This window comes from Pempheris klunzingeri, chromosome 8, assembly GCF_042242105.1.
Source record: "Pempheris klunzingeri isolate RE-2024b chromosome 8, fPemKlu1.hap1, whole genome shotgun sequence".
Taxonomy (NCBI): Eukaryota; Metazoa; Chordata; class Actinopteri; order Acropomatiformes; family Pempheridae; genus Pempheris; species Pempheris klunzingeri.
The window spans coordinates 2,062,759-2,350,079 of NC_092019.1; the positions used below are offsets into that span (position 1 = coordinate 2,062,759).

Below are 287,321 nucleotides of genomic sequence, written 5' to 3' on the forward strand. Positions count from 1 at the left end.
GGTGAAGCCTCGGCTCGGTTGGCACCGTGGCTCGGAGCCTCTCTGCACTCAGAGACAGGAAGTGTGATCGATGGGCTTCCCGATGCTCTTTGACCTCCTCTCAGGGAATCAGGGGCAGGTCTGCTTTGGCCCAAACACACTTGATCGCTGCCTTCAGGGTCAAAACTAAACGTGGAGAGAAGCAGCACCACACGCCTGCAACTAACTCCCAGAAAACTTCAACTCTCGCTTCCCTTTTTCACCTTTTTTTTGTTTACCGCACGCTTTTATTAAAGCTTTAGTAGGCATTTTATTTTTTTCCAGCATTGGAGCAGCTGAAACAAAGAGAGGCTGGCACTAAATGTGAAAGTCAATATTGGCAAAATGTGTCAGAGATAAAGAGACTTTCACCATGAACTTCATGCTCCTCTAATATCTGAATGTGTTGCAGTGGTTCGTCAGCTTGTCTACGCAGATTTACCATAAATTAGCATCCATGTTGCTAGCTAACGTTAGCCTCAAATCAGGCAAAACTGGTTTGCAGGTAAAACAGGCCAATAATTCTCGGAGAACTGCCGTTACACGATGATACCGGCGTCATAATCATGGTCGGGGGTGACTGCAGTGATTAATTTGTAATTGATAAACAAGTTAAATGTGTTAAAATATGCAAAATGCAGTTAAAATGAATGAAAACTATTTTCCTGTACAGAGATTGTTGATCTTTCTGCGAGTTAAAAAGAGCAGATGTGACCTGTAAGAACTTAAATCTTCCGTCCATAACTGTGTCGATCAGGTTTTGACGTTGAGCAGCAGTAAAATCATTCTGTCAGTCTGAGTTTGAAGACTAAAGTTTGACTAAATTAGCTTTATTGCTTTCTTTATTGCTCAAACGTTAGTTAATGTTGAGTATACTTAACCTGTTGAGCCTCTATTTTGGGCCTCTGCTCGGAAATGACATGCCCAAAGTTAATAGGACAGATCTCCACAACCACAAGGTCTATTTGTATAATTAAGGTATCATAATAAAGGTAAGACGTCATTTATGGTTATGGCGCCATAAAACTGAGTTCTCTGTTCTCTGACACCTCATCTGTGCGTCTAGCATGAAGCTACATGTCGGTAGCGGCGCTATGATGATTCTCATATGTGGTCGTTAGTTTGCTTGGTGCTGAGTTTGTCCTGTTTAATTTGATGTGCAGCACACATATGTTGGTACATGAGGAGTGTGCTGCTGCTGCTGGCTGCTTTAAAAGACACAGCAGGGCTCATGGTTTTTGGCCGCGGGGAAAGATGGTGGTTTTTTTTAATGTTGAGAGATGTTAGTTAGTTAGTTTTGTTAGTAGTAGTGGATTAAAGGATATTTTTAAGATAAGATAAGCCTTTATTTATCCCACAATGGGGAAATTCCCAGTCAGCAGCAGTTCACACATACAGAAGTATAAATATATAAAAAAAAATATGTAAAAAAGAAAAGAAGAAGAAATAGGATATGGAAAAAAGAAAGGGAATAAAATATATATGTGTATACATGTACAGTATATACAAAAAATAATTGTATGGTGAATGAATGAGATAAAAAGGTTATTGCACATGGGAGGTTATAGCAGTACAGAAGAAAAATAAGTATAAAATATATAAATATATATGAAATATTGCACTTAAACTTGGGTCCTGTTTTTTTTTTAACCAGAAACATTACTATATCGTCATAATATCACTCTCTTCAAAAGCCACCAGACTCCATTAACAAAAACTGTAATTTTACATTGCAGAACATAGGAGCTGCTGGTCTACCGCTGCCTGGATCAATCGATTTGTTTGTGATTTCTTTGTTTTAAAGGGTTAGTTTGGTTCATTTGTTTGTGTTAATTTGTGTTACACAAATATTCTGTTGGATCCAATCGAGGCGTCGTTAGACCAGCAACTTCTGAGTTCTGTGCGGTAAAATCACTGTTTTTATCAATGAAATCTGGTGGTGTTGAAATATGGCCAAAGTTTTATTTATTTCATTAAAACATATTTAAATCTGTTATGTTTTCATGTCTTACAAGTAAAACAAGACATGATATTGTGTGATATTAGATGTATTTTCTCCATAAAACATTAATTAAAGCTTAATCACCCATTTAATAAGGTTATTTATCTATTCTAGTTACATCTGTGCTTCAGAAAGTGTATCTACACGTGTTATGAGGGGAAAACTGCAAAACTGACCCGGTGAGGGTAAAGAAGATAAACAGTATGTAGGTTTAACAGAAAGAAAAATTGTCTTTCAAGCATCCCAGAAATTGCAAATATTACTCTAGGCAACACAAGCTGCGCACACGGTGAAATGAAATGGATTTTTTAGCCTCTGAAATAACTGAAGAAGCTGCACCAAACAGAAGAAATGCAGTGTTTGCTTGTCTGTGTGTTGTTTGTTTTACCCTGCAGCGACTCAAACAGCTTCGGCTTTGACTTTCACTGAGTTATTGTGTGTCTTGCAGTGATTTTTAAACTGATGCATTTATAAATTGCAAAGCTATTTTCCAAATCAAATACTTTCCTGGACAAATCGATTTCCGTATAAAACTTGAAAATAATATTCTGACTAATCTAAAATCAGAGCTCCTATTCAAAGCTAGCTTTCAACCAACGGAGAGTCTCCTGACAGTAGCTCTTATGGTGGGTCTGTGTCGCTTGCCATTAAAAACACAAGTGAAAGTGTTTAAAAGTCCAGTAAGTAGCCCTTGAGTCGGGTCAAAGTACTATTCCCAAAGCTGAGAATGAGCTCCTGTGCTCATAAAAGTGCTGCACACCACTACGGATCCATCATCTGTGGGGAAAACTCCACTGATGAAGACCGTGTCATGTGGCTGAAAGCTATACAAAAAGCTCGTAAGTGGACCTTGAGTTGGATTCATTTTGTCCACAGAGCAGCTGCCTGCAGTCTCTGATGTCCTAGAAAGTTTAAAGAAAGAAAAGAAAAGGCGTTTCAGGGAGGAAACCAACAATGGAGGAGGTGAAAGAGGACATTTAAAACCATTCTTACATGTTTTTGGTTACTTTGCATGTTATTCCTCCCCCCTGGTGTCCTGCCCTGTTTATGCCTCTGCACCAGGAGCAGCCCCCCCCCCAGCACAGCCCCTGGCCCTGCTCATGCTGCCTTCACTGCACGTGGGAATAACTCAATCAATGCCAAAACAACAACAAAAGAAAAACACTGTCTTAACACGGTGAGTTTGTTTTTTGGTTCTGTGTGTTTCAGCATGTTGTTCCCTGTGTTTGACACCAAACCTCCAGAGTTTCATGTTTACTCCCAGATCCAAAATATAAAGAGGAAAAATATCATATAAATATAAGATATCAGCTTAGAATATAAGATAAGAGAGAAGAGAGGAGAAGATATTCCTTCATTAGTCCCATTAGCGGAGCAGCAGAAATAGAACTTCACTAAAAACAATAAATAATAAACTAGTAGACAGAAATAAACCCCCCAAAAAGTATATATATAATTGATGTATAAAAACAGGGACACTGTACACAGAGGAGGGGGTATAAAAGTGATGTTGTTCTGGATAAAAAAAATAGTGCACAGTTGGTATTACATTATAGTGACGTTAATATTCAAGTTCTTAAAGAAGTAAAAGAAAAAAAGTTAGAAAACGTAACGTGTTACATGCCCAAATAATAATAATAAAATCAAAGTAAACCAGTAAAGATAAAATCACAAATCAAGACAAGTTACAAGTTAAACAATTTATTGAAAATTATTTTTTTTAAAAAGTCAAAGATTTAAAGGTAAATTAAAAAAGACACTGACTTTGCAAGTCATACTTTTAATTTACAAAATCATAATCCTAAAATATTCCATTATAACACACAGGATGCTTAATATTTCATATAAGGCTTCAAGAACACTCACATGAACAAACATGATAGAAAAAAAAGATTGAACGATTAACGATGTAAAACTAAAAACTATAAAATCAACTCTTAGTCTTTAAAGTGCTTTTAGGTTTTCGGCTCTGGTAAGTTTCCCAACTGACTGTAATGAAATAAAGTAAATAACATTTGCCAGATGCTATTTGCACCCTGGTTTATGGTGGAAAGAGGATATTTAGTGTTCTGCCTTTTGTATTTGTATTCGACTTATTATTTTAACCCAAACCACGACCTTGTCTTCAACCTAACCAAGTAGCTGTGGTGCCTAAACTTAACCAAACTGCAGCTGAAAACTGAAATATATAAGTTCACTAAGTCCTTTATCGAAACCAACCAGCTACCACAACATTCTTTATACTGTGTAACCACACCAGGTGAAAAGCGGTTATACCTGGTTAAACTGTTGAAATTTCAGTTGTGATATGACTAATTTACAAACTGTAACATACTACAGACATTTTTTGTAATTTGTAAGTTAAAAAAAGTTAGAATTTCAGGTATAGTGTGGTCATAATTACAAGTTTTTTTATTTTCATATCATTGTTTTTGCAAATTATCACTATATTTTACTATATTATATTATTACACATGTGCATATATTTTATATTCATTTCTATATTTTGTTATATCCCTTGTTTTTGCACTTCTTCTGTTTATTTCTGCACCTTTTTCTGCCTCCTGTAGCTGTAACAAGTGGATTTGCCCGGTGTGTGATAAATAAAGTCTCTCTTACTTTAATTTTCTTTTGAAATATTAGAATCAGTGTGTATTTTGGGTGTTTTTTCACTTCCACTAATCTGAAACAAGAGACATGTTACTGGAGGCAGAATATGTCTCTAAGAGCTGCCCAAAGCTGACTCTGATTTTTCCGACGGGCCAAGTCTGGCCGTGAACGCCCCGCGGCGCTGCCATATTGTTGTTGTATTTTCGGGGCAGCGGCGGATTTTCCAGCTGCCGTCTGCGGGATTTGACACTATCTGGAGTACAAACGGAGCTTCAAGTCACGGTTAAAGTTACCGGCCAGCCTGAGGAGCCGTCGGGTATGTAGTTTTTCTCCTTCAAAAGTTGTCCTTCAGTCACACTTTTGCTAACACAAGCTAAAGCTCCGTTCTGCTGCTGCTGCTGCTACTTTTTCCCATTCATGCTAACAGGCGGTTAGCAGGGGAAGCTAACGCACTTTAAAAGCTCCCATTTGAGCTTCCTAAAGCCACAAACTGGCAGAAAGGAAAACGTGGTGTGTGTAACTCGAGTGTCAAAGACGAGCAGGGAGAGTTGGGTCAGCTTCGGCTCAAGCTGCGGCTAACTAGCGGTGTTTTTCTGGAAGCTAACCGCGATGCTAGCTGGCTAACGCTGCCAACACTTTGCCAAACTTGGGCGAAAACTTGAAAACTTCTTTCGAAAACTGTAAATCGCTTTGTGGGCAGCAGGTGTGATTATAAAATTAAAGACTCATTATTATCTCACAGTCACTTTACGTGCTTCGGCTCTTTCATTGTGGTTTAAAGTCATTGCGGTTTATTTATTCATGGCAGGTCAGGACTGGCTGGAAATGCCCCATTTATCAGGTGTCCCACAGTTTATGTGAGGTCAGTTTAATATATGAGACAAAACAAGACATTTTAAAAGTAGGACAAAGTTTTAGAGCATGTCTGGGCTCACCACACCCACCTGTACCTCACTCTGCAGGTGAGCTGTCATTTGTCAGAGGTCCTGCCTGTTATTAAATCAGCCCAGTGGAAGTGAATGTGTGATCCTGCTGGTGAGAAACTTTGCCTGCCACAAAAAGAGAAGCTTCCCTTGTCTCGTTTCTGCTTAAATCAGGTCTGCTGTGGGGTTACGTTGGTCTAAAGGTGCTCAGTGAGTATTTGTCCCTCCTAATTAAGGTCAAGGTTCGTTCACATGCAGTCTGATTTAAGCTCATTAGCCTTTTTACATCCAATAACATGCTTCCTCGGTTCCTAACCTTTTGCACAGTTCAGCAAAAGTCTCACATTTCTTGTCTTCCGGGCCTGTAACCGGTTATTATCACCGCTGATCTCTGCTGTAAAACACCTTTTGCACCTCCAAGGGGGACATCTTCAGATGTTTTCTTCAGCGTTTCATCTGACCAGCAGTCCAAAACGCAAAGACACGTGTGGCAAAATGCTGCAAACCGACAAGCAGAAAACCACATTTTCATTCCTTCTGTTTAATTTAAAGTGAGATTTCCTGCTTTTACTGTCAGATATCATTGTCAAGTGAATATTAATGGCTTTTTGAGAGATTCTGATTGGCTCCTTTCACTTTTATTGTCTAAACAGTTAACTGAATGATCAAAAACTCATCACCAATTGGTCTATAATGAAAACTAAACTCTGCTTGCAGCCTTAGATTAGATTAGTTGTCAGGAAACCTTGTGCACTGAGCCTTGTGTGCAGTTTCGTTTAATTAGTATTTAATTAGAGAGTTTCACAAGGTGACACTGGAGCTGGAGGATCTGCTTTATGGTGACAGGAACCCAGTTTGATAAATAAAAGTCTTTAAAAGCTCAAGTGCACTCATAAATACAAGGCGTTTTCCAGAAGGTCAACAACAACCCCTCATGGTGGATGACAGTTTTGTAATTGGATGCAGAAACAGGATATTTTTAAACCTGGGTCCTGTTTTTGTTTTAACCAGAAACAGCCATTATATCGCTCTCTTCAAAGCCACCAGACTCCATGAACAAAAACTGTAATTTTACCTCGCAGAACATAGGAGTTGCTGGTCTACCGCTGCCTGGATCGGTCGATTTGTTTGCGATTTCTGTGTTTTAAAGGGTTAGTTTGGTTCATTTGTTTGTGTTAATGTGTGTTACAGAAATATTCTGTTGGATCCAATCGAGGCATCGGTAGACCAGCAACTCCTGAGTTCTGTGCGGTAAAATCACTGTTTTTATCAATGGAGTCTGGTGGTGTTGAAGCTAAATATGCAAAATTATGGCCCAGGTTTTATAACACTAGAATTATCTTTTTAAACACGAACTTGTACATGCAGGAAGACAGGGTTAAAGGAAATGATGGATGAGATAAGATCTTGGCAGGAAAGGTGTTGTGTGTAATGTATCATCAGAGGTGTCGTTTGGTATTAGAAGTGTTTACGGTGATCAATAGGTTGTGAGAACAGAAACTATGCCCTGTAATGGTGGGAGTTCCTGTTGGTGTTTGAGGCATTTAGTGGCTGAACTTTTATGCAGAGCAGCTGGAGATGAGTTAGAGACTCATCATGCAAACTTTCTAGTTAGTAGCTAATGATGATTTATAATAAAAGCATCTTTTTCATTTATCAAGTGGATGAAATGTTTAAAAAATGGCCAAACCCTCATGAAAAGCCCCAAATGTCATCTTCAAATGTTTTGTTTTGTCAGACAAACAATCTAAATCCCATAGATATTCATTTTACAAAGATACAGCATAAAATGGACAAAAATCTGCCACATTTGATGTGCTTGTAAGAGCAAACGCCTGGTATTTGTGCTTTATTGATGACTGAAATGATCAATCGGTTCTCAGAAATCTTCCATCCATGTACTGAGGACCATCTAAACAGGAGCACGTCTCAAAAAGTGCATTTTACATTCATTTTTTCATGCAACTTGATCATAAGTTGAAAAATGATTATGTATTTGTAGTAAAACTCATGACTTGGCGCCCATTTTGAATGATTCAAAGCCTAAAACTGATGCATCAAAAGGAGAAAACTGTGGTTTCTTTTGAGCAGCAGCTGTTTTTTTGGGGGGTTTTTTTGCAGTTCCTTTAGAGGACTGAAAGTAGGACGCTGGCACTTCATGGTTCGCCTCCGTGTGGGAAGTTACCATCAGCTTAATCAGACGTGAATAAAGAACTAATTGATTATTGACTCCCAGGAAAGGAAGCTGTCACTTTCCATTTCCAGGTGCCAGCCGGTCGATCGCGACACACACTTTCTGTCAGCGAGCCCGCCCTTCGTTGTGATCAATCAGCCTCATAAGCTGTCACACTGGGTTTCCTGTTGGCAGGTCAGTCAGCAGAGGCGTCAACCTCCTCTTTGTCTCTCAGCGTCGCAGAACTAGTTCTGCCAGAGTTAAAGTGGGCGAGGCTGAGGGAAATGAACTACCTGACAGCAGGTAATCACCACCACCATCCACCACCTCTCCACCTCCCGCCCTTTCACTCCCCAAACACAACATGTAATCCAACCCCCAGCGTCTAATCCACCACGTCTCCGTTTATAAATGGATGCAGATTAGAAGCATAAGAAGAGCAGGTCGCTTCCTCTGTGACACGTCAGGCACTTCACAGGTAAACAAACAGATTACCTGGAACAGGGAGCACTAGAGCTGGCAGGTAAAGGAGGGGGGGGGGTTACCATAACCGGTACTGACTCTTTAGTGCTCAATGTACCATTTATTTATTTATTCAATTATTTAAGTCACTGTGTAACCTCTCAAGCATCCAAGCCTCTTTAATCTTGGACAGGTGCGATTAGATTAAAACACTGTCATGTTCTTAAGAAAGTTAAGTTTAGTTAATTTTATTACATTGCTAACCATTTTTTTGGTACTGAGGGCAGCCGTGATAGGCCACTCAGGTGTTTTACTGGTGTGGTGCACTGCAGGGCTCATGGTTTTTGACTGCGGGGAAAGATGTTGTGGTTTATTTTTAATGTTGAGAGATGTTAATTAGTTTTGTTAGTAGTAGTGGATTAAAGGATATCTTTAAACCTGGGTCCTGTTTTTTTTTTTTTTTTTTTTTTACCAGAAACAGCCATTATATCGCTCTCTTCAAAACCACCAGACTCCATTAACAAAAACTGTAATTTTACCTCGCAGAACATAGGAGTTGCTGGTCTACCGCTGCCTGGATCGGTCGATTTGTTTGCGATTCCTGTGTTTTAAAGGGTTAGTTTGGTTCATTTGTTTGTGTTAATTTATGTTACACAAATATTCTGTTGGATCCAATCGAGGCATCAGCGGACCAGCAACTTCTGTGTTCTGTGCGGTAAAATTGCTGTTTTTATCAATGGAGTCTGGTGGTGGTGAAATATGGCTAAATATGCAAAAATATGGCCCTGGTTTTATAATACTGGAATTATCCTTTTAGACATGGACTTGTACATGCAGGAAGAAGGGGTTATAGATCTTGGCAGGAAAGGTGCTATGTGTAATGTATCACTGGGTATTAGCAGTGTTTACGGTGACACTTTTGTTAGTAGTAGAATAAATGGCCTATCGGACAGGGACCTCCTCAGGGACCTTGAGTTAGAGGGTTTCTGGCTCAGCAACATGTGGAGCATCTAGTGGAAGCTGTAAGGTGCCCTCATTCTAAACATCTGTAGCTCTCAGACCGCATCAGTGGAGTCGTGTCGTCACGGTCGACCTGCTGCTTCTTGTCGTTTTAAGGTGTTTTGTCATTGCTCCGTCTGTAGGCCTCGTCTTTATCGTCGAGCTTCTGTTCTCTGTCTGGTTGTTGTTGTGGAGTTTGATGTATTTTAAAAGGCCCGTCTAGGGACCGGCTTTGTAAATTGTTCTTAGGCCGTAACTTCTGTTGTGTGAGGCATCTGTTCGTGCTGCATACTTGGCCCTATACAAATAAACGTTGATTAAATAAATACAAAAATAAGTGCCAATCATGATGCTATCATTATTATTAACAGTCCACACGCTCTACAGTCTAGGGCTGCTTTTATCGGTGTATTTGATGTTATATCATGGTAACCGTATATATCACAATGTAGTAATTGTTCTTTAAATGGAATTAAATTGTCTTAGAAGTACTGTACTTCAGCACATTTGATTATTTTCCTCTTTTATTTGGAGCTTCCATACAAACAAAATCAGCACTTGGGTTAAAAATGGAAGCTTTAATGCCTCTAAATGAGAACGATACTCTCAAAAAGTTCAAGGTTAAAGGGTGCAAATAAATACCAGCCTGAGTTGTAGGTCAGTGGGATGTCTCCTCCTCCTCCTCCTCTTCCTCCACCACCTTCTCCTCCTCCTCCTCTTCCTCCTCCATCTCCATGTCTGCCCAGATCATGTTTCCTGGAAAGGCAGCTGGATTTGCGAGATCATGCGAGAATAATTCCCGTGGTTGAATTGATGTTGCAAAATCTCAACCGGTGGACACATTTCTACTATTTTATCACCTCGCTGTAGCTCCAGTTAATCCGCTGAGTATTTCCTCAATCATTTGGTCTGTAAAACATCAGAAAACCCCAAAATATAAAAAAAAATTTGCAATAAAAAACGAAGAAAAGCAACAAATTCTCACATCTGAGAACCTGGAACAATTTTGCTTTTTAAAAAAAAAAAAAGACTTAAATGAGAAGTCAGCTAGTAAACGAGTTGCTGATTAATTTTCTGTCGATTGACTAATGGATTAATCAACTAATTGTTGCAGCTCTGTCGTGCAGCAAAGGGAATGCATCAATAGTGGACGGCCACACGTTGGGGAAAACGGTGTGCAAACAGAAAATCCTGTATATACACTACTCACAAAAAGTCAGGGATGTTCAGGTGAAGTTTCAGGATGAACCTAAAATGCTTTCTCACCTTTCCAGGTGAACTTAATGTGACCATCTCTAAACTTTTGAATGCACATGTCCAACTGTTCAGTGTCTCAGTACTTTCTGCACCAGCTGCTGTTCTCTAACAAGAAGCTTAACAGCAACATTCACAACAGGTTTGATCCATGAATCCACCAATACATTTCCTGCTTCAGTTAGAATTGGTATTTAAACAGTCCTCCTCATCCTGCTGTTCACATTCTGACATCATGAGACCAAGACGACACCTAACAGTTGATCAGCAGCACCTCAACACTGGAGGCTTCAAACAGGAAGTCCTCAGACGGAGGTGTTCACTGAGCTTAGAGGGTCACAGAGTGTCATCAGGAGGTTGGAACAGGGATACAGAGACTGGAAGAGTCACAGAAAGGAGAGGAGTGGACGTCCTTTGGCCACGTCCCAATTTATTGAGACACTGAAATGTTCTGTTGTGGTTTACCCTCCACTGTTGGTAGACTTTCTTCAAATAAATTGTTTAAGATGAAGAAATTACCAGTGCATGCTTCTACTTAAATGCCCTACTTTCATGATATAATATCACTGTAGCATTCACTTTTTACATTTTCCATAAATTTCACCTGAAAGTCGAATATCCCTAACTTTTTGTGAGTAGTGTATTTATTTGGCAACCATTCTCACCTTAGTGAAGATTTCATTGATTTGATTGATCACAGCTGTTGCCATCATGTGGTTTATTGCTTTGAGTTTCAATCCGAAGATAAAACAATGTCAGCTTTGCGTGAGCCACAAGCCACAGGACCTGGTGAAGATATTGGTGTGTAAACTCCCAGTATCCACTTTCAACATCTACACTTCTCATTTTGATATCTGGCCGCATGCAACTATTACTCAACTCAGTCACGGCTCACTTCTCTATCTATCATGTGGCCTCTGCAGAGCTTTTTTACACTTCTGTCACTTACAGCTCGTCTCCTCTGCTGGGAGTCGACTCCTTCAGCCACAGGGCAGCCAATCCAGCGTGAAACCTTCAAGACACGAGTTCACGTCGGCCACATTACTGCAGGTGGATGTGTGGAGCCTGCGTTTAATCCAGAGTGTGGTGGGCAGTGTTGCAGATGTCGAGCAGACTGCTTCAGTAATGTTTTGGCAAATTTAACAGCAGCGTTGTGAAATTGTTTTTGTCGTCAGTTTTTGTTTAAAGAAATTAAGATCGCATTGTGAAAAATCTGCGCCAAAGATATTTTTCAGTATATAAAAAAAGAGAAAAAGGCAAAGAAGATGAGAAAATTCTTACATTTGCGAAGCTGGAACCACCACAATGAATCCATTAAAATAGTTGCAGTTAAGTTTAAGTTCATTGTGGTCTGAGTTACGGAGTTTGGAGATATCAGTTCTACCGAATTACACCTGGCGGCCGGCTCGTGCTTGTGACTGCTAGCTCACCTCTGAATTGGCTAATGTTACAGCTCAGCAGAGCAGGACGCCGTCACTGTTAACTGCTCTCAACAAAGTCAGTGGATTATCGTGAGTGACCGTGTCATGATTGCTGGAAAGACACGTTGTATAAGCGTCATCCAGTCCCGTTGTGTTGGAGAGAAGGCTGACATCTCCACAGCCGATATCTCTGAAATGGGGATAAATAGCTGCACAGGTAAGAGGAACAACAGGGTTTTTTGATTTTGGAGTGGACTGTCCCTTTAAGGGCAAAGATTGCCTGATTTTAAAGGTGTTGTTTGGTTTTTCTACAGTAAGAACTAATTTGTTTACCATAACCAAGTCTTTTACTGACTGCACTTCCTTTTTTAAGGTGGTTTCAGCCGGTGTGTATGTCGGGGAGTCATCTGCATACACTGCAGCGTTTGCATTGCTCAAAATCATCTGTAAGAATCAAAAGCTAAAGCGGAGCTAAATAACCACCTTTACTGCTCTTACCTCAGGATAGCTGTCCTTTAAAAGGTGTAGTATTGTATTTTTTCACTTCAACTATTGAGCTGTGCAGCTGCAGATAATTCAAAGACATGAAAATATGACTTCAGTGACAGCTTTACCCAAAGGAAGTGATGAATAAAGATCAAACTAAGATTCAGGCGAAGGTAGCGAGATAAGACGGATGTACTCGTGTGTTTGAAATTAGTCAGAATTACTTTTTCACTGTGACTTTGATCTTTGTTTGAATAACTTATGCAGCACATGTGGTGACTGTCTGCGCCCACCACTGAACGGTTAACCAGTCAGCAATTAAAGTTTAAAGATCACAAATGGAAAAGTTCACTTGGAGAAAGAGATTAAATGAAGATGACATGTAGCGTTTATCAACTTTAAAACGCACCAATGCAACCATTCCAACATAAAAATTATGATTTTTATGAAATAAATGAAATGTAACTCGGCTGAGTGATGGAAACAGTCAAACATTTGCAGGTAGATCATCGTTGATTGTGCTACTGTAATAAATTATATATTTAAGTCAAGTCTGTAGTGTTGTGCACCGTTCACACTAATACCAACACTGGTACCTGAAATTTTGCACCTTTTTTGGGTATTTTGAAGGGTTTGATCTAGATCCTGCTCCTCATGGAAAGCATCTTGAGATTGATAATTTAATTAGTAAAAAATTAGTCCAAACTTCTCTAAATGAAAGTTTAATATCAGATTTAATACGCTGCAGGTCGAGACTGAAAGTCATTTTAAATAATCAGTTTGAAGATCTGCCTCCAGGCTCTGCTCCCTTTTCAATATGGTCATTGATCATTGCTTTAGAATATATTATAGAAGTAATGGAGGCTGTTTATGGGAAACTTTGCCCATGTTTATGTGCTGACATTAACATTCTGGCCGTAGCCTCCGCACAGTAATGGATTAGCTTTTAAGACTGATTTTGCAGCCTCCAGTTGTTTTCTCTGCAAACTGAACAGGAGTGGGCGAGTGCGAGGGATTCAGCTGAAGTGATTTGAAAATATTTGTTTTCACGGTGCGTGCAGAAACACTCTGAATTAACCGTAAGGGGGTGGAAAGTGTGAAACTAAAGCCAGAAGTCATGTCGAAGCTCTCTGCTACCTGTTGGGGTTTATTTGCATTGCGAAGGCTCAAAGGTTGATGTGCTGCACACATGCGTTCGGCAGAATGAGGGAAACAGATGGAGGCCTGTTCTGAGCACATTCCTTAGAAACTCCATCCCGTCGGTCCCGTTTTTTTAACACACACAGTACAGTACAGTACACGCCGAGCTGCAAGCTGTGCCACCTCAGCTTGTCACTGTGTGTTGTGGAAAACTTCAGTCTGAGAGGTCACGCCGGCTGGTTGGTTTCATTTCTTACTGCCCACTGAGCCACCGAGCTTCCTTTCAGGCTCAAGTATGAGCGTTGCGTGATGTTTGGAAACGCTGGGGAGCATGTGACGGTTAAAACTCTGCGCTGAAGCTCAGAATAATCAAATTCCTGGGTTTAGTGGTGCTTAAGGTGGGGTGATCCACCTACTTATTGAAACGGAAAGGACAGTCGGGGTTGCATAATGTCCGTCTGTCCTTTAGAGACTAAAGACTGGGGGTGCAGACGTTGGCGTTGCTACAAGATGAGAGTCCCTGCAAATGAGAAGATAACTTTTTCTCAGCATGTCTCAACAATCTGTGTCACCATCAGAAGCTTGTGGAGGGAAACAGAAGGCAGCACCAGCTTGTTGATATCTCTATCCTGATATCTCTTCATGCTGTGTTGACTTTAGCACCCCGTGAGAACACAAATTGTCGTGTTTCCTGGAAAATAAGTGTCATAACGATCTCGATCTGTCTGGTTTTGTTTGGCAAAAGCCGCCAACGTTAGCTACAACCAACTGACGTTAGCCGACAACAATTATTTTTTATCATTTTGACACCAGAACATCATTAAAAGCAGATATTTAAAGGAATACCAGGCAGTTCAGTTCCTAATTGAATGAAACAAATCAATTAATAGGTGTAATATACACTTTTTAATGCATTTTCCATCATTACTGAGGATTGTTCACGTTTGTTCCCAGGTTCTAGTCATACAAACGATGAATTCAGTATTTTCTAGAATGCTATATGGGCTCATGCTCTCCAACATAAAGCCACACGGCTGCTGTGGGAGCATTTCTCTCTACTTCTTATAATTATTATAATAAACTTTCTTTTGTGTAGTTGCACCCAAACTGGCAGATTAAAACAAGTGCAAACACAGCGCGATAAAACAAAGAAATCAAATAGCAAACCAATTCCAAATTAACAATGTGCTGGTCTCTGACTCCTGCATTTGTTTATGTAGCCGTTATTCTGTCGTCCATGTTTGGGGAAACACTGGATGAATAAATATTGCAGAGACATGACGAGGCATGAAAGGTCTTTATTAGGTTCTGTGGTTACCGCTGCTGTTACAGCATCTCTAGAGTTGCACCAGTCAGTCTTCTGGTAATCCGTTGCCCGTTCAAACGTGTACCTGACCTGTCACTTAGCTAGATCACCTGGCTCGTACACTCAATCTGTTTGAACCTGTATAAGTGATGATTAAAGCCTCCCGGCTGGCTCACGGTGGGTACAGAAGTTAGGAGTTCCTGCACAGGCTGTGGGAAAATCTCAAAACACAACCATTATTCCGCTGATAGACATCATTTGGCACCTTTTCCTCAAACACCAGCGGTCCGAATGCTTAGGACTAATGTTTAACCAACGATTAAGTGTCCAAAGAGTGTTTATTTTGGCACCGCAGCTTGAACGAGTGTCCTAATTCGAATGTTTTCAGGGATTTTCTCAGCAAATTGAAGGGATATGTGGGTCAAAATCAGATCCTACAGCGTGCAGCCTTCATGCAGCCACTGTTTGACTGCTGAAATTGGAATTTGCCGTCTTTCCGTGACAGTTATGTCATAACATTTTGGCAACTACAGGAGCAAATACTTGATTGTGTAGCAGAAAAGCATCTAATGGCTTCAGTTAATGTTACTTCAATGATTGTAAACTGTCAGAAAGTTGTCATACACATTTTTCTTATATTGGTGAATTGTTTTGGCAGGTTTTCTTAAATAAAGAACGTAATCATTATCTGCTTTTTCTTTTTTATCCAAGATTGTAAATTGAATAACTTTATGTTATGTTACATTCAAAGATGTCAGCCTGGATTAATAGAAAAAATAGATTAATCATAACTTTCTGTCACTCGAACCAGGCGAGAACTGGAGAGCTGCCACTCGTTAGTGTTTTTATCTATGAGAGGCTCTTCTATCATTGAGAGGGAGATGTAGATGTTAATTACTTTGACTCAACGGGTTACAGTTCAGTGTAAAAGCTGTAAGCAAGGACAAGATAACCTATTAAGAAAGAATTTGAATTGATTTCCATCACTGTGATGGGGAAAAATATCCTGTAAGTCACTCTCAACATAATCAAAAAATGTATCAAGATACTGACTTAGTATCTCAAAATAATGAGGAGAATTATCCAAAAATCTCTCAAAATAATGACACGGTATCTTAAAATAGTGCCTTAATGTCTTGACATGTCAAAATAATAAAGTGTGTCAACATTTTATTGAAATAAATATGACTTAACATCTCAAAGTAACGACTCAGCATGTAAAAATAATGACATACTATCTTAAAATAATGATTTGGCATCTAAAAGTATAGAGAAACTTTGTCAAATTGGGAAACTTTGTCAAAATAATGACTTAATATCTCAAAGTAACGACAAACTTTTTCATTACAGTGACTTGCAGGATCCTTTTTTTTCTGTCGTACTGGTGGAGAAGCTCCTGTGTTTTAACGTCCGCCCCCCCATGGAAGTGATATTTCTGCTGACGTCGGCGTGCGTCCTAAAAAAAAAAAAAAAAAAAAGGGAGAGACTTTCAGTTGGGGCGGCGTTTCATCACGTCGCTGGTCAGCGTTTGGAGACAGCTGAGGTCAGGAGGGAGCAGCTGCTGGAAACAACTGTTTTTAGACCGTTTTCTCTTCTCGGAGCTAAAAACAAAGACTCCAGAGCTTCGTGTGGTCGCATGTTCAAACTTTTCAATCACTTTTCCTCTGAGAATTTTATTATTATGATTTTATCTTTGCTTATGTTTGTACACGGCCTCCCTGGAGCAGGAGATATTGTAGTTTTAGTGGGGCTATTAAACTTGTAATAATTATTCCCTTTTTACAGCTCACAGGCCTGACATTTCAGAATAAGAGAGAGCATGGCCTGTTTGGAAGAAATTGGTGTCTCAGTGTAGCAGAACTGTCATTTATCACAAGGTTTGGTCTGTTATTACTGTGATTACAACCCTGGTCTCATCTCCTCGTGGCTTTTCATCTGTCTTAGCGCCTTTTGATGAGTGTTTGTGTGACTGGAGGCGGTTGTGATGAGCTGAGACAAACTGTTTTCACTGTGAGAGGATGGAAACGGGTCCTTAAAGGTGGAAGGGGAACGTGGGAAAAACTTGTGTCATTCTCGGCTCATGTGTCCGGAGAGTTTTTTTCTCATCAGATATGACACGGGCCGCTTATTAACACCAGAGTTAAACTTTTAATGACAAATATTACAGTTATCTATCGGTTAATAATGTAGTTTTTCTCAGTTGCTGTAAATTCTAGGGTTTGCAAGTAATTATTTGAGTATTAATAATTAATCTAAGAGTTATTGTTTGTTGTACAAATGCAAAACTTTTAAAAAGTTTCTCTCAAGTTTCTTGCTTTGACTGAATCATTTGCTCGCTGAGAATCATCCGTTCACACACACCAGACTACATTCACTAAAACCTTATTTTTACTTTGCAGAACACAGGAGTTGCTGCTCTTATGCGGCTGCTGGTATTGAGTGACTTTGATGTTTTAAAGATTTAGTTTGGATCCAATCACAATAGTTATGTAACACACAATCACACAAACAAACAGATGGAGGCAGCTGTAGAACCAGCAGCTCCTGTGTCCTGTTCTCTAAAATCCCTGTTTTTGTGAATGTAGTCTGGTGTGTGTGCTGTTTGTGGTTAAACCAAAAGGATCTTCCAGGTCTCTCTCTGTAGGGATCCTTTCCATAATGCTGTCACACACTCAGAATAACAATCTGAGCCTGTCGGCGTCCGATTACGTTGTCAGATTACGATGCAGCCTGTTGATGTTAAGTGTTGTCGTTGAGTTGCCTTGTGGAAGGTTTTTTTTGGAGGTTTATGTAAATTCACCTCATCCTTCCTGGTACAGTTACATGTAAAGTAGATCACAGGTGGGGTTACAGGATTTCTGCTCACGTCTGCATGACCTCTCTAGTGGCTTCCTGTCTAGATGAGTCACTCAGAAGATCCCAGTCCTGCCTGAAGCTTCAGATCCTCCTTTCCCCCAGGTTATGGTTGCGAAACGCCAAGTTCTCACAGTACATGTTGTTTAATTAAGGATTTCAGCGGTAAAGCCATGTGTCTACTACCACCAGCCTCCAGCCAGATACTGGAAAATGAAATGCTGTATGCTGCCTCACAGGAGGAAGAGTTAATCCCTGTTTTTATAAAAAGTAATGCAGGTCAATCTGAAACCAGATGGACGATAAGAACTCTTGTTATCTCTTCTAAGTGACCAAAGTACACGACTGCTAGGCTGCACATACTGCAATCACTGAAGCACTGAACGCAGTGCTGGAGTTTTCTGTTATATGCTGAATTACTGTGCAGCGCAGGAAACTTCCTGATGTCAGTTCAACACAAAGTAAGCAGGTTTTTGCGCCTCTGGTTTCTGGTGTCATTTGTTGTGTAAATACAACGTAATCCGTTTTCAGAAATCCCTCTCCAGGTTAATTTACAGATGAGAACATTGATTCAGGTTTCATGCCATCGCCTCTCACAATAGATTAACCTCCAATCCTTTTATCTGTGCTCGCACTCACGCTGAGGCTGTGTAATCCCGCGGATGGACTGGCGGGATGTTGTTGGCACAATGCGGCAACGGCGGCATTTTCAGGTCAGCCACAAGCTGACGAAGGCTCCTCGGAGGTGGGTCTCAAACATCGAGGACTGTCCCGTTGCATTTCAGTCAGACTGTGCATGAATATCCAGAAATACTCGGCCTTGTGACACGCGAGTCATCATGAATCACAATAAAGAAAGTAAATCCCCTCCCTACAAACTGTTTAAAACAAAAACAATACTCAAACGTACGCTTCAAAAGAGAGCATGGACGTATGAATATACAACTGCTGGATAGGATTATATGCACAAATAAAAGAAGTGATTATTGATTCCACGTGCATACACAATATATAGGTAAATAAGCAGAAAACAGGTAATTAGCTAAACATGACTTATTAAATAACTGGCGGAGGGGAGGACTGACTGAGATATTAGTCATGGAGTGTCGTCTTTCCTCTGAGACGTTTAAAAAGTGGATCCCCTTTAAAGTGAACTTCCTCTTTCACAGCAGGTCGGCTTTACCGGTGTTTTACCGAAGAACACAAATATTTTAGAAATCTGTCAAAAACTTGTTTCAAATTAAACATTGTATTATTATTTATTAGGCAAATAACAAACTGGAACAACTAAACAGTCTTTATTCACATGTTTTAACCAGAAATCTTAATATCTAGTTTGACCTCCCTGATTGTTTTCATGGACTTTTCCACCGTCTCTTTTGTTATTGAGCTCCAAATAGTTCCCAGCTGTTCCCTCAGATTTGCTTTGGATTAAATTAGTGTGTGATCTATTTTTTAATCCAATAAATCCCAGATCTGTTCTAGTAGGATTCTAGTCTGGACTCTGACTTGTCCAGTCCATCAGTTCCTCTACTCCAGATTCCTTTTCCATCATTTCAAATCCATCATTGTGATTAAAGAGCTGCACATACTGGAGGATTAACCATCACAGGAACTAAAGAAATAATCTGGTGATCAGTAATACTGTTAATTTAGGGCAGGGGAGGCAAACACCTTCCACTGGGTGGAGGTCTGATACATTTGTTAAGCTCTGTACATGAAATTACAAACAGGAACACAGGAGTGAGACTGAACTTTTAAAGCAGACTGACAACTGAACTCAGACAGGCTTTTAGAAAACAAGCAGGTCCGCAGTGGCTCGGCTCGGCTCGGCTCGGCCCTGCTGTGAGGCTGTAGTGCGAACACGTCATCGCAGCTTTGCTTGGCACCGTGCGGCTTAAGCTGCTCCCCACAGAATTCATCCAGGGCCAGTAACTTTGATGATCCTCTGACTTGTCATTTATCGCATCAACAGGCGTAAAAACTAAATCACTTTTTTTCCAACACATGACGGCGGGCTTTTTGTGTGGAAAAAGAAAATCTCCTGATGATACTGCAGCTCGTCCCGCTGACACAGACGAGCCTCGCCTCGCTCTGCCTTGTCGACAAGTCGGCCACCAGCCAAATGACTGATTTGCACTATTTAGATGACGACGACACATTTTAGTAGCGAGTGTAAATCGGGGTTTGTTTGTTTGTTCTGGCACAGAACGGGGCTTTTGGAGGCAACTACACCATTGTTTTATTTTTTCCTGACAGTCCCGGTGTCTTATCTACCTGGGCCTCCCCTGGCCTGCTTCAGTATCAAGAGAGAGGAACAAGATCAGGCCTGTAGGAACCACTGAAGCTGAACCTTTCACTTACTTCATTTAAGAATATAGCCACTGGTCGGCTGGTCCTATAAACATCAACCTTTCCTCCTCATCTTCCTCTTTTTATGAAACTACGCCACAGTTGTTGCTGCTCTCCTCGTGATTTAAGCTGAAAACAAAACCAAAAATCTAAAGCCAGACTTTTTTTTTAGCTGCAAATTCAAGGACTTGAGGAACGTTAACATTAATTTAAGGACCCTCACAGAGTAGTAATGACAGAATTAGCTTGCTAGCTTGTCTGTAGCGCTAATCGGTCTCTTTACCCAACCATGACAACATCGACAGTCACTGATTGATGCGCTGATGCTGGCAAGTACAGAAAAATCGACATATTGCCCAATTATAGAAGAAATTAAAGATATATACATGTGTACATATTCATGACCGAACATTACACTCAGTTTATTTCTACAAAAAACAATCCTCTATGCAGGAAAAACCCTGATCGGATGTCATTGTCCAGATCACATGTTAATACTTGGCGTAAATGTGTGTGAACACTTTAACGTTGGTCGTCTGTACCTGCTCTGCGAGGCTGCTTACACCTGGATGTTCTTTTTTCTTTTTAAGCGTGTGACATCCTTGGATTTGTTATGAGTTACTACAATCAGCCATAAAGTGAGCTACTAAAAATTATTTCATTCATTCTCACTTCAGGGTTTTATTTTATTTATCTGTCATCCAGTTTCTGGATGAATCTTTTATTGTCTTATATTATTAATGCAATACATATAAATTGCTTTAATGTTGCTGCTTCTTTTGATTGTGTCTGCTTTTTAATCAGCAGTGCATAATGCTGCCACAGCAGCCGTTGTTTATGGTCTCACGAGGTCTGATCTGGTCGCCCGGATCAGATAATTTGAAGTGACGTTGCATGGCACACTTATCCATAGTCAGCGCATTACTCACTGTAGGTGGCAGTCGGGATATTCCCGGTTTGGAAAAGCAGGCAGGAGTCCTGACACTGACATTAAGCGATCTCTGGCAGTCCGTATTCAGAGTATTTTCAGTGCATTACATTGACAACACTTTGGATGGGGGAACTGCAGCTGTTCTCTCTGTCTCTTCGCCCACTTCAAAGCCACCAAACTCCATTAACAAAAACAGTAATTTTACTCTTGCAGAGCACGGGAGTCCTCTGTGCTACCGCTGCCTCGACCGGTTAGTTTGCTTGTTTTATTGTCTGACTTTGGTGCTTTTAAATGGTTGGTTCGGATTCTTACTAATGTTTTAGCGCATCAATCAAGCAAGAAGTAGCACAGCAAACTACCGTGTTCTGCAAGGTTAAATTACTGTTTTTGTCAATGGAGTCTGGTGGCTTTGAAGCCAGCGTAGAGAAAGAGGGAGCTTTTTCAGTTCCCCATTGGATAAGGCTGTCTGACGGCAATGTAAAGAGGGAAGAATATTCTAAATACAGCATGCAATTAAACTGAGGTTGATTTTTATTTTTTTGTCTTTCTTTTTTTAGGTGTTGTTTTCTTCTGCTGCCTCCGTCCACAGCAGTACATTGCTGTGTCGGGACTCCTGCCTGCTTCTCCAAACTGGGGGCGTGCTGACCGCCATCTACTGTAGGTAAAAACACTGATTATGGATAAGTACCTCATACAACCCCACTTGAAATAATCTGAACTATTCCTTTAAGGAGGACAAAAGAGCAGCACACAGCAGGCACAATGACACCGCCTCATCCTCGACAGCATCTGCCCTCACTTTACCCCCGCAGGATGAATGGGCGTCCTTGTGTTTTTGTGGCTGCTGTTTACAGCCTACAGAAACACTCTTTCTCTCTTCTTTCTCTCCCCGTCTTTGACATCGTCACTCTCTCCCTTAAGCGTCTGACTCATTGCTTCCCTCCCTTCCCACTGTGGTCACAGATCTGATCACAGTTCTCTGTAGCTGATGTAAATCTCCTTCACAGTATGAGGAATGACGTTTGGACTCTTTGGCCTTGGGCTGAAATGTGTGGTTTTGGTATTTGATGTGCAAATTAAAGATGAGAATAAGTACTAGAAGTATTGGTTACAGGCGTTGGCCCACAACACACCTAAATGTTTGATCAACCGAAGTCCAATGCAAACTTAATCTGTCAACTTTGCAACCAGACTTTCTTGTTTTGTTCCCTGTAGTGACAGTGACAGTGGGCTCCCCAAGAAACTCAAGCTGAAGGTCTTTTTATTGCTTTACATGGCAACCAGACAGCAGCGGGGATGGGACTCGAGACCTGGTTCCAAATATTCAGATCCAGCTCAATCGTATGCCTCCAAGCTTATAACTTTCCTTTTTATTGATGCTGACATTGGCGCAAGACTTCAAGGGCATGCCTCTACACCACTGGAAAAGGGGTAGTCATGGCGTAGAGGAAGAAGTGTGGCTTCATCTCATAAAGAAAGATGGCAGCAGTGCTGGTTATAATGTCTGTAAAATGAGGATATTCAAGTGAGGGCGAGAGGAAGAGAGGAAGAGCATCTTTCTATGCTACTCGGGCTCCAGGAATGTTTCTGTAACACTCGGTGCAACAAGTGTCAATGCTTCCCACCTGAGCAGCACATCATGTACTGGGAGCACCAGATCCCCCAGTCAGGCACGGTCAGGACAGCCTACAGTGCTGCTGGGACCCCTCTGGGTCCTGCAGGCCCATGTGTGCATGAGAGACTTACACACTTAATGGCATGTAGCTTATATAATACGCTTCCAATTGTTGACGCTAAATAAGCTAGTTAGCTAGCTACTGCACCTTTTGTCGTTAGCTTATAGATTGATCACGTTTACTTTCCAACGTTCGCTGCACGATTCATTTACTTCGTCAAAGTCTGTTTTTTATTTTTACTGAAGGGAATCCTCTCCATGTAGTTTATTAACAGGATAATTAATGCAGGCTGCCTCACTATTGGCTGCACATGTCCTGTCTTTTCTATCTTTATGCTTGTATTGCAGGCGTGATTACCAATCCATTATACAGTTCATACGGTGATCCATAATATAGTTTATGTTATAGTAACATTAATCCCACACAGGCAGGCTCCATGCTGTGTACGTATTCTCTCATTTCATCCATTTTTGACTTTGAGATAATAAAACAACTGCCTTGATGCTAAAAACCTGTGCAGTCTGAGTTTTTCCGCACAGAAAATTGATGAGGAATCAAAGTATTAATAAAATATTAGCTAGATTATAAACTATCAAACAAATCCAGTACATTTTTATGCTTTTTTTTAGGTCAGAAACAGCAGCCTAGTTGTGTCTGTAGGACATAAAGCAAATAATAAAGTAACTTTCACATGAAGAGTGAAGTTAATTACGTCTGTCCTGTCCAATGAACGCTCTCCTGTGCCCTTTGCCCCCTGATGTGTGAAACCTTGGTGCCACCTGTTATGGAGAACAAAGTGCCACATTTCCACTGGATCCTCTTGTTTTTTTGGGGGGGAGGTTTAATCTGATTCGGTCCCGGCAGTAAATGAGCGGATCTTGTAAACTGAGAGAGAGGACGGCGCTCCTAATGAATTAATCATTGGGTTTATCTAAAGCCACAGCTGTCCCTGTAACCTAAGGTAGCTCAGCCAGCCGCCTGGACCGCACTGGCATTCAGAGCAGCCAAAACTACCCCCGTACAAACACTGCACTTTCGTTTTCTGCCCCAACAGCTCATCTCAGGGCAGCGCTTTCTTATTATTTGTGCGTCAGGGTAGCATTTTGTGGCGCTGGATTGAATCAGCTGAGAACCTGAAGGGTGAAAACTGCTAATCCGCGGTCGTGTTCCAGCCAAATCAGTGCACACGCTAAGAGAAATGTCAAGATATGAGTTTAATTAGTGAGTTAATGGACAGATAATTAACAGGCTGTAATTTTGATAATTAATTTAATCATTTTAATAACGCAAATTTTTAATTCCAGCTTCATAAATGTCAAGATTTTCCTTTTTCCCCTCTGTTTTATATCAATGTGAAGTGAATATTTACAAGAAGAGACGTTTGAAATGCCACCTTATTACTTCGGTAATGAAAACTAACGGTTTGGTTGAAGCTTTATTTATATTTTCATGACAATCTCCCACAAAGTTTCCTTGAATGTATTTTGAAACTAAAATGGCAACGACGAATCGACTAATTCCAGTAAATTTTGTTTATGTAATATAATGTAATATACACTTTGGCTGTCGAGGAGAGTTTACTTTTTAACATAGTGAGGTTAAAAGGTCAATAAATTCTTTCCAGCAGAAATGTGTTTTTAAAATGAAATGTTTTTTTAATAATAAGATAGAATCTATAAAAACCTGGGCTTTAAATTTCAGTAACCCTTTTTTTTTTAAAACCCTTTATGATTAGTGCCAAATTTAATCCCATAAATTAATTGGAAATAACAGATCTGTTGAATAAATTAACTGAAAATGAATGAATGAATGCAGTGTTTTTCCAGATTCACACCCTTTAACCCAACGTGTCCGAGACTATTTTGGTGGGTGATAGATGAAATATTTTGCCTCAGTTCGGGCCACATCTGTCCGTCTGCCCTCCAGGCCTCAGCTGGATGATTGATGTGTGTGTTTTCTCTGATGACACGGCAGCCGGTAAAGGTTAGCTCCACAGAGGGGCGGCGCTGGTGCAAAGAGCCCCTTCGAGCTCCTTCCAGCTGGCTGGCGGACCCAGCCTGGTCCCCACGGTGCGACACCGACACCGACTGCTGACCTAATACTGATAAATAATTGTTTCTGGCTGCGAAGTTTATCTCTGCCAGGTACAGTGGTTAACAAGTGTCTCAGACCAGCTGTCATAAAAAGGAGAAAACACAAATATTTTAGAAATCTGTCAAAAACTTATTTCAAATTAAACATTGTATTATTATTTATTAGACAAATAACAAACTGGAACAACTAAATAGTCCTTTTTCACATATTTTAACCAGAAATCTTAATATTTATTATTATTATTAATATATTATTGTTTTCATGGACTTTTCCACCGTCTCTTTTGTTATTGAGCTCCAAATAGTTCCCAGCTGTTCCCTCAGACTTGCTTTGGATTAAATTAGTGTGTGATCTATTTTTTAATCCAATAAATCCCAGATCTGTTCGATAGGATTCTAGTCTGGACTCTGACTTGTCCAGTCCATCAGTTCCTCTACTCCAGATTCCTTTTCCATCATTTCAGATCCATCATTGTGATTAAAGAGCTGCACATACTGGAGGATTAACCATCACAGGAACTAAAGAAATAATCTGGTGATCAGTAATACTGTTAATTTAGGGCAGGGGAGGTAAACACCTTCCCCTGGGTGGAGGTCTGATACGTTTGTTCAGCTCTGTACGTTTACCTGTATGCTCGCCATCAGATGGTTTGATGATTAAAGCTATAACCTCCTAACTAGCCACACTCACAGATGGAGATAACTTTACCCTAAATATTATTATCAGCTCACTCAGAGCTGCCAAACACAGTAAATTCAGAATCAGAATCAGAATTACTTTAATAATCCTCAGGGGGAAATTGCTTTTTGTTACACACAGCTCCAAAAGAATAAGAATAAAGTAATGATAGAAATAATCCCACTACTACTACTAATAATAACAATATATAACAACATGTACACTCAGAGTGAGGAGCTGTATTATATAATTATAATAATACCAAATTGCGGCTTTAATTAATATTTTCTGTTTGAAATGACAAATGTGATAAAAGGTGGGACAAGAAATCGATGCACTTAAAGCGTTCATCATCATTATTATTATTATTTTTCTGGGAATAAACTTATTTCCCTCTGAGCTCAGACTTGATTTAACAGTTCAGAACTGGGACGTGTAGAAGTCGGTTATTTATTTGCGACTCGACACGACGATTCAATAATTAAAGACGAAGGGAAATGGAAAATATAACAAGAGCTGGTGTTGTTGGTGAAATGCAGCAGGAAATATTATTATTAATGACTATTTTTCTTCTTTAATTAGTGTGTAATCTGGGTTAATAGGAAGTCTAGGTTACTTTTGATCCATGTAAACATAATTGAACTAATTATTGGGATGCTGTGTGTGTGTGTGTGTACATATATATTGCCCTGTGAAGTCTTTTTTTTGTGCATCAAGCAGTTCAGAGCTGCAACAATTAGAGTTGCGTCATGAATCTTTAAAGCAAAAACAGCTTTGGGTAATAATCACCTGGTTATTTGACCAGGAGAAATAGCCTAATTGTTTGTTGCAGGTGTCATTACACATCTTTAGTATTAGCTATTAGTCATTTCTGCCTGTGGCTGTTTGAAATAAGTCGTTTATTCTATAGGCGTTGAATTGAGCTTTCTAATATGGTTAAATAATCAGTTTTATGAATTTGAATCTACGTCGGCCTACCTGATGCACCATAATGACTGACTTTACCATCAGGCTTCTCCTGTCTGTCGTCTTGACCTTTCTGAGAGGGAAAAACAACAAGCTTTATTTGCTCTGCTGAGAGAAATCTGTCGTGTTTTCTGCCCATTTTCAGTCTGTTTTGTCCCACTTGTCTCTGCCTTGATTACTGGGTAGGGAGCCTCCAGCCTGTATTTACGCTGCTCGCTCTCTCCCGAGCCTTTGCTCTTCATGCCCTCGTCTGTCTACCACGGGTGGGTTCGGAGGGGGAGGACGGGGGGGGGGAGCTGGTTGGCCGGCGGCCTCCGCAGTGGGCAACGAGCCCTCGCTAACAGGGCTGACATGTCAGCAGCCCCTCTGTCCTCTCCGGGGCTTCCAGCAGCAGCAGCTCCCTCCCTGGGTTATTAGTGTGCAGATCACTGGGGAGCCCGGCTCAGGCTGCACTGGCTTGTGGTGGCTAATTAGCGTTGTTTCTAGCATCTGTGGGTTTTTTCTTTTTGGAGAAGGGCATGAAACCAAGGGTGCAATCACACCTACACTTGGATTTCTTTGTGCTGCAGTCCCAAGAGCTGTCCACCCAATTACTAACAAACAAGGGCTCGTAAACAGAAGTCACATTGCGGACTCGGTAGCTTGTTTACTGGACAAACTGTCGGTAACCTTCGTCTCATTAAGGTGCAGAAGTTTAGCAGCGGGCCTGATTGTATTCTGTTTAACTTTTACCTTTGCTCTGTGGACTCGAGTGGGCATGTTGTTCTTAATCATCGTCAGTGAAATGATCTGGAAATTAATTTATTTGCTGCTGGACTGAAATGTGATTTTCCAAAAAGTCTGATTATTGAGTTATTGCTGAAGTTGCCCTGACTTTGGGCCATTAAATAAAGCAAAACAAGCAATCTGAACTCCACTTCGTTCTCTGTTTTATGATGCTTTAAGGAATAAATAATTCATTGATTCATTTAAAAACAAGTCTTAAGGCTAAAACCCACTCTAGTTGATGCTTTAAATCCCTCTAGAAGCGCCGCGGTGCGTTTCAGAAGCAGCTCGAAAAAAGCCTAAAAAGTTACAAAAAGTAATTTTATTTATATGATATTCTTCAAAAACAAGTTATAAAGTGCTGTGCAAAGACACTGGTGTGGTAACAAAACACACACGTAAGGTATGAGTGACTGCATCCCATAACTGTGGCGACATTTGTAGTTTAAAATAAAGCAAAAGCGTCAACTTGCTTGCTTGTTCATCCTCTGGGGACCATGAATATCTGACCAAAAGTTCACACCAGTCTGTCTGATAGTTGTCGAGATATTCCTTATTATTAATATTCCTTATTATTATTATTATTATTATTCCTTATTTCACACGTTTGAAAGCTTCTTAAAATGCACCACAGTCTGTTAGAAAAGTCCCAAAAATGATAATAACTCATTTGTAAACTTTACATGTTCAGTCATTTTGTCAGAGGAGCTGATTTTAACTCTCGTACGTGTCGTTGCAGTGCGTCTTTAAAAGGAGAGATGACTGGAATAAATGCTGTGAACAACTATTAACAACAGTGGTAACCAGAGTACACACAGTATATACCACACTGTGTACATCACCGTGCATGTGAGCATCTATCTGAAGGGTCACAACCCTGCACACGACCCTCAGGGATCGCCATCCTTTCGTGTCTATCATCCGTGACCTTTGACCCCCCTCCGCTGTGCTGAAAGAAAACCCAAAGGGGGCGCCCGGCCGACTGTGAGCTCGACTCTGCTGCCATCTGGGTCTCAGCGGAGAAGAGAAACCCGCTGGTGTTTGGTCTTCAGTGTCATGATTGAAATCCCCTCTGAAAAGTGGAGACATTCAAACTGAAACCTTTATTTACAAAGGGCACACTGACGCGCTGTGTTTTCAGACTGTGCACAAACTCCAAAATAAGAGTATATATATATATATATCACCTTGGTAAATATTCAAGATTGGATTGTAATCCAAAAAAAATCTCTCCAGCGTAAACCAGCCAAGCCACCAGACTCCATTGATTAAAAGCAATGATTTTGCCTCGCAGAACACAGGAGTGGCTGGTTTATGGCTGCCTCCATTTGTGTGTTTTAATGTGTGACTGGTGTTTAAAAGACTTAGTTTGGGTACGACACAATGTTTATTCAGCACACAGCAACACACACAATCTGACCGATCGAGGCAGCGGTAGACCAGCACGTCCTGTTTTCTGTGAAGTAAAATCACTGTTTTTGTCAATGGAGTCTGGTGTTGTTGAAGAGAGCTGTTTGCAGTACAAAAACTTTGGGAAATTGGTCCAGTAGATCATCCGAGAGGCAGCCGAGAAAAAGGGCCCAAACTTCATTGACAAAAACAGTGATTTTGGTTGTTGGAGTTAGTGTTGGTCTGCTGCTGCCTCAACTGGTTGGTTTGTTTGTGTGATGGTGCGTTACACACGTATTGTGTTCGATCTGAACTAACCCCTTAAAACACTAAAGTTACACAATAACGCAAACAAACAAACCGATCGAGACAACAGTAGACCAGCAACCACCATGTAAAATGTCCTGTGAGCTAAAATCCCTGTTTTAGTGAATGGAGTCTGGTGTGAAAAGAGTGATTTTACCTCACAGAAGACAGGAGTTGCTGGTCTGCTGCTGCCTCAATCAGTTTGTTTGTGTTATTGTGTGTTACATAACTATTGTGATTGAATCCAAACTAAACCTTTAAAACATCAAAGTCACTCAATAACAGCAGCAGCATAAGAGCAGCAACTTCTGTCTTCTGCAAAGTAAAAATAAGGTTTTTGTGAATGGAGTCTGGTGTGTGTGCTGTTTGTGGTTAAACCAAAAGGATCTTCCAGGTCTCTCTCTGTAGGGATCCTTTCCATGATGCTGTCACACACTTAGAATAACACTCTGAGCCTGTCAGTGGATCAAACAAGCTCTTTTAGTGGATGCAGTTAATCTACTGGATATATTCCAAACCTTTTTTGTATCTATTAGTCATTTTGTACCCAAAATATGTAAGAATGGGGCCCAGGTTTAAAAAAAGATATCTATTTTGTGTTAAATTATCAGTTTGTGTTTATCTCTTGTCACCAGAGGTGCAGGAGTGCCGGGTGGCTAACGCTAGCTGTCTTTAGCTATCAGCCTGATGTCTGTTCGGCTCCGTCTGTGTGGAAAAACTGATATTTTTGTATGATTTTTCCTTTTTAATCACTGGTCTCTTAACGGCAAGAGAACTAAGGTGTTAGTTGCGGAACATTTTGGCGGTTTCACTGAGCGTCGTCAGTATGGAGGACAAAAGATGAAAGAAGAGCAGGGCGAGTGGATTATGAAAGATCTAATTGGTTTTAGCGGCTCTAGTTTTCATTCCCATCAGTGCTCGCCAGATGATGTAGGAATATAAAGTAGGACGAACAAAAACTGCACCTTGTGTCTGAGTTTCCTGTCGAACACGAGCGTGTTTTGACCTCCAGTTGGCTACCGAACAACCCTTTGAGCCATTTTATATTCCAGGCTGCTTTGCTCAGTCTCCTGGTTAATTATTAATGGCTGGTTGGAGGATTTGCGGAGAATTACAGAGTCTAACATGCTACTAAATCTCTCTTTCTCTTTCAAATGTAAACCTGTGTTTATAAAGTGGGGGAAAAGGCAGAATAATGGAGACGTGAAATGAGAGAGCTAATGCAGGGAGGTGTACGTGATCATGGCTGGTATTTTTTTAAACCTTCAGACAGACTTTTTCTCAAGTTTCTTGATTTGTCTGAATTATTTGCTTGATGAGAATCATCCGTTTTTCTTTTCTTCGCGGTCAAATGTCGGTCTTATGTCTTGTACATCACTGGTAGATCTAAAAAGTTTCACATCAGGGCGCTACAGTGGCCGCAACATAATCCTTTGTCGCAACTCCAATTATCAACGACCACTAAAAGAGCTTGTTTGATCCACTGACAGGCTCAGAGTGTTATTCTAAGTGTGTGACAGCATTATGGAAAGGATCCCTACAGAGAGAGACCTGGAAGATCCTTTTGGTTTAACCACAAACAGCACACACACCAGACTCCATTCACTAAAACAGGGATTTTACCTCACAGAAGACAGGAGTTGCTGGTCTGCTGCTGCCTTGATCGGTTTGTTTGTGTTATTGTGTGTTACATAACTATTGTGATTGGATCCAAACTAAACCTTTAAAACATCAAAGTCACTCAATAACAGCAGCAGCATAAGAGCAGCAACTCCTGTATTCTGCAAAGTAAAAATAAGATTTTAGTGAATGGAGTCTGGTGTGTGTGCTGTTTGTGGTTAAACCAAAAGGATCTTCCAGGTCTCTCTCTGTAGGGATCCTTTCCATGATGCTGTCACACACTTAGAATAACACTCTGAGCCTGTCAGTGGATCAAACAAGCTCTTTTAGTGGACCTACTGTGATCAGGTGCAGTTGCGGACACTGCAGCCGGTTTGTCTACTGGATCATAGCAGTAGTAGTCAGCACCAGACATAAGACAGATATTATATAGAAAAACAGATGACTCTTATCAAGCAATCAAGGAAAACCTTTTCACCATCAGTGAAAGTCTGTCTGAAGGTTAAAAAAAACCCAAAGTTATTCTGTAAATCCATAAATGTTTGCATCTCCTGGATCAGTTTCAAAAGTTTTTCCACCTATTACTCATTTTGACCCCGAAATATGTAAAAATATTGCACAGGTTTTAAAGGATTTAAAGGTTGGCGAGATTAATTCGGATACTGTTCCGATATGTAAAGAGATGGAAGACGGATATTTGATGGTGAAACAGGATAAATGGATGATTCTCAGCGAGCAAATGATTCAGTCAAAGCAAGAAAAAAAAAAAGAAAATTTAATTTTTTTGAAAGTTTTGCATTTACACGGCAGATGAATGTGTCGTTCTATATATAAATGTAAATAAATGTCTTTGTGTTGCTAGTTTCCACTATATTGTTAATCGTTGGTATAAATGTTATTTGGCTTCCAAAGGGGAGGTCATGACAGGAACGTTTGGTGTAAATATACAAAACACTCAAACTTCCATCTCTTTTTCCCTCCAGGTGAGGTGAAGATGGTGGACCGGCTTGCGAACAGCGAGGCCAACTCCAAGCGGATCGCGGTGGTGGAGGGCTGCTTCGGCGCCGCGGGCCAACCGCTGGCCATCCCCGGCCGCGTGCTGATCGGCGAGGGCGTCCTCACCAAACTCTGCCGCAAGAAGCCCAAGGCGCGCCAGTTCTTCCTCTTCAACGACATCCTCGTCTACGGAAACATCGTCATCCAGAAGAAGAAGTACAACAAGCAGCACATCATCCCGCTGGAGAGCGTCACCATCGACACGGTGCCGGACGAAGGCGACCTGCGCAACGGCTGGCTCATCAAGACGCCCACCAAGTCCTTCGCCGTCTACGCCGCCACCGCCACCGAGAAGTCCGAGTGGATGAACCACATAGGGAAGTGTGTGGGAGACTTGCTGCAGAAGAGCGGCAAGGCCCCGACGGGCGAGCACGCCGCCGTCTGGGTGCCCGACTCGGAGGCGACGGTGTGCATGCGCTGCCAGAAGGTGAAGTTCACGCCGGTCAGCCGCCGCCACCACTGCAGGAAGTGCGGCTTCGTGGTGTGCGGGCCGTGCTCGGAGAAGAAGTACCTGCTGCCCAGCCAGTCGTCCAAACCCGTCCGCGTCTGCGAGTTCTGCTTCGTGCAGCTGACGTCAGGAGGCCTCGCGCCGCGCTCAGACTCCATCAGCCGGCTGGGGTCAAAGTTCAACAACCTGTCGGACGATGACGACGAAGACGATAGCAGTGACTGAGGAGCGACCCCTCCTCCTCCTCCTGGCGGCCTCTCGTCCCCACGTCGAGGAGGAAATACTAATTTTTTCTCCCCCTTTTTGTTTCTGACTCATCCTCCACATCTGAGGATTAATTCACTGTGGAGTTTCAGTCTCAAACCAAAATATTTGTTTGCTTTTTCCAACTAATTCCAGCAGGGATGAATCTTTTCCTGAAACACAGAGATTACAGACTTAACCAGCAGAACTCTGGGAAAACGTCTTACTCTTCATCCCCTCCGCCTCCTTTCTCTCTTAACTCTTAATTAGGCTGCAATTAGTCACTACAGAACACAACGGTGCTAATGAGAAACACCCTCTATTCTCCTCTTTAAGTTAATTTAATCTAAGACGCTTTTCTTCTTCTTCTTCTTCTTCTTCTTCTTCTTTTATTTTAATTCCATGTCCATGAACTACACAAGGTGATTGCTTGTAATTTCTGCAGGGAAAAGCAAATGTTTTGAACTCTAACCTTTTTATTCCCTCTGTCCTTCAGGTATCACAACCAAACAGGGCTTTTTTTTTTTTTTTGTAATACAAGTCTGGTGTTTTGTAAGTTTGTCAAGCTGAAGCAAAGATCCCTTTTCATAATTACCTACCTGTAGATATGATGCTAAACCCAGAGCTTTTCTCTTTTTTTTTTTTTCTAGCTGACCTAATATAGTTGCTTCTGACAAATCAGCTAAAGGTTGTCTCACGGCGAGTGGGTCTCCTCGGCAGCCGCTCCAAAAACTAACTCTCCCCTTTGCCTGTACTGTCACGTAGTGCCTTGTAGAAGACTGAAAGGTTATTTCCTAATGAGTCCAGGCAGCAAAAAAACATGGATTTCATGATCGGTTGACTTCGATACACATTACACAGGAGGGAGTTGTTTCTTTGTGTGTGTGTGTGTGTGTGTGTGTGTGTGTGTGTGCTGCAGGGAGATTTACCAGTTGACAGAGAGGAAGAGTTCAATTTGGACTTTTCCAGATTCCTATAAGAACGCTCCTGAGCTGCTGAAAGGCCTTTTTTTTTTTTTTTTTTCCTCCACCACGTGAACCTAACGACCCATTACCTGATGTTGACCTAATGTTTGACATACCTGAACCTTTTTCTACTTCCTGCTTAATGCTTGACATACCTGAACGTTTGTCGTAGACGTCTTCTGAAAAAGATGAGTTCAGTTGTGGGACAGACAACAATGGAGGCTGAAAACAGCATCACTAAAGGAAAACTTTTTTACATGCTTTGGGTTTGAAATGAAAGCTGGTACAGAAACTTCAGCCTTGTTTTTACACATTTTGGTGTTTAAATGCTAAAGGTCGGTAGGTACAAAACTTTAGGAACCGGTCCAGTAGAGAAGCAGGCTGAAATGTCCATGAAATGTCTCAAAGGGTCGTTCGGTAGCCAACTGGAGGTCAAAACACGCTCGTGTTCGACAAGAAACTCAGACACAAGGTGCAGTTTTTGTTCGTCCTACTTTATATTCCTACATCATCCGGCGAGCACTGATGGGAATGAAAACTAGAGCCGCTAAAACCAATTAGATCTTTCAGAATTCCTCTCGCCCTGCTCTTCTTTCATCTTTTGTCCTACATACTGACGACGCTCAGCCAAAACGTTCCGCAACTGTCTGAGTTCACATGCGTTAACAATCCAAGCACCCGTCACACAGAACATATTTATGTGGTTTCACGCTGGACCTGCAGAATGTGCAGCAATCTGCTCTGGTTAGAAAACCCCTGATGTTCAGCTGCAGCGTGAACACATGAAGTGTCAGTTTCAACGTGTTCTTTCAGTCCACTGGATGATGAATAAAACACCTGCCGAACAGAAACAGCACCTTAGTTCTCTTGACCAGTGATTAAAAAGGAAAAATCATACAAAAATATCAGTTTTTCCACACAGACGGAGCCGAACAGACATCAGGCTGATAGCTAAAGACAGCTAGCGTTAGCCACGCGGCACTCCTGCACCTCTGGTGACAAGAGATAAACACAAACTGATAATTTAACACAAAATAGATATCTTTTTTTAAACCTGGGCCCCATTCTTACATATTTTGGGTACAAAATGACTAATAGATACAAAAAAGGTTTGGAATAGATCCAGTAGATTAACTGCATCCACTAAAAGAGCTTGTTTGATCCACTGACAGGCTCAGAGTGTTATTCTAAGTGTGTGACAGCTATTGCTCTCTGCACACACACCAGACCAGTTCATCATTTTGAACCCAAAAGTTTAGAAATAAACGTGTTAGAAACTGAGATGGGGGGAAAAGTAACCGTTGGACATAAGAGCTTAAAAGGAACAGACAGGTGAACATCCCCGGCCAGCGTAGTTGCCCAAACATTAGTAGAAAATATAATTAAACCATTAACATACTTCCCAAACAACGATGTGGCTGCGTGTTAAGTTTGGGGTCGTTGAGTTCCCGTGGCGGAGGAGGCCTGCAGGTTGGAGCTCACACAGATTTTTATTACTTTCCCACAAAGCTGCAGGTTGGTTTGTCGTCCAGAGCTTCATGTCTCTTAATTAGTTTTTTGGGTTTACAACACTGTGATCATGAAATACTGAAGAGAGCAGCAGGTGAGGAGGGAGGAGCGATGCCTACGGCGACTGAATGACATGAAATGTAATAATCAGGAAGTCTTAGGGCCTGTTTTAGTAAAGTGATCTTGTCTTGCATCATAGGGTCTAATTTCTCTGCTCAATAGTTGAGGTGGTTCGCGTTTACTGGAAAGAAAGTCAGGAAACCGGTGCGTCGTCTTCCTGTCCGTGACTCTTCCCCGTGCTGGTCAGAGGGTCACGCCGGCTCACAAAACAAACACACCCCATCTGAGCTCCACGGCCGCTGCCAACGCAAGTGAACGTCTTTCGCTCCCTTTCTCCCTTCCTTCCTTCCTCTTTTTTAGCACCAGAACTTTCCTACGAAAAGCACAGCCTGCTGATCACGTGACAGCCGCGTGTGTGTGTGTGTGTGTGTGTGTGTGAGAGTGAGACCTAAATCATGTGATCAGCCACTGAACCAGGAAGTGAGAAGGCTGCTGGGTGGATTTGAATAACCTGCTGCAGCCGACAGAGAGTTTGGGCTCAGCGGCTCCATCAGATGCTCACGCTGTCGGTTTCAGATGGAGTTTCTCTTCCTGGTGACGCCTGTGAAGAGTTTCACTCCTTAAAGACGAACATTTCACAAGAACTGCAGGCAGCAGCGGAAAACCCCCCCCCCAAAGAACCCAAGTTCTACTTCTCTTGTGTCAAAAATGTGATTACACAAGTCGGCACGGACGACTGATTTTGGCAAACAAACCCTTTCTTGATAAATTTGCAAATTATTGTTTTAGTTTAGTTCCCAAAAAAAAAATAGATTTTAAAAAAATGTTATCAGAGGTCTTCAGGTCCACTTTAGTGTCCCAGGATGGTCAGGAAGGGTGCGGTTGTTTTGCTGCATGTCTTAAATGAATATTTACACAGCAGTGTCTTATTGTGGTTTGATGTGTGTTAGACACTTCAGCTCCACTAAACAGGCAGCAGTCCGACCGTATTTCCTCTCCGGACCGACAACACGAGCGCAGCTCAACCTCCAATTCATCCAATTCATCCAAGCTCAGGCTCAGGAGTAATGCACAGGTAAAAAGTAAAAAGAAGAAAATAATGGAAAATAGTGCAGTGAAGAGAGGAAAACATCACAGTTTGTGAACAGGAGTAAGATAAATATCTAGAATAATGAATATAGATGTGAGGAAATACTACGTTTAAGTACAGTGCACTACATTTACTCTGCGCCGTTTTGTGTTTTTACTTTATAATCAGCTCCTTAAAAAGCCTGAAGTACTTCCTGCCAACACCATGTGATCAGACCGGGCTCAGAATCTGAGTCTCGGCTGTCTCCGTGTTTAACTTCTGCTCCTTCAGCATGTTTGAGGACCCGAAGGCCTCCTGCTGGGTGTCGTGCTGCTGCCAGCTGTTCGTGACAAACCGGTCTCTCCGTCTAATTAACGCACCTGGCGTTCTCTACACTGTGGACCCGTGAAGTCCTCCGTTAGCCGCTTGGTTTCCTCCAAGCGTGGCTCCAGGAGCAGAAATATTTGGGGTGAAACTCCTCCAGCGCGATGTTTTCTCCCTGGAAACAGTCTTTGACCGGTGACGCCCGTACGAGCGCCTCCAGATGTTTGTCTGTGTTCAGTCTGTTATTCAGCAGGGAGAAAAGAAAGGGATCATTTTCTGTTCACGTCTTTAGATTTTAGTTTTTATTTTTTGGATGATTCTAGAGAAGTGAAGGCGCTGACGATCACTAACCGGCTCTCCTTTATACTCGCCGTGGCCGCCGCGCTGAAGGAGGAGACGGCGGACTTCACCGTCGAACCCTGAAGCACGGCGTCACGGCTGTGGATCGCACTTATCACAGCCGGCACATCGACTCTCCGATCCAGGCCGAGTTGTTGTCACACGTCTTAAAAACAAAAACAAAAAAACGAATCTTCATGTTTTAATCCTGTTGATTTTCTTGTACATTTTGTACAGATGTGTTTTGGGTTATTTGTTTTTGTTGTACAGTCCTGATCTGTTGTGAAATGACCCTGCTCCTCCTCCTCCTCCTCCTCTTCCTCCTCTTCCTCCTCCTGTCAGTCACATCTCAGCAGCATCTGCAGCTTTTCTTACACTCGTCTTCTGCAGCAGGCAGAGCTTCCGGCAGACGAGTCCACCGGCTGATCTCAGCAGGCAGAGACTCCGTCAACTTTTCCTCATATCGGCCGATTCTGCAACCTTCATGTTGATTAAAGAGAAACCAGCTGGATTTCTCCTGCATGTGAGACGGTTTCTCGGACATGCTGAAGGGGAAACCAGGTTTTCCAAGTGTCTTTGAACGCTACACGTGTGCAGGAAAAAAAGACTTCAGCTCTGAATGTGGACATAAAATAAAAAGCTTTTAACTGAGCTTCCAATAATTATAATTCATCCCCAGACTTCTGCTGCAATCTGAATTACAAAATAAAAGTCCCACGATCGTCTGCTAAATATCCAGATACCTGCCGGTTGAAAGCTCTGCAGGTATTTTAATTTTAACTCTAAAGAAAAGCTGCCGATGGCGAGATGTGGCGAGGAGACGTGTCGGGGCAGCTGGTCGTGTTTAGGTTTTAATTTTTAATTTTTTTTTCCTCTCTGTCGCTGTTTGATCGTGTCATTTTTGGTGTCTTAGTTTTTGTTTTCTTGTCATTTTAATTCTTTTAAAAAAAAAAAAAAAAAAAAAAAGAAGCTTGTTTTAAAAAAGATAAAAAGGGCTTGAATCAGAATGTAACCCAGCATATCGTTGCTCATTACTAATTCCTCCAGAAACCTTAAAGTATATATTATATATAAATGATGCATTGCATAACGCCTGTCGTGTGTTGATTCAGTCGGCTCTGCTGCTTCCTGTCGTCGCAGTAGAACGGATCAATGAGCCGATCGATCGAAATGAAGTTTCATCACGTCCGCCTGCGCTAATAAACAAAACTGGCTGAATAATCTTTGAGTTAGAATCAGTTATAATGCTGCGGCCGTGTTGATCACGATCGATCAGCCAGCTGTCTCAACTAATCGCCAACTACTTTGATCATCCATTGATCGGTTTGGGTCTTTTTCCTTCATTATGACAGTGAACTGAAAATCTTTGGCTTGTGGACAAAAGACAGTTGAGAACGTCCCCCTAACGATCGAAGTATGGAATCAGATTTGTGTCAAAAGTTTCAAGCAAAACTTATTAAAAGTCAATCAGAATAAATGAATTTAAGAGAGAAAAAAATGAACTCAAGCACAAAATTATAACCATGTTGAGTTTTTGATCGACATTCACCGTGCAAGGCACGCATGAAGAGGAAGCACAGGGGGGCGAATGAAAGATTCTTTCTCCCGCTTGGTGATTAGAAAGAGTTCAAAAGACTTTATAGATCCCCAGGAGTCAATTCAAGCAAACAGGTTAACAACCTCCGGGTCACAGCCGTGTCGCTCAAAAACTCAACAGCCAATAGGAACGCGCCCTTGAAAGAGCCCGCCCACGTGATAGGTTTGTGTCAAAACTCAAACGAAGAATCTGGAACTGAAACTGAATCTAAAACTACATCCTTGAACAAAATAAAAGACAGTTATTTGTTTTCAAGAGACATGTTTTATTTTGAAGGTTATAATTTTGTGCTTGAGTTCATTTTTTTCTCTCTCAAATCCATTTATTTTGATTGACTTTTAATAAGTTTTGCTTGAAACTTTTGACACAAATCTGATTCCATATCAAAGGTTTGTTTGTTATGAACAGATTTCGATTTCAAATTCAGCCCCTGAGGGCCGAGGCGGCCATTTTGAAAACGTGCCTGAATGTCGGAGCTGATTTTAGCATGATGATGCCGAGGTGCGTTCAAGGACATTAGGCCTGATGTCAGAAGACCACAGACATGTTTTTACACCTCTTAATCTCCATGGGTGCTTTTTAAAAGCTTTAAATCTGAGGAGCTCACTTAGAACGACCAGCTCAGTCGTGTTTTTATCGTTGGAGAGGTTTGGCCAAAGTTGGATCTGTAACTCGTCCCTGCTTTCATTTCCTGACACCTGCTTCAGTCAGATATCAGTCCACCGCCTGCAGCTCGGCCTGCTGACTCAGTCCAGGAAAAGGGATCACGTCCCTGCTGATTTAGCCTCCTCGCACTGCCAGTTTATTTCAGTATTAATTCTAGTCAGACGAAAGCTGAAAAGCTGAAAACCAGCGGCGACAATCGAAGACTTTGGAACAACCTGCCAGAGGACGTCAGGCCTGCGGAGACACGTTTTCATAAAAAAAGAGCTTTTATTGGGTTTGTTTTTGCTTTTTCTGTTGTCTTTCTTTGTATTGACTGTTGTGAAACACTGTTTATTATGTTGTTACTGTCAGATCTGCAGCTTCTGGTCACACGTCTAGTCACAAGTTGCATGAGAAGTTTTCGTGTGACGATGTTTAAAATCACAGCAAAGGCGTCGATATTTGTCTCTGACCTGCGACCAAGCCGCCATTTTTAAACCCGCCTGAAAAAAGCACCTTTTTAAGACACAAACACGTCTGATCTAAACAGCTTGAACGCACCATCGAGAGAAATCAACTTTCAGATTCGGTTTTCTGCAACATTCAGGAATATTTTTATTCCTTACTTGGCGGCCATTTTGAAAAATTGGCCAAATTTGCCGCTCCCTAATATCTGCATCTTTTCAAAAATCCTTCATCTGTCCTAAATTTGTTGCTTTTATCTCAAAATGCACATTTTCTTTTGAATCTAAATGTCTGGATATCCTGCAGAACTCTTCTTCTTCTGCTCCATCTTTCAGTAAATGTGCATCTAAACACGCCGTTTAGATTCGGCTCTCTTTATGATGTCATAAGGGGGCGGCAGGGGGGAGGGGTCTGCTGAACATGTGACCTGCTGCGTCCCCTCTGCAAGGCGACGCCGCCATTGTTCTTGTTGTTGCACCATGAAGATGTTCCAGATTGTTCCCGTTCCTCTGAAACAATGAGAACAATAATGCGATTTTTGAACGTTAAACCACTTAAACCTGTTTTAGTTAGACCCCCAAATACGTGTATGAACTTGAAAATGGGCAGAATGTGAGGAGTGTGAGCGTCTGAATACTTCCTCCACTTATCAGACGGCGGTTTTAAGTGAAATTTGTCTCCTTATAAATCATAAAAAGCTGATGTTTATTTCGGTGTTTTGGATCTCGTCTGGATGAACCAGCATCACAGCAGGAGCCAGTCAGCTGCTTCGTGCAGGAAGCTTTGAAGGAATCGGGTCTGCGGGCGTTACGCAGCCCCTCGCTGAATATTAAAAGAAAACTCAAAGAAAGAAAAGAAGAAAGTCGTTTATCAGAAACGCTGTGATGCTGTCGGCAGAGTCACTGTGTCACATGATTATGAATTTATCATCACACGTCAGAGGACGACTCATTAAAACAAGTCCCATGTGCTGCATCATGAAAAGATTAAATATTAATGCACACAATCAAGGGTATCGGATATTTCCAACAGTGGAGTGACCCCTGAACGCCTCCTTCCATGCTGATGGAGCTGAAGTTACTTTGAAGCTGAAGGGAAATGTTTAATTTATTAAAATATTCAGTATGTGTGCTTAAACTAAATGTGCCTCAAACAAAATGTTATTTTCTTTGCTTTCAAGGCACATTTTTCCTAATTATCCATGTCATTATTGACCACATCTCAGGTTTATCCATGAATTTTGAAAATTGTGGTGCATTTAAGAGCGACCGTACATTAGAACAACTTTCAGTCCGGTACGATCCGGTACATTGATTTCCACTGTCATGTTTTTCAGAGGACGATACATCACTGCATTTATCCGTTATTAAACAGATTAAGATTATTTTATTATGTTATTACAAACCTTTAATAACCATAAAATACACAAATACACTGATGATAATTAAACAATTACTGCAAATTAAATTATATTCACTGTTTGTTTGGTTTGAAAAAAGCAAATCTTCACATTTAACAAACTGGAAGTATGAAATGTTTTTACATGAAAAAATGATTATTTTCTGTCAAACAACAAATTGATTAATCAACTAATCATTTTAGCTTTAGTTTGTGTAAACGGTCAGTTACAAAAATATTTTAATAAATTCTTGATTTAATCTGAAATAACTAAAACTGTCAGATTAATGTAAAGACAGAAAAATAAAACGCATATAAAAAGCTGAATATTTCCCTTTGGGATATAATGGAAATGTCATGGAAAGTAAAATATGATTGTAAAATGTACATTTTAAATAGCTGACAATCAATTTACTGTCCGTGAAGTAATTGATTCATCGGCTGATCAATCCCCTGTTTTTAATGTTCTGTTGGGTAGTTTAATTATAACAAAGCATCATATTTTATAAACTCTTCAACAAAAAGAAATCTCCATTTGTAAAATAGTGAATTATAATTATTCTAAATATTCTAAATATAAAACGGTATGAAAAGAAAATTGATTTGCATAGTAATAAAAAATAAAGTGCTTTACAATGACAGTTAAAATATAAGTACATAAAAATTATTAAAATAATAAAGATAAATAAGAACAGTAAAAATAAAAATATATTTAAAAAAAAAAGTAAACTGCTTGAGTAAATGTACTCTGTTATATTCCACCATTGCTGAACAACATACGGAAGGAAGCTCAGATTCACGGGTTGCATTTGAAGGCAGCACCAGGAAGCTCCCTGCAGTAACTCTCCACGGCCGCAGGAGGCGCTGCTGCGCACAGCGACACACGACAGCGGGCCGCAGCACCAAATAAAGCCCGAAGAAGATGTCAGATGGCGGGCTAAACGACCGGAAGTCACAGAGTTTGTTTATTTCTTGTTTAAAAACAACAAAATGAAAAACACAGACCGCTGCTGCAGCAACACTGCAGGTAAAAGACACGCTGACTGCTCTCTGGAGCCGAGGCTAATGCTAACCTTAACACTGTATGCTGATATGCTAATCGACTCACCTGTACCGCAGCTAACAGGTGGCTAACAGGTGGCTAACAGCTATTTTAGCGGGGAGGAAAAGGAAGAACAAACACCTGGTTTAAGGTAAGAAGTCACTTCATGTTTACTGTCTGTTTAATGTGCATTTTAAGCACTTTGTCCCATCTATGAAACCCCACATTCACTCATTAATACTCATAATAATTATAATTATAATACAAACACGTTATTTAAGTGCTTCACGGCAGCAAAATAAAAAGGAATAATAATAATAAAATAATTAAATGAAAACTTAGAAGTAACATAATAGTAAGAATAGATAATAAAAGCCCTCTATTCACCATCTAGTTTTATTTATTTAACTGCTCTTAACAATATTGTATAATAAGTATTAGAATTAGAAATGTTACAGCATCATGAATTGACTATTGGTTAGTTATCAGCAGGTGACGTGCTTATAGCTTAACTAATAAAACTTTCCCAGGGAACAGTGTAAATAAAATAAAAAACAAAAAATTAGAATAAAAGCAAAATCTGCAAAACCCACCAAGGTAGACAGGTTATATAAGAAAGTGTGTTAATATTACAGATTTTTTTACAGATTTTTTTTTTTACAGATTTTTTCAAGATCAATAAACTATTTCAGACCCTCCTGGACTGGCAGGAACATGCACCAAGATGAAATCAGGCTTTTTTAAGTTAAACATACAGGAGTTGTTCGGTGGAGCAGCGCCTCCCGTCCTCTACAAGGTAAAATCACTGTTTTTGTCAATGGAGTCTGGTGTAAGTAACGGTATGGATAACTACCTCAGACTTCAAATGATCCAAACTAACCCTGTCGTTAAGGATCCGAGCACTTCTTCCACTGCTGGATATCTGGATTTATCTGATGAATTAATCAGTGTATTGATATTGATTTCTTTGAGTCTCCTCCTGTTCTCTCAGCTTCACATTATCGCCTCTGATGATTTGTGACAATATTTTAAAAAATAACGTCCTTTCTATAAATAATGACCACATGAATGATTTTTTTATTTTTTATTTTTTGGTCGAGCTTCTGTTCTGAGCGTCGCTTTGACGTTGGCTGTGAGCGACAGGCAATCAGAGCGAGCAGCGGCCATTAGTAAGCTGCTAATGGAGGATAATGGCAGTAATCACTGTGGTTATTGTGAAGGGCTACTAATCCCACATTACTCCAGTGTTGGATGATGATTCTCCAGGTCAGGCAGAGACTCTGATTCCACTCTGCAGCTGTAAAGTTAAAAAAAAATTTAGCTGCTGTAGTTTCAGGGTGCTGGTGCTGTTAAATTAGTCGTTTTCTTATTGTAGCGCAAGTTCCAGAGAAAATCCACTAATTCGACCGGACAGTGAAGTCGTTCTGTCTTTCTCTTTGAAACCCACCAGACTCCATTGACAGAAACAGTAATTTTCCCTCACAGAAACCAGGAGTTACTTGACAACCACACTGCGAGGTAGACCAGCACCTCCCGTGTTCTGCAAGGTAGAATTACCATTTTTGTCAATGGAGTCTGGTGGTTCTTCCAGTAGGGCCAGTTGTTGTGATTCATGTCTGACAGAGGGGAATATAAATAATAACATCAGCTGTTTTCTCTCTGCCGCTCGTCTTTATGCTAAGCTAGGCTAACCTCGTCCTGGTCTCTAGATACAAGGAAACCTCATGTCTCTGTCTTCACAATTTGAAACTAGGGGCTCTGACTAATCAAGCGATTCTCATAATTGATGAATGATTTTGTTTCTAGAAAATACAGAAAGCGGTGGCTCGACGTCGCTCTGCACTCAACTCAGATTTCATCCCGTTCCTCTTCTTTAATAACTAATTTATAAAAAGACTGTATGTGTTTTATTTTAATAGTAGCTCAAACAGCAGGCTGCTAATTCACAGATAAAACGGGAGCTCGCGCATTCCTCCGGCTCCTTTCCAGGCGTCTTCAAACGCATCGTGTCCGACCACGGGGTTTGTTATTTATTAAACCAACAGAACAGTTTCTCTCCGTCATGAGTTCTCTCATCCCTCGTGTCTCCTCAGACTCTCTGATCCTCCCACGAACTGAAGAATAAATGAATCGGTGAAATATTACAGACGTGCTTTGGGCTCACGCTGCGGGATCTCATCATCAGGTTTTCTTTTTTTTGAAGATATTTGATTCTCAGTTACATAAAAGAAGAAAACGCAGTGAATCTTTACGTTTGCAAAGCTTGAACCGTCCAGTGTTTTTATTTTTTAGATATTTTTTGGCAGTTTTGCCTTTTTATTATGTGTCCGTAGAGATCTTTTAAACACCATAAATCCATAAATTGTCCTTTCATCACGTTTTCCAAGTGATTGGCTACTGTCAGGAGGGGAGTTTGACATTTCAGGGAAAACGACGGTGTTTTTTGAAACACCTCTGAGGGATGGTTAGACGTGAAACAGCAGACACGGCGAGTTATTTCACCGAACGCCGTCGCCGTCAATGAACCTGAGAAAATCAGCTGTTTGTTCTCAGGTGGGAGGACTTCCCTCCTCTCTTCTTATATCAGGGGAAACTGAATATTCTTGTGTTAAAGACATTTAAAGCTTAATTAGGGAATTTATTTTTGGGGTTAACTGTTCAAAGAATCCATAAAAACCTTTGAATAGATAGATGGATACTTTATTCATCCCCTAGGGGAAATTCCTTTTTACTACGTGCCTGTAATTGATGTGATCTTCTCCTCTGGGCTGTTTTCAGGCTTCAGTGAATCAAGTCTGTGATGGGAGGTCCCACTAACAGAGAGAGAGAGCGATCCTGTTGGCTAGTTTACGACGTGCACGTCTCTTCGGATGATCTCTTGTCAGTCGCTAGTTGGTTTCTCATCCCTCGTGTCTCCTCACATTCTGAGGAACTGAACAATAAACGAATCGCTGAGGTATTACAGCGCTCAGACTTGAATTTCCGTCCAAGATCCTCCCGCAGGGGGCGACACCACCGGCTCCCCGTCACTCAGGGTGTAAATTATAGTACCATTTAGGGCGGGGGTGTCACACACATGCAGCCCAGTTTGATCTCCAGCGGGCCGGACCAGTAAAATCACAGCATAACAACCTTTAAATAACGACAACTCCACATTTTCCCTTTGTTTTAGTGCAGAAAAGTGATTTTTTTTAATGAACTATCTTTCTACAAAACATCATGAACGACCTTTCAACAATATCATGCCTCAGTTTATCAGTTACACAGTGTGTCTACAAAGGCACTGAACAACTGAACAACACTATAAAATACTATATTTTACTTTTATGATCAAAACAACTTGTCAAGATTCAGAAATTATTTCATATTTACATTGATTTCCACACCTGTGTATTGATCCTGACCACCTGAGCTGACGCACCATCCCGCAGGCCGGATTGGACCCTCTGGCGGGCCGGGTTTGGCCCACGGATCGTATGTTTGACACCCCTGATTTAGAGGAAAATACACCAGGAAAAGTAGGGTGGCGGTGGGGACTTCAGGGAGGAGGTCTTCGTGGAATGGGCGTCACTTCAGGCTCCAAAAAACCAAGATGGCGGCGGCCGTAGAGCCAAACTCGAGGCTTCAAAACAGCGGCTCACAACCCGGCGGCTGCGTCCACTCCTGTTTATAGTCTGCGGGTGAATGTGTTTATGTTTATCGCCGATGCAGCCTGAGCACGACCTGCACTGAGCGTTCAGAAAACTAAAATGAAGGTTTACCTTTTTTATTCCTTTTTAATGTAATTTAAAGAACCATTTAAACTGGAGCACAAAAGAATAAGAGACAATACATCCACATAAGAAAGAAGAAGACCTGAAAGCAAACACTAAGCAGACTTTTATTTCATTTTTAAAGTGATTGTGAACAAAGAGTTTGAGTGTCTCACCCGATATTTTCACATTAAAACGTGGAAAGAGGCTGAATTGACTCTCGGTATAAAAGCCGTGTGATAGCCAGGTGTTATTACCGCCACATCTCGGCTTCACTCTGCAGAATCGAGACTAATCAGGAGCTCATTCAGACACACGCTCTTCTTCTTTTGTGGTGTTTTTGCTGCACACACACTTTACACACACTTTAGTCTTTAAAACACAGACAGCACTCAATTTTCTCAGTTCGACCCAACTTCAGTTAACAAGCAGCCACCTTCTGTGCTTTTTAAAACCAAGGAACTCTTGGAACAAAATGTTTTGTTCTCGCAGTCGTCGCTCATTTTTGATCCCCACTCAAGAATAATAATGATTTGTAAAGCACCTTTCTTACGTGAAATCACCTGCTTCCAGCGACAAACCTGTAAAAGGAAAAAATAAAATAAAATCGGTAATATTGGATGGAGAGTAAACTTAATATTAAGAATAATAAATAAAAAAACAAGTCAAAATAAATAGTAGAAGCAGCATAAAATGAAGTAAAACTTGATTTTCTAAAATATCACATCGGAAAGACTTGAACTATTTCTGCTCGTGTCCATGATCGAAATGTTTTAATGTTGTTGTTGCACAACGAGATTACATTTTACCAATAAAACGTGACATAAAACTATTTAAATCGTTAAATTATTTGTTATAAATCTGTTTATGTGAACACCCATGTGCCGAAAACAAAAACCACTAATAATAATAATAATAATTATTAATATTTACTCTGATGGTTTGGCTTTTTTTGGCTCTTTTGTTTAATGAAAAAGAGTTTATTAAAAAAGAAAAACATTTAGATCCTTTAAGGAAAAAAAAAAACTATTTTAATGTCGTATCTTATATTATTTTGATATCCAGCTTTAGCAAGAATTAAATTAATAAAATAATATTTGTTATAATAAATTAATAATGATGATAATAGAAAAATACATACAATACAAAAATAAAGGAATAAAATCCTCAGCTCTAAAGACAAAATAATAATAAATATATATATATTATAAAAATTATAATTATTAAACAGATAAGACAATAGAAATATATATTTTATGCCAGTAAAGAATTAATAAAAGGCTTTTTTTATTTTTTAAGTTGATGTTAAAGAGTCTCTGTTAGGACGTTCGTTACCAAGTAATGCACCAAATTATTAAAAAATATTAACTGTGATGGAGAACATAAAAAATTAGGCCTCTACAAGTTTTCTTTAGTCAGAACGAACTGAAACTGGAAGGAGATGATGAGGAAATGATCAGCGCTGAGTGTAAATGATCTTTTTAAGGTTTGTTGAATTATAGCTGCCAGTCATCATCGGCCTGCTCGGGGAGCGTCGGAGGCGTCGGATTTCCGTGTTGGCCCACGTTCACAAGCCGACTCCGCTGCGTTTCAGAGGGTGTTCGTCGAGGCGCCGGAGGGGAAGGGAAATGGCTGTGACTCATTCAGATCGCTCGGTGAAGATCAGCCGTAATGGCTCCAGCACACAGAGTCAAATCTCTTAGCTCAGCGTGCTGTCAGTCAACGTAATGACTGTCTCTAGAGTCCTCTTTTTTAAAAGCCTCCTTCATTTGTTCCTCTGCAGTTTAGCCCTCACAACACACACACACACACACACACAAGTCTCAAAAGATATTCCTTTATTAGTCCCACGATTGTTAGTTCTGATTCAACACACTATTTGTGTGACGCACAATAAGCGGCAGCGACTACACTAGCAGCTCCCGGCTTGGAAGAGATTAGCTTTTATGTCGTGCTATTCAAATTCACCAGACTCAATTGACAAAAACAGTGTTTTTACTTTGCAGAACATGGGAGTTGCTGGTCTACTGGAGCCTCGTTCAGCCGATTTGTTTGTGTTGTTGTGTGACTTTGTGTTATTGTGTGTGTTACACAAATGTAGTGGTGGATCCGAACTAATCATTTAGAAACACCAACTCAACTAATGGAGGCAGCCATAGACCAGCAACTCAAGTGTTCTGTAACGTAAAATTGCTGTTTTTCTGAATGGAGTCTGGTGTGTTTTGAAGACAGCGATGTAACGGCTGCTCGTGGATAAACCAAAAAGATCTTGCAAGTCTATCTCTGTAGGGAGATGAATGTTTTTAGTGGATCTATTTTGACCCGCCCCCTGAACAACGTTATTGATTATAATATTATTATTATTATTATTGTTATATTACAGCAAGGAGATACAGAGGAAACACGTGATGGCGTCCTTTTGCCTCTGATAAAGACAGAGCTAGTAAGGTAAATGGTTAAAACGGTGTCTAGTTGGTAAGGCTGGAAGTAAAACAATATTTTAACACCATTAGATTAATTAAGAAATAAAATAGTACACGTATTACTTACTGGAATAATTCAGCAGCGTTTTTGTGTATTTAAAACAACTTTAGACAAAAGAGAGACATAATTATTTACAGCAGGAACATTAAACATTATTTGGCTCACAGTCTTTTCATGTGTCCTGAGCATATTTTAGGAAAAAGTTGATATGAAACGGCTTCGAAAAATAAAGCTGTGACTTATATTTAACATTTCAGATCTTGGACAGTAGAGGGAGTATCTCAAAAATAAGAAATGTGCTTCATTTAGTCTGTTTGATATCCCCCATAATTTTACGTAAAGGAGAAACGGGTTCTTATTATGGGTTAAGTCATTAAAGTAAGACATGAGAAGTCTATCTGGAACTGGTCCAGTAGATCACCTCAGCCAGCAGCCACCAAACGGGCTGCAATGGCTGCAACGTGATCCTTTGGGACAACTGCACCTGATCACAGTAGGTCCACTAAAAGAGCTTGTTTGATCCACTGACAGGCTCAGAGTGTTATTCTAAGTGTGTGACAGCATCATGGAGAGGATCCCTACAGAGAGAGACCTGGAAGATCCTTTTGGTTTAACCACAAACAGCCGTTATATCGCTCTCTGCACACACACCAGACTACATTCACTAAAACAGGGATTTTTACCTCACAGGAACACTGGAGTTGTTGGTCTATTAATGCCTTGTTCAGTAAGTTTGGTGGTTTTAAGGACCAATTTGGCTCCAACACATTATTGTGTAACACTTAATATCACAAATAAAAACCACACAATACAAACTAATTGAGGCAGCAGTGAACCAGCAGCTCCTGCTCGGTGGGGTAAAATTCCTTTTTTTGTGAATGGAGTCTGGTGTGACACTTTTTGTTTAACCACCAACATCCCATTTCTCTGGTTTATCTTAGATCATGTTTTTAACTGGACGTCAGACACTGTGTACATAGAAGAGATGTGAGCCCTGTTACATCAGCTCACTTCTCCTCTGGCATTCAATAGCTGTCAGCTTGGCCTCGGCACCGCACAGAGTGTCCTGTCAGTCAAACCAGACCTGTCCAGCGCCATCGGCGGAGGCTGTGAGGAGATGATAAAACAGAAAGCTGTGATATTAACGATCATCCATCTTTGCTGCCAGTGTTAATTGTCATTCCTCACACTTCATGCTGGAGCTTAAGATAGGCATTGATGTTGTTATCAGACGGGGAGCAGTGATGGATAGGAAGAAAAAAAAAAAAGAAAACTCCCAGCGTGCCTCAGCTCCAGCGGCTTATGAAACTGATGAGAAGAGGAGTTGTTGGGGAAACGTATTAAAGGGATTTTTGGGTGTCGAGGAGCTGCAACACCGGCAGGCAGAGGAAGACCGCCTCAGAGAAAATCCAGAGTTAAGAAACGAAAACACATCCAGAGTAGACGGTGTTCGATCTGACCCTGGAGGCTGGCAGCGAACACAGAATATAAAAAAAAATAGATATATTCATCTAGCTCAGACATGTCAATACAATTATGATATCATGTGACTGTCAACAAAAGGCCCGTCGGTAAATAGTACTCCTACCCCTCATACTACAAATCCCACAATGCACTGTAGCAGCCAGAGCCCTCCAGCTGGTATAATGACACACCGATTAGCAGATAAATGCATCGGTCAGCGCTCTTATAGTGATAGTTAGATAAATGGCTAAAGGAAAACAGGGACTTTCACAGCAGGTGAGTTTTACCTGTTTGTCGATATCGGAGGTAAACCTGTGTGTCTTGTTTTGTGGAGCTGATGCAGCCGTAATTAAAGAATATTATAATAATATAAGACGACACCGTGAGACAAAACATCAGGATGAGTACAAGAAAAAGGAAAAAATAATTTAAGATTTAATTTATTTTATTGAGGAAAAGTTGTTTAAATTCATATTTCTGAATAAAACAAAGTCACTTTTAGACTTTTAGACTCTTCAGTAAGTGTGTGTGTGAGAGAAACGCTGTGGGAAAGTGAGGTTGCAGTTCTGCCGTTGATCGGCGACGTTAAGAGTTTGAGCTTTTGACACAATGGAGAGGCAAGAAAAGAGGCAGCAAAGTGTGAAATTAAGTTTTATCTGATTTTCATTTCGTTTCTCTGGTTAGTCCTATAAATTAAAAGGCTGCTCATCCAGGAGGAAAGAACCACGATGCTGCATGGAAATATATATTTGACTCGTTTATTACTATTTTTTCTTTTTTAAAGGAACTTCTCATCAGTTAAACTTATTTCTTTTTTTAGTTTCTCATATTGTGGAACGTTTGCTAAGCCCCCTGAAATAATACTGCCATACTAATACATGATGGCAGACAGACGACAGCTGTGTCCATCTAAGATAATATTTAAATCCATCAGTACAAGTCAAATCTTTGTGATTGATTAATTTATTGGTATTTTGTAGTATTTAAAGTTTGCCTTGAAGAGCACTTTGACAGACCAGGAATCTTTAGCGCCAAGCAGCTCAGAGCAGGTGAGGCGGCAGGAAGTCAGACAGACACACGGCAAAGAGAATCAGCTCAGTTTTCAAAATAAAAGCCCCTGTGCAAACTGTCAGTGGTATCAGCACATCAGTATTATTCTCTAATGTGGGGGGGGCACCAGGCCAGACGTCAGCCGCTCAGAGGGGTTTTAACAGCAGAGGTTCATCCTGGATGGAGAAACACTCTGACTTTGACTTTAGCTGCAGCACAACAAAGCAGGAAGTACATCCAAGAAACACATTTAAAGCAGCAGAAGAAGAAACGCGGCCTGTTTGATCCTGTTAGAAACACATTTAAAGCAGCAGCAGAAGAAGAAACGCGGCCTGTTTGATCCTGTTAGAAACACATTTAAAGCAGCAGCAGAAGAAGAAACGCGGCCTGTTTGATCCTGTTAGAAACACATTTAAAGCAGCAGAAGAAGAAGAAACGCGGCCTGTTTGATCCCATTAGAAACACATTTAAAGCAGCAGAAGAAGAAACGCGGCCTGTTTGATCCCGTTAGAAACACATTTAAAGCAGCAGAAGAAGAAACGCGGCCTGTTTGATCCCATTAGAAACACATTTAAAGCAGCAGAAGAAGAAACGCGGCCTGTTTGATCCCGTTAGAAACACATTTAAAGCAGCAGAAGAAGAAACGCGGCCTGTTTGATCCCGTTAGAAACACATTTAAAGCAGCAGCAGCAGAAGAAACGCGGCCTGTTTGATCCCGTTAGAAACACATTTAAAGCAGCAGAAGAAGAAGAAACGCGGCCTGTTTGATCCCGTTAGAAACACATTTAAAGCAGCAGAAGAAGAAGAAACGCGGCCTGTTTGATCCCGTTAGAAACACATTTAAAGCAGCAGCAGAAGAAGAAACGCGGCCTGTTTGATCCCGTTAGAAACACATTTAAAGCAGCAGAAGAAGAAGAAACGCGGCCTGTTTGATCCCGTTAGAAACACATTTAAAGCAGCAGAAGAAGAAGAAACGCGGCCTGTTTGATCCCGTTAGAAACACATTTAAAGCAGCAGCAGAAGAAGAAACGCGGCCTGTTTGATCCCGTTAGAAACACATTTAAAGCAGCAGAAGAAGAAGAAACACAGCACAAACTCTCTGAATCACTTGCTGAGATGTGAAGGCGTGAGAACGTTGCTATAGTGGGTTTCAGTTTAGTTTTTATTGTTTAAAATGGTTGAGAGTTTCAGCTTTAATTAGCTTCAGCGTCAGTTTAAGAGCTTGTAGACGCCTCGGGCTGACTTGTGTCGACACATTCGAGCAAACTGAGAAAAATAATGACATTCCTTCTATATTTTTTATCGTCAGTAGTTTTTGTAAGTGCACAATATCATTTCAGGTAGTTTTCTAACGTGTTGTTTTCATTTTTATTTCACTAAAATATGTTTTTTTTCACATCTAGTTTTACAGTAGTTATTTACAGTAACCCTGGATTACTGGCATTACAGGCTGACTAGAGATGTGTCTCGGATATCTAACATTGAACTATAAATTTCTCCCTGTTGGTTTCAGAGTTTTTTTTTTCTAGGAGTGAAATACAGAGCAGATGTGAAGCTGTAGCAGGAAAAAACAAAACAAAACATGACATTCAATTTCAGTTGCACAACCGTCCATGACTCCTACTTGTTCTTAGCGTCTGTTATGTAATTCCTACATCTGTTTAAGTCAAAGAAAAACTCCTTATTCTGTTTTATCACATGCTCAGATTCCTCATGTTGACATCCGTTGGTTATTCTTTTCTTTTCTGAGACTCCAGATGGAGATGGTCGATGGTTTTCAAAGAGATTTCAGGTTCTGTGAGAGAGTCATTTTCAGTTCAGACTAAGAATGTGTGGACAGAAAACGCTGGAGGAGAGCGTTTAGCGTTTTCCACAGAAGCCTGAAGCAGTTTGAAGAAAGGAAAAAACGACATCTTTTGTGACATTAATAACAGACTATCTGCAGTTATTGCTGAAGGAGGTCAAAGATCAAGGTCACAGCGCTTTTATTCTGAAAAGCTCCCAACAGTCAAAGGAGAAAGAAAAGTAAATCTGTTATTAAACTTCCTGCTGCTCCAGTTAAACACCCCCCCCCCCCCCCCCCCTGAAATCTGTAGCTTTGTCAGCTTGATGTTGTTTGCTGGTTTGGTTCGTTCCTGCGTTAACCTCTCCCACCTTTTCTGTTCAGGCACACGGTGAGAAAAGATGAACGAGAAAATGACGAGCGAAAACCCTGAGGATCCAACGGTGCATGTTTGTGACTGAGGTGCTGTGTGAAAGAGAGACCAGACACCTGATCACATCGCTGTGAGTTAAATGCACCAGATTCAGCCACAGACCTTTTGATTTTATAGTGATTTTAAGATCAGAGCAGCAGCTGTTCTTCTTCTCTCCTCCTCTGCCTCTCATCAACCTGTTACGGTGGATTTAAGGGGGCTCAGTAGCAGTTTTAGCGCCTTATTTTTTAGTAAATTACTTAATTTATTCTGATTTTAGTGTTTGCTCTAATTAGGTGCTGTGAGGGTTATGATCATGATAATAACACGGAGGCTCCTGAGCAGGTGAGACTTTCCACGCATGTTAATTATAAAGTGACTACAGCAGCATTTTCTTGTTTCACATACGTGTAAGTGTTTCACATTAAACAAACAGAAAATCAACATGTAAAATCAAATTAAAATAGAACACATGGAATGGAAGGTACATTTATTGAGAATAAAAGTAAGAAAATATACGAAACAAATGACCAATAAGCATAAAAAGTGTTGGTTTAACCACAAACAGCCGTTTTATCGCTCTCTGCAAACACACCAGACTCCATTCACAAAAACAGGAATTTTACCGCACAGAACACTGGAGTTGTTGGTCTACTGCTGCCTCCATCAGTAAGTTTGTTTGTGTTATTAAGTGTTACACAAATAATGTGTTGGATCCAAATTAGTCCTTAAAAACACCAAAGTCACACAATAACACAAACTAACTGAGGCAGCAGAAGATCAGCAGCTCCTGTGTTCTGTGAGGTAAAATCAGTGTTTTTGTGAATGGAGTCTGGTGTGTGTGCAGAGAGCGATACAACGGCTGTTTGTGGTTAAACCAAAAGGATCTTCCAGCTCTACAACACTTTTGGTTTAACCACAAACAGCTGTCACACCGCCCTCTTGAAACACACCAGACTCCATTGACAAAAACAGTAATTTTACCTCACAGATTGTGTGACTGATGTAAAACCTGAAACTGAGCTCTGCGGTCGTCTGACTTCACACGTGTCACGTAAACAAGGAGCTCAGCCTGAAGTCACTGTTCTCTGATGAAGAAGTTCATTTATTTCAAATCACAGAGTGTTATTGCTGCGTCACTGCATCACAGATGTGTCCCGCCGAGACACAGATGTTTCCAGGGTTTGGTTTTTACGGGGTCGCCTAATTTCCAAAACAGACTCCCACTCTTCCCCCCGTTGTTCTCTATCCGCGCAGACAGTTTCGGTCGTGATATTTGTCTCCTAAAATGTCGCCCTCGATCAGAATGAAGCTGAGATTAATGCAGTTTTTCTTCCGAAGCTGTGAAATAAAAAAGAGATGACATTAAGATTACTACAGTGTCTCCACCAGCAAAAAAATAATCAGAATTTTGTGATTTAATTTGAAAAATAGTGTTAAAAAAGGGGCTAAAAATCACAAGTATTTTTGGTTTTTCTCACAAATTTATGATTTATGATCTCTAAAAAAAATATGTGAGGTTATATTCTTGGAAATTTAACATTTTAATCTTGGAGAATATCCACATTTTTCCTCTTAATTTCACTTTATTCTTGTAAAATCAGAGTTTTTCCCCCTTAACATTTCCTAAATATTCCCCAGCTCTAATCTCTACCTACTGCTGATTATGTCATCTCCACCACCAGCTATTAAAAGGCAAATGTCACGGCTTCCCAGATAAGAGAGAACATTTGTGTTTTGTGGGAACTGACCCTTTAACACTTTTACCATTTACCTGTTTTCTGCAGTGGGAATAAAAAAAAAACAAAACAATTTTCACTACAGAAGAAAACAGATTTTTAATTTGCATTTAAATGAGACCAGTAACCAGGAGCAGCTGTGACTTTAATCTGTGACTCTGAGGTTCAGGCGTTTCCTTCGCTGCACCGACGACAGGCAGTGACGTCACCTTCTGTCTGATCGAATCTTTTGTAATTCAGACTTTTAATTTTGTTTCACCGTTTTGCTCCATTAGTTTGTTTTCCCAGAATTGTTCCTCTAATTACATCCCACTTGAATCCCATCGTGAAAAATTAAGTTTTGAAAGCGCCGCCGTACCAGGCTTCACGTTCTGATCCCCTCAATCAGGAAGTGGATCCTGGGAACGGTCTCCGCTTCGACCGCCACTCGGACCGTCAGCGGCCGGCTTCTGATTGGTCGACCCAGTCCCACACGTGGACGGAGCCGTCCGAGGCCGCGGAGAGCAGCGTCCGCGGCCGCTCGGGGTGCCACGAGTGGGAGGTGACGAAGACGGGGGCGCCACCGCAGTCGTCCGACTGGGACGCCACCGCGTGACCTCGGTGCTCGAACAGCGGCCGAACTTCCTGCGTCTCCGTCGTCCAGACTGAGGTGCTGTAGATCTGAACCGCTCCGCTGAAACCTGCCAGAAGGAGGAAAAGGTGGGAGAAACAAATATTTGACTTCTTCTGTTCTGCTTTAACTTCAGGGGCAGTTCACAGAAAACATGAAATGATCCGGACGAATTATGACGAGTGGAAACATGATTCTCCAGTAAATGTTTAATGTCTATTGTGTTAATACTTTGTCAGTGATCCTCCCTAAAATAAGAAGGGTTGATCCATCTGGGGAGCAGGTTACCTGCAGCACATGTAGGTTATCAACAAATCAGAATAATAAAAGGAAAAAACCCAATCATTTTAGGGTTTTTCTTTTTTTTTAAATCATGTATTTCTGATTTGATCGATATCAGAACTATTGGACAGACATGAAATTAGCTGCAGATACTCCTGCTCCCCAGAGGATGAACCCCCTGACTTGATTGTTTATTTTTTATTCATATCAATGTCGAAAAAAATGTTAAAATAAAGGTAAATAAAATCTCTTGTCAAGTCTTATTGTACAAAAATAAGACAGAACATGTTAATTATTAAGTGTTAGTGGTGCTGGTGAGTCGCAGGCTAGCTGTTCCCCTTTGTTTCCTGTCTTTATGCTAAGCTAAGCTAACCGACGTGCCTGTAAACTTACCCGACACGGCGATACAGTCGTCCAGCGCCGGCGCCCACGACACTCTGACGTCGTCCAGGCCGCGGCGTGGCGTTTGGACGTCCAGCTGCGCCCGACTCGCAGCTCCTCGCAGGTTCCTCAGGTCCGAAACGACCGCCTGTCCGGATGAGGACAGTCTGACGACGCTGCCGTCGGAAGCGCCCGTCCACCAGAGCACGGACTCGCCCGCAGGCGGAGGTGAAAGCTGAGGGGCGGCAGGCGTCCGAGTGTCCGCCACTAAAATGTTCCCGTTACAGCAGCCGGCGAGGAAGACGGCGTCGGTCAGAAAGTGTAAGGAGCTCAGAGGGTCTGCTGCGTCGGACTCTGCTGGGACCAAATAACACAAAATAACTCGTGGACGTGTTGCTGTCACCATGGAAACAAACCATGGAGAGTACCGACTCCCTCCAACCAGCTAATGGACTCATTATCGTACCTGCTCCTCATCAGCGTGGAGAGACGCAACTACATTTCTTTAAAAATGTTAATACAACATCCACGACTAGTTTCTTTGTAGCTTCTCTTTCCTTCGTGCAATGCATTGTGGGACAGGAGAGTCCACCTACAGCACACTCAACAACAACAACAACAACAGTAGTCAGGGGAGTTTTGTTGTTTTGAAGCGTTCCAGGTGTCTGAAGTTTACATGTTTAAAGTTCAAAAAACACATTATTCTTTAAATGTCAACCAGCTTCTGTCTGTCTGTCTGTCTCTCTGTCTGTCTGTCTGTCTCTCTCTCTCTCTCTGTGTGTGTCTGTCTGTCTGTCTCTCTCTCTCTCTGTCTGTCTGTCTGTCTCTATATCTCTCTCTTTCTCAGTCTCTCAGTCTCTCTCTCTCTCTCAGTGTCTGTCTGTCTGTCTGTCTGTCTCTCTCTCTCTCTCCCTGTCTCTCAGTGTCTGTCTGTCTCTCCCTCTGTGTGTCTCTCTCTCTCTGTGTCTGTCTGTCTCTCTCTCCCTCTATCTCTCTCCCTCTGTCTCTCAGTGTCTGTCTGTCTCTCCCTCTGTGTCTCTCTCTCTCTCAGTGTCTGTCTGTCTCTCCCTCTGTGTCTCTCTGTCTGTCTCTCTCTCAGTGTCTGTCTGTCTCTCTCTCAGTGTCTGTCTGTCTCTCCCTCTGTGTCTCTCTCTCTCTCAGTGTCTGTCTGTCTCTCCCTCTGTGTCTCTCTCTCTCTCAGTGTCTGTCTGTCTCTCCCTCTGTGTCTCTCTGTCTGTCTCTCTCTGTGTCTGTCTGTCTCTCCCTCTGTGTCTCTCTCTCTCTCAGTGTCTGTCTGTCTCTCCCTCTGTGTCTCTCTGTCTGTCTCTCTCTCAGTGTCTGTCTGTCTCCCCCTCTCTGTCTCTCTCTCTCTCAGTGTCTGTCTGTCTCTCCCTCTGTCTCTCTCTCTCTAACGGTAGACAGGGAGGTAGAGTTACCTAAATCTAAAGTTTTTGCACACATGTAGTGAACGACGGAGCAGGAAACCAAGAGAGGACGGTCAGTTCTCATAGTCTGAGGCTCTGTAGACACAATTATGTTGAAACGACATTTTAAAAAAAATACTACGGGACCTTTTTAAGTGACTGTCTAATCTAAAAAATGTTACCTAGTTTATAGACCGTCTGTCCTGAGGTCAGCTGACTCAGCCGGACGTCGCCGCTCTGAGCTCCGTGAAGAACTTGAGGCTCCGTCGAGAGTCGAGCCGCGATCCTGCTGCCGCTCTCCGAGGCGCTCCCGCTCCCCTCCACGCTTCCCGTTCGTCTGATCACGTCTGCCATTGGACGAGGAGACACGGCCGGTAGCCAATCACAGAGTGAGAAAACACAAAAGGTTAAAGAAAAGATTTTGTTCTAGTGTTTTTGTGTCGTTTCACTAAATAAGTCACATGTTGCCAGTTTCTGGAGTCGTTTCATTTATTGGGTCCTAAAAAATGTCATTAATTTGGAAAACAGTGGTCATAACTCGCATATTTTAGTGTGTGAGGCTCAATAAATGACGTATGCTGGAGCTTATTTAGCTCACAGAGGATTGTGTTACTGTGTTTGCTGGTTTAATGATATGATAATAAATTTCTCCATCCAAATCCAGAATACTAATTTGTTCCTCTCACTTTCATTGTATTATTGGTTGATTCAGAGCTGCCAGCTTCAAACTTCATTATGAATAATTGTCATAGACAGATCCATTAGTTTTTCTATGTTTGGTGCCAGATCTGCAATCCACACACAACTTATAATTTAAACCCATCTGTCGCCCCAACCTGGCAACCCTCAACTACTGAATGAATTAGCTGGCGAGATGTCAAAGTGTCAGGGGAGGACAGCGTTTCTAAAAAAGCCCAATACACCTGAAAATTTAAACAGAATTGGACTGAAACAGTTTCCATTTATGTCTGAATGCTAATGAGTGTGTGACAGCATCATGGAAAGGATCCCTACAGAGAGAGACCTGGAAGATCCTTTTGGTTTAACCACAAACAGCACACACACCAGACTACATTCACTAAAACAGCGATTTTAGAGAACAGGACACAGGAGCTGCTGCCTCGATCGGTAAGTTTGTTTGTGTTAAAGTGTGTTACACAAATACTGTGTTGGGTCCAAACTAACCCTTTAAAACACCAAAGTCACACAATAACACAAACAAGCTGAACGATGGAGGCAGCAGCAGAGCAGCAGCTCCTGTGTCCTGTTCTCTAAAATCCCTGTTTTAGTGAATGTAGTCTGGTGTGTGTGCAGAGAGCGATATAACAGCTGTTTGTGGTTAAACCAAAAGGATCTTCCAGGTCTCTCTCTGTAGGGATCCTTTCCATGATGCTGTCACACACTCAGAATAACAATCTGAGCCTGTCAGTGGATCAAACAAGGCCACAACAGCGACCAAGGGAAGGCTGGGAAAAAAAACTTCTGTAATTTGAAACCTAAATTGGTCAATTTTCTTAATACCAGGGTCCAGATAAAAGTAGATCTGACTTGATGAAAACATTGATTGTGCTCACAAACAGGCAGCAGGGTGATTTGTGCCCTTTGTTGCTGCTGGAGGCTGTAGCAACGCCTGCAGACACTACTCAGGGCTGAAAAGACACTGCCAACTTGTACAATAAATATAATTTAATCTATTTTTATTTGCAGATAATCGTCAAATTAAAAGAACTGAAGCAGAACTGAAAATCAAAGATTAATTTAAGTAGGGTTAGTGAATTAACTTTTATATTTGTGTTGTCGTTATTATAGAAAGCAAACATGATTATTTTATTTTATCCGACTAAAAACTACAAGAGTTCAGCAAAACATTCTGTGTTTGTGTATTTGGTTTTTCCAGGTAAAGTGAGAAACAGGCCAGCATTGATCAGAGAGGATAAACAAGAAGTAAACTCTTGCTCTTTTCCTACGCAGGTTTGACCTCAAACTCACCGCTGTCGTCTCCTCCGAGGTCCCACACCTGCAGGGCCGAGCTCAGCCCGTCGTTGGTGACAGCACACCTGCCAAAACGGGACGGAAATTCAGTTCGAGTATTCAAACGAAAGTCGAACAAACTGGACTCGAGTGTCATTAACGTCTGATTATAAAGGATCGACAGCAGGTGCTGCCGTCAGCTGTGAAAAGCTCTTAAAGCACAACCAGAGCTTCCACCTACGACTACGAATGAAACACTGCTGCTGAACAGAGCTGCATCTGCTGGTTGTCATTAGATTTATTCTTGGTGGATCCATTAATTGTTTAGGCGACAAGATGTCAGACAAATGTAAAACAAAATGACGTCTGAATCCCTTTTTTTAAAATAATATGAAACAGAAAAGCAGCTAATCGGCTTGAAAAAATTAGTAAAATTATTCACAAATTCGCAGAGTTGTTGCTGATTAATAAGAATATTTATTTTTTTTATCCAGAGCTTGTTTTAGCTCCAATATTGATGAGTGGACAGTCAGTAAATACATATTCACCGTGTACAGGATGTGTCAAAATAAGAGCTTTTATTTACTTAAAACATGTACAGTACATGTACCACCTACAGTATTATTTATATATATGTGTGTGTGTGTGTGTGTATTTTTTTTGGATATTTTGTAATAATATATTTGTTAAATTTAACAAATAAAGGAGAAAACAAAAATATTATACGTCTCAGTTGAATTGTATGATCAATTTAATATGATTATACATATTACATGTTACTATACTACAAATATTACGTGTGTTATAAGAAATGGCTTTGAGCTTAAAATCTTAAAAAATGGCTTAAAATCTTTATATTTTATTTATTAAAGATTTAACTCTGACAGTCATTTCTAACCATAAACAGCTCTCTGCAAGCACACCAGACTCCATTCACAAAAACAGTGATTTTACCCCACAGAACATGAGAGTTGCTGATGTTGGGCCTTGCCGCATGGCCAGACAAAGAGCGGCCTACATGTACCTGGAAAAGCCTAACAAAGGAACAGACGGTGAACAAAGGGCCATAAAATAAACGGGCGCCAAAACTTGTCGGCATTGCCTCCAATAAACTCAGGTAGGGGGCGTGGCCTGGATCCAACACCAGGAGTTCTCATTGGGGGAAAACTCCCCAAATCCACAAGGAACTCCCAGTACGGCCATGACATCACCAAACGTTTATAAGCAGTGAACACCTAAGACACACCGCCTTTCCACTGTAACGTAAAGTTACTACAGGGGGTGTTTTCTGTTTGGACGTCTTTCCCCTTTAAACCTAGGTAACAGCCTTCCCCACACTCGCTGGACGAGCAACCGGCTGTTTTCGCCCCGTTTTGTTTTTTTGGTTTCAGTTTCGTTTTTGTGTCCTTCACCGGACTCGTTAGGATCCTGAGGAGAAACGCCGAGCAACCCGCGGCTTTTCCCTCAATTTTTACCTGCGGAAGGGAGAGACAGTACGCTGTTCTCTCCAGGGAAAGATCACGAACGTTCTTCTCCCTCTAAGTCGACTCCCGCTGCTCCACGCTGCCACACGCGGACCAGCGCGCCGTTCCCCGCTAACACAGCGACGCAACGGACCCTTTCCTCGCCGCCACCCGAGCCGGACCGAAACCCGCCAGGCGTGCAGGATTTGCACACACTAATCGCTCGCGAAGCGATTTCAAGTAAGAGGCATTGTGTCTGGGCAGAGACAGATAGGATTTAAGTGTGCTACCTTTGCTTATAAGCTAAAGTGCCGGACCGCCGTGTCCCGTGTTACAACTGTGTGTTTGCTGCTGTTGTTTTGTCTCCTGCGTTGTTTTGTGCATAAGCCCACGCAGGGACTTTGTTGTGTTTATAGCCAACACGTGGAGAGTCAGTAAACGTGAGTCTATCAGTTAAAGGACCAGCGCCACCATCGGTAAACAGAGTTTGCTGATCGAGCCGCTGAGTGATAGACATACGGTTATTGTGCGCTCCTGTGACGGTTAAAAACCAGATTTGCAGTGTTTTGTGTTGAATGCTTTCCTTTCCTCTTTCTTCCTACTAACCCACATTACATTCACATACATACACGCGTTCATACCGTCCCTTACAGGCACGATCGGCGCCATTACAGTCTAACTCTAGAGTTCAGACTTGTAATTACAGCCACCATTACACTTTTAGCAGTCAGCCCCTAGTGTTTAAGCTCGTAACTACCGCCGTTACAACACCCGGCAGCATCCTGCCCCTAGTGTTAAGGCCGGTAATTACAGTAGCTATTACACACTTAGTAGTGCCCTGCCTCTAGTGCTCAGGGAAGGGATTTCAGTCTCCACTGTACTCTCGTTCCCTCTAGTCACATCTTGCGAGCGTCCGCCATATTGGGGTGACGTATTCACGCACGTGATTGCGTCACCACTCTGCGGCCTCCTCCTTGCCCCCCCCCTTTTCCCTTCACACACACATACACACACACACACACACACACACACACACACACACACACACACACACACACACACACACACACACACACACACACACACACACACACACACACAAATACACACACACACACATGCTGGATGCTTGTATATATATCTTGTTTTGAGTGTTAACAATTTGTACCGATAGCTGCTTTTAGATAGTTGAATAGCAGATGTTTATTTGAACTAGTATTATTGATCACAAATCATTGTGCTTGTTGAATAAACTCTGTTATGCATTTAAAGAGTAGTTGTTTGTGATTACTGTGCATATATTTGTTGTGGTAACAGCTGGTTGAGATAGTCAGTGCTCGGATTCATGCCTTTCCACTCACTTTATAAATGTAAGATAGTAACTTAAATATCGCCATTTTTAAGTGAGGCCCCTTTTTATTCACTCTTATAAATGTGAGATAGTGATTTAAATATCAACATTTTGAAGTGAATAACCCCTTTTGAGACTGTATTCCAGTTTGTTATTGGTCCCTGATACCAGGGTGGTGCCCCGATATTATTAATTAATAATTAATTAATAACTAATCTTTACTGATATCGATAAGTACACTGATAAGTGCTAAATCTTATTGATAATACTGCCAATAACTAAACTAGCTCCATCCAGTGCACAACACTGATCTACTGCTGCCTCGATCGGTAAGTTTGTTTGTGCTATTATGTGTTACACAAATATTGTGTTGGATCCAAACCAACCCTTAAAAGCACCAAAGTCACACAATAACACAAACAAACGTACTGATTGAAGCAGCAGTAGAGCAGCAACTCTCATGTTGAGAGTGAGGTAAAATGACTGTTTTAGTGAATGGAGTCTGGTGTGTGTGCAGAGAGCGATATAACGGCTGTTTGTGGTTAAACCAAAAGGATCTTCCAGGTCTCTCTCTGTAGGGATCCTTTCCATGATGCTGTCAGACACTTAGAATAACACTCTGAGCCAGTCATTTTTTGTACCGACCAGTCATTTAGACACCAAAACATGCAGAATAAGGCCAATGTTTTAAAATACCAATTATCCTTTCAGACTTTTTGTGGAAATGGAAGGATTAAAAACAAGTAAAACACAAAACTCACCTTGTTCCTGGGACGTGTCTGAGGCAGCGAACGGGACCATCTGTGAAACCACCGTGGACAACTTTAAAGTCCCGTTCTGCACAGAGACCCTGAACACAACACACACACTTCAGACATACACAGCAGAGGCTATCTGACATCTGGATGTTGAGAAAGTAAAACATTTTTTTCACCTTATTTTCATCGGCGAAGAGTTTCAGAGGCAAACGCAGCTCCAGAATTTCATTTTTAGATGAACTGTATCCTGCGACACACACGGCTGTAGACAGAACAGTGATAAAAGGTTAAATTTCAGTTTTTTTTTTATCCAAGTTTCAGTCTACTGGACTCTAAATCTTCTTAAATCTTATTTGTGTGTGTTGTTTTGGGTTGTTCGTAATTTATGTTGTGTCCTCTTTTGGCTTCATCTGGTCTGCACACTGTTTTGTTGGTGTTTGTTGGTGAAAACACACAAAATAAATAATGAATTCATTGTTTTGAATTCAGCAGCAGAGATGAAACTATTAAAACCAGACATTTGTTGTAGAGGTTTGGTTCCGCTAAGTTTTAAATGTTTACACGACACACTCACTCTTCGCTGACGTCCACTCGATGACCTGCGTGGGATGTTCCAGCTGATACAGATGAAGATCTTTATACCTGAACACACCAGACATTAACAAGTGTGTTTAAATCACAAGATCAGGCCCCTGAATCACTGCTACACTGGCGCTGATAATTACATTTTACTGCACCCCACTCTCCATATTGTTAAAACTGTTACTTATAAGACACACACCAGACTCCTATTCAAAATGTATATATTTAATATTTCCCGTCTCAGGGCTAAGCACACATGCATTAGCTTTAAAACATTTCTTTACTTTCTTTTAATCAATACGATCCATTATTCAATTCGGCATCAATATAGTCCACCAGACAGATGTTTCTTAAATAGAAATCACACTTTTCTCTATTGGTGTTGGAGTTGTAGCATCCCTGACTGTATGTTTGGTCTATGGGTGATTTAGGGATCATCAACAAGTTACTATTTAATTCACACAAAAACAATATTGACTTCTTTTTGTATTACTGAAAGTCATTATTTAGATTAAATTATACTAAATTGGTCTCATGTAGCACACTTGTTGTGATTGCTCCTGTGTGATGCACTAATTTTACACATTTTAAAATAAAAAAATGTCTTTTTCTTAAACAGATTCCATGTAATTAGATTTTATTTTAGTGCTTCTTCTAGTTTTAATAATGGATTTTGCATTAAGAATTAATAAAAAAGCAGCATTAAATCCAAGCATTACATTTGTCCAATATAGTAAAATAAATATATAATAATTATAGTAACAAAATAGTAAATACGCCTTTTCTTTAAATCATATACTTGTGTGAAATATATAGATTACACATTAGCAATCAAACTGAGTGTGCTAAATGACATCAATTAATAATTTTCTTTGTCAAGTCATCACAAAGGTGAGCAGTAATTTATTGATGGTCCCTAAAATCCACCGAGGTTCTCGGAGGTGAGCTGACCGTCCTCCTGCTGCTAACACCCGGGGGGAAACCGCCGCTGGGTGCGGAGTGACCGCGGTGGAAATGTTGCAGTGCTAGCCGAATTGAAGAATGCTTTAATTAGATACAGGAAATGTAATTTAATATTCCATAAAGTACTTTATACCTGCGGGAAAGTAAAGAAACATGATAGAATGGCGCTTTTTTTAAGCGGGGTTCGCTTTTCAAGGCTAAATAGGAGCGTCAGGAGCTGAGTGACTTTAGCTTCTACGTGTAAACTAACTTCACCGTTTAAAATACAAAGACAAAACATTTCTCACGTCTTCAGGGACTCGATAAACCAGTCGTCTAAAATATCATCAAACTCCGTCTCCTCCATCTCCGCCGTCACTTTCAGCGAGTCTGTTCACTTCCTGTTTGTTCATTCAGCTAACGTGCACGGTCACAGCGCCCCCTGCTGGACAGGCGACCCAACTGTATTTAGTTGAATTAGTGCTACTACACTCTGATCCATCTCAGATATTTTAGATATTTCATGCCTCATAATGTTGGAGAAAATTAAAACACACAAAGTACATTTACTCAAATGCTTAAGTACACTTTTGAGGTACTTGTACTTTGCTTGGGTATCTCCAATTCCGTAGAAATATATTGCAATATTTTACTCCACAATGTTTATTTTGACAGGTTTAATTACTTAGCAGATTTTGAATGATAAGACTGATTATAGATCAGTTAATAAATTATGATATTATAGATTAAGTTACTCAGTAGTAGTGAAAAGTATTGAAAATCTGACCCGCTATTTGCTACTTTAAGCATATTTTGATACTAAAACTTTTGTAAGTTTAAAAGTTTTGAATGTTTTCATCACTTTAATGTTGCAGCAGGTAAAGGTGGAGGTTGTTTTAGCCACTGACAGGCTCAGATTGTTTTTTTTTTTTAAGTGTCTGACAATATTATAGACCTATAGTCCTTGTGGTTTAACCGCAAACAGCCCTTCACTTCACAGCCACCAGACTCCATTGACAAAAACAGTAATTTTAGTTTGCAAAGCGTGGGAGTTGCTGGTGTAGCTGCTGCGACTTTAGTGGTTTAATACCTCTTTCCAGATCTGGATCAACTATTCAAAACACCAGAATCACACAATAACACAAACAAACTAACTAATTGATGCAGCGATAGACAAGCAACTCCTGTGTTCTGCAAGGTTAAATTACCATTTTTATCAATGGAGTCTGGTGTAATATATATATATTATATTATTAGATTACAATTATTGATGCATTTATGTGTTCATCACTTTAATGTTGCAGCTGGTAAAGGTGGAGCTTCATAATTTATTTGTTAAATGTTGAGTAGAGTAACTAGAGCTGAGGCGGTCATTTCAAACTCAAAATATGTAAAAAATAGGCTCCAGGTGTAAAAATACCAGAGTTTTCCTTTAAGTTTCCTCCCGCACCGACAGGTTGTCTCTAGCAGCTGGTGACAGCAGCCGACACTTCATCCTTCCTGCAGGCCTCCATCACTCCGGCTGTTGTTTTCCTGCTCTTCCTCCTCCTCTGCTTCTTCCTCCTCCTCCTCCTCCTCAGCATCCCTGTCGTTCTGTTCATCCTGCTGTCTGACAGGAAAGAGGCTGAGTCACTCTTCTTCTTCTTCTTCTTCTCAGAGACACTAACTGAATTCATCTCAGTCAGTATGGACACATTTATGTGGTGATGCTCAGTGAAGGTTTAAAATATATCACATATCCTGTACACACACACACACACACACTAACTTAGAGCTGCTGCATGTTTTTCTTTTGTTAGATATGTTTAAGTCATCAAAGTCAAAATACATCAAGATTTCACTTAAATGTTAACTGGTATTTCTAAACCTGAGCCATCTTTCTATTCATTTTGAGTTTTAAATGTTAAGTAGATACAAAAAGTTTTAGAATTAGTCCAGTTCAGTCGGTGAAACAGGCTCAGAGTGTTATTCTAAGTGTGTGACAGCATTATGGAAAGGATCCCTACAGAGAGAGACCTGGAAGATCCTTTTGGTTTAACCACAAACAGCCGTTAAAGCGCTCTCTTCACAGCCACCAGACTCCATTCACAAAAATGGTAATTTTAGCTGGCAGAACATGGAAGTTTCTAGACTAGTTGCTGTGACTTTGGTGTTTTAACACTCTTATTCCAAATCTGAAATAATCATTTAAACCATCAGAATGACACAATAATACACACTAGCTAACAAACTGAGCCAGCAATAGACCAGCAACTCCTGCGTTCTGTGAGGTAAAATTATGATTTTTTTCAATGGAGTCTGGTGTCGTTGAAAAGGGTGATATAACGGCTGTTTGTGGTTAAACAAAAATGATCTCCCAGGTCTCTCTCTGTAAGGATCCTTTCTATAATGCTGTCAGACATTTTGAATAACGAGCCAAGCCTGGCTGCATCTTTGCTAAGGTGACGGAAGCATAAAAATTGCAAATTTGATGAAAAATCCGCACACTTAAATCTATGCAGTAAATCAACTCTAATAGCTCAGCTGTCAGAAACAACACTGAACATGCTGGTAGAAATAACCAATCAGTGGCAGCATGTAGACCACCTGTGTGCACCCTGATGGCAGAGGCACCACCTCTTGGGAATTGTAGTTTGGGTACTAGATGTGGCATACAAATGGGGGCAATAAATTACAAGAAACAGGGTTGAGCATAATTAGCACAAGACAAAACCTGAATGCAAAAACAGTTTAGCGATATCATGTAATTTAAACATGAATAAATGGGGCTCAAATTATGTAAAAACAGGGTGTGGGTTTAAAAACACTTATTCTTTAAGTGCAACACTCTGCATCTGACATTATTGATCGGCTGCAGAGTTCATTCAATACTTTTACACCCAGAAAAGAAGAAAAGTCAGCAAAGACTCAGCTGAATTACAACATTCAGTGTGAGACTCCAAAAATAAAAAAAACACATTCAACAAGTTATCAGTGTAAAATCACTCATCTCTCACCGAGCCAAACAAACAGTGTCTGCCACTGCTGAGTTTACCACCAAACACAGACCTGACAGCCTCCTTCCCACTGCTGGTGTTTCACAGTCGCAGCAGGAACTGCCTGCGTTTTTCCTTCGATGTGATAATCATCGGTCTCTCCCCGACTGAGCGTCAAAAGGATCCCAGCAGGTACTAATCACTTCTGCTAAAACAAAAAAAAAAGGAAAAGAGACCAAACAGTATTGTAGATGGTCCTCACTGCCTGTGGTGAGAGGCTGACGGGTGTTGTTTCATCAGTATTTGTTTACAGAAATATAAATTCACCTCACAGTGGATCTCTGAGCACAGGGAGGACAACTGTTTTCTACTGCTGACAATAAGAAGAAATCACACTTAATTAAGCCCTTTACTTTAGTAATAATAAGCACACAATCCAAATATTGTGTTTAAGTACAAATTTTAGGCACTTGCTCTTTACTTGAGTGCTTTCTTCTCATGCCACCAGACTCCATTGACAAAAATGGTCATTTTATTTCTCAGAGCACAGGAGTTGCTGATGTAACTGGGTTGTGTGACTGTGGTGTTTTAACACCTCATTCCAGATCTGAACCAACACTTTAAAACACCAAAGTCACACAATAACACAAACTAACTAACCAACTGAGACTGCTGAAGATCAGCAACTCCTGTGCTGTGCAAGGTAAAATTACTGTTTTTTGCAATGGAGTCTGGTGCTTTTTTTTTTTGCACATAAATCATATGAAACACAATCTGGGTTGGCATGATGAGCAATTAAGAAATCTTTTAAAGACATGCATCATGTTTGTTAAAGTGTGCATTACGTATTCAATTTTAAATGGTATTTGCACCATGTTTTTTAAAATGAGAAATTTTAGATATTTTCTTCACCTCAAGTGTATGTAAGTGCACTTATAACAATAATTTCTTCATTAAAATATCACAATAAAATTGATTTTATAAGGCTTATCTCTAAATTTAAATTTCATGCATTTCAACTATATTGAGCAGGACAGCTGTTATGTCGCTCTCTGCACACACACCAGACTCCATTCACAAAAACAGGAATTTTAGCTCCCAGAACACCTTAAGCTGCTGCTCCACTGCTGCTTTAATCTGTTACTTAGTTTGTATTATTGTGTAACTTTGGTGTTTTAAAGTGTTGGTTCACATCTGGAATGAGGTGTTAAAACACCAAAGTAACAGCAATTACATCAGCAACTCCTGTGCTCTGAGAAATAAAATGACAGTTTTTGTCAATGGAGTCTGGTGGCCTTGAACGCCCGTTTGTGGCTTGAAAATAATGATCTTACGGGCCTAGACAGGTTTAGCCCTGCAGGTAGTCCGGCAGACAGGTGGCCAAGAAAGCTCAACTGATCAAACTCGGTGCTGCACATCTGTAAGATCAATCAATCAATCGATCAAACTTTATATGTATAGCACCTTTCATACAGGTTAATGCAGGTCAAGATCGGTGGTTTACCTCACACCTTCTCTGGTTCCACCTGCTGGAATAAAAAGATGCTTTTGAAAATGGACCACAGTGTTATCCATCCTCAGCAGAGAGCCGCTCTCTCCCACTCCTTCTCTTGCTGCTGTTACTGTCACTTACACAGCTGCTGTTACTCCGAGCTTTAATCACACCAAACTGTGACTTGGCACGCAGCGAGGTCCATCACATCTCTTAACGTCAGACTGTCAGCACTGCAAACACCGTTACTGACCATCCACGGGGCAGAAAGCCGCCGGTTCGTCACACCGCAACCACCAAAAACAGCTTTCTTGTGATTTTAATTGAACAAATCGTCAGTAACAGGATGAGATGAAGTGATTAATAGTTTAGCAGCAGGACTGTTTGCTACATTAGATTATGTGTTAATAATTTACAACATACACACTTTTCCCATGAAAAATACAAGTCATAACAGACAACTTTTTTGCTTTTACTTATCAATGTGTGTTAAATGTTGACTGCAGATTGGAAAGTGTGTTAACTAATACAGGAAGAGGATGGCGCTTTTGTTTTTGTAGGTATAGAAAAAATACATTACCTTTACAGCCCAAAAATACTCTCAACAAAATGAGAATCATGGGCTTATGAACCTATAGATGTACGACCATCTTTAATAGGTCGTAAATATGAAAGAAATTTGACTTCCCAGGTGTAAAAGTACCAGGATCTTCTGTATCGTTTGGCCCAAAGAAGATGGTGGACGAGCGGTTTGGCCCTCCGTTAATTTGAATGGAGATAAAATGCTTTAGTCGTTCGGCTCCTCTAGACTTTCCAAAGTCATTTTCATAAAAACGTTCCCTCTGATTTACAGACGTCCCTTTCACAATGTGAGTCTGTGGGAAAAAACAGTCTTTTTAGGCCCAACGGCGTCACATGACGGACTCTGATTGTCGTAATCGCACAGTTTGCCCACTAAAAAATGGCCTCAAAGCCTGGTGCACTTTCCTGTGGCCTTGATTAGCTGGCATGACATCAGCTCGCTGAATAACACACTACCACCTCTTGTCTTGTCTCTTGTCTCTTGTCTGATTTACAAATGCACGCTACATGCATGTTCGTCTGATGAGCGTTACTCCCGCAACAAGCTGCCGACCTCTGCCACGCTGCATGATTTATCGGTGCAGTTAAATGGCACAGGGAGCAGGCTAACCGCTAACCGCTAACGGCAACGGCAAGAGCAGCTTCCACTGAAAATGACTTGCATGGCGACACTTTGTCGCTTGTGGTGTGAACACAGCATAAGACCACTTGGAAGCACTCGTGGGGAGGAGGGACGAGTCGAAAAAGTTAGAAGAAAAGAAGATGCAACATCCCCAAGTGAATTTCTATCAAAAGTCAGGCTGGGAAACAGATTTAGAATATTAATCATAATAATTGCGGCCATAGTTGCATCACTGCCTGTATCACATCAGGTCACAAGATAAATCAAAAATCAAGCTACACTACATGGTAATAAAAAGTTAAAAACAATGAAGATATAAAATATTAATTCCTTAAATGTGTTTCAGATCTTTCCCACACAGATTTGAGTTTGTTGTGCTGATCAATACTTTGAGAGTGAGACACTGGCTCGCCACATCGTCTCTGTGGTCTCCTTTCAGCTCTGCAGAGCTTTAAAGCGTCTCTCAGATCACCGTTTTGGCTTTCTGACCCCCAAACTTCACCGCTACAGTGTTCCTAACTTCAGCTTTCTCTCTCGACGCTCTCGTCCGTGTCGTTTTCTGTGGGAGGCCAAACAAACGCTGACCCACGCAGCTGCCCCGAGCTGTCCAGTCGAGCTGCACCACCCAGAGGGAGTTGTGCTGTTCACTTGTGGAGTTGAGTCATCGAGTCGGGCTGTGGTGCAAATTATGAATATGGTGATATATAGATGTGGATATGACACACACGCTCATGTGTTGCTGCAGATACATTTACTGCAATATGCTTTCTGGAGATTTCAGGTTTTAAAAAAATATCCTGCTTTATAGTTACGTATGATTCCTCTTCAGTGACACAGATATGATGATGTTTCATGGACTAATTATTAATCACATGTATATGTTTGAGCTTTTAACACATAACCGTGATGGTTTCTGGGTCTTGTGGGGCTGAAAAAACAAACTGAGGTGCGTATAGGAGGTAATAAAAGGTATCAAAAGTAACATTGCAACCATACTGAAGCTGTCAGCTGTTTCTCTGAGGAAACCTCGCCAAAGTTTCCTACCTGAAGAAGTCTTTCTGACGTCTCTGACACTCTGATAAAGTCAAGTGAGCGGACAGATGGAGTAAGAGATAGAAACCAGCTGAACAGGAGAACAGTCAGAGAGGAAACAGAAGCAGCAGGAGCTTCTCTGTCCGTCTCTGTCACCCAGATTGAGTTTGTAACAGCAGCGGTGAGCCGTGAGCGTCAGTCCTGGTGTTTGCCACAGACCCATCTGAGCCGAGGTTGGTCCCTGAGGTCGGTCGGCTCCACCGTGGAGATCCAGCTGCACTGGCAGGCGTATGCCCGAAAACCTCTCCTCTTCTTCAGCTTAGCTCTGAGCTTCTGACGGTCCGGCATGTTGTTCCTGCACAGACAGACGGACAGTTTAATAACTACTGAAGATATGAGGACAGCTCCTTAGCGCTCCTACTGGCAACTGCAAATTCATTTTTTTCCATTTCAGATTCAACGTGAGATAAATTAAATCAAATACCTGCAAAACTAATGACATTCCCATCAGCATCAGCTCTACTTAGTGCTAATGTTAGCACGCTAACACGCTAAACTATGACGGTTAACGTGTTAAATGCTCCATGTTAGCATGCACAGCTGCTAGCACTAGAGCTGCATCCATTACTTGATTAATTAATTGTAAATTAGTTCGATAATCGATCATTTTTCCCAAACATTTGATTGTTCCCGTTTCACTTTGGGCTCTGGGATGTTGTGAAGGACATTTGTCACTTAATCAAGAAAATAGATTAGATTACATATTACAATTTGCTTGGAATCATTAATTTGATCAACGTGATAATGACAACAGGTTATTACTATTATTAGGACATGACAATGTGACTCTAGTAAAAGCTGATGAACAATAATAGTGAATTATTGCTCAGGATTCATCCACTGAAATCACTTTGATCTTCAGTAAATTAAAGTTGAAGGCAAATGAGCGAGCACATGCAGGGTCAGAAATTTAAGCTCAAGGGCACTTCAGATTTAGCGTTTCCTGCAGGTTTAGTGCCACTCGAGTGTGTTGTGCTGCTGCCTACTGCCAGAAATAAATGCAGCTTCATACTTTCATAACTAAAAGAGCTCGGTTCACGAGCGTAGAGGAGCACATTTTAATTGAAGTCGCCGTGCCTGCACCGCCGACCATTATGAGAGCAATTATAAACTCATTTATAAATGCTCTTATGAGAAGCACACTCACAGTCTCTGTTAAATCACAGGCTAAAACACTTTTATCAACGCCAACACTCTCGGGTAATCCTCTTAATTAAAAAAAAAACAACTTATGAAATATCAAAACAAATGTGTGGGTGGCCTCGGTAAAAGTTGCTGCACGCTCCTTTCAGGCAAACACAAAGAACAACCTGAAGAAGAAGAGTGTCGGCATGAGGAAGAGGACGGGTGACGGGGAACATCGAGCCTCATATCACATCTTTAATGAGCAAACTGCAGATAAAATGCTGCACAGCTACAGAGCTAAAGCTAAAGCTAACGTTACGCTTGGGGTGGCTTGTGTTTTATATGACTGGGTCGTTTATTTGTCGTCTTCCTGTTGGTCAGGCAGTGTGCTCACGTGTCGTGAGGGGCTTTGGAGGAAAGCCTGAATCAGAATCAGAATTACTTTAATAATCCCCAGGGGGAAATTGCTTTTTGTTACACACAGCTCCAAAAGAATAAGAATACACTTCAAACATGAAAGTAATAATAATGATAAAATAATAATAATGATAATAATGATACAAATAATACCACTACTACTAATAATACCATATAACAACATGTACATTCAGAGTGAGATGTATTATATAATACTAATAATACTACTACCACCAACAATAACTGAAGGGAGCGGGTGGGATATTTCTAATTGGACATGAGCTTCACGCTTGCAAAACAGACTGCATTAGCAAAGAGAGGCTGACGTCCAGCAGCTGAAGCCAACCAGCAGCTCTGCTTATTAAAACGACTGAGTGATGCAGTGATGACTTATCTACCGTCACAACTGACAGAGCTCTGGACCTCAGTTCATCTGGCCAGTTTCTGGATATTCCAATTAAAATGTGGCCGAAACTTAAATTTGACCTTTAACTGAGATGAAGGAACTGTGAATATGCTGCGGGTGAAAATATTAAGCCTGAAAACAAAACATCTGCTCACGGTTTTTAACTGCATCGTCATTCATTGTCTTTCTAAAGGAGGAATTAATCCGGGGAGGAACACACCACACCTTTCTCCTGTTATAGTAGATTTTCTGACGCTACATAAACATAAAACTCCACTAAAACCTCAGTGACTTCTGTTTCTGTCACATGTTGAACCATCACACACACACCCCCCCCATCATCCAACGGTTTCTTTGTTTTTCCCCTGTCAGTCGCTGTTACTCTAACAAGTGACACCAAGTCGATAGGAATTAGTCTTCGTCTGTCCCGCTGCTGCACATGATCACAGAACCATTAACACTGATTTTAATATGGAATTAAAGTCACCTGCGTGGTGCCGACACGTGATCCCCGGGTGGCTTTGTTCTGTGTTATTAATCCAATTAAGATCATGGGAACCTAATTTGTCACATTTGCAAAACTGAAAGCAAACATGAGGCTGGATATTTGAGCCTCAATGCTTTTTTTTTTTAATTTTTACTCCTGTTTGAAAACTGTCAAGAACTGCAAGTTGGCATTAAAATGTTTTGGCAGCAGTTTATTTACTATTGCTTATTTTTCTACTGTACTCTCTATTACTGCTTATCTTGCCGCTGCCTCTGTTGCTGCTGTAATATGTAAATTCCCCCATATAGGGGATCAATAAAGTCTATCTTATCTTAACTATAACGGTTTGTGAGCTCACTCTCACAGACTGTTATCTAACAGGAAGTCTTTATGAATTCAGTGGTTTAATCTGAGTGTCAAAATAAGTAAATGTCCTATAAAGAAAAGGAGATCTGGCTGGTTATCCACTTTCTAAAACTCTGGTGGTTCGTGTTTGTGCTGCGTGGGAACAGGTGTAATTTTTCATTGTTGGAATAAACGGGAAAAGAAGAGCTGGGTCACCAGCGCGAGCGGCGGCAAACACCACAGCTGATCGGACAACGACAAGAGCGTCACCCACAGACGCTCCACAGGAGGGCGCTGCACTCTCGCCCACTCGGGTGGGCGTGCAGGGACGAGTGCAGAGCGATAGAAGGTAGTTTAATCAGTCTGTGCTAGTCTCAAGACAAAACCCTTAATTGCTGTAACTGTTCGCTTGTTTTAGATTGTTGGTTTCAGCTGGTTTTAACAATGCCTCTGATTGTTTGTATTCCCGCCACGCTGGTCTGCAGACGCAGGATTGTCCCCATTGGGATTGAAAAAGTCATGCGGTTTGTCAGAACAGAGGGAGAAAAGAAACAAAGAGGAAGAAGTGTGAGTTTGAAAAGGCTTAATGAGGTTTTAACAAAACTCTCTTTACCCTTAAATTAATGATTAAACTTTCTCCGCTAAAACTTAAAGCTTCTGCGGTTTCCTGAGTGGTAGAAAGTGAATGTACGCTTCTACTCCTCTGCACTTGTTTTACACGTGTGGGTCTAAGTGGGTGTTAAGCAGAGAAATAACTGAGGGAAGAAAGATCCATGTCACAGCTCAGTACTGCCACCTTCTGACCAAACATCTGAAAAAAAAAAACATTTCTGACAACGTCCCCCTCGTCTGTCACTGCGACGCCTTCGATTGATGCAAACATTGTGTTATATTAGAATGTGAAGGGCTGAGATAGAGAGGCTTTGCTTGCACAGGCAGTAAAATGATATTAAAAATAGATAAATTAAAAATAAAATACTATTAGAGCTGAATCCTCTCTTCCACTGTTTCATCCTATCTGAATAAAGCAGATTAAGCTTTCTGCACACTTTTATGTATTTTCTATTTAGTGGTACAGTGGGCACCTTTTTCAAACTAGCTGAAATAAGATCACAGACTCATCACTGCGTCAGCCTTTTAGTGTTTTCTCATGTCAAAAAGTTTAACCTATCAGGAAGGCGCAATCATTGCATATTTGACTTGCCAGTACGGCACCTTTCCAGGCGATGTGGCGAACCGTCGCTGAGCCATTTGAATAGACTGAAAACAGCCCCGCATTAGTGCCACAGCTGCACTGTGGGAGCACGGTTTGTCGGTCCAAACGCGGTCCAACACCCTGCAGCGAGTCACAAAAGAGCTGCCAGCCACAGCGAATGGACAAAAGCATCTTTTCAGGAGGAAACGGCGTGAGAACACTGCAGATCCTGGGGGTCACGCTCATTTATCTCTGCTCATTCACTGTGAGGAGGAGGCGAGGTGATCGGAGCCGGTGTGCAATACAAAAAAATGACACACTATATCTAATCTCCAGTTACAGAGCTGACAGGAGCTGTTTTCATCGTGACTGCAGTGTCAAATTAAACTCAAAAGAATAATGTTTGGTGTCCCCTGGAAATAACTCTAAATAAACTTTTAGTGCTGAACATTGGTTCCCTGTCTGGGGGTCGGGGCCCTGAAGGGGTCACAGGATAAATGTAAGGAGTCGTGAGATGAGCACATGAAAAAAAAAACATTTTTTAACACTTTGATCAAATCTTTCCTTTTTTACTTACTACCAAAAATGTGAACAACCTGACGAAGATTCCTGTTGTTAGAAAAAGGTCTAATGAGGCTGCTAGGTGCACGTTCTGTATGTTTTCCAGCAGACTCACCTGAGGAACAGGTAATCACAGGACAAGTCCCACTCACAGTCATCGAACATCAGCACTCGGAAATCACAGGATATGCACCTCAACTGGTCACATGACCTGTTCAGACAGTGTAGGCAAAGAAATGAGTTTTAAAAGTAGTAATTAATACATTACGCATTTAGATTTAAACAAATAAAAGTATGAAATAACTAAAATAATCCACACCAGGGTCGGGTATTATTAATATAATATAATATAAACAGACGAGACACGACAGACACATGAAATTATTTTTTCACACCTCTTGGATGTGGCTGTTCCTACACCATTCGTGACCGAGCTCCCGCCAACGAAGACAGGACAGCACCTGGATGCATAACAAGCAGTGCAGATCAGTCTCAAAGCACAGGAAAAAAACAGCATCCAAGTTTAAAAGAATCTTTAAAAAGTGACGGAAATATAAGAGCTTGTCACCACGTTTATATACACATATTTAAGAGATATGGTATATATATATGATACCATCAGGCACACTTTTTTTTTCTGAACTCAAAACACTTACTTTGATAATTAATTAAAGGATAACTCTGGTATTTTTAAACCTGGGCCCTATTTTTAATTTTTTTTTTTTACATACTTTCGATTCAAAACGACTGATGGGTACAAAAATTGCCTTAGCTGGCAGCTGCAAATAGGCTTCGAATGATGACCTGATCAAAGTAGGTCCACTAAAAGTGTTCAGAGTGTTATTCTAAGTGTGTGACAGCATTATGGAAAGGATCCCTACAGAGAGAGACCTGGAAGATCCTTTTGGTTTAACCACAAACAGCACACACACCAGACTACATTCACTAAAACAGTATTTTTACCTCTCAGAACTCAGGAGTTGCTGGTCCACTGCTGCCTCGATCGGTTAGTTTGTTTGTGTTATTGTGTGACTTTGGTGTTTTAAAGAGTCAGTTTGGATCCAAACTGATGTGTTCAAACACCAAATTCACAGCAACTAGACCTGCAACTCCTGTGTTCTGTAAGGTAAAATTACTGTTATTCTCAATGGAGTCTGGTGGCTTTAAAGAGAGCGGCTGTTTCTGGTTAAACAAGAAGGATCTTACAGGTCTCTCTCTGCAGGGATCCTTTCCATAATCTTGTTGTACTTAAAATAACAATCTGAGCCTGTCAGTGGCAAAAACAAGCACTTTCAGTGGACCTACTTTGACAGGAAAGGTAGCCTCAAAGGATCACGTTGCAGCCATTGCAGCCCGTTTTGCAGCTGCCAATTGAGTCGATCTACTGGACAAGTTTAAAAACTTTTTGTACTTACCAGACATTTAGAAACCAGAATATGTAAAAATAAGGCCAAGGTTTCCAGATATGCTAAGAGGAATCCTTTAACTATTCTTCAGGTGTGGAGTAACATATCTAGAAGTGAAATGCTCCTGGACTTGGCTTGATTTACCTGAACACACACGCAGCTGCAACATAACTTTCAAAATGGCGTAGAGTGCCTTTTCTCCCTCTGCATATACCCTGTAATTATCAATCACACCTGTATGTATTTTTTATTCAGAATGAACTCATTTACTCACTTTCTCCCTCCAGACTGAGACAACAGCTTCCTCTCCCCTTGTGTTCCTTTAGGAAACTGCTCAGTCTGAAATATCAGAGGAAAGAGCAGACCACAGAAAAACAACACACCGACGTGTTACCACCTGTGTTTGTCAGCATGCCGCTCATGAGTGTAGTTTATAGCCTAATACTGGACAACATTCATATGGATTTAGTCCCATTTGCAAACCCAGATGTGCTTCTGTGGCTCTAATTTGATTTTATGATGAATGTGCAGCCTTGGAGATGAAGCAGCTGTGTGATGATGGTGTTTGGGAGGGCGGCCAGAGGTGAAAAGTGAATAAATTAATTCACTCATGTGGCAACTTTGAGATATTGGCCCTTTGTATTTCACCACATTTTAACTAAATATCAGGGGTAAATATATTTTAATGGCAGGACTAGTTTGTTTGCAAAATGAGATTTTACATGCTGGATTCTCGGGTAAGTTAAAGGTTCCCTGTGGAGCTTATGGAGCTGGTGATCAAGAGCCAGCAGGGAAGAAGAAGACAGCAAGCTTGTGAACGTGGATGTAAACAATGCTGGTCTTTAACAGATTTATAATGTGAAAATTGACTAGAAAGTTGACTAGAAAACTCGGCAGGAGTCAGAGATGAGGTGGAAAGGACGTTTAATTTGGCAAAAGCTAACTATTAAAATATGTTAACTAACTAAACATCAACAATCTCTCCCCATAATCACTGACTCCATCTTTAATTGAAAAAAAAAATTGAATTGTTAGAGTTCAAACTAAGCAACATTAAAATGCTTATTTAGGGGCGAAGGTTTCTTTTTTTGCCTCTAGGTAAATGGTTTATTTATTATGGGTGTATTAATTTGTATGATTTTAGGAGAGGTGGAGAAACAAAACCAGAAGTAAGAGTTTGTTTACACAATGACACCTTAAATTATTACTAATGCTTTTTAGTTTTTTCCTCCAGTACCAGCATCCAAACCAAGATTTGTTTCCCTTGTTTGAGAATATTTTAATTTCAATAAAATAAAATAAAAAAAGGACTTTTACTTTATCTAATTAACCCTTTTCTTCCCCGCACTCAGGTACACTTGTATACCCAGGTTTGCTGACACCATAACCTCATGTTCATGTGGAAAAAAGGAAAACTGGGAACACGACGGCAGTTTGCTGTTTTTTTTTTTAATCTTTCAGTGTACTTGTTCACCTTTAGTTGAGGGGAATCGCTGTAGTCTTCCTCCAGGAATTCCTCCAGAAGGGCGTCCATATCCTCAGTGACGCTGCTAATGGGCTCCTCTGGCTTTGTGGCACTAAATGAAAGGAAGTAAAACCACAGGTTACTGTCTTTGAGATGCTGCTGCCAGATGATGTCAAACATCACTGAATGACTTCCACAGTAAACGTCTACGTTTATGATTTAGCAATATTTTGAGCAGGAAAAAGGAGGATTCATCAGTTTAAACCATGCATACTTTACAGGCTGATTCCAGTATTTAAGACTCAATATTTGCTTTTAGTTCAATGCATGAATTAGAGAATCGGTGTTTAGTAGTTTGGAGAAGGCAGCATTTTAAATCTCCCAAATCATTTATAGATAAGTTTTTGGTGCCCATATTGTTTTCAACTTTCATTGACTTTAGTATTTCTAAAGTCCTGGCTACAGCTCTGGTTTTGGGGATTACTGACCAAAGCAGCTTTAGGAGAATACTTAAGTCTTGTCAAGCTTTATCCACATAGCACAGGGGGCAACACAATGTGCTTTACATAGCAACAGTATAGATATGCATATCAACAGGTGTTTGTGCAATTATACAAAGAATTAGAGTAAAACTGAGAAGCTACTGCATTGTAGAAATTGTTCAATATATTACCACAGTGTAGATATATTTATTACCTCAGCCATATAGAGGGAATTTATGGTCAAATGAGTATAAATGAATGTATCCCGGGCAGCCATAGCTGTCAGGATATTCAAAATTTACCAAAATAACTAGTTTCCCTTTAATATTCTATGTACAATATGCAGCTAGTCTGCAGCACTGGAGCTGCTGTTATCCAAACACAAGCTAATTTTGCTGATATTCGGCATCTTTAGTTAGCTTGTAGCATAATTAGCATAATTAGTCCCAGAACATACAGCTCATTAAACGTTATGATCACAGAAACGCTTGATGCCACACTGCGCATCCCACAGTAGCCTTTAGCTGACATTAGCTAGCCAAATTAGCATCGGTTACCTGTGTTTACTCTGTCCTCCTTTGTCCTTCCCGCATTTCCCGGCCTCGCTCGAGCCCAGGCGAGCTGGAGGCGCGACCGAAACGTTGCTGCAAAACTTTTTTTCAACTTCATCCAGCAGTTCGTCCAGGTCGTCATCGTCGTCCATGTTTTGGGTATCTGCTCCGCTAGCTAGCGCTGAGGCTAAGCTAGCCGCTGCGGCTAGCAGGCTCGGAGCGTTCGTCGTTGCTAAGTAACAGGAGGACAGTGCGGAAACGGAGAGAAACCGCCTTCAAAATAAACGTCAAAAGATTAATGTGGGCCTGAGGAATTTGAGATGTTTGATTTTTATTTTCCCCCTTAATGGAGCTCTTTTGATTATTTTAAGCCATATAATGGACAAGCTAGGGACACATACACGTTTAAATGAAGTTAGATAAAATAAAATGATTGATTGAATAATACATCAATCACATTCACACATAATCTGAATTATATAGTATACTTTACAATTAATCATTACATACATGAACTGTGGAAATATTGTGGAAATATATGTGCAAAAATAGTCTATAATATGTAATTAACATTGAGATTTACTATTTTATTTTTTACTTGAATGAATGGACTATGAATTATGACGCACTGATTACAATAAAAATACAGTTAAATCTCAATATATAACAAAACAGGAGTCAGTCAGTGGCGAAAAGTAAATACATCAAGTGCAGCGCATCAATTAAGTACAAATTAAAACGAATAAGAATAGAAAATAAATTAAAAGTAGCGTAACATCAACCAGCTCCAATATTAAAGCAATAAAACCACATTATAGTGCATTAATAATTATCCAAAAATATAATGTACCTCCTTTTGAAATGGGAAATTCTCACTTTTGATACTTTAAGTATATTTTGATGCTACTCTTGTATCTTAACTTTAATAAAATGTGGGACTTTTATTTCTACAGAGTGGTTTTACTACTCATACAGTAAATTTAGGAATACTTAAATCACAACTTAAATCATACCTACTTGCTTAAGATTTTAAGATAAATCCAAATTACAAAGTCACAAAAACAAAACATGTAATTTTATTTTATTTTGAAAAATTAGAAAGGAAGTAGCAGCAGTAGTTACTCCGCTGGTATTAGCAAAACGCTAATGTTAGCTGACATTTTAGCACAACACCACTAACGTAGAAGCGTCAGGTAAAAGAAAAAGGAAGATATATTAACATTTATTTGTTTCTCTTGAATTAAAACCATAAAAGTAAGTCGTTGTCGGCAGGATTCGAACCTGCGCGGGGAGACCCCAATGGATTTCTAGTCCATCGCCTTAACCACTCGGCCACGACAACCGGATAGCATATAATGTAAGACAACAAAGTATTTAAAGAGTGTAACATACAGTATGGTTTGTTTTTTTCCAGAAAATGTCACTTTTAAGGGTTTTGATCCAGTTGTTTCGTGTTAACTAAACACGCTGTAGCAGAATATTTAGAGCTAAACGTGGGAGGTTTTGTTTGCCACAGGGTGGACTCGAACCCCGCTCCTTTGGAGACGCTTCTGGTCAAGATAGTGTTTTCAAGGATTCAAGGATTCAGGGAGCTTTTAAGCCAAGATAAATATCAAATAACACATAAAATATAGAAAATAGAGGTTCGATATAAAATAAAATAGAAGTACTTGGTGCAGGTAGGTGTGTGGGTGTGTGTGGGGTGGGGTCACCACCACAGTTCAGCAGTCTAACAGCTTCTGGAAAGCCTGGTGGTCTTCTCCGGATGCTCCGCAGCCGCCTGCCCGAGGGGAGAGGGTTGAGGAGAGTGTGTGCAGGGTCCTTCCTGATGCATCTGCTAGTGAAAATGTCTGTGGCGGTGGGTAGGCCGCTCCCCACGATCCTCTGTGCGGCCTTCACCACCCTCTGCAGAGCCTTCCTGTCTGCAGCAAAGCAGTTGCCGTGCCACACGGTGATGCTGGTGCAGAGGATGCTCTCCACCGCACATTGGTAGAAGCTTGCATCTATTAGTGCAAGTTGTTAAAAGTGCTAAAAGACACCAGCAGGGAAACGTAAAGCTGGAAATCCTGCAGGAATAGTAACACATTTTCCCAACTGCATCACGTAATTCATTTAATGACCCCCTGCAGGCCTGCAACATAATTAAAAGACTTAAAAATTGATGCCACAACACAACTTATAGTTTATTGCGCATGTGTTAACACTTCAGCATCTCGGAACAAAAAAACAAAAAACAAAAACGGACCGCTGACCTTTAAATCTCTTTATTACACAACTCGGCTTTTGACGGTGGGTTATTTCTGCATAACACACCGTTTTTAATTTTTAAATGAATTAAATCATTTTTTTTTTTAAATCAAATTGATTTCTTTAGCACATAGCCGTGTAATAAGCGGGACATGTCAGGGTTTATTTTGCAATAATGACCAGCTTGCTGCACATTACCCCTTAAGAATCACTGCAATCCACAAATGATTTATGCTTTATTGCCGTTTATGATACTACCACTACTACTACTAATAATAATAATAATCATCAAATTCATTTATACAGCACTTTTCAAAAACAAAGTGCTTTACATGGTTATGAGAGGATTACAAATGATTTAAGGATAAAAGGTGAATATACTCAGACCCATACGATAAAACACAATGAATAAAGAATAAAATACGCAGTAATAAAGATGAAAGTAATGACACCAATATGACACAATTTAAACCAAAAACGGAGACGAGGCAGCATTAATCCAGCTGAGAAGAAATAAAAGGTCTGAAAGGACCAGATTTTTGCTCCTCAACTGATAAAAACAAGACTTTTGTCATTTTGAGTTTTATAATTTGAGTTTTTCTCAGAATATGACCCCCCTTTCTTACCTAAAATTCTCCTAATATGCCGTAATATTAATCTAATACAGGTTACAATTATAATTTTAACAGAATCAACACAAATCTAAATATGTAAACCAAAAAAAAATGTGGCGTACTTCCTCACACAGCTATGACATTTCACATGCAACGTCAGAAAAGAAGCAGTCATACATGAAACCGGTCACATGACTCTCAGGTTGTGCCTTCTTGGTGAAAGCGGTGCCGTTACATCCCCGCACCCCCCCCCCCCCCCCCTAACTGGCATTAATTGGTAGTGTAGTGTTGCAAAGAGAATATTTACATGCATCTAGCAAGTAAGCAGGTGTTTGTAGGTAAATAGTTCCTCACACACAATTCATAAAAGCTACTTTATGGAAAAATACTGGACGCCACTGCACTGAAACAATACACTAAGAGCACAATGGCATCATCACGCCAGTTAAAGGGATAGTTCTTCTTAATTTACCTGGGGTTGTATCCTTATCCATAATAAGTGTCTTACCTATAGTAGATAGAGGTCGGCTTTTTAGAATTGAACATTTCTCTTCCCGTCTGTGCTTGCTTCAAAGCCACCAAACTCCATTCACAAAAATAGTAATTTTACCTTGCAGAACATGGGAGTTCCTAGACTACCTCTGCGTTGATCGGTTGCTTTGCTCGTGACACTGCGTGAGCTTGATGTACTAAATGGTTAGTTTGGATCCAAACAAACGTGTTACTTCATCGATTGAGGCAGCGGTAGCACAACGAACTCTCGCCTTCTGTGAGGTAAAATTACTGTTTTTGTCAATGGAGTCTGGTGGCTTTGAAATGAGCAAAGACGCTTATCTGACAGCACTGTAAAGCATGATAATATTCTAGATATAGAGCACATTTATTTATTTATTTTATTCTTTTGGCTACCCCCTGCCTCTCCAAACTGGGGGCACGCTGGCCTCCATCCACTGTAAGTAATACTATGGACAAATACCAATTCAAACTAACCAAACTATCCCTTTAATGTATCGTAATAAAGCTAAAACACTTAGAAAGTGGTTATGATGCATTATAAATACACTTGAAGTCATACTGATGGAAGTATTAGTACTGCAGTGGTGATTTAACTAAATAGGAGATTCATAGGAACTGAACATTGAGACACAGTCGAACAAAAATCTTCTCACTTCTTGAGTACGCAGTGTGTTTGCGCAGAGTAAAATATTGATATCTGTAATACGAAGGGTTTAAGTATATATAAGATAGATAGATAGATAGATAGATGATAGATAGATAGATCTCTTTGTTCTATTCTTGTTCCTACTACTTTTACATTATTTTAGCATGAACTCAAACAGTCGACACCAGAACGACCAGTAACAAATAAAAAAAAACATATAATCCCACAACAACCTGCAAATAAATGACAGCATTTCTTCTTCTTCTTCTTCATGGAATCAACCCGTGAATAAATCATTAAAAAAAAAAAGGCATTATGAATGTTTTAAGGGGTTAGTAGTGTCTCTTCTTAAAGGCCCAGTTGATCGCCTCAAGCTGCAAATGGGCCGTAATGGCTGCAGCATAATCTTTGGGGCAAACTCTCCCGTCAAAATACGTCCACCAAAAGTGCTTGTTTGATCCACTGACAGGCTCAGAGTGTTATTTTAAGTGTGTGACAGCATTATGGAAAGGATCCCTACAGAGAGAGACCTGGAAGATCCTTTTTGATTAACCACAAACAGCCGTTATATCTCTCTGCACACACACCAGACTACATTCACAAAAACAGGGATTTAACCAGGGCTGTAGCCAACCACAGAAATGACTGATGACTATTATTCCACCGCTCCACTAAGAGGAAAAGGTGTGTTTTGACACTTATTCTGCTACATGTTTGTCTTGTTGCGCTCTCATATATCATCACAAACCATTCCTTACCAAACTAAGGACTAATTAAATATGCAAATATAATGGTTTAAAAAGGTTTTTCTTCTCATGAAAGGAACACCAGCACTTTAACTGATCAGTGTTGAGCCCTTGGTGCATCAATCATCATTATCATCAGCATCATTATTATTGTTACTATGATTAATCCTGCTGGAGGAAACTGGCTCAACGGGCATCTCGGCAGCTTCATTTATTCCTGTTGCTCTCACCAACACACTTGTGTTTTTTGACGTACTGGAGCCGAGTGAATCTTTTACCACAAGCACTGCAACTGTACGGTTTCTCCCCGGTGTGGACAGTCAAGTGTTGTGTCAGATGTGCCCTTTGTGCAAAGCTTTTACCGCAGAGTGAGCAACTAAACGGTTTCTCCCCCGTGTGGATTCTCATGTGTTTCACCAGATAGTTTCTGCAGACGAAACTTGCTTCACAAACCGAGCAGCTGAAAGGTTTCTCTCCCGTATGAGCTCCCAAGTGTTTGGTCAGACTTGAGCTCTGTGTGAATCTTGTGCCGCAGATGGAGCAGCTGAAGGGTTTCTCCCCCGTGTGGACTCTCATGTGCATAACAACATGTCCCCTCCGTAGAAAACTTTTTTTACAAACGGAGCAGCTGAAGCGTTTTCCTTCAGAGTGAAGTCTTACGTGGTCCATTAAGGTCTTCTTTCGGGGGTATCTTTTACCGCAAACCGAGCAACTAAACGGTTTCACCGCCGTTTGGATTCCATTGTGTTTCTGCAGCGTTTGGTCAAAGCTCGTGTCACATTCGGGGGAGATAAATAATGTTTCTCCCGTGCCAAATTCCTCATCGCTCAGAGGAGCTTCATCGTTTTGCAGGGCGATTAAACCGGCCTGAGGCTCCCTGGTCTCGTCCCAGTCGTGACTGTAGTCATCGCTCTCGGATTCGGACGAGTGTGAAGTCTTGTCATGACGATGTGGATTAAAGTTTCCAGCTGGTCCTGCTCCTCCACAGCCCTCTCCATCTGCTTCTGTTTCCAAATGCTCCTCAGTTTGGCTCAGAAGACGTTGTGAGGTCTGAGGTTTCGCTTCATCATCATCGCCATCCTCATCCTCATCATCCTCGCTCTTCACAGGGACAGGACTGAATGTGAACTTGATGATTTCGGCATCCTCCAGCCCTCGAAGCTGCTCCCCCCCCTGGCTGGTCCACAGTTCCTCCTGTTCCTCCTTGATGTGCGGCGGCGGCTCCGGTGGGGCCTCCTGGTCCAGACTGGAGCTCCAGTCCTGCTGCTCACTGGGAACCTCTTCTTTACCCCCCAACAGCTGCTGGACGTCTGTGGAAACTAACGAAACACAAACACACGTTTCAGAAAACAGTCGATATTAAACCACTAAAAGCACTACGACATGCTGCACACTTGGAAAACATGGCAGCGTAAGCATCTTTAATCACGTTCATTCGGTTTTATATTTTTAGATATATCATTATTACATTTCTATCTTTCATTGCGGTAATGCCTCATATTCTGTTTTCTAGATATATTGATCTTTGTACAAGTTCATTTTGAGATTCTTTGCCAAATAATTGCACACAAGTATCCTGGAATAACTGGAGAGACAATAAACACCTCACACCATGCACTTTGCACTTCAACAGAGGGAAATAAAGCCACAGAAATGACATGAGAATAATAAAAATAATCATGTCGTGTCTAGGTTTCCCCAGGAGAGGACGCCGTGGGACATTATGAGAGTTAACTCCAGTTCTTCTCCCAATCAAAACATATTTGTGAGAACAAACGGATCAAAAGTGATACTGGGAGGCATTTCCACGGAGCTCCAAAAGCCATATTATCACTCAGAAGTATTTTTATTATGACCACAGGAGTTGTGGCATTAAAAAAAAATCATGTGAAGTTATTATTAATTGTTTTTATTATTATGTGGATGTTAATTTATGTGAGCAGAGCAGTGCATCAGTGTAAAATGAATGGCGAACAAGTACGTTTAGCTAATGAGCTCACTATATATAAATATAACACTGTGTAATATGTACATAGAAGTCCTTTGACAGTGAGTAGACAGCTTCCTAAAACTCTCTGTGCAGACGTGGGAGGTAACCAAACTTATTGAAGTCAAGTTTTCAGGTATCTGCACTCCACTTGAGTATTATTTATATATTATTTACAATATTTACTTGTACTCCCTACGTTTTAAGACAAAGATCTCTACTTTCTAGTGCCGACATTTTCAAAAGAAGCCTGCGGTACTTTAGATATGATGCATTTGAGGAGAATTATTGATTTTTTTTATTTTCATTTTGCACCTTTCCAACCTCAAAATGCAGTTTTAACCTTCATGGACGGGACAGCGAGGCTACGTTCACATAGATTCAGACGGACAACATGGGAAGAAAACAGCAAACACTCTGGACGACAAAGCTAAACACACACGATGGCATGCTTCTGTACTACTTTTACTACAATATAACAGAGAATTACACAGTTTATTCTGCATTAATTCATGTTTTCCCCCTGTGTGATGGAGCTATGTAACATCTGGTTGTTGAATCCATCGCAGAGGACAGCAAACAGTTAAAATGTTTTAACTCTGGCCGTCTACTGTTACCCTTGTCGGTATTCTCTGGCGGCCTTCTGCTAATTTTAACATCCCTCTCTAGTCCACTAAGCTGACACTCCCTGTGTGCTGCCTGAGTGCATAGAAGAGACGATCCCTTGGTGCACATCACCAAAGAGACGCTTTAGAAGACAAAACAGACGAGAAAGGGAGGAAAGGCGTGTGGAGGACTAGCAGCCACACGGATGAAAGTGAAGCAGCCAACATGGCCGACGGAGCAATTTCTGAGCAGCAAGATGCTCCCAGTCACATTTCAGAGCCTGTACTTTCTCAGTGTTACTTAATTAAAGAAGTCCAACCTGTACTTTTACTTTTGCCCACAGTCTTTGATTATTTACACCAGTGTCTGTACTTCTACTTAAGGAAGGAATATGTGGACTTTTAGGTCGCTTGATACTTTACCTGTATTTTATTTCTTTATTCTACTATTTACACCTTTGAATGTACACACAGTGGGGTTCAAAAATCTGAGACCACATCAAAAATCTCTAATATTTACATGTAAACCTGGACTCAATCAGAAATGCTGTTCTGTTCAAAGTTTCTTCCTGATAAAAGTGCAGTTTTACCTGTGTAAAGGACAGTTTTACCTGTGTAAAGGACAGTTTTTCCTCACCTTTGTCACCTGATACTTACTCAAGATGGAAATTTACATGGCAGAAGACAAAGAAATGTAAATTCACAGTTTGATCCACCAGGGTGTGTCCCGACCAGACCACAGAAGAAAGAGGTGCTAAAGGTGGTCTGATGACCGGGTGTGTACAGGTAAACCTCCCATTGTTCTCACCACATACATTTTTTGCAAAAATAAATGTCCCTATTAAAAAGGCAGTCACTCCTGATAAAAGGACAGTTTTTCCTGATAAAAGGACAGTTTTTCCTGTGTAAAGAGCAGTTTTTCCTGTGTAAAGTGCAGTTTTTCCTCACCTTTGTCACCTGATACTTACTCAAGATGGAAAATTTACATGGCAAAAGACAAAGAAATGTAAATTCACAGTTTGATCCACCAGGGTGTGTCCCAACCAGACCACAGAAGAAAGGTGCTAAAGATGGTCTGATGACCGGGTGTGTACAGGTAAACCTCCCATTGTTCTCACCACATACATTTTTTGCAAAAATAAATGTCCTTGCAGCAAACTTTCTCTCTTTGGAACTTCCACAACACACTGTAATGTCTTTATGTGTTTTTAAATGTTTGTGAATCCTCAAACTCTGTGATTATTTTCAGGGTTACGTGGAAATAACAGAGATTTTGAGTGAGGTCTCACACTTGTTGACCCCAGTGTTTGTATTCCTACACACATTTTAGTTGAAGTGTGTGTATAAATCACACACACTACCAGATTAACACATCTCAGTACACACACACACACACACATTTAAGTAAACAAGCCGTCTCCATCCTCCATAACTAGTTCTCAAAACTCATATACACACATTACACTTTATGCATTTCAGAACCACTGCACACCCACATGTATTATGCATAAATAACATTATTCTTTATATCCACAAGCATCATTATTATCATTAACCTTTAATTAAAGAGATTATCTGAGTGGGTTTTCCCTGCAGCTGACTCCTCCAGTGTCGCTGTACTGCACATTGGTGGCAATCACAAATCTCTTGGGGAGGTTTCCAGCTAGAATAACACCAAAATGCACAAACCTGCTCTGTGCAAAAGGACTTCGGGGCTCAAAACAGCGTCCAGGAGCCTCTGTTGTCTCTCGTTTTCCTCTTTGCAGCGACAAAGCTCCTCCTCGTACTCCGCTATCGCTCTTCCAAACAGCTCAAATATCTCCTCGGCAGCCGCAGATAGCCGCCGGCTCACTGAAGCTCTCAGCATTTGGAGTTTGGACATTTTTGTTACCGCAACTTTTCAGTTAATTAAAATAAAAAAAAACACAACACAAACAGTTTAGACTCGATCCCAAAGTCACTCTGTGGCCGACTTCCGGTTCCGTCTATTCCCAGCTAGCTAGCTACGCTAACTTCATTTAGCATTCTTGGCTAACGGGGGACGAGCTCGAGCGCGGATTTGAGTGCGAAGCCGAGCACGTAGAAAGTTTAAACAAAGTCCACTTCACACGTGTATCCATACAGACAAACTCTGGTGGTTTGCTCCGGTTGTGGGTTTACGGTAACGATGCGTGGTGCTTAAAGGAGGAATGTTAGCATGTTAGCCGGGGCTAGTAAAACTACTTCCGGTTTGTCATCGGTCACATGCTTTTTAACCAATACAGGAAATGAGAGCGGAGCGACAAAGCAGAGTTAGTGTTTGGCAAATATGAAGCCAAGTTTTGAAATGGGAGCAGATTTCAACAGAGGATTCATTGTTAATGAGGAAACAAAAGTTCAGGCTGAGAGCACGGCGAATTGAGGAGTCACCAAGACTCCTCCCTCTTCTGCACTCTGTCCATATATGTCCTGGTTCCCTCCCCCCCACATCTACAGTTTAAAAGATGGCTGGAACCAACTTGTGGTGCAGAGCAGAGCGGAGCCGACGGACCGTGCACGCTGCAGGAGCACATTCTGTTTAGATCAGAGCTCGGACTAGTTTCAGCGACCAGGAAGTGAAACTCAGACAGTCGTTGAGTCTCTGAGAGGAGAAATGGCGCAGAGAGGAGTCCAGCTGGACCGTGAAACCTTCTCCTGTTTGATCTGTCTGGACCTCCTGAAGGATCCAGTGACAACTCCATGTGGTCACAGCTACTGCATGAGCTGTATTAGAGCCCACTGGGATGGAGAGGATGAGAAGAGGATGTACAGCTGCCCTCAGTGCAGGCAGACGTTCACACCGAGGCCTGTCCTGCTGAAAAACACCATGTTAGCAGCTTTAGTGGAGGAGCTGAAGAAGACGGGACTCCAGGCTGCTCCTGCTGATCACTGCTACGCTGGAGCTGAAGATGTGGCCTGTGATTTCTGCACTGGGAGGAAACTGAAAGCCCTCAAGTCCTGTCTGGTCTGTCTGGTGTCTTACTGTGAGCAACACCTGCAGCCTCACTATGAATCTGCTGCCTTTGAGAAGCACAAGCTGGTGGAGCCGTCCAGGAAGCTCCAGGAGAACATCTGCTCTCATCATGATGAAGTGATGAAGATGTTCTGCCGCACCGATCAGCAGAGTATCTGTTATCTCTGCTCTGTGAACCAACATAAAGGCCATGATACATTGCCAGCTGCAGCAGAGAGGACTGAGAGGCAGACAGAGCTGGAGAGGAGTCGCCTGAACATCCAGCAGAGGATCCAGGACAGAGAGAAAGACCTGAAGGAGCTCCAGCAGGAGGTGGAGGACATCAGCAGCTCTGCCGATGAAGCAGTGGAGCACGGCGAGAAGATGTTCACTGAGCTGATCCGTCTGATGGAGAGAAGGAGCTCTGAGCTGAAGCGGCAGGTCAGATCCCAGCAGGAAGCCGAAGTGAGTCGAGTCAAAGAGCTTCAGGAGGAGCTGGAGCAGGAGATCAGGGAGCTGAAGAGGAGGGACGCTGAGCTGGAGGAGCTCTCACACACAGAGGATCACAGCCAGTTTGTCCACAGCTACAGATCACTGCCAGCTCTCACAGACACACACTCATTCAGCACCAACTTCCGTCCTCTGAGACACTTTGAGGGCGTGACGGCTGCTGTGTCAGAGCTCAGAGAGAAACTACAGGACGCTCTGAGGGACCAGTGGACAAACATCTCATGGACTATGACTCAGGTGGACGTTTTACTGCCTCAACCAGAGCCCACGACCAGAGCTGGATTCTTGAAATATGCTCAACAGATCACACTGGATCCAAACACAGCTTGTAGATATCTGTTTTTGTCTGAGGAGAACACAAAAGCAAAATTCTTGATTAAAACACAGCCTTATTCTGATCACCCAGACAGATTCCTTTACTGGCCTCAGATCCTGAGCAGAGACAGCCTGACTGGACGTTGTTACTGGGAGGTGGATTTGGGGTGGGGGTGGGGGGCAGACGGGGGGTTTAGTGTCGCCCTCACATACAAGGGCATCAGCAGAGAGGGGGAATCAAATGACAATAAACTTGGACGGAATGACAAATCTTGGTCGGTGGATTATGAGGATCACGGTTATCAGTTTTATCACAACAATATCAAAACTCACATCTTAAAATCTGAGTGCTTCAGAGTGGGGGTGTACCTGGACTACAGAGCAGGTCTTCTGTCCTTCTACAGCGTCTCTAAGACGAAGACCATGACTCTCCTCTACAGAGTCCAGACCTGCTTCACTCAGCCACTATACGCTGGAGTCCGGGTGTGCAAGATGTCAGCTTGTGCTGACTTCATTAACCTCAGACAGTCAGAGGTGGTTTCAGGGACGCTGGGTTAGATTCTGTGATTTAATTCTTCAGCTCATTCTGACTTCCTGTTTGTTGCTGAGAGCCGACTGTTGTGGCCTTTCTTTACCTGAGATCACCTGTCAGTCAGACGTCGTGGGCGGGACTTTGATGCTGTTCTGCAGATGTTTGAGCGTCTTCAGGCGGCGCTGCTTCCTGTGTCTGCTCCACCGCTCAGGACCACTTCTGTTCACCTGGACTGATGTTTGTCTGCACGGATATGTAAACTTCTCTGCGCTCTAATCGTGTGATGAATGTATTGATGTATTTGTATGTTGAGAGACCGCAGCAGGCCTCCCTTTATCAGAGATAATCTGTTCTCACCACTTTGTAAAGAATCATTTAATCATGTGTTCAACAGAACAAATAATGTTTTTGTCGTTCTCCAAGTCAACGTACAAATGAGAAACTACCATGTTATAAAACTGTATTTATCACGATCCTAATCGATAAGGAGATCAGTCATTATTGCTGTTATTCATTAAAACAAAAAGCCTTTATGGTGAAAGTGCATTTCAGTGAACATCACAGCAGGATAACAAGTGAAATGTGAAACCTGATGCACAACAGAAGAGGGCGCCTTCATCCTGCTGACTGGGGATGTGGTGAAGATTCAAGCTCACCACAGTTTTACTGAAGAGAGTAAAAGTGCAAAGTGTCCCACATCATGAAAGACAAGAAAAACACTGAAAGTTCAGATTTTCATCTAATCAGCTTTGTTGCTTTTTACAACCAACAGTTTGCTTTGTTTGGTCCAACAAGATAACTAATGTAACATGCTCTCTGCTCTGATGTTTGATGAGATATGACATGTTTCTGCTCACTTCTTTGACATTAATAAATCCTTGATGAGAAAGAAAAGATTATTTTGGAGTTTTTGTTGTATTTTTTCCTCCCAAATTTCTGGTAAACATCTGTATAGAGCAGGGGGGTCCAAACTGTTTTCACTGAGGGCCACATACAGAGAAACATACAAAGGGCCGGGCCACTCACTAGAAGTGAGCTACACTGCTAACTTTAATCCACTAGAGGTGAATCAATCAAATGGAGGTAAATTCTGCTTGATAACTGAATATGATTCAAGAAAAAAAACAGCCTTTCCATCAGTGGGCTTTAGTTGTGGTACAAGCTGGTCTTTGCCTTGTAAAGACGGAGCCACGACTTCAGTCAAAGTCAGCTTTATTGTGAGTTTCTCCACATGTACCAGACATACAGAGGAATCGAGAGGACGTTTCTCACTTTCCCACAGTGACAGAAATTAAACCAAAATAATAATAAAGTGCACATTAAACAATAAACATTCAACAATAAAGTGCATGCAGATATATTTACTAGTGGTAAAGATGAACTCAATAATATATATATATATATATATATATATAAAAGTCAAATGTATAAACATCTGTGTTGTGTGTGTAGAAAGAATAGCAGCAGAGGTTTCTGTATAGTGTCGTGCAAACCAGTCAGTATATAATACAACAGCAGCATGATGGGTTTTACTGTGACAGTGCAGAAATAGTAGTAATGCAAAAAGACAGGGTTCAGAGTGTTTTGGGGGCGAGGGGGAGGCAGAGAGGAGGGAGTGGGAGAGTGGGGAGAGAGTTTAGCTTCCTGACAGCCTGGTGCATGAAGTTGCTGGTGAGTCTGGTGGAGCGGGCACGGAGGCTCCGGTACCTTCTCCCTGAGCTTGAAACAGTCTGTGCTAGAGCCCTGGTGCTCGAATCAACAGCCTTACCTCCACTTTCTTGTCCCTCAGCGGACACCGTAGATTCCTCTGCGCTCACCTGTCCCAGCTGGAGCTCCATCCCATCGTACCTCCACACAGCTCGTCCCATTTAAGTCCTATCATGCCAACTGCACCTGGCACAGCTTCAAACACATCCTCACCTGTCATGGTGCTCTTTAGCCTGCTAACATCAAGCAGCTCCTCCGTAATGCAGAAGTGATCGTCATTAGTTATCAGCTGAGCTCTCATCATGTCTGAAACTTTCTACACTCACCTGCTCTCTTACATTTCCTTAATTCGGCCATTTTGGGTCACCTGTAGCACATTTCTTCTTCTATTACTGATTTTATAGAGAAGCTGCCTCGTTCAAGACAGTTACTCCACCTAGTGGCGATACTAAGAAGTACAATACAGTCCAGCTCAACTTCCATGTGTGGGCCGCATTCCAATACAGTTTTAGAATTTCCTGCGGGCCAATGAAAATTGGACCACCGGCGGCAGTTGGCCCGCGACAAGTAGTTTGGACACCCCTGGTGTAAATAAACCCATCTGTCTCCAACCACCCAGTGGTTCTGTGTCTGCATTGTGGATTCAGCCGGTTTAGTTCCACACAACAGAATACAGGTGAGCAGCACCACTAATTCTACTGTCCATTTAACAAACACCTGATGAACGAAAGCACATGAGGGTAAACTATCTAAGCCCCGTCCTCCAACACAAACCTACAGGATTTCACAGCTTAGTGTTCAAACAGAGCAAATGGCTATGAATACACACACACACACACACAAACAGCTCCCCTGAATGGTTTGTCTGCAGGAGACGCCGCCCAATGGCAGCAGGTGGAGGAGAGCACCAATCTGCAGCGGTAGCAGGCAGGCAGCAGACGGGGAGGAGGTCGGATAGGGCAGACGAGGAACACACCTCCAATCCCCAGACGGTGCTCACAGTCATACTACCACAGGGGAGGAGGCGGAAACAAAAGAAACAGCGAAGCCAAGAGCAGGAACAGAGACAAACTCAACCTTTATGATCCTGAAGAGTTTCAGTGCTTTAAACCCTCTTTTCACCAACGTTTCACTGAGCTGTACTGAATACATGAAATGGACAAAACACACTATTAAGTATCGAGGACGTCATATTTTTCATCATCGCAGTCACTTCCTGCAGATTATTTCTGGTTTTATCTTCATGGTTTTGGAAGAAATGTTGCTGACACTTCACTGGAGCTCTAATCTGTGATGAAATCACTTCTGCAAGATAGAAACTCACAGCAGCACTTTGGATGGAGAGCCCCTATGAAACACATGTTCTCTGATTTACTGCCTACATGGTTTCCATTCATAACAACCACAATCCCAAAGCCACCCAGAGCAGGTAAAAGTCACATTTAAATCTATAAATTTGATCATGTGAGTCACGAGATCTTAGTTTTATTCAAATATCTGTCAAACATGTCTGAACCAGAACTTTTCTTACCCTAAAAAAAACCTCAGAAGCTCTTAAATGTTTTTGGCTCCACCACATCTGCTTCTACTGAGTGTTGATGGACTGCAAACATCAGGAGCCCAATGCTCTTATCAAAAACATCTATTTTTACTGTTCAAATGTGAAACTGGCAGCGCTCATCCAAATACATGGAACGACTTAACACAGCAAGCGTGACCTTTGACCTTCTCCTCCTTGGTGGAACTTGAAAACATCAAATATCTGCATTGATGTTCTTCGTTTGCTGTTTGGACAGAAACATTCTCGTCAGTCTTTGAGCTGTTTTTCCACAATTGATCTGCTTTCGCTTATTAAACTGCTAAATGTGTGCAGCTCAATACGAGCAGCTGATTTCACATGGTGCGCCCACAAAGCTAGCAGCGACGCTAACCACCTCGTTCCTCTGTAAATCTGCTTGACGTGAATGTAGCATCAGCATGTAGCCTTCAATAGAGACACATTTTAAGGGTTTAAAGTTTCCCAGACTGCTTTAAAAAGACTGTTTACCAACACGAGGCCGGCTTCCTTTTCTGTTCAGCAACAATCTCAGTGTGACAGAGAGGTAAAATGTGTTCAGCTAAAGAAAACTGATGGCCATGATATAAATCTGCAATAACTCTAAATGATCCTGTTTCCATGTCGCCTCTTTTTAACATTTCTGTCCGTCTTGTTCTTCAGTAAAGTGGAATAAAGCCGCTCTGCAGTCAGAGGGCAGAGTTTTACTGTCATGTTTGTCAGTTATTGCTGCTGCAACATGAAACTGAGCAGAATATGAGGAAGAGTTTGAGAAATATGGAGCCTGAGGAGGCAGGAAGTCCTTTAAAACTAAAGACTGCAGTGTTTTCAAAGGGAAGCAGGTTTTCACTGGAGGAAGAGGAGCAGCGCTGTCAGTCTGAACTTTCCTCCCTCGTTCAGAGTCAGTCAGAGCTTGATAACTCCTCCCTCTTCCTCCTGCTCTCAGTCTGAAGATGGGTGGGACCAACAAGTTCAGATCAAACCGGTTTTCAGTGACGAGGAAGTGAAACTCAGACAGTCGTTGAGTCTCTGAGAGGTGAAATGGCGCAGAAAGGAGTCCAGCTGGACCGTGAAACCTTCTCCTGTTCGATCTGTCTGGATCCACTGAAGGATCCGGTGACGACTTCCTGTGGTCACAGCTACTGCATGAGCTGTATTAGAGCCCACTGGGATGGAGAGGATGAGAAGAGGATGTACAGCTGCCCTCAGTGCAGGCAGACGTTCACACCGAGGCCTGTCCTGCTGAAAAACACCATGTTAGCAGCTTTAGTGGAGGAGCTGAAGAAGACGGGACTCCAGGCTGCTCCTGCTGATCACTGCTACGCTGGAGCTGAAGATGTGGCCTGTGATTTCTGCACTGGGAGGAAACTGAAAGCCCTCAAGTCCTGTCTGGTCTGTCTGGTGTCTTACTGTGAGCAACACCTGCAGCCTCACTATGAATCTGCTGCCTTCAAGAAACACAAGCTGGTGGAGCCGTCCAGGAAGCTCCAGGAGAACATCTGCTCTCGTCACGATGAGGTGATGAAGATATTCTGCCGCACCGATCAGCAGAGTATCTGTTATCTCTGCTCTGTGGACCAACATAAAGGCCACGACACAGTGTCAGCTGCAGCAGAGAGGACTGAGAGGCAGACAGAGCTGGAGAGGAGTCGCCTGAACATCCAGCAGAAGATCCAGGACAGAGAGAAAGACCTGAAGGAGCTCCAGCAGGAGGTGGAGGACATCTGCAGCTCTGCCGATGAAGCAGTGGAGCACGGCGAGGAGACGTTCACCGAGCTGATCCGTCTGATGGAGAGAAGGAGCTCTGAGCTGAAGCGGCAGGTCAGATCCCAGCAGGAAGCCGAAGTGAGTCGAGTCAAAGAGCTTCAGGAGGAGCTGGAGCAGGAGATCAGGGAGCTGAAGAGGAGGGACGCTGAGCTGGAGGAGCTCTCACACACAGAGGATCACAGCCAGTTTGTCCACAGCTACAGATCACTGCCAGCTCTCAGAGAGGACACACACTCATCCAGCATCAACATCCGTCCTCTGAGACACTTTGAGGACGTGACGGCTGCTGTGTCAGAGCTCAGAGAGAAACTACAGGACGCTCTGAGGGACCACTGGACAAACATCTCACTGACTGTGACTCAGGTGGACGTTTTACTGCCTCAACCAGAGCCCACGACCAGAGCTGGATTCTTAAGATATGCTCAACAGATCACACTGGATCCAAACACAGCTTATAGAAAGCTGTTATTGTCTGAGGAGAACAGAAAAGTAACATTAGTGGGAGAACAACAGTCTTATTCTGATCATCCAGACAGATTCACTAACAGGTTTCAGGTCCTGAGCAGAGAGAGTCTGACTGGACGTTGTTACTGGGAGGTGGAGATCAGAGGGGAGTGGTTTGGTGTAGCCGTCACATACAAGAGCATCAGGAGAGACGGGAGAACAAATGACTCTGTACTTGGATTCAATGACAAATCTTGGATGTTGTATTGTGGCACAAACAGTTATCGGTTTTATCACAACAATGTCCAAACTCCCGTCTCCGGTCCTTGGTCCTCCAGAGTGGGGGTGTACCTGGACCACAGAGCAGGTGTTCTGTCCTTCTACAGCGTCTCTGAGACCATGACTCTCCTCCACAGAGTCCAGACCTCCTTCACTCAGCCGCTACACGCTGGAGTCCAGATTTATTATTATGGAGACTCTGCTGAGTTCATGAACCTCAGACAGTCAGAGGTGGTTTCAGGGACGCTGGGTTAGATTCTGTGATTTAATTCTTCAGCTCATTCTGACTTCATGTTTGTTGCTGAGAGCCGACTGTTGTGGCCTTTCTTTACCTGAGATCACCTGTCAGTCAGACGTCGTGGGCGGGACTTTGACGTCTCCTCTGGCGGCCGACGATCAGCAACATGAACTATTGTCATGTTTTTCACTGTCACCTTATTGATCATTATTAGTCACAGTCCTGCTGTCAGCTCTACAGTTGATCTTATTATTATTATGGCTGTTGATTGGTGTGCACCCCCCCCCTCTGAGCCTGGGTCTGTTCCAGGGTTCTGCTGTTAGAGGGGAGACTTTGCATTTAAATGGGTGTTTCTGATGTTAAAGGGGAGTTTTCCAGTCAAAGGAGAGTCCTTCCTTTTAAAGAGGAGTTCTTGCCGTTAAAGGGGAGTTCTTCCTGTTAAAGGGGTGTTTCTCCAGTTAAAGGGGTGTTTTCCAGTTAAAGGGGAGTTCTTGCTGTTAAAGGGGTGTTTCTCCAGTTAAAGGGGTGTTTTCCAGTTAAAGGGGAGTTCTTGCTGTTAAAGGGAGTTCGTCCTGTTAAAGGGGAGTTCTTCCCGTTAAAGGGGTGTTTCTCCAGTTAAAGGGGAGTTTTCCAGTTAAAGGAGAGTTCTTCCTGTTAAAGAGGAGTTCTTGCCGTTAAAGGGGAGTTCTTCCTGTTAAAGGGGAGTTTCTCCTGTTAAAGGGGAGTTCTTGCCGTTAAAGGGGAGTTCGTCCTGTTAAAGGGGAGTTTTCTCCAGTTAAAGGGGAGTTTCTCCTGTTAAAGGGGAGTTCTTGCCGTTAAAGGGGAGTTCGTCCTTTTAAAGGGGAGTTTTCTCCAGTTAAAGGGGAGTTTTGCCGTTAAAGGGGAGTTTCTCCTTTTAAAGGGGAGTTTCTCCTGTTAAAGGGGAGTTCTTCCAGTTTAAGGGGAGTTCTTCCTGTTAAAGGGGTCTTCTTCCTGTTAAAGGGGAGTTCTTGCCGTTAAAGGGGAGTTCGCCCTGTTAAAAGGGAGTTTTTCCAATTAAAGGGGAGTTTCTCCTGTTAGAGGGGAGTTTTTGCATTTAAAGGGGAGTTCCTACTGTTAAAGGGGAGTTCTTCCTGTTAAAGGGGAGTTCTTCCTCCACTGTGTCCTAATATAATCTCTGCTGTTTGCTCGTGTTCTTGAATCCTTAATGTTGAATTCCTGAATCTTTGGGTTTCTGAATTAAAGTCTCCTCTGATGAACAACATGTCTGATTCCTGGATTTCCTCCATGTTTCTCCAGTCTGAAGTCTTTTCTCACTCATTCTGCTTCACTGACTTCTGGAACCTTCTAGCTGAGGTCGGACACATTTTAGGGACATGAAGAAGAAGAAGGTCCTCCGAGAAACGACGTCACCAGAAGAAGAAGCAGCAGCGTTTAGAGCTCAGAGGGTTAAAGCAAAGAGCTCCGATCAGGAGAAAATCTGAGACACGAGGATCAAAGAGGATCAGTTAACACCGAAAACACTGGTTCAGATTCAGATCTTTACACTTTTAGAGAAACCCAAAAGAAAACTGTAGATCCTTGAATCTCTGTCCCACTTTAATAAAATCATCCCGTACTGTAATTTGAAGTCGAGTAAAAATATCACTGAACACGAAACTATTAGAGGACGGAAGAAACGGGACTCAGGCGGACTCAGCGACCCGGCTTCATCTGAACGCCGCGACGGGCGGAAAATATTTCTAAAAACAGGACGACAGTCGCATGAACTGTTCGATTTCTTATAACTTAAGGACTTTTTGAATAGTTGAAGACCGTCTGTAGTTTTGATGTAGTTTGGCGGCACAAGGAAAACGGTCAGAAGTTCAAAGTTCACCAGTAAATAACTCTGACATGGATCCACTGAAGTGAGGAAAAAATGACACGGGATCCCTTGAAGGAAACGGCGGTAGTTTCAGTCTGTACTCATGAACTGTGTGTGTGTGTGCACTCACAGATTTGACGGTCTGTTTGATGTAGTCCTTCTTGCCGGTCAGGTCCTGGTCTGGGTACGTGTCAAACACCTAAAAACACACAGGAAGGAAGGAAGAGCGGTGTTATTCTTATTTCAGAGCACGACAGATTTATTTCTCTCCGCGTCGACGGCCAGTCCGTCTCAGGCTCCTCACCCTCTGGCAGATCTGTTTCATGGTCATCTCCTCCAGGTTGGCCTCCTTCAGCAGACTCTGCACCGTCTCCTTCAGCTGCTCGTCGGTCGGAGCTTTCTTGATCATCTTGATGAGCGGCTCGTCGTCGTCCGAGCCGTCCTCTGCTGCAGGACAGAACAGAGGAGGAGACGCTCCGTCGCATTAACAAACTGAGACGTCCGTCACAGGCCGACACACACCATTCAAAATATAAGATATTCTTTACACGCAGTATAAAGGAGGATAAATCCCATGTGAGACGAACCAAGTGACAGTAATCTGTTGGTGAACTTAGTATAACTTGTATATTTCAGTCCCACGTTGGTTCAAATAGTAGAATACAAAAGGTTACGTTGAAGAAAAATATGCTCTTTGCAACATGCTAAAGGTAGAGCTAAAGCTAAAGGTAGAGCTAAAGCAAAAGGTAGAGCTAAAGCTAAAGGTAGAGCTAATGCTACAACTAAAGCTAAAGGTAGAGCTAAAGCTAAAGGTAGAGTTAAAGCATAAAGGTAGAGCTAATGCTACAGCTAAAGCATAAAGGTAGAGCTAATGCTACAGCTAAAGCTAAAGGTAGAGCTAAAACTAAAGGTAGAGCTAAAGCATAAAGGTAGAGCTAATGCTACAGCTAAAGCATAAAGGTAGAGCTAATGCTACAGCTAAAGCTAAAGGTAGAGCTAAAGCTAAAGGTAGAGCTAAAGCATAAAGGTAGAGCTAATGCTACAGCTAAAGCATAAAGGTAGAGCTAATGCTACAGCTAAAGGCAGCGCTAAAGGCAAAGCTAATGCTAAAGGTAGAGTTAAAGGCAGAGCTAATGCTACAGCTTCAAGATTCAAAATATAAGATATTCTTTACACGCAGTATAAAGGAGGATAAATCCCATGTGAGACGAACCAAGTGACAGTAATCTGTTGGTGAACTTAGTATAACTTGTATATTTCAGTCCCACGTTGGTTCAAATAGTAGAATACAAAAGGTTACGTTGAAGAAAAATATGCTCTTTGCAACATGCTAAAGGTAGAGCTAAAGCTAAAGGTAGAGCTAAAGCTAAAGGTAGAGCTAATGCTACAACTAAAGCTAAAGGTAGAGCTAATGCTACAGCTAAAGCATAAAGGTAGAGCTAATGCTACAGCTAAAGCTAAAGGTAGAGCTAAAGCTAAAGGTAGAGCTAAAGCATAAAGGTAGAGCTAATGCTACAGCTAAAGCATAAAGGTAGAGCTAATGCTACAGCTAAAGGCAGCGCTAAAGGCAAAGCTAATGCTAAAGGTAGAGTTAAAGGCAGAGCTAATGCTACAGCTTCAAGATTCAAAATATAAGATATTCTTTACACGCAGTATAAAGGAGGATAAATCCCATGTGAGACGAACCAAGTGACAGTAATCTGTTGGTGAACTTAGTATAACTTGTATATTTCAGTCCCACGTTGGTTCAAATAGTAGAATACAAAAGGTTACGTTGAAGAAAAATATGCTCTTTGCAACATGCTAAAGGTAGAGCTAAAGCTAAAGGTAGAGCTAAAGCTAAAGGTAGAGCTAATGCTACAACTAAAGCTAAAGGTAGAGCTAATGCTACAGCTAAAGCATAAAGGTAGAGCTAATGCTACAGCTAAAGCTAAAGGTAGAGCTAAAGCTAAAGGTAGAGCTAAAGCATAAAGGTAGAGCTAAAGCATAAAGGTAGAGCTAATGCTACAGCTAAAGCATAAAGGTAGAGCTAAAGCATAAAGGTAGAGCTAATGCTACAGCTAAAGGCAGCGCTAAAGGCAAAGCTAATGCTAAAGGTAGAGTTAAAGGCAGAGCTAATGCTACAGCTTCAAGATTCAAAATATAAGATATTCTTTACACGCAGTATAAAGGAGGATAAATGTGACAAGTGACAGTAATCTGTTGGTGAACTTAGTATAAGTTGTATATTTCAGTCCCACGTTGGTTCAAATAATAGAATACAAACACAAAAAGGTTGCATTGAACACAAAATGTGCTCTTTCCAACATACACCTGGAGGTAAACAGCATCTTTACTTTGGTCACACCGTCAGCAGCCAAAGCTTCTGAACAAAAGGCTGAATCGTCTCCATTCACCTGAGCAGCTCCGACTGGCAGAGCCTCACCTGTGTTGGTGTTGGTTTTGCTGTTGCTGCTGCTGTCGGCCTTCTTGGTTTTGGCGGCGGGTTTGGCCGGAGCCGATTTCTTCTTCTTGGGCTGTAAGAAGACAGACGAACTTAACAGGGAAGCTTTAAAGAGCAGAAAACAGGGTGTGAATAAGAGTAAAGCTCTTTTAAAATAAATAGATAAATAAAAAGGTTGAATCCAAACGGACACCACAGCTCAGACCGCTGCTTCCCTTTAACTTCTGAGCCATTAAAGTGTTTTACCCTCTCGTCAGCTTCACTGTCGGCGTCGGACTCTGACTCGTCTGAAATAGAGATGTGACGTTCGTGAACGAGTCGAGTCTTTTGAACGGCTCTTTTAAGTGAACAGTTGCGAGTCGTTCTTGAACGACTAATGACTCATGAGTTTGAGTCGTCTATTCACCTGAACGCAGCTACAGGTGTGCAGCATCAGGGGAGGAGATATTAGTGAGCGCCGCCCGACCGGACTGAAGAGATTTACATTTAACGCTGGATCAATGAGCAGGAGATATTAACGACTGGAGAGAAGTTATTTGTTATTGTTTCCATTGTTCTGATGTGGATTCGAGTTCCTGTTTGTAAAGTAGTTCAGGTGAACACACACCAGGTAGTTTAGTACAATTATGCATTCACATTTGTATCATGTCCTCATTTTCATTCTAGTTTTATTTATATTTTTTAATATATATATTCTTATTTATCATTTTCATATTTTTTCTGTATTATTAAAATGTTCATGTGTGTAAAATTTCACACTAAAGTTATTTTGCATAGAAGTTATCTGCAGCCTGAGTAGTTTTTATTGAGCCACAAAGTTTTTTAGGTGAAGGGAAAATTCAAAATAGTGATCAAAGCATGTTGGTACGGCACCATCTATGGAAATAAATAAATATAACAACGAGTCAGTCGTTTGAACGGCTCTTTGAAAGGAACGGCTCCTCAAGATCCGGCTCCCTTCAAAGAAGCATGAATCCTAAATCTCTAGTCTGAAACCTCCTTCTTCTTCTTCTTCTTCTTCTTCTTCTTCTTCTTCTTCTTCTTCTTCTTCGGAGGACCCGTCTTCTTCACCGACGTCCGCTGTCTTTTCGCCGGCGCCGATTTCTTGGGAGCCGACTTCCCTTTGCCCGACTTGGATTTGGGTCCAGAGCGGCGAGGCTTCGGTCTTCAGTGTGGTCGTCCCTCCGGTCCAGCTCTCAGAGCGGCTCAGGGACAAATAAACACCTGGTGAAATACAGAAAGGAGATCACTGCTGCCTCACCTCAGCGTCCTCAGCCTGCAGGTCAGGCTTTGGAGAGGTTTGATCCCCAAGTCGGATTTAAACGTCTGAGTCGAGGCGCCTCAACTGGACCATCACTGATGAACAGAAAGACAATTTGTTGAAGACATCCGCTGAGAATTATTAAAACATCAGTCATCAGAGATGATACCTACATTGCCGATCGGGATCCTGAGAGGGACGTCTCTCGTTCTGGAGTCTTTCCTGAGGTGGATCTCCTCCGGCTTTCCCGGTGAGGTCGGCAACACAAACGACGACGAGACGAGCTGAAGGACAACATTCAGAGCCAGACTGGTTCTGAATGTTGTCGTCTTTCATAGGCTGGAAATGTGAACATGGAAACCCACCAAAACACTTTTAACCTGCTTGAGATCCGACTCTGTTCTTCCAGGTTTGGATTTAATTCACACATTTTCCTTTTCATTCAACTTCCCTGATTTTTCCAGGACTTTCCTTGAATAAAAGCTGCTTTTCCACGATCCAGGAATGAAACATGACAAGCTGCACTTCAGGGATTCATTTAACCAGAATAATATTAATGTTATAAAAATACTAGTTTGGTGAATTAACACATTTTTAATCCTTAAAAAAAAAAGACTTGCCCCAATAATTCAATAAATTCTGTCACTTTTGCAGGACTTTAAATTTGGCAGACAAAAACTAATGAAAATAAAACAGAGATCATTTTAAAACACACTTTAGATCAGGGAAGTCTGCGAGGATAAAAAAATACTGGGTTGGATTTTAATTAACACATTTTGATTTCTGTTTTTGCAATAAATGCTCAAAGTGATTTTTCCAGAACTTTCCTTCATTAAAAAGTTGGATTTTTTGGCCCAGAAATGCAGAAAATCATCAGACCAGGGATCCCAGACTGATTCATTACTGCATTAATTACTCATTTAAATACAGGCTTTGTTGTTTTTAAATAAGATGCACAAAGTTCCCTGATTTTCCAGGACTTTCTCTTCCCGTTTTTAACTCCACAGCCTGCAGAAGGAACATTTTCACGGCAGCAGTTTGAGCGCTGCTTCCACACAGATCACAGACGAAGGTCATTTAGTAAAACAGCTAAAACAAAAACAGGTTTCAGACCACATGAAGACGATGTTGTTGAAAAAAGGTAGAGCTTTAATCAGCTGGTAAATTTCTCCACACGGTTCATTAGAGTGACTGACGGAGCAAAACCACCAAACAGAACAACAACAAAGCAAAGTCCAGGAAAATAAAGGAGTTTAAGTGAGTTCATCAACTATTTATGTCCACGGTTTGATCCACAAGTAGAAAAGTGAAGTCCTGTGAGTCCAAACATCAGATTTGGCCTCAATAAAACACAATTCTGACTCATTAGAGATCATAGAGAGCTGTTATTGTCTGAGGAGAACAGAAAAGTAACAAGAGTCAAACAACAACAGTCTTATTCTGATCATCCAGACAGATTCACTAACAGGTTTCAGGTCCTGAGCAGAGAGAGTCTGACTGGACGTTGTTACTGGGAGGTGGAGATCAGAGAGGGGTGGTGATGTCACAGTCGCATACAAGACCATCAGGAGAGACGGGGAATCAAATGACTCTTCACTTGGACTCAACGACAGATCTTGGGCGTTAAGACGTCACCCAGGCTTACGTTACGAATTTCGTCACAACTGTATGAACACTTTCGTCTCAGGTCCTCGGTCCTCCAGAGTGGGGGTGTACCTGGACTACAGAGCAGGTGTTCTGTCCTTCTACAGCGTCTCTGAGACCATGACTCTCCTCCACAGAGTCCAGACCTCCTTCACTCAGCCGCAACACGCTGGAGTCTACATTTACAGTCCTGGATCCTGTGCTGAGTTCATGAACCTCAGACAGTCAGAGGTGGTTTCAGGGACGCTGGGTTAGATTCTGTGATTTAATTCTTCAGCTCATTCTGACTTCATGTTTGTTGCTGAGAGCCGACTGTTGTGGCCTTTCTTTACCTGAGATCACCTGTCAGTTTGAGCGTCTTCAGGCGGCGCTGCTTCCTGTGTCTGCTCCACCGCTCAGGACCACTTCTGTTCACCTGGACTGATGTTTGTCTGCACGGATATGTAAACTTCTCTGCGCTCTAATCGTGTGATGAATGTATTGATGTATTTGTATGTTGAGAGACCGCAGCAGGCCTCCCTTTATCAGAGATAATCTGTTCTCACCACTTTGTGAAGAATCATTTAATCATGTGTTCAACAGAACAAATAATGTTTTTGTCGTTCTCCAAATCAACGTACAAATGAGAAACTACCATGTTATAAAACTGTATTTATCACGATCCTAATCGATAAGGAGATCATTCATTATTGCTGTTATTCATTAAAACAAAAAGCCTTTATGGTGAAAGTGCATTTCAGTGAACATCACAGCAGGATAACAAGTGAAATGTGAAACCTGATGCACAACAGAAGAGGGCGCCTTCATCCTGCTGACCGGGGATGTGGTGAAGGTTCAAGCTCACCACAGTTTTACTGAAGAGAGTAAAAGTGCAAAGTGTCCCACATCATGAAAGACAAGAAAAACACTGAAAGTTCAGATTTTCATCTAATCAGCTTTGTTGCTTTTTACAACCAACAGTTTGCTTTGTTTGGTCCAACAAGATAACTAATGTAACATGCTCTCTGCTCTGATGTTTGATGAGATATGACATGTTTCTGCTCACTTCTTTGACATTAATAAATTCTTGATGAGAAAGAAAAGATTATTTTGGAGTTTTTGTTGTATTTTTTCCTCCCAAATTTCTGGTAAACATCTGTATAGAGCAGGGGGGTCCAAACTGTTTTCACTGAGGGCCACATACAGAGAAACACACAAAGGGCCGGGCCACTCACTAGAAGTGAGCTACACTGCTAACTTTCTCCCTCTACCTGCCACCTGAGCAGAGGTTACTCCAGGTCGCTCTGCCCACGCACCTGCAATTCACACACAACTGACACCAATCTCCAAATGAGCCACCCACTCCTTCCCTGCCTACACAAGCCCAGATCACCACTCTCTGCCAGGTTGTCTGTTGCACTTGTTCCACTTCAGGCTCCTTTCTCCAAGACTTCTTGTGATTTTGCTCGTGTTTGCTCTCTGTCCTGGTTTTGGTTTTTGTCTCCCTCTTCCGTCTGCTCTCTCTCGGTCTCTGTCCTGGTCCTGCTCCACCTGGTTGTCTTCCCTGGTCCCCACCCAGGTCCTGCCTCCCACTAGCCCCTTTTCCTCGTCCTTGCTCCTCTCCGTTGGTGTAAATAAACCCATCTGTCTCCAACCACCCAGTGGTTCTGTGTCTGCATCGTGGGTTCAGCCGGTTTAGTTCCACACAACAGAATACAGGTGAGCAGCACCACTAATTCTACTGTGCATTTAACAAACACCTGATGAAGGAAAGCACATGAGGGTAAACTATCTAAGCCCCGTCCTCCAACACAAACCTACAGGATTTCACAGCTTAGTGTTCAAACAGAGCAAATGGCTATAAATACACACACACACACACACACAAACAGCTCCCCTGAATGGTTTGTCTGCAGGAGATGCCGCCCAATGGCAGCAGGTGGAGGAGAGCACCAATCTGCAGCGGTAGCAGGCAGGCAGCAGACGGGGAGGAGGTCGGATAGGGCAGACGAGGAACACACCTCCAATCCCCAGACGGTGCTCACAGTCATACTACCACAGGGGAGGAGGCGGAAACAAAAGAAACAGCGAAGCCAAGAGCAGGAACAGAGACAAACTCAACCTTTATGATCCTGAAGAGTTTCAGTGCTTTAAACCCTCTTTTCACCAACGTTTCACTGAGCTGTACTGAATACATGAAATGGACAAAACACACTATTAAGTATCGAGGACGTCATATTTTTCATCATCGCAGTCACTTCCTGCAGATTATTTCTGGTTTTATCTTCATAGTTTTGGAAGAAATGTTGCTGACACTTCACTGGAGCTCTAATCTGTGATGAAATCACTTCTGCAAGATAGAAACTCACAGCAGCACTTTGGATGGAGAGCCCCTATGAAACACATGTTCTCTGATTTACTGCCTACATGGTTTCCATTCATAACAACCACAATCCCAAAGCCACCCAGAGCAGGTAAAAGTCACATTTAAATCTATAAATTTGATCATGTGAGTCACAAGATCTTAGTTTTATTCAAATATCTGTCAAACATGTCTGAACCAGAACTTTTCTTACCCTAAAAAAAACCTCAGAAGCTCTTAAATGTTTTTGGCTCCACCACATCTGCTTCTACTGAGTGTTGATGGACTGCAAACATCAGGAGCCCAATGCTCTTATCAAAAACATCTATTTTTACTGTTCAAATGTGAAACTGGCAGCGCTCATCCAAATACATGGAACAACTTAACACAGCAAGCGTGACCTTTGACCTTCTCCTCCTCGGTGGAACTTGAAAACGTCAAATATCTGCATTGATGTTCTTCGTTTGCTTTTTGGACAGAAACATTCTCGTCAGTCTCTGAGCTGTTTTTCCACAATTGATCTGCTTTCGCTTATTAAACTGCTAAATGTGTGCAGCTCAATACGAGCAGCTGATTTCACATGGTGCGCACACAAAGCTAGCAGCGACGCTAACCACCTCGTTCCTCTGTAAATCTGCTTGACATGAATGTAGCATCAGCATGTAGCCTTCAATAAAGACACATTTTAAGGGTTTAAAGTTTCCCAGACTGCTTTAAAAAGACTGTTTACCAACACGAGGCCGGCTTCCTTTTCTGTTCAGCAACAATCTCAGTGTGACAGAGAGGTAAAATGTGTTCAGCTAAAGAAAACTGATGGCCATGATATAAATCTGCAATAACTCTAAATGATCCTGTTTCCATGTCGCCTCTTTTTAACATTTCTGTCCGTCTTGTTCTTCAGTAAAGTGGAATAAAGCCGCTCTGCAGTCAGAGGGCAGAGTTTTACTGTCATGTTTGTCAGTTATTGCTGCTGCAACATGAAACTGAGCAGAATATGAGGAAGAGTTTGAGAAATATGGAGCCTGAGGAGGCAGGAAGTCCTTTAAAACTAAAGACTGCAGTGTTTTCAAAGGGAAGCAGGTTTTCACTGGAGGAAGAGGAGCAGCGCTGTCAGTCTGAACTTTCCTCCCTCGTTCAGAGTCAGTCAGAGCTTGATAACTCCTCCCTCTTCCTCCTGCTCTCAGTCTGAAGATGGGTGGGACCAACAAGTTCAGATCAAACCGGTTTCAGTTACGAGGAAATGAAACTCAGACAGTCGTTGAGTCTCTGAGAGGTGAAATGGCGCAGAAAGGAGTCCAGCTGGACCGTGAAACCTTCTCCTGTTCGATCTGTCTGGATCCACTGAAGGATCCGGTGACGACTTCCTGTGGTCACAGCTACTGCATGAGCTGTATTAGAGCCCACTGGGATGGAGAGGATGAGAAGAGGATGTACAGCTGCCCTCAGTGCAGGCAGACGTTCACACCGAGGCCTGTCCTGCTGAAAAACACCATGTTAGCAGCTTTAGTGGAGGAGCTGAAGAAGACGGGACTCCAGGCTGCTCCTGCTGATCACTGCTACGCTGGAGCTGAAGATGTGGCCTGTGATTTCTGCACTGGGAGGAAACTGAAAGCCCTCAAGTCCTGTCTGGTCTGTCTGGTGTCTTACTGTGAGCAACACCTGCAGCCTCACTATGAAGTGGCTGCATTTAAGAAACACAAGCTGGTGGAGCCGTCCAGGAAGCTCCAGGAGAACATCTGCTCTCGTCACGATGAGGTGATGAAGATGTTCTGCCGCACCGATCAGCAGAGTATCTGTTATCTCTGCTCTGTGGACCAACATAAAGGCCACGACACAGTGTCAGCTGCAGCAGAGAGGACTGAGAGGCAGACAGAGCTGGAGAGGAGTCGCCTGAACATCCAGCAGAGGATCCAGGACAGAGAGAAAGACCTGAAGGAGCTCCAGCAGGAGGTGGAGGACATCTGCAGCTCTGCCGATGAAGCAGTGGAGCACGGCGAGGAGACGTTCACCGAGCTGATCCGTCTGATGGAGAGAAGGAGCTCTGAGCTGAAGCGGCAGGTCAGATCCCAGCAGGAAGCCGAAGTGAGTCGAGTCAAAGAGCTTCAGGAGGAGCTGGAGCAGGAGATCGGGGAGCTGAAGAGGAGGGACGCTGAGCTGGAGGAGCTCTCACACACAGAGGATCACAGCCAGTTTGTCCACAGCTACAGATCACTGCCAGCTCTCAGAGAGGACACACACTCATCCAGCATCAACATCCGTCCTCTGAGACACTTTGAGGACGTGACGGCTGCTGTGTCAGAGCTCAGAGAGAAACTACAGGACGCTCTGAGGGACCACTGGACAAACATCTCACTGACTGTGACTCAGGTGGACGTTTTACTGCCTCAACCAGAGCCCACGACCAGAGCTGGATTCTTAAGATATGCTCAACAGATCACACTGGATCCAAACACAGCTTATAGAAATCTGTTATTGTCTGAGGAGAACAGAAAAGTAACAAGAGTGAAACAACAACAGTCTTATTCTGATCATCCAGACAGATTCACTGACTGCTGTCAGGTCCTGAGCAGAGAGAGTCTGACTGGACGTTGTTACTGGGAGGTGGAGATCAGAGGGAGGTGGTTTGGGGGGTTTGGTGTAGCCGTCACATACAAGAGCATCAGGAGAGACGGGGGATCAGAAGACTCTGTACTTGGATACAATGACAAATCTTGGTCGTTGGTTTGTTACACAAACAGTTATCAGTTTTATCACAACAGTGTCCAAACTCCCGTCTCAGGTCCTCGGTCCTCCAGAGTGGGGGTGTACCTGGACCACAGAGCAGGTGTTCTGTCCTTCTACAGCGTCTCTGAGACCATGACTCTCCTCCACAGAGTCCAGACCTCCTTCACTCAGCCGCTACACGCTGGAGTCCTGATTCACTATAATCCTGGAGCCTGTGCTGAGTTCATGAACCTCAGACAGTCAGAGGTGGTTTCAGGGACGCTGGGTTAGATTCTGTGATTTAATTCTTCAGCTCATTCTGACTTCCTGTTTGTTGCTGAGAGCCGACTGTTGTGGCCTTTCTTTACCTGAGATCACCTGTCAGTCAGACGTCGTGGGCGGGACTTTGACGTCTCCTCTGGCGGCCGACGATCAGCAACATGAACTATTGTCATGTTTTTCACTGTCACCTTATTGATCATTATTAGTCACAGTCCTGCTGTCAGCTCTACAGTTGATCTTATTATTATTATGGCTGTTGATTGGTGTGCACCCCCCCCCTCTGAGCCTGGGTCTGTTCCAGGGTTCTGCTGTTAGAGGGGAGATTTTATATTTACAGGGGTGTTTCTGCTGTTAAAAGGGAGTTCCTCCTGTTAAAAGGGAGTTTCTCCTGTTAGAAGGGAGTTTTGCAATTAAAGGGGAGTTCCTCCTGTTAAAGGGGAGTTTTTGCCATTAAAGGGGAGTTCGTCGTGTTAAAGGGGTGTTTCTTCAGTTAAAGGGGTGTTTTCCAGTTAAAGGGGAGTTCTTGCTGTTAAAGGGAGTTCGTCCTGTTAAAGGGGAGTTTCTCCTGTTAAAGGGGAGTTTTTCCAGTTAAAGGGGAGTTTTTCCAATTAAAAGGGAGTTTCTCCTGTTAGAAGGGAGTTTTTGCATTTAAAGGGGAGTTTTTCCAATTAAAAGGGAGTTTCTCCTGTTAGAAGGGAGTTTTTGCATTTAAAGGGGAGTTCCTCCTGTTAAAGGGGAGTTTTTGCTGTTAAAGGGGAGTTCTTCCTGTTAAAGGGGTGTTTCTCCAGTTAAAGGGGAGTTTTTGCCATTAAAGGGGAGTTCGTCGTGTTAAAGGGGAGTTCTTCCTGTTAAATGGGTGTTTCTTCAGTTAAAGGGGTGTTTTCCAGTTAAAGGGGAGTTCTTGCTGTTAAAGGGAGTTCGTCCTGTTAAAGGGGAGTTTCTCCTGTTAAAGGGGAGTTCTTGCCGTTAAAGGGGTGTTTCTCCAGTTAAATGGGAGTTTTCCAGTTAAAGGAGAGTTCTTCCTGTTAAAGAGGAGTTCTTGCCGTTAAAGGGGAGTTCTTCCTGTTAAAGGGGTGTTTCTCCAGTCAAAGGGGAGTTCTTGCCGTTAAAGGGGAGTTCGTCCTGTTAAAGCGTAGTTTCTCCTGTTAAAGGGGTCTTCTTCCTGTTAAAGTGGAGTTTCTCCAGTTAAAGGGGAGTTTTTGCTGTTAAAGGGGAATTTCTCCAGTTAAAGGGGAGTTTTTCCAATTAAAGGGGAGTTTCTTCTGTTAAAGGGGAATTTTTGCATTTGAAGGGAATTTTTGCCATTAAAGGGGAGATTTTGCATTCAAAGGGGTGTTTCTGCTGTTAAAGGGGAGTTCCTCCTGTTAAAGGGGAGTTTTTGCTGTTAAAATGGAATTTCTCCTGTTAAAGGGGAGTTTTTCCAGTTAACGGGGAGTTTTTCCAATTAAAGGGGAATTTCTCCTGTTAAAGGGGAGTTTTTCCAGTTAACGGGGAGTTTTTCCAATTAAAGGGGAATTTCTCCTGTTAAAGGGGAATTTCTCCAGTTAAAGGGGAGTTTTTCCAATTAAAGGGGTGTTTCTCCTGTTAGAGGGGAGTTTTTGTATTTAAAGGGGAGTTTCTCCTTTTAAAGGGGAGTTTTTGCTGTTAAGGGGAGTTCTTCCTGTTAAAGGGGTGTTTCTCCAGTTAAAGGGGTGTTTTCCAGTTAAAGGGGAGTTTTTGCTGTTAAAGGGGAATTTCTCCAGTTAAAGGGGAGCTTCTCCTTTTAAAGGGGAGTTTTTGCTTTTAAAGGGGAGTTCGTCCTGTTAAAGGGGAGTTCTTCCTGTTAAACGGGTGTTTCTCCAGTTAAAGGGGAGTTCTTGCCGTTAAAGGGGAGTTTCTCCTGTTAAAGGTGAGTTAGTTCTGTTAAAGGGGAGTTTCTGCATTTAAAGGGGAGTTTCTCCTTTTAAAGGGGAGTTTTTGCTGTTAAAGGGGAATTTCTCCTGTTAAAGGGGAGTTAGTTCTGTTAAAGGTGAGTTTCTCCTGTTAAAGGGGAGTTCTTCCTGGTAAAGGGGAGTTCCTCCTGTTAAAGGGGAGTTTCTTCCTGTTAAAGGGGAGTTCTTCCTCCACTGTGTCCTAATATAATCTCTGCTGTTTGCTCGTGTTCTTGAATCCTTAATGTTGAATTCCTGAATCTTTGGGTTTCTGAATTAAAGTCTCCTCTGATGAACAACATGTCTGATTCCTGGATTTCCTCCATGTTTCTCCAGTCTGAAGTCTTTTCTCACTCATTCTGCTTCACTGACTTCTGGAACCTTCTAGCTGAGGTCGGACACATTTTAGGGACATGAAGAAGAAGAAGGTCCTCCGAGAAACGACGTCACCAGAAGAAGAAGCAGCAGCATTTAGAGCTCAGAGGGTTAAAGCAAAGAGCTCCGATCAGGAGAAAATCTGAGACACGAGGATCAAAGAGGATCAGTTAACACCGAAAACACTGGTTCAGATTCAGATCTTTACACTTTTAGAGAAACCCAAAAGAAAACTGTAGATCCTTGAATTTCTGTCCCACTTTAATAAAATCATCCCGTACTGTAATTTGAAGTCGAGTAAAAATATCACTGAACACGAAACTATTAGAGGACGGAAGAAACGGGACTCAGGCGGACTCAGCGACCCGGCTTCATCTGAACGCCGCGACGGGCGGAAAATATTTCTAAAAACAGGACGACAGTCGCATGAACTGTTCGATTTCTTATAACTTAAGGACTTTTTGAATAGTTGAAGACCGTCTGTAGTTTTGATGTAGTTTGGCGGCACAAGGAAAACGGTCAGAAGTTCAAAGTTCACCAGTAAATAACTCTGACATGGATCCACTGAAGTGAGGAAAAAATGACACGGGATCCCTTGAAGGAAACGGCGGTAGTTTCAGTCTGTACTCATGAACTGTGTGTGTGTGTGCACTCACAGATTTGACGGTCTGTTTGATGTAGTCCTTCTTGCCGGTCAGGTCCTGGTCTGGGTACGTGTCAAACACCTAAAAACACACAGGAAGGAAGGAAGAGCGGTGTTATTCTTATTTCAGAGCACGACAGATTTATTTCTCTCCGCGTCGACGGCCAGTCCGTCTCAGGCTCCTCACCCTCTGGCAGATCTGTTTCATGGTCATCTCCTCCAGGTTGGCCTCCTTCAGCAGACTCTGCACCGTCTCCTTCAGCTGCTCGTCGGTCGGAGCTTTCTTGATCATCTTGATGAGCGGCTCGTCGTCGTCCGAGCCGTCCTCTGCTGCAGGACAGAACAGAGGAGGAGACGCTCCGTCGCATTAACAAACTGAGACGTCCGTCACAGGCCGACACACACCATTCAAAATATAAGATATTCTTTACACGCAGTATAAAGGAGGATAAATCCCATGTGAGACGAACCAAGTGACAGTAATCTGTTGGTGAACTTAGTATAACTTGTATATTTCAGTCCCACGTTGGTTCAAATAGTAGAATACAAAAGGTTACGTTGAAGAAAAATATGCTCTTTGCAACATGCTAAAGGTAGAGCTAAAGCTAAAGGTAGAGCTAAAGCAAAAGGTAGAGCTAAAGCTAAAGGTAGAGCTAATGCTACAACTAAAGCTAAAGGTAGAGCTAAAGCTAAAGGTAGAGTTAAAGCATAAAGGTAGAGCTAATGCTACAGCTAAAGCATAAAGGTAGAGCTAATGCTACAGCTAAAGCTAAAGGTAGAGCTAAAACTAAAGGTAGAGCTAAAGCATAAAGGTAGAGCTAATGCTACAGCTAAAGCATAAAGGTAGAGCTAATGCTACAGCTAAAGCTAAAGGTAGAGCTAAAGCTAAAGGTAGAGCTAAAGCATAAAGGTAGAGCTAATGCTACAGCTAAAGCATAAAGGTAGAGCTAATGCTACAGCTAAAGGCAGCGCTAAAGGCAAAGCTAATGCTAAAGGTAGAGTTAAAGGCAGAGCTAATGCTACAGCTTCAAGATTCAAAATATAAGATATTCTTTACACGCAGTATAAAGGAGGATAAATGTGACAAGTGACAGTAATCTGTTGGTGAACTTAGTATAAGTTGTATATTTCAGTCCCACGTTGGTTCAAATAATAGAATACAAACACAAAAAGGTTGCATTGAACACAAAATGTGCTCTTTCCAACATACACCTGGAGGTAAACAGCATCTTTACTTTGGTCACACCGTCAGCAGCCAAAGCTTCTGAACAAAAGGCTGAATCGTCTCCATTCACCTGAGCAGCTCCGACTGGCAGAGCCTCACCTGTGTTGGTGTTGGTTTTGCTGTTGCTGCTGCTGTCGGCCTTCTTGGTTTTGGCGGCGGGTTTGGCCGGAGCCGATTTCTTCTTCTTGGGCTGTAAGAAGACAGACGAACTTAACAGGGAAGCTTTAAAGAGCAGAAAACAGGGTGTGAATAAGAGTAAAGCTCTTTTAAAATAAATAGATAAATAAAAAGGTTGAATCCAAACGGACACCACAGCTCAGACCGCTGCTTCCCTTTAACTTCTGAGCCATTAAAGTGTTTTACCCTCTCGTCAGCTTCACTGTCGGCGTCGGACTCTGACTCGTCTGAAATAGAGATGTGACGTTCGTGAACGAGTCGAGTCTTTTGAACGGCTCTTTTAAGTGAACAGTTGCGAGTCGTTCTTGAACGACTAATGACTCATGAGTTTGAGTCGTCTATTCACCTGAACGCAGCTACAGGTGTGCAGCATCAGGGGAGGAGATATTAGTGAGCGCCGCCCGACCGGACTGAAGAGATTTACATTTAACGCTGGATCAATGAGCAGGAGATATTAACGACTGGAGAGAAGTTATTTGTTATTGTTTCCATTGTTCTGATGTGGATTCAAGTTCCTGTTTGTAAAGTAGTTCAGGTGAACACACACCAGGTAGTTTAGTACAATTATGCATTCACATTTGTATCATGTCCTCATTTTCATTCTAGTTTTATTTATATTTTTTAATATATATATTCTTATTTATCATTTTCATATTTTTTCTGTATTATTAAAATGTTCATGTGTGTAAAATTTCACACTAAAGTTATTTTGCATGGAAGTTATCTGCAGCCTGAGTAGTTTTTATTGAGCCACAAAGTTTTTTAGGTGAAGGGAAAATTCAAAATAGTGATCAAAGCATGTTGGTACGGCACCATCTTATGGAAATAAATAAATATAACAACGAGTCAGTCGTTTGAACGGCTCTTTGAAAGGAACGGCTCCTCAAGATCCGGCTCCCTTCAAAGAAGCATGAATCCTAAATCTCTAGTCTGAAACCTCCTTCTTCTTCTTCTTCTTCTTCTTCTTCTTCTTCGGAGGAGGAGGAGGAGGAGGAGGACCCGTCTTCTTCACCGGCGTCCGCTGTCTTTTCGCCGGCGCCGATTTCTTGGGAGCCGACTTCCCTTTGCCCGACTTGGATTTGGGTCCAGAGCGGCGAGGCTTCGGTCTGCAGTGTGGTCGTCCCTCCGGTCCAGCTCTCAGAGCGGCTCAGGGACAAATAAACACCTGGTGAAATACAGAAAGGAGATCACTGCTGCCTCACCTCAGCGTCCTCAGCCTGCAGGTCAGGCTTTGGAGAGGTTTGATCCCCAAGTCGGATTTAAACGTCTGAGTCGAGGCGCCTCAACTGGACCATCACTGATGAACAGAAAGACAATTTGTTGAAGACATCCGCTGAGAATTATTAAAACATCAGTCATCAGAGATGATACCTACATTGCCGATCGGGATCCTGAGAGGGACGTCTCTCGTTCTGGAGTCTTTCCTGAGGTGGATCTCCTCCGGCTTTCCCGGTGAGGTCGGCAACACAAACGACGACGAGACGAGCTGAAGGACAACATTCAGAGCCAGACTGGTTCTGAATGTTGTCGTCTTTCATAGGCTGGAAATGTGAACATGGAAACCCACCAAAACACTTTTAACCTGCTTGAGATCCGACTCTGTTCTTCCAGGTTTGGATTTAATTCACACATTTTCCTTTTCATTCAACTTCCCGGATTTTTCCAGGACTTTCCTTGAATAAAAGCTGCTTTTCCACGATCCAGGAATGAAACATGACAAGCTGCACTTCAGGGATTCATTTAACCAGAATAATATTAATGTTATAAAAATACTAGTTTGGTGAATTAACACATTTTTAATCCTTAAAAAAAAAAGACTTGCCCCAATAATTCAATAAATTCTGTCACTTTTGCAGGACTTTAAATTTGGCAGACAAAAACTAATGAAAATAAAACAGAGATCATTTTAAAACACACTTTAGATCAGGGAAGTCTGCGAGGATAAAAAAATACTGGGTTGGATTTTAATTAACACATTTTGATTTCTGTTTTTGCAATAAATGCTCAAAGTGATTTTTCCAGGACTTTCCTTCATTAAAAAGTTGGATTTTTTGGCCCAGAAATGCAGAAAATCATCAGACCAGGGATCCCAGACTGATTCATTACTGCATTAATTACTCATTTAAATACAGGCTTTGTTGTTTTTAAATAAGATGCACAAAGTTCCCTGATTTTCCAGGACTTTCTCTTCCCGTTTTTAACTCCACAGCCTGCAGAAGGAACATTTTCACGGCAGCAGTTTGAGCGCTGCTTCCACACAGATCACAGACGAAGGTCATTTAGTAAAACAGCTAAAACAAAAACAGGTTTCAGACCACATGAAGACGATGTTGTTGAAAAAAGGTAGAGCTTTAATCAGCTGGTAAATTTCTCCACACGGTTCATTAGAGTGACTGACGGAGCAAAACCACCAAACAGAACAACAACAAAGCAAAGTCCAGGAAAATAAAGGAGTTTAAGTGAGTTCATCAACTATTTATGTCCACGGTTTGATCCACAAGTAGAAAGCTGAAGTCCTGTGAGTCCAAACATTTTTCCTGTAATTACATTTTGTTTGGGTACATAACTGCTTCTTTGTGTATATAGGTGTTAACCACTGTATATATATTATATTCTGCTATTTAATTTTCTTGCTATTTAATTTTCTAATCCTTTAAGTGTTTGCTTTTTGTCTGTTTCTCCCTGAGCTGCTGTAACAGCAAATTTTCCCCACTGAGGGATCAATAAACGATATCTTATCTTATCTGAACTTTCCTCCCTCGTTCAGAGTCAGTCAGAGCTTGATAACTCCTCCCTCTTCCTCCTGCTCTCAGTCTGAAGATGGGTGGGACCAACAAGTTCAGATCAAACCGGTTTTCAGTGACGAGGAAGATATAAATCTGCAATAACTCTAAATGATCCTGTTTCCATGTCGCCTCTTTTTAACATTTCTGTCCGTCTTGTTCTTCAGTAAAGTGGAATAAAGTGGTGAGAGAGAGACGAGCTGCAGGTCTGAGTTTAGTGTGAAGTTTGTACTTTCAGCAGGCGAAGAGAAAACAAAGAGGAAACAGAGCATGTGTGAAGAACACACACACACACACACACACACACACACACACACACACACACACACACACGTGCTGTGTTTGGTCTCTTTGAAGTCTGGGATTGTGAGTACAGCAGCTTGTTCTACCTGTCAGGTGTTGTCTGGGAGTTTCACTGCTGCTATTCCTGAGCTTGAGGCTTAAATGCTTTCAGGTGGTGCTTCAGTCAGATTCTCAGGAAAACCTCCTTCTCTACGTTTTTATCACAAACTGATATGAAAAATGACCCTCGCCTGAATTCCCTGTCGATTGCGCGTCAACTTGTAGCTTTTGGCTCCTCAGCAGAGGACAAAAGTGATGAACTACGAGCCACCGGAACAATCGGACACTTGATTTGCTGCCAAACGTCCTGAAACCTGAAGGTAGCTTGTTTTTGTTTTTCTTCTGTTTCTCCCCCCAAATGCTCCCGACCTGTTTGTGGCTCAACGATTCCCGTTTTCATTCCTTCTCCTCTATCGGTGCGACACGGTTGCACGCTCTCGTTACAATCCTGGAAAACTTGACTCGCATAGGAAAACTGCCTGCAATTGCTTTTCGTTGTAAGTGCTTGTATTTATTGATCAGCCTCAGTGTATTAAAAACAAAATGTCTGTTCATATGTAAGAAAAACAAATGTTTCAGCGCTGAATGAGCTTCAGTTGGATCACTGCCAAAGCCAACAGCTATTTATGATTTTGCTCCGCCGCCCGTTGTTGGATTACAGTTCCTCATCAAATGTTGTGTCCTAGCTCGTCCTTTCTTAGTGCCTTTTTAAAGAAAACAAACATGAACTGTACAGCGACGTAATTTAAGCTAGAGCCAACAAACCTGGGACTGTAAACCTGAAACCTCTTGGGCTCGACGGAGACTCTGCAGTGAACAACCATGTCAACTGTAAGTAGATGTGAAAGAATGTATGTTTTTGTAAATAGAGCAATTCAGAAATGTGTAATTTTCTTTTATATTGGGATGTTTTAAATAAATGAAGTGAAATGACAGTCTGGTGGTTTCCTGTCTGTGTGACGCCTGCAGGTGCAGAGGAGAGGCCTTCATGGGTCGCTGGGTTTGTGGGGGAATATCATCGACGTTTTTATTTACAATGCAGCAAAATAAGGAGGGAAAACACTGAGAGGGTGAGGGAGAGGAGCGTGATGAAGATCCAGCTGAGAGATGTGACGTTGGCGAACGAGTCGAGTCTTTTGAACGGCTCTTTTAAGTGAACGATGAGAACCGATTCACAGTTGCGAGTCGTTCTTATATGCAAATTGTCCGTGATGCCTTCAGGTGTCACCTGTGTGCCCCACGAGTCTGAGTCGTCCACGCTGCCTTCAGGTGAACGCAGCTACAGGTGTGCAGCATCAGGGGAGGAGATACTAGTGAGCGCCGCCCGACCGGACTGAAGACATTTACATTTAGCGCTGGATCAATGAGCAGGAGATATTAACGACTGGAGAGAAGTTATTTGTTATTGTTTCCATTGTTCTGATGTGGATTCAAGTTCCTGTTTGTAAAGTAGTTCAGGTGAACACACACCAGGTAGTTTAGTACAATTATGCATTCACATTTGGATCTACTTTTATTTATATTTTTTAAATATAAATAATTTCTCTGTATTAATGTTCATGTGAGTAAAATTTCACACTAAAGTTATTTTGCATGGAAGTTATCTGCAGCCTGAGTAGTTTTTATTGAGCCACAAAGTTTTTTAGGTGAAGGGCAAATTCAAAATAGTGATCAAAGCATGTTGGTACGGCACCATCTTATGGAACGATTCCACTGAAAACACAAGCCAAATGAAATTATAATCAATATTTCAGAATAAATATATAGAAGTTTGAATTATTCTGAACCAAATCTTATTTTACAACTGCTGCCAGTGATTGTTTCCTTGATGAAAACTAGTTTCCCCTGGTTGACTTCTAGTAAATAAATCAAATATAACAACGAGTCAGTCTGCACGCTGGAGTCTGGATTCACTATAGTCCTGGATCCTGTGCTGAGTTCATGAACCTCAGACAGTCAGAGGTGGTTTCAGGGACGCTGGGTTAGATTCTGTGATTTAATTCTTCAGCTCATTCTGACTTCCTGTTTGTTGCTGAGAGCCGACTGTTGTGGCCTTTCTTTACCTGAGATCACCTGTCAGTCAGACGTCGTGGGCGGGACTTTGATGCTGTTCTGCAGATGTTTGAGCGTCTTCAGGCGGCGCTGCTTCCTGTGTCTGCTCCACCGCTCAGGACCACTTCTGTTCACCTGGACTGATGTTTGTCTGCATGTAAACGTCAAATATCTGCATTGATGTTCTTCGTTTGCTTTTTGGACAGAAACATTCTCTTCAGTCTCTGAGCTGTTTTTCCACAATTGATCTGCTTTCGCTTATTAAACTGCTAAATGTGTGCAGCTCAATACGAGCAGCTGATTTCACATGGTGCGCCCACAAAGCTAGCAGCGACGCTAACCACCTCGTTCCTCTGTAAATCTGCTTGACATGAATGTAGCATCAGCATGTAGCCTTCAATAGAGACACATTTTAAGGGTTTAAAGCTTCTCATTAACAACAACCGCTGAGGAAACTACGTCCACGTGCAGCCGTTTGTGTCGTTTCAGGCCGACAGGAGCAGCGAACGTCATGGCGCTGTTCACACGGGGGATTTAAATGCATTCTGGGTAACGATTTCTGGCAGAAAGTCCTCAGAGGTGAGAGCACACTGACCCTTGTTCACACGTATACGCTTATTTTCCTAAACGGACATTTTTCTCTTCTCGTTTCACAAAAATCTGGGATTCCAACAAGCGTGCCGGGCCAGTAGGTGGTGATAAAGTCAGAGAAGAACACTTTGAGGATTTTGTGCTCAATTTACTGCAATAAAATAAAATTAAAAAAAGAAACTGCCAAACACCAAACCTCAGAGGACAACGTTGGGTCTGAAAACTAGAAGGTGGACGAGGCCGGAGCCGCTCGGCTCAGTGTGAAACCAGACGGATCCTGGAGTCCCAGACTGCTTTAAAAAGACTGTTTACCAACACGAGGCCGGCTTCCTTTTCTGTTCAGCAACAATCTCAGTGTGACAGAGAGGTAAAATGTGTTCAGCTAAAGAAAACTGATGGCCATGATATAAATCTGCAATAACTCTAAATGATCCTGTTTCCATGTCGCCTCTTTTTAACATTTCTGTCCGTCTTGTTCTTCAGTAAAGTGGAATAAAGCCGCTCTGCAGTCAGAGGGCAGAGTTTTACTGTCATGTTTGTCAGTTATTGCTGCTGCAACATGAAACTGAGCAGAATATGAGGAAGAGTTTGAGAAATATGGAGCCTGAGGAGGCAGGAAGTCCTTTAAAACTAAAGACTGCAGTGTTTTCAAAGGGAAGCAGGTTTTCACTGGAGGAAGAGGAGCAGCGCTGTCAGTCTGAACTTTCCTCCCTCGTTCAGAGTCAGTCAGAGCTTGATAACTCCTCCCTATCCTCCTGCTCTCAGTCTGAAGATGGGTGGGACCAACAAGTTCAGATCAAACCGGTTTTCAGTGACGAGGAAATGAAACTCAGACAGTCGTTGAGTCTCTGAGAGGAGAAATGGCGCAGAAAGGAGTCCAGCTGGACTGTGAAACCTTCTCCTGTTCGATCTGTCAGGACGTCCTGAAGAATCCGGTGACGACTGCCTGCGATCACAACTACTGCATGAGCTGTATTAGAGCCCACTGGAATAAAGAGGAGGATGAGAAGAGGATGTACAGCTGCCCTCAGTGCAGGCAGACGTTCACACCGAGGCCTGTCCTGCTGAAAAACACCACGTTAGCAGCTTTAGTGGAGGAGCTGAAGAAGACGGGACTCCAGGCTGCTCCTGCTGATCACTGCTACGCTGGAGCTGAAGATGTGGCCTGTGATTTCTGCACTGGGAGGAAACTGAAAGCCCTCAAGTCCTGTCTGGTCTGTCTGGTGTCTTACTGTGAGCAACACCTGCAGCCTCACTATGAAGTGGCTGCATTAAAGAAACACAAGCTGGTGGAGCCGTCCAGGAAGCTCCAGGAGAACATCTGCTCTCGTCACGATGAGGTGATGAAGATATTCTGCCGCACCGATCAGCAGAGTATCTGTTATCTCTGCTCTTTGGACCAACATAAAGGCCACGACACAGTGTCAGCTGCAGCAGAGAGGACTGAGAGGCAGACAGAGCTGGAGAGGAGTCGCCTGAACATCCAGCAGAGGATCCAGGACAGAGAGAAAGACCTGAAGGAGCTCCAGCAGGAGGTGGAGGACATCTGCAGCTCTGCCGATGAAGCAGTGGAGCACGGCGAGGAGACGTTCACCGAGCTGATCCGTCTGATGGAGAGAAGGAGCTCTGAGCTGAAGCGGCAGGTCAGATCCCAGCAGGAAGCCGAAGTGAGTCGAGTCAAAGAGCTTCAGGAGGAGCTGGAGCAGGAGATCAGGGAGCTGAAGAGGAGGGACGCTGAGCTGGAGGAGCTCTCACACACAGAGGATCACAGCCAGTTTGTCCACAGCTACAGATCACTGCCAGCTCTCAGAGAGGACACACACTCATCCAGCATCAACATCCGTCCTCTGAGACACTTTGAGGACGTGACGGCTGCTGTGTCAGAGCTCAGAGAGAAACTACAGGACGCTCTGAGGGACCACTGGACAAACATCTCATGGACTGTGACTCAGGTGGACGTTTTACTGCCTCAACCAGAGCCCACGACCAGAGCTGGATTCTTAAGATATGCTCAACAGATCACACTGGATCCAAACACAGCTCATAGAAAGCTGTTATTGTCTGAGGAGAACAGAAAAGTAACAAGAGTGAAACAACAACAGTCTTATTCTGATCATCCAGACAGATTCACTGACAGGTTTCAGGTCCTGAGCAGAGAGAGTCTGACTGGACGTTGTTACTGGGAGGTGGAGATCAGAGGGTGGTTTGATGTAGCCGTCACATACAAGAGCATCAGGAGAGACGGGGGATCAAAAGACTCTGGACTTGGATACAATGACAAATCTTGGTCGTTGTATTGTGACACAAACATTTATCAGTTTAATCACAACAGAGTCAAAACTCCCGTCTCAGGTCCTTGGTCCTCCAGAGTGGGGGTGTACCTGGACCACAGAGCAGGTGTTCTGTCCTTCTACAGCGTCTCTGAGACCATGACTCTCCTCCACAGAGTCCAGACCTCCTTCACTCAGCCGCTACACGCTGGAGTCCAGATTTACTTTAGTCCTGGATCCTGTGTTGAGTTCATGAACCTCAGACAGTCAGAGGTGGTTTCAGGGACGCTGGGTTAGATTCTGTGATTTAATTCTTCAGCTCATTCTGACTTCCTGTTTGTTGCTGAGAGCCGACTGTTGTGGCCTTTCTTTACCTGAGATCACCTGTCAGTCAGACGTCGTGGGCGGGACTTTGACGTCTCCTCTGGCGGCCGACGATCAGCAACATGAACTATTGTCATGTTTTTCACTGTCACCTTATTGATCATTATTAGTCACAGTCCTGCTGTCAGCTCTACAGTTGATCTTATTATTATTATGGCTGTTGATTGGTGTGCACCCCCCCCCTCTGAGCCTGGGTCTGTTCCAGGGTTCTGCTGTTAGAGGGGAGATTCTGCTGTTAGAGGGGAGTTTTTGCTGTTAGAGGGGAGATTTTGCATTTAAATGGGTGTTTCTGCTGTTAAAAGGGAGTTCCTCCTGTTAAAGGGGAATTAGTTCTGTTAAAAAGGAGTTTCTCATTTTAAAGGGGAGTTTTTCCAGTTAAAGGGGAGTTTTAGCTGTTAAAGGGGAATTTGTCCTGTTAAAGGGGAGTTTTTCCATTTAAAGGGGAGTTTTTGCTGTTAAAGGGGAATTTCTCCAGTTAAAGGGGAGTTTTTCCAATTAAAAGGGAGTTTCTCCTGTTAGAAGGGAGTTTTTGCATTTAAAGGAGAGTTCCTCCTGTTAAAGGGGAGTTTTTGCTGTTAAAGGGGAGTTTTTGCTGTTAAAGGGGAGTTTTTGCCATTAAAGGGGAGTTCGTCGTGTCAAAGGGGAGTTCTTCCTGTTAAAGGGGTGTTTCTTCAGTTAAAGGGGTGTTTTCCAGTTAAAGGGGAGTTTTCCAGTTAAAGGAGAGTTCTTCCTGTTCAAGAGGAGTTCTTGCCGTTAAAGGGGAGTTTCTCCTGTTAAAGGGGAGTTAGTTCTGTTAAAGGGGAGTTTCTGCATTTAAAGGGGAGTTTCTCCAGTTAAAGGGGAGTTTTTGCTGTTAAAGGGGAATTTCTCCTGTTAAAGGGGAGTTAGTTCTGTTAAAGGGGAGTTCTTCCTGTTAAAGGGGTCTTCTTCCTGTTAAAGGGGAGTTTCTCCTTTTAAAGGGGAGTTCTTCCTGTTAAAGGGGTCTTCTTCCTGTTAAAGGGGTGTTTCTCCTGTTAAAGGGGAGTTTTTGCTGTTAAAGGGGAATTTCTCCAGTTAAAGGGGAGTTTTTCCAATTAAAAGGGAGTTTCTCCTGTTAGAAGGGAGTTTTTGCATTTAAAGGAGAGTTCCTCCTGTTAAAGGGGAGTTTTTGCTGTTAAAGGGGAGTTCCTCCTGTTAAAGGGGAGTTTTTGCTGTTAAAGGGGAGTTTTTGCCATCAAAGGGGAGTTCGTCGTGTCAAAGGGGAGTTCTTCCTGTTAAAGGTGTGTTTCTGCGGTTAAAGGGGTGTTTTCCAGTTAAAGGGGAGTTTTTGCCATTAAAGGGGAGTTCGTCGTGTTAAAGGGGAGTTCTTCCTGTTAAAGGGGTGTTTCTTCAGTTAAAAGGGTGTTTTCCAGTTAAAGGGGAGTTCTTCCTGTTAAAGGGAGTTCGTCCTGTTAAAGGGGAGTTTCTCCTGTTAAAGGGGAGTTCTTCCTGTTAAAGGGGTGTTTCTCCAGTTAAAGGAGAGTTTTCCAGTTAAAGGAGAGTTCTTCCTGTTAAAGAGGAGTTCTTGCCGTTAAAGGGGAGTTCTTCCTGTTAAAGGGGTGTTTCTCCAGTCAAAGGAGAGTTCTTGCCGTTAAAGGGGAGTTCGTCCTGTTAAAGGGGAGTTTCTCCTGTTAAAGGGGTCTTCTTCCTGTTAAAGTGGAGTTTCTCCAGTGAAAGGGGAGTTTTTGCTGTTAAAGTGGAATTTCTCCAGTTAAAGGTGAGTTTTTCCAATTAAAGGGGAGTTTCTTCTGTTAGAGGGGAGATTCTGCTGTTAAAGGGGAGTTTTTGCATTTGAAGGGAGTTTTTGCTATTAAAGGGGAGATTTTGCATTTAAAGGGGTGTTTCTGCTGTTAAAGGGGAGTTCCTCCTGTTAAAGGGGAATTAGTTCTGATAAAGGGGAGTTTCTCCAATTAAAGGGGAGTTTCTCCTGTTAAAGGGGAGTTTTTCCAGTTAACGGGGAGTTTTTCCAATTAAAGGGGAGTTTCTCCTGTTAAAGGGGAATTTCTCCAGTTAAAGGGGAGTTTTTCCAATTAAAGGGGAGTTTCTCCTGTTAGAGGGGAGTTTTTGCATTTAAAGGGGAGTTTCTCCTTTTAAAGGGGAGTTTTTGCTGTTAAGGGGAGTTCGTCCTGTTAAAGGGGAGTTCTTCCTGTTAAAGGGGTGTTTCTCCAGTTAAAGGGGTGTTTTTGCTGTTAAAGGAGAATTTCTCCAGTTAAAGGGGAGCTTCTCCTTTTAAAGGGGAGTTTCTCCTGTTAAAGGGGAGTTCTTCCTGTTAAAGGGGAGTTTCTTCCCGTTAAAGGGGAGTTCTTCCTCCACTGTGTCCTAATATAATCTCTGCTGTTTGCTCGTGTTCTTGAATCCTTAATGTTGAATTCCTGAATCTTTGGGTTTCTGAATTAAAGTCTCCTCTGATGAACAACATGTCTGATTCCTGGATTTCCTCCATGTTTCTCCAGTCTGAAGTCTTTTCTCACTCATTCTGCTTCACTGACTTCTGGAACCTTCTAGCTGAGGTCGGACACATTTTAGGGACATGAAGAAGAAGAAGGTCCTCCGAGAAACGACGTCACCAGAAGAAGAAGCAGCAGCGTTTAGAGCTCAGAGGGTTAAAGCAAAGAGCTCCGATCAGGAGAAAATCTGAGACACGAGGATCAAAGAGGATCAGTTAACACCGAAAACACTGGTTCAGATTCAGATCTTTACACTTTTAGAGAAACCCAAAAGAAAACTGTAGATCCTTGAATTTCTGTCCCACTTTAATAAAATCATCCCGTACTGTAATTTGAAGTCGAGTAAAAATATCACTGAACACGAAACTATTAGAGGACGGAAGAAACGGGACTCAGGCGGACTCAGCGACCCGGCTTCATCTGAACGCCGCGACGGGCGGAAAATATTTCTAAAAACAGGACGACAGTCGCATGAACTGTTCGATTTCTTATAACTTAAGGACTTTTTGAATAGTTGAAGACCGTCTGTAGTTTTGATGTAGTTTGGCGGCACAAGGAAAACGGTCAGAAGTTCAAAGTTCACCAGTAAATAACTCTGACATGGATCCACTGAAGTGAGGAAAACATGACACGGGATCCCTTGAAGGAAACGGCGGTAGTTTCAGTCTGTACTCATGAACTGTGTGTGTGTGTGCACTCACAGATTTGACGGTCTGTTTGATGTAGTCCTTCTTGCCGGTCAGGTCCTGGTCTGGGTACGTGTCAAACACCTAAAAACACACAGGAAGGAAGGAAGAGCGGTGTTATTCTTATTTCAGAGCACGACAGATTTATTTCTCTCCGCGTCGACGGCCAGTCCGTCTCAGGCTCCTCACCCTCTGGCAGATCTGTTTCATGGTCATCTCCTCCAGGTTGGCCTCCTTCAGCAGACTCTGCACCGTCTCCTTCAGCTGCTCGTCGGTCGGAGCTTTCTTGATCATCTTGATGAGCGGCTCGTCGTCGTCCGAGCCGTCCTCTGCTGCAGGACAGAACAGAGGAGGAGACGCTCCGTCGCATTAACAAACTGAGACGTCCGTCACAGGCCGACACACACCATTCAAAATATAAGATATTCTTTACACGCAGTATAAAGGAGGATAAATCCCATGTGAGACGAACCAAGTGACAGTAATCTGTTGGTGAACTTAGTATAACTTGTATATTTCAGTCCCACGTTGGTTCAAATAGTAGAATACAAAAGGTTACGTTGAAGAAAAATATGCTCTTTGCAACATGCTAAAGGTAGAGCTAAAGCTAAAGGTAGAGCTAAAGCTAAAGGTAGAGCTAAAGCATAAAGGTAGAGCTAAAGCATAAAGGTAGAGCTAAAACATAAAGGTAGAGCTAAAGCTAAAGGTAGAGCTAAAGCTAAAGGCAGGGGCGCCGTCAAGAGGGGGCCAGGGGGGGCCGCGGCCACCCCTGAAAAATGCTTGCCCCCCCCCAGTTCTGATAGGTCAAGTTCACATTTGAGAATTTCGGAAATTGTAACTATGTTGTCCGAGTGCAAGTGAAGGCAGCACTGAAACTCAACCTCAGAGACGGACAGTGGAAGTCATTTTCAACGGCAGCTGTTGAGACGAGCAGACTACCAACAGGTAAGTCAGTCAAACTGTACTTACTTTTAGAACAAATAGTGTGTGTTTGGTAAACTGTGTCTGTGCTGAACCTCCTGCTGGCTGCTCTCCGTTACTGAGCATCTCATTAGCTCGTGTTAAGGATCACCAGCACCTGTGCCGTGATGCTACGGCACTTTTCAGACAATGAAGAGAAAGTCTACGGACATCTCTTCCATACGTGTGATGATGCAGACCAAGATAAGACCAGCGAGCAAACCCATGAGCAGACAGGGACAGAGACAGAGCAGGGCAGAGGAGCAGGGTCAGACAGGACACAGCTGATCATCCTACTGATGGACCAACAGGTGAGCTGAGAACATGAAGAAGTAAGGCAGCAGGTCAGACAGGACACAGCTGATCATCCTACTGATGGACCAACAGGTGAGCTGAGAACAGGGTCCCTCATGAGGAAATGAATGGCAAGAGAGTAACTTCACCTGGATAAACGTGTGGTAACAAGGTGTCAACACTGAGTTATGAATCCTGGTGCAACAACAGAAAGCTTCTTGTTCATGTTTACTGGTAGAAGAGTTTGAACAGTCAGAACAGAACTGACTGTGGGTCCATAATACAACTGTAATCTGATTACTATGAACAGCTACTCATGTTATTACTGTTGTTTTTGCTGCTGCTATTTTAAATTCAGAGTAACTTATCGTCCTCATGTTTCATCACAGATATTTCCCAGTCAGGATCAGAGGGGCCCCTCGTGCTCTTCAAGGGGACAGAAGACGAGGCTTCAAGAAAGACTGGCACAGTGCTCACACATGGCTAGAATCCTCTCAGAGCTGTGGTCAAATGTCTACTGTCAAAGACAATGCTTTAGTGGACACAGTCTGTTACATGTTTACAGCAGAATAAAGCTGTACTGAAAACAATCAAAGGCCTCTGTGTGCTGCTTTTAAACTAGAGTAGACTTGTTCCCTGTTACTGTTTAGTTCATTACATGAATCTACTCCCTAATAGTAAAGCTGTATAATACAACTACCCTATTAGAGCAATGAATTTCCTAACTCACAAACAAACCAACACTAAATAAAACAGGCTTGTCCTGCATTAGTCCATGTACATCTGAGTAACACTAACTGTAAAATTAGAAAGTATATGAGTATGTGATTCCTTAACTCTCATACTGACATCGATTTTGACTCAATACTTACAGCAGCTTTTCTTCTTGAAATTCCGTTGTTGTTTTTGGTTTTGGTGTGCCACCCCAGGATTTTCAATGGCCCTATCTGGCCCCCCCTGTGAAAAATTTCTGGGGGCGCCCCTGTCTCATGATGTCAGAATGTGAACAGCTCGATGAGGAGGACTGTTTAAATACCAATTCTACCTGAAGCAGGAAATGTATTGGTGGATTCAGGGATCAAACCTGCTGTGAATGTTGCTGTGAAGCTTCTTGTTAGAGAACAGCAGCTGGTGCAGAAAGTACTGAGACACTGAACAGTTGGACATTCAAGAGTTTAGAGAAGGTCACATTAAGTTCACCTGGAAAGGTGAGAAAGCATTTTAGGTTCATCCTGAGACTTCACCTGAGCGCTGAACATCCCTGACTCTTAGTGAGGAGTGTAGTTCACTAATAAATCTCTTTAGTTTCCTGGTGTGTTTCAGGTTCTCCTTTATCTCTGCCACAAACACTAACCTAACAGTCAGTAACGCCGTGTTCTTCAGAGTTTCAGTTTAGTCCCGGTCCAGAGCGGCGAGGCTTCGATCAATCAGTCTTTATTTATAGAGCTCCAATTCACAACAGCGTTATCTCAAGACTCTTTCCATAAAGAGCAGGTCTGGACCAAACTCTTTCATTAGAGAGAGACCAACGATTCAGGGATTCAACATGAAGGATTCAAGAATCCCCTCATGAGCTGCATCAGATGTTATATTGAGCAACAGTGGAGGAAGAACTCCCCTTTAACAGGAAGAAACCTGGAACAGAACAGAGACAGAAGAGACGACACAAACAGCAACCAACGTACTAGCAGTGACTACAGCACTAACAATAGGAGTGTGACTAAAAGATTAGCAGTATGATATTACTTCGGTCTGCAGTGTGGTCGTCCCTCCGGTCCAGCTCTCAGAGCGGCTCAGGGACAAATAAACACCTGGTGAAATACAGAAAGGAGATCACTGCTGCCTCACCTCAGCGTCCTCAGCCTGCAGGTCAGGCTTTGGAGAGGTTTGATCCCCAAGTCGGATTTAAACGTCTGAGTCGAGGCGCCTCAACTGGACCATCACTGATGAACAGAAAGACAATTTGTTGAAGACATCCGCTGAGAATTATTAAAACATCAGTCATCAGAGATGATACCTACATTGCCGATCGGGATCCTGAGAGGGACGTCTCTCGTTCTGGAGTCTTTCCTGAGGTGGATCTCCTCCGGCTTTCCCGGTGAGGTCGGCAACACAAACGACGACGAGACGAGCTGAAGGACAACATTCAGAGCCAGACTGGTTCTGAATGTTGTCGTCTTTCATAGGCTGGAAATGTGAACATGGAAACCCACCAAAACACTTTTAACCTGCTTGAGATCCGACTCTGTTCTTCCAGGTTTGGATTTAATTCACACATTTTCCTTTTCATTCAACTTCCCTGATTTTTCCAGGACTTTCCTTGAATAAAAGCTGCTTTTCCACGATCCAGGAATGAAACATGACAAGCTGCACTTCAGGGATTCATTTAACCAGAATAATATTAATGTTATAAAAATACTAGTTTGGTGAATTAACACATTTTTAATCCTTAAAAAAAAAAGACTTGCCCCAATAATTCAATAAATTCTCTCACTTTTGCAGGACTTTAAATTTGGCAGACAAAAACTAATGAAAATAAAACAGAGATCATTTTAAAACACACTTTAGATCAGGGAAGTCTGCGAGGATAAAAAAATACTGGGTTGGATTTTAATTAACACATTTTGATTTCTGTTTTTGCAATAAATGCTCAAAGTGATTTTTCCAGGACTTTCCTTCATTAAAAAGTTGGATTTTTTGGCCCAGAAATGCAGAAAATCATCAGACCAGGGATCCCAGACTGATTCATTACTGCATTAATTACTCATTTAAATACAGGCTTTGTTGTTTTTAAATAAGATGCACAAAGTTCCCTGATTTTCCAGGACTTTCTCTTCCCGTTTTTAACTCCACAGCCTGCAGAAGGAACATTTTCACGGCAGCAGTTTGAGCGCTGCTTCCACACAGATCACAGACGAAGGTCATTTAGTAAAACAGCTAAAACAAAAACAGGTTTCAGACCACATGAAGACGATGTTGTTGAAAAAAGGTAGAGCTTTAATCAGCTGGTAAATTTCTCCACACGGTTCATTAGAGTGACTGACGGAGCAAAACCACCAAACAGAACAACAACAAAGCAAAGTCCAGGAAAATAAAGGAGTTTAAGAGAGTTCATCAACTATTTATGTCCACGGTTTGATCCACAAGTAGAAAAGTGAAGTCCTGTGAGTCCAAACATTTTTCCTGTAATTACATTTTGTTTGGGTACATAACTGCTTCTTTGTGTATATAGGTGTTAACCACTGTATATATTATATTCTGCTATTTAATTTTCTTGCTATTTAATTTTCTAATCCTTTAAGTGTTTGCTTTTTGTCTGTTTCTCCCTGAGCTGCTGTAACAGCAAATTTTCCCCACTGAGGGATCAATAAACGATATCTTATCTTATCTGAACTTTCCTCCCTCGTTCAGAGTCAGTCAGAGCTTGATAACTCCTCCCTCTTCCTCCTGCTCTCAGTCTGAAGATGGGTGGGACCAACAAGTTCAGATCAAACCGGTTTTCAGTGACGAGGAAGATATAAATCTGCAATAACTCTAAATGATCCTGTTTCCATGTCGCCTCTTTTTAACATTTCTGTCCGTCTTGTTCTTCAGTAAAGTGGAATAAAGTGGTGAGAGAGAGACGAGCTGCAGGTCTGAGTTTAGTGTGAAGTTTGTACTTTCAGCAGGCGAAGAGAAAACAAAGAGGAAACAGAGCATGTGTGAAGAACACACACACACACACACACACACACACACACACACACACACACACGTGCTGTGTTTGGTCTCTTTGAAGTCTGGGATTGTGAGTACAGCAGCTTGTTCTACCTGTCAGGTGTTGTCTGGGAGTTTCACTGCTGCTATTCCTGAGCTTGAGGCTTAAATGCTTTCAGGTGGTGCTTCAGTCAGATTCTCAGGAAAACCTCCTTCTCTACGTTTTTATCACAAACTGATATGAAAAATGACCCTCGCCTGAATTCCCTGTCGATTGCGCGTCAACTTGTAGCTTTTGGCTCCTCAGCAGAGGACAAAAGTGATGAACTACGAGCCACCGGAACAATCGGACACTTGATTTGCTGCCAAACGTCCTGAAACCTGAAGGTAGCTTGTTTTTGTTTTTCTTCTGTTTCTCCCCCCAAATGCTCCCGACCTGTTTGTGGCTCAACGATTCCCGTTTTCATTCCTTCTCCTCTATCGGTGCGACCCGGTTGCACGCTCTCGTTACAATCCTGGAAAACTTGACTCGCATAGGAAAACTGCCTGCAATTGCTTTTCGTTGTAAGTGCTTGTATTTATTGATCAGCCTCAGTGTATTAAAAACAAAATGTCTGTTCATATGTAAGAAAAACAAATGTTTCAGCGCTGAATGAGCTTCAGTTGGATCACTGCCAAAGCCAACAGCTATTTATGATTTTGCTCCGCCGCCCGTTGTTGGATTACAGTTCCTCATCAAATGTTGTGTCCTAGCTCGTCCTTTCTTAGTGCCTTTTTAAAGAAAACAAACATGAACTGTACAGCGACGTAATTTAAGCTAGAGCCAACAAACCTGTGACTGTAAACCTGAAACCTCTTGGGCTCGACGGAGACTCTGCAGTGAACAACCATGTCAACTGTAAGTAGATGTGAAAGAATGTATGTTTTTGTAAATAGAGCAATTCAGAAATGTGTAATTTTCTTTTATATTGGGATGTTTTAAATAAATGAAGTGAAATGACAGTCTGGTGGTTTCCTGTCTGTGTGACGCCTGCAGGTGCAGAGGAGAGGCCTTCATGGGTCGCTGGGTTTGTGGGGGAATATCATCGACGTTTTTATTTACAATGCAGTAAAATAAGGAGGGAAAACACTGAGAGGGTGAGGGAGAGGAGCGTGATGAAGATCCAGCTGAGAGATGTGACGTTGGCGAACGAGTCGAGTCTTTTGAACGGCTCTTTTAAGTGAACGATGAGAACCGATTCACAGTTGCGAGTCGTTCTTATATGCAAATTGTCCGTGATGCCTTCAGGTGTCACCTGTGTGCCCCACGAGTCTGAGTCGTCCACGCTGCCTTCAGGTGAACGCAGCTACAGGTGTGCAGCATCAGGGGAGGAGATATTAGTGAGCGCCGCCCGACCGGACTGAAGACATTTACATTTAGCGCTGGATCAATGAGCAGGAGATATTAACGACTGGAGAGAAGTTATTTGTTATTGTTTCCATTGTTCTGATGTGGATTCAAGTTCCTGTTTGTAAAGTAGTTCAGGTGAACACACACCAGGTAGTTTAGTACAATTATGCATTCACATTTGGATCTACTTTTATTTATATTTTTTAAATATAAATAATTTCTCTGTATTAATGTTCATGTGAGTAAAATTTCACACTAAAGTTATTTTGCATGGAAGTTATCTGCAGCCTGAGTAGTTTTTATTGAGCCACAAAGTTTTTTAGGTGAAGGGAAAATTCAAAATAGTGATCAAAGCATGTTGGTACGGCACCATCTTATGGAACGATTCCACTGAAAACACAAGCCAAATGAAATTATAATCAATATTTCAGAATAAATATATAGAAGTTTGAATTATTCTGAACCAAATCTTATTTTACAACTGCTGCCAGTGATTGTTTCCTTGATGAAAACTAGTTTCCCCTGGTTGACTTCTAGTAAATAAATCAAATATAACAACGAGTCAGTCTGCACGCTGGAGTCTGGATTCACTATAGTCCTGGATCCTGTGCTGAGTTCATGAACCTCAGACAGTCAGAGGTGGTTTCAGGGACGCTGGGTTAGATTCTGTGATTTAATTCTTCAGCTCATTCTGACTTCATGTTTGTTGCTGAGAGCCGACTGTTGTGGCCTTTCTTTACCTGAGATCACCTGTCAGTCAGACGTCGTGGGCGGGACTTTGATGCTGTTCTGCAGATGTTTGAGCGTCTTCAGGCGGCGCTGCTTCCTGTGTCTGCTCCACCGCTCAGGACCACTTCTGTTCACCTGGACTGATGTTTGTCTGCATGTAAACGTCAAATATCTGCATTGATGTTCTTCGTTTGCTTTTTGGACAGAAACATTCTCTTCAGTCTCTGAGCTGTTTTTCCACAATTGATCTGCTTTCGCTTATTAAACTGCTAAATGTGTGCAGCTCAATACGAGCAGCTGATTTCACATGGTGCGCCCACAAAGCTAGCAGCGACGCTAACCACCTTGTTCCTCTGTAAATCTGCTTGACGTGAATGTAGCATCAGCATGTAGCCTTCAATAGAGACACATTTTAAGGGTTTAAAGCTTCTCATTAACAACAACCGCTGAGGAAACTACGTCCACGTGCAGCCGTTTGTGTCGTTTCAGGCCGACAGGAGCAGCGAACGTCATGGCGCTGTTCACACGGGGGATTTAAATGCATTCTGGGTAACGATTTCTGGCAGAAAGTCCTCAGAGGTGAGAGCACACTGACCCTTGTTCACACGTATACGCTTATTTTCCTAAACGGACATTTTTCTCTTCTCGTTTCACAAAAATCTGGGATTCCAACAAGCGTGCCGGGCCAGTAGGTGGTGATAAAGTCAGAGAAGAACACTTTGAGGATTTTGTGCTCAATTTACTGCAATAAAATAAAATTAAAAAAAGAAACTGCCAAACACCAAACCTCAGAGGACAACGTTGGGTCTGAAAACTAGAAGGTGGACGAGGCCGGAGCCGCTCGGCTCAGTGTGAAACCAGACGGATCCTGGAGTCCCAGACTGCTTTAAAAAGACTGTTTACCAACACGAGGCCGGCTTCCTTTTCTGTTCAGCAACAATCTCAGTGTGACAGAGAGGTAAAATGTGTTCAGCTAAAGAAAACTGATGGCCATGATATAAATCTGCAATAACTCTAAATGATCCTGTTTCCATGTCGCCTCTTTTTAACATTTCTGTCCGTCTTGTTCTTCAGTAAAGTGGAATAAAGCCGCTCTGCAGTCAGAGGGCAGAGTTTTACTGTCATGTTTGTCAGTTATTGCTGCTGCAACATGAAACTGAGCAGAATATGAGGAAGAGTTTGAGAAATATGGAGCCTGAGGAGGCAGGAAGTCCTTTAAAACTAAAGACTGCAGTGTTTTCAAAGGGAAGCAGGTTTTCACTGGAGGAAGAGGAGCAGCGCTGTCAGTCTGAACTTTCCTCCCTCGTTCAGAGTCAGTCAGAGCTTGATAACTCCTCCCTCTTCCTCCTGCTCTCAGTCTGAAGATGGGTGGGACCAACAAGTTCAGATCAAACCGGTTTTCAGTTACGAGGAAATGAAACTCAGACAGTCGTTGAGTCTCTGAGAGGAGAAATGGCGCAGAAAGGAGTCCAGCTGGACCGTGAAACCTTCTCCTGTTCGATCTGTCTGGACCTCCTGAAGGATCCGGTGGCGATTCCCTGTGGTCACAGCTACTGCATGAGCTGTATTAGAGCCCACTGGGATGGAGAGGATGAGAAGAGGATGTACAGCTGCCCTCAGTGCAGGCAGACGTTCACACCGAGGCCTGTCCTGCTGAAAAACACCATGTTAGCAGCTTTAGTGGAGGAGCTGAAGAAGACGGGACTCCAGGCTGCTCCTGCTGATCACTGCTACGCTGGAGCTGAAGATGTGGCCTGTGATTTCTGCACTGGGAGGAAACTGAAAGCCCTCAAGTCCTGTCTGGTCTGTCTGGTGTCTTACTGTGAGCAACACCTGCAGCCTCACTATGAAGTGGCTGCATTAAAGAAACACAAGCTGGTGGAGCCGTCCAGGAAGCTCCAGGAGAACATCTGCTCTCGTCACGATGAGGTGATGAAGATGTTCTGCCGCACCGATCAGCAGAGTATCTGTTATCTCTGCCCTGAGGACCAACATAAAGGCCACGACACAGTGTCAGCTGCAGCAGAGAGGACTGAGAGGCAGACAGAGCTGGAGAGGAGTCGCCTGAACATCCAGCAGAAGATCCAGGACAGAGAGAAAGACCTGAAGGAGCTCCAGCAGGAGGTGGAGGACATCTGCAGCTCTGCCGATGAAGCAGTGGAGCACGGCGAGGAGACGTTCACCGAGCTGATCCGTCTGATGGAGAGAAGGAGCTCTGAGCTGAAGCGGCAGGTCAGATCCCAGCAGGAAGCCGAAGTGAGTCGAGTCAAAGAGCTTCAGGAGGAGCTGGAGCAGGAGATCAGGGAGCTGAAGAGGAGGGACGCTGAGCTGGAGGAGCTCTCACACACAGAGGATCACAGCCAGTTTGTCCACAGCTACAGATCACTGCCAGCTCTCAGAGAGGACACACACTCATCCAGCATCAACATCCGTCCTCTGAGACACTTTGAGGACGTGACGGCTGCTGTGTCAGAGCTCAGAGAGAAACTACAGGACGCTCTGAGGGACCACTGGACAAACATCTCACTGACTGTGACTCAGGTGGACGTTTCACTGCCTCAACCAGAGCCCACGACCAGAGCTGGATTCTTAAGATATGCTCAACAGATCACACTGGATCCAAACACAGCTCATAGAAATCTGTTATTGTCTGAGGAGAACAGAAAAGTAACAAGAGTGAAACAACAACAGTCTTATTCTGATCATCCAGACAGATTCACTGACTGGTCTCAGGTCCTGAGCAGAGAGAGTCTGACTGGACGTTGTTACTGGGAGGTGGAGATCAGAGGGAGGTGGTTTGGTGTAGCCGTCACATACAAGAGCATCAGGAGAGACGGGGGATCAAATGACTCTGGACTTGGATACAATGACAAATCTTGGTCGTTGGTTTGTTACACAAACAGTTATCTGTTTTATCACAACAGAGTCCAAACTCCCGTCTCAGGTCCTCTGTCCTCCAGAGTGGGGGTGTACCTGGACCACAGAGCAGGTGTTCTGTCCTTCTACAGCGTCTCTGAGACCATGACTCTCCTCCACAGAGTCCAGACCTCCTTCACTCAGCCGCTACACGCTGGAGTCCTGATTGACTATAGTTCTGGATCCTGTGTTGAGTTCATGAACCTCAGACAGTCAGAGGTGGTTTCAGGGACGCTGGGTTAGATTCTGTGATTTAATTCTTCAGCTCATTCTGACTTCCTGTTTGTTGCTGAGAGCCGACTGTTGTGGCCTTTCTTTACCTGAGATCACCTGTCAGTCAGACGTCGTGGGCGGGACTTTGACGTCTCCTCTGGCGGCCGACGATCAGCAACATGAACTATTGTCATGTTTTTCACTGTCACCTTATTGATCATTATTAGTCACAGTCCTGCTGTCAGCTCTACAGTTGATCTTATTATTATTATGGCTGTTGATTGGTGTGCACCCCCCCCCTCTGAGCCTGGGTCTGTTCCAGGGTTCTGCTGTTAGAGGAGAGATTCTGCTGTTAGAGGGGAGATTTTGCTATTAAAGGGGAGATTTTACATTTACAGGGGTGTTTCTGCTGTTAAAAGGGAGTTCCTCCTGTTAAAAGGGAGTTTCTCCTGTTAGAAGGGAGTTTTTGCAATTAAAGGGGAGTTCCTCCTGTTAAAGGGGAGTTTTTGCTGTTAAAGGGGAGTTTTTGCCATTAAAGGGGAGTTCGTCGTGTTAAAGGGGTGTTTCTTCAGTTAAAGGGGTGTTTTCCAGTTAAAGGGGAGTTCTTGCTGTTAAAGGGAGTTCGTCCTGTTAAAGGGGAGTTTCTCCTGTTAAAGGGGAGTTTTTCCAGTTAAAGGGGAGTTTTTCCAATTAAAAGGGAGTTTCTCCTGTTAGAAGGGAGTTTTTGCATTTAAAGGGGAGTTTTTCCAATTAAAAGGGAGTTTCTCCTGTTAGAAGGGAGTTTTTGCATTTAAAGGGGAGTTCCTCCTGTTAAAGGGGAGTTTTTGCTGTTAAAGGGGAGTTCTTCCTGTTAAAGGGGTGTTTCTCCAGTTAAAGGGAGTTTTTGCCATTAAAGGGGAGTTCGTCGTGTTAAAGGGGAGTTCTTCCTGTTAAATGGGTGTTTCTTCAGTTAAAGGGGTGTTTTCCAGTTAAAGGGGAGTTCTTGCTGTTAAAGGGAGTTCGTCCTGTTAAAGGGGAGTTTCTCCTGTTAAAGGGGAGTTCTTGCCGTTAAAGGGGTGTTTCTCCAGTTAAAGGGGAGTTTTCCAGTTAAAGGAGAGTTCTTCCTGTTAAAGAGGAGTTCTTGCCGTTAAAGGGGAGTTCTTCCTGTTAAAGGGGTGTTTCTCCAGTCAAAGGGGAGTTCTTGCCGTTAAAGGGGAGTTCGTCCTGTTAAAGCGTAGTTTCTCCTGTTAAAGGGGTCTTCTTCCTGTTAAAGTGGAGTTTCTCCAGTTAAAGGGGAGTTTTTGCTGTTAAAGGGGAATTTTTGCATTTGAAGGGAGTTTTTGCCATTAAAGGGGAGATTTTGCATTCAAAGGGGTGTTTCTGCTGTTAAAGGGGAGTTTTTCCAATTAAAGGGGTGTTTCTCCTGTTAGAGGGGAGTTTTTGCATTTAAAGGGGAGTTTCTCCTTTTAAAGGGGAGTTTTTGCTGTTAAGGGGAGTTCTTCCTGTTAAGGGGGTGTTTCTCCAGTTAAAGGGGTGTTTTCAAGTTAAAGGGGAGTTCGTCCTGTTAAAGGGGAGTTCTTCCTGTTAAACGGGTGTTTCTCCAGTTAAAGGGGAGTTCTTGCCGTTAAAGGGGAGTTTCTCCTGTTAAAGGTGAGTTAGTTCTGTTAAAGCGGAGTTTCTGCATTTAAAGGGGAGTTTCTCCTTTTAAAGGGGAGTTTTTGCTGTTAAAGGGGAATTTCTCCTGTTAAAGGGGAGTTAGTTCTGTTAAAGGTGAGTTTCTCTTGTTAAAGGGGAGTTCTTACTGTTAAAGGGGTCTTCTTCCTGTTAAAGGGGAGTTTCTTCCCGTTAAAGGGGAGTTCTTCCTCCACTGTGTCCTAATATAATATCTGCTGTTTGCTCGTGTTCTTGAATCCTTAATGTTGAATTCCTGAATCTTTGGGTTTCTGAATTAAAGTCTCCTCTGATGAACAACATGTCTGATTCCTGGATTTCCTCCATGTTTCTCCAGTCTGAAGTCTTTTCTCACTCATTCTGCTTCACTGACTTCTGGAACCTTCTAGCTGAGGTCGGACACATTTTAGGGACATGAAGAAGAAGAAGGTCCTCCGAGAAACGACGTCACCAGAAGAAGAAGCAGCAGCGTTTAGAGCTCAGAGGGTTAAAGCAAAGAGCTCCGATCAGGAGAAAATCTGAGACACGAGGATCAAAGAGGATCAGTTAACACCGAAAACACTGGTTCAGATTCAGATCTTTACACTTTTAGAGAAACCCAAAAGAAAACTGTAGATCCTTGAATTTCTGTCCCACTTTAATAAAATCATCCCGTACTGTAATTTGAAGTCGAGTAAAAATATCACTGAACACGAAACTATTAGAGGACGGAAGAAACGGGACTCAGGCGGACTCAGCGACCCGGCTTCATCTGAACGCCGCGACGGGCGGAAAATATTTCTAAAAACAGGACGACAGTCGCATGAACTGTTCGATTTCTTATAACTTAAGGACTTTTTGAATAGTTGAAGACCGTCTGTAGTTTTGATGTAGTTTGGCGGCACAAGGAAAACGGTCAGAAGTTCAAAGTTCACCAGTAAATAACTCTGACATGGATCCACTGAAGTGAGGAAAAAATGACACGGGATCCCTTGAAGGAAACGGCGGTAGTTTCAGTCTGTACTCATGAACTGTGTGTGTGTGTGCACTCACAGATTTGACGGTCTGTTTGATGTAGTCCTTCTTGCCGGTCAGGTCCTGGTCTGGGTACGTGTCAAACACCTAAAAACACACAGGAAGGAAGGAAGAGCGGTGTTATTCTTATTTCAGAGCACGACAGATTTATTTCTCTCCGCGTCGACGGCCAGTCCGTCTCAGGCTCCTCACCCTCTGGCAGATCTGTTTCATGGTCATCTCCTCCAGGTTGGCCTCCTTCAGCAGACTCTGCACCGTCTCCTTCAGCTGCTCGTCGGTCGGAGCTTTCTTGATCATCTTGATGAGCGGCTCGTCGTCGTCCGAGCCGTCCTCTGCTGCAGGACAGAACAGAGGAGGAGACGCTCCGTCGCATTAACAAACTGAGACGTCCGTCACAGGCCGACACACACCATTCAAAATATAAGATATTCTTTACACGCAGTATAAAGGAGGATAAATCCCATGTGAGACGAACCAAGTGACAGTAATCTGTTGGTGAACTTAGTATAACTTGTATATTTCAGTCCCACGTTGGTTCAAATAGTAGAATACAAAAGGTTACGTTGAAGAAAAATATGCTCTTTGCAACATGCTAAAGGTAGAGCTAAAGCTAAAGGTAGAGCTAAAGCATAAAGGTAGAGTTAAAACATAAAGGTAGAGCTAAAAGACAAAGGTAGAGTTAAAACATAAAGGTAAAGCATAAAGGTAGAGCTAAAGCTAAAGGCAGGGGCGCCGTCAAGAGGGGGCCAGGGGGGGCCGCGGCCACCCCTGAAAAATGCTTGCCCCCCCCAGTTCTGATAGGTCAAGTTCACATTTGAGAATTTCGGAAATTGTAACTATGTTGTCCGAGTGCAAGTGAAGGCAGCACTGAAACTCAAACTCAGAGACGGACAGTGGAAGTCATTTTCAACGGCAGCTGTTGAGACGAGCAGACTACCAACAGGTAAGTCAGTCAAACTGTACTTACTTTTAGAACAAATAGTGTGTGTTTGGTAAACTGTGTCTGTGCTGAACCTCCTGCTGGCTGCTCTCCGTTACTGAGCATCTCATTAGCTCGTGTTAAGGATCACCAGCACCTGTGCCGTGATGCTACGGCACTTTTCAGACAATGAAGAGAAAGTCTACGGACATCTCTTCCATACGTGTGATGATGCAGGACAAGATAAGACCGCCGAGCAAACCCATGAGCAGACAGGGACAGAGACAGAGCAGGGCAGAGGAGCAGGGTCAGACAGGACACAGCTGATCATCCTACTGATGGACCAACAGGTGAGCTGAGAACATGAAGAAGTAAGGCAGCAGGTCAGACAGGACACAGCTGATCATCCTACTGATGGACCAACAGGTGAGCTGAGAACATGAAGAAGTAAGGCAGCAGGTCAGACAGGACACAGCTGATCATCCTACTGATGGACCAACAGGTGAGCTGAGAACATGAAGAAGTAAGGCAGCAGGTCAGACAGGACACAGCTGATCATCCTACTGATGGACCAACAGGTGAGCTGAGAACAGGGTCCCTCATGAGGAAATGAATGGCAAGAGAGTAACTTCACCTGGATAAACGTGTGGTAACAAGGTGTCAACACTGAGTTATGAATCCTGGTGCAACAACAGAAAGCTTCTTGTTCATGTTTACTGGTAGAAGAGTTTGAACAGTCAGAACAGAACTGACTGTGGGTCCATAATACAACTGTAATCTGATTACTATGAACAGCTACTCATGTTGTTACTGTTGTTTTTGCTGCTGCTATTTTAAATTCAGAGTAACTTATCGTCCTCATGTTTCATCACAGATATTTCCCAGTCAGGATCAGAGGGGCCCCTCGTGCTCTTCAAGGGGACAGAAGACGAGGCTTCAAGAAAGACTGGCACAGTGCTCACACATGGCTAGAATCCTCTCAGAGCTGTGGTCAAATGTCTACTGTCAAAGACAATGCTTTAGTGGACACAGTCTGTTACATGTTTACAGCAGAATAAAGCTGTACTGAAAACAATCAAAGGCCTCTGTGTGCTGCTTTTAAACTAGAGTAGACTTGTTCCCTGTTACTGTTTAGTTCATTACATGAATCTACTCCCTAATAGTAAAGCTGTATAATACAACTACCCTATTAGAGCAATGAATTTCCTAACTCACAAACAAACCAACACTAAATAAAACAGGCTTGTCCTGCATTAGTCCATGTACATCTGAGTAACACTAACTGTAAAATTAGAAAGTATATGAGTATGTGATTCCTTAACTCTCATACTGACATCGATTTTGACTCAATACTTACAGCAGCTTTTCTTCTTGAAATTCCGTTGTTGTTTTTGGTTTTGGTGTGCCACCCCAGGATTTTCAATGGCCCTATCTGGCCCCCCCTGTGAAAAATTTCTGGGGGCGCCCCTGTCTCATGATGTCAGAATGTGAACAGCTCGATGAGGAGGACTGTTTAAATACCAATTCTACCTGAAGCAGGAAATGTATTGGTGGATTCAGGGATCAAACCTGCTGTGAATGTTGCTGTGAAGCTTCTTGTTAGAGAACAGCAGCTGGTGCAGAAAGTACTGAGACACTGAACAGTTGGACATTCAAGAGTTTAGAGAAGGTCACATTAAGTTCACCTGGAAAGGTGAGAAAGCATTTTAGGTTCATCCTGAAACTTCACCTGAGCGCTGAACATCCCTGACTCTTAGTGAGGAGTGTAGTTCACTAATAAATCTCTTTAGTTTCCTGGTGTGTTTCAGGTTCTCCTTTATCTCTGCCACAAACACTAACCTAACAGTCAGTAACGCCGTGTTCTTCAGAGTTTCAGTTTAGTCCCGGTCCAGAGCGGCGAGGCTTCGATCAATCAGTCTTTATTTATAGAGCTCCAATTCACAACAGCGTTATCTCAAGACTCTTTCCATAAAGAGCAGGTCTGGACCAAACTCTTTCATTAGAGAGAGACCAACGATTCAGGGATTCAACATGAAGGATTCAAGAATCCCCTCATGAGCTGCATCAGATGTTATATTGAGCAACAGTGGAGGAAGAACTCCCCTTTAACAGGAAGAAACCTGGAACAGAACAGAGACAGAAGAGACGACACAAACAGCAACCAACGTACTAGCAGTGACTACAGCACTAACAATAGGAGTGTGACTAAAAGATTAGCAGTATGATATTACTTCGGTCTGCAGTGTGGTCGTCCCTCCGGTCCAGCTCTCAGAGCGGCTCAGGGACAAATAAACACCTGGTGAAATACAGAAAGGAGATCACTGCTGCCTCACCTCAGCGTCCTCAGCCTGCAGGTCAGGCTTTGGAGAGGTTTGATCCCCAAGTCGGATTTAAACGTCTGAGTCGAGGCGCCTCAACTGGACCATCACTGATGAACAGAAAGACAATTTGTTGAAGACATCCGGTGAGAGTTATTAAAACATCAGTCATCAGAGATGATACCTACATTGCCGATCGGGATCCTGAGAGGGACGTCTCTCGTTCTGGAGTCTTTCCTGAGGTGGATCTCCTCCGGCTTTCCCGGTGAGGTCGGCAACACAAACGACGACGAGACGAGCTGAAGGACAACATTCAGAGCCAGACTGGTTCTGAATGTTGTCGTCTTTCATAGGCTGGAAATGTGAACATGGAAACCCACCAAAACACTTTTAACCTGCTTGAGATCCGACTCTGTTCTTCCAGGTTTGGATTTAATTCACACATTTTCCTTTTCATTCAACTTCCCGGATTTTTCCAGGACTTTCCTTGAATAAAAGCTGCTTTTCCACGATCCAGGAATGAAACATGACAAGCTGCACTTCAGGGATTCATTTAACCAGAATAATATTAATGTTATAAAAATACTAGTTTGGTGAATTAACACATTTTTAATCCTTAAAAAAAAAAGACTTGCCCCAATAATTCAATAAATTCTGTCACTTTTGCAGGACTTTAAATTTGGCAGACAAAAACTAATGAAAATAAAACAGAGATCATTTTAAAACACACTTTAGATCAGGGAAGTCTGCGAGGATAAAAAAATACTGGGTTGGATTTTAATTAACACATTTTGATTTCTGTTTTTGCAATAAATGCTCAAAGTGATTTTTCCAGGACTTTCCTTCATTAAAAAGTTGGATTTTTTGGCCCAGAAATGCAGAAAATCATCAGACCAGGGATCCCAGACTGATTCATTACTGCATTAATTACTCATTTAAATACAGGCTTTGTTGTTTTTGAATAAGATGCACAAAGTTCCCTGATTTTCCAGGACTTTCTCTTCCCGTTTTTAACTCCACAGCCTGCAGAAGGAACATTTTCACGGCAGCAGTTTGAGCGCTGCTTCCACACAGATCACAGACGAAGGTCATTTAGTAAAACAGCTAAAACAAAAACAGGTTTCAGACCACATGAAGACGATGTTGTTGAAAAAAGGTAGAGCTTTAATCAGCTGGTAAATTTCTCCACACGGTTCATTAGAGTGACTGACGGAGCAAAACCACCAAACAGAACAACAACAAAGCAAAGTCCAGGAAAATAAAGGAGTTTAAGTGAGTTCATCAACTATTTATGTCCACGGTTTGATCCACAAGTAGAAAAGTGAAGTCCTGTGAGTCCAAACATCAGATTTGGCCTCAATAAAACACAATTCTGACTCATTAGAGATCATAGAGAGCTGTTATTGTCTGAGGAGAACAGAAAAGTAACATTCGTGGAAGAACAACAGTCTTATTCTGATCATCCAGACAGATTCACTAACAGGTTTCAGGTCCTGAGCAGAGAGAGTCTGACTGGACGTTGCTACTGGGAGGTGGAGATCAGAGGGGGTTGGTGGTTTGGTGTAGCCGTCACATACAAGAGCATCAGGAGAGACGGGGGATCAGAAGACTCTGGACTTGGACTCAATGACAAATCTTGGATGTTGGATTGTGACACAAACAGTTATCAGTTTTATCACAACAGTATCCAAACTCCCGCCTCAGGTCCTCGGTCCTCCAGAGTGGGGGTGTACCTGGACCACAGAGCAGGTGTTCTGTCCTTCTACAGCGTCTCTGAGACCATGAATCTCCTCCACAGAGTCCAGACCTCCTTCACTCAGCCGCTACACGCTGGAGTCCGGCTTTACTACTATTATGGAGACTCTGCTGAATTCATGAACCTCAGACAGTCAGAGGTGGTTTCAGGGACGCTGGGTTAGATTCTGTGATTTAATTCTTCAGCTCATTCTGACTTCATGTTTGTTGCTGAGAGCCGACTGTTGTGGCCTTTCTTTACCTGAGATCACCTGTCAGTCAGACGTTGTGGGCGGGACTTTAATGTTGTTCTGCAGATGTTTGAGCGTCTTCAGGCGGCGCTGCTTCCTGTGTCTGCTCCACCGCTCAGGACCACTTCTGTTCACCTGGACTGATGTTTGTCTGCACGGATATGTAAACTTCTCTGCGCTCTAATCGTGTGATGAATGTATTGATGTATTTGTATGCTGAGAGACCGCAGCAGGCCTCCCTTTATCAGAGATAATCTGTTCTCACCACTTTGTGAAGAATCATTTAATCATGTGTTCAACAGAACAAATAATGTTTTTGTCGTTCTCAAAATCAACGTACAAATGAGGAACTACAGTGTTATAAAACTGTATTTATCACGATCCTAATCGATAAAGAGATCATTCATTATTGCTGTTATTCATTAAAACAAAAAGCCTTTATGGTGAAAGTGCATTTCAGTGAACATCACAGCAGGATAACAAGTGAAATGTGAAACCTGATGCACAACAGAAGAGGGCGCCTTCATCCTGCTGACCGGGGATGTGGTGAAGGTTCAAGCTCACCACAGTTTTACTGAAGAGAGTAAAAGTGCAAAGTGTCCCACATCATGAAAGACAAGAAAAACACTGAAAGTTCAGATTTTCATCTAATCGGCTTTGCTGCTTTTTACAACCAACAGTTTGCTTTGTTTGGTCCAACAAGATAACTAATGTAACATGCTCTCTGCTCTGATGTTTGATGAGATATGACATGTTTCTGCTCACTTCTTTGACATTAATAAATTCTTGATGAGAAAGAATTATTTTGGAGTTTTTGTTGTAGTTTTTCCTCCCAAATTTCTGGTAAACATCTGTATAATAATAATAATAATAAGAAGAAGAATAACTTGCATTTATATAGCGCCTTTCAAAAAAAACCCAAGGACGCTTTACAGACAACAAACAAACAACAAAACAAACAGCAAAACAACAGATTAGCTGCCAAAGGCCTGAGCGAACAAATGTTTTTTAAGAGCTGACTTGAATGAGTCCAAAGATGGAGCATGGTGGATTTCTTTTGGGAGAGCAGAGGGTGGGGGAAGCCACACTGAATGATCTATCCCCAAAAGTCCGCCTCCTAGTGCCGGGGATGGAGAGGAGACTTGTGTCAGAAGACCTCAGGTTCCGTGTGCTGGTGGAGGAGGTCTGTAAGGTATTGTTGGGCAAGGTTATGGAGTGCTTTGTAGGCCAGCAAGAGGAGTTTATAAGTGATGCGGAACTTAACTGGAAGCCAATGTAGGTGCATGAGGGTGGGGGTGATGTGCTGCCAAGACTTGGTGCGAGTGAGAACCCTGGCAGCTGAGTTCTGCACATACTGGAGCCTGTCCAGGGCTTTATTGGTGACCCCAAACAGGACTCCATTACAATAATCCAGCCGAGATGTGATGAAGGCATGGATTAGGGTCTCAGCCACGGAATCAGAAAAGGAAGCACGGAGTCTGGAGATGTTTCTGAGGTGGTAAAAGGCAGATTTAGTGACAGATTTGATGTGTGACTCAAAGGATAGGGTGGAATCCAGGATGATGCCCAGGTTGCGTGCTTCAGGGGATGGAGAGATGGTGCAGTCATCTACCTGGAGGAGAAGATCTCCAACCTTCTGGAGCAGCGCCCTGGGAGCCACGACCAAGAGCTCCATTTTTTTTGCTGTTGAGTTTGAGGAGGTTAGAGGTCATCCAAGTTTTGATTTCACGGAGGCAGTTGACGAGGGACTGTGGAGGGAGCTGAGTGGATGGTGAGGTGTTGAGGTACAGCTGAGTGTCATCAGCGTAGCAGTGGAACTGCAGACCATGGCGGCGGATTATCTTGCCAAGGGGGAGCATGTAAATGATGAAGAGGAGGGGACCAAGGACGGAGCTTTGTGGCACCCCATGGTTAACTGGGGCAGGGTGGGAAGTGGATCCATCAATGGTGATAAACTGTTTCCGGTTAGATAGGTAGGACTGGAACCAGCGAAGAGCTGTTCCAGTGAGGCCAAGGTGGGTGGAGAGGCGGTCGAGGAGGATGGTATGGGAGACTGTGTCGAACGCAGCAGAGAGGTCCAACAAAACAAGGATGCTGATACAATTAGAGTCAGCAGCGATGAGGAGATCATTGATGATCTTGACTAAAGCTGTCTCAGTGCTGTGATGGGTCCTGAAGCCAGACTGAAGGGGTTCATAGAGCTCATGGTCGGACATGTGTAGTTGCTGTTGTTTGGCAACTGCTCTCTCCAAGATCTTGCTGAGGAAAGAAAGGTTGGAGATCGGTCGGTAATTGCTCAGGTCATCAGGATCCAGACCAGGCTTCTTCAGGATGGGAGTGACTGAGGTGGTTTTAAGAGTGGTAGGTGGGGTGATGACCTGTAGCTGGGGAGTGAGAGAAGTGGTGGAGGCAGATGGCAGGAGCTGCTGGTGAATGGAATCCACTTTATGTTGGAGGAAGTCCAAGAACTTGGAGCAGAGGTTGGGGGCACCTGAAGGGCGGGGGACGGTGAGGGGGCGGAGTAAGTGATTGATGGTGGAAAACAGCATCCTGGGGTTGTTTTCCTGGGTCCCAATGAGAGCTGAGTAATACTGGGCCTTAGTCTGAGAAAGAGCTTCCTTGTAGGCCTGAACATGGTCTTTGAAAGCTAGATGATGGACAGTGAGGCCAGTTTTTGCCGCACAGCCTTTCTAGCCGTCGACCAGTGGTCTTCAAGGAGCGGAGCTCAGGGGTGAACCAGGGGGCAGGACGGGTGAAGGAGACAGTCCTGGTCTTGAGGGGGGCCAGAGAGTCGAAGCAGACAGTTAAGGCAGAGTTGAAACGGGCCACCAGGTTATCCACAGTGGTGTCAGGACGGGCCACAGCCAAATTGGTCGCTATCAGGGTAGATAGCACTCGTGGACGCACTGTTTTGATGTTCCTGAAGGTGATGGTACACTTATGACGTTGCCTGGGGAGGGAGGCTGGGACAGTGAAAATGATGGCATGGTGGTCCGATACAGCTAGATCCAGGGACTGCAGGTTGGTGGGTGGTGCGCCAGAGGTGCAGGCGAGGTCCAATGTGTGACCTTTGGTGTGGGTGGGGCCTTGTACATGCTGCGTGAAGTTGAAGCAGTCCAGCAGTGACAGGAACTCTGAGCAAGAGTGTGGATGGAAAAGCAGAAGCGGAACAAACAGTTGTTAACAATTCAGGCAGCTGAGACAGGAAGTCAGTGGAGTTGGAGACTTTGGGTGGGCGGTATATGAGGATTACATGGCTCTGAGAAGACCCAGCCAGAGTGAAAGCCAGGCACTCAAATGAGGTGGCAGGAGGTATTATGATTTCTTTAATCATGATGTCGGCTCGATGGATAACCGCTAGGCCACCACCACGACCCACAGAGCGAGGCCTCTGCAAATAAGCATAGCCTAGGCGGGTGGCTTGGTTCAAAGTGATGAAGTCATGTTTGTTCTGCCAGGTCTCAGTTAAGCAGAGTATATCAATGTTTCTGTCAGTAATTAAGTCATTGATCAGTAGGGCCTTGTTGTCTTGTTACAGCCAGGCAGTTTGGGATAGACAAGCTGAAGAGGTTCTGAAGTTCCATCGAGGAATATGTTAGCATCATCTCCGCTACTTCCTAGCAGCTAGTGGCTATAGCTGCTACCGGCATCGGATGAAACAGTAGCAACTTGTTGCAGCCGCCAGCCAACGGCTATAGCTACCACTGGATGAGGGAAGTCCTGAGAAGTCCTGATAGTCCAAATTTCCCAGGAGACCCGGAGAGTATCGTTCCGAGGACAAACAGCCGGAGAGCCCGCAAAAGTTTGTAATGCCGTGGATCACTGACTACCAGGTCAGTGGGACAGCTGATCGGTGGATACAACTGTCACTGCAGATCAACGGGATAGCATTAATGATGATCTTGTTGTAAAGTGGTGAGTGACAAAAGTCAGAAACACTTAAAACAAAACAAACAGGCTTCTTGGCTCGGAGTGAGAAGCGGCGAAAGACACGCCAGCGTCCTCTCAAACCAGAGTATAGAGGAAGACTGCACAGTTTACAGGTGACTTTGTTGTTCGTGTCCCATTTAGTCAATACGAGCAGCTGCCTTCACATGTTGCGCCCGCAAAGCTAGCAGCGACGCTAACCACCTCGTTCCTCTGTAAATCTGCTTGACATGAATGTAGCATCAGCACGTAGCCTTCAATAGAGACACATTTTAAGGGTTTAAAGCTTCTCATTAACAACAACCGCTGAGGAAACTACGTCCACGTGCAGCCGTTTGTGTCGTTTCAGGCCGACAGGAGCAGCGAACGTCATGGCGCTGTTCACACGGGGGATTTAAATGCATTCTGGGTAACGATTTCTGGCAGAAAGTCCTCAGAGGTGAGAGCACACTGAGCCCTTGTTCACACGTATACACTTAGTTTCCTAAACGTTCAACAACAAGCATGCCGGGCCAGTAGGCGGCGATAAAGTCAGAGAAGAACACTTTGAGGATTTTGTGCTCAATTTATTGAAATAAAATAGCATGAAATGGCTCAGTATGAAACCAGACGGATCCTGGAGTCCCAGACTGCATTAAAAAGACTGTTTACCAACATGAGGCCGGCTTCCTTTTCTGTTCAGCAACAATCTTAGTGTGACAGAGAGGTAAAATGTGAAGTTCAGTAAATTCTGAACTTTCCTCCCTCGTTCAGAGTCAGTCAGAGCTTGATAACTCCTCCCTCTTCTGCCTGCTCTCAGTCTGAAGATGGGTGGGACCAACAAGTTCAGATCAAACTGGTTTCATTGAAGAGGAAGTGAAACTCAGACAGTCGTTGAGTCTCTGAGAGGAGAAATGGCGCAGAGAGTCCAGCTGGACCGTGAAACCTTCTCCTGTTCGATCTGTCTGGACCTCCTGAAGGATCCGGTGACGATTCCCTGTGGTCACAGCTACTGCATGAGCTGTATTAGAGCCCACTGGGATGGAGAGGATGAGAAGAGGATGTACAGCTGCCCTCAGTGCAGGCAGACGTTCACACCGAGGCCTGTCCTGCTGAAAAACACCATGTTAGCAGCTTTAGTGGAGGAGCTGAAGAAGACGGGACTCCAGGCTGCTCCTGCTGATCACTGCTACGCTGGAGCTGAAGATGTGGCCTGTGATTTCTGCACTGGGAGGAAACTGAAAGCCCTCAAGTCCTGTCGGTTCTGTCTGGTGTCTTACTGTGAGCAACACCTGCAGCCTCACTATGAAGTGGCTGCATTAAAGAAACACAAGCTGATGGAGCCGTCCAGGAAGCTCCAGGAGAACATCTGCTCTCGTCACGATGAGGTGATGAAGATGTTCTGCCGCACCGATCAGCAGAGTATCTGTTATCTCTGCCCTGTGGACCAACATAAAGGCCACGACACAGTGTCAGCTGCAGCAGAGAGGACTGAGAGGCAGACAGAGCTGGAGAGGAGTCGCCTGAACATCCAGCAGAGGATCCAGGACAGAGAGAAAGACCTGAAGGAGCTCCAGCAGGAGGTGGAGGACATCTGCAGCTCTGCCGATGAAGCAGTGGAGCACGGCGAGAAGACGTTCACCGAGCTGATCCGTCTGATGAAGAGAAGGAGCTCTGAGCTGAAGCGGCAGGTCAGATCCCAGCAGGAAGCTGAAGTGAGTCAAGTCAAAGAGTTTCAGGAGGAGCTGGAGCAGGAGATCAGGGAGCTGAAGAGGAGGGACGCTGAGCTGGAGGAGCTCTCACACACAGAGGATCACAGCCAGTTTGTCCACAGCTACAGATCACTGCCAGCTCTCAGAGAGGACACACACTCATCCAGCATCAACATCCGTCCTCTGAGACACTTTGAGGGCGTGACGGCTGCTGTGTCAGAGCTCAGAGAGAAACTACAGGACGCTCTGAGGGACCACTGGACAAACATCTCACTGACTGTGACTCAGGTGGACGCTTTACTGTCTCAACCAGAGCCCACGACCAGAGCTGGATTCTTAAGATATGCTCAACAGATCACACTGGATCCAAACACAGCTCATAGAAATCTGTTATTGTCTAAAGAGAACAGAAAAGTAACATTAGTGATAGAACCACAGTCTTATTCTGATCATCCAGACAGATTCACTGACTGTCTTCAGGTCCTGAGCAGAGAGAGTCTGACTGGATATTGTTACTGGGAGGTGGAGATGAGAGGGGGGTTTCAGGTAGCCGTCACACACAGGAGCATCAGCAGAGACTCTGTACTTGGATTTGATGACAAAACTTGGTCGTTGGAATGTGACACAAAAGGTTATCACTTTTATCACAACAATATCAAAACTCCCGTCTCAGGTCCTCTGTCCTCCAGAGTGGGGGTGTACCTGGACCACAGAGCAGGTGTTCTGTCCTTCTACAGTGTCTCTAAGACCATGAATCTCCTCCACAGAGTCCAGACCTTCTTCACTCAGCCGCTACACGCTGCATTTTGGTTTTACAACAGTTTTGGAGACTCTGCTGAGTTCATTAACCTCAGACAGTCAGAGGTGGTTTCAGGGACGCTGGGTTAGATTCTGTGATTTAATTCTTCAGCTCATTCTGACTTCATGTTTGTTGCTGAGAGCCGACTGTTGTGGCCTTTCTTTACCTGAGATCACCTGTCAGTCAGACGTCGTGGGCGGGACTTTAATGTTGTTCTGCAGATGTTTGAGCGTCTTCAGGCGGCGCTGCTTCCTGTGTCTGCTCCACCGCTCAGGACCACTTCTGTTCACCTGGACTGATGTTTGTCTGCACGGATATGTAAACTTCTCTGCGCTCTAATCGTGTGATGAATGTATTGATGTATTTGTATGTTGAGAGACCGCAGCAGGCCTCCCTTTATCAGAGATAATCTGTTCTCACCACTTTGTGAAGAATCATTTGATCATGTGTTCAACAGATCAAATAATGTTTTTGTCGTTCTCCAAATCAACGTACAAATGAGAAACTACCATGTTATAAAACTGTATTTATCACGATCCTAATCGATAAGGAGATCATTCATTATTGCTGTTATTCATTAAAACAAAAAGCCTTTATGGTGAAAGTGCATTTCAGTGAACATCACAGCAGGATAACAAGTGAAATGTGAAACCTGATGCACAACAGAAGAGGGCGCCTTCATCCTGCTGACTGGGGATGTGGTGAAGGTTCAAGCTCACCACAGTTTTACTGAAGAGAGTAAAAGTGCAAAGTGTCCCACATCATGAAAGACAAGAAAAACACTGAAAGTTCAGATTTTCATCTAATCAGCTTTGTTGCTTTTTACAACCAACAGTTTGCTTTGTTTGGTCCAACAAGATAACTAATGTAACATGCTCTCTGCTCTGATGTTTGATGAGATATGACATGTTTCTGCTCACTTCTTTGACATTAATAAATCCTTGATGAGAAAGAAAAGATTATTTTGGAGTTTTTGTTGCATTTTTTCCTCCCAAATTTCTGGTAAACATCTGTATAGAGCAGGGGGGTCCAAACTGTTTTCACTGAGGGCCACATACAGAGAAACACACAAAGGGCCGGGCCACTCACTAGAAGTGAGCTATACTGCTAACTTTCTCCCTCTACCTGCCACCTGAGCAGAGGTTACTCCAGGTCGCTCTGCCCACGCACCTGCAATTCACACACAACTGACACCAATCTCCAAATGAGCCACCCACTCCTTCCCTGCCTACACAAGCCCAGATCACCACTCTCTGCCAGGTTGTCTGTTGCACTTGTCCCACTTCAGGCTCCTTTCTCCAAGACTTCTTGTGATTTTGCTCGTGTTTGCTCTCTGTCCTGGTTTTGGTTTTTGTCTCCCTCTTCCGTCTGCTCTCCCTCAGTCTCCATCCTGGTCCTGCTCCACCTGGTTGTCTTCCCTGGTCCCCACCCAGGTCCTGCCTCCCACTAGCCCCTTTTCCTCGTCCTTGCTCCTCTCCGTTGGTGTAAATAAACCCATCTGTCTCCAACCACCCAGTGGTTCTGTGTCTGCATCGTGGATTCAGCCGGTTTAGTTCCACACAACAGAATACAGGTGAGCAGCACCACTAATTCTACTGTGCATTTAACAAACACCTGATGAAGGAAAGCACATGAGGGTAAACTATCTAAGCCCCGTCCTCCAACACAAACCTACAGGATTTCACAGCTTAGTGTTCAAACAGAGCAAATGGCTATAAATACACACACACACACACAAACAGCTCCCCCGAATGGTTTTACTGCAGGAGATGCCGCCCAATGGCAGCAGGTGGAGGAGAGCACCAATCTGCAGCGGTAGCAGGCAGGCAGCAGACGGGGAGGAGGTCGGATAGGGCAGACGAGGAACACACCTCCAATCCCCAGACGGTGCTCACAGTCATACTACCACAGGGGAGGAGGCGGAAACAAAAGAAACAGCGAAGCCAAGAGCCGGAACAGAGACTAACTCAACCTTTATGATCCTGAAGAGTTTCAGTGCTTTAAACCCTCTTTTCACCAACGTTTCACTGAGCTGTACTGAATACATGAAATGGACAAAACACCCTATTAAGTATCGAGGACGTCATATTTTTCAACATCGCAGTCACTTCCTGCAGATTATTTCTGGTTTTATCTTCATGGTTTTGGAAGAAATGTTGCTGACACTTCACTGGAACTCTAATCTACAAGTTGCAGACGGCTGATGGACGACTGGGAGATGCCAACATGCAGTGCATTACCGTAGTCCAGTCTTGAGCTGATAAACGCATGGATGGCTTTTTCAAGGTCAGTATGCTTAAGAAAAGGCTTAACTTTGGCCTAGAGACGCAACTGAAAGAAACCAGCCCGAACCACTGTGTTGATTTGTTTATCAAATTTTAGTCCACAGTCAAACGTCACCCCAAGGTTTTTGACCATTGGTCTGAAAGTCATTGAGCCAACATCTGATAGATCCATATCCCCAAACACAATGTATTCTGCTTTGTTTAGAAGTAAACAAAACAGTAAGAAGTTGGACGACAACCACTGCTTAATATCATTAAGACAACTGGTTACACTACTCAGAGCCTCACTTTTTGTTGGTTGCACTGGTAGGTAGATCTGAATGTCGTCCGCATAAAAGTGGAACGACAGATTGTGCTTTGCCACGATTGACCCCAGAAAGAGAGACGCGAGAGGAGGACAGGCCACCAATCATTACCGAAAAGCTCCGATCGGTAAGGTTGGAGGTGAACCACCTAAGTGCAGTGCCATTGATGCCAACATACTGGTTCAGACGAGACAGGAGGACTGTGTGGTCCACGGTGTCAAAGGCAGCTTTGAGGTCTAGTAGCACTAGAATCATAGGGCGCTATGAAACACATGTTCTCTGATTTACTGCCTACATGGTTTCCATTCATAACAACCACAATCCCAAAGCCACCCACAGCAGGTAAAAGTCACATTTAAATCTATAAATTTGATCATGTGAGTCACGAGATCTTAGTTTTATTCAAATATTTGTCAAACATGTCTGAACCAGAATTTTTCTTACCCTAAAAAAAACCTCAGAAGCTCTTAAATGTTTTTGGCTCCACCACATCTGCTTCTACTGAGTGCTGATGGACGGCAAACATCAGGAGCCCAATGCTCTTATCAAAAACATCTATTTTTACTGTTCAAATGTGAAACTGGCAGCGCTCATCCAAATACATGGAACGACTTAACACAGCAAGCGTGACCTTTGACCTTCTCCTCCTTGGTGGAACTTGAAAACGCTTAATATCTGCATTGATGTTCTTTGTTTACTGTTTGGACAGAAACATTCTCGGAGGGAAGAGTTTTACTGTCATGTTTGTCAGTTATTGCTGCTGCAACATGAAACTGAGCAGAATATGAGGAAGAGTTTGAGAAATATGGAGCCTGAGGAGGCAGGAAGTCCTTTAAAACTAAAGACTGCAGTGTTTTCAAAGGGAAGCAGGTTTTCACTGGAGGAAGAGGAGCAGCGCTGTCAGTCTGAACTTTCCTCCCTCATTCAGAGTCAGTCAGAGCTTGATAACTCCTCCCTCTTCCTCCTGCTCTCAGTCTGAAGATGGGTGGGACCAACAAGTTCAGATCAAACCGGTTTTCAGTTATGAGGAAATTAACCCCAGACAGTCGTTGAGTCTCTGAGAGGTGAAATGGCGCAGAAAGGAGTCCAGCTGGACCGTGAAACCTTCTCCTGTTCGATCTGTCTGGATCCACTGAAGGATCCGGTGACGATTCCCTGTGGTCACAGCTACTGCATGAGCTGTATTAGAGCCCACTGGGATGGAGAGGATGAGAAGAGGATGTACAGCTGCCCTCAGTGCAGGCAGACGTTCACACCGAGGCCTGTCCTGCTGAAAAACACCACGTTAACAGCTTTAGTGGAGGAGCTGAAGAAGATGGGACTCCAGGCTGCTCCTGCAGATCACTGCTACGCTGGAGCTGAAGATGTGGCCTGTGATTTCTGCACTGGGAGGAAACTGAAAGCCCTCAAGTCCTGTCTGGTCTGTCTGGTGTCTTACTGTGAGCAACACCTGCAGCCTCACTATGAAGTGGCTGCATTTAAGAAACACAAGCTGGTGGAGCCGTCCAGGAAGCTCCAGGAGAACATCTGCTCTCGTCACGATGAGGCGATGAAGATGATCTGCCGCACCGATCAGCAGAGTATCTGTTATCTCTGCTCTGTGGACCAACATAAAGGCCACGACACAGTGTCAGCTGCAGCAGAGAGGACTGAGAGGCAGACAGAGCTGGAGAGGAGTCGCCTGAACATCCAACAGAGGATCCAGGACAGAGAGAAAGACCTGAAGGAGCTCCAGCAGGAGGTGGAGGACATCTGCAGCTCTGCCGATGAAGCAGTGGAGCACGGCGAGGAGACGTTCACCGAGCTGATCCGTCTGATGGAGAGAAGGAGCTCTGAGCTGAAGCGGCAGGTCAGATCCCAGCAGGAAGCCGAAGTGAGTCGAGTCAAAGAGCTTCAGGAGGAGCTGGAGCAGGAGATCAGGGAGCTGAAGAGGAGGGACGCTGAGCTGGAGGAGCTCTCACACACAGAGGATCACAGCCAGTTTGTCCACAGCTACAGATCACTGCCAGCTCTCAGAGAGGACACACACTCATCCAGCATCAACATCCGTCCTCTGAGACACTTTGAGGACGTGACGGCTGCTGTGTCAGAGCTCAGAGAGAAACTACAGGACGCTCTGAGGGACCACTGGACAAACATCTCACTGACTGTGACTCAGGTGGACGTTTCACTGCCTCAACCAGAGCCCACGACCAGAGCTGGATTCTTAAGATATGCTCAACAGATCACACTGGATCCAAACACAGCTTATAGACGGCTGTTATTGTCTGAGGAGAACAGAAAAGTAACATTAGTGAAACAACAACAGTCTTATTCTGATCATCCAGACAGATTCACTTACTGCTCTCAGGTCCTGAGCAGAGAGAGTCTGACTGGACGTTGTTACTGGGAGGTGGAGATCAGAGGGGGGTTTGATGTAGCCGTCACATACAAGAGCATCAGGAGAGACGGGAGAACAAATGACTCTAGACTTGGACTCAATGACAAATCTTGGATGTTGTATTGTGGCACAAACAGTTATCAGTTTTATCACAACAATGTCAAAACTCCCGTCTCCGGTCCTTGGTCCTCCAGAGTGGGGGTGTACCTGGACCACAGAGCAGGTGTTCTGTCCTTCTACAGCGTCTCTGAGACCATGACTCTCCTCCACAGAGTCCAGACCTCCTTCACTCAGCCGCTACACGCTGGACTCCGGATTTATTATTATGGAGACTCTGCTGAGTTCATTAACCTCAGACAGTCAGAGGTGGTTTCAGGGACGCTGGGTTAGATTCTGTGATTTAATTCTTCAGCTCATTCTGACTTCATGTTTGTTGCTGAGAGCCGACTGTTGTGGCCTTTCTTTACCTGAGATCACCTGTCAGTTTGAGCGTCTTCAGGCGGCGCTGCTTCCTGTGTCTGCTCCACCGCTCAGGACCACTTCTGTTCACCTGGACTGATGTTTGTCTGCACGGATATGTAAACTTCTCTGCGCTCTAATCGTGTGATGAATGTATTGATGTATTTGTATGTTGAGAGACCGCAGCAGGCCTCCCTTTATCAGAGATAATCTGTTCTCACCACTTTGTGAAGAATCATTTAATCATGTGTTCAACAGAACAAATAATGTTTTTGTCGTTCTCCAAATCAACGTACAAATGAGAAACTACAGTGTTATAAAACTGTATTTATCACGATCCTAATCGATAAGGAGATCATTCATTATTGCTGTTATTCATTAAAACAAAAAGCCTTTATGGTGAAAGTGCATTTCAGTGAACATCACAGCAGGATAACAAGTGAAATGTGAAACCTGATGCACAACAGAAGAGGGCGCCTTCATCCTGCTGACTGGGGATGTGGTGAAGGATCAAGCTCACCACAGTTTTACTGAAGAGAGTAAAAGTGCAAAGTGTCCCACATCATGAAAGACAAGAAAAACACTGAAAGTTCAGATTTTCATCTAATCAGCTTTGTTGCTTTTTACAACCAACAGTTTGCTTTGTTTGGTCCAACAAGATAACTAATGTAACATGCTCTCTGCTCTGATGTTTGATGAGATATGACATGTTTCTGCTCACTTCTTTGACATTAATAAATCCTTGATGAGAAAGAAAAGATTATTTTGGAGTTTTTGTTGTATTTTTTCCTCCCAAATTTCTGGTAAACATCTGTATAGAGCAGGGGGGTCCAAACTGTTTTCACTGAGGGCCACATACAGAGAAACATACAAAGGGCCGGGCCACTCACTAGAAGTGAGCTATACTGCTAACTTTAATCCACTAGAGGTGAATCAATCAAATGGAGGTAAATTCTGCTTGATAACTGAATATGATTCAAGAAGAAAAACAGCCTTTCCATCAGTGGGCTTTAGTTGTGGTACAAGCTGGTCTTTGCCTTGTAAAGACGGAGCCACGACTTCAGTCAAAGTCAGCTTTATTGTCAGTTTCTCCACATGTACCAGACATACAGAGGAATCGAGAGGACGTTTCTCACTTTCCCACAGTGACAGAAATTAAACCAAAATAATAATAAAGTGCACATTAAACAATAAACATTAAACAATAAAGTGCATGCAGATATATTCATTAGTGGCAAAGATGAAAAAGATTAAAAAGGCATAAAACTCAAATGTATAAACATCTGTGTTGTGTGTGTAGAAAGAATAGCAGCAGAGGTTTCTGTATAGTGTCGTGCAAACCAGTCAGTATATAATACAACAGCAGCATGATGGGTTTTACTGTGACAGTGCAGAAATAGTAGTAGTGCAAAAAGACAGGGTTCAGAGTGTTTTGGGGGCGAGGGGGAGGCAGAGAGGAGGGAGTGGGAGAGTGGGGAGAAAGTTTAGCTTCCTGACAGCCTGGTGCATGAAGTTGCTGGTGAGTCTGGTGGAGCGGGCACGGAGGCTCCGGTACCTTCTCCCTGAGCTTGAAACAGTCTGTGCTAGAGCCCTGGTGCTCCAATCAACAGCCTTACCTCCACTTTCTTGCCCCTCGGCGGACACCGTAGATTCCTCTGCGCTCACCTGTCCCAGCTGGAGCTCCATCCGTTGTACCTCCACACAGCTCGTCCCATTTAAGTCCCATCATGCCAACTGCACCTGGCACAGCTTCAAACACATCCTCACCTGTCGTGGTGCTCTTTAGCCTGCTAACATCAAGCAGCTCCTCCGTAATGCAGAAGTGATCGTCATTAGTTATCAGCTGAGCTCTCATCACGTCTGAAACTTTCTACACTTGCTCTCTTACGTTTCCTTAAGTCGGCCATCTTGGGTCACCTGTAGCACATTTCTTCTTCTATTACTCATTTTATAGAGAAGCTGCCTCGGTCAAGATAGTTACTCCACCTAGTGGTGAGACTAAGAAGTACAATACAGTCCAGCTCAACTTCCATGTGTGGGCCGCATTCCAATACAGTTTTAGAATTTCCTGCATGAAAACTGGACGTGGCCGTAGTTTGGACACCCCTGATATAGAGGAAGGCTGCACAGTTTACAGGTGACTTGTTTGTCCGTGTCCCATTTAGTCAAAGGGGAACACAAAGGTCAGATTTCTCATCATGAATACAAATCAGCCTTTGAAATAAAGATCCTGACAAGCTGCATTATGGGAATTATGGTATCAGCTGTCGGATCTTGACCCGTGCTGTCAGTCGGCCTCTTCTGCTTCAACTTTGATCACTTTTAAAAAATAAATCTGCCTCCTGTGAGTCTCAAAACTTCATCAAAGTGCGACGCTTAATTTGCTGGAGTGCTCCTTTAAAACCTGTCTGTATTTGACATCTTAACACCGTCAGGGTTTAACGGACGGGGCTGCAAAGAAAGTTTAAACTTTGAGGGGTTAAAAAGCTGGTTCGCTCGTGACCTTTGACCTTCTTCAAGATGAACACACCAGACCACTGACATGTGGAAACACCACAACGTAACTTCAGCGTCCTTTATTGCCTCAAAGAAGACACCAAACAAGAAAACACTCAAACACAGATCACACAAACTCCACGTTGCATCCATCATGACAGCCACAGGCTTTTTTTTTCCCTAGATCGTAAGCTAATATGGCAGCTGATGTAAAATCTACGTGTACATATCTATTGTCACAGTTATTAAACAGTTTCAGTCATTGTTTTTGGAGGTCATAAGCAGACTGTGCTCACCTGTACAAACAAAAATCTACAAACAAGGCTCAAACTGAACCAAACAACAGCGGAGCAGCAGTAATTGACAGCAAAGACATGAACACAGAAATAAATCACTACTCCCAACATCTGTTATTCACCTCTGACACTCAAAGAAAAAACAATGTGTTGGGATTTCCCCAGAGTCAAAATAAAAAGGTCAGAGCCCAGATCAGAAATGTCATCCACTTTCATTTCATGTTTTCAAAGGGCTCTAAGGTTCAGTTGTCCCTGCAGCTGAAAGTGTCCCAGTATTGAGTCTCCACCACCAAAAGATGCAAAAATATAAAGGATAAATCCCAAACTTGACAGCGATGGGACGAGGTGCATTTGGAGACACTGAATCTGATTTTAAATCATCACCATCTGGTTTTCTGCTGCTCAAAATATGAAAGAGACGAGAAATCTGATGGGAGCTAAACTGTCCTTCGAGTGAGAACTTTGCAATAACAAACTCCAGCACCACAAGTTAGCAAAGAAAAATGGCATTCATCTTACTCTGAATCTTTATCCCACCTGATAACATCAGTGGCTTGTAGAACAGGTTCAAATTCACAAGAAAGAAAAGCACTGACTTGATAAAGTGTCTTAAAGTGAGATTGTGTAACTTCTGAAAGAATAAACACCAACAAAGTGGAACTCCTAAGTGGCAGAGAGCTACCTGACCACCGGGAGCCGCTCAGGGTTCAGCGCCCCGTCCGTTTACTTCCACACATGGATGGGAGGAACCGGGCATCGAACCACCAGCCTTCCTGCAGCCACTCGACCTGCCGAACCACAGCGGCCCCCGTTTGAGACGACAGGACTTAGGGGGAGGGTTTGGTGTTCACCTCCACCTCCACGTCCGCCTGCCTGCTCTCAGCTGCTTGTTGCTTTGGCTCCTGAAGAGAGTTTCTACGACTCGCAGCTGAATTTTGAGTTTCGGGGCATCAGTTAAAAGTAAAAGTCTCTAAATGTGATTGAGTGGAGGGATTATCCTTCAGGGTACGACCCTCCTGCTGTCCAAACAGGATGTTTTCATCTGTTTTTCTTACCAAGGCACCAATTAAGAACAATTAATGTGCATTAAAGACACTATTTTGTGGGGGAGGTTTAGTATCTGGAGCTCTTCAGGTAGCCAGTCTTCCTCTTGCAGCAGGACTTTTCAACACCCGCTTTGTCTTTAAACGCAGACGTGCTTCATCGTGGGTGTTTTAGACGGCGTAGGACCCAAAGTGTAGATCAACATTAAGTCCTTTTTATCCAGCGGCTTCAGCGGAGCGTCCAATAACGTCTCTTTTTTTGCCGTCTTCTTTCTGTCTTTGACGGTGCTCTTCAAACTCACCTGTGGTGGAAACACAGGTGAACACAGTTTAGGGGTGATGCAGTGCGATACCCAGGAGTTAAGTGCAACAAACCGATCATTAAGTTGTTAAAGAGGCTGTAAATGCAGCTGTGGAAACTTTTGCATGTGCGTGTCTGAGCATATCCCACTACTCACATAGCTTATTCGGAAAATCACAAGTGCAAAGATCAGCACTGCTGTGGCCACAACAACCATATAAGCATCTTTCACCAGACGTTCTGCGGCGCTGTCAGGACACTCTGCGAAAGAAAACAGAAAGAAAAGTTACTCAAGCTTGAACCTGCATCTGCACCTGAGCTGCTCGAGTTACAGGACGGGCGAATGTCACTGTTAGTGGAAACTTTGATGGATCAGATCAAGGCAGCTTAAGAACAGAAAAGTAGACGATAATAAGGGGATGGCGGCGAGTTGCGGCGTGTTGGAGCTCATCCTGAGCGCCGGAAACCTCACAAACAGCTCCTTAAATTAGGCGTTGTGCGTCTAAAATCATGCACGGACCATTTCTCACCTCTTATTTCCTTACAACACAATCCTAAGCAGCTGCAATGTTTTTTTTTGCAGCTTAAAAATGGAGATTTGTGGGAAAATATCTCACTGCCTCTGGATATTAGAACGGCAAGCTAGCTCTGCATTCTTAAAAGAAAAGTAAAGACCTACTTTTTTATTCTTGCTTTTGTTATTGCCTGATTTTTTAACATGTCGTTGTTGTTCTCCTGCTCTGTGATGCACTTTGGGCCTCATGTTTGGATGAAAGGAGCTGAGTAAAGGCACACAGTTAAAGCCAGGACAGTGAATGTAAATGTAGGTAAATATGCCCATTGAGTTATTGGGCACAGACCATTAAATCAATGGGCGAAATCGCTCAATATAAACATCTGAAATACTTTGACAGCCACAGGATGGATGGATGGACGAACACGAACCGTTCATGTTCCCCTGAGGTGTCACATGTGCATGTGTGCACACCTTTCTACCCCACAGAGGCCTTGAACGCAACACTTTTGAAGCGGTAAGCTGCCCGGGGCCCTTTAGACAGGACTGGCTTTGAGTTTAGCAGCTAACCATTAGCATCCTGGCAGGAGTTCAGATGAGTGTGTTTGTTTGTGCTAACGAGAGGAACAGACCATTAATGTCCATGTCAGAGCTAAAAGAACACAACACTATAATTATTATTATTATTATTATGGTAAAAAACAGGATAGATGGTAGATAATGTTGAAGACTGGGACATTTTACATGTTTTACAGCTTAAAACTCTAAAGACTGAATTGTGCTTCATGTGAATTGGGGTTTTGGCGGGAAAGTTTTAGGGTGTTTCATTTTTGTTCACTCCTACGTTTCACCCCTGATGATAAAGTGTGTCTGTGGTGGGTGTAAATACGACAGCTGGAAATCCCCTGATTTAAATGTAAAAGGCATTAACGCCTGAGGGAGTTCGTCATCTCCCACAGCAACAGATGTTTTCATCCACAACAAAGAACTGGAAAAGTTTGGGAAAAACATCTGCTGGCTTATCCGAGACCTTCCGACATGAGACCGACCGACCCCCGTGACCCCTGGGATGATGATGCTTCACCTGTCAGAGTGAGGATGACCTCCCCGTCCTGGTTCTGCTCTCCCACGGGCGCCGCCAGGTGGCAGGAGTACACGCCGCGGTCGCTGCACGTCACGTTGGGCAGGAGGATGCTGCGGGACTCCCCCAGCAGCTCCACCTCTCGCTCCACGCCGGTGTACCAGCGCGTCGTGCCGTTGGGGAGGTCTCTGGTCAGGAGGCCGCTGAGACGAGGCGACGGAGGCTCTCTGACCTGCGACCAGACGGGAAACACATCAGTACTTACAATACAAATCAATACTTCCACTGCTGCACCATTACTACAGATACTACCAGTACTACTGGGTACAAGTGTGGTTTTATTACTTCTGCAACTGTCACTACGAAGCACAGCCAGAAAAAAGCTGTTAAACTGACTTTTTAGTTCACATTATTTACACAAACTTGTATTTTGTCACTTTTTCAGAATGAATACTTGTGATTTTACTGTTTAATTAATCAGATTTATTGTTTTTAATAGCACTTTTCATACAAAAATGCAACACAAAGTGCGTCACATCCCAGATTGCAGTGAGGTAACACCAGATGAGATAGAATTAAATTGAATAAAGGTAGAATAGGCAAGATAAATAACTAAAATGAAATAATAGAAATAAAAGATCCATAGTTAAAATAAAGATAGAGACAGAAAATGAATAAAGACAGAAAGAAATACGAATTTATATGCGTATAACAACAGAATAAGAAATGTCAAGTAAGAAACTATACAGTGAACAGATTAAAACATGAATAAATAGAGAAATCCATAAATAAAATGAGCTCTAAGAAGGGTAACGAATAAAAGCCCGACTGCTAACTAAGCACATTTAAACAAGAGCTGCAGTTAAACACAACTTTGACATATTTGTACTTTATTTATTTGATTTTTATCCATTTTGTGACACTTTCTACTTCATTTCAGGGACAAATATTCTACTTTTCACTCTTCTGGAAGTGTTTGACAGCAATTTTTACACAAACAGGCTAAAAGGACAATATTCTATAACAACATCACACATTCTGCACAATACATACTTAAATTTTCAGACTTTAAGTACATTTGCTGCTGATAATACCTCCGTGTTGGCACTTTTACTTTAAATCGAGTGTTTTTAGAAGATTAAGATCTGAGTTGCTGACACAGTACTAACAGAAAGAGAGGGAAGGAGGAGGAAGCAGCCTTGACTTAGGTTCAAATCAGCCAATAAGAAAAGAGAGCATGTAGAATATTTCTCCTATTAAACCTCCATAAAAACACATTAAATATTCTTTTTTATCACTTTATTTGATGTTTTCTTACCTTGTACCACCGCACTGCTCTGTACTGGACTCCAGGTTTGAATCCAGCTGTGCACTGCAGAACAACATCTGCCCCCAAAGTGGTCTTGACCTCCAGAGAGTCCCCGCTGACAGACGCACCTGCAGAGACCCGCACACCTGAGGGAGCATCCACACACACACACACACACACACACATCAGGTCTCCTGCGCAGCACTAAAAACCACATTACACCTCGAAAGGTAACCTACACGTGGTCTGGTTTTCTTTTTTCTTTTACTTACACAGTGCCAGAAGCAGAGCCAGGTTCAGGACACCAGGACACATGGTGGTGATGATGATGTGAAGGTGAAGAAGAAGGCTGAGGAGCTTTAACAGAGACAGACAAAGAATGACCGGCTCTCTTTAGTTCATATACTGTGGGACAAGTGAAAGGGGAAGTGGAGGGAGAGAGAGAGAGAGAGAGAGGGAGGGAGGGAGCACAGAAGGGCGTGGAAATCTGCAGCGGTTGAACCACAGTGTTACTCTGTTAAGAGCTCAGGGAATTGCTAAATCATGTTCTCCCATTTTATGATTAAAGCATCATTTATCTTTTTAGGTGAGTATGCTGTTTTTATTTTCTCTATTTAAAGCAGCGTGTGAAAAGGCTGCTTTTTTTTTTGTCTTTGTCACGTTTTAACGCTGCACATGTACGTTTAACGGTACGTGCAACGGTCGACACGCCAAACTGCATTAAAAAAAAAGGCAATTAAATCTCTTTCAGCTCATAATTACATGTTTATACCTCAAAGAGCTCACAGTCGGGCATTTTATTAGCAGCTGACATTGACTTGTGAAATCGGTTAAACTTGCGATGCCCTTCCTGGTAACTATGTAGTGTAACACGTGGTTTCATGTAAAAATAAATTGATGAATGGAAGTCTGTGTAACATGAGCCGAATTGTAGAGCAGCTCCGGCAGTTTTGGAGAATATATTAAAGTCCAGCGTTGCCTGCTACAGACGTGCACAGTGGAAGAAAGTCATTTAAATTGATTGATTTTTGATTGAAGTGTAGCGTCACTTTGTGGGAAAGTGGGAAAGTTTTTTATGTGGGAATTAAGCTAAGTATAGTGGAGAGTCTGTGTAGAAAGATTAGTCATATTTAGTTATTCGTGTCTGTGGCTGCGGTTAACCTGACTTTTAGCCACTGTTAGCTTAAAATGGCTGAATCATGCTGTCATATCGCCATGCAAGATGTTGACGTTTCTATTTTTCATGCTTTTTCTTGTGCTTCCTACGTTGGAATATACGTCATCACGTTGTGGACATGAACGATCACGTGGTTTTTTTTAGCAATTTATGTAGTTAGTCTGGACATAAGTATGTACATATTATTAGCGTGTAAAAATGTAAAGATGTCAGTGCTCCTGCTTGTTCTACGGTGGCTATTTAAATATAATCATATAATATATTCAGCCAGTTGAAATAAATCTAAATGTATTATTTTACCAGAACTGAAAAATATATACCTTTTTATATAATCTGAAATATGAATATGGCTGAATATAATAACCCCTGTTGTGTTGACCTTCAAAGGAACATTAGTAGAAAATGAAAGCAGCATGTGGGACTTCCCCGTGCTTTCCCAGCACGGAGGTAGTTTCCACTGCAAAAGAGGAATCAGATGTCAGCTGAGGAAATCCCCTCAATGAGTGACGCGTTCAAGAACTTTATCAGGTTTCTATTGATAAAAATAGGCCATGTAATGTTTGCCAGACGTCTGGAGTAAAAATACCCCCCCCCCCCCCCCCCCCCCACACACACACACAAAAAACAAACAGCAAGTTATTTAACGAAGTCCAAAACAACATGAATTTCTTCTATTATGTGCACTGGATTTTAGGTTCACCTTTATTTTCCATTCATTTCAGCCTCTCAGGTTTTTGTCTTCCCTCGTCACTAATGTCAGGATGTTAGAATAATAAATAGGTGGATGTAGACAAGAGCAGATTTTGGACTACAGGGGAGTTTCACATTTTACCATTTTAACACATATTCTAATATGTCTCGTCTCTGTATTCAGTGGCTGCTGTGGGCTTTGCGTGCTGTGACGTGATGGAGATCAGCTCGCCTTATTCCTGCTGTGGAAAACCTTCGCTGGAGTTCAACCAGATGTGTGAAGCCATCTGGAATATCGACAACAAGGTGAAAATAACCGAAAGTACATTCATAGAAATAGCGACTCAAAGTTCATGTTGGACCTGTGGTGTTTCTGAGCCCTGACTGTTATTCAAACAGGCACAAACACGTCCAAAGAACACGTGAACAGGTAAAAAACAACCGGCTGAACCTTTAGTTTACAAAAACTCTTTTATCTAAACCGTCATTTCCTTTTATTTCATCTCTAAATTGGTTACATTTTTCCATTTTTCCTAAAGGGTAAAGGCTCTGTGGATGGCAGCGTCGGTTAGTCCGCACTGAAAAATCTCAACAACAATCGGATGGTTTGCCGTGAAATTTGGTTCAGACATTCCTGCTCCCCTCAGGATGAACCCTAATCATTTTACAGAGCGTCTGATTTTTCATCTGGCGCCACAATCAGATCAAAATATTTCCTCCGATACTCCAAATTTACCACCAGATACCTGCTAAACCGACGTTCCCATCAGCCTCAGCTGTATGTAGTGTGTCACGCTAGTTAGCAACATGCTAACATGCTAAGATGCTAAATGAAAATGGTGAACTTAGTAAACACAGTTCCTGTTTGCTGAGAAGTTCATTACATTCATTTGTCTTTTAGTCTCTCTGGTTTTAGATTAATGAAGAATTACAAAACAGCAACCTGAAAAAAAAAACAACTATGAAATTCACAATGAAAATACAATAAAATAATAATAATTTAAAAAATCAATAATAATAATTTAAAAAATAATATGAATTTAAAAAATAATAATAATTTAAAAAAATACAATGATAAAAAAACAATAAAAAACTGCAATGAAATACAAAAATCAAATAAATTCCAATGAAAAAAGTGAAAAAACATCAAAACAACATAATTTGATTTCTTTTCTATTTCATACTTTCCGCTAATGAATATTGTGGTGTAGTTGTGGTTGTGCAGCTGATTCATAAGTGTGGGAAATCATCAATAGTTGTCTGTTATATAGGGAACAATCACTGCTTCTTTAAAATCTTTTATTTTAGCAGCAATAATGCAAATGTGGCGAGACAGCAAGTTAAAAAGGGATTTTTCTTAAAGCTATTTACGTTTTAAATTCAGCGCAACCCACCAAAACGCATCGTGTGCATCCCCCTGAGTTCTAGCAAACAGACGACTGACGCATTTCATTATTTTGAAACCAGCTTCTCTTCTCTGGCACATTGCAGCACTTTTGGCCTTGTTACCTCCACCTCAGTGATGGGTGCATTAGCATGAAATAAACAAAAACAGCTCCATACTCGGGATCCTTGTCGGTAGATTCAACGTTTCTTTTGTCCGTAAAGTGATTTTTGTTGTTAATTTCTTGCAGCCCATCGCCTTTTACAAAGGCTCGCCCAAAATCTGCAGTCCTCCATGCCTGGCTATTAACAGCGGGCTGATGATGTTGGAACGGTGTGTGGCTGTGAACTGCACCATAGTTTGCACCAACGTAGGTCACCCACCTTCTCATATTTAGCTTCGGCTTTGCGCTGTCAGCCTTTCGATAATACAACAATAAAGCAGAAAGAGAATCTGTTTGGTTCACGTCTTTTTAAGGTGAATTTTCTCTCCCCCTGTTTTACAGAAGGACAATTTGATCACGGAGGAGTCCATCTCTTATTACCCCCAGCGGTGCTCTGCTTCACCACAAAATCAGGGTAGGTCCAGTTTTCTGCACCAGCAGGCGGATCTCTGACGGCGGGTTTAAATGAGATGATCTAAAAATGATTAGGCCCTTCAAGAGATGTTCTGAAAAGTCCCTGTTAATGTTCACGGCTGTATACAGGCGCTACATGTCCTTTAGTCGAGGAAACGGTGCTGCCCTCGCTAATATGCACCAGTATTTATAGTATTTATATGTATTAGTATATGTTCAGGCACTACTAGCCACATTTAGCATTTAGCATTTAGCATTTAGCATGACCCTTTTGACCAAACAGGAGTCTAAAATGAGTCGACTTCCCTCCTGATTTATCAGCTCAGTGAACGTTTTCCTGCTGAGTTTCTGCTCTCAGTCTCTAGTTTACAGTCTTCATCAGTTCATTTAGTAAATTATGGTCCATTTAGAGGAAGACGGGTGATGAAGAAGGCATTTCTCCTTGAAATTACCGTCACCTCTGGCTCCAAAAAGCCAAGATGGCGACGACTGAAATACCAAACAGACCAGCGGACGGCGTCAGGACGCCTACGTGCCCACTTCCTGTTCACAGCGTCACACCAGAATCAATCAGTCTGAACGCTCGAGGTGATTTTTACGTCCGATTCTCACTTGTTGTTGAGTCAGCTTCTTGTTCTGACTCTGCAGGGTCCCTTGGCCTGATGCTGCTCGCTGTGGCCATCAGTGGACACTTTGTGAAGGAGATGGTCGCCTGAGGCTCAGAGGTCCTGCTGCTGAAACGTTTGTCGCTTCACTTGCTCCGCACTTTAGCTATTTTCACTCTTTTGCCTAGTGGTGCCTTGTGTTCTACAGGACACATACATTGGGAAGGGAACATATCCCCTTACAGCCCCCGACGGAAACGTAAATGTTGGGCATCGTAATGTTTACAGATGTTGTCTGTATTATACTTACAGCATCATTCCACTGGTGCATCTCTTCGGGCTGTATTTACCAAGAAACGTACAGAGAGCAGAGTTCTGCAAATAATAATTATCTTTAGGTAGCAACAAAATAATACTGTAATGTAAAATGTTTTCTTGTTGTGCTTCTACAACTATTTAATATTTAAGTTAATTTATTTACCTAATTTATAGCAATATATTGATTCAAACACACTAATGGCACTTGTCCATCACAGTTTTAGCTCGACTCACCAGCAGTTACAGTAGAGTACCACCTCAAAGTAGTGGGGGGTGGGGGTGGGGGGGGGTCGCCATAACAAGGCGGACAGAAACTCCAGCAGCGTAATTTGTATGCAGCACAAACACAAACACAACTGAGGACCGTTTGGTTTGTGTGGAGCCGTTTACCTCGTTCACAGAAATAATAATAATAAAAACGCCCAGTTGCTGTTTCCAGGGTTTTTAAAAACGGCGGGTTTGAGTCGCTCTCATGATGACGTCATCCGGTGATGTCACACCCTGATTGGCCAATCAGTGATCTGGTGACGTCACATTTTCGGCTCGAGTCGGTACTAAAAAAAGTATCAGGTACTATCACCTGGTGGAAAAGCAAAGAAAGGTCGAGCAGAGCAGGTGCAGGTGGAAAAGTGCCATAAATATAAATATACAGAGCTTAACAAACGTATCAGACCTCCACCCAGTGGAAGGTGTTTCCCTCCCCTGCCCTAAATTAACAGTATTACTGATCACCAGATTATTTCTTTAGTTCCTGTGATGGTTAATCCTCCAGTATGTGCAGCTCTTTAATCACAATGATGGATCTGAAATGATGGAAAAGGAATCTGGAGTAGAGGAACTGATGGACTGGACAAGTCAGAGTCCAGACTAGAATCCTATCGAACAGATCTGGGATTTATTGGATTAAAACACACTAATTTAATCCAAAGCAAGTCTGAGGGAACAGCTGGGAACTATTTGGAGCTCAATAACAAAAGAGACGGTTTCTGGTTAAAATATGTGAATAAGGACTATTTAGTTGTTCCAGTTTGTTATTTGTCTAATAAATAATAATACAATGTTTAATTTGAAACAAGTTTTTGACAGATTTCTAAAATATTAGTTTTCTCCTTTTTATGACAGCTGGTCTGATACATTTGAAAAGCTCTGTGTATATATATATATATATATGTATACACGTCAGTATTTTTACGTCAGTACTGTACAAAGCACGTGGTAAATACAGCCCTCGGGGTTTCTGAGCTCTGGAAGTGCACTGACACACACACACACACACACACACACACACACACACACACAGCAACGGTGTGAACACAAAGCACTTTTTCTTTTTACATACAAAGTCAATACACAGACACGAAGAGACGTGAGGCATCTCTCTCTGCTGATTGGCTGTCCTGACAGAAGGCGGTACAGAAGTCAGCGAGGAACGGATCAAACTACATTCTTAAAACGTGTCTGCTGCCCGATTCAAGCTTTTCCGTTGCGTTAGCTCGTTAGCACAAGCATTAGCCTCAGCTAGCATTAACAGCACGAGCAATAAGACCTAAAGTGAAGGTGCAACTTACCAAGCCAAAGACTGCACCGGTGTTCAACGGCAGCTGACATGTATTTATTTTCTACATTCTGTCTTCATCTTAAATCAATTGGGCAGCTTTGTTTTATTCATGTGCCTGTAAGTCATGCTTCTGACTTGCTGAGACTTATGGGTATTGTAGTACGTAGAGCCTTCCGCTATGCAAAACTGGAGTCCCGTATTTCTGTGTTAAGTAACATTGAGGATGTTTAAAGTAAAATTAGGACACAGAATGAAGGAAAAAAACCCAGAAAATACAGATCTAAGTGTGAAACATCCCACGTTTAAACTAAATGCGTTCTGCCGTTGCGACTTTGCTAATTGGATGTTTACCCGTCGATGGCGTCAGCGAGCAAACTAACAAAATGTGAAACCAGCGCTAATAAGCTGAGTCAGAAAAAGCTCCAAAATGTCCAATCACTGCCGCTTCACAGCCCCAACATGGCCGCCGTAGTGGAGGCCGTAGGTGCTGTTTTTTGCCGCTTTTATAATGTCCCGATTGCTGCATACCTCAGTCCCAATTCTTTAAAAGATAACGGTTACTGCTGGAAATGTGAGGGAGCATCAACATTTTCCTCCTACTTGATTAAAACTACAAGATATGAAGTTACCATCCACTGGATAATTAGGGGGGAAGAGGGGGGAAGGGTAACAGCATGCTGGGAGCAGGAAATTGCATCTGAACCAGACTAAGCACAGATTTCTGGAGCTTTAAGGCCAGTAAAAAGCACAAGGATGAGAAGGGAAGCTGTATTTGTGTGAATCTTACTGATAAAGTGTTATAATCAAACTGACTGAACAGTGTTGTGACAGCTGACACTGTAATGGCTTTTATATTATACAGGCCATAAAACATATAAGCTATTTCCTTCTGCTAAAACTCTACATGCACTTTAACAACACTGTCTTTTCTACTGTCCACTACCTGTTTTACCTTTGTGTTTCTTGCTATCACTTACACAGACAAACATTATCTTGAATTAATTAATTTGACATTGATTGTATCCAAGTGTCGGCCTCAGGTCAAGTCGAGTCCGATTTATAGATTTCATTTAGCTCTCAGCAGCTCGTGCTGCCGTTATTAAACCTGCCACTTTGATTCACAGATACAGCCGGTAATTTAAAAGACTTTAAGCTCAAATGATGCTCTTTCCTGCTTTCATGACTGTCTGGGAAACGATGGAAACACTAACATCGGGCATCGAGAGCCGCGTCACCTTCACTGACAGCGTCGTTTGGGCATTAAAGACATTGGTGTCAGCAGCGACGGGACATAATAACAGTGATAGTAAAGCAACCCGAGTCGCTCTTCTCGAGGAAGTGAGCCTTAAGAACAACTCAGATCCAGCGTTCACGGGACGATGGACATGCTTTTGTTTGTTGTTTACACTTTCTGTAATGTGACTTTGCCTGAATGTAAAATGTGAAACCAGCACTCTGCCAAATTTTTTTATGCCCTAGATAATAACTTTAGACTGTTGTTTTACTGTCGGCATCATTAGCGTATACGATCATGTGCCATTTCATACAGTAGGGACTAAAGTTTATGTGCTGCTCTTCCTGTTGTGTTGCTGAACTCATGGCTTCCATTCAAAAGCAATAAATCATCTCTAATGCAGCTTCGTCTCTGTGTAATTCATTAAAATGACGTGATTCTGGTTTCTAGTTTGGTGATTTTGACTGTAAAAAAGACAATTATTCAAGTGTTTGTCATATTAAATCACCTTTTGTGCTATGAAACTTGTTCTTTTGCACAATTTATCATTTTCTGGTACTATGGAGAAGTTTAAAGTTTGCAAAAAAAGTTAAAATTAATCATATTTAAACATTTAGTGAATATTTCATACTCCTGCAGCTCAGATTCACATTGCAGCTTCTTGTTTTGATCCTTAACTCATCCTCAGTTTGGATTTTTATTGTGTAAAATCAGCCAAGCCATGCAGACAAAATCCTACTTAAAGGGTAATTTAGGTATTTTTTTGTTTTGTTTTTAAACCTGCACTCTGGTTTTACACATTCAGATGACTGGAAGGAAGAAAAAGTTTTGGAACTGGTCCAGTGGCAAATATTAAAAAAGGAATAAACTAACCGATCGAGGTTCTTTGAGGTGAAATTGCCGTTTTTGACGGAGGCTTTGACGAGAGCACAGATCAATAGAGACAGAAAAGGGCCCTCTGGTCTAAATTCAGCGAACACTTATTATTATATTTAAACATCTATAGTTATATTTTCAACAGTATTGATAAGTCTGACTGATAAGGTAACCTACAAACAGTCAACACTGCTGTAGTGTGATCACCTGATAAAGATTCAGAAGTTATTTCTACGAACGCCTTTTCTGGGAAATTACCTTTTAAGATGAAAAAACGCGGTGACTGACAAACTGAAGACTCAGAGTAAAAAATATCAGTTTATCTGAAACATATTTCAGAGCACAGTACATGTATTTGAGATACTTTACAACATATTTACATGCAGCACTTTTTATTTATTTTTTTAATCATATTTAATGGTGACTTGAACAAAAACTAAACCGACGGGAGGATCATCATTTACTGTTTTGTCAAATTACAACACATCAGATGTTTCTGCTCTAAATTGTAAGTGTTTGGATCCTTATTAAGTATAAAACCTCTAAAGGTTCCTTGTCCGGCTCAGATATTAAAGTCTTTTCCGGTTTCACGCAACCTGCCCACCAGTGGAGCGCCCCACGGTTCTACACTCGGTCCACTGACATTTTCAACAACAGGCGATGAAAGATTGAATCATTCCCAACTTTTAAACAAACTACTGTCATAAATATAACATGTTTTGTCCCATTTGAACTCAGTTCTAACAACGTCTGCTGAGATTCAATGAGATGAGCCTGGCAGTGGCCACCAGGTGGATCTCAGACCATCTATGATCTCACAGCGCTCCTCGTCGCTCACGTTCAGATTTTTGAGCTGCCAGGTCTTTTCACCAGACCTTGCTCCTTGCGCATCACCGGCGCATGAATGCTGCAGTCCCGCGCTTCACAAAATCCCGGCACGCCCGCGATCCCGAGCATGCCGGTCTGACCGACTGGACCGGGGAAGCCGCGGGGACCTTGGGGCCCCTCCATGCCGTTTTTGGGTTCTGCCGGGTGACCTGGCAAACCTGCAGGGGAGGAAATTATGAAATGTAGAAGCCTGTCGTACAAAGTGTTGGAAAAAAACAACCCAGAAAGATAAGAACCACCTTATTTCTAATTTTACATGTTCATTTTATAGTCTAATTAGAAAAGTTATGTAATTATTATGTTTTGTTTAATATTTCCATTTCTGAAAGTCCAATATGTGATTCTGGACAATTTACTGACGATAAAGTGATTAATTATCGTCATAAAATTTTACTTTGAAGGGAAAATCATGATAAAAAATGAAATTTGACTTCCTCTTTCTACTGTAAATCACTAATACTGCAGGATTTTTATTTTTAGGAGTTTTATGTCATAATTATTATTACTTTACTTGCATATTATTCTCAGAGAACACACACAAACACAAACAGTAACCATAAAGTGGGATTAAATAAATATTTCAAAGTCCCTCCTGTTCAGATTTTTAAAGAACCAGCAGAACTTAAATCATAATTGATGCAGCCGCAGCTATAAGATGAACATATTGACATGAACAGTGTCGCACCTCTGAGGCCTTGTGGTCCGTCAGGTCCCGACAGGCCTTTACCTGGATCACCTGCACGGCCTTTAGGTCCCTTTTGACCTGTTGGGAAAAACACAAAGAGCTTCTGGGAAAAGCACGAAACACTTTTAGCTTATAACACGGCCAGTTATTACCCTTTCGGTTGTATATTTTTAAGCCAAGGGGAGGTTTGAACTTTTTAAAACTTTTCCAAAACCCAGAAAAGTCCCCCTTTTTTTTTTTTGCTGTAGTACGAGCCAATCACCAGATGCCTGATGGGAAGAACGCTGCTGCACCTACTCAGTGAGAAACCAGGCAAATAATCCTGACTGGACTGAACAGGCCGTCAGTGTTCAGTTCAGATTATAGATCCATCCATAATTTGTGCCCATAAATGAGAAATAATCCTCAATTTGCTGATTTATGTGTTTTTATCCCTTTGAATTATTTGATTTGTTTGCTTGTGGGAATAGTTTTGGCCCTGAAATGAGCGACTAGCTCCTCTCCGGTCTGTTGTTCAGCTGCATTTTACGAGTTCCACCATCTGTCGCGGAGACAAACGAAATGAAGGCTGTTAATTCAAAGGATTGAAAACGAAACAAAAAACCCTGATTTAAGAGAATTCAAGAGAGTTAATTGTTTGTTTTAGGAGACAAACTTTATACTTCTGTAATTTGAGCACATGAATGACGCACACTGTCCACCTTGGGTTATAATTTCACAAGATAATAACAATATAATCTGATCTATAATCCACATGGAGGTTCACTGGTATTTATGAAAAGTGTAATAATCTGATCTCACCTCTGTCACCCTCTGGCCCCTCCTGCCCCTCCAGACCTCGGTCACCCTGAACACCTCGGGTTCCTTTTGCTCCGGCTTTTCCTGCTTTACCCTGATGGGTGGAGACAGAAACGCCAGATTAATCCCTAATTCGGGCCGAGCAGGGAATCACAGAGCAGTTTATGTGACAGGATTCTGCGCCGTGTGGTTCTGCTGCTCAATGAAAACAAACCTGTGAACCTGAAGAGGAAACCAGCACATAAAGATGTTTTTTAAAGCAGTTATTGGTTATTATCATGTGTATCATGGGCTCAGAAAGCTACAGATCTGAGATTAAAGTAAATTAAAGTGCAGAATTTTACTGTATAATGTATTTTTACACCTTCCGAATGACACTGATATATTTTGCATGTGTACAATCCTGTATTACAAAATGAGAATAAAGCTGAACCTTGAACCGACATGTTTGCTACCAGTAAAACGTAATAAACAGCAGTAAATGTATGTTTTTTTTTCTTAAATTCTTCTTAGCTTTTCTCCTCAGTTTCTATTTTTTAAAGCAGACAGATCTTTTTTTTGCTTTAAACTCTGCTAGAGTCATAGTAAGAGCATCTCTGTGTTACAGATCTGGATTAAAAGCTGAGGATGATGACCTTTATTGCCTAATGCTGACTATTACTGCCACCTTTGCCCCGGAGGTCTGGAGAAATGAACTAAAAACCCTCCACCGTCACAGCTGTGAGGTCGTAGTGGGACCTACTGCTTTGCCCGGTGAGCCTGCTGGTCCCTGGGATCCCGGGGGCCCGATGAGCGTGCGGTTGTTGATGGGGCAGCCCTGGGAGCACTTGGCCCGGATGGAGGCGGCGTACTGGGAGATCTGGGCCGTGACCACACTTTTGCAGAGCTGCAGGACCTGCTCGTCGGTCAGACCGGGACCCTGCAGGACACAGACCGCTCAGATTATCCTCACTTTGGAAAAATCCGATGAGTCTGCTTGGTCTGAAACTGTAAATACTACCGGAGAAATGTCTGAAGTCCTTCCACCAAAGAACAGAAAAGAAAATGTGCTTTTAATGAATAACTGCATTTATAGTGTTTGTGAACGCTTCACGGATAAAAAGAAATAAGATTATAAATACTTTGACTTTTTTTTTTTTAAATTAATACAGACAAGAGGCGTCAGATTAAGCAGGACATCAAAGTCAAGGACACGTTCGTTTCTTTCTGGTGAAAGTTGAGGAACCAAAACCTTTTAATAAAAAAAGCAAAGTGAACGCACCGATGACGAGCTGAGAAAACAGACGATGGGCTGAACACAGAACCAGACTGTTGCTTACTGTGGAACCTTGAACTCCTTTGGGTCCCGCTCGCCCTTTAACGCCCAGGTCACCGATTGGACCGCGCTCTCCTCTGGTACCCGGGATGCCGGGCGGTCCCACGGGGCCGGGGCCGCCATTACGACCGACCGCACCTTTCGGTCCGCGCTGTCAGTGACAAGAAATAATTTTATGAAGAAGAGTTCAACCAGATTTTACTGTGATTTAGATTGATTAGTTTTGAAACCGGTTGAATGTGCAAAACTTCTGAAACTTGTTTTTCTTAGAATCCTTCAAGAATAAAAAATGTGATCAATTAAAAGTATGCAGATATTTTGCAGATACTTTGTTTTGAGGCTGTTTCTTTCCTGATTTGGGCCCCTAAGAATCATCGGAGTGACTCTGAAAGCTGCAGCACATGATGATATTTTAGACGACAGCGTTCTTCGTGGCAACATTTTGTGTTTGCTCTTTCGCAGTGCACAAAGGCAGCTCCAGTAAGAACCGTTTCCTTCAGTTTGCGTTGGAAGAACTTGCATCCTGACCCGAAACCCATCTCACACGTTGACCCAACATCAGTGATGGAGCTCACTACTGCCCCTGAAAGTGTTCCTAGATGAGTGGAGGCTGTTACGCCTGTGGGTTTGTAATTCTTCTTTCAAGCAGGTGAAATACAACAAAACTAAACCTTAAACATAATAACTAAATTTGTCTTCTTAAGGTGCAGAGTTTCACCTTTAATCCACACCTTTCAACACTTCACATCTTTAAACTACAAAGATTACAGATTATTTTGTCAAACCGGGCGATAAATGGAGTTTCTACATGACGCCAGGGTGAATAAATGAAATAAATGAGTAATAACCACCTGTCCTTTGTCTCCACCGTCACCCTTGAGGGCCTGAAAGATGATAAGAAGGAATGAGAAACCAGTCAGACGGTGAATCTCAGTAGGTTTGAAATGAGGAAGTGAAACGGGGAGCGGTTTCATCATCAGACTGCAAACAGGTAAAATTACCTTTTGTCCTTTGGCACCTTTAATTCCCTTCTTCCCCGCTGCACCCTGCAGGGAAATAACCCGATGACATCATGCCATTAAACAGGAAGTTGTAATTAATGTCAGGAGATTCACATAAACAACAGCTGGGTCACGTGTTATAGTAAACAACTAGCCTGTAAAACAGGAAAGTTGAGGGAAAGAAGATGTAAACAGAAACAGAGGGAAGTGTTGCGGCTCTTTTGTCTCATCAGACATTAATCATCTTCCCTTTTGGATATTCTGAACGTTGAGCTGTTGGTCCTCGCCCTGCCTTTAGCAGAAACGCAGAGCAAAAGAAAAGAAAAGCAGGTTTGTATGTAGAGCTGGTTTGTTTCTGTTTTGATAGAAGTGAGACGACTGAGGACAGAGAAAATCATTTATAAGCTAATGAACTTCTTTTTTTTTTAGGGATCTTCCAGTAATCTCAAGGACTGATTACTTCAGAGAAATAAAGATCAGTGCAGTGAGAGAAAATATTGAATCATTATTAACATCAGGGACAAAGAAGACGGCTGTTTCTCAGAAGTTTAATCACAGAAGTATGAGAAAATCCTATTAAGTTTTTGAATTTAGAATTAGAAATGTCTTTTTAAAGAATTAAAAGTTTAAACAGTTTCAGTCTCAGCTTCTAATCTTTAACATGAACATGATTCAGTCGCTGTGTGGCGGCTCGTCGTGCTGCACAGGAAGCGATGTGGCGTACGTTTAAGGTTTGTTTGGAGGAAACACAAGAAATAGATTTAGAATAAAGAGCGGCACCCACAGAAAGTTAGTAAAAAAAGAAAATGGAGTGGAGTACAAAGAACAATATTGGCCCCTGAACTTAAATACACAGCAAAGCAACAAGAGCTGAGCGTCTCACCGCTCATCGTTTCAGCTTTAAAACTTATTCTGCTCGACTTTTCTTGCACTCTGACGTGTGATCAAACTCTCACCTTCTCGCCATCAGGTCCCGTCTCGCCTTTGGCCCCCTGGAAGAACAACAAACACAACCAATCAATAACTAAACACACGACAGCCTAATGGTAGATCTGGAAATGTGAGGCAAACAGATTAGAAATTTAAAGACTCGGAAAAAAGTCAGAACTGCAGCGAGACGTCAAAACTAAGAAAAGTTTCTCTACATTAAGTTAAGTGAAATATTTATTTATTATTTATTAATTATTTTATTTTACGCTGCATTTTCTAATTCACACTACTTAATTTGAGATAAGATGAGATAAAATAGACTTTATTTATCCCACACTGGAGAAATTTACTTATTACAGGAACAGAAGAGACAGAAAAAGGTGCAGGAGTAAAGTGTCAGTAAAAGAATTAGTGCAAAAACAAGGGATATAACAAAATACAAAAATAAATGTGAAGAAAAATGTTTCTATATTCATATACATGAATTGCAGTATGTATATTTGTATTGCGGTCTGTAGTGCAGTGACTGTGTACCCACAGTCTGACCCTGCAGGCCCTTCGATCCTGGTTTTCCTGGTACTCCAGCATCTCCTCGCTCTCCTCCAGCTCCCTGTTAAACAAACAGACACAAAAATACTCAATACACAATAAATATCTTCTGTTACACGATATTTTTAAGGCAGGAGAGATAAAGTTAACGTAGAAACAACAGCTTTGTTTCTAGCTTGATGACAGTCTGGACTTTTTCTAGCTGGTTTTGGTTTGTCAGCACTAAACTAGAGACACCGTAACTTACTGTACTGAAAGTTTTCACTTGAGAGATGACGTCCTGGAACGATGACTATAACTCAGTTAAGTAAACCTGAGTCACAAATCACTATGTAAATTCAGTGTACGAACCTTTGAGAGCGGCAGGTTCGAGTTTGGCCCCTAAAATAGTTGAGAGAAATGAGAAAATCGCACTTTTGACGTTTGAAATTAAAATAAACGTCTTTCTTCTCTCCCCTTCAGCGCTCATCTCTCTGGAGTACCGCAAGTTTCCATATTAGGCCCCATATAATTTTTTCATAAATATGTTTCGAACAGCTAAATGAGAATAAAACAATGAACCCCACTGAATATTCCCAGGCTTCCCCATGGGGATCAATAAAGGATTATTATTAATTTTTTTTACTTCATTGTTTTTATTTGCCTTCATCATTTTTTCCTGCTCTGTCTTTTACTAAGAACAGTAAAACGTGGTGTAATAATTCAGTGTTATTATATATATATTTTTTTGTTTTGACTCGTTATTGTTATATTCTTATAGTTGTTTTCCAAAGTTATTGATTCTTGTGCTTTTGATTTGACTTAGGAAACAATAGGGAGGCTTGTTTATAGATGTTTCCTCTTTAACTCATCAACTCTTCGGCGGATGTGCCGGATGTGGCGGCTGGAGACAGTGGAGCTCTCTCCCTATACTCTCTTTGTTGTAATCTGAACTGACAGTCTGGTCTTTGTTTTTGATTTGTTTTTTTCTTTCGAAGGACATTCCCCTTCTTGTTCCTCTTCTTAATGTCACTGAGGTTTTGTCTCTCACGTTAATGATGTCAAAACAACACGCTGACAACCTGAGAACTGAACTCTGGGGAAATTCTCAAGATATTTGATAGGACTTAATTATGTGATGTGATTCCCTGAGGTTATTTTATTTCACATTTTATTTCCACTGCTGGGTTTCCTCTCGTCAGGATTTTGGTTGCTGATGTGTGATTAGCTGATCTGTGCCATTTTTATCATTTATTTATTAATTTTGGTCCATTTTAATTCTTGATATATCCTTTATTTTCCTCCTAATTCTCTACTTTCCATTCTTATATATTTATTTAAATATATTTCAATAATTTTTTTTTTATATTTGTGGTTTTACTCACCTCAGTGCATCTCCTCTCTTTTAGTATTTTATTATCTTATGCTCTGATTTTTCTATACACTTTTATTTTGCTTCTATTTATCTACTGTTTGTCTACATTTACTGCAATCAGTGCATGTTTGCACAATATTGTTTTATTGTGTGAAGTACTTCATGTTACATTTCCTCTGTATAAAAAGCGCATGACAAAATAAGTCTGATTAATAGATTGGTTGATAATGAATGAAACAGAAAATGAGTCACAGCTTTCATTTGCATTTTGTGAGTAAAATCAGACCGCTGAGGGGATTAACTTTCACATTTCACTTTCAGAAATGTCTTTTTTTACTTTTCTATCTTCTGTTTTATTCACTTATTTGTGTATTTCATCAATAAATTTGACCATTCAGTCTTTGAGTCTCAGATAATATCAACTAAACGCTGCCTGATATTCATCTCATTTATTTGAATGGCCAGGAGGTTTTATGATTAATAGTTATTAACAACAATTTGACAATTTGAGTCAGTTTGTACAGTTTGTATAGAAACTGAAATGAAAGGAAATGAAGGGGGACACGGACGGCACCTGGGCACAGGTGAGAAATGACGACTCAACATGACAACAGGACAAACTCTAGTTACCAGATATATTTTATAATCCAGATCTGTAACCAAATCACGCATCCTGCCGTGTTACTGGCCTCCGGACAGGCACAGACCAGATTTATAGTAGTTTTACATTAACATTTTATTCTTACTTTTTATGTTATTTTTACTTTTAATTTTCAGTTCAGTTTAGTTTCAGTTAGATTTTATTTGTTTCAGTTCAGACTTTTAGTAGAATATTTAGTTGTAGTTCAGTTTTTTTAGTTTCAGTATCAGTTTTAGTTTTCTTATGATAAGATGGTCAGGTATTACTAATAATAATAATAATAATGATAAATGTGCTGTTTTTATTTTTCAGTGACACTTAAACTGACTCTGAACTCCATAAACCACCTCAATGTGTTTATAAACTAATACTGATATTAAAGAGATAAAAAAACAATGTCAAAACTTTTGCTTATCAGAGTTTAAATAAGTCTTTCTGTCACCACGAGGCTCTTGGATGAAACAATAAATCTATGTTTCTCTCTTTCTCTGTTCTTCCTGAATTTATAGGAAACTCCTTCTTCTTCTCAAGAGAAGGACGACGGATCTTCACACTTCATTTATTGTGCTGGTTTTCACTTCCCTTTGTTTTCAGGTCAGGAAGAAGCATTGACGTACTCCAAATGTCAGGAGTTTGCTGAATTTGCAGACTTGCAACTTAAAAGGGAACACCAGAAATTTTGTGAAACACACACACACACATTGCATAAAGTTTTGGACTTGACCGAGACAGATTAGAAGGGTATGATGAAATATATATCTGGACTTTTTGTGTGTCAAACTCCAGAAATGTCTGAACTGAATGTATTCCCCAGGCCAGGCTTATCTTCAAAGCCAAGTTAAAGCCACTAAGGACACGACTGGCCGGGTATTATTCCTCATGAGAAGGACTTTTACATCTAAAACCTGCGGACTGCCCCTTTAATGAGTCTAGTGTGTCAGAGAGCATTCATACCTGACATTCTGGGCTTATGCAAAGCCGGGACTATAATATGTTTGATGCTCCTCATATTGTTTCCGTTTAAAAGGAGAATGAAAAGCACATTTTGCTTGTTTTATTTTTTAATCAATCGTCTTGTGACCCCTCAGATTTATCGTATTGTTTGATCACGTATCACATCTGCGAAGGGGGGCTGATACAGACCTGAGCCAGACTCCGAGTTCACCAGATTTTGTTCAGAGGATTATTGGAAAGACACAAAGGGACGACGACAGTGATACTGAAGTCTGGCTGATAATTATTCGAGCTTTTATCCAGAATAACTCACACAAGGAAGCTGAAAGAGACGTCAAGGGGTGTTATTGTGATCAATCCTGTTGAATCTCCTCCTTGTTACAGTTTATAGGACCTCTAACTCTCCATCTTTCTCTTTGACTCTTACAAAAGGACACTTCGACTGGCTCAGGAACCAAAGACCTGTGACAGTAGAGTTAGAAGACGGTTTTATTAATCCACTCACCACAGCGCCCACTCTGCCTCGACGTCCTCTCACACCACGATCCCCTTTACTGCCCTGCAGAGGCACAACAGGCCGGTCGGTTCGTCTCACAGCAAACATTTTGACTTTATTTACCAAAAACATTAACGATGGAGCCGCCACACACAATACCAGCACCCTGACACTAAATGGAATTCAGCCATTGTTGTGATTTATTCATCAAATTACTTTTTACTTCTGTTTTACTGTGATTTTATTGTGTTTAATAGTCAAACTGAAACGATTGTGCAGGATTGGTGGCATGCTTTAACTCACATCAGAACAGAAAACACTGAGCGCCAGCGTTTCCGCAGACGTGTGGGATGCTGTAGTTCCCAGCCTCATGATTCATTTTGTCATATATTGTATATACAAAGAGAGGACAAGGCCTTTTCTCTTCTTAACACAATAGTGGATGAGTCCCGTGAAATTCTCCTTGCTGAATCATCAGTGCAATGAGTGAGGACCACCCAATCAGAGAGCTTCATATGCTTCTTGTCTTTGTGTTGGGGCTATCATTAAAATATGTCATATTCAAATTGAAATAGGGGTAAAAAAAAATACTTAATGAAGCTGCGGCTGTGCAGACTTTGCTAGATGGCACATAAAACTTAACTACATATAACTTTTTTTACATATTTAGGGATTGAAATGACTAGTTAGTACAAAAAGTGTTGGCTCAGAGTGTTATTCTAAGTGTGTGACAGCATCATGGAAAGGATCCCTACAGAGAGAGACCTGGAAGATCCTTTTGGTTTAACCACAAACAGCACACACACCAGACTACATTCACTAAAACAGGGATTTTACTTGGCAGAACACAGGAGCTGCTCCTGTCTTCATATCTGTCTATGTCGTTATGTTCGTTACCTTGGTGCCAATCAGTCCAGGCTCTCCCATCAAACCGGGGACTCCGATAGGACCCTGACGAGACAAACAGCAGAAACTGAGACGTTCGTAGCAACAGGAGACGTAAAGACGACGGGAATTCTGTGTGGACTTCTTTGACTTAATCTAAATGAACTCACATCTTCTCCGGGGTCACCGTCACTGCCCGGCAGGCCGCCAAGTCCCTGAGTGCCCTGAGAGACAGAAAAGGAAACACTGTCTTTAAGGATGGCCTGAATCAAAACTCAGTTACGTCACAGAGTCATCCTGTGTTTTGGTTTTGTGCAAATACATCAGCGAGAAAGCATCGAGGTTCATCTTTTATTCACTAATCAGACCAAAGCACCTTCATTCGACTTGACTTTCTTCATTGTCAAAGTGTTTTGGTTTGTCTCAAAACAACGGGCGGGTGCTCGTATGAACATTACAACAGGTTCTGCTCTCTGTGATCACTCATCCTGCTAATACTGGATCCCTCAGTAATATGAAAGCAAGAGGAGGGTGTGTGTCTGATCTGTTGATTTTAGAGCTAAGCAGGTGGCCTGTGCATGATTAATGATACAAAACATGTAAACATCTTTTTTGTTTACAATGCTTTATTTATCTTTGAACAACATACACTTCACTGTGGCTGCAGTTCTGGTTTCATTTAGCAGAGAAAACAGGCAAAATGGGAAATCTCAGAAACTGTAAACATCCAGCTTGTGCGTGACTGGTGCTGTCCAGACAGCGTGATTAATATGTGACTAAGGATAGTGATCATAGTTTTGGTACTGATTCACTTCCGCTTTCTGTTTTACTCTGATTACATCTCAGGAAAGAAAAAGTGCAAGTACAAAAACCCTTTACAGCAATTTTGGTATTTTCTTACTTAAAGTGAAAGTTTTTGGGGGCACTTCTGTGAGATAAGACATGAGAGTCATTCAAACCTGCTAGAAAACTCATTTCAAAATGTCAGAAAAAACCCAACAGCGTCCAGGGATGAGAGAAAAAAAGTCCAGTCTTCCCCATGGAGGAGTTTAGTCTGTGTTTGGAGACCAGATGTGTCACCAGATGAGTCAGATTAAATGTAGGAACCAGCTGGTTGGTATTTTCTCACTTAGTTGTCTTATAAATAAGTGATCTTATCATAAACTGTCAAAACAAATTCCTTGTTCCTTCATCATGAGGACAAAATATTTTTTAAAAAAGAGCTTCTGTAAATGATTCAGTCAGAAACATGTTTCAAGGAATAAATCAGGATTTAGGGATTTTGGATGATTCGCTTTCTTTCAGTGAGTGACTTGACCAAAAGCTATTTAAGGTAGTACGCTGCAGATGGATGAACTGTTGTTTTTTTTAACACGTCTGCTCATGAAGGAAGGTGTTAATTAATGAGCTTTAGAGGTGCTGACGCAGGGCCAGGCTAACCGTTTCCCTCCGCTTCCAGTCTTTATGCTAAGCTAGGCTAACCGACTCCAGGAAGGAGAAAGAAAGCAGATATTTTGAAGTATGTTGAACTTTTCTGTCGTCTTACAAGCACAAGAAATCCACCACTTACTAACATCCAGACTTTCCCAGCAGCATGTGAACACACGTGCTTTGAAATACAAGTTATTTCAAGACCCATGTCTGTACTGTCAGCTCAACACACGAGTTCAGTCTGAGTCACAGACACACACACACACCGTCTGGCCTGCAGACTGTCACACGTCACGTTAATATAACACTGCACACTTTCTAGCAGCTAAGGGAGATTTTTGAAGGTTTGTAGTAATAATGTGCCACTTTTTTGGTTTGAATTTGACTATTTCTATACAAACCCGAACACCACCTGGAGGCTACGATGTTTATTCAACAGTGTTTTCTAAGTTTTCTAGCCTGTGAGCCCTTTAAGCAAACCTATCGAACCTAAAGAAACATCTCTGGTTACAAGCAGTAATGCAGGTGTGTTCTTGGACCTCATTTCCCAGAGATTGAAGCTCTGTGTCTGTTTTTTTGAGCTCAAGAAAAGTTTCGTGGTTCATACAGGACAGCGACACTACAAGCATACGATGATCTTATAGACCATGATGCATTGCTGTGGGTTAAACTACCCAAACAGTAAAATGTAACATCCACATTAAAGCAGTAGGAATATTAATCAAGAAACATCAGATATAAAAGGAAACATTAAACTGCAACATCAGTGAGTAACATGTTAATTAATAAGTAGTTAAGTACTTTAAGTAGGTTTTTGAATGCAGTATTTTTACTTGTAGTGGAGTATTTTCACAGTGTGGTATTTATTGGTACTTTCCATGGACAACTGTGCAAATAATCCACATGTTTCCATCCCACCCTGTTGTTGTTTCTTTATAATTCATTGTATTACTGTGCATTACTGTGTTTTTTGTGTTTATAAGTTTTTTCTGTATATTTCATGTTTCTTTAACTGTTCGCTTAATGTCTGTCCTTTGAGCTGCAATAACAACAAACTTTCCCCACTGTGGGATCAATAAAGTTCATCTTTATCTTTCACTGATGTAAAGGATGTGAACACTTCCTGTGAAGCGTCACAGGTTGGATATCTGTGTGCACATTTATCCACTCCTCTTGTATTCTAGTAACTTTTGGAGGTCAAATTATACAATAAAATACAAGAAAGAGAGACGTTTTTCTTATGTCCTGTCCTGTTTATCATCTCATGATGCCTGGTTGGAAAATACATTAATAGTGGAGCTAAAATTGTACAATTTGTTCTGAGGGTGATGCAGAGGAAAGGCCATAAAGTGTCCAAGATGGACAGAGCTGATCCTCTGGGGAGCGTGAATGTGCACATTAGGATTAGCTGGTAGTGAAATGACTCGATCTTTGCTGCCTCCAGTGAAGTTTCAGATTTCCCTCACTGCGATTAACTGTTAAAGAATGAGGGTCGTCATTCGGAAACTAAAACCCTGCACTGAAAAAGAGACTGATGAGCTCATCATCATCCCCCAGCGTCCTCCCGCTCTCACACACAGTCACACAGTGCAGGTATGTCACTCACACCAACCCTCAGTGTCGGTGACGCTCAATGATAAACAATAACGTTGAAACGTGTGGTTGTACCTTTGGTCCACCGGGTCCCGCGCCTCCCGGCTGTCCAGGATAACCCTGAGCGGGACAAAGAGGGAAATACTGTTAATGCTCGTATTAATGACTGGAACATTTAATCCAGGAGTCACTTAAATCTGCCTGAGTAAAACTAGTTATTAAAGGCTGATTTCACAGTTTTAGAGTCGTCAGTGTGAGTGATGTCATCTTTTGCTACGTAGTTGGAAACGAAACTCAACGACACTTGACGGTCACATGATCACTACTACTACTCACTTCTCCTGCTGTCAAAATGGAAACAGAATGGGAAGTTTGTATTTGCTCTGAATGCATCATACACGTGGTGACACATTTTGAGTCCAGATTTCTGCAACCGCAGAGATATAATATAATATTTATAATATAATATTTTCTGATCAAACTATTGTGACTAAAATATACATTTAACTTGAGCAAACACAAATCTATTCTGTGCTCAGAATAGTCTTAACTATTTTGCCACGGATCGATAGTCCTGCTAACAAACTGGAAACCAATCAGACCTATTCCAATTCTCTGACTGGCTGAAAGATGCTGAGAGAGCAAATGAAAAAACGTGAGTGAGAGTTATTGCTGTGCACTTATGTGGATTTACATCAAACAAATGAACTATTCTTTGATTTACAATAATGTCACTGGTGCAGAGAATAACTTCTGCTCATGCAAAAACATCTTTTCTGTCTTAAAATAATCTGCATATAATATCACAACAATATAACATTAGATGCCAAAAGATTTCTTACTGCAAATTGATCTAAAAGGGATCACCTGTGTGTGTGTGTGTGTGTGTGTGTGTGTGTGCAGTCTTTTAGACAGTAATAACAGACATAATAGATTAATTCAATTAAATTAATAGATGTTTTATGGCTCTGCATAGGAAAGTCTTATGGCGGCCGATCCCGAGCAGGAACCCAAACCAAAGATGAGATTCAGACTGAAGCTCAGAGGGTGACTGAGGACGCTTCTTACGGTGTATCCTCTCTCGCCGACGTCACCTGGAAACCCGGGAGCGCCGGTCTGCCCCTGTGAGGAGAGGAGAGGACAGGACGGGACGGTTAAAGAGACGACGAGGCGGCTGTGAACTCTATCAACCTCTGCTGGCCAGCAGATAGAAGTGCACACACAAAGATCTACTTAGAGCCGGGGAGATCCTTTCAGTGCGTTTTGTTTCCGTACCTTCTGTCCGTCTCGTCCCTGAGTACCCTGTTTGCCCTCGTCGCCACCAGAGCCCTGAACAGAAAACACAACCGGACACAAGGGAGGGTTCAAAACAAATGATAAGGAGGGAAAAAAAAACTGGAAAGCGACATAAAATTAAGCGTGAACTGAAAACACAAGCTGTTTTATCAATATATTCTTCAAAAGTCTTTCTATTGGATGAAAAATCAAACCCCACTGACAGACAAGAGATGAAATTAGATTTTTAAAGTGTACACTAACATATTAGGTCATTAAATCTGATTGTTTTTGCTGATTTGCATTTACTTTATATTACAAATGCAAACAAACAATGGTTTTATATGGAGAACATGTGATGATAATGCGTGCGATAATGTGTTTAACATGCTACTTCACCTTGATACCTTTACCTCCCCTTGTTCCTGGGGGCCCACGGTCACCACGATTTCCCTGAAAAGAAGCAAATAATTGACGATAAAGAAAAACAATAAACTCTGTGTGAAGCTGACTTCACAGCTTAAAGTGAAACAGAGCTGGAAAATGGAACTGATGTCATGTCGCTGTTGCTGCTGGTAAACCCCCAAATTCACCGCCATCTGCTCCACCTGTCCACCTGGAGCCACAGTGACGGATGCTCGGTGGCAGGTGGAGGAGCCAAAACTCTGGGTGATTTCCAGCCATGGAAACAGTCAAACAGTAACAGGATACTTCCCAGCAATCAGGAGCCTCTCTCACGTTACTTTATGTGTCTTAAATCCTGTGAACCTTGCAGCACCAGTATTGTGTTTAAAAGCTTCACGTGTGGTTTTCCAGTGCAGTTTACAAAAAGTTGTGTGTTTCCACCACGGGGAGGTGGACGTTGTATTTCCTTACAGTCTCTCCGCGACCTCCGACTCCCCCGCGGGGTCCCTCCATGCCGATGTCACCCTGTCGAGAGGAAGAGATGTCAGCTGGTAAACTGGTCGAGGGATGAAAGAGGAATAACAACAAGGTAACATAAAAGCTTTCCTCCAGCAAAAGACCCAACGAGAGCAAAACCTCACACCACAACTACAATATTAAGTTTTGCATTAGTATCTTTGCACATATTCTTTTTTTACTGAGGACATTTGCACATTCCTTCGTCAATACTTTGCACAAAACAGATTTTACATCATTTCTATTGCATTATTTGGTGCAGTTTATATTTTTGACTTTTACTGTACTTGTTTTTTTTTTCCTCTGACTGTGTTTATTGTGACCGTTATGCATCGAAATAGTGAAAACTTGTGTTTGAAAACCTGTTTCTGGCCGTGATAATCATATAATAAAGGACAAAGATATTTTTTACAGTCTGCCAGCAATAGTTTTTTCACTTTGTTTTTCAGTTGTTTATAAAATAAAGCTAAAAGATTAACATGTATAAACATGTTAACCATATTACCAAAAATGACTACTGAGTAGTTATAATAATCCTGTGTGTGTGCGTATGTCTGTTTACCTTCAGACCCAGCTCTCCGCCCTCGCCTGGGTCTCCTGGAAGTCCAGTTTCTCCCTGTTTACGACAAAATTAATAAATTAATTTGTTAAATAATAATAATATATAATAATAATATAATTAACTAATTTACTTAGAACATCTTTAACTATTGTCTTGTTTTCATGTCCCATTTTAATCAAATTGCAAAACTTTGAGGTTTGTGTGACTCTCTACAGTGTCGTTTTCTGATCACTGTGGGACTGGTTTCGAACTCACCATGGCTCCAGAGAAACCAGAACCTCCCTCATCTCCTTCAGGTCCAGGGTCGCCCTGATGAGCGAGAGGTCAAAGGTCAAAAACTGTCTTGTCTGTACATATTTTCACGTGTCCTCCTGTTTATATCACTGTCCACTAGTTTGTTTTTATTGTTTGTATTGTGCTGAACGCTCTATTTTTGTTACCCACTGCTATAAATTTCCCCATCGTGGGACTAATAAAGGAATATCTTATCTTATCTTATCTTATAACCATAAATAAACAAACAGGAGCCAAACATATGAATCACTTATTTTTTAGAACTACATTGTTGTTCACACTCAGTTCAACAATCAAAAACTCTTTTAGTTTCTTCAGTTTAGATTTAATCTTGATATTGACATTCTTAAGTTACAGCTATTTGATATTATTCCAAGTATTTAATACAAATCTGTATAAAAAGACAAAATGCATGAACCACACATGTATTTTCATTTCACATTATGGTTTAAATGTTTTTAAATCTTATTGTTTAACCTCAGACCTCAGTACAAAGAGAGTTTATCTGTCTGTGTCTTTACTTTTACTTTCGTTTCCTTGTTTGGCTCTAACGTCCCTCTTAAGTGTCTCTACAGTTTCAGTTTCACCTTCCACTTTTATTTCTACTTCCAATTTGTGCTTCCTATAACACTGTTGTCACTACAGTGTCAGGGCAGGTAAGTCACCAATACAAGCCACCATATGTGGTAGTGTTGATGTTGCTGTAACATGGTTTACTCACCACTGGTCCGGCGTCTCCTCCTCTTCCCCGAACCCCTTTGGTTCCTTTATAACCCTGAAAAAGCAAAATGACAGAGAAAACACCCAGTGAGCTCTGCAGCAGCTGTAACTTGATTCCTCTGTTGTTGAGGTTTTCTCATCATTAATAATCAAGCAGTCTCACCTCCCTGCCTTGAGGGCCTGGCTCACCGGTTTTACCCTGCAGACCTCTGGAGCCCTGATGGGAAGATAAAAAGAATTGATGACAGATAGAATGGAAATCAAGACAAATATACGACCCTGCTGACTCCAAGCAGGGCAGGAAATTTAACAGCATTAAACAAACAAGCCTTACAAATCATCTTAATGAATCAGCTAAATAAAATCTCCAAACCTGGGGCTATTTTAGCTCTGTGTGTTCATTGTCTGAATAGAGATGCGACTCTGTTCAACAGAGGTGTAAAATGTGTAAAGTGTTTGGATTGATCCAGTAGATCGCCATGCAATGCAATGTAATCCTTTGGGGCAACAGACTTTTAGATCCCTGCAGAGATAAACAGCTGCAAACAGCACACCAGACTCCATTGACAAAAACAGTAATTTTACCTCATAGAACATTAGTTTGTTTGTATTAATAAAGGAAAGGATCTCGATCAGGCTCTAGATCATTTGACTGACACCAACCCCCTATTTGTTTTTGTAATAAGAAATAGTCTTAAGTTTATTTACAGTTCAATTCACTTTCTATGTACTAAATCTAGTTTAGATTATTATTAGTGATATTTTAACATGAAAGCTGCAATTAGATAATTTCAAGGTAAATGTAAAAGAACATTCAGGCATGATATGAAGCCTTTCAAAGTTTGGATGTTTGATTTAGAGAATAAAAGCGCCTCCAGCTGGCCAATGATGCTTTCGGTGCCAGAGTGCGTCAGAGCGTGCAGAGAGTAAAGTGATGATGAAATAAGTCGCCACCTTTGGTCCCGCAAAGCCGGCGAACCCGGGCTCTCCGGGTTCACAGTCGCACTCCGTCGGCCCCTCCTGACCGAGACCAGCGTCACCGCCGGACTCCTCCGAGGAGTCGGTGTCTGGTCCTGCTGGAGGATACTCGTACGGGACCTGAAACACATCAACCGACCGGAGCTGAAAAAAGTATTTTTGACATAAAAATAACAAAGAAAAAGGAATAATGTGATTTTTATAACTGACTCGTCTTTAATCGTGCTGATCTTGTTACTTTGATACTGTTACTGCTCTTTAAATGTAGTTCATAAAAATAAAGTTTTAATGAGTTTCTTCTGTCGTCTAATCATATTCAGGGAAATTTGATTCCTTAAATTCAGGAAAATAAGAGACCCTTATGTAACATATATCAAGAGGTGTTAAACAGATAATAGCAGGATTTTTAGTGACAGTGGAAAGACGACAACAGGAAAATACAACAAAAGGTGTGTTTCATTCCTCGTGATCAAATTTTACATTTGTTACCCATTAAGATCATTTTTGCCACAATGACGTTTATTTTGCAGCATAAATTCATCCTCAAACCTGCCTCATCGCGCCTGTTAAAAGTACTGAGAGTTTGAACAAGAGATAAGAAAGAACGTTATTTATTTTAAGGGATATTGTTGTTAAGTGGAAAATAAGAAATATTAATTGAAAAGGTACAAGAATCAAAATATCAATAAAGAGACATCCAAAATATACACAATGCCAAAAATGTAACTGTAAGTACTATGACTCTGTATGCATAATCATGCTTCTATATGCATCTTGGTGAGTTTTATATGCAGTAGATATGTGTGAGCACATGTATGTCTGTGATATTGTCCAGTTATTGTCAGAATAAGATAAGGAAATTATTTTGCCAGAATACAAAAACAAATATTAGAGCAATATACACAATTACAGAAAGGTTAGTAATTAAATGAAAATCAAAATAATAAGTCTAAAGTGTCGGTTATTATTGTATATATATATATACACATTATATTATATATTGTATCTAAAACTAGAAACGTATTTGTGTACAACAATATCATGTGCACACACTTTATTTCTACTAAATGATAAGAGATAACAGCTCTTTCTCTTTTTTTGTGTTAAGACTTCAATAAACTTTTTGGACATTTGCCATCATCATAAACTCAAAGATGTTAAAATTCTTCACATTGAGGCTTCACAGTGATTGACAGATAGAAAGTTAATTATTATCATCCCCATGAGGATATTAAAACCAGTAAATTGTTGACCTTGGAAACAGCAGCTGAAAGCTCCAGAACAGCCACTAAAAGGATCTTGTGGTTTTCTCCGGGGGCTTCAGCCCTCTGCGGTCATACCTGCATGGTCTCTTTGTCCTCCTTGGCGTAGTGGGACTCGGCGGTGGTGGCGTAGGGGAAGGCGTCCTCTGTGATCATGGTGACCTGGGTGGGGGCGGGGCCGTAGGGGTCGTAGGGGTCGTAGTCCTCCTCCTCGGGCCTCTGGTCCTCGCCGTAGCTGAGAGTCGGCTCGGGTGGGTACTCTGATGGCACAGAGCGGACGACGGGACACATTAGTCTGCGTTTTCAGTTTGGAGACCTGTTACTGTTACTCAGGTAAGAAGAAGCAGAGGGGGGTCACTGTGCTCACCTGGTTGAGGAGAGGCCACGTTCCCATAGTGGTCGACCATGGAGCCTTCATAGGTGTGTTCCTCACCTGGACCGACACATCAAACACAGAATGTCACGCCTCATTGTGCGACTCCCCTCATGTGAGCGGCTCGTTGGTCTAGGGGTATGATTCTCGCTTCGGGTGCGAGAGGTCCCGGGTTCAAATCCCGGACGAGCCCTCACCTTAAGGACAATATTACATCTGGAACTGTGATCTAATCTAACCTGCAGCTTTGGAGAAATAATGCAACACATAATAATGGTGTGTCTTGATCAGTCATTCCTCTCCTGAAATGAATAAAACAAATAACAAAATCCCACATCTTCAAACATAATTTCCAAAAAGAGAAACATACATTAGGCCCAAAACCTTCATTATAGATCCTTTATCATGTTGAAATCTAAAACATTCCCAAAAACCAAAAAAAAAGAAGAAAAGTTGAGGATTGTGATGGATACCGGGCATTATTGTTCATATTTCCTAGATTATTTATTTCCTATAAACACTAAAACAGAAAAATAAAACAGAAACACTGATTTTGAATAAACAGTCACTTCATACGCTGTTAATGATAAATAAATCTGCTGTTCCACCACAGCAGGGTGCGGCAGCTCCGACCTGAGTGGTATCCAGAGTATTCGTCCTGGCAGACGGAGGAGACGACACACAGCACGAACACAAGCAGCCCAGAGAGGAGAGACGCCTGCAGGGGAACAAAAACACACAGCAGCACTCAGTGAACACCATCCACCAGCTGGTATGATGTGTGTTAGACCACATGAGTCTGACCCTCCAGAAACAGGGCTACTGGGTTTGAGAGACTTTTCCACGACCTCTAAATGTAACATCTGAGATTCTTTAGCATTTCTGTCGACTACTCGTCTTTGTAATCATTATTTTACACTTGTTTACCGTCTGTGTTTCAATCGATAATTAATTCAGTGGCTAGAAGACAGCCGATTAGAAATGGGTGCGAACCAAATCCAATCAGGACACGCATGAAACCCAAAGAAGAAAATCACTTATGTCACAAAAAGTATTGGTTTGTTGAAAAATCTGAAGCAGAAAATCTCTGATTCTCTGCGTCCTGCTCCAATAATTGATTAAATGATTAAATAATCATTTCCTGTGAGCACAGCTTACTAAAGTGAGACCTGAAGATGGTAACAAACAAATATTGACACATGTACTGGAACAAGAACTGATTACTGGGGAGGAACCAAAGAATCTCAGACCTTCATCAAGGAAAAGGAAAGCAAAACTGTCCTGTTTTACATCAGAAACCAGCTTTGACATTTCATGTTGGGTTATTTACTAAAATTACTTAATTAAAATTTGTCTTACAATTGGCGTTTTTGCTTTATTCTGACATTTCAAAGTAAAAGCTAGAACCTGAGCTAAGAATACAAATAATAAACAAAAAAAAAGCTACTCCCCTTTCTTCTGTTTGGATGTTTAATCTGTTGTCTATCAAACCGCTTTGGTTACTAGTAGCTTTATATTTCATTATAATTGATAAATCCTCAATTCCACAAAACATTAATTGATTAAGATCAATTTATTAGAATGAAAAACCGAGACAAATGGCATATTTTCACCTTTTAGAATCTGAGACAATCAAATGTTTTGTTTGAAAAGAGGACAAACATTTTAGTTAATCATAAAACTAGTTGCAAATTGACTTTTCCATTAATCGACTGATCGCTGCAGGTCCTCACACTTTAGCTACAGAAAGCTTTCACTATCTCTGGTGTACCTCCACTGATCAGAGGGGCAACAGTGCCGGAGCTTTGAGCTGCTCAGATGAGGCTCTGCTGGTGTTCAGGTGAGAATCACACAGACTCAGAGGAGTCTTTGTCAAGACGAAAAAAACACCCAGTTCTTCTCAGACTCTTCTGACATTCCTGAAGCTTCAGCGTGAGCCTGAACTCCAACAGTTAAACTCTCAACTCTCGCTTCACTTAAATGATCCTTCACGTTAAAAGTGGAGAAGCAGAGGATGGAAACGTTTTTCTTATTGTCAAACACACACCATAAAAAGACCAGAGCTGACACTTCTTTCTCTCTCTTGTTTCTTTTTAGAAGAACTTTAAGGGGCTTTCTGATTTAAAGTGAAAATGCTTGAAATGTTCTCACTATCCTGCAGCTGAACATAAACATTTTTGCCACATTTCTTCGTCAAGTTAGAAGTAGTATCCTAAAAAAAACTGTACAGTGTGATACATTAACACCCACTGCAGCTTAGTTTGGGCATTAATCCAGATTTTGCAGTAGGTGGAGCACGTTGTGTCCAGGCTGAAGCAGTGATGCTGATCTGCAGGACCTCTGGGGCAGTGAGGTGAGACTCTTTCACATCTAACATGTCCTCATGGTAATGTAAGATTCCTACCAGTGTTTACACTGAGTGCCATTTGATTCTTTTAGGGTTTAATGTTAAAGTATTTTCAGCAGGATTATATGTTTCCTACCTAAATATCAAATTTAAAAAATGCCTCAGGTGAGTCCACTTGGTCTGGACACATTCTGCACATTTCACGGTGAATAAATCCTTTTTTTTCCCACACAAATCAATACAAGTTTCCTGTCAGAGCAGGACCCTCATTACAATGCATCTTTCAAGAGAAGTGTTTCATGTTTTATTTATATAAAAATCTGCTTTTTCATCTCCAGTGCCCTCTGTTGTACTGAAGAAAGCATGAGGGTGTACGCAGGTAGCAGAAGGTTATTTGTATAGAACACTTTGTAAAACGATTTCAAGACCAAATATTAAGACATTTAACACATAACATTGGAGGGTTTTTAGCAAGATTCTCTCTGCTGCTCACTGTGACAGTTATATAAAATTTGGTTTATATAAAACAGGCCTTTTCCGGACAAGTCAAGAGGGTTTGGGAAGTGTGAAGAACATTATTAAGAATTAGTTTAATGAGTCCATAACACTCCACTGCTACACCGGCTACACCTGCAGACATTTTAATGAGGAAATTAAGATTCAAATTTTGGCCAATGACGATAAACCATTTACTTTCAGTACCTGCCAAGTGCCAAATCAAAAGCAGACCTACTGTTTGTTCCATTTAAAGCTAAAACTGAACCATTTTTAATCTACAAGGTGTCACTGCCCCAAAGCTGTAACCTCCGTCCAGTTTCTCCAAACATTAACAGTCCACAACTGATAACTTTTTCTCCATTTCCTGGAAATTACAGAAAATAGTTTCTACTTGATCCAAATCAACTAGAATTCCTCCCCTGGTTTTTTAATCAGGGGGCCAAAACGGGAGTCAAAGCTGCAGGGCCGCTGGCCAAACCCAGATCAGAGCCCTCTTACCTTGTCGCTGGAGGCTCCCATGGTGCTGCAGAGTCCCTTCAGACGAGACCAGATCCTGCACAGGACGCTTTCAGGATACAGATGAGGACAGAAAAATGACCTGATTTAGCTTTCCCTGAGCAGCTCTCCTCACAGCATGATTACCCCGATGGTTCCCCCTGTCCTCTCTCTGTCTCCTCTCCAGGATCCCTCAGGTTCCCAGGCACTGACGGGATCCTCTCCGTCCTTTTCTTTTTTTTTTTAGCTCTTCTTGTCTCTGCGTCTCAACAGGGTGAGAAATACCTGAGCCACAATCCAACACCAGCAGAGAAACATCAAGACAGAGAGAAAGAGACATGTTTACAACAGAAAAACTACTAGAAATGTCTGAAACGATTTTAATCCGTTTGTTATCATTTGCATTGCAATTAATTTAAACTCATGGATGTGCCAAGTTGTTTACCTTCAGAGCGGCAGTTCATAACAGACAAATGCTTTATCCCAGAGTTCCTTGGCCCACAACCCAAAGTTCGACCCAGTTTCATTAAACAGATCCCACCACCACCAAACACAGCCTTCATTACAAAACGCAACATGACAATTCATCATAAGAGGGTGCAAATATTTTCTTTTTTCTTCATCTGCAGCTCATAACGGATTCAACAGGTCAGCTTCTGCTGCTCGGCCCAATTTTTACACTCGACACATTTCATCTTTTTTTTTTTAATGAAAAATCCACAACACATTTGGAAATAGACTGATTCAACTAATTGGAAAAAACAGAAAGCATTAATTAATCGTGATTGGTCGGTAATTTTCAAAGCAAAAATTAGAACATCTGATGGTTCAGGCTCCTCAAATGTGACAAATTGTCTTAATGTTACTTTAAAACAGGACATTTGGGCGGTTTGGACAAAACAAGACATTCAATGATGTCATGTAGATTCATAAATTAATAAATTAAGTTAATAGCTGCAGCCCTGATATGTAAGCTTGTGTTTATTCTAACACACCTGTAAAGTGAAATGCTGTAAAATGGAGAATAGTTCAAACCTTCAGTCTCCAACAAGACCACCTCACTGCATCAACAGCGATCATCCAATGATCTGCAGCTCTTTTTTCTAAAATAGATTTCAGAATGAAGCAAAATTTCAAATTAAAAGCCTTTCCAGGGTTTCCCAGTGACTGCAGAAATCTTGTGAAAACACGTGAAGACACAAAGCACAATTACAGCAGAACCAGCAGTGACCTTTGACCCCGTGATAAAAGTGTGCCAGCTATGACACTCCTGTCCCACATTCCTTGTGGTCGGCAGCTGAAGACCACTCGCAGCCAATCAGGCAGCGGCGGGCGGGGTCAGTTCAGGACTGGCAGACATGTAATGACGCTGTAAATGGTATTAAAACAAAATATATGACATCTAAAAATGGTGTTTGTGAAGCACAAAAAGCCCAAAAGTGTGGATGTTGGTTCCCAAAACTTTATTCCCATTTACTTTTTTCCCCAAAATCCTCGTGTTTATGAACTTAAAATGTTCTAACATCTGACATTTTTGACCCGCCGAGGCCACAGTGATCCTTAACCTCACGTGATGCAGCACGATCACTTCTCCTTCTCCCGGTCCTCTTTCTTCTTCTTTTTCTTCTTCTTTCTGTCGTGTTGGTGGCCATCGGGGGATCGCGAATCCCTGCGAAGATCCAGAAAAGTGACAGTGGGAACACGCTTTTGCACTTTGAGGAGAAAAACAGCCTTTACCGGTTATTTTCTGAATTGATGACAGTTGTTACAAAGAAAAATCAGATGACGTTTGACAGCAAAACCTACGAGCGTCCAGTGATGAAACAAAAAGCAAGGAAGTAGTTATCCTTGTTCTTCCTCACCTGTCCTTCTTCTTCCTCTTTTTGCTCTCTCTGTCTTGGCTTCGCTCCCGGCTGCGATGGCGTCTGCTGTGGGAGTGGCGAGACTCTGACGACACCGACCGCCTTTCATCCTGCCGACGCCTGACAGACAAATAATATCAGCCGCTTTTCTCCACTTTGCAATACGTTTTATTTCATTAATCAACAGCATTACAGGAGATGTCACGGCGTTTCCTGTACCTGTGGGAGGACAGCTCAGATCTCGTCGACTCCTTCTCCTTCTCCTCCTCCTTCTCTTCCTCCTCCTCTTTCCACTGTCTGGTGAGCTCCTCCGAGTGGACGTTGATCACCTCTCTGATCACCTGCAGGGTGACCACAGCGATGTCAGACAATCACCTGTCCAACTTTTATTTAAACCTGAAAGACTTGAACTCAGGACGCAGGCTCTGGGGTCAGCTTCTGATTTTCTGACTTACTTTCTTACCACCAAGTTCTCCACACACATGGTGGAAGATGCTCAGTGCTCTAAACCTCCCAGAATGGTGCGAACATTTGTCAAATTAAAATGAATTAAGCTACCCGAACTTAACCGAACCGTTCAGTACAGGTTGTTGGGTACATGACTTTCCTTCTGGACGCTACATGACCCAAACAGCTGCCAAAATAGTCAAATAATCCAATTACTGCAACGTGTGAAACAGTAATTCTACATGCACCTGGAACATGCTAGCGCCGCTGTATCATGCTTTTGAATTTGTTAGACGGCAGCTTGGCAAAAGTAGCCTTGTTGCCGTGGTTACCCCGTACTGTTGACTGAATAAGAGTGAGTAAAAGCAGCGGTTTGGCCAATTAGCCTTTGTTATTTACACTTTCCAAATTAAAAGATAAAATATTATTTTGTGTGTTGGTGTTACTAATGTTTGTTGTCCCACCTTCCCCTGAAAAAAAAACAAAAACATTTGAACTCAAAAGAAAAATCACAGAAACGTCCGAAAAGATGCGACAACAGCACAACCGAACACTCTCCCGCTGCTTGCTCGTACCTCGGTGTAGGACTTCTTGGTGATGTGAACGTTCTTGGCTCGGTAAGACTGACGCCGCCTCTTGTAGTCCCTCATCTCTGCCATCAGCTCCAGGTGAGTCTTTGGCTCATTCTGTTCTTCATCTGACACACAAACACACTTTTTACTGGTGGACTGCACCGTGAGAGAAACCAAACGGCTTTTTCCTTTATTCACCAAAATAAAAGCAAGCCCTGATGTGTGCGAGGCTCTGGGGGGTCTTCACCGTGTTATCAGAGACTTACTCTTCTGAAGTTTGGACACCAAATCCACGTAGAGGTCGTCGTTGCTGGAGGAGGCAGCTTCCCTCTGTTGGCTGATGACGTTGACCACATGATCGTACAGAGCCAATCGGTCGGCCACAGTGAGGTCACACACGGTGCGTTTGTGGTTCTGAGGCACATCGACAGGCTGGCCGGAGTACTGACCTGACGGAGGACCAGAGAGGTTTTGACACGAGGTTTATTTGATCACTACACATCTTCATGTGGTCAACAGATCTTGTCCAGCTGTTTCTGATCATCTCTATTCTCTAGACGGCAAAGCAGCTGTCAAATTCACAAAAAACTGTATAACATAGCATGTAAAACATTATATTTTGCAGAACTTATTTCGGTGAAAATGAAATGGATCTAATTGAGTGATATCATTGTTTGATTCTGACACAACCTCACCTGGAGCAGATGCTTTTATTGCGACATAAATAAATAAGAAATAACAGTTATTGCCAAATAGGTAAAATATATTAAGAGTACCCTTGATATTTATGTTTTTGACTTATATAATAAATTGGCAGAATTTGTTGTTTTCTGTGTTAAAAATGTGCTGAAGATGATTTCGTTGACTGTTTCATCCTGTAAATTGAGAAGAGAAAAACTCTTTTGACTCCAACTCTAATCAATAATTTTAAAAGTTTATTTCTGTGCTTTATTTTTATTTCACAGATCGCAGTACGACCTGATAAAGACGCTCAACATGCTCTCTCTACAATTTTGTGGCTCCACTGATGTGTTTGTAATTTGACAGTTTCTACACACACTTGAGTTCCTTTCATCTACTGTATGTCTCCTCATTAGTGATCAATATGAAACTAATAAGTGAAATCAGAGAATCAGAGAAAGAATTCAGTGTAAAACTTTGAAAAATATGTTGACTTTTCCCCATAGTAACGTTAGCTGACGAGTCTGAAGGTATGAATACTTTTCCCAACACGTAAAGGGAAAAGAGTGAGAGTGAGCATGTCTGCTGTATGAAGGAGCCCCGTGGTTTGAAAGGATATGATGTTAAAGGATACTACATGTGAACAGGCAAGCCTGAACCAGAGCAGCAGAACTGTCTAACCTCCTCTCTAATACTCACCTCTGTCGCTGCAAACACAACACGCAGATTACACACGTCAGCAGAAAAATTACATCAAATAAAAAGGTGGAAATCTCAAGTTAAGAAAACTGGGATGAATATTTAAGGGGGGGATGAAGGCAAAAGGAGGCTGAGACGGACCACACAGAGCTATGAGACAGTGAGATTAGCATAAAATAATACTGTAATGACATCTAGTGGTTTGTCTTTGCACCTGGACTATGAGACTTAACGTCTTCGGATTGTGAAAAAAATCCAACTGCCTTAGCTTCTCAGAGGTCTTGGCTCAGGATGGGGAACATTAGCACATCAGAGGAGACAAATTTGCAACAAACTGCTATGAATTAAGCCGACACCTTGCCAGAAGACCCCCTCCATCTTCATCAGCGGTGCAGCAGATCTGGCCTGCAGGATCACCTGGTGCTGGGTGGCTTTGTCTGCATGGAGGAAACAACATGAGAACATCAGTACAATTTACTGCAAAGGTCCTTTAACTGTATCTTTAGACATGTTCATCAACAGCAAATACAAAAAAACATAAACAAAGATAAATATTCTCCAGAAAATTACTTTGATAAACTGACATTTGGGGCTTTGAAAGCTTTTCTATTGAGTCTCAATATTTCACAAGAGTCGTTATATTTTTTTTACGTTGTTTTGAAGGGAAAAGCTTAAATTATCCCGGAAGAGCTCTATGAAGGAAAACGTCATCACATTTTCATTTTAGATTTTCTTCTCCCCAAGTTTCTATTAATGAAAAAGGGACATTTTATTGAACCCCTTTCTTGATTAGCTGAACTGGAATATGAACAATCATTCATAATGACTCACCCATTGTATAGCCTCTCACTCTGCTGCTCTCATAACACACAGACGTGTCGAACATCTCTGCCTGCAAAACAGTGAGAAAACCTTATTATTGTTCTTAAAGATCAGCACTGGACTTCACGGTGTTTGCAGGAGTCAGTAGCTTTGGCTTTTCATCCGAGGTGAAAACTCTTACTCTGAAACACTGCGAATTTAGTTTCTGCTACTCTGGATCCATGTGCACTGTGCGTTACCTGCTCCTCAGATGAGTAGCCCATCTTCCGGAGGCTGCAGGAGGCTTTGTGTCTCTCCAAGCTCCTGACTGGGACTCTATGGTTGGGGTCATAGGGACACTGCGCCATCGCCTCCTGAGAAAACAACAGAGGAGCATTAGCGGTGAATCACACAGATACCCAGAAGCGATTCCTCTAAATGTAACTTTTAGAGAGAGAAAAGCCCACCACACACTCTTGCCCCTTGTTTTGAGGTCTGCACACACTCATATATACTTGAACTGATACTTCAAATAAGATAAGATATTCCCTTATTAGTCCCACAGCAGGGAAATTCACAGTGTTACAGCAGCAAGTAAGCAGAAGTAAAAGATGAGCAGACACAGATCTTCAGTAAAACAATAAATAATATAATAGTGGACAAATACCAAGCACTGCCTGTATGTTGTCAATGTATGTGTGGTGGTCCAAGGATGTCTAAATTCCAAAATAATCCCCCAAAGTGTCTATGACTTGTGTATATTCTGATTTTCTTTTTCTATATGTGCAGCCTCAATATTATATTTCAAATCAACAAGTAGTGTATTTTCATTTAGTTCTGAGAGGAATAAATCAGGCAAAATTTACAAAAACTCCTTTAAGTGGGGGCAAACCTGTTCAAATCAAATCAAAATCATATACAGTGAATATAATATTTACAATATATGCATAAAGATTATAATCTACAAGATTTAATCTATGCACAGAAACTGTAGAATATGTCCACGTTCATATGAAAGGAAATTCTAGAGCAACATTAAAGGTATTAAGGTGAAAAGCCAGAAAACCTTAACAACTGAATAAATGAGGGGAAATGCCAAAGTTAAGTGCCACAGAGACTTTTCTGACAGGTCAATATATTGTTCGGCTGAGATGAAACCGAGATTAACTTTAATTTAATCGGTATTTTCACCAAACACTAAATGTTAGCTAAACAAATGTTAGCTAAACAAACGTTAGCTAACGGTTAACGTACGTCGCACTGTTTGTAGTCCAGCGACCATCCCAGCGTCTCAAATATGTCGTTTAGCTGCTTCTTGCAGTTCTCTGTGAACTCTGTCAGCTCCTGCAGACGGTCCCTCCGATCCTGAAGAGTCGTTACTTCCGATGAGTCCGACATTTTCAGGCTTTAAATCCACACCAGATGAGAATTTGGCCCGAAATCACCTCTGTTCTGTTGTCGCTGCTTTTGGGGCAGCCATATTTTGCGCGGGCTTATGACGTATTACGGAACGTCAGCGGAAGAACAGAAGCAATGCATGCTGGTAGTTCAAGTCCCCATTATATTATGTTATGTTATGTTATGTTATATTATATTAAATAAAATCAGTTCTAACAAGTCATACATTATTTTATTGATTTATTTTCTGTTGTAAGTCTTATTAATGACAATTGATGCCTTGTGCTTTAATTTAAAAAAAGAAGAAGATAAACAGCATGACAAAGATAGACCTACACAGACCTAACAGGCGTTATGTACAAAATCAAACAAATTTTACAAATGCGTGAATAATCTTTTTTTTTTTTTTTTTTTTACAGTGCATTCAGTCAGAACAGGAGATGTTGAGAGTTGAACGGGGCTCATGTGGGGTACAGCTGGGTGTCTTGCAGCAGTTCAGGATCCAGCAGGTCGTCTGAATATATGTCCTCTGTTCTGAGAAGAGAAAACACAGCAGCCATCTTTTCAACCAAACATTTCAGTATGATTGTGTTGCTTTGAATTAGACTGTAACTGTGTGTCAGACAAATAAATAGTGTAGGATTAATAGATTTATCAAGATATACTAAAGAAAAAATTAGATTATTAAAAATCAGTGGTCTGATTTGCATATTTGTCAATTCATACAGGACTTACATTACTTCTAGAGTGTCTTCAACAGCGACCTCCTCCACCACCTCCACTCCAACCACCAGGTTCCTCCTCACTGCATGAAGCAAACACAGGGACATTTGCCTTTAACCTCCATGATAATGGCTCTCTTTAGTAATGGTTATTACGATTCACCAACAGGATATATATGTTTTTTGATAAGTCTGGAGACTGTCTGATTAAGTAAAGATGCAAAAACAATAGAATAAAAATATGAAGTCTTTTTTGGAAGAAGAGAAGAAGCTGGAGACCACCTTTTCCACTAAAATAGTTTAACCTGCCTCCAGACTGGAGAAACAGGATATGATTTATTCATATGAAACAGACCCGGGTTACAGGCCCGTCAGGTGGAAGGTGAGCTATGTGTTTTCAAATTTCCGTACAGAGATTTTATTTTGCTGTATTGACAGACTACTTCATTAAGTACCAGTTCATCTGGTGATGAAAACCCAGGACACGTGTGTGAAACTCCAGCACATCCAACCACTCCATAGTTTTATTGACATTACGTTTGTTTTTTTTAACTTCCTTTGATTTTCTTGCATTAAATCCAACTTTTCTGTTAGTGTAGTCGTTAAATAGCGGCAATTTATTTCATGGTAATGATAAACTGACGATCAGGTAAAGAATTGGAGGTTAGTTTTAGAGCTCTTTAATGATGAAGGCAAAAATGCATGACTAAATATACGTATGGTTGGACAGGCAGTGGTTTACTTAGTTTTAAGTGTTAATCTGCCTTTCTAATGTATAAAACTTTATGAAGACCAGAAGAAAAACCAGAAAACCTTTGCAAAGTACAGGATTAACACGCACCTCCGTAGTAGACGTACGGTGATCCAGGCCAGCATGGACCCAAACCCTCTGGTTCCCTCTGCCCATAAACACAAACACATCCCCGGGCCTCCATCCCCGGACCCTCCCAGCAACGAGCACCAATGAAATGCTGCGAAACGTCTCCCCCATCAGCATCGGCCGCTGATTCTGACTGCTGTGACGAAGGAGCACCAGGACCTCGTCCAGCCAGGCCAGAGCTGCTGGGGATCCCTGAGCGGATGGGGGGTTCTGGGGGGGACCACTGAGCACCCGCAGCCTGAGTGATGATGTCCTCGCAGCCTTGAGGTGCAGGGGAGTAAAAGTAGAGGTGTCACATACTGATATCAACAGCTATTATGATGATAATACTAAATTTGGGAAACATGTAAATGAGCTACATTTCTGTGGCCCTTTCACTTTTTGAGGACACTTCCCCACACGTCCAGGAGAGAAAACACAAGATCCAATCATGGCGAACAAAGATAAAACCCTGGATTGGTTCGGTTTAGTCATGGGGAGTGAGATGGTTCGGGTAAAAATGTCTTGGTCAGAGTTAGAGCGGATAACGTTTAGCCATCCTGGGGAGAAAAAATCATACTGTTTTGTGCAACACAAACATTAGTTCTCATTTGTATATGATCAATCTTTTATCTTTATTGGCCAGATTTGATAGTCTGATACTTTTACTCCAGTGTTTTTATTTTATAGCTTTAATTTACTCGATGTTAGTTTGCAGTTTCAGATTATTAATACAACAAAAATAAAGTTAGTTTAAGATAAAACTTTATTGATTCCAGGGGAGAAATTCACGAGCTACACAGCTAGATAAAGATAAAGATAAAGTATATAAAGTCATTCAAATGAGCTCCACCTTTGCTAGCTGCACCATGAAAGTAATGAACACATTAATGCATTAATACCTGTGGGGTCACTCTACATAAAGACTGCTTTCACTTCTGGTACTTTAAGGATATTTTGATTGAATACTTTTTGTACTTTTACTGAAACAAAAGTTTCACTGCAGGACTTTCTGTTGTAAAGTATTTTCTACACTGTGGTATTGCTAGTTTTACATAAATGAAAGATCTGAGCATGACTTCCACCAGTGTCTGACTGTATATTAATCTGACTTCATATGAACTGTAACCACCCCACTCAGTTATTCTTCTGCAGAATAGATAACAAGTATAATCATTTCCATAAAAATGCCTTTTAAGACTATTAAAACAATCCAAACATGCATTTGAGGTTAATGCGGGGGTGGGGGTGGGGGTTGGCTCAGAGCTGCATGTTATGGTTGAATCATCTGTGTGATCCATCTGTTTCCTGCACCTGCTGATGAGACCCGCTGGGTTTGGACAAAGAACGTAGGCAACCGTCATCTGCATATATACTGGCACACCTCCACACACACACACACACACACACACACACACACAACATGCATGCAGACATAGCAGGAGTGTACAAACACAAGCATGCGATGGATTTCTAAGCCAAATTGTTATGTCGTGATGTGCTGAGGCGGTGACACCGATGGGACCAACAAGCTAATTTCTGTAACCTTTATTTGATCGGGTGGCCTCAGTGAGATCACGATCTGGTTTGAAAGAGAGACGTGAGGCCAGTGGAAGAAAATGAGAATGATGAGACACAAAAAAACCCGTATTTTTGTCTTTTACCGAAGTTAAAGCAGCAATACCACTCTGCAAAAATACTCTGGAAAACCACAAAGCAACTACTAACTGCAGTTTTTAGTCACAAAGAGTTAAGTGCAGTCCCTCACACACCATTTTCACCTTTTTGTGAAGTTTTTCTACACACTAATATACTAACTACTGTGTGGTTAAACATGTCTTTATACCGTTGTTATTTACTGTGTGTGTTGTGCATCTTGAAACCAAGTTCTATTTGATCCCACCTTATCATTAGAAGATACAGTTTTATGGACAACACTGGACGTTATGTCATATCTGACTTATTATTTTCATTATTTCCATCATTTTTATTGTCTAGTTTGAGCTCCGGTTGTAAAATTATTCCTATTTTTTTCCATTTCTCTTGCAAAGTGTTGCTGCTTTTGCTTTTGCAAAAACTTAAACTCCACATTCCATGAATAAGATGTTATCGTACAGTATTTAATCGTATTTAAACCTACCTGTAGTGTAGCAGCAAACTGCAGGATGCTCTCTGGCCTCCTCCTCTCCTTCCTCTCCATCCCCTTCCTCCTCCCCTCGGTGGCTCAGCACGGCTGAAGCGAGGCTCCCTGGATGCCGAGGAGGGAGACAGCGATGAGGTCTGGGCGACCAAACCCAGCAGTCGGGATTCAGTCTGTACATCGTGGATCAAGTTCGACCTCCAGTGCTCCCCACAAGTGTGCGTGTGGTCGTGGAGGGGAGCTCACTGTCACCCTGCCCTCCTCTTCGCCTTCAGATGGAGCGTCAGATGGGTTTTCTCCTGATGGAGTTGGTCGCAGCAGGAGTGACTGCATGAGTCACTTTGGAGAGCACAGATTGGGCAGCTTGTCTCAGCTACTGATGTAATGCCTTCTATTAAAGGATCATACCTGTGTTTTTCTGTCTTAAAACACATGAAATACACATAACATTACCCCTAGCCAGTGGTGGGATCTGAGTGCATTTACTCATCTATCTGACAGATTTGGTTACTTTACAAAACAAGACTTTTACACACAGAACATGTGACAAGTTTATGAAATCTGATGTTTTGAAACCACCCAAAAAACCTAAATAATTCAAACTGTGCATCACCTTAACCAACTCCAACAGTAAAATCCTGCTTTACATGAATGATGAGGGATGATAATCTAATAATAGAGTATATAATAGTACTTTTAATGCTTTAGGTGCTTTTTACTGATTATACTTACATATTTTTATTTAAGCAACATTTTAAAGCAAGGCTTTGGCATATAAGGGAATATTTTCACAATGATATTAGATTGATTTTCATGGTTAAAGGATCTGAGTACCTCCTCCACCACTGCCCCAGTACATATCTAGAGCAAACTGGTGTTTTACATTTATGCCATTGACTGATATTACAGTTTTAAGTCTATGCTGCATACAATGCAAAAAACTATGCATGGTCTTTTGTACAAAATAAAAAAAAAACTATTACATTGATAAAGTAATAATAATAATAATAATAATAGTAAAGTTGATTTTCATGCCTTAAATAGAGACCAATAACTGTTTCTAAGGAAGGAAAAAGCCATAGTTATATTATGGTGATCTGCATTTTGTGTTTCTCAAACAATCAAAATAATTAACATTTGCATTATAAATAGTACAATGTGGAATCACTTGTGTAACACAATAGAGGGTGTAGAGTCTGTAAAGCCCTTTGAGGCACAGTTGGGATTTTGGGCCATATAAATAAAACAGAACTGACTAATTTCTGGTACAATATATCAAACAGTGCACAGGAACCTGATTTCTTCCTCTTCTGATGCGTTTGTTCTCTTCACTTTACTGAAGCAGCTATGCACCAGTTACTAGTTTATGTGTTAAGTCCTGCAAAAAGTCCACATATTATAGTTATGATGTCACACCTGTACGTAAAACTGCAGACTACATCCTCCAATTGATCACACAGTGAATCAACACCTCTAAAGTGGTATAAAAATATATATATTATCATTTTTTTATTATAAACACTGAGGGGAGGAATCATAACAGTGTTTATAACAGTTATATGTGTGTGTGTGTGTGCAACTTTGGTTTTTATTGCATTGTTTTTCATTGTTATAGTGTTGTAAAAAAGCTTTGATCCGATTGGTCGATCAGAGGTCATGTGGTCGCTCGCAGCCAATCAGAACGTAGAGGGGCGGCTCGCGCTGAGAGGAAACGGGACATATAACAACCCAAAGGTTACTCTTATTTCTGTCCTTTTCCTGCCGGAGTCTGGTCGGCCTATTCCGGGGTTTATCTACAATTAGACCCGCCGTGGTGCTCCAGGCTCATTCACAACACGATAATCTCAGCTTTCAGGCATTCGGGTCCATCGGCAGACACGCCCTCTGAGCTGAAGTTAAGCAGGCAGAATTTCCTCTAACGTTACATTTTCCCGTTTTATTGATCTTTGATTGACTGAAAAATGGCTTTTCCCGGATACGGCGCTGCCCCCGGAGCGGTAAGAAACCATTAAAATGAGACGAAATCTCGGTTTAAAGCTGAACATGTCCGCTGGCCACCGTCCCGGGATAGACGAGCTGTCCTAACAGTGCGGAAGTTGGTAGATTTGCCTGAAATTAACGGTGAAATCCCTCAAATTGTATTATCTGTTTACAGGTTTCTACCCGGGATGCATTTCTCTTAAATGTGTGAAAAATAACATGGAATTCAGGGAACTTGCTAGCAATCAGCTAACCATTAGCACACGCCTTAAAGTGGTTTTTAATTGCATCCATGCAGGTTGTAATGTTTTCAATGTGTTTCCCTTGAAACTACAGAAAAGAAGTACTCTAGCATCAATATATTATTACAATAATATAAAAAAAACTGCATTTATCTGACAGCTTTATTACTTATTTACTGATTAACATTTTACAATAAATCACTATTTCATAATTACTTAATGAAATGTGATAATATGCTACAGATTAAAGCTTCACCAACTGTAACATTAAAGTGCTGTTTACCCCTTAAAACATCTTTACATTACAATAATATATGTATCATATCAAGTACTTTTACTGAAGTACTTTAAGTACATTTTGGTTTTTAGTAATTTTGTACTTTTACTGGCATCAAATCTTGAATTTAAGACTTTTATTTGCAGTATTATTGCTACTGTCATCAAAATAAAAGTATTTATTATACAGACAAATCTCCCCTTTGATTATTAGATTGTAATGGACAATAATAACTGATACATTAATGTGTAAGTAATATAGTTGGTCGAGCTGGAGCTAATTTACACTAAATCTGTGACAACATCTGTCATGTTTATAAGTTGAACATAAGTTATATTTGTAAAATCAGAATCAGTAAAGTCACTAGAGCTGTCTAGACTAATGTAGAGGAGTAAAAACACAATTTTTCCCTCAAAAGAAGTCTGAAAAAGCTGAAAATAGAAATACTGAAGCCGCATACACATTTTGTTTTCTAGGAAACTTTCAAGCAAATTTGACTTGATTTGTTTTGGTTGTTGACTTTAAACTCTGTTAGCCTGGAGGGATCCTGTGTTATCTCCTGTAACCAGATCATGTAATATAGAGGGTGTGTGTGTGTGTGTGTGTGTGTGTGTGTGTGTGTGTGTGTGAGAGAGGAAGGGTGGGGTTTCTTCTCTACAAGACCCACCTCACACATACATTAGATAATCACATCATTTAAAGCATTTTCAGGTGACATATGACCAAACACACACACACACACACACACACTGAGTCAGCGGAGGTGGGCTGTGTAAAGAATGCAGGCTGCTGGCATCAACTATGAATGACTGAATGGGCGTTTTGTTGCTGCTGTCAGACATTTTGTTTGATACAATCAGCCGAGTGAAGTCTCTCACACAGACACGTGCCTGCACTGGCTGCAACAGAAAACGTTTAAAAACACGATTAGAGAACGGGAGTGGGGCTCGCTGAACGTGGTCTCATCATTTAAACCCACTTTATTTAAAACGTTTCAGTCATCAGACCTTTTTCCTTTGTTTTCCTGACACTTACACTTAAGACGTATTAAAAAAGGATGTATGTGCCTATAGATAATAGACAAAAAACAAAGCAAGATGTTTGAGAAAACCATGATGGTCTTTTTCCTTTCACCAAGGCAGTGTGAGTATTTAGAGTTATTAGTATGGAGAAAATTATTCAGCAACTATTATGAAAATAGTTTGATTGACTTTTTAAGCATTTAAGCTCCTTAAATGTGAGGATTTGCTGCTTTTCTCTGTTTTATCTCATTGCAATTTGAATATCTTTGGGTTTTGGACTGTTGATGGAACAAAACAAGACATTTGGACATTAAAACAACTGACATTTTATAGACCAAACGAGTAATTGATTAATTGATAATGAATGTTAGTTAGTTTTCTCCCAGATAATCCACGTCTAGGTGTGTCATCATAGCTTCTCTCTGTGTCTCTCTGCAGCAGGATCCTCTCTACGGATATTTCTCATCTGTAGCTGGACAGGTAACAAACACACCACCACAGAGATAAAAGCAGCTCCTCTGGTTATCTGGCATGCCTCGAAAGTGCAGTAATAGTCTTCTCACTGTGTGTGTCGTATTCTCTTTTCCGTCCCTCTGACAGGATGGACAGATCTCGGCAGACGAGCTGCAGCACTGCCTCACACAGTCCGGCATCTCTGGCTCATACAAACGTAAGAATCCACTCAAAACACACACATACAACTAGATCACATGATACCAAACAACAAATATCACACCCAAACAACTCACAGCACGCTATAAAAACACATTATGTCCTGAGGAAAAGACTGTAGCCTCTGCAAAGCATTATGATTTTCAAAATATACATTAAAAAACACAGTATGTGGACCAAAGCAGTGTGTATTTGTTCTGAGAGAGTAAAAATCAAACTTCTCCAACATGAAGCATCTTAAATGGTTTCATATTCTGTTTGAAAGTTTGAAATAAAAGCCTGATTTTCTTCTGTGTTTTTTCCCTGTGCAGCCTTCAGCCTGGAAACCTGCAGACTGATGATCAGCATGCTGGATGTATCCTTCACTCGTCAGCCAGTTAGAGAAGTCTTGTAGATTTGGAGAAGCTGCATTTGGAGAAGCTGTTGATAACGGGAAACTTCATGAACTTAATGACTACTATCACTGCCAGTAAACTTAGTGCAGAGTGGTTATGTTTATTATTTTATGATAGATCACAGAAAATACCTAACAAGTACGTGTCCATGTCTTGTAATCCCAGCTGGGTTTAAATACTGACAGAGAACTCAGGTATTTTTAAATCTCTGCCCTGTTTTTACATATTTTGGGTTCAGAATTACTGGTAGGAACAAAAACGTTTGGAATTGGTCCTGCTCCGTAATGGGCGACAATGGCTGTAGTGTAATCCTTTGGGGTCAAAGAAGGCCAACTTAAAGTGCTTGTTTTTGCCACTAACAGGCTTCGAATTGTTCTTGAAAGTGTCTGACTATCAGGAGCAGCTCTCTTCACCAGCACCACCAGACTCCATTCACAAAAACAGTAATTTTCTTAATCTAGCTGCTGCAACTTTTAGTTTGGATCTAAACTACTAATGCAGCTCACACTTGTGACTAAATTAAGTACTTAACATGTTAGTTTCAATCCAACCTAATGTGTTAAAACAGCAAAGTCACACAATAACACAAACGAACTAACTGATCGAGGCAGCCGTGGACCAGCAGCTTCTTTGTACTGCGAGGTAAAATCACTCTTTTTGTCAATGGAGTCTGGTGGCGCTGAGCCGAGTGATACAGCTGCTGTCTCTGGTTAAACAAAATGGATCTTGATGTACTTTGATTGCGTGGTTGCAACAGAGGATTACATGACAGCCATTGTAGCCTATGAGGTGACATACTGGAACAATTCTGACCTAATCTTTCCAAAGTCTTAGTTTGATATTCATCATTTGGTGCATTAGTTGTATCATTTCCTGCCAAAAATGCAGTCATTTCTTTAATACTACCAGCAAAAACAACATAGTATAAAGTATAGTGTAGAGAGAACACTGTAGAGTGTTAAAATGTTATATGAACATGGCTGTAAAAGTGTGTGGCAGGTCCTTGACAGACTGTGTTACCTCAGAGGGACATGTCCTGCACTATGGGCTTTAATGAGTTCAAGGAGCTGTGGCAGGTTCTGAACGGCTGGAAGTCCACATTCGCATCCTACGACCGGGACCGCAGTGGAACGATGGAGGGCCCGGAGCTGCAGCACGCCCTCTCCACCATGGGTACGGGCAAGCTGACAGAACAGCCTGTCAGACATCCATGTAGTTTTCTGTATTTACCTTTAGCTTGTCCCTCAACTCTAACATGAAGTGTACTATAGGAACTTGTTTGCAGAGTGAATTTAACTAGCGTACTGTCTTGTTAGTGTAAAATGTTAATGCAGTTTATTTGATGTGTCTCTGCAGGTTATAATCTGAGCCCTCAGGCGATGAACATCATCATGAAGCGCAACAGCGTACAAGGCAGAATCGCCTTTGACGATTTCATGACCTGCTGCATAAGACTGCGAGCCCTGACTGGTGAGTGAGCCGCAGGAGGGCGAGAAGAAAACACCAAACTAGCTTGATTCAGGCGCTTTGAGCAGACACACTGTACAGCTACGTGCAATGTGAACAAACAGAGTCTTTGTAATGAAACAAATGCTCAGGTAGAATAATCAATAAAGGTATTTAGGTTTATCAAGGAGGCTGTTTTTAATGTGTGTGTGTGTGTTTTTCAGATCAGTTCCGCAGGAGGGACACAGCCCAAAATGGCAGCGCCACGTTTCAGTATGACGATGTAAGTGTCCACTTTTTTTTTACACTTCTAATACTTTTGCTATCAAGCACGGGAGGGAGGGAACTGGCTGTGTGAGCTCATGCATCCAGAACAAGTGTTTTCATCAGCTGTAGCCACATCAGACATAGACTCAGAGGGACACTGATGCATTGTGGGTATGTGATGTCGCAGAAGAAGCCCAGTGTCCATTCGAAGCTTCAGCGCTTCTTGTGGTTTGTTTTCTCCAACAAACAAACAAAAGAATAAGGAAGTTATCGTTCCCGCTGTTTGTCCTGCGCTGGTTCAAAAACAAAAAAAAACCACAGGCCCACCCAGGTGCATGCTGGTCCTATACCTTCCTGCCCACCTTTATGACATCAGGCGCCCACAGTGTGACCCAACTCACAAACAAGATCAGGTATTAGTCTGATAAAGTTTTTTTTTTTACCTCTCCTGCTAAATCCTTGATATGTTCGTTTGTTTTTATTGACTTTTATCATCTTATCCTCATATAGTGTAAACTAAATACTGTGTATAGTTACAGTGAACCACTGTGGCAGCTGTGTGCAATAAATAAAGAACTTTACAGCTGTATGATGATATGAAATGTTAAAACATGGCTGCTGATTTCAAATGTAAAAATGTAAAAGGCTGTAAGACCGTTTCTTCTGAGGATTGGTGACTTTGCTTTGTGTCCTTACGGAGCTGTAGCACCTGCACAGTCGCTGAATTAGTCTTTTTCTCTCTGTTTCTGTTTCTCCCTCCAGTTCATCCAGGTCACCATGAGCTTATGAAGCGGAGGAGACTCCTCAGAGGAAACACACCAGCCTCTTCATATCCTCTCATATCAACAGCATGTACCTTCAATGTGTATGTTTAGTTGTAATACAAAAAGGGTTGAAATGTCACAGAACACATTCCATTTTACCAGAAGCTTTTTTTTTTACTAGCGCATTTTAACAAACTGTAAGAATAACGTAACTTCAGACTGTACCAATGATAAACCACTAGAGTGCCTGCATACTGGAGGTCAGTGTTCTGGTCCTAGGATGTCCGTGGAAGGTTTTGCCTCGGCCTGAATTAATGTCATTAGTCGCCTCAACTGCTTCCAACAGGTTCCACAATCTTAATTAATGCCACTCAACTGAAATGACATCCCTACATCTGACATTAACCAGCTACATTTGATTTGACTTCTGGATCACTGGAAATGACTGCAAACCAAACAAATGTTCCCACTTTGTTTTTGCTCCACTTGCTTTTGTCATCATCAGCGGACTGTACTTCAGCATTGTGACCCCTCTGAGCTATCCAGAGTACGTTAACGAAGACTGTGGGAACTGTTACCCCTCTCCTCCACATTCCCTACACCTCTAGTGAAGAAGAAGAAGAAGAAGAAGAAGAAGAATCAGTTGGGGCGACCTATCATATTAGTGTGTGGCGTGGCCAAACCACAAGCTTTCTCTGCCATCCCAGGAAAAGAGAACTGGCATACTGGAGGGTATTATTATTATTATTATTATTATTATTATTATCACTCCACATTTATTGCACTTTTCCTTAAGACTAACCATGCTAGCCCCTAATGCTGGTCATGTATGACCTAAATAAACACAAACCAGTGATTTTCTTTTCTTTGTCTTTTTGATCTCACACACAAATGAACATGAATAAGATATAAGAATGTATGTATATATAAAAAGAGATGAAGGTAAATTAAGTCAACATATATTTTTTATATGTATCCTGCAGCTTTCTTTAAGTGGAGCTGTGTCAGTCATGGCGCGATTTAAATGAACGTTGGTCCTCAGATTGCAAAAAGCCACAAGTGAGCAACAACAGATGAAACAACTGACTGTTATTGCAGGTGGACTATTTCCTGCGGAGGAGGAAGAGGAAGGTTTTTTAGCTTGCTAACTATGATTACTGTATTTATGTCACCATCACACATGTTATTCGGTGTCTTTATATGTTCACATTTAAGCAGCTGCAGTTTATTGCTTGAAAAAAAAAGACTAAAATTATTAATCTACTGTCAAAAGAGTGAATAATTGCTAATAGCTGGCAGCTGATCTGTAATTGTTTGTTTAGCTCTGATGCAAAATGAACAGGTTAGAGAGACTCAGTTTGTGCTCATTCATTTTTATTTGAAGACCTCCTGTCATGTGAAGGCAGAACAGAGGAGCCAGAGCTGCACAGACACTCGCTAGGTGGAAGGTTTGCCGTTCAGTTCACAGTCATTTTCGACCTCTCTGTCTTTCGTTATTGCAGCCATTATAGCTTTAGCTTTCGGCTTTATCACAACTGAACACTGAGAAATTGCACCACGCTGTGAAAAAGAAAAAAACAAAGTTAAATGTTGCCCTCCTGGTGGCTGAACATTGCACTTCAACTTAATAAATAAATTAATTATGAGTTAGTTATAATATTCTATGTATCTGGACTGTATAACCAAACACTTAGATTAGATTAGATTAGCCACAATGGCCATAGTGCTCCGTTGAAATGTTCCATCTGATGGTCAATACCAATTATCGTTATCAAACCGCCAAAATAAAGGTCTGAAAACATTTTTGTTACCTATAAAAACTGAAAGGAAGCTTTACAAAAACCGGTGACGACCTGAAGCAGTATTGCATGTATAAAAACTAAACTATATATAACTAAAGTTACAGAAAAAAACCTCAGCTGTCATCTTTTTATTATACAATAATACTTTTTTCTCGCCCCTCATAAATTCTCTCTATCACCAAAAAACTAAAACAAACACTGCAACTAATAAAAACTGTACAAAAGTTAGCATTAAAAAAAAACTAAACTGCAATTGAAAACCAAAAGTCTAAATGAAATAAAGATAAAAACTAATGATGCTAAACTACAACGACCTCACTCCACAGCACTGCTGCCGCTCATCTCGGGTTAAAGGTCATCGACCAAAGCGTGAACACAGTTAATCGGCTGCTGCTGAATCTTACCTGCATCGACTTCCCCTGGCCGTAGCGGATGAAGGTGGAAAAGTGTTCACAGTTGTTTTTAAAGAGGTTGTATCTTTCACAGTCCCTCATGGCTTCAGCAATTCGTGCGGTTATTTCCTCCGGGGTTCCTGCTGCGAAGCCTTCGACCCCATCCAGGTAATTGTCCTTTTTCTCCTGCCATTTTTCTTTTGTGTTTTCGAGTTTGTCAAATCTACAATTTCTCTTGTCTTGAGAACCTGTCGAGAACAAATGTAGATAAGGGGGCTGACATCTGCCCAGCTGTGCATCAAGATTATCAGAATCCCAACATTGTGCAGCATTTTGGAGATTAATTTAGCGACAAAATTGTCAAAAAAACAACCGAGGAGACTCTAAACTAAACTGAACTCTACTAAATTTGCCCACTTTCATTTTCCAGCTTACCTGTGCGATGAACGATGTCGTTGTCGCCCTGGCCGACGTCTCTCACTGAGCTCGGGCCCACATAGATGGCGTAGTGCTTGTACTGAGGAATGGCGTCTTTGATGATACAGTTCCTCGGAAACGCGATGATGTCTCCAAACTGGTACTGTGAGCAGAACACATCAACTCCATTGTCTTTTTTTTTCATTATTTAGGTCCAATCATGTTTCTATCACCTTAGAAATATCGGCAAAATAAGATTGATATAACATTTTAGAGGCTTTTATCTCCTTTTTTAAAAAAATCTCTCTTTGTCTTGGCTCCCTCTTTGCTTTGCAACTGATTTTAAGATCTTATTTGTTGCTTTTAAGGCTCTCCACAGCCTGATCCCCAGTTAACTCCCTTTTTTAGTCCCTTACGAGCTTCTGCAGAGCTCTTCTTTCTCTTCTGGACTGACCTGTGTGGTCCAACGTCCGAATCTCCTCTCAAGACACACTTTTATTGGAAAGCATTTTCTGATCTTATTTCAGCCGCCTGCTTTTTAATTTGTTCTAATTTCTTGCTCATTAATTCAGTCTTTAACCTCAACTTTCACTCCCTTTATGGCTCATAATGTATGCGTCTGGTATCGATTATTAGATATTAGAGATTTTGCACAAATAAAAATGAATTTAAAGACATCATCTGCTGGTTTCGCTCTGGGTGCATGTGTGATTCATTGTGATCACTTTAAAGCACTCTTATGTGGAATTATATGATATAAAATATATATGATTTTTGTTGTCAGGAAGGGAATTATTTACTTTTTTGTTTTATGCTTAAACAATTAGTTGATTACTAAAAAACTCTGACAATATTTGCTTGTGTCGTTAATCTTTCATGGAGTTAAAACACAAGCAGTGCTGCTTTTATACACAAATGATCACTGTGGCCTCTTTCATCTTGAGAAATGATGACATCCATTAGCGTTTTTGGCTAATTAATAATCCTTTTAAATGTGTTTGTGTATAAAGCTGCTCAGACACCATGAGCAAAGTTTTAAGAGACACTTTGTGGAGTAACGGCATAAATAGACAAATGAAAATGAAACAGTAATGACTTTTTAAAGCACTTACCTCCCCATTAATCTCTATTATTGTGATGACCAACTGAAGGATCACAGCAACCACGATTAGGTTTTTCATGTTTCCTGCAGTGGAGAGCTGACGCGGTGAAAAGAGGACAATAATCATAATAATTCAACTTACAAACATTTCTTTAAAAAAGCAGGTAGTTCAAGCAAAAAGGAAGCTGAAGGACAGTCATGACTTACTGATGTGTCGAGGTCGATGACTGGAGAGCAGAAATGAGCCTCTTAGCACCCTGAGAAGTACAAACACACATAACTTAAGATGAAAAGCTTCTTTCACTGATTTGAAATACATCACTGGATTTGCACTTGTGTCTTAACATCCCTGTTTTAGTTGTTCACACAAGCATCACTGCAACCAAGTGGATTTAAGATCCTCAGAATTTCTGATACTGAGTATATTAAAATAATAATAATATTAAAATAATAATAATACCAAACCATCCCAGCTAAATGCCCAAACCTTATCCTCACCCTAACCGTAACTTTAACCTTAAAACCAAGTTTTAAACCTCAAACGTGTGGTTGAAGCTGTGAGGACCAGGCAGATTGTCCTCACAATGCATGTGTAAAACCACACACACACACACACACACACACACACACATTCAATAGTTAAGCATTGCATTTCTGACATAGAAGTAAAATATAGATTAATAATTTCTCTTGTCCTTCATGTTACACCTGTCAAACTATGATTCGTCATCAGAGAAGTGAGCTGCTGCAGAGGTCTTACCGTCTTCGGTGAGATGGTGGAAGCGTGTTGGTGCAGCCGACGGGTTCTCCTTAAATACACCAGAGAACAATACAACCCCACCATATCTTAATAATCAGGGGCTGCTCTCAGACTCATTTGAATGGTTAAACTTACAGCAAAAGGACGTCACTTATCAAAAACATTTACATACACAGCACACACGTCTTTTGCCTGGTTCCACACACACACACACACACACACACTCGTCTGTAGAATACAGATTCATACATACGTTTGTTAAAAGATCGTTTAATTGTGCTAAATAAACATTAATGCAGGTCAATGATGCCAAACTTTGTGAAAGAGACAGTGTTCTCCACTGAAAAGCAGGGAAAATACAAGCTTGTGCAAACAAAGATGAAACGATGAGCTTTATGGTTCACTGGTAGCTGTCAGTTACAACAGATAGAAATATACTGATATGTGTTTTAAATGTCTTTTGATATGGAAGTGATCGTAAAAAAACTGAAAAGGCAAATGTAGGCGTCTCACTGGAGAGCAGCTGAAAGATAAAGGGTTCTTTAGACGCTCGTCAGCGTTCAGATTAGTTACAGACTGAAGCCAGTGAGTTATAACAATTAAAGACTTCTTTAAAAAAGAAAGGCGTTCGGGACAATTTGGGTTTTGCATCATTGGTCACTGGGTGATTTGTAGACATAGTAATGTAATGTAATACTCAGATCTGTTACTGAGGTGAAAATATAGTGTCACAGGTAAAAGTCCTGCATACTTCATGTAAAATACTTAAATATCATAATATATAAAAGTACTCATTAAGAAAAAGGTGTTATATTTAGTATTGGAAGTTTGCTCCTGATTCATTGTCACCTGAATCCTGATCTGAGTAGAAACTATAAATACAAGAGACTTTGTTTATCCCACACTGGTGAAATTCACTTGTTATACAGCAACAGAGGAGACAGACAAGGTGCAGAAACAATCGATATAACAAACAGAAAAATGAATACAAATATTAAAATATGAGAGAAAATCTAACATTCATCCGTGTGTGTGTGGAGATGAAGGTGTGGCTGTGGTAGGTTTATGTAACGCTGTGGTTAAACAGTCTGACTCCTTCTTACACTTTGGGTGAAGACAGCAGACGCCAACAGACTCGACGAGCTCACCAGGAGAGCTGGTTCTGTCCTGGGTGTTGAGCTGGAGTCTGTGCTGGAGGTGTCAGAGAGGAGGATGCTGAGGAAGCTGCTCAGCATCCTGGACAACACCTCTCGCTGACGTCCTGTCTAACCCTCACCCGTCCACAGGAGGTCTGTCCTACCTGTGGCTATCAAACTGTTTAATTCCTCCTCCTTCTGCAGGAGGGATACTTAAGGTCTCAGGAATCTATACAATTACAAAATACATATATACATTTAATATTTAATGTTTGTTTTGTATTGTTGACCACTGGCAAAGTAATGGGATGAATAAAGTGCTCTTATTCTTGTTATCATCAGTCTGCTGCTGAAGGAGCTCCTCAGGGCCTCCACAGTCTCAGCGGGGGGGAGAGAGGTGGTGGTGTCCATCCTGCAGAAACACGTCACCTTTTAAAAGAAATATAGATATTTTTCATTTGTGTGCATGATTGATATGAAGTCACATATTTGATGATAAAAAAAATTGTCAAACTTAACTTCAAAAGCCCAGAGTGCCACTTCTGGCCCCTGCATAGAGTTGAAATCCAGTTCTAACATGCAACAAATTAAACAAAAAAAACATTGTTAAATGTAGCTGTGTGGTTGACTGATTATTTTCCTAAATTTAAAATAGTTTGCATTAACAATGTTTGTTATTGTGATTCTTTGAAATGATACGCCAAAAGCCCAATGGGTCAAATTTGGCCAGAATCCTAAATTAGGGAATAAAGGGTTAAAATTGAAAAAGTGGATATTTTGGTGTTCAGTGAACTTATAGCAGTCATTTAATGCATAGTTCATAATTTTCCAAAGAAGAAAAGGGTTCTTGGGTTCTCCAGGGTTAAACAACACAGGCAGATGTTAGCCTGATGACAGCTAATGTGCTAACTGGGTTTAAACTGGGTTTAAACTGGGTTTAAACTGGGGTTTCATCTGAACAATTCAGAGCTGAAACACTGCAGACACATTTGTCTGTCCTGTATTCAAATCACAAGCCCATGTGGGTGGGTAATGATTAACAGCAGAACAAAGACTAAAGGTGCTTATATATCTATTGAAATAAGAAAAGAGCTTTATGACACCTACATTTTCCATACCTATCACCTGTAGACACTCCTCCTCCTCCTCCTCTTCTTCCTCTTCTCCTCGTCTTTTTCAAGTTTTTAAGCTTTAACAATTACTGAGAAATATAAAGAGAAGGCATTAGGCGTCTCAGTCCTAAAAAATATAGTTACAGAAAGAAAAGAAAGCAGTGAAGTCAAAGACACACAGTAACTTTTACATTAGCTTATGTGCTTTTATGAATAATATGAAAATACAATACAGCTAAACAAGGACTAGGACTTAGTCTGAGTTTACTCACTGAGGCTTTTCTCTGCCTCACCGACTGCTGGAGTTCGTGAAAAACTAGTCCAGTCGTGTACTTTGGTGCGAGTTGATCTAATTCAGATCTTTTTTTTTTGTTTTATTCAGTTAAAATCATCGGTGTTAGAACATTGTGCTGCCTGGTGAGTGACGATCACTTGGTCTGGTCTTATGTTGGAGGTATGAACATTATATTTTAGGTTATCAGGGGGTGTGGTTTGCACGTATGCAGTCAATTGAGCAATTAGCGCTCCTTGTTTTATTAAAAATAAACGAATACAGGCTATGGATGAATTTTGTTGTTGCACTGTAAGATACTTACACTCACACTACCAGCTGTCTTTCATGGGCTCCTCTCCACACTGTGTGCAGAGCTGAACAATCAGTACAGAGATGTCTCATGTTTAAACCTGCAGGTGCATTGAAAGGCCTGCGGCGCCCCCTGCTGGCTCAGGAGAGGAGTGTGCTGCAACATGAAGATAAGAGATAAAGAAGAGCTTTATTGATCCCACAGTGGGGAAAGGTCGCTGTTATTCCAGCTCAGAGGACATAAAGGACATAAAACATGAAATAAACATAATATATACAGAAAAACCTTATATATAATTTAACTTATAAACTTTATATATCACCCAGCAATCGTCCACCCGGACCATGGGTGATCGGGCGTGATCGAGACTTTTAAGAAAGGCTTGAAGACTTTTGATGAATTCTTACTTCATTGTTGCTGTATTGTATTGTGTTCCTGTTTTAATGCATTCTTTTTATTCCTCTGTAGCACTTTGAGGTTTTATGTAATGAAAAGCGCATTATCAATAAAATGTATTAGTATTATTACTATTATTATTATTATTACTGTTCAGAGGGATCTGAGGTGGGATTCAGTTTGAGGTGTTTAAGTTTCAGTCAAAAGCAGCATTTAGTGGAAGTTAGCAGGTATTTTTCCTGAATTATATGGTGTTTGTTAGAGACGTGTCATTTCCTGGCTGCAGGTTTGCAGATTATTTAATCAGGTAAGTACGTGAGGTACCTGTGAGCCCCCCGAGCATCAAATGTCTTTATTCTTTAGTCTCGCTCTGTTTTAGTCCTTACTCGTTGGATAAGAGTATTCACCTGGACTGAGCACAGGTTGGTAGATGTCCCCTTCTCTGCTAATTGTACATGTTTTCCAGTTTCTTCACAGTGGTGTCGGTTCGCTTCCTGCTCAGGCTTTCAGCTCTCTGGTGCTCTGTAGTTTTCAGATATAACTCTATGTTCAAAACGCCTTTTTCCTCCTTACTATGCTTCCTCTTCAACTGATCCGAAACACTCGAGCTGTCTGACTCGGCAGGAGGCTAAAAATAGAGTGCAGTCATCCTCAGTTCTCTTATGAGCTCACTTTGGCCCAATCAGACAACCCCGTCTCCTAGTTCTTACTTCAGTGTATCACTAAATATTCATGGTGATGAGGTTGTGGTGACTCCTGCTGGTGTTTAGGTTTAAGCAGCACTTTGGTTTAAAGGTGGGGAAAGATCTGGACTTTGGTTAAATCTAAAGTCACTGCTGACGTTTTCTGCATCACATACTTGATGCTGTACCGCAAGATTGCTTTATTTGGCAGGAAACAAATGAAAAACATCATCGGTGAACAATTTACCGATTTGTTCAGCATCAGAAACAGTTTTTGTGACTTTGCAGGCAACACTTCCTCATTATGTTAATAGAAAACATAATTCCCTCAATAATTTCCCTCAAAACATTTTTGCTGTTGCAAACGTGTCGTCTACAAATGTAACGGGAGGCAGGGTTGGATCAGAGCGTGTGTCAGCTGAGATCTAATTAACTTTAACAGACAGCAGAGAGATAAAGCAGGAGAAAGTCCTGCCATAATGGTTTTGGCAGCATTTACCATATTTCTCTCTCTCTAAATCACTCTGAGGTCAGACTTCACACCACAGTTGTAACACAGGCGTTAAGATTCATTCATGCAACAGGCTTTTTGTGAAGCCTTGAGTTCAGAAGTATGTTTCTCACATGAAAACTTGGGTCAGATTTGACCCAAACACAACGGGAGGGTTGTTTTATAGCCTGAGGAAAAAAGCTGCTCTGTAGTCTGGAGTGGACGTGACGTCTGACAGCTGAGTCTGTATCTCCTGCTGCAGGGTGAAGCTGCCCACATGCTGATGATGCAAAATGATTATCACCAGTCGATAGTTAGTTAGTTAGTCAGTCCACATGCCTTTACGTTTACTCCTCCTCGTTCATTTGACAAGTGGAGCAGAAGTGAAAACAACAATGGATCATTTCCTTTAACTTGATCTGGACCAAATGAACCAAACTACAGGTGTAAAAACAAAAATGACGCCCACTTTGGTACTATTTGCAACCCACATGACAAAATCTACATCCCCAGACCCCATGTGGACGAGACATATCTGCCTGCTGGAGCCCCATTAGCTTAATGAACTGTCCTCACAAACAAATAGAGCTTCGGTGACTTTGATGGACTTGAGGGCGTAATTTAGTTCTGGACATATCGAAGCAGATCTTGCTTGATATAATTGGCCTATTGGTCTATTCACTCTCTTAATCCAGCCCTTAATTAATTAGGTTTTTATTGACTACCGGCGTAATTCAAAGCCTTTGCCACGGTGTGTTGATCAAACACTGGAGACGCAGAACTCTTTTTTTTGTTTTTTCTCACCAGTTTAATTGCTGGTTATGAGGGTGGATGAGTGTGTGGTTTTGGCGTCACAGAGAGAAGACGCTGCCACACTCAGCCCTCCACAGTGTCTCACTGCTTTGCTGCTTTCTGCAACACTAATTTGAGCCCCGATTGGCTGCAGCTACACACTGAGGCATGATGGGTGGTGGGGGGGGGGCGATCCACGTCACAGCGTCAGGTTGGCTCACCTTAGAGTCTCCAAATCATCCCCCCCCCTGCAGTCACTGTATGAACACCCTCGTTTGTCCAGGAGGGGGCGCTGCCTCATCACCTACAGCTGATCTCTGGTGCACCTTTTCCTTTACTTGAACATTCATTACTCTCTTGCTCCCGTTTTTCTCCACCACTAACTTGCTCACTGATTGGCTGCAGCCATACAATGAGTGCACAGCGGGGGCTCGATACGCTGATTCTCTTGAGAGTCTCTTGAACAGGCTATCAAAAGGGACCCTGCAGCCACCTCAGCCGTGGAGAGATTCACAAGGGGCCGGTTCACAAGTCAGCTGCTGTGGGTTTGAGATGAAGGGGTGGATGTTGTGGACTGATATCTGTTTGTAGGATGCTTTGACTTCTGCACACACGTTTCTCTGTGTAACAATATCGTAAATTCACGAAACAATCCACAGTCAAGTAATGTCACTGTGCTCACTGTGCCCATCTGCTCCTCTCTGGCTGCAAATCCCACACAGGTGATCCACTCCCTGTGCCTGAACCCTAGACTGCTGCTTCTTTATCGGCTGGCTGAGGTTTTTCCTGATTGCTCCATGTCTTCATGACAGAGATAGATTCACTTCTTCAGCTTTCCCCCTGTGGAGTTATTACCTCTGCATCCAGACACGCTGATTACATCTGCTCAGCCCTGCGCTCTCACACACAGGAACACACTCAGGCTGCTGCTCTTCTGTACTGCAACACCCTGTTTCATTCTGCAAAACACCTTGTCCTGGCTCTTCCTCCTCCTCATCCCTCGTCTTCCGATTTCCTCCCCCCCCTTTCTGCCTCCCCTCCTCATTTTACAGACACACGCACATGCTCGATATTCAGCCCACACGGTTTATTCATTTCACACAGTGTGTCCTCCTTTTGCCTTTTGAAACATCACAAACTGAGGATGAAAATGTGGCCGTGCACGACGTGGCTCCCTCATCGCAGTGGCAAGACTGTGGTATGACAGAGGCAGTGATCTGGCAGCATGGGAGCATCGAGGCTTTAAGACTGGAGCAGACAACTGAGCCGTGTGAAGCTGCCTACAGTCAGAATATTATAAGATATATATGAACTCATTAATCATATTCATTATCGCTAAAATCACATTTCTATGTATAGTTATTCTGTATTTGTCAGCTTTAAAGGTGCAGTGTGTAGGATGTACAGGGACCTAATAGCAATAATGTACTGTCATATTCATTAACATGACCTGAAACTAACAGGCTTTTTGTGTTTGTTGGCTTGGGATGAGTCCGTGTTCCCACAGTAGCTTGAATTTGGTGGCGTGAACGCACTGATTGGAAGACGAGGAAGAAAAAAGAAAGGAGGAATACCATTTTGTGCTGTTAAAAAAAAAAAGACTTATTATTCAGCACAAGAAGAAGCAAGCGAGCATGACGGCTACTCAGTCAGCTGCAGCCTGCAACTCCACCGCTAGATGACTAAATCTTACACACTAGCCCTTTAAACCTTGCCTCTAATGCTAAAGATGTTCTATTCTAATCTAATGTGAGGCTTCAGCAGTCAGATTAAGTATTCATCTTCCAGAGTTACAGTCTTTTTTAATCCATCCTGGCGATGAACCGTCCAGGGAAACAAAAAAGAGGGAATTTACAGATATAAGTATATAAGATATTGATTAATTTGGACACGATCAGCTCTGTGGAAGCCTCATATTAGCGTCAGATAAACTTTGAAAGGAAAGGAAACCACACCTGTGGATTTTTTCCCCCTCGTAACTTAAACATTAAAGGTGATTGAGGCAGGAAATCTCTTAAAGGTGCAATGCAGAGGACTTAGTGGCATCTAGTGACGAAGTAGCAGACTGCAACCAGCTGAACACACCTCCTCTCACCTTTCTAAGTGTGCAGGAGGACCAGCGGTGGGCGTCGAGGATTCGTGCCCCCTTTGATTTTACATTATTTTCTTATCATTTCACATCACACCACATTAAAGCTGCCAGCCCGACGTGAACATGCTAAAGGCCCTTGTTTGTTCTGGGCTGCTGCAGAAACATGGCACACACTGCACTTGTCACGTCCAGTTTGACAGGAGGAGTGATTAAAAAAGAGGGGGACATATCCCTTATGATATGATATCAGACAATAGGAGGATTATTGATAAAGAGACATCACGACAAGCTCAAACGCTGTAACAGTCTCACACCTTCACATTCTAGCTGTTCCTCTGATTATTACCCGCAGGCAGCTCAGTCCTCACTGGGGAGGACTGAGCGGTTATTAGGACTCACCTTGTCCCTTTGGTACCTTTGATTGGGCTGCGGGTGAAAGGTGGAGGGGTGCGTGCATTAATGGGAGCGTAGTAAGCATTTAGGTAGCCGAGACGCACCAAGACAGTCAGCAGGAAGCTGCCGGCTGAATTAAATTTGCATGCATCGATCATAGCGGCAGGCCTCAGGGTCGTCCCACGACTGCAGTGGCCAGATGTATGATGGGAAACACTATGAAGTGTTAAATCCAGCAGCTTTCCTACTCAGATTTTCCAAGATAGACAGAAAAAAATCAAATGCAATGAATTTTCTTCACAAAAACAAAATAGGTGTCAAATGTAAGTGTCCATGGACCCAGCTGGAAAAACATACTGCACCTCCTTTACATGGTTTACAGCAGGGGGGTCCAAACTGTTTTCACTGAGGGCCACATACAGAAAAACACACAAAGGGCCGGGCCACTCACTAGAAGTGAGCTATATATAGGTGATGTATACGGCCTCACCTCTAGTGGATTAAAGTTGGCAAAATCAATCAAATGTAGGTAAATTCTGCTTGATAACTGAATATGATTCAAGAAAAAAAAACAGCCTTTCCATCAGTGGGCTTTCATTTATTAGTTGTGGTACAAGCTGCTCTTTGCCTTGAAGCCTCTTGTTCAGTGAGAACCACTAAAAATGCCAACCAGAGAGGATCACTGAGCTCATGAAGAGGTCCTTCTCTCTTCAAAACTGGTCCATTTCTGATCTCAGGGAATAAAACCGCTGCAGCACAGAGCCACGATTTAGCCAGCCCCCCCCCCCCACCAGCACCAGCACCAGCACCAGCATCAGAGAGGGAAGCTTGAAACAGTCTGTGCTAGAGCCCTGGTGCTCCAATCAACAGCCTTACCTCCACTTTCTTGTCCCTCGGCGGACACCGTAGATTCCTCTGCGCTCACCTGTCCCAGCTGGAGCTCCATCCCATCGTACCTCCACACAACTCGTCCCATTTAAGTCCCATCATGCCAACTGCACCTGGCACAGCTTCAAACACATCCTCACCTGTCGTGGTGCTCTTTAGCCTGCTAACATCAAGCAGCTCCTCCGTAATGCAGAAGTGATCGTCATTAGTTATCAGCTGAGCTCTCATCATGTCTGAAACTTTCTACACTTGCTCTCTTACGTTTCCTTAATTCTGCCATTTTGGGTCACCTGTAGCACATTTCTTCTTCTATTACTGATTTTATAGAGAAGCTGCCTCGTTCAAGATAGTTACTCCACCTAGTGGTGAGACTAAGAAGTACAACACAGTCCAGCTCAACTTCCATGTGTGGGCCGCATTCCAATACAGTTTTTACAGAATTTCCTGCGGCCAATGAAAATTGGAGCACGGGCCACAGTTGGCCCGTGGGCCGTAGTTTGGACACCCCTGGTTTACAGGAAACACCCTTTAATCTAGTGGCTCCGACACCCGTAAGGGGGAGAAATTAAAATATGGGGTTATGACACAATTTAATATTTTTAAATAATATCTGCTCTTGAGCTTGTGAAATATCTTAGTTTTACCTCTTTAGGTCTCTAACAATGATCCACATGAATGTAATATACCCCCCCGCCTGCCCCCTCGGTCGGCCCTATGTGGCAAACAACATGAATACTCAAGCCAGGGGATTTATTAACATACAGACCAAAAAAAAAAAAACAACCGAAACGCTGAAATCAAAGCCCCAAAAAGTCAGAAGACAACACTGAATTAAACCCCAGGCCTGGAGCGTTTATCCACCTCTGTCCAGGGCCGAGCAAGAGACAGGAGGGGAGACGGGACAAAGAGCGAGAGGAGTCTGAGACAGGAAAGTCCACTGAATAACACTGACAGGCGTCTAGCGTGTGATGGTGGGTTTCTAGGAGACGTCACGTCGCTTCATGTTTGTATGCACGCACCTCGTTCTAATGCACCATAGTGTTCTTCCACATCTTTTGATGTTTTTTGAAATAACCATTTGTTTATGTGCGCGGGTCTCCTTTGAAAATGAGATCTCAGACTCTTCTCAGACTCAGATGTCAGTTTTTTTTATTAGTCATACTTCTTCCAGAAGTCCTCACGCTGCAGTAAATAAAGAGTTCAGCTTTGCTCTAAGCTAAGGAGCCATTGTCTGGTGCTCCACTGAACCCTTTGTTGTTAGGATTGTACCTTGCACACAGGTGGTATTTGCAGCAGATGCAGGTATCAGCTTTATCCCCTTCAAACCTCCCCCCTCTCTCACCCTCCTCTGCAGCTCCCCCACTCTGAGTGCGCCTCATTGAAGCAGACTGCAGCCCTCACCGCTGCTTACCGGGATCGGGCTGCAGCCTTAACGTGCTCTGGCATCCTCGTTACAGGAGCTGCTTTCACTCATTAATTCACTCCATGCCAGCCGAGCCTCGGAGATAGGGGGGTGAGGTGAGGTGAGGTGAGGTGGTGGGGGGGTCGAGGGTGGAGGTGGGGGTTGAGTCACAGTCCTACAAGGTAACAAGAGAAACAGGCTTTGCCACAACACAGCATTGTCAGTCCCACTGAATATTCAGAACGTGTCAGCTTGTCTGAGGAGCACTTGTCACTCTGTCTGCTCACAGTCAGAAGAGAATCTCCTGTTGGTACACAGGAGCCCAAACTGATATTTTAATACCCACAATTCACTTCAATTCAATTCAAGTTTAAAGGGCTTTACTGGCCTGAAAGTTTGAAGAGTAATGTCAGTGTCCCGGTCGGTAATTCTGCCGTTCTGTTACCAGGGGGAACATGGAAAGATCAGCTGATTAGAAAACATAGAAATGAGGATTTAGCACCAGAGGGAAGGAAACACACACATAGAATGACAATTGTTTATTTGGTCACAATGAACTACCACAAACTGAGCTCGGCTGTAACGCCACCTGCTGATGTCCAATGTGCAGCTAAAAGTACTGGATCAATTCTTCTCCTCCTGCCAGTTCACAGTGAAAACAAACTTCTCCAAACATCAGACTGAGAGCCGTGATTTAGTGTGTTTCTAAACCAACAGCAACACTTTTGAAGCGTAGTGACGATGCTGCACCTGGAATCTAGTTGTATTCTGTCATATTTAGACACGAACCACTTCTTTACTGTATATTCTGCTACAGGTTTGCCTGATTTGATTTGTCTGCTCATGCACCAACACATGTTTGTATGTGTGCATCTCATGCTCCTACATAAAAAAAACCAAAGTAAAACACATTGTTTGAAAATACGTGACACTGAAACACTAATCTCACCTCTGCGTATCTCACCAAGCAGCAGCTCCGTGTCTCCAGGTGGCAGCCTTGACTCAGAGCATCTTGTGTGGACAGAGAAGGAGAGCGAACGCCTCAGGTTGTTGTTTTTTTTTTTTTTATGCATGGATCCTCCTCCTCCTCCTCCTCCTCCTCCTCCTCCTCCTCCTCCTGCCTGTCTCAGAGGAGAGGTCAGGGTTATGCTCAGGGTCACCCTCCTTGTGGTTTTGTTTCCTGCCTCACAGCACTATGAAAGGGTCAGCCCATCAAAGCACAGATTAACTACTCTATAATGTGTGTGTGTGGATTCTCCCACAGCCTGGCCTTGCCTCTTTTTGCTCAGCAGTCATGAATACACATTAGGGCTGGAGCGCGTTCGAGGGGTCGGCGGTTCAAACCAGTAATCGTGTTTCTGTATTTGAACTCTCTCCACCTCTGTTTGACATTGGCTCTGATGTTGCCACTCATGGAGCGAGCTGGGTTGCAGTTTCGTGCTGCCACACTCGTCGCCGCCGCCCATCATCGGTGGAGCTGGGCCTGAGCCTGAGGGCGTCTTCGCCGGGCCTGCAGGCCGCTGACACGCCGTATTGATCTTACAGCTACTTTTTCCAGCTTCACACGGCAATCGCACTCAACATTGGACCTTTGAAGCCAAATTTCCTTCCTCGTATGTGATTGGCACAGGTCCAGGCTTAAATCCACTGCTAGTTTGATATTTAACTTTCATCGATCTGGCTTTTCAGCCCTAGTGATTCTTTCTGATACCCTCACGACTGAGATGTTACTTGAGGAAGGGTTTTCTCTTGAAATATTGGATATAAAGAAAAGCAAGAACTAAACAAGGAGGAAGGGAACAAGGAAATGGTTTTCCATTAGCATATGTAAGAACATGACGGAGCCTCCTGCTCCGAGAAGGATAACAGACAGCAGCCTTTGACACTTGTTTCCAAGGAGTGAAAAGATGTATGGAGCTCTTTCCTTTCTTGTTTTGAGGCGAGAAATATGCTTACTCCTGGAGAACAGCGGGAGACGTATTGTCCCGTGCAGAGTGGCAATATCTGGCAGAACGCTTTTGATCCACTGAGATTGTTACAGAACTCTGATAAATCTCCCCGCTGGCCGCCGTCCTTGGCCATCGCGAAAACTCCGGATTAAAACATCACTATTCTTCCACTCGGCAGTGGATGGAGGCTGTAATTGGGCTTTAGAAACGAGCGACACCCACTCCTGCAGCCGCACTCTTCCTCCCCCTCCTCCTCCTCCTCCTCCTCCTCCTCGGGGCTTTGAGAGAGATAAAAACAAAATGGATGGCTGCAATAGTAATGAAACAAGTGACTGCAGAGGCTGAAGATGGGCTCAAGATGGACGTGAGAGCAAATGAGTGGCAAAATAAGTGAATTTCACTGAGTTGGATCACTGCTGGTTTGTCTTATTTTCAGTCGCTCAGCTTGTTGCATTTTTTTGCTCATTACCTTATCATCAGTTTCCCTCAGAGAAAAAGTAAAATATGGTGATGACTTCACGAAGGTCTGGGGAGTTTTTGGCAGTCTCAGGAGTTTTGTGCCGATCGTTTACCATGTGAAGTGATTATAAGGCAACTGGCCCCTTTGTTATCTTTGCGAGGCAGTCTGTTGTAAATAGCTCAGAAGTTATCTGGGCAGCACAGTCACCGGGAGAGGAGTAATTGGATAATTAATTTAGTCCCGGACAGGTCAAACGGATTTTCGTCTCGTCTGCCTTTCTCTGGCTCGCAAGGTCCCATGGACACATGATTGATGTGTGCCACTACAGGATAATTAAAGGACCTCATCTGCCCCTCATCCTCCACACAAAGCATCATGGGTAATGAGTGCACATGAGAGGTGACTAGGGTTATAACAATATACATACTAAACACACAGCAGGACAATGGGGGCCTTTTATTAACCACATCAGTGTTGTCCACCTCTGATCGGTTGATATGATGCTGTTTCATTGATTACATGTTTACTGCAGTATTGATTAGCACTCCTCTAATTGTCTTCAGGAAGCACTTAACTTGATTTCACACACATCGATGCGCGGCGTTGTTATTAATTGTATTATTAGTGCCACGTGTGATTAGAGAGTGTCCACCAGGATGATTTTCACCCTCCTATCAGCTGGTGCCTGTCAAAACCATTTCAAATCAGAAATGACTCATACGGCTCTTTCCTGATCGGCCTCTGCTATCGTGAAGTTTGGCTAATGTTTAAGCTCAAAAACCATGTGCAAAGATCATCATCATCATCATCATCGTTACTACTTGAGCTTGGGTTAATGGGACAACGTGTGCAGGATACTGAAAAGTACGGCTGAGGCTGATGGAAAAAGTTTCCATGACAAATCATTTGGTGAGATATTCCAGATATCCCCAGAGCCGTGCCACAACTATAAAATAGTTTAAATAACTTTAAAGTAGTTAAAATAACATTTAGGCCAAGGAGTATGACAACGGACTCTAATTACCTGTAAACCTCATCATCGTAGCTCCTCTCATTCCTCTCACTGTCCATATCTTTCCAGGTACTTGGGTCCCTAAAAGCCAGAGAAGGAACAGACTCCTCTCCTTGGCTTTTATCCATCCCAGACCAGCCCAAACTGGATGCCTTCCCGTGTTCACATCCATTCACTCCTCCTCAGCATCCGATACGTCCTCACTTCATCCAGCCTACAGTCACATATTGTCGTGATGTGGTCCATGCTGGTCAGAGCCACACACTCTGTTCACACATCCATCAACAGCTCGCATTGCCTCCCTTAAGTGATCGTGCTAACATCTGCAAGTTAGTGTGATAAGATAAGAGAGACTTAAACAAAAACAAGGGATATAACAAATATAAAAACATGAGAAAAAATATAATTTACATGTGTGTAAGGCACAGTAGCAAAAAATCAAATGAGAAGAGATCAAGTGCAGGTAGTGGCTTTGATATTGTTGTTGGAGGCTGTAACACTGCCGTCAAACAGTCTCTGTTGCTAGTAGTCATCAAAACTATCACCAGAAGGCTAATGTCATGACGCTTGTGTGGAAAAAGCATCCCGTGGGGACCATGAACGTCTGTACAAGAATGTATTAAAACACAACGGAGGGGCCTGTTTTACCTCATTTATAGAGTTAATACCCTTGGTAAGGCGTCTGCCATGAAAATGTCCCCAGTTCGATTCCAGCCAGGGACCTCTGGAAGGGAAAAATGCCAAAACAAAAGATCTTCCAGTCCACACAGTCCAGTAGGTACTACAGGGGACACGGATTCCCCGGGGCCCTCATGTAATTTAGGAATGTGCCCCTCATGCCTTTGTTTCATGTATAATCACACAGAAAAAAAAAAAAACTAAACGTTTTCTGACCAAAATCCCAAATCCCAAGGTTATTTCTGGATATGACTGATCATCTGCTGTACTTCCGCAGCATCGGTTTCCACCCTGATCCCCCTCTAAATGGCCCTACATGGTGACAAGGTTAAGCCTCCTGAATTTGCACCCAAATGCTCTCAAAGCTCTCATGAATAATTCCCACCGCTGCCTCTGTAATTCTCACTGAGATGACACATTAAGGTGACATTTCTTGAAGGATGATTTTTAAAAGTACAATCAGTGAGATGTGTCTTTACACATTCATTTCTGAAAGCGCCACTAATCAACAATTTTTTTATGTGAGAGGCTTAAATTGCATTTATGAGGCTGTTTGTGTTTAATCTGTAATATTTCTAGTTAAAACTGTTTATGAGGGACCCTAATTATTTCTAATTTCCACATAAGTTAGGCGGAGTAGAAAAACAACTCTCAAGTGATGTGTGCTGGCATCAAAGGAGGAAGTAATAGAGGCGGCAGAGAAACATACCAACAACTAGCTGGTGGACATAACGGAGCATTTTACGGCTGAAGACACAGATGTTTTCCTGAGGAGTTGGTGGAGGCCACACCAGAGCCAGAAGGATGGTGAACATGGCTCTAAAATGCAAAAGCACCCATGGGTGTAGGATTTAAACACGTTACTTTGCGGCAATCTGACCAGTGACCAAGAATGATGGCGTCACAATAGCAGACACCTGTAACGGCACAATAACCTCTGCTGCATCCGCGTCGCCGCTTTGGAAGAGCAGCAACTGAATCCCACTCACTCCCCTGTATGGTGGGTCTGCGCTGCACTTTAGCTACCACTTTGCTGCATAAAGGGGACCCAGAACATTGGCACTGGACATCAGTCACGCACTGCCTGATTGCCCATGATTGCTTGATTATAAGTACTAGAAACCCTCGGACGGCACGGTGCACTGTGTGTAGTTCAGGACACTTGTGGGTGCTGAGCTTTGCCAGCAAATAGATCCCAGCAGCCATTGAAGTGCAGACTGGCATTGATCAGCGATCCCTGTTAATACTTATTTTGCTCAAAAGGACCAGCATAATAATTTGTATTCCACCTTTAAGTGCATTTTCAGATGCACACTGGTATCATGAAACTCTTTTGGCACGTCTGCATCTCATCCCATTCTCATCTCATTAGGCGGAATAAAACTGGACCGCACAGGAAGTTGTGAGGCTCCCTGGTGATCCGTGGCGTGGTTTTGGAAAAGAGGCCTCATTAAAGTGATTATTCTGATTAGTCTCTGAATGCATCCTGGAGAGAAAAGCTCTAATCATCACACACTGCTACATCCAACCCTGATTGACATCTAACCCTCACAGTTTACACAGAAATAATGCCGACATCAATGTTGAATTTCGGGAAATTAGCCAAGTGGGCTGGTCATTAAATCCCTCTGTTGAAGGCGATTTGATGTAGAGGAACTAAAGGTCCGGGGGATCTGAAGCAGAGCCGTCTCATCACCTTATTAGTCATGTTGTGTTAGTGATTTCACTCAGTGAGCAAGAGCCAAAAGCATCTCATCCTGCAGGAGTATAGTGGTATTCCTCAAACATACGTCGGATGCTTTTTATTACCTTTGGAGAGCATGAAGAAAGGTCCTCTTTTTGGAACAGAAAAATTTGAATATAGTAACTCTGTCTGAGTATTATGTGACAAATATCACTACCAGCCTCAAACAAGGATGGAAACAGCACAATGTTCACAGGTGGTGCAGGTGGGACATCCATTTGGATTAATCCAACAGAAGGCGAGCGGTGGACAGTCATGGACTGGTGTCCCCTTGTTTCCCATCTGATCTTGGATATGTTGGATTTTTCCAAACTCTGCAGCAAAACACGGTCGTCTAAAAGTGGAGAACAAGATTCCTGCAAAAAATGAACCTCCTGAAATGTACCATATCAAACTGAAGATGTTATTTAACATAAATAAGCAAGTTTCAACCATGATTAAGTATAAGTACCAAAGTAAAAACATATGATGGTTTCCTTCTTGTATTTATTACGAGGAGCCACATCAAACCCAAAAGACAAATTTCAATCATCTTGCGATGCAAAATATTTTTTCTGATTCTGATGATTATGATGACAAAAATGCAAAATTGTCGCATTTCACTAATCATTAAAATCCAGATAATCAAGCCAAGCTTCGCATTTAGTTCATGTTCTGTTCCAATAAGTAGTGCAACCACAAAACACACAACACAAACATATGAGCTGAGGGTTTTTACAAGTGTTGGATGTATAAGAGAGGAGAAGAACTTCAGCTGTAACGCTGATGAAGTCTTCTTCTTTGCACCGATGTGAAACTCAGCAGAGGGAAACAGAGTCCAGCTTTCCCTGTAGGTTTATGTCACTGTCACTGTTTCATGTAAAGTCACTACAGTCTTGTGTGCATTTGCAGATGTTAATGTTGTGTGTCGTCAGAGAGGGTTAGACTTTATGAGTCAAAACTCACGTAGTCCAGAAAAGTGAAAACCGCAGAGCTTGCGTCCAGTTGACAGCAAACACACCCACACTTCCAGAGGCACATATTCACACTGCACGTCTAAAAGCATGTGCAGCTCTCGGTGGCTCTGATTCGGGCAAAATTACCCTCTTTCACAGCCTTGATTTGGAGCCGCCGTTGGAGGCTTTTAGTGTTTTCGTTGGTCAGCCGTAAAGGCAGCGGAGGTGAACGCAGGTAAGGCAGGACTGTGCAGTGCTGATGCTGAGAGCTTTTAATCTCCATTAGGGCTGCATAATACCACATTTCAGATCTGATTTGATTTGACGTCTCTCGGCTAGACCCTAATCACCCGCCCAGGGCTGCCACCCTGCAGGAGTGCTGACATTACTCCCCACAGAGTCCCACAGGAGAAGCTCGTAAAAGCTGGAATGGTGGAAAAAGTGACTACTGGAATGAAAAACTCTTTAAATAGACGACTGAGCCAGTGAACATATACTGTATGTTGTAAATTAGTAAATACTGGACTTAATGAATGTGTGAGTCTGTGACTGTATTGCATAATTAATAAATGGGGTATGAATGAGTAAATAAGTACAATAAACAGATATATGAATACATGAATACGTCAACAAATGGGAATTAATGAATGCATAAAAAATTTGGACCCAGAATTTTCTTGTGAGGAAACAGTGCACCGCTGTCAAAACAGCATATGAGCCAAGAAACAAATGAAGAAAATAAAGAATAATAAGAAGAAAAGAAACAGGAGTAAATAAATAAAAATGACCAAATATTTAAAAAAAAACTATAGATAATTTAGTAACATGTACATTAATGAATGAATAGATAGATGTTAGTAATAATACGTGAACATACGAATCAATGAACAAATGAAAAAAATGCATGCTATGGATAAACTATGGATAATTAAAGCAATCATTGGGGGATATCTACACTTTGATGTGTTCTAAACAACAAATGAATCTTTTGATTATTGAAAAATAGAGAAATAAGAAAAATCACTTTAAATTAAGTAAATTGAGTAAATAAAAACCACTGATTGGTGAAAATAAATACACAAATCAATGAATGAAAAATAAAAAAAACGGCATGAATAAAACTAATGAATGAATGAATGCATTACCATTCCTGCTGGTACAAACCCCAGAGAGAGAAATACGTGGAAGCTGAGCTGGTTGGAAAGAAGACGTGTTTCACGCTGCACAGTCACCACTGAGCTTGTTAACAGTGAAAACCAGAGATCAGGTACACGGCAAAAACACAGGATTGTCTTTGTGAAGCCTGAGAGGAGGAGGAGGAGGAGGAGGAGGAGGAGGACATGAAGGAGGGAGCAGAGGAGGCCCTTGTCCTTGGGAGAATAAACACAATGACTACATCTGGGGAAGCAATATTGCTCTGGTAAACAGGAGTTTGAATAAAGAAAACATGCTTCTGCCTCATCTCACCCTGCTGCTCAAAGACATGTGAGATGAGGTGGAGACGGTGTGTGTGTGTGTGTGTGTGTGTGTGTGTGAGAGCAGAGGATGCTGTAAACATGCTGAGCTCCATGGATTGGGTGAATCTATTAAAATAAAGAAATGTATCTGTGGAAGTTTACAACATGGAGAAAGAACAACATGACATTGTAGAACATTACCAATGAATCAGGGACAACTCAGGTGTGTTTGAATGCATTCTGTTTATCTTTAAAGGGATATTCCACCCAAAATGTTTCTTCTGATTATCAGACATTTACCTCCTGTAGATGTGCTGTGTCTCCATCGGTCTCTTCTGAACATGTTTTTTATTTTTTTATTTTCCTCCATCAATTATTCCAGTCCTTCCTCCACTTTATTGTCACCGCTACCTCCTGCCATTAGCCTGGGGGCATAGAGTACAGAGTGCTCCTCAACAGTTCCTGTGCGCTGAATCTCTTGCCGACATGCCTGAAGGAGGAGAGGTGGAGTCACAAACGTGGCTCCGAAGCACCTGAACAAAACCACATTCACAAGTTATTTAACCTGCTGAACATGTCTGCAATAGAAGAGAAGCAGGAGAGCCAGTTGTTCTGTAAAAGAAGTGCCCACCTCAGGCGTGAACTCTCTGTCCTGCTGAGCTCTTTGTTCAACTGAGCTGAGACAAAAAACCAACGGTCTTGTCTTTCTATAGTTGTGAGGACACTTACCTGCACCCTAAACCCTTACCTGCACCCTAAACCCTTACCTGTACCCTAACCACAACCTAATACTAAAGTCTTTTGTCTAAAGTCCCTTTGAAAGTGTGAGGACCAGGCAAATTATCGTCACAACGCAGGAATGTTCTTGCATCAATGATTTAAAACCAAACTTTGTTCTCATAACGATGCACACACACACACACACACACACCTTTGTACTGCACTTGACATAAGTCATTCCCTAGCCCCTTATCCTAACCTTAAAACCACGACTAAACGCCGGACCCCAACCCCGACTCTAACTGTAACCTTAACCTCATTTTAACCCTAAACTTAAAACCAAGTCTGAATCCTCAAACAGCCCTTTGAAGGTCTTTTAGAGAGCGAGGACGGGCCGAAATGTCCTCACTCCTCTAGAAAAGCGTCCTCACACACACACACACACACCCCTACCTGCCTCCCACATCTCAATCACCATTATCTTTATGAGTAGACACCACCAGAGGTCACGCTCAATCACCGGCACAGATATGGCCCCTTGTTTCTACCTCATAATCTGACTCTCTAACAGCATGTGATTAATACGTGGAGCCTGCTATTAAAAATCTTCGATATTAGTAGAAGTGATCAGTACTTCTAACATATCACGCTGGAAGCCATAGCCTGAGTTAATAGGGGTGACCCCGAGCAGTCAACTATTTGGTGATTTGATCTACGGAGCCTGATTTGACTGCTAATCTCACGGCTAAATCGTTGCTGTGAAACAAAGCGTCCCTCCGCTCGCCTGTACAGGGACGCCGAATGTCTCATTTTACTCACAATTGCTTAAATAAATAAGTACGGCTGCTCTCCAAGCATCCTTATCTGTATCCAGACGACATCCCCCGGTCCACCGCAGCATCAGTATGAAAATACTCCACCGTGTGCCGACGTTTTTACCTCTGCAGGTATTCTGTATCATAGCAACCAGCAGAAAAACACAGCACCTTCAAAGCCCTCTGAAGAGCTCCCAGCTGCACAGCCTCAACTGTGGATACAGGTCCAATGTCATATTTATTCTTAACTTCTGTTTCTGTCTGTCTGTTGATCCCTGCTCTACAGGCTGCATTAGGGCCCATTGGTGTCTCTTTTCAAAAAAAAAAAAAAATCAGATAAGCAAATGTTGGATCCAAAAATGAAATTAAAAAATTCAAAAAGAGTTGAAGAATGACGGATCAGATTCAACTGATTGAATGGAAACTGAAAGCGGACTGAGCACTGACCTGATGAATGCACAAGATATCTTTTATTTCTTATATTGTACACTAGTCTTATGTTATATTATTCTATTTTACATTGTACATATTTCATATTTTTCATAGATTTCTTCCTTTTTTACTGTTGTTTTTGTGCCTTAAGTATTGGTTGTCTTGTGGGGTGTCCTGTGAAGGATTAATAAAGGAACTATTCTATTCTATTCTAAAATAATGTACAGGGTCTATGGGAGTCATTAGACTGAAAACAGAGCAGAGTTTGAGGCCTGGAGAACCACAACGTGAGCTAAAACATTCTAGAAAGCTGTGGGTTCGTCACTACGAGTGCCCTCTGTAACATTACACGGTTATTTAATGCATTGTTAATGATTTAGACCAAAAGTTGCTGAGACTGAACTCTGGCCTGTAGGTATTTAGAAACCTGCAGTCAAGGTGTGGTTTCTTAAGAAGAGGTTTGATCGCAGCAGTCTTAAAACTCGTGGTGACAATAAAGTGATAGATTTATAATATGTAGAAGCATGTAGGTCCCAGTCAGAGATCCTTAAATTCTCTGGGAGGGCGTCAAGGAGGCAGGTAGCTGATTTCGAACATTGTAGGAACTGGGAATCAACATTATTACTCTAAGAGTCTAAGAAATCATGACCTGTGTCTGGTGAGCAGCTAGCAGATGGTGGCGCCTGAGCAGGTTCAGCTGCAGACAAAAATGAATCTAGGATTGTGTTTATTGTTGCTGATTAAGCAAGAGAAGTACTGTTTTTGCAGCAGACAGGTTACACCTATGATTCTGTTATGCCATGGGAGATAGAAAACTCTCCTGCAGGTCTGCTTAACAGCATGTGCTTCATGTGTAGCCCAGGGTCACAGTAGCTTACCTTTACGGCCATTAGCACTAGCAAGCCTGTGGCTACTGTCAAGTAAAGTTGAATCCCCTCTCTGCCCAGAACTGTTCTTGAGGCTTTTAGGCCTCTGTGGACTGAGTGATTCATGATAACAGCAATGTGTGATGTTGCAATCGGGGATGAAGTGAGTGAAAGCAGAATGCATGAAGTACAAATGAATGATTTGTCATGTTATAAAGGATCAAATTAATAAGTGATTTATGAGAGATGAAGTATTTTACAAATGTGATGATTAATAATCATGAAATAAGTAAAGGTTAATACTAAAAAGAGTAAAGAAATGTACTGATGATTTGTGTAATGGAAATGATTTAGATCATTGTATGATTTGACAGTAGAGAGGTGAAAGGAAGACAAAGTGTCAGGAAATGTATGTGACACAAGAGAATGATTAAGCATAATCAGTAATGACAGTTGGTGCTCAAACTGATGCCTCCGGGGAAGGACTCCACAGATTGAGTTCCTCTTCTTAACAGTAACTTACGGGAAACACCTTAAACCTGAGACTGTACCTTATAAGGATAATAACTTAATACGGAACAAACTGCTTGGAGGCAGTTGAGCCTAAAACATAAAAGGAGCATGAAAAGAGGAAGCTCTTGGTCAGGCACTACCAGACAGCTGGACAACTGACCAACCAACAGATAATAGTAGTATGATTTCCAGTGCTGTTGCTAACAGGGGAAAACCTTTTGCAGACAGAGCTCAACCCTTTCATGCACAGAGGTCACTACAGTGTGCAGCTATTCAAAAGCTGTTTTCTTGTATATGCATGAGTTTTGATGGCGTAGCTGCACATCAGCCACTACAGTGAAGCTGCTGCATCATCTCATCCACTGACTGCTGCACAGTGGAGCCAAGATGGCCGACAGTCAGCCAGAAACAACAGGTTTCTCATTTTTTTCTGTTCAAACCTTCTAGAAAAAGAAATCCTGCAGGTAAGAAACATATGGTGACATCAGGTAACATCTAAGGAGTCTAAGTATTGATTTTACATTGGGAGGAAATTATGATTAATCACATGTCCACTGAATTGTACATCATGCATCACTGGCTATATTTCAACTACTGGACATGTAAAAATATCTTTATAAAATATGGGTTGAAAAAAAAAAGTTCAAATCTTGTTTTTCAGCCTAAAGACGAATAAAAACACTTCCTAACTGAGGTTATCATAATTCATGCATGAAAGGGTTAATATTTCTCATGTATTTGTTCATATTTTCACATGAAAATGATAAAAGAAACTATCACACAACCTTAGACTAACTCTATTAGCCCTAGACAGCATGTTCTGTGTAATCAAACATTGTTCGCGCACACTGTACATGTACAATACACAAGTACTGCGTGGTGTTTAGTGTAGAGAGTCCCACAAAGAGTGGCAGCTCTGCTGTGGAGCCCAGCAGTAAGAGCTGCACATTTATGTGCAAATGCATTGTATTTGCCGATGTGAATTTCCCCCGTGATTTTATTCATTGAAAATCGAATCCTCCGAGGTTTGTGATGGCCGTCGTCATGCCTACCCTCTGAGTTATTCATAGGCCCTTTAGAAAGCTTGGCACTATCAAAAAACAGTTTGTTCATAACTCCCAGCAACATCAGATGCCTGGCCACCTTCATTCTCTCGTTCTCCTATCTTCCTCTCACGGTGCTGGATAAAGCTTAAGGGGCTGTCGATAAGCGACCTCATACAGCAATTAATGTGAGGAGTTTAACCTTTCATATCAGCTTCCTAGAGAAATCATTGTGACTTCATACCCCAGGTCATCAATAAAGACTCAGCTCATGAGCCATTTCAGAAAGGTTAATAAGTATAACCCTCTCTTCTCAACTCTCCCTGGTTGAAATCATGAGCCCATCTAATCCCCGTCCTGCGCTTCAGTGAAAGTCTTCCTACATCTGCCGTCACTATTTGTATTTTCATTAAACACGTGTCTTTTATGAGCCTGCCGTCGGTCGTACAAATTGATCGATCACGTCAAACACTATGTAGGGCATGTCTGGCAGGATCAGATGCGTTCCTGTTAATGAGGCTACAGGGGACCAAACAGGGTGACTGACAGTCAGTGATGTCCTCAAGCTTGTGCTTTGCATTGACTGCTCCTCTTCACCTGTGCTCTCCTCTGCTGACTGAGATCAGAGGACCTTTTAAACCAATCTCAGGATGTGAGGAGCCCAAAGAATTAAACTGGGCTGTAACAGTCCAGTACATTTAGGCATCACATCCACGCTGGACAGCTACACCTCACCATGTGTGCACAGCGCTGAGGGTCGTAACATGTCTGTTATGCAGCAGGGCTTTGAGTAAAGTGACGGTGTAGGTGTTGGAGAGGTTGATAGGTTTGTAGAGCATAAAACTTCCATGCACCTACAATTAAACTTTGCCTTTTTATTGATTGCAACCATTAGCTTACCTCGACTATAGTTTATGTACATGACCATGATCTTTTCTCAACTTTAACCATACCGTAGTTGCTATTTGTAGATATTGTAGAAATCGTCCAATATCAATAGGTTATTGGCTACAGTGCAGTTAACTCTTCATTAGGTCAAAAGTCTGGGCGGCGGTGCACGGCAGCAACACAAAGTAAATAACCTGTCGATGAAATGGTCTTAATGGTCTTAATGGTCTTAATGGTCCATCAAACATTTGAACTAAAAGTTAAGGCTTTTTAAGAAAAAGCTTTAAGAAAAACAAATGGCTGAAAAGAGTTTCTTCTGTAGGGTGTCTGGGCTCAGCCTCAGGGATAGGGTGAGGAGATCAAAGGGTGAGGAGCTCAAAGGGTGAGGAGCTCAAAGGGTGAGGAGCTCAAAGGGTGAGGAGCTCAAAGGGTGAGGAGCTCAGAGTAGAGCCGCTGCTCCTTCACATCGAAAAGAGCCAGCTGAGGTGGTTCGGGCATCTGGTCAGGTTGGACGCCTCCCTTTGGAGGTTTACCGGTCACGTCCCACCGGGAGGAGGCCCCCGGGGCAGAGCCAGAACTCACTTGAGGGATTATATATATATATATATATCTCATCTGGCCTGGGAACGCCTCGGGATCCCCCAGACTTCATGGGAGAAACAGCACTGCTTGCCTGTAACAAACATCTTGCACCTGAAAGGTGTGACTACCAGATCAGAGGCAGTGATCCAGGTGTTCATCGCTCAAGCACATAGAGTAGTTTTACAGGTTTAGTTCTACATTGCTGGAGAGTAATACATGTGATGCATAGTGTGAATGCCCAGTGCTCACTCTGCACCTCATACTGAAAGAAGACTGCAAAGTAAAACTGAGGCTTATTTTGCAACCCAGTGGTTAATTTACTCAAACCGCTGTGTAAGAATCCTGTATAAACAACCAGGTTAGTATTTTCCATACACACATCATGATACAGTACAGCAAAAAACCCCTGAAGATGTCCTTCTCAACCAGGACAACCTCAAGAGTTTCATCCTGAGAGAAGTTTGAGGCAGTGCCCTCAACCCACAAGTTTTGTAACCCTAATTTGAGAAGATCAGACGAGCGGACTGGATGAGTGCACCTTTTTAAGATGAATATATTTCCACGGTTGTTGTTCCTCTTACCCAAGGAAATCCCTCGCAGGCTAGGTTGAAACCTACTATCCTGCAATGCTCTTCTGGTCCAGTGGTGACAGATATTAAACGCTACCAAATTGCATGGCCCTACAGTTATTTATGGCACTGGTTTAAAGACGACCCTGAGTCTGCATGTCTTACCCTTCAGGTTGCTCCGGTGCCTCCTAAGAAATGGGTTCGTCTCGAAGTTTGGAGACTGACGAGAAAACTAAAAAACCAAAAGGGCTTTATATCTCTCCTGTGTTACCCGTCCACTTAAATCCAGAATTTTCCCCTGCTTTAGAGGACCACACCTTCACCTTGAGGTACCGCAGGGATATGAGGACTGCGGTGCGATCAGCTTAGAGAGAAATACAATCTTCCCCAAAATAACTTCTTCAGCTATTTGCTAATACACAGCTTTATCACTGCTGCTGTTGTGATGGTTGGTAGGTTTTCCCTCTCAGCCGTGGAGAAGCCAAACCGTGAAACCAGCAAACTTATCATAAGTTATAATAATGAAGCCATAGCCCTCTTAAGATCTCAGTGGGACTGTGGAGAGAGACGTTCCCGGACGGTGTTCAGTCCTCTATTCACTAACAAAGCCAGGAAGTTGTAATTGAAGGTCATGCAAAGGCCTCAAACTTACCCCAGAGAAGCATGATGAGTAAATGAATTTATCACTGTCTTCTTGTTTATGACTTCTGGGGAAAAGTTAGTTAAGAAGACTCCAGAACTTGTGAAGCTTGTGGTTCAAGGACCATTTAAGTTTTTCCATATTTGGGATGCCTTTCTGGACTATATCGGAGATGACGGCGCCCTTCGGAGCGGTCTTTACGGACTACATACACCATTACCCCGTTATCAAGACTGGCCTCGTTCATAAGCCTTCTGCCCTCTGCACTACTGGGTGTTTTGGTTCTCTTCTATATGTGGAGAATGTACATATTTCTATCATGCTTTCTTAGGCTTCATCAACTTTGAACAAACATACACATTAAAAAAAAAAGTCTGGGATGAGGAGGAAACACATGTGGGTAATATTGGACTCACACAGGTATATTAATAACCTGCTGGTTCATATCCATACAGTTAAAACTAGAAAAAGACACAAAGGGGATGGAGATGATGTTCATGACATGACCACAGGTTGAGTAAAGTAGAATAACGCTAAAATACTCTAAAGTTGAGGTCTGCATTAATAAACAGCATCGTTGGTCAAATACACACACCACAACAGTATCCAGGCATTAAGCAGATCTTAACCTAGCTAATATAATTAAGGCTCGGCTAACATGGCCAAAAGATAATACACTTATGCTCTTATCATGCAAACACAAAATAACTCATGTCATCAGATGAATAGTACTCACAGACGTTGCTTTAGCACAGAGGGGAAAATCTAAACCGAGGAGCTGACAGCTGCTCAAGATCAATGTCCCATCACAAAGACATCCAATTACCACATGGTGAACTTACTTCCTGCTTCCTACTTCCTGCTTCCTGTTTCCTGTTTGCTATGGTTACAGCAAATAACATATCACACTGAACTGGATTTCTGGCGGAAACTTATTCCTGGGGGCACAACAACTATGATCATAATAAAATGTTATAATAAAAGTGGAAAGTGGGAAAAAAAAGAGAGAATAGATCAAACCAACTGATCCACCTCCACACACTGGGACCTGCTCTGTTTGACACAAGTGTTGATATATTTATTGCTCTATACTTCTGCCTGTGAATTAATCTCATGTAAAAGTCTGAAAACACAATGACACAGTTTCATCTTTGACGTCTGCACCTGTATTTGTTTTACTGCCCATTTAATCAGGACAGGACTCTTTGGTAGTTTGCTATACAACGCTTGTGTTTGGGTTAATCAAACAGTGGCACTGTCTCCACCTGTTGGAAGCAAATTAAGTTGTTATTTTCTTAATAATGATGCATTTCTGTGAAGGGCCTTGAGGCCTTTGGTTCGGGGGGGGGGGGGGGGGGGGGGGGGGGTAATTTACGGCTTCCACAGAGGAGAAAATGGTGACATGTAGGCAAAAAAGGCAGCTGATCATTATTCATCTTTCTATGCCTTCTCCAACTCGTCCCCAAAGATTGCTGATACAGATACAGCCTGCTTCATTTTGCTGAGCTTTCAACTTAAGTGGAGCAAAGCAGAAAGATTAATACTGTGAAAACAAAGATTTTTTTTTTCAAATTAAATGACAAGACGCAATTTTCCACCCTGCTGGCTTGGTACCGCGGCGGTGGAGGAGGCAGACGGCGAGGTGGGAAGGGTTGGTGGGGGGAGGGAGGGAGGGAGGGAGGGCGCAGGGCGGGGGAGCATGAAAGATTATACTTTCCCCTCTGTGGTGTCGGGTTGGGGGTGGCAGCGCTCCATATGAACACTCACCATGCACCATCTGATTAGCTGCAGTCAAGACGAAACAGAGAACAGACCTCCCACCAGTCAGCAGATCTAAACACTGCTCAAGTTTTATATCAGAGAACTTCAAGAACAGAAATGTCCGGTGGATTTTGGTAAAGCTTCTGGGTGACACAGGGGGGAAAAGGCTGAATGTGGCACTAATTGCTCATCAACTGCTCCACATTCTCATATTATAATGCCTTTTTTTAATCCGTTATTATGTGTGGGTGTCGAAGACGATCCTAACACAGCAAAAGAAATCTTGTCTCCACCAACAATTCTTACTTTTGGAGACACTTCATAACAAAAAATGCTAGCTGCTGTAAAACTCCAGCTTTAGCCTTCCAATTTATATCTACTGAAGAAGGGATTATTTATTTATTTTTTTAGTTAACCTTTATTTAACCAGATAAAAACCCACTGAGATCTCTTTCACAAGGGTGACCTGGCCAAGAGGTCAGCAGCACGTCATAAGAACAGTTGACAGTACAGTTTAAAACATCCAATTTTAAAGGTGCAATAATGTTTTCAATAAGAAAGTTCAGGAGCTTTAACACAACAGCAAAACAATATTTCAAGATTTAAAACACAAGCACTGTTCAATGGACTCACGCTGTCTGGCCCTCAGAATAGAGCGGAAGGCTCCAAGTGGGATAACTTTAGAGAGTTTCAGGTCAGTCTGCAGAGTATTCCACGCAACAGGGGCAGCAAAGCTGAAAGCTCTTTTTCCGAAATCAGTCCTTATCCATGGAACAGATAAAACAAGTGTACTGCATGAACACAAGGCATAGCAACTGCTTTTTTTCTGCAATAAAGTGCACAAATAAGGAGGGATCAAGCCTAAGAGAGCCTTATAAATTAGGGTCAGCCAATGTGTATATCTGCGAGCACTCTGAGAAGACGGCAAGTTTGATTTCATATATAAGTCACAATGGATATTCTGGGATGGGGAACAGGACAGGAAGGGATATTTGACTACATGCATTGAATGTTTGTCACCTATGTGCATTACTGCTGTCAGTTTTTATGTGTAATACCAAGGGTTACATTAGTGTCACAGTCTGCTGCTGCTGCTGCTAATCTTCCACTCTCTGACCTACCTACCTGGCCACACCTTCCAATCAGTGGCACTCGCCCTCACCTGGTTCCCCAGCTGCACTCACTTGCAATCACCTGCCTCTTTAAGGGTCAGCAGTAGACTCCCTCATTGCCAGACTGTCTTCTGCTGCTGTTTATTTATTATTATTTATTATACACAACTACCTCTTCAATAATATGTAAATATACAACCCATATACCTGCACTGTTTACACTTATACTGTCCGCACGTTATCACCTTACCTCTGTTCACGTCTCAATTATGTTATTATGTTTCAGTATTCATAGTAGCCTTTGTATATACCGTGTTCACATGTTTATTTTATTCTTATTATACGGCTTTATTTTTACTCACCTTTATTTTTCTTTTTTAATAATGTGCCTTGTTTTTACACGCCTCTTTGCTGCTCACATGTGCCTTAAATTGCCCCCTGGGGACAAATAAAGTTTTCTTGAATCTTGACCTTCCAGCTCTCCTGTTTGGACTGATTTCCTGGTTCCGACTCTGTTTGCCCCTGACTACCGCTCCTCGTCTCTGCCCTGGTAACTACCTCGGCCTTCTGTTCCTGACCACGAGCTTCGCCTCTGTCCTTCCTACCTTCGCTGTCTGCCTGCCTGTTGCCGACCCCGGTCCTGGATTTGACTCTCTGGTTCTGTTGCCTACCATCTACCCAGCTTTCATTATTTCATTATTCATTATTATATATGCAGTGTACACACTCACATACGTGAACGATTAAGTATCCCGTCACCAGCAGACTGTTCACACTGAATTACTCTCAGACAACAAGTCTTCTCTGCATCACCTGACTGTATCCGTGATGCCAGCACCCGTCTGAACTACAGTTGAATGAAAATTGTTCATCACAAATGTAAATCATCGTTATTAATGCTGTTTACCTGACAAGTCCATCCATGAACTGCAACTGGTTCAAAACTCTGCCGCCCTCGGCTTCCTATCAAATTCTGTATCGCTTATGAAATCCTGCTTCTCACCTTCAAGGCCATCAATAACCTTCCTTCACACGAACATACACATATCCGTCCTTCTCCTCCGTCCAGCTCACCCTCCCACCTGCTCGCTCTCAACTCTCTGCCACACAACATAAAACACTTTTTTGCTGTTTTATTATGCTTTGTATTATTTATTTGTCTGTTTATTATTGATTACTTTGTCTTATGTACGGAGACCTTGTCTGTCCTGAAAGGCGCCTATAAATAAAATGTATTATTATCATTAATTAGTTATTTAAAGGCCAACTAAAATGTGACATCTGTTCTCTACAGCACACTGTCCATGTGAGTTTCTCCTCTTAACTGAACCTTAACATCCTGGGTCCTGAGTAGCTCCTGCTTCACGTTCACTCGCCATTATTCTCAATTATTTTGTCCAACCGTTGCTTTCACCAGTCACAGTGTGGTGCCTCACAGCCCACTGGTGGATTTTGCGAGGGGTTCAGTGGTCAGATAAACAAAATCCACACGCTACGTACTCAATTTCAGTGTTTTTCCTGCTTAGAATGAGTCGTATGTTAGTATGTGATTCTGAACACAGCCCAGATCCATTTATCTTCTCTGAAAAGTGGTTTTGTCAAACCAGCAACATGAAAGTGTGTCTGAGCATGACAGCAGTTACGGACTTGCTTCCGAATAAAAGACCGAAACTGCAGGAAAACATTGTATTATCTCCGTCGCATCAATTGTACATAACTCTGCTTCGCCTCATTGTTATTTCAAGAAGGTCGACTGCTTTGTGTGTTTTTAAAAACAACTATAAATACAGTGCAGACGCATTCGCTATCGTAGGCTGGTATAACACTAACAACACACATTTTCAACCACATACACTTATGTTATCATTAAATTAGAGTTCTGAGACTGTTAAGAGACCATCTGCATACCCATCTTGGCGGATATAATGAATATATTACGCTGAAGATGTGGACCGATGGATGGATGTTCTGGTTTTAGAGGTCAGCATCTCAGGAGTCTGAACAGCTGCTCGGCTATGTGACAGATTTACACACATGCACCGTCGAAGCACTTTCTCATAAGCTGGTCGTGCTGAAGTGAAATAAAGTTGGTGGAGAAGAAGAAGGTTTTATTAGAGTGAGGGAAAAGAAACATTAAAATCGTGGATGCCGCTATTATTCCAGCAAACATTTACTTTCATTTCTGTACGTGTTTATTTTGGAAATTAAAAGTCGTGGAGGACTGGAAACCTTCAATGACGGGACTCAACCTTCATTCTAGTTTAGTTTAGCTCTTTATTTGACTGTGGCGTGAAAAAGATGTAGAAAGTATAACAATCTGATTGGCTGTTGATGCATAAACAAGCTTGTCGACCACATATTCTGCACAAGAGTTTCTACGCTCGCTTGACTGTATAGGAATTAAAATGGACCTCAAATCACTCATTAATCTTGCTGCTCGTTATGTTAATGAATGTATAATCATGTATGCTGCTTACGGATCACTTGTCAGTGACGGTAAATGTCCTTCTGCTCCAAAAGGTCCCTTGTGTTTATTTCCATCTTTTCACAGCTAATCACACATAATCATCAGCACCGAAAACACGACTTAGCACAATAGTTGCATACAGTATTAAACACTTATTAAACACACATTAAAACTTTCAAAGTTTAGTTTGAGTTTGATTCACTCGTGCTCACGGCGTTCCACACAGTTCAGAGGTGGTTTTTCTGAGGTCTCATTAGAGAAACCTTATGTCCTGTCAGTCATTTCATACGTACCATGTTATCAGGAATGATTAAATCAAGAGCACAGATAATTAAATTGAGAACATAATGTACAATCATGGTGCTCCATAGAATTTCACCTTGATTTATCTATTTGTTTTCCCTCACAGCTTTAGTTCAGGTTATGTGTTTATGTCTGATCACTTCTCCTATAATAGGAGACTAGGTGATCTATGACACATTATTAGCTAGACTAACCATAAATTAGGTTGATGCTGTTGCATAGTTCAGTCTTTGAAACCTGGCGGTTCTAAGATAAGATAAGATAACGTTTATTGATCCCTCAGTGGGGAAAATTTGCTGTTACAGCAGCTCGAGGGGACAGACAAAGCACACAGTTAAAGAAATAGAAGATTAAATAAACATAATATATACAGAAGGAAACCTTTATATACACAAAGGAACATTTTCTACACAGAATACAATGATTACAAAGAAACAACAGGGTGGGATGGGATGGAAACATGATGTGGATTATTGCACAGTTATATACTAATAATAATAATAATAAAGTGCATTAGGTGGTGGTTCTGCTTGTGATTGGTGAAGCAGGCTATAGCAACCATAACGGGCACAAATAGTCTCTCTTCCATCCTGTGAAACATGCTGACGGCAGGCCTGAGTAATTTTGTAGTTGTTGTTGTTTCATTCCTGAGTTATGGGGAAAAGTCCTTTTGTTACAGGAAGTTGCTGACCCAGGGCCAGTGGGGTGGTGTTCCCACACTGTACCTCGGTATGTGGAAACAAAACCGCAGCTCTCCGACTTGCTGGTCTCGTTGTGTTTGCGAAGCCCCCCACGGCACCTCACATCTGCCCTCCTCCCTGCTGCATCCAGGAGCACCTGTACTAATGAAGGGTGAATGAGTTGCCTGGCTTGGGGTTACACTCGTTCTCTCGGTGGATTCTATAATGAGACCTTCCGTGTTGCAGCTCAGCAACTACGTCCAGGTGAGGGTCGGGACCAATGTACAACTCTGGCCAAAGGGCAAAAAAACAGCAGGTTTTTGAGGGAGGTTATGCTGGAATGTGAAATACGAAGCAGTCCACTTGATGGGAGATGAACAAAATCACTACAGTATTTTCTGTTATTGTCCTGAAACACATCTCCTCTGGTGAGGCGCTTTCGTCTCTGTTCAGCTAATCAGCTTAAAGCCGAACAAACGTCTCACAGGAGCAGGAAAAAAAAAACAACAGCGATCTTTGAATTACTGTGGCAGACATAAAATAGTGGCAGGTGTCTGTGTCTGTCTGTGTGTTAACACGTACGGCAATTACTTTAATCTCACCTCCTTTTCCTCTTTCTTCTCACCCTCTTCAACTAAACACGGAGACACGACATGGCCCACAGAACTGAAGGAAATTGGTCCCTTGGAGGCTCCCATGGCCTCGTTACTGAGCCGAGCAGAAGAAAACTCACACAAACACTCCATCACATTCCCCGAACAAACCACCAGCTTTGTTTTGTGCTCTAAGAGCTGCTGCCTGATCTGTCTTAGGCTTGTTCGCCTTACTGGACATCTAATATCTTCTTCTGGCATTGAGTGTGGAAGTCTAATATCCTCTCCAGCGCCCAGAGGTGACCAGACAGACTGCTGCCAAGGTGATGACTGAATATCACCGAACTGCCAAGGCCGGGACATTCAACAGACCGACCTGAGATGAGGAGAGAACTGAATGTTCCCATCAGCCTAAACTGCATTCATTCACAACAGCCAAACAAACAGGTCCCACCAGGATTTTCCAAAGTTTTGTTGTTTGGGGTATTGCAGCACAAAATAACAACTCAGTGTCTTTACCAGAAGATTCATTGTAAGAGTTTGCTGCAATGTATTTTTGATTATTTAAAGGAATTTACTTCCAGCTGCATTGATTCATGTTTGGGTCACTTAAGGGCATCAGAACGAGGTGGAATTAAACCGTATCTACCTGATATACCTACAAGGCTGAAATGGCTAGTATGCTCGCAAATAGTTGCCTAATTACCAGAGAAACATTTGCTTTCATGTTTGTGTCAACTCGATGAATGTGAATCTAATATTTAATCTCCTTTTAGCTCCGTTTTGGTCTCCACCGACTCCTGAAACAAACAACTGGCTCATTAAATGCTCCTGCGCCTGCCTGCCTGCTGTTTGGTGCTCGGCAGGCGGCTTTATTGAAGATATTTCACTGAAAACTGCTGTTACTTGATACCAGGGTGAGGACGGTGCAGTTTGTCGGCTGGAAAACCAAAACAATGAGCTCAAGGGGGCTGAAAGGGGACTGATGGAGAACTGCAGAGATAATTAAGATATCAGTTACAGTATCAGCTGGTAGTACTTTGTTTTACTGGGAGACTTTAACGAGATAAACAGCTGCATTAATCCGATTAAATCCAGTAGAATTGATGTTAGAGGCAGAAGGCTGGTACAATACAAAAAATATAGTTAACATGAGACATTAGCAATCTATGAATGGACTGTTTAAGGAAATACTTTAATCAGAAGCATCGCTAATAACCGAACATCTCATCTTTGTACTTTTGCAAACTGCAGTATACTGAAGGTGATAACAATCTTTCACTTTTCCCACTTTCCCCCCCCCTAAAACAGGATGACGCTCCAACGTGAGCAAACCAACACACACCTGCTCATTAGCTTTTCAGGGCTGTATTTGAGGACCAAGTATTTAGAGATATTTCAGAGAGTCTACTGAAGACCACAGTGGCTGTTTTCAAAGAAAGGAGCCAACTTTTTACAGCCACCTTTCAGAACTACAGGGATGTGGTTTCAGACTCATGGAAGTAATTAGACTTCAGAGTTCAGCATCCCCGTGTTAAGTCTATGTAGTGCTTACGACCTAAAACACTTTGTCACCTCAAGAAGAGTGAAGAGGAGGACAAACACAAAACACACACAAAAACCTGCCTTCAAAATCATTGTTGGTTCAGCAGCAGCAACCGTTAGCCTCCAAAAATCGACACAAACTCTACATAAAGTGTCAGACAACATAATCAAAATATAAATATGGAGTGTTTGGAAGTTTGGAATTACAGCATAATAATTAATGTCAGAATAACGTGTATTTCCACTGTGCTGGAAATGTCCTAACTGAGGTTGAGACTGAATATATCAGTAATAACGTAAACTAAATGTATAAAACACATCTGGTAAGGGAGACTCTCTGTTCACGGGCCCTTCAGCTTCAAACTGTCACTGGTTTGGACATCTTTCCGCTCTCTTCTCTCGCATCTTTGGGCGTTTGCTCTTATCTCCACGTCAGCCTGCACTTGTCTCCTGAACTGAAGGGGAGAATTTCAGATGGGGCGGTGAAACACCAAAGACTTGCTGTAAACTTGCCCTCCTGTCCCCCGGCTCCGGCTGAACCAGCCGAGTGGTCAGAGGACGCCGAAGGCAGGAGAGCTGCTCTTAATCCAGTCCCAGCACATCGTTTTCAAATGCAGATGAGCGTTTCTGTCATAGTTCGAGGAGAAAGAGATAACTCAACACTAAAACACTGAGCCAAAGATGGAGTTAGGTTTCAAGGAGCTACTATGTGCTGCCATCATCAAGGTGAAAACTGGTAGTGCAGTTTGATTCATTCTTATTTGACATTTATACTTGGCTTTAAATAATTTTAACGATTTAAACATAAGCCTCAAAAGAGACCTTCATTAGGCGATTCTGGAAAAAATAGTATTAAATGTGCTAAAACCAAAATGTGTCATTTCCCTTGATGAGAAAATGTTTTGGTCCAGTGACATAGAAAAACACAAGAGCTCTCTCCACCAGCATGTATTGGAGAGGGAACGTCTTAAAAACATATTAGCAGCAAAAAAAGTAAAACAAATAATTAAAAAGATAGTTAAAAGTAAGAAAAAATAAGAAAACAAGCAGGAGCAGTCGTAACAGGCTGCATATACTTCAGCACATGTGCACTGGAACACAATATAGGACAACTATAGGCCACTATGTTCTTAACATTATATTTAGAATAAACAGAGAGATATTGGCTAAAAAACAGAGTTTATATATTTTTTGTTCATCTTTTTGCTGTGAAAGTACTACTTTAACTCTGCCGGGTGGCCGTTGGTAGCCGTTGGTAGCTGTTTTGTCTACACGAGTGATCAGCTGATCTCTCTGAAACCTGCTGGCGTCTTGACCACGAGATCTTCACAAATTCCAGAAGAACTGTGGAGGAAAACACACCGAGGTTGCAGAGGAAAGAAGAACCAGCAGAGGAGAGAAACCAGAAGGAGACAACGGAGGCGTATGGAGGAAAAGAAATATAAACCCTGTCTCCCCATCGTTACTATGGGCAACGTGAGATCGCTGGTAAACAAGATGGAGGAGCTAACAGCGTTAGCCAGGAGTCGGGTGGAGCACCGGGAGTGTAGTCTGGTGTGGTTTTTGGAGACATGGCTGCATCACTGCTGATTATACTAGAAACTAGAACTGTCCCTCATTTCTTCTATTGTATTTTCTACCTGTTTTATACCTAAGGATTGTGTACATACATGGATATAAGCATGTGTGTACTATTATTTTTATTTTCTTAATCACATGACTTTGTGCCTGTATTTTTTCACACAAACAACAACAAAAAAATGCCATGGAGTCCCAATTCATGATATATCAACTCCATTTTACATTTTGACATAACAACGCCAGGATGAGTAACGCCGCATTAGCTACCTAATCATCAATGTACAATAGCATGTATGACTTTTACTTACTTACACTAGAAAAAATATAACTTTTTGACGAGTTTCACCTCAAAAGTCATTAGGTGAAATGACCATAATTGCAAATAAGCAATAATCATCTGTATTTCTTTCAGCAGTAGTCTATATGTCTGCATATGTGTTTGACTGAGTTATGGTGATTAAAAATGAAGGATCCAATATTTGATTGAAAATGTGTCAATTGAGTTTCAGGCCAATTTCACACTTGAAGATCTGACTACACTGGGTCTGTTTTCCCATTTAGGTTATGGTGGAAAATGCTCAAAGGCAGTGAAGAACGAATGAAATATGTTGCCAGTGAATATTTTACTGATCAGTGTTGTGGTAATATGTGATTAAGATTTATTTATCGTGTTACTGCGATAATCCAGCCAGCATAACATAAACTATGCAAAACATAGTCACTGTTGCATATAAGCTGCATATGACCATGACTTCTATGACACAGGGTTGGACTTGAACTAGTCAGTTAAAACGACACTTTGAGCATCTGGAAGTGTTGATGTAACGTTGATATAAGCATGAATGGAAGACATTCAGCGAAAAAAGCTCTGGCTTATGTGTCTAGGAGGAAAAAGAATCTCCCCTGAAGGCCTGCAGCACTAAAGTTTACAGCATTAAGTGTCCTCTAACACTTCAAATGTCACAGCCACAGTGAAAGATAACCGCACGAGTCGGCTGCATTGCCCTCTTTTATAGCCATATCAAAATGGTTATTTATTTCCAAGCAGGAGTTGGTAACATGTGTGTGTACATTGTATGGACACAAACCTTAGAGGAACCAAGTGGGAAGACACTCCTTGCAGACTCCATAACACATACAAGAGCAGCCAGAGCGGAGAGAATCTGTTTCTATACAATTTCCCGCTGAAATTGTTCCCACTAACTGTGTTGGTTTCTCCCAACTGGTCCTCTGCCCCAGCCTCTCTAAATGATCTGCACCGCCTGCAAGGTGATGAGGACATTTCAGCTGTCAACATCAACTCATTTTCCTCCACACATAACCACATCTCTTCTCCCTCCACTCAGCCTTTCTGCAGCACCCCTCCCTACGTCCCTCCTTCCATCTGCAACATCACTGACCCCTATTTGCCTTTCCTTTCTCTCTGTACTTTATCTTCCGCCACTATCTTACCTCCTGGGAAGGTGCTCCACACATCAAAGCGCTCCACGGCGGTCCATTCCGGGACAATCAGCAAACACGGGATAATTGGGTGCTGGTGGAGGCTCCCCTCAAGCCCACAGTGCCTTTCTGACAGGAGAGGAGCATCAATAAACGAAGACAAGAGTGACAGACTCGTAGCCTGAGGCAGAGGAAGGGCAATGAAAGCCAGGAAAAGTGAGCAATGACATGCATATCAATGCTGCCCCTGCAAGGTAAACAATGACTCTTAATTACCAGGCCAAGTTTTAATTAAGATGATGGTAGAGTAATTATTGCCCCTGACAGGGATGATTGAGCCAGGGAGTCCATGTTCTGATTAGGGCGCTCATCGGGATGCTTCCAACCAATCGGGAGGCAATAATGACATGACCCCTTGTTGTCAGAGGACGACTTGGTGGCACAGGGAGGGAGTCTTCAAACACTCTCAGTTCTTCTTCTTCTTCTTCTTTTGCCTGACGTGGCTGAGCACACTTCAAGAAAAACTTCACAAAGACATCATCAAGAACAGCACACATGGGCAGAGGGTCAAAAAATAAACTCTGCAAACTCCTGGGGTGGCCTTTGTCTTTCACTCTTATGTTTGGCAGGAGCGTAGCTGGCAATATTCTTCAATCCCATGTGCAGACCAAAACCAACAATCACAGATTTTGGTGGATTGTACCACTCTGAGCACTGAAGCTCCATTTGTTGTGCAAAAACTATTAAAACACATTAATGTGCTGCACAGTTGCAGTGGACGACCTGTCCCTTCATCACCATGAACATCACTGTAGTTCATTTTCACTCAATCTCCCACCGTCGCACCGTCTTGCTGGCAATGAAGCTTCGTCCCAGACCTCTGAATCACTGCCTATCTCCGGTTTGGAATTAGTCATTTAAATAGGTGCGGTGTTTTCTCTTTTTGCAGTAAGAGAAACAACTAGGAGGAGACAATGAACTTGCTGCAACATGCAACCAAATACAGAGCACAGCTGAGTTTTGCTAGTTTGTTGCTTGCACTCAGTAAAGACACTAATGTCCGTGAATGATTGAGTGCAACGATGATTGTGAGAGAGCCAATCTAAAAAGACCTGGAACAAGAAAACCTCTACAGCCAGTAATGAACATGTTGGCAGATTAGCTTGCTAGCTGTAGTGCTAGCTAGGCTACGTTGGTCATGTGACTCTCACCTTGCAGGGTGTAGAGCAGACGTGTCAAACATACGATCCCCAGAGGATCCAATCCGGCCCGTGGGATGATTAACAGAGAGGATAGTTCATGTTTAAATGTGAACATTTTGTGCTTTTTTTGCACTAAAACAAAGGAGAATAGGTGATTATGCTGTGATTTTATGATGGTCTGGCCCACTTGAGATCAAATTGGGCTGCAGGTGGCCCCTGGTGTAGAGAGTCCAGGCCCACAGGAAGTGCACCAGGCTTTAAAGTCAATTGGACATAGTGGCTAAACTGTCACATGATGACATTGGGCCTTTTTTCATAGACTTTTAGGAATAGGAATGCATGGGCCACCCCCAACTCTCATTACAGGTAGCTAAGTAGCTACATCGTGAAAAATAGTGACAGAAGTCGACTAACAGACATAACAGCAGCAAAGCAGAATAAAGACGGACACATTACCAGGCTGAATGAATGACTAATAGACCCCAAATATGTATTAATTCACTGTCCTGAACAAATGCACAACTTTCTTAATGCTAAACACTTCAGTGACCAGCTGTTAATGGAAATTACTGAACCTTTTATAGTATAATATAAATATATTTAATAGAAGATTTAGGTTTTTTAGCTGGTAGGAAAATCAGGAAGTTAAGAGAGACTGAGATGTTTTTCTTGTGGGTCTTTTCATGGGATTTGTTGACAATAACAAAAAATTCAGAGAAACACCAGGCTTACTTTTAAAGTCAGCCTCCACAATCTGTCAAAGGAGAAAAGAGACTTTCTCCTTTATTGCTTCTATGTTAATTTCCTGTTTCTGCAAAAACATGAAGAATGATGGAGATCAGATATGGGCGTCAAGTCAAATTGATAAAATTGCAAATACCTGCAATAAAACAAAACACCAGAAATAATGGGGATGAGATAGGGCAGTCAAGTCAGACTGATAAAATTGCAAATACCTGCAATAAAACAAAAGCATATCAGGAATTTAATCAAAGTCCTGCAAATATCTTTTCAATTCTCCCCCTGCATGATATCCACACCTTATTTTTTTTATTCCTCTTCTTTTAATGCCTCGCAGACAACAGCATCGGAGGAGCCGACTGATTTTCACCACTTCATTGTATCGATCAGTTTTAATTGAAGTCAGAGGCTTGTTTCTGCATTTGAAGTCCAACGGGACTTGCTGATGTCGGCCTTTCAAAAAGTTCTGAGCGCAGAAAAAGGTGGATGAATAATTCACTGCTGTTGACGGCACCAGTCCACTGCTCCTTACTAATGAATGAGGGGGCTGGGATGTGGCATGAAACTTGGCCTTGACTCTCACTGAACTTTACATTAACCTGCAACGAGTTCACGCTTGGCTGCCGCTGCTTTAACGTTACGGCCTTTGTGAGTTTAGAGGAATTTTCCAGTGACTAATTTGTTCGGGATGATCAGGAACAGGCTGCTCCTTAATTCAATGGATGTCAAGCTGTTCCACATACATATAAACAAAGTTATTTATGAACGGGGGGATGTAATGTAACCAACGACTTGACAGCTTTAGTGTCGATCAAATGGAGTAAAACATTTATCATCCTCTCACACCTGTCATAGCAGCAGTCATTACAGAGAGCCATCTTCAACCAAATATCCCAGCCTGCTGGCTAAAGCCTCAAACAGCTTGCCTGATTATCAAGAACACGCTGACCTTTTCAATAAGATCCTCTCAATGAAACAAACCTCAGCAGATAACCTTCCGTTCTCTTTTCCCCCCTCCCTGCGGATAACACAGGATGAACTGCTCTCGAATTGCAAGCACATTAACAGGTTGTGCATATCAATATTACTGTTTTGCCCTCGTTCGTGGCTTCAGCAGTTCCACAGAGACACAGCAGTACTTCTGCTAATCATATCTGATCATAAAAAAAAAAAAAAAAAAAAGGGATGCATGCTGTCTGCTGAACCTCATAAGCATGCTCTGTGTTTTATGGAGTAATCAGACTGATAATCCACATCAGGGACTAAAAGTTAAGATTTGTTTCTGCTTTTTGACAATTCCTTCCATACGCAGGACACATGTAAGCTGCACTGTGAGGTATATTTAGATATTTCTGTTTTATACTACTCCACAATATTCATTTCAAGGTTAAACTTTGCACGACAAAGTGCAAGTTTCTAATCCTGTTATGCAACACAAGGAACAACAAGTGCAGAGGAGGAGTGTATATTATTTATCTAACTTGGTCATTTATTAATAAGATATATATATATATATACACACATAAAATAATTATATTTCACATCTCTGTGGTGTCATGGGCTGGACAGACACATCTTATGGTTAAACCTGCATAAACATTTTGGATTCTACCCTGAAATAAAAAAAGTTATTGTTGTCAGAGACTAAACACGATGTTAGATCCAAAGCTCCACTTCTGGATTTGCACAATTTACTTGCAAATGATTGTGAAGGACGCAGTTTCATCGTTGGAAATAGACATTTTTCTGTTTTTTATTTTTATTTTCCAGGGATCACACCGCAAAACAGCCATTTCCACCACTGAGTACAGTCCACCATATTGCAAATCCTCTGGATTACAAGTCTTTACCGATCCTTTAACTGAAGTGATGTGCAGTATGGTAATTCCACTTTGGGCTCAGCTATTAAAAATCTGCAAACATTCAGTTCCTGGTGCACTTTATGGCCAGAAGTATGTATGTATACAGTAGGCTATGCTGGTTTTCCCACTTTGGTGTTGAAGGACTTGACAGGCACGCACAGATCACCAAAACCAACCCATTATGTTACACTGTTAAGATTTGGGTTGCTCTTAACAACATCTTTTGACTAAATGATTCCCCATTTGAAGTCAGCGGGAAAACAAGATGAGCTCATGCTCAGGCAGCCATGGCTCCCTTTCCTGCCCCACCCTCATGACAGAAGATCAGAGGATCTCTGAGCTGGAGCGACTCCATCACCACCCCGACGTGCTTCTGCTGGACTGGAGAGGATCTGGACGAGTCTCCAGTCTGGTTTGCCAGGATCCTCAGCTGGGCCACCCTCTGATGTCGTACTCAGTGTGCTGCCTCTCTTCCCTCTCTGACGGACATCAACGACCAACCAACGATCCCTCCCATCGCTCTCACTGCCAAAGGGGGAAAGGGTACGGCAGTATTTGCTGAATAGCTTCTTCCCCACAGAAACCAGACTGCTAAACCTCAGTGTGTGAACTTTAAACTATGTTTCCCATCCATATTTATTCTGCCACTGCACTGAATGTACTTTATATATGTTGCACTAAAGGTTTTAAATGGTTTACTCGCTGGTGGTTTTGCTGAATGCTGTTGCACATAACAATGACAATAAAGAAACACTTTATTAGCCTACTTTTATATATTTTTTGTAATTATCACAGTTTATACTGTTATATTTTATCAGTTTTATGTACTGATAACAGAGGGATACTACGTCTCTCTTGAAAATGAGATTGAGATCTCAAAGGGACTTGGCTGATTAAATAAAAAGTTGAAATGAAATTAAATGAACTGAAGTGGAATTCATACTTGGAGCCAAGGTTTATCACCCAGAGAGAGAGAGAGAGAGAGGTAATGACGCACAGCACGGGTCCCCAGCAGAGTCTGAGGTGGGGATGTTCGAAAACCGACCATCTCACAGACCCCAAAGCCGCCACGACGTCGCGGTGCTGATGCTTTCATTCAGGTAAACTCCTTTCACTGCGCTCCCACTTGTAAATGTGACGTCAAATTACTGAAACTTCCTAAGTGTCCTATTAACTTAATCTGGAAACGTACCCTGTCATCAACCTGCAAAAGTCTAGTTAGGATCTATATGGATATTCCATTCAGTGACAACAAGTGGGGGAAGAGTATGTGAAAGCAATGCATGTTGGCTTTCATGTCCACAGTTTCCCTACATGTCTTCCCTGAGAGCCTCCCCCCCCCACTCCCTTGGACATGGCTGACCTCTGAGCTGAACTATAAAAGCAACACAGACACTATTATTCTAATGTGCTGCTGCTGCTGATGTGTCCTGGCTGTGTGGCAAAAATTATGCCCATTACCACCATTGCTGCTTCGCCTTGAAGGCCTCTGCTTTTCCATCCCCCCCCCCCCCCCCCCCCCACTCTTTCTCTCCCATCTTGCCACCGCTGTAATATGAAACTGTAACTGAATTCCAAATGAATCCCAAGCCGTGGCAGAATGAAATTGATGTGTTGAATGCTAAGCTCTGCATTAAAGCATGACGATAATGGCCTGGTGTTTTACGAGTCGTCTCGGCGGTTCCTCTACCCCGGGTGACCCCCCACCACCACCACCACCACCCATCCAACCACAACACCCTCTCACTCCTTTAATCTTACCTCAGCCTGGAGCTATAACACATCCCAGCTGCTGTAAACTCTACAGTAATACAACTGATTTTCTAAGTATTGATCATTTCTCTAAATGTCACTCAGTGCACAGCCCCTCGCATTTTACGGGCTTCGTTGCTGAGGAAGTGGCAACCATCTGAGACACAGACTCTGACAAGGTTTCTGAAGACTTACTGGGGGTGCAGACAGAAAACTGCATATGAAGTAGCAGTCCAGTTGTAGTGGGATAAATCCATGAATTTTGAAGGATATCAAACGCCACACTATGATGAAATCTGTAAATTAGTGTTGTGAGATAACTTTTTTCATGAGTTGAATCGATTTTTACAACCCTAGAAAGCCTCGTTTTAGATTTAGACTGTTCCCAAAGTAAGTCACTTCTGATTGGCCAATGAAGACTCGGCTTTTTTCGCTGGATGATCTCGTGTTGTGTTTCTTTTTCCAGAGCGATGTGTCGGGTGGCTCTCTTTTCTTTCAGCTCTGTTGTTTTATCACCGTGTTCCAAATATAAAAGCTCAGTTCAAACATGATGATTAGAAAACAGACAAATTAAACCAGAACTCGGAGAAAGCCAACCTCATAAACACATTACACACGTTATTACGGCCTCGATAAATATTCAGGCAAAAATAACTGCTAATTCTTCTAATTTTTTCAAAACCAAATTCATCAATTTCATTAATATATGACAGAGATTTAACTGTCGGTTCTGTTCTGTTCAGTTTCTCCTCAAACGCTTTAACGTGTGATTCAGACTTATTCTTTTAAAAAGCTTTGTTAGCTGGATGTTGCAGGTTGTAGCAGCCACCTGAGAGGCTCCCTTCTCTCCACCTCACCACATTAAAGACACACTACGTCCACCATTAAGTCACCATCTCTTGGTTCTCGTCCGTTATGAATTCTAGTCGTAGTGTCTGTTGTTGCAACACTTGCCACCATCATCGGTCTCCGTCTCCATCTTCCTTTTCCTCTTCCGACTCCTAAAAAGAGACAGAGAGGGAATTAAAGAGAGCACCAGAGGTGAAAGCTGCAGCAGGGGTTGAGAGATCATGTTTAATTGCAAAGCTCTTCCTCCCCTTTTCCTCTACTTTCATCCCGTCTCTGGTTGATGAGGCAGAGATGTTTGTGAAGACAGATCAACACCACGGAGACTCACTTTTCTCACTCATCTGGCAGAAGCACAAACTTCTCAGAAACATCATTATTTCCACCCGTTGTTTTATCTCTCAAACACCTTCTGCATGCAAACCTTTAGTGCTGCATGCTAACTTGAAGCCCATCTAGGATCGATGTAGGGGTGGGCAACACTGGCTGAAAATCAAATCAGACCTTTGCACTCCACACACGTTTTATTGTTTTTTTCCCCACTTGGCCTCTGTTTGAGATGTTGGAATAAATCAGTCATGCTGCTGTTTTGTACTCGCCACAGACCTGAGCGAAACACCTGTTGTCTTTAAAAGTTTGTCCAGAGGTTGGATGGCACCATGAGTTATGGCAGCTCAGGGAAGGGGTGGTTTTAAACCATAGATTCCTATTAATTTATGACACTGATGCATCAATCAGCTACTGAGCTACTCTCATGTAAGCGGTCAAGCTATTCATGACCGCAAAACACCTGAAACAAATCAGGTGACGTGAGGCCTGAAAACAAACCTGACAGAAGCCAGGCTTGTCCAGAGGAATACGTTTCCAGTGGAACTTAAGTGAGATTCATTTCGACATGAACTGGATAATTAACCTGGTTAAGTGGAGCGTGCAGATGCTCCCTCAAATTTAACTTTATATTTTTAAAATGTGTTGTTTAGCCTTTAGCTCTGGGGCATGTACTGTGTTATCGTTTTACCTGCAGCGTAACAGAAATGAACTCCACATCAGAAAAGCAAGCACCCAGACTGGATTAAGTGCTGCAGACTCTGAGTCCCCACCACCACCACCCGGCCAGACCCAGACTGCCAGGCTAAGAGCGACCCAGCCCACTTCTGGCTAACGTCCAGGTGGTAGTCGCTCATTCAACACGACATTGCACACTTTTTTATTAGTGCAGACTTTGCAGGGTCGATGATGGCTGTCGTGAAGCAGGTGGCGACGTTCTCCTGTGATATTGATGACATCGACTGGCTTGCCCAGCAGATTGATGTGGTTCTCCTTAGTGGCAGCGGTCTGTGTGCAGATGCAAGGAGCGCTGGTGTAACATTCCCAGCAGCCCCACCAGGGGAAAACCTGGAGATGATAGATGAAGCTACAGCAGAGTTTTGAGGTAGAGATGTCAGGAAATACCAGACTTTATGTTGCAGGAGTGCCAGCTGATTGCATTAATTCTGGTGGTGGTGTCGCAGGACTGAAGCTGTTTACATAAAGCTGAGAGTTTCAGGCGTTTTACTTATGTTCAAGCTTACAGACAATTTAGGGCTTTGAAATTCTTGTTTTTGTTCTCTGACACCTTGACCTGCTAATAATGATTCTTTATGACAATTAACCCATAAGAACCTGGGCCTGTTTCTCCTTTAATATAATATATTATATAAAACAGACTAATTGGACCACAAGGAACACATTTGAGACACTCCCCTTACTGTCCAAGATCTGAAATGTTAAATATGTCACAACTTTATTTTTCGAAGCTGTTTCATGTCAACTTTTCCATAAAATATGATCAGGACAGGTTCATTGTAATCCAGGACAGTATTAGAGCTGTTAAATTGTCTGAAACTCACCTTTTGATAACAAAAACAAGCCGTTTAAAATGAGGTAGTTGTGTCACAGGTTACCAAAGCCTCAGCGTGGACTGAAGCCACTGACAGGACAGTGTATTATACACTACAGATTAATTAGGGTCAGGTGTCAGACTAATAATCAAGTGAAAAGAAATGATAATTCAGTCTGATTAGCAGATTAATGTTCTTTTGGCAAATATAGGAAATAATGTGTTCTTTTTCCCCTTTATTTCGCCAATAAAAGTTTGATTCCTAAAAACTGAGAAACCCAAGTTATCACACAACAATGAGAAAATGTGATATAGGCTTCTATGTATAGGATTAGGAATTTAGACCAACCAAAGTAGTAGTTTAAAAATAATAACAGCACTACACAAAGGAATAATGTGGAAACAGCACCAGTTTTCATCAGGATTTTACAGGATGGAAAACTTTTTGCTGCTAATACGATAATGATTTCTGTAAAATTTGAACATTTCTTTACTCGAGTAAAGGATACGAGTACTTCTGCCATAACTCACAAAAACAATAATTTAATGATATATTCCCTTTAAGAACGATCATTCCTCATGCTGGCCTTAATAATGCGTTAATGCATTTAATCCCTGAGTGCTTACGTAGTCCATTATATCAGTCCTGGTACTGATATTCTTTTCTTTTCTCTGAATGGATTCATAGTTAACACCTTAAAGCTCTTAGCAAATGTTGAATGATCCGATCAGAATCTCCAAGTTCACCCCTGCTGTCACAGCGATGCCGCTCTCTGAATGTCTTTGGTACATGTTGAGCACCAGCGAGGGTGAAATACACAAAGCTAAGCAATGTGAACAAATTGGTCTGCCAAACAAAGAGGGTGGTTAAAATGTCCTAAATGTCAGCATGGGTTGTGCTCGACTGTTTGTACTGCAGTGAATTTATTCATAGGAATTTTATGTGTGAAAGATTTCTGTGACAAAGGAGGGGGGGGTGCTTTCAAACCCCCCAAATCCCTCCTCTTTGCTATGCCTTCGCCTCAGAGAAATGATGTGTAGTAAACGGACAAAAACATGGGGGGGAAAAACCATTATGGCCTTTTAAGGCTGTGTTGCTGATGTAGAAACAATTATTAGGAGTAAATAAAGCACCAGAACTCTCTATGAAATGTGCAGAGTGAAGTGAAGGGGCTGCTTCATATCACCCGGCATCTCCCAAGTGTAAAATGCTGATTGCAAATGGTAATAAAATATTATTTCTGGTTTCTCCGGTTTGAAGTGAGCTCTTCAGTGCTTCATGCACAAAGTACAACAGCGGCCACGCGCACATTTATATGCGTCAACATGCTTGTCTTTCGATTCAAAAGCAGCTTGGACTTGCTCTTGGACTTAATCTGGGAACATGAGTCGCCCTCCTTCTTATTAGATCTCCCTTCCTCTCATCACATCCTCTTGTCCCCATGCCACCCTCGGTGAATGTGTTAATGCATTATCACTTCATTAGAGTTGATTCAGGGTGATAAATGAACTGCTGCCCCCCCCCACTCGCTGTTCTGCAGGGGGGGAGGCCCGTCGCTGTCTCAGGGGGGTAATGGTTGTGGGTGATAATACTGAGCAGCTCTTTATCCCCGCTGTTCTGGAGGGGGGGATGTGGGTAGATGGTGGTGGGGAGGGCCGTCGGTGTCTCGGGGGGATGATGGTTGTCGGTGGTACAAATGCACAGCCCTTAATCCCCAATGTCACCTGTATGTGCAGCCTCTCAGTGTGGTGCAGGATCATCCTCCACCCCCTGCCTGTCCTCAACATGTCCTGATTTCCTCAGACATTGTAATCAATCTGCCTCCCCATGGAGTGTGATGAGTCGGTGCATATGTACAGGACCTCAGCGGCTACGCCTGATGAGACGCTATGTGTGCATCCGAGGCTGTCTTGTACATCAGGATGGATGAGCAGAGCCCAGAAAACATTTTGGTAGCAGTTGCCCTCCACTGAATTGTGTGAAACAGTTTGTGAGGATTGTTTAAACCTCCTCAGCCTTTAACTTCCCCTTCCAGTTGAACAACATTTTGAACGCTCAGTAGCAGTAGAACAATGACAACACTTTTCCAAAGCAGCGTGATACCAAAATCCTCAAGATTTTTATGGAAGCAGACTCTTTTACAACACTATTTATACACAGTATTTTTCTGCAACAGCCATTTGATATATATACATTTGTGTAATACAACATTTTGTAAAAACATCAAAGCTCTATTAAGTTATTGTCTATGTTTCCTACTGCTGCTAGTTCTAGTCTCCAGCCAGGGTAGCTGATGTTGTCATGCTAGATTAAGCTCTTCCAGAGCTGCTGAAGATATTAGCAGTACCCCTAGTGATGATAAGTAAAGCGTTCTTCATGTGTTAGATGCCGATAATACACTGCACCAGCACTGAAGAACTGCCTGGTCGTCTGCAGGCTGGAAAATTCGGTGAGCTTTGCTGCTCAGGGAGGATTTTCAAAACCCACTTGGACAGCCTCACAAATGTGTGACACAAAAACAAGGTGGCTTTTCTTAGGTGCTAAAAAGCTGGTGTTTTGAAATTTCCCGACTTTGCAGAGCGGAGTGAGCTTGGCACCTCTTAAAGAGCACCGTGGGATACCACAGGTTTAATGAAGGGTGGGGTATCGGGGGGAGTTTTGAATAATGAGACCGTGGTAGCACCACTCTGTTGTGGGAAGGTAGGTAGGAAAAGAGTTTGCTTTGAGGAGTGTGTTTAATGCCCCGTCTGCTTTGGATTTCATAAGACTAATGAGCTTATTTTCTGATTGTTATGAGGGGTTTGAAGTTGTTGGTATGCAGCGGAGGCCTCTGGTTAGGAAGCATAAACAGCGAGTGATGGTGTGACAGGTGGCTGGCAGGCTGCTGACTAACAGGAGGTGTTCACAGAGGACTCGGGCATTTGGACGCACATGCACAGAGCAAAATTCATCCCCTTGTTTTGGATATGAATCACATTAAACGAACAATTATCACAGCTCTGTTTTTGATTTCTCCTGCCAGTTTTTGGCAAATGAAGAGCAGCACATTGATGAATTAGAACAACTTTGGTCATCCTGTGACTTTTCAGCTAGAAAAACCAGGTCAAAAGTTTGTTTTATGATAAAAAAAAAGGCCCACAAACACGATAAACTAAGATGGTGGATCAAAGTAAACACTATGCCTGTTAGTACAGTCTCACAAAGCAGCTAGTGTGGCTTAATCCTAATCTTGGCAGGGTTCTGGGGTTTGGTCTACACCTGGATAACCAGCATGTTACAAAATAATCTCAACTCACAAGTCTGTTCACGAGTCCATGCGAACACACACGCAGACAAAGACACAGACTGAGAAAGATCGTGACAACTTTTATCCTCGTTTTTTTATTTGTTAGCCAATGTGGCATAGGCAGAGACAGGTGTGCAGTGGCAGATGGCGTGAAAGTGGGGGTCAGGGGTGTCTTGTGTACAGTGTCAAACTAATTTCAGATTGTACTTTCCCATTTGAAACATCCTGCGCCCGACGAGGTGAGCTCTGTACATCGTGTATCGGAAGAGCTGCATATTTGCAATTTTACTCTCTTTACTCAAAGTCAGCACTTCGAGTGATTGATCTTACACAAAAGGTACAAGGTTTATTTATTTGCTCTTCTACAACACAGGGGTGCACAACAAAATGCAAGTTGTAGTCCCGTTATGCTATGAGTGTGGGGGATGAGGAAAGAAGTCTTACAGCCTGAGGAAAGAAGCTGCTCTGTAGTCTGGTGGTACGACAGATGGCAAGAAGGTGAACAGGCGGAGGCTGGAGTGGGTATTGTCTTTAGTATCCTTTGGGCTCTGCTCAGGCTCCTCAGCGATATCACTGATGCTCAGAAGATGGGTACCAGTGATGTACTCGGCATGTTTAATCACCCACTCCTCAGGCCTCCCGTCCTGGCCTGTGCATATGCCACGGCAAGTTGTGGTTTTTCCAGTCAGGATAAGTTTGCTTGCTAAGGTTCCCTTAAGACACACAACCATTTCTGTGAGATGACCGTGGCAGATTCACTGTGATGCAGATTCCCAGAAAACTACATGTGTTCAACTGCTCAGCAATTGCTCATGTTGAACAGCTGGTTGTTCTCCACTCTCTGCAACGGTGTTGATTTCCTGCTGATATGAATTCTCATTGAGGTTTGTACTCTGATGTTGGTGTCATCTGCAAACTTCACAGCAGTTTTCTCTCCGAGTCAGGAGGGGGTTTAGCACACAGCCCTGGGACGCTCTGGTAACACCAGAGTGGAGACGGTGTGACCCCTAATCCACACTGTCCGGGGTCTGTGCCTGAAAGTCCAATATCCAGAGTTCAATACTCAAGCCCAGAGTGCTCAAACAGCATTCGGATGTACAGTAGGTGTTGTTGTCGTGGATCCAGACTGGGTCCAGACTGGCTGGGATGTTGTTTTTGAAGTCCTCTACAGACGGAGGGATGCTCCAGCTCACCAGAGACTCTACGAGAGAGCAGGGCCGTCTTGTTCTCCGCTGCTCTTGCCTCCCTTTTCCAGATCCTGCCAAAATATCACAGAGGATAAAGTGACTGGGGTCTCCAAACTGCAAATTGCTCTTTGAAGAAGCAATCAGATCAGATAGCTATCCGGTCTCAAAAATGATAAGTGTACATGCATCCAAGGAGCACTGAAGTTGGACTGAAATCTAAACCGTCTTTGAGACACACTCGAGCCACATGTTGAAAAGGTGTGACTGCATCCGTCCCTCCAAAATGTGCAAGATTTACTTTTCCCATATTGTAACTATGTCAGTAAGCAGTGTGTGTAAATATCCACCTACTGCGTCTTTGTGATAGCAGCCAAAGCTACACTGAAATTAGCCACTGTTCTGTCTCATTAAAGCAACGAGGAAAATACGGCTGCAGGGATTTCTTTATCAGATTTGTGACATGACCAACAGAGACTCTTAAAATGTGGTCGAGTGTAAGTGAAAGTGTCTTGAATCTCATCAGGACTTCATCAGGATACGAGACACTATAAATAACAAGCGAAAAATGGGGCCTGTGTGTGTTCACTGATTGAAGAAAGCAGCGTTGTTGTGGTGGTCTTGTCCATGTGATATCAGTTTTTGGTATCCCCCCTTGAATCTGTGTGCAGTGAGACACACATTCAAGTGATCTCTCACTTTAGCAGGTATTCCCACGAGGAGAGAACACACAAGTCATGCCATTCAATCAATGAGGGAAAAAAAAACCCTCCCCTTGTCTCCAAGGGCCATCATAAACACAGCACACTGCAGACAATCAGAGCTGATAGCCTCCGAGGCAGCTTTGCATTCTCCAGCTGGTAGCTTCACTAAAGTATTTTTTTATTCCCAAGGGTGAATGGCGGCTTATTATATGCATCAAACCTCTATTTGAAGTCCTCAGTAGTAAAGTGCTAGAGGACATTAATCAAGAGGAACAAGCTGCCTCTCACATCTGCCGTGAATTGAGAGTGGAGCTGGCAGCTCTCTCTACCTGAATGTCTGTCACTGTCAGTCCTCTGGAGGTCTGACAGCCCCCAACCCACCACCAACACATCAAACAGGATATATTTAGTCTAAAAAGCTGTGCATTCAGATCTGACTCCATTTAATTACATCCTTCAAGGTGGCAAGTGCCTGTTAAGAGTTTCTATTCAGGGGATTACACTGGAGAGAAAATTGACAAGCAATAAAGTGAAAATAAGAAGCTGTTATTTCTGGATTTAGGGGTTCTTGCAGCCAGCACCTTGCCTCCTTTCACTGCGTGTATCCTGCAGGAGGAAAACACAGAGGCACCCGGAAGACGTGGCAAACCTGTGTGTTGCTCTACGACTTTATCTGATGATAACTTTGGCGATTTGCTCGCGGGCCACAAAGAAACCTGCAGTCTTATAAAAGGGGCGAGAGACGAGAAAAGGGGACAGCAGCACACGCTTCTGGACCGTCTCTCCTTGAAGGCGTTGATGGTGTTGTAGTCAGCGCTGCACCCAAAAACCACACGGATGGAAGTGGTTGTGTGAAGAATGGCAAAAGGAGATCTTGTGAGAGAAGTTCAAACCTGAACACTTGCACACAAACAGGCCAGTGTCTTACTACAGTGAGGGTGATTGATGGATCGGCTTTCTCAGACACTAAAAAAGTTGACAACTAAAGAAATAGTGAGCAGGAAAGTGTTTTTCTTTACATGCCATACTTGTGACATGACCAAATATGTGTGTATTATTTCTTCCACTAATGTAGTAGTCACTTGAAATTCTGCAGGCAGCAGGAAAAAGTATAAACGGAGAGTATTTATTGTCCCCGAGGGAGATTTGTCTTCGTAGCTTGTGCATATCCCACAGAAATAGATAGTGTATACAATAAATGTGCACATGGTCAGATATACACATACAGTATATACTACCACAGGCTGATGAGCAATGATCTAGTGAGTGTTGAGGGCTCTCAGCGGTGCAGGAGCTCCCTTATTCTTCAGCTTACAGGTAGTGTACGTGAGACTGTGAGTCACGTAAACAGGGTTTGCAGCACTGAATCAATCACGTACGGTCAAAGCAACAAGCACACACACTAGTATGGTAAGCCATGAGGGAAAAACATGTGTAAGTAAGTCACTTCTTATACTGCTGAGAGCTAATTGTCACAGAACTCAAATGTGGTTTTTAAAAACAGTTTTAGGTTGCTTCGCTTTTGATTGGTGGCAGGTTGGTGATGAATAAAGAAGGCTTGGACAAACAAAAGCTTTTGCCGTTGTCACAGAGAAGAAGGATGAGGATTACAGCGCGCTCTTCCACACAGTCTCTCCTCTGAAGCATGCGTTGCACTTGGTTGTACATACAAAATGTGAGAAGCGTGATGGAGGAAGTTTGGCGAAGAGCAAAAAGCACCTCCAGTACACTGCGTGACAGCCACTGTAGGCACGACTGTCACATTGTTTCAGAAACTTGACGCAGCACCGATTAAAATTTAATGTAGGGAAAGTGTCGGGAGGGGTGGGGGGGGGCGGCGGTTAAGATGCAGTTTATGGATCAGACAAGCAAGTTTGAAGCTGACTGAAGTTTTATCCTCTTTGCATGGGAATATTTTCTCCGTCACGCAACACACTGCTGCAGTTAACAGATTCACCTGACTGAACCGTCATAACTACCAGCCTGAAGTATTGACCTGCTCTCTGCCGGTGCCTCTGTGGCTCCCTCCACACCCCAGTGCTGTAAGGAACGATAGATATCTGGATCGATCAGACAAGCCAGTGTGTTCCTAAACCTTCGGTATCTGCTGATTTAAATCTTTGGCCCACTGCATAGGTAGTTTCAGTTTTTTTTTCCTGTCAAAAGTTAAAAAAAAAAAAGAAATCTGTGAGGTTGTTTACTGCCTTTTTCGCCATCCTGCTATGAGCTCTGTTTGTCTGGGTGTTTGCACTGACACACCACACCTGAGACTTTCTACTGTATCCCACCCCAACCAAACTTTGCATCGTATCTATATGTCACATAGCAGAACACACATAGATCTCATAAACCTCTTGGCCCAGGAAGGAGCCTTGGACGGCGGTTCTTTTATGATGAGGGTGAGCGGTTAGACATTACCCAGTGGACCAGCTAAATGAACTTTTACAAGTTGAATTTATTACACAAAATACAAGATAAAACCCTGAATGTGGATCAAAAGCATTATTTAATACAAGCACCGACACCGACACATACAATTGAGAGATGGACTGAGCTCCAAACGCTGCCCGTCCTCCACAGGAGCTCAGCTATCACCAGCCTGCCGTCACCACGCCGTCTTTCACTGCAGCATTCCTCAGACACGATTCTGCAAAACAAGACAAGGGTCAGTTTTTGATATCACAGGCAGTAATGAAACAAGAAGGACCAGCCACAGTGAGCTGTTGTGTTTAGAGCTGCACACCTCCAACTCTTCAGCAAGCTGCTAAAAACAACCCGTACTGTGTCCTGCTGCTGTTTGGGAAACTTTTCTCACCGCTGACTTCTTTAGTGAGTTTGAGTTTGTTTGGCTGCACTGTAAACAGATTCACCAGTTACAAAGTAGCTGCTCACCGACCATCGGTCTTATCGTTAAGCCTCCTCATTTAGTGTTACCACGGTAACAAGACACCTTAAAGCTCAATTCAGACCAGAAAGATTAATGATGAGACGAGATGAAGCTTGCTTGTTGTCTCTGTAGCCTATTCCTCAGACAAACTGATGAGGCTTTCCTCTCCTTCCTCCTTCCTCCTTCCTCCTTCCTCCATCTGCCATTTTGACTGGCTGACTTTGCTTTGAGCTGATTGGGTGTGTTCTGACTTACAGGTGACAACATTAGAAGTTGAACTTTTTTCATGCAGAGTTCTGCAGCATTTTTGTCTCACTGATTGCAGCTTAAGTTTGTAAATGTGAATTCTGTTCCGAATCATTCAGAAAGATGCTAAAATGCTACAATGGTAGCCTCTAAGGGTCACAACCTGCTTTGCATTTCCTTGAATTCAATGAGTTCCTTGCGTTAAAGTCAGTTCCTTTAGCCTTGATGACTTTTTGTATTAGTCCACTCCTCCAGGAAAGATTTTCTGTGGGTACAACAGCACACACAGAAGCTTTTTTTTTTTTTTTTAAGTGGCTGTTGGCTGAATCACTGCGGTACTAACAGGCCATAGAGTTTTTCTGAAAATGTCATGAAGTATTACTGTAGCCTTCATCCTCTTGATGAATACCCAGGACCTCTTCATTCTTCTGTTTCTTTATTCAGCAAAAGTCTTGAGAGCGGTCAAACACTGTGCGGTGTGATGAAGTGCAGGCTGCATGCTGGGCTGGAAGTCAAAGAGAGGGAAGAGCAGAGGTGAGTAGAGGGTTGGATAGAAAGAGCCTTTGTCCTGCTTACCTTTGATCTGACAGCTTGTTAACAAAAGGAGTACACCTACTTCTGTATGCTGGATACTTCTCTCTGTCTGCCTCTTTGCCTTCTCCTTCTTTTCCTCTCTCCTACTGTGTCCATCACTGACAGGGGGTGCATTTATTTCCCATGACTCTTTAAGAGTTCTGCTCAAACTAATGACCTCAGACGACTTGCCTTTCGTAACCAGTTTTATTAAAGTAAAACCAAAACAGTCAACAGTAAAAGGACAATAAATATGTTCCTGATCACCCATTCAGTGTGTCACTGCGTTTTCATATGTAACAACAATCTCTATTCACAGCACTTAAGAGTTCACAGTATAAAAGGAATGCTGTTACTGTTACATTAGAACCTTAATATTTCCATAAAGTGGTTTTAAAACCTGCACAGAATGGTCACTCTCTCACTGTCAGGGTGGTCAGATGAAGATGAAATGTGAGGGTCACTCTGACCTCCACAGAACAGTGTCTCTGCCTTTATTTTGAGAAGCAGATGGATAAAGATGTGATGTGTTTTGATTGTAAGACCTACGCAGACACCGCTAAGGCTGGTCAAGACTGTGACGCACGAACCTCAGCGACCAATTGGACCTGGTTGCCTGTGATATTCTCCTCAAAGAACCCTTTAAAACCAGACGGCTAACTCAGTCCGGGGCTCCTCTGGCCTTGGTCATGAGCTGTCTGCATGTGCATGTACTTTGATGTTCTGTACCTGTGACCCTGAATTAAAAACTTCTTCTGAGACCGACTGAACCCACCGGCTGAGATTCTCTGGCTGTCAATAAGAAGGAGCGGGCTCTTACATTACAGAGACACACAGTAAATAGTAGAATACACACATGTGTCTGCTGTTCATTCATCATCTGGGGGCCATGAATGCCAATACAATGATAATCCATATAATATTATTTGAGATACCTCTTAGTGGTAGACAAACCACGAACATTGCCAACCGGCTGTTCTGTCCAGCTCGGTGTGTCAGGCGCTTGAACAGTTTGTCCCCCTTTAGGTTTGAGTTTAGTTTGAAGGAGAGTAATCTACTGGAGGGGGGGGGGGGGAGCAGCAGCACTGCCAGATTTGACTGGTGTCAAGTGGCCCAATCAGAGCCCCATATCTGTATATCTATTTTTGTCGTGGACACATGATTCTCATTCATCCTATCGATTGGTTAACAAGGGTGGGTCAAGGGCGTGCTGCCGTGTAGAGGGAACAGTGTTACAGCTAATGGCAGTGAGACACCCTGTGGGCGTCTGGTTCAGGACAACACAGTGAGAGTCTGTCTGTCTGCCTGTCTGCCTGCCTGTCTGTCTGTCTCCATACATATCCCTCAGCAGGCAGCAGGTAGAAAAGCCTCCATGATATGTTTACATGAACTCACATTTATGTTCCTCTTATAGGTCAGTGCCTGCATGTTGCCATGCCAGATATTTCCATTTAAAAAAACAACCCACACAAATAATAGTAATAATTGGGTGGCTCAAACATTTGCTGGGCAGTAACCATGACAACTCAAAGGTTAAGTTTCTGACAGCCACATGTCAGGGGAGCCCACAGGCTATTTGCACCCTCCATGGTAACTATTAAACACAATCTTAGCAGGGCAACTTGCTGCACAGCAACACATTATGAAAGAGAGGCAGGTTTCCATAAAACATCCCAGAGGACGACACAGACGGCAACACTCTCCGATATTAAAAAGGTGCTTTAGTAATCAGCAAAGACTGGCAAAGGAAACGCACTTGACTGAGGGCTGACACACATGCACGCTACATTTAGGTCTACTGTGTTTGATTAAAGGACAGATGTGGGATTTGGGCCATTAGTCACAACAATTTATGATGAAGCACGTGGGTGTGTCTTAGCAAAATTTGTGTCTGCTGCTAGTTTCAACTTCCCAGAATGGTTTAATAGATTCACACACACAAAAAAAAAAGGTAAGTCACAGGCTAACAGTAATTTCAATAATTCTGTCGTGCATGTTTGAGTTTGCGGTTGAATGTAAACTGCAGCTAGTGTGATAGTGTTGACATTATGGGCTGGATCTTGATATCAAACAGTGACCCGTGTGTTGATGAATCTCTGGGTTAACCTGCAGAAGTGGTTAGCTTCAAATATCTAGGTGCATATTTGGATTAGAATATAATCCGACTAGTTAAAAACAGAAACATTTGAAAAAGGTGAAATGAATTTTGTTCTTCAGCCAGAATATCCTGGAAATTATTTATTTAAGGTACTTGTAGGAAGTCTGCCAACATTCATTTTAACAGCCTGATCCAGATACCTTTGCTCTAAATCTGAAACTTGCTCTAGCCAGAGGGGTTAACGCAGCCAGTAAAGTTATTGGGAAAGCTCGGAAAAAGACGTAGACTTTGCACACACACCACCATCACTAGTGTGACTGATGGCAGCCGTCTAAGACTTTAGCCATTAGACTTTATTGCTAACGTGCCAATATGCTCACACTGGGAACATTCACATGTGAGAACAACATAATCAACGCGAGAGCAAAGGCATGAAGCACATGACAATTGAAGTGAACGTGTAAAAGAAGGGAGTGACTGATGAGGGAATGAGATGGAGGTGAGGAGGAGGAGGAGGAGGAGGAGGAGGAGGGTGGGGGAAGGCCAGGCAGTGTTGGAGCAGATGAGAAAAGTGTGAACAGGTGTGTAGATAGGTGGGGCGATCGGGGGGGGGGGAAGCAGGAGAAATCTGAGGGCGTTTAGTAGACAGCTGAGGGGAAAGCACATGTTTGGGAGAGACTGCAGATTGTGTGGCTGAGGCTCAGTTTAACCTGCGTTTGTATGCTAAACTATTCAACCCCAACTCCTCCCTACAACCTTTGTTCAGTGTGAAGATGACACTCATCCTGAACTTGAAAGAAACGCTGCCAGTGTATTTAATTTAGACAGCAACTTCCTCTATTCCTCAAACATATTCAGAGAGAGAAAATCAGAAGAGTATCCACATGTTTTTGTCTGAGACAGTGTTGCTCTAAACACTGGGTTTAACACAAGACAAAAAGAGACTCCCCTTCTTCCCTTCCTTGTCAAGCACTAGAGGACTGGATCATTATAAGCTACAAACCGTCAGAGAAGAGAATAACTGTCCTACTGGGATTTATGTGTGATCTTCTGTTTCCTGTCTTACTGTTCTCCCCTTTAACAACACACATGGTCATGCCAAACCCTCCACAACCTTAGCTGTGCTTTTGTTGCTCTTTTCAACATACTTGAGTTGATTATGGGGGGGAAAAAAACCAGGGCTGGAACTCAAGAGGAAGAAAACAGTGTATAAATATAGGGATGAGCTGCAGCCATCATAGCCTGTACAATGTGTAACACAGGGAAGCATAGTTAAGGATGATATAAGCAGCGATTGTAACAGAAATGCTGGCACACATAATGAATGCCGACCTGCACCCATTGCCAGCTGAAGATGAAGCTCTGTGTAGACTGTCGATCCATGTTATACATGCAACTTTACTAAAACGCTGGTAGAAAGGTGCAGAAGGAGTTCATGCTGTCCATCAAGCAAAAGCTGAGGTGCTTGTGCAGAGTCAAAGCTATAATGCTGCATGTTCAGGTATTTGGACGTGTAGTCGTGCTTGCTGTCACATGTTTGTCTCTGAGGCGTATGTCCTAGAGATGCACAGCACAGAGCTGATGCACAGTGGATCTGCGTTAACCTTGGATTTAGTGGTGAATAAGTCCATTGATGCTGTGACTAATTTGCTTGACAACCAGTGGAAATGCAGTGATGGTGGTCACAAAGTGAACTGGAAAAACAGATAAAGATTAGTATTTTGTTTTGGTTTATACACAAGCGTGTGTGTGTGTGTGTGTAAAACCAAATCAGCTGTGAGGGAAAAGGGAAATGGAAAAGAGGACTGTAAAGGGTGGCACTGGGGTGAGAGGAAGCATGTGACTGGGGGAAGGAGTTTGGAGAGGGACATGTGGAGAGCAGAGTGCAGGTTCTTGAACAGCTTGACTTGTTGTGCAACATTTGCTCTGTGTGCTCTGCGGTGCTTCGCAGCTAATGTTCCAAAAAGCAGAGATGTTAAGAATATTTTGTAATTGATTTCAAAAACACGCGAGCTGCAGCTTTTCCTATTAATAGAAACTGATGTAATCTGCTCGTCAGTGCGGGAACCAGCGGAGCAGCTGATCAGTGGGGAACGTGGAAACCTTCCAGTGTGGGGACATGCAGTGTCCGAGTGAGTGAAATACAGTTTGAAATATCATTTATCTTTTTAAATAATTAAAATATTAATAATATCAACTGATTCCAACAGTGCCTGTGGATTGTGTTGCATTCAAGTATGAAAAAATTATAATTTTAAAGGATTAACACATAGTATATCTGGTTTTCCTCTAAAATAACTGGACATAGAAAAATCTGAGGCCTAAAAAAGGCCGTAGGGGGAAAGAGGGACATGAGTTGAATGTTATTTTGTTGAAACAGAATCTTTGTGTCCTCTTGTGTGCACAGAGCAGCTGCTTTTACAGACAGAACATGTGTGAATGATTCTACAAAACCTTTTATTATTACGTTATTTTATTTATTTTTTCCAATTTCTGGGTACAAAACATAGAAGGTTTAACATTCTTACATATTCTGTATGTACAGGGATCCAGCTGTCACTGGATATCCTCACACCACACCAGCTTGCCTGGCCACACTCAGGCACAGTTTACCTATAAAAGCACCTGTGCTGGTGTGGAATCACTGATCGTCTATTCTCTGCCTGAGTCATGGTGCACAGTTTGATAGTCTGTGTTGTGATTTTGAAAGTGAGAAAAATGTGAAGTGCCCAAGAAGAAAAAATAAAAGGGGAGTGTTGAGGGTCCTGGCAAACTGCAGCAGTAATACCTCCCTTCCTCCCCCCCCACCTCAGGGGGGAGTAATAACTAAACATGGGGCATACTGCACAGCAAGTGTGTTTATTATCCGTATAACCCTCATGCATTTACTCCATTCAGTATTCTTTTTCTTATGGTTTGTCACCGTCTTATTTTTTTTATTTTACTCTGTGTAAAGTTTGCAGGCCACATGTCCAACAATAAGGCCTGTTGCATTCAGCAGCCGACTCCCCTCCTCCTCTTGTGTAGTGCTTGTTTCAGAGAAGATTAGTCTCTGTGGAATGTGGTGGTGATAGTTTAACTGTAGAAATCAAACAAACCAATAAACCACCCCTGTCAGTCCAGTTATATTGTGCTTAAACAGTGATGTCTTGGCATCAGCTGTCATTTATTAACTAGTACATTTTGAACAACAAGGAAATTAATGAATAAAAAGTCCTAACTGAACTTTCAAGCCAAGCAGGAGGAATTACAGAGGAAGCATTGTGATGTACTCTTAAGGCGCTGTGGACACATCTTGATGTACACAGGAGCTCCAGCTTACTTTGGAATAAATGGATTTTTCTCTTGGAGCTCTGCTGAATACTATATTACATTACAACCTTATCTCCCCTGGAAGGCCCCCTTTTGACGGAGGATGATTTAATGCAGGGCACACAAAGCTCCCACCTAGAAATTAAACACAATCAAACACAGGAGGCACAGAGCTGCTGATAGGGGCATCCTCATTACAGCACCAGGCATTGTGGGGTAATGAACAGCAGCAGAGAGCCACGAAGGTGATGAATTTAAAACCAAAAACATTTCTTAACATGTTGGTTACGGGCCAAAATGATCTTCTCTGAGAAGATGAATTAAACTTTTAGCACATAAGGTGCAATGTGATTTCAGGCAGAGCAGCGTTACAAAAAGAGAATCTTTGGGGGTGGTGGTGTTGGATGATCTATGTCGAGCTGATACATATGACAGCCGTTTTAAATGACATGACACTTCTGCACAATATGAGCCAGTAGAGACTAAACGGCATGAAATGGTACGTGAATGACACATCGTTTGTAGAAACCAGGCTGGCTGATGACACACAGGGTTACTTGTCAGACCGTGATTCTACTATGTTCAAGGTTTTGTTCAGTTGTATTTAAAAAAAAACTACTAATGAAATGAAATGCAACATTTTCTACACTGATCCATACGGTGGCCGGGAGGTGCAAAACAATTTTACAATACGAGAAACACTTTTACAAAGCTGGAGACAAATTTACATTTTAGAAAACATTTTTACAAATCAGAAAACAAAATTACATTGCCATAACACATTTACAAGTCCTGAGACAAATTTACATTTGAGAAAACAAATTTACAAGACGTGAAACACTTTTACAAACGCACAATGGACGGCAGTCAAGTGGTCTTTTGCCCGTTTTGTGGCGAACATATGAGCCGATTAACGCGGTACATTCCCTTTCCGGTTGAAAAAGTTACTTGTAAATTTGTCTCGGTGTTTGTAAAAGTGTTTCACGTCTTGTAAATTTGTTTTCTCAAATGTAAATTTGTCTCAGGACTTGTTATGTCAATGTAATTTTGTTTTCAGATTTGTAAAAATGTTTCTCGTATTGTAAAATTGTTTTGCACCTCCCGGCCACCGTAGTTCCATGATTAGTAGCACAGCATTTTGTCCTCTTTTTTTTTTTTTTTTTAACTTTATTTTTATTCAACATAGAAAGACCTAATACAGAACAGAACACTCCTTGACAACATCACAGACTATATATGACAATGTATAAGCAGAGCCCAAAATAAAACCCTTTTGGGGCCCAGAAAGCTTAATATCAATAAGTGAAAAATAAATAAATGGACAGTTAAGACATTACAACATAGTACGGGGTTCCCCTCAGTTATAGAGGGATCTTGCTATAGGCTCCATTTTATACACCTCCCTCAGCTTCTGTTTCCACTGGGCCACTGTAGGTGGCTGTGGATTCATCCAATTTATTGTCACCATGTTCCTAGCAGTCATCAAGAGTATATGTAATAGGTACGTTTGTTCTCTGGTGTACATGTCTTCAGGAGTTAGATCTAAAAGAAATTGACTTGGGGTGAATAGTAAATCAGTTCCCATAACTTTATCTATCTCTCTCTTTACCCCCTTCCAAAAAGGAAGCATCATTGGGCAATCACAAAATATGTGCGAGTGATCACCAACCATTCCACATTTTCTCCAACAGTTTATTGCAGCTGGGTTGTCTATAAATTTGGAAACCACCAAAGGTGTCTTATGAACCTTGACTTCATCTTCCAATCAAACTCCTTCCACATGTTACTATTAATACCCTTATGACATCCAATGCACATTGTTTCCCATTCTCCATCCTTGATTATAATATTTACTTCCAGCTCCCATTTATTTTTGATATAAAAAGTAGTATTTTGTCCTCTTGATGAACAAAACGTGGTGTGTAACGTTTCTAGAGTATTGCTGTGGACTAACTAACAGTTCTGAGCTTGCAGCTCAACATACAAACACATATATCTCACCTCCAGTCTCCATCCAAACATGCTCCAGGCTTTCTTTGACCTGCCATTTAGAGAACGAGCATCCTTCTCACACCTCAGTCTTTCTAATTATACTCATATTGGATGATGTGCAGGAAGTATTGTGCCCTTTTTTTATGCACTGAAGTGAAGAATGAGAGCAGAAACATGGTCCGCACAAATACGAGCGAGAGCTGCAGTCTGAGCAGTGCAGCTAGTGGGCGCTATCGCATGAGCCAACAAGCTCTTTTAAGCTTTGTCTTACATATGTCCCCTCTTTATGCAGACACACATCCCATCATCTGCGTCTCTTCTTTTCTTCCTTCTGTGCAGCAAGCGCAGAAATACATTTTCCTCCAGGGATACCATGTTTGTACCACTGTGGGCATGGAAACGCTCTCATTAGCTCCTCATCGCTCTTTCAGGACTCACGCTTGTTGTTGGTGTGTAAGAGTTGCCTGCTGGGTGTGAGTGTGTCTGCAGAGGAAGCGTGTTTGTGCCAGCTGGGCCGGGCGTCTTCGTTTAACTCGGCATAGTTGCATGACCCGTGATTGTGCCCTGAGGGTGTCAGGTATCGGTCAAGCACTGTGGATGTTTATGTCTCACCCTCGCCGCTGTGACCTGACTTTGCTTTAACCATAGTTTTTAATGGCATAACCACAATATTTCCCCAACCTTTAGGAGGTTTTAGCTGCTCAACCTTGACCAAACTGCGGTTGTCTTGTGAGGATATTATAGGAATAAATAACTAAAGGTTCAAACACGTAATAAAAACAAAATAACACTATATGAATGCTGTTTGAAGGCTTTCCTGGCCGTGCTTTGCTCGTGTGGAGGTGGGGACGAGACACACACCACGCTTACAGCTGTGAAAAACCAGTAAAATTCAACTGTTACAGTTCTGTGGCCTTACACACCACTTGTAATGATGATATCAAATGATAAATGATAAAATCAACATGAATCGAATCAGCAAGTGCTTTCTATATCACCGAATGTTTGGGGGATCAATGCAGCTCAAATCCATGTCAGGTTTCCTTATATTTTAGTCTGACAGGTTGATTCACAGCAGAACAAATATATGGTGTTCTGCCAGTAAGAGAAAACTCTCATCATGCAGCATCATTTGTTTCAATCTTCAACCAAGTAAGAAAGAGATTGAAACGATGAGAAACATCCTCGTCAATGCGGATGATGTCTTTCATCCCTTCTTTGTCCTCCAAACTGCAAAACCTCCACCTCCAAACGTTAAATATTTGATCACGTTGATTTTTATTGTTCATATAGTGGTTTATGTTGGATGACATTTTCTTTCACCCGCTGGCTTGTGGAGCCAATACTCTCCACTGCTTCAGGCGGCATTCCTCTCTCCCATGAAGCCCAGAAAAAAAAGAAGACGGCCATCAGCTTCCACCAATAAAGTAGAGCAGCCCACAGTGCTTCTCCTCACACTCGCATCAATTATCGCTTTTAAAGGACGCAGAGCCCCGGAATGGAGATTCGGTCTATTTATTATAGAACAACTTGTTGTTATGGAGCAGGTTCATTTTCTTTTTTTAGTTTATAGTTAACCTTTCCTGAATATTACTATTTGAAAAGGTAACGCATGATTTTATTTGTTTTACAAGACGTGAGGAAAGATAAAGGAAAGACAGCTTGACTGGAGGTGTAACGAAAGATGATCAACCATGTCTGAAATGGAAATGTCAATAGTTTAGACCAATGTGTCTTAAAATGGGCTTTCTCCCGCTGAACACATGATGCCCAATTTAAAAAAAGAATAGTTCAATCAAATCTAATAGCTCCTAGTAAAAGCCAAACTCACCTGTGTTTTTAGATATTTGGGGGCGTAGTAAGAACTGAAGTGACACAAGTAGCATTAATATATTCAGCATTAGCAAAGATGCCAGTGTTTCACCTTTCCTATTGTCTCTGAGCATGTTACTCAGAGGATTTAGCATTTTATTTAGCATAAGCTGGTTAAGATGGGAAGGATTCTAGTCCTTTAAGTATTTTTTTTGATGGTGTCTGTTTTTTGACGACTTATCCTTGTTGTTTTTTCATGCAAAATTAAAGCTGAACCTTTTTTACTCTCTGTTTTGCCTTGTGTTGAGCTGAAAATGAGAAAAACATGATAAAAATAAAGGTGGGGCTAGTTTTTCCCCATAAAATTTAAAGGACCTTATGATCAACTTTGTGTTTTAGCTAGAGGTGCCGAGCGCCCAAAATGGCTTCCTCATTCATTTATTACTTTCAGTTTCCTCCCCCCACCTGGCCATAGGGCTGTAGGTTGAGTAAGAGGGTAAAAAGACATCCATCATGCCTGGCCTTTCCTCTGTGCTTGACTGCAGATGGGAAAAAGAGGTGGGGGGGGATGTAGGGAGGGTTCTCCCTGTCAGTCTCTGCCAGCCTGTCTTCTCCTGAGTCCTAAAGCTTATCTGCATTAAAGAAGTTATCAGTGACACCCTGCACAACTGTTACTGCTCCCCCAGCCCTGCAGCAGATAGCCTCAGACTTACAGAGCAGAGGGGATGATGGGTAAATGGTGGTGGCGGTGGTGGTGGCGGTGTGAGCCGTATAAGATAATCTTAGGTCTTATAGACCTCCATACAAATATCTAATGAAAACAGGTGGCTGCTAAACAACATTTTCTCTTCCTCCCACATCAAAGACTTTTCAAGAGGCAGTTTGAGAGGCAGGTTCGACATCAACAAAAACCAGCATCCATTCAATACTCCTCATACTGCTGTAGCTGAAGATGGAGTGTGCAAGTCTGGTATATCGACTGGTTTCCAAGCAATGTCATCAGTGACATACAAAAAACCAACCAAACTGACTGAGTGTGTATGGATATATGAAGGTGAACACTTGGTTTTGTGCTTTAAACTGTAGAAATCACGTCCAGTATCTTCTGAAGGAATGTCCGGTGTGTTTATCACTGTGTGTTTAAGGCTGTTGTGGTCAATGCTTTGGTGATCAATTTGACGTGCGTTAAAGGTTTTCGGTAGGGGGCTGGGGGGCAGCTGACGGAGGTGTAGACTGATGGCTCAGGATGGGAAATGCACCACTTTATTACACTTATAATTTTCCAGAGGGGAAAAAAAAAAGAAAGGGGTGTGAAGTCTCTTCATGAACCTGCGTGGCCGATAAATAAAACTGTATTGAGACAGTTTGTCAAGAAAGATGTGACACTCTGTTAGTGACAAGCTGTGTCACTCATGACTGCAGACATCTGATAGGAGTTTTTGCACTAATGTCACACATCTGACACAATAAAGGCTGATGAATTATGAGGAAACGGCAGTTTTTTAAAAAAGAAATACTGACATTTCTCTCTTTTTCTTCCCAGCAGTATGAAACAACTGTTAAATTTTCTGTTTGTTCCAACTGTGGTAAGGTTTCTCCGTAGTTTAACACCAAGGTAATGGGATGTAAAGAAATGTAATGACCTTACAGCCCTTCAGGTATATCTGGCACAACCCCCGCTCTTAATTACTAGGCCTCCCAAGCTCGCATATTCCATGCGTAGCTGCTTTTGGCATCACAGACTGTCCATATTTGGTATGCTTGTGTCGTCAGGAAGGAGCAAAGGTGTCCTCAGAATGGGGAAAAAAGGCATTCGGTCACTGTAACGTGTGAACCAGGACTGAATATACATCCATGTATCGCTCTCTCCTTACAGTTAGTCTGTTGATGTATCATGGCTATCAGAGGGAATAACCAGAGGAATTATGTGAATTAAGTTGATCCAGTGACTCCTCCACATTGGTCATGACCAGTTTAATTTGTCTTAATATAATATAAATATATGATATGTTATTATCATTGTACCATTCTATCTAACCATCTTTAGATTCCTATGGCCCTGGTCTCTACTTTAGGACAGTAGCTGTTGTAGAACGGAGATCAGGATTTCTTTATTTAAAGGTTAAACTGAATGAACTCCTTCTAGCCTGGCTGTTTATGTGACCCCCTGGGTGGAGAGACAGCCCTACAAAGACAAAAAAAAAAAAACCAAGGGATAGACTTTGCAATCCAGAACTGAATGTATTGACTTGACATGCAGATCTAGAAACAGAGCTGTAGTCATCTGCAGCAGCTCTTACATACTTATTAAAAAAAGATGGATGAACTATAAACTTAATTTCCCCATATATGAGACAAGATATACAAGGTTAGAACTACTATCTGTTTGAAACAACACATCACACCATCTTTCCAACGAGCCTCTGAAGTAGCAGGTGAAACGTAACTTTTTCCTGTTCTTTGGAGTTGATGCCAAAGTATTTGGGTAATTATGAAAGATTTGGTCAGATGTTCAGTTCCCCATCAACACAGAAACAATCTGACCGATCTCAGATATTTATCTCTTGTGGCTCTCCAGCTGTCTCGGCTGGTGAGTGCAGGGTAAAAGGAACACAGGGGATAGGACCCAAATTGCAGACGTCTGAGGCAGAACTGGTGCAGCTCAGTGATTTTACTGCAACAATAAAGTCACAAAAGGCTTTTGGGATGGTGAGGCAGGCACGAGTCAAAACCAGGGACGCAGCCCTGACAGACCAACAAATCCGATGAGCAGCAAGCAAAAATCTTCGCTCATTCAGAGACTGATGCAATGTCTCATATACAGTAGATACAGAAAGCTGCCTTGTTCGTCGGTATCAGTCGCTAAAGGAAAGAGGAAGGTCTAGTTTATATATCCCTGCCACTTCATCCCACAAGCTCTAACCCGAGCGGCTGTGGCTCAGAGGTGTAGAGTCGGTCGTCCCTCCATAGGAAGGACGGCGGTTTGATAGCCGGCTCCTATGAGTCCTCCAAAGTGTCCTCCTGAAGCAGCTTCAGTGTGTGAAAGAAGGAACTTAGATTCCTCCTGAATGAATGATGCGTGACTGGGTGAATGAGGATGTGATGTAAAAGAGCTTTGAGTAGTCGAAACGACGAGAGAGGTGCCGTACAGATACAGACCATTTAACCTCACCACAGAACAGCAGGTGTGCAGCTGCAGCCATGTGCCAGAGAGCACCTCCAGTATCATGGCTTACCAGTGGGGTTTTTGTTTTTTTTGCCAGCCAATTGACTGCAGCCCACACAATGATGTATGCATTGTGAAAATCTGTGTGGCTTTACACAATCACCTAATCCCTACTGACGCCGCCGAGCTAGAGAACATCTGATCTGCTCCATCCTGCTTCACAGATCTCACCACCGCAAACGGAGACATCCAGCCAGGGGAGTGAGAGTGACACATGGCAGCCGGCAACATGCTCCTTGAGTCAAAGAAGCTGTCTCTTGTAATATATATTATATTATATAATATAGAGTTTTCATCTACTCTGTGTGTTATCATATATTCTCATGATCATCAGTTCTTATATGCTTGTTTAGCTCACACGGTCTTAACAGTATCTTCCTGGGAACTCCATTTTGACCTGACCTCGAAGGGCAGACCAGCTTTTCATCTTTACTCCCTTTGCCTCGGTCTTCTGCTCCTTTTGTTCTAATGAACCAACCTTGAAGATCAGCTGCAACAAGCTAAACTCCCTTTTTTCTCTAAACTTAAATGATAGGACACCCTTATGGGCACCTGCCCAGGAGACTGACGCCAACACCAAGGAGCAAAACTTACTACAAGACTCCCACCCTGAGATTAGCTCGGGGAAGAACCTTGTGTCACTCCTGTGATGATTGTTTCTTCCTCTTGCAAGACAATTAAACAAACTTATACTCCAGACATCAGACTCTTCTTTATTCATACAAAAAAAATTTGCACCACACTCTCCATCTCCATTTAATCATAATAGAAGAATAATCTCATCAATGATAGTGATCTTATAATTGAAACTGTCAGTGAAACCATCTCTAAAAAACATCCCTACATAACAACACACAACTAAACCTCTACACCTTTTATTTTTAACAATACTTTAACACTAACATGTCATATCATAAGTGATCTTTTTTTGTTTCATTCAAGGACTTTTAAAACCTTCCTGACAGAAGCTTTGTTTCAGTTCAACTTACTTCCGTGTGAGGAAACCGCTGTATGTTGAAAACAAGACTTCCAGAGTAGCTTCTTCAAAAATGCTTTTTGGCTTCAGCTGCAGCCGAAAATTACAGAAAGGATCTGAGGGACTCTTACTGTGCTCTCAGCAACACTCCACAGTGCAAGAAATAGCAGGGTGCAGTTTCCTGTGATCATTTCATTAGGAAATATCATCGCCTGACGACGGGCCAATGGACGAAACTGTGAATTATCACACTAAGACAGAAAATGATGTCTGATGTGTTTTTCCGGCAGACCCCGATCTGATCAATTTTAATCAGCCCGAAAAGCAGAAAGCAGCACAGAGTCACATACTTTCAATTTCAATCTAGACCACATAGGAATGTGCAGCAGAAATCAGATCCTGCAGCATGCAAACAACAGGGAATCTGTATTTGAATACTCAAAGATAATTTGTTGTTGTTGCAGATATTCCATTTGAGATACTTGTCACATTTTTGGCAGTCACGCCAGCATCAGCATAGAGGACGACAAGATGGAACAATCAAAGAAAATCAAACAGCCAAGCTGATAGAGAGATGACTCACTTTGGTCAAAATAAGCTACTTGCTGGGTAAATTGTGTTGTCGTACAAAGATGTGTGTGTTTTTACTCTCCTATGCATGCTCCAATAAAGAGGAATAGCTCCAATATCTTAACTTGCAGAAAAAAAAACAAGAAAAGCTTCTTTTTAAAAATGATGCCGATGTATGAGTGCAAAAAAATAAACAATGAATTCCATAAACACCTTTCCTGTCCATCGTCACAGGGTGTTGGAGCCTATTCCTGCATGCATTTTATGAGGAAGTGTATTCCCAGGAGGGGTCCATATCCTCACACAGCGCTGTAATGTTGTGTCATGACTAAATGAACATACTACATGTGCAATTTTAGACTTTAAAAACTACATATTTCTTTGCAGAGGCCAACAAGAAAAGTTACTGTGAGCAGGGAAAACTACCTGAACTGACCATAGATGTGAGACACTAAATGAAATCACTGAAATGATCACTGTATCAGATTCATGACTTTAGTCGTGAATTCTTTGGCCTTGACTTGGCTGAGAAACATGAAAAACTACACGTTGGTCTCCGTCCAATCAAAGCTCGCGTCCTTTCACAACATACTTGTTGTCATCAGGAGGGCGGTGCTCGGGAAGGTAAACACACAGCGCTGCATCGAGGATATCCCAGATGCTTTTGCTGATTGTTGTCTGCTATGATTACACATATCACACACTATCAACTGTTTTTGTGCCCATTTTGTGCTGCGAGCGCTGTATAACGCTGTCAGACTGGTCTGTAAGTGGCCTCTTATCAAGTAGTCTGAACACTGGAGTGGAGAAAAGGTAGCTTGTGTTGGCATTTCGAATCAGCACAGAGAGAGGTGGTTTTGATAGGTGGCTCAAATAAAAGCTAAACTCAAGGCCCATTTGGACTGTGGATGTAAAATGAAGCAGCTTGGACCTTGATAGATGCTTCGTCTTACAGCAAGTAACCTGATGACAAACACATGGAGCCAGTTTTTGAAACGCAGATCAAACGGCTACATTATCTTTCCCCCGTGCTGTCAAGGTCTGAATATGAGCTGCAGACACATTTGGCTTTCTCTTATCTTTGGGTGACCTGGGTGAATTACAATCACAGCAACTCCAGACTGAAGGCCTGCAAAATGAGCCAATCATGAGAAATGAGGAATGCTTTTTATTTTCAATCTTAAGTTCCGATAACTCAGGAGTTCTTTCTTGAACTTCTTTCTTGAAATGAGATAATGTGCAGATAAATTAAAGTTGCCTTTTCCCTCTGACTTTCCTTGGAATTTTCCTGTGAGGGTAATGGCCTAAAACCATCTTAGCCCTGGCCTGGCTGTCAGACCAGTTCAGCAGACAGCCCAAGTCTACCGGAGCAATACGCCAGAGGCCATTTTGGGTGTCACGAGGCCATTTTGCGTGTCTCGTTTTGACAGAGCTGTAATATATCACCCTGCTGTGTAATCTGTCTCCTCTGTCCACTCTAATTGTGTCTCTGGTGGCTGCAGATCACAGCCCTGCCAAGAGCTTGACCTCGCCAGCTGCCTTTAAAACAGCGCCCCTGCTGGACGCGGAGGACTCAGGGCCACTGTCACACCGCAGCGCTTCACACAGTCGGAGGATGGGAAGCGTGAACGATTAATTTAATCAGAGCCACCCGCCAGATTTCCTTGGATTAAAAATAGAAATATTAATTCCAGGCTCATGCAATGTAAATTCAAATTAATTAAAACTGTATATCATTGAGCAAATAATTGGATCTCAATCATCTGTGTAATAAGAGGCGTTTGATTAATCTGCTGAAAAAAACATCCGAAAGTGATCAGACCTGTTTTTTTTTTTCTCCCCCGTCTTTCTTTGTGAGTAGATGGAGTGCTCTCAGAATTGCATAAATGCCTGTGAAGTGGGAAGGAACCCAAGCACATGTTTTGGATATAGAGATGGGCGAGATATGGCAGTGAATGGATTTTATCCCCATCTAGGCTGTGTCAGTAGAGCGAGGGAGCGTGAGCAGAGATAATTTATATCCAGAACTTGAAGGCTTACTGTGCAGTGAAGGAGAAGTGTGTATGACTTAAGGGCCTCTCCACGGTGGGGGAAAGTGAGCAGGAGGAGGTGGAAGGAAGCGATGCTTGACCCGAGCTGGGGGCCGAGCCCATGGGGGTCAGTCATTCTTCTGATTTCTTCCATTTGGAGGAACATTGCAGCGAGGCAAGATGATCCCACCGTGCAGCAGGGACCAAACAAATGCACACATGTCACTGAGGCTAGCAGCTGTCTCCCACCATAACTTTCTTCCTCCTGTTTTTCTTTGCTCCGCAGTCTGATCTCCAAACTGTCTGGAGGGTTCTTTGTTTTTTTTTTTATAAAGACATTACTGCTCAGGCCTCACATACAGTTATAAGAAACTGCCTGATTGAAGACAGACTCATAAATGTACACGCTGATACTTGCTTGTATGCTTATATTCCACTATAATTCTGCAGATGTTGTTCAGGCTTTGGGAGCTTTCTTTGAACGTTTACACGGCACATTTCGAAATGTGCATCTCACTTGGGGTTTTTACTCCTGCTTGCAGCAACGGGCCAAACACGACCATGGCAAACAATCCAACTAGCCAACAGTTTGCAAGACAGCGGTGGAGATGAATGCTCAAAAGAAAAGCCCACATTTCTGGTCGGAAGGAGAAACACACCTTCTTTTAATAGATTTTAAATAGAAAAATAGATTTTAAATAGACTTAAATATTGCAGTGGCAACTTTTTCAAGAAGGTGGTTGAAGGAACGTCGGAGGGAGGCGGGATCGCACGACGGACAAGGAGGAAGATGAATTCAAAACGACTATCGGATGGATTGTCATAGAATTTGATACAAATATATTTATGTTCACCAGAGAATGAATTGTAATTACCAATTAATCAATCAAAAATTTGAATTTGTCTCCTTCCTCTCTGGATTATGACGAGCTACCTGCAAAACTCATAAAATTCCCATCGGCCTCAGCTGTGAGTATTCGTGCTTGTTTGTGTTTATTATCACGTTAGCCTGCTGACATGCTAAAATAAAGTCAGCGTAACATCAGTATGTTTTCATTGTCAGTGTGAGCATGTTAGCATTTAGCTCTAAGCACCATAAAGTGTTCGGGGTGCCAGTACGTCTCCCAGGACCTGCTCATCTAAAAAAGCACCCAGCTGCATATAAGGAGAAGGTTGGGAACGGCTCAACTTTATGCAAATGTCTTCTGATGCAAAACAAGTGCCAACAAATCACACTTGTTTTTAACGTCTGCAGAGACAAAAGCACCGAGCACCTTCCTCTGGTGCTTCAGCAGCCGGTCTCCCAGTCGGCTAGCCTCGAGCCTGCAAGCCTCCCGCCTGCATCTCCGTCAATCTCTGCTCTCGTCTGCCCCCACTTCACCTCCAGACCACTCAGATGTGCTGACAGTCTCTGCTACGGGTGATCATGCTTTTACCACTGTTGCTTATTGACTGTAGACGAGCTTCTTACATTTTTCATCTCCACTATTATCTATACTCTCCTCTTTGCTTTAGATTTTAGATAGAACGGCTTTCTGTCATTGACAGTTTTGTCAATTATAGATTTTTATGCCTTTTTGATATTTTTTAAAGCATTTACAGGATTATCTTTGTTACTGTACCACAACACAAGTGCTGTAAAAATGACTTGACTGTAATAGGACGACCTATAATGTGTTGTGAATGCAGCCCTAGCGGAGCAG

The 287,321-nt window shown here is 42.2% G+C and overlaps 16 protein-coding genes and 2 non-coding genes across 22 annotated transcripts; 11 read left to right on the forward strand and 7 right to left on the reverse strand.

Moving 5' to 3' along the window:
• Positions 1-4,837: 4,837 nt before the first annotated feature.
• plekhf2 (pleckstrin homology domain containing, family F (with FYVE domain) member 2) lies at positions 4,838-32,185 on the forward strand. 2 transcript variants are annotated; one of them, XM_070835893.1, is made up of 3 exons: positions 4,879-4,946; positions 21,488-21,587; positions 31,408-32,185. In XM_070835893.1, exon 3 carries the CDS (start codon positions 31,419-31,421, stop codon positions 32,151-32,153), a length of 735 nt encoding a protein of 244 aa, XP_070691994.1. In that variant the 5' UTR covers positions 4,879-4,946; positions 21,488-21,587; positions 31,408-31,418; the 3' UTR covers positions 32,154-32,185. The 2 variants fall into 2 exon arrangements, with proteins under 2 accessions (XP_070691995.1, XP_070691994.1); XM_070835894.1 differs by lacking the exon at positions 21,488-21,587 and having other exon boundaries at positions 4,838-4,946.
• A 20,819-nt stretch (positions 32,186-53,004) lies between these two features.
• wdr73 (WD repeat domain 73) lies at positions 53,005-64,420 on the reverse strand. 2 transcript variants are annotated; one of them, XM_070835530.1, is made up of 9 exons: positions 64,341-64,420; positions 63,083-63,150; positions 62,685-62,770; positions 62,512-62,600; positions 58,955-59,022; positions 57,148-57,312; positions 55,554-55,895; positions 54,627-54,948; positions 53,005-53,870 (listed from the first exon to the last, which is right to left on the reverse strand). In XM_070835530.1, exons 1-8 carry the CDS (start codon positions 64,397-64,399, stop codon positions 54,704-54,706), a joined length of 1,122 nt encoding a protein of 373 aa, XP_070691631.1. In that variant the 5' UTR covers positions 64,400-64,420; the 3' UTR covers positions 53,005-53,870; positions 54,627-54,703. The 2 variants fall into 2 exon arrangements, with proteins under 2 accessions (XP_070691631.1, XP_070691630.1); XM_070835529.1 differs by having other exon boundaries at positions 55,554-55,898.
• Positions 64,421-70,930: 6,510 nt separating this feature from the next.
• On the reverse strand, positions 70,931-79,387 carry cfap418 (cilia and flagella associated protein 418). The gene is made up of 6 exons (XM_070836107.1): positions 79,242-79,387; positions 78,212-78,314; positions 77,012-77,076; positions 75,727-75,792; positions 75,447-75,542; positions 70,931-71,090 (listed from the first exon to the last, which is right to left on the reverse strand). The coding sequence occupies exons 1-6, from the start codon at positions 79,385-79,387 to the stop codon at positions 70,931-70,933; spliced, it is 636 nt and encodes a 211-aa protein (XP_070692208.1).
• A 1,108-nt stretch (positions 79,388-80,495) lies between these two features.
• On the reverse strand, positions 80,496-80,577 carry trnas-aga (transfer RNA serine (anticodon AGA)). Its single transcript has one exon. It is a non-coding gene; the product is annotated as a tRNA-Ser (tRNA).
• A 3,229-nt stretch (positions 80,578-83,806) lies between these two features.
• LOC139204787 (zinc finger protein with KRAB and SCAN domains 1-like) lies at positions 83,807-88,478 on the reverse strand. The gene is made up of 3 exons (XM_070834785.1): positions 88,286-88,478; positions 84,665-85,323; positions 83,807-83,833 (listed from the first exon to the last, which is right to left on the reverse strand). The coding sequence occupies exons 1-3, from the start codon at positions 88,476-88,478 to the stop codon at positions 83,807-83,809; spliced, it is 879 nt and encodes a 292-aa protein (XP_070690886.1).
• A 750-nt stretch (positions 88,479-89,228) lies between these two features.
• On the forward strand, positions 89,229-91,796 carry LOC139205736 (tripartite motif-containing protein 16-like). Its single transcript, XM_070836031.1, has one exon. The coding sequence runs from the start codon at positions 89,229-89,231 to the stop codon at positions 90,948-90,950; it is 1,722 nt and encodes a 573-aa protein (XP_070692132.1). The 3' UTR covers positions 90,951-91,796.
• Positions 91,797-95,136: 3,340 nt separating this feature from the next.
• Positions 95,137-137,484, forward strand: LOC139205742 (tripartite motif-containing protein 16-like). 2 transcript variants are annotated; one of them, XM_070836038.1, is made up of 2 exons: positions 95,137-97,959; positions 137,347-137,484. In XM_070836038.1, exon 1 carries the CDS (start codon positions 95,228-95,230, stop codon positions 96,929-96,931), a length of 1,704 nt encoding a protein of 567 aa, XP_070692139.1. In that variant the 5' UTR covers positions 95,137-95,227; the 3' UTR covers positions 96,932-97,959; positions 137,347-137,484. The 2 variants fall into 2 exon arrangements, with proteins under 2 accessions (XP_070692139.1, XP_070692138.1); XM_070836037.1 differs by lacking the exon at positions 137,347-137,484 and adding an exon at positions 111,505-111,549.
• Positions 107,690-111,616, forward strand: LOC139205737 (tripartite motif-containing protein 16-like). The gene is made up of 2 exons (XM_070836032.1): positions 107,690-109,911; positions 111,505-111,616. Exon 1 carries the CDS (start codon positions 107,725-107,727, stop codon positions 109,438-109,440), a length of 1,716 nt encoding a protein of 571 aa, XP_070692133.1. The 5' UTR covers positions 107,690-107,724; the 3' UTR covers positions 109,441-109,911; positions 111,505-111,616.
• On the forward strand, positions 120,387-122,261 carry LOC139205751 (tripartite motif-containing protein 16-like). The gene has a single exon (XM_070836049.1). The coding sequence runs from the start codon at positions 120,390-120,392 to the stop codon at positions 122,094-122,096; it is 1,707 nt and encodes a 568-aa protein (XP_070692150.1). The 5' UTR covers positions 120,387-120,389; the 3' UTR covers positions 122,097-122,261.
• Positions 133,836-137,484, forward strand: LOC139205741 (tripartite motif-containing protein 16-like). Of its 2 annotated transcripts, none has more exons than XM_070836035.1 (2): positions 133,836-136,212; positions 137,347-137,484. In XM_070836035.1, exon 1 carries the CDS (start codon positions 133,856-133,858, stop codon positions 135,560-135,562), a length of 1,707 nt encoding a protein of 568 aa, XP_070692136.1. In that variant the 5' UTR covers positions 133,836-133,855; the 3' UTR covers positions 135,563-136,212; positions 137,347-137,484. The 2 variants fall into 2 exon arrangements, with proteins under 2 accessions (XP_070692136.1, XP_070692137.1); XM_070836036.1 differs by having other exon boundaries at positions 133,841-136,272.
• Positions 137,485-141,610: 4,126 nt separating this feature from the next.
• Positions 141,611-143,714, forward strand: LOC139204788 (tripartite motif-containing protein 14-like). The gene is made up of 2 exons (XM_070834786.1): positions 141,611-141,703; positions 142,849-143,714. Exons 1-2 carry the CDS (start codon positions 141,611-141,613, stop codon positions 143,350-143,352), a joined length of 597 nt encoding a protein of 198 aa, XP_070690887.1. The 3' UTR covers positions 143,353-143,714.
• A 4,524-nt stretch (positions 143,715-148,238) lies between these two features.
• Positions 148,239-150,786, forward strand: LOC139205233 (tripartite motif-containing protein 16-like). The gene has a single exon (XM_070835389.1). The coding sequence runs from the start codon at positions 148,239-148,241 to the stop codon at positions 149,922-149,924; it is 1,686 nt and encodes a 561-aa protein (XP_070691490.1). The 3' UTR covers positions 149,925-150,786.
• A 2,374-nt stretch (positions 150,787-153,160) lies between these two features.
• On the forward strand, positions 153,161-156,010 carry LOC139205817 (tripartite motif-containing protein 16-like). The gene has a single exon (XM_070836145.1). The coding sequence runs from the start codon at positions 153,495-153,497 to the stop codon at positions 155,193-155,195; it is 1,701 nt and encodes a 566-aa protein (XP_070692246.1). The 5' UTR covers positions 153,161-153,494; the 3' UTR covers positions 155,196-156,010.
• A 1,815-nt stretch (positions 156,011-157,825) lies between these two features.
• Positions 157,826-162,691, reverse strand: cd83 (CD83 molecule). The gene is made up of 5 exons (XM_070836146.1): positions 162,577-162,691; positions 162,314-162,450; positions 160,999-161,227; positions 159,558-159,661; positions 157,826-159,401 (listed from the first exon to the last, which is right to left on the reverse strand). Exons 1-5 carry the CDS (start codon positions 162,617-162,619, stop codon positions 159,240-159,242), a joined length of 675 nt encoding a protein of 224 aa, XP_070692247.1. The 5' UTR covers positions 162,620-162,691; the 3' UTR covers positions 157,826-159,239.
• Positions 162,692-171,022: 8,331 nt separating this feature from the next.
• LOC139205571 (collagen alpha-2(IX) chain) lies at positions 171,023-195,300 on the reverse strand. The gene is made up of 28 exons (XM_070835829.1): positions 195,199-195,300; positions 195,003-195,070; positions 193,971-194,252; positions 191,261-191,345; positions 190,622-190,687; positions 190,333-190,514; positions 188,969-189,112; positions 188,178-188,231; positions 188,016-188,069; positions 187,256-187,309; positions 187,001-187,054; positions 186,394-186,447; positions 185,917-185,970; positions 185,518-185,571; positions 185,311-185,364; positions 184,318-184,362; positions 181,389-181,442; positions 181,231-181,284; positions 180,343-180,396; positions 176,879-176,950; positions 176,367-176,402; positions 175,411-175,455; positions 175,261-175,293; positions 174,414-174,560; positions 173,837-174,013; positions 173,098-173,188; positions 172,297-172,374; positions 171,023-171,769 (listed from the first exon to the last, which is right to left on the reverse strand). Exons 3-28 carry the CDS (start codon positions 193,989-193,991, stop codon positions 171,564-171,566), a joined length of 2,022 nt encoding a protein of 673 aa, XP_070691930.1. The 5' UTR covers positions 193,992-194,252; positions 195,003-195,070; positions 195,199-195,300; the 3' UTR covers positions 171,023-171,563.
• On the forward strand, positions 190,749-190,820 carry trnap-cgg (transfer RNA proline (anticodon CGG)). Its single transcript has one exon. It is a non-coding gene; the product is annotated as a tRNA-Pro (tRNA).
• A 121-nt stretch (positions 195,301-195,421) lies between the features above and the next one.
• On the reverse strand, positions 195,422-200,510 carry snrnp48 (small nuclear ribonucleoprotein 48 (U11/U12)). Its single transcript, XM_070835830.1, has 9 exons — positions 200,284-200,510; positions 199,290-199,403; positions 199,060-199,120; positions 198,585-198,665; positions 197,115-197,297; positions 196,852-196,973; positions 196,049-196,170; positions 195,830-195,949; positions 195,422-195,636 (listed from the first exon to the last, which is right to left on the reverse strand). Exons 1-9 carry the CDS (start codon positions 200,425-200,427, stop codon positions 195,552-195,554), a joined length of 1,032 nt encoding a protein of 343 aa, XP_070691931.1. The 5' UTR covers positions 200,428-200,510; the 3' UTR covers positions 195,422-195,551.
• Positions 200,511-205,914: 5,404 nt separating this feature from the next.
• On the forward strand, positions 205,915-212,074 carry sri (sorcin). The gene is made up of 8 exons (XM_070835248.1): positions 205,915-206,145; positions 208,108-208,149; positions 208,270-208,339; positions 208,653-208,696; positions 209,762-209,909; positions 210,093-210,206; positions 210,407-210,465; positions 211,212-212,074. The coding sequence occupies exons 1-8, from the start codon at positions 206,110-206,112 to the stop codon at positions 211,236-211,238; spliced, it is 540 nt and encodes a 179-aa protein (XP_070691349.1). The 5' UTR covers positions 205,915-206,109; the 3' UTR covers positions 211,239-212,074.
• Positions 212,075-287,321: the final 75,247 nt, after the last annotated feature.

Coding starts and splice junctions, on each gene's coding strand:
- LOC139205742 (XM_070836038.1), top strand. CDS start 95,228: ATGGCGCAGAAAGGAGTCCAGCTGGACCGTGAAACCTTCTCCTGTTCG.
- LOC139205736 (XM_070836031.1), top strand. CDS start 89,229: ATGGCGCAGAGAGGAGTCCAGCTGGACCGTGAAACCTTCTCCTGTTTG.
- LOC139205751 (XM_070836049.1), top strand. CDS start 120,390: ATGGCGCAGAAAGGAGTCCAGCTGGACTGTGAAACCTTCTCCTGTTCG.
- cfap418 (XM_070836107.1), bottom strand. CDS start 79,387: ATGGACGACGATGACGACCTGGACGAACTGCTGGATGAAGTTGAAAAA. Junction 78,315..79,241: donor GGAGGACAGAGTAAACACAG/GTAACCGATGCT, acceptor CCTTTCATTTAG/TGCCACAAAGCCAGAGGAGC. Junction 75,793..77,011: donor TCTCAGTCTGGAGGGAGAAA/GTGAGTAAATGA, acceptor TTATGCATCCAG/GTGCTGTCCTGTCTTCGTTG.
- wdr73 (XM_070835529.1), bottom strand. CDS start 64,399: ATGGAGGAGACGGAGTTTGATGATATTTTAGACGACTGGTTTATCGAG. Junction 62,771..63,082: donor CGAGTGGACGTCAGCGAAGA/GTGAGTGTGTCG, acceptor TTCTGTCTACAG/CCGTGTGTGTCGCAGGATAC. Junction 62,601..62,684: donor TCTTCGCCGATGAAAATAAG/GTGAAAAAAATG, acceptor TGTTGTGTTCAG/GGTCTCTGTGCAGAACGGGA.
- LOC139205233 (XM_070835389.1), top strand. CDS start 148,239: ATGGCGCAGAGAGTCCAGCTGGACCGTGAAACCTTCTCCTGTTCGATC.
- sri (XM_070835248.1), top strand. CDS start 206,110: ATGGCTTTTCCCGGATACGGCGCTGCCCCCGGAGCG. Junction 208,150..208,269: donor TCTCATCTGTAGCTGGACAG/GTAACAAACACA, acceptor TCCCTCTGACAG/GATGGACAGATCTCGGCAGA. Junction 208,340..208,652: donor CATCTCTGGCTCATACAAAC/GTAAGAATCCAC, acceptor TTCCCTGTGCAG/CCTTCAGCCTGGAAACCTGC.
- LOC139205737 (XM_070836032.1), top strand. CDS start 107,725: ATGGCGCAGAAAGGAGTCCAGCTGGACCGTGAAACCTTCTCCTGTTCG.
- LOC139204787 (XM_070834785.1), bottom strand. CDS start 88,478: ATGTCCAAACTCCAAATGCTGAGAGCTTCAGTGAGCCGGCGGCTATCT. Junction 85,324..88,285: donor AGTCCTTTTGCACAGAGCAG/GTTTGTGCATTT, acceptor GTGTTTCGTTAG/TTTCCACAGACGTCCAGCAG. Junction 83,834..84,664: donor AGAAGACCTTAATGGACCAC/GTAAGACTTCAC, acceptor GTGTGTGTGCAG/AGAGATATAACGGCTGTTTG.
- snrnp48 (XM_070835830.1), bottom strand. CDS start 200,427: ATGTCGGACTCATCGGAAGTAACGACTCTTCAGGATCGGAGGGACCGT. Junction 196,974..197,114: donor GGTGTCCAAACTTCAGAAGA/GTAAGTCTCTGA, acceptor TTTGTGTGTCAG/ATGAAGAACAGAATGAGCCA. Junction 195,950..196,048: donor TCTGAGCTGTCCTCCCACAG/GTACAGGAAACG, acceptor TTTGTCTGTCAG/GCGTCGGCAGGATGAAAGGC.
- cd83 (XM_070836146.1), bottom strand. CDS start 162,619: ATGTGTCCTGGTGTCCTGAACCTGGCTCTGCTTCTGGCACTGT. Junction 159,662..160,998: donor GGTCATCCTCACTCTGACAG/GTGAAGCATCAT, acceptor TTTCTTTCGCAG/AGTGTCCTGACAGCGCCGCA. Junction 159,402..159,557: donor TGATTTTCCGAATAAGCTAT/GTGAGTAGTGGG, acceptor TTTCCACCACAG/GTGAGTTTGAAGAGCACCGT.
- LOC139204788 (XM_070834786.1), top strand. CDS start 141,611: ATGATACCTACATTGCCGATCGGGATCCTGAGAGGGACGTCTCTCGTT. Junction 141,704..142,848: donor CCTCCGGCTTTCCCGGTGAG/GTCGGCAACACA, acceptor TTGTCTGAGGAG/AACAGAAAAGTAACATTCGT.
- LOC139205571 (XM_070835829.1), bottom strand. CDS start 193,991: ATGGGAGCCTCCAGCGACAAG. Junction 190,515..190,621: donor CGTGGCCTCTCCTCAACCAG/GTGAGCACAGTG, acceptor CTGTGCCATCAG/AGTACCCACCCGAGCCGACT. Junction 171,770..172,296: donor CGGACCACAAGGCCTCAGAG/GTGCGACACTGT, acceptor CCTCCCCTGCAG/GTTTGCCAGGTCACCCGGCA.
- LOC139205817 (XM_070836145.1), top strand. CDS start 153,495: ATGGCGCAGAAAGGAGTCCAGCTGGACCGTGAAACCTTCTCCTGTTCG.
- plekhf2 (XM_070835894.1), top strand. CDS start 31,419: ATGGTGGACCGGCTTGCGAACAGCGAGGCCAACTCCAAGCGGATCGCG.
- LOC139205741 (XM_070836035.1), top strand. CDS start 133,856: ATGGCGCAGAAAGGAGTCCAGCTGGACCGTGAAACCTTCTCCTGTTCG.